This window comes from Anastrepha obliqua, chromosome 2 (assembly GCF_027943255.1).
Source record: "Anastrepha obliqua isolate idAnaObli1 chromosome 2, idAnaObli1_1.0, whole genome shotgun sequence".
NCBI lineage: Eukaryota > Metazoa > Arthropoda > Insecta > Diptera > Tephritidae > Anastrepha > Anastrepha obliqua.
Window position 1 is genome coordinate 36,891,626 of NC_072893.1, and position 288,358 is coordinate 37,179,983.

A 288,358-nucleotide genomic window follows, 5' to 3' on the forward strand; every position below is an offset into this window, starting at 1 on the left:
ATTTAATATTGTAGCATACTAAGAATGGTTTGAAAAAATTAATTGCGGCGCAAAAATATTTAAAACTCATACGAAAACGAACTTCTCTAAAAAGTGGTTGTTTCTTGCTGGCACTAGCAGGCTTTTGAGGGTTAAACAAGGCAACACAAATATAAGCTTTGTTACTCTCATATTCTTAAAATTTATTTATATCATTTACTCCAAACATGTTGCACTACATGCAAACCTTTTTGTTTGTATGAGCTCCTCTCGAACATGTTTGAAGTGACTCCAATCGGCGCATTCAAGTTCGAGTTCACTGTGGAGCCACTTTGTCTTGTTTTGTTAATACGCCGCGTATTCTCAATGCGAACGGTTCGTTTGTTAAGCTGCAACGTCCGTAGACGACGAAAACGGTACGAAGTATGAAATTAGTAAAAAAAATATGTAAATAAATAAAAAAAATAATCAATTGTTATTAAAAAAATTTTAAATGCGAATCAAATGACTTGTGAATTATTGGGAAAATTGTGAGTAAAAGCAGAAAAAAGCTGCGGTGTGAAGTGCCAACAAATGCGTAATTTTAATTTGTACGGAAATGAAAGTAATTCAAAATTTTTTAAATAGCAATAAGTGATGGGAGAAAAAATATGCTGTGATGTGAAGAAAAATTAAAAAGTTGAACTAAGAGAAAATGTGTTAAACAGTGAAAGAAACAGCGAAAGTCGCAATAATAAACAACTGCAACAAAAATGAAAAAGAATGCGTGCTTTTGGGGCCTTGGGAGTGTTTCAGTATTCGCGTGTGTTTTATTGACAATAATACAAAAATAGTTGTAATGTGGAAAATACAAATTTTATGAAAATAAATAAATAATATAAGTTTTAATAAAATTTTCCAAAGGAGTATCCAAGTACATCGTTTAGAAATACTAACAAAACTTACAATAAGAAAGTCAAGAAATGTTTCCTCATGTAACGAAATAACAAAAAACGTACTAATTAAAAACTAGTAATTGAAAAGTCTCGAATTGAAAGAAATACGTTAAAAGTTCCGTTATTTTTTTTTGGATTTTTAAACACCAATAAACAAACCTCTCGTTGTTGCTGGGTGGCTGCTCTTAAACTGTTATTACCTTTTCGGCTTCTAGCCATTTCAGTCAAAGCCAATTTTACCTAATTCGCCTGTAATTATTTGGTAACAAAAACCGAAGCAATGCTCACAGCAACACCACCAACAACAACGCAACATCGGTTCATTGCTGACACCAGCAACTGTGTTGTTCACAGTTCGTTGCCGACGTATATTGCCACCACTGAAGCGCACTTGAAGTACAACAACAACAACAAGAACAACGTTGATGTATTACAACTTTTGTTGCTATTTCTAATACATCCATATGCGCATACTAATTCGCGGGCATGCGAACCAAAAGTATCTCATGATAATCACTATACAATACTTTTCTGACAGTCGCTTGTTGACTGTCGCACTACACCGCCTTATTTGCAATCATTGAAAATTCTACACAAAATAGTGATGATATTGGCTTAATTGCAATTGTTTGTGTTGTTGTTCGTGTTGTTATTACCATTTGTGTTGCATGTATGCCGGCAGATACTAAACGTCAGAGCCACGCCACTGCGCCACCACACACTAGACAACACGTCACAGTCACGTCACACAAAACACATCAGCCACAGGCAAGCAACAAAGACCAAAAAACACAGCAGTGATGAATAAAAGTATAACATTGGCAACAGTTGTTAGCTGATTTTTGTTATTAGCGCAGCAAAAATTAAAACAAGAAAAAAGTTACAGCTAGCGAGTGTTGAGGTGCGCAACTGAACACATTCACATACATACTTAAATAGGCTTATATGTAGTTATATATGGGCGTATGTATGTATGCATAACGCATACTCTCAAAGCTAGGCTGTTGTGCTTACAGGTGGTTTTTTCTGTGATGAGTACACAGCAGGAACAATAAAAACAACATAGAAAGAGATAGCGGTGAAGAGTGCAAAGTGCACGAGTACAAATGTGTGGAATATTTATGTACAAACAAAATGCCACGCAGAAATGTAGACGAAAAAATGAATTAAATTAGCGGGAATAGAATAGGAATAGAATAAAATAAAATAAAATAAAATAAAATAAAATAAAATAAAATAAAATAAAATAAAATAAAATAAAATAAAATAAAATAAAATAAAATAAAATAAAATAAAATAAAATAAAATAAAACGAAATGAAATAAAATAATATTGCATACTATTACACAACACAATGTAAAATAATAAAAAATAAAGATATTGATTAAGTAGCGTGACATTAAATAAAATTAAAAATATGACAAACATAGCTTAACGTAACAAAACATAACATAACATAAAATAATTCAAAATATAAAATAAAATTTTATTAAAATAAATTAGAAAATAAAAATAAAAAAGATATATTTAATACAAAATAAAATTAAATTAAACCAATTATAAAATTAGTTAAAAATATTCAAAAATTATTATAAACTAAAACCGAAAATAAGATAGAACAAAACAAAATAACAAAAAATTCAATTCAGTTAAACTTAAAAAAATGTAAGCGAAAAATTAAGAAAATAAATAAAATTGTAGTTAAGATAACGTAACTCAACACATGAAAACGTAACATAATATAATGTAATATAATATAACATAACAGCATGTAACTTAACAAAAAACAATAAATTAAAAAAAGTGTAAATACAACAATTAAAATAACAATAAATATAAAAATTTAACTTAATACAATAAATTAAACCAAATTAAATTATTATAATTAAAAAAAATTATTACAAAGTAACAAACCAAATCATATTTGAAACAAAATAAAATAAAATTAATTTAAACTAAAAACTAAACTAACGCAAATTTAGTTAAGTTAAACCCTTTTCGTCCTATCGTTTTCCTTCACCTCTTTTTTCCCCCCTTATAATGGTATCACAAAGGATGAACCAAACTTCTTTCGTCCAAGTGGGCCCACTTTCTGGGCAACCATTACAACCTAACCTAACCTAGTTAAGTTAAATAGGTTAAAAAATATTGAAAGTACTATAGACCAAAACAAAAGATAAGATAAAACAAAGTGAACTAACATAAAAGTAAATTTAATTTTTTTAAATTAATTTTAATTAAACAAATTTACAAAATTGCAGTTAAAATAACGTAACTAAATATAACATATCAAAACCAAATAAATTTGAGTACAATAAAATGACACAACACAGCCCAACATACACAAAATACACTAAGATAAAACAAAATTGAGCTAACGAAAATAAGATGTAACTAAATCAAATTAAATTAAATGAATAAATAATAAAATAAAAAAATACAAAAAAACAAATAAAAAACATGCAAAGAAATCATCTTAAAAATAAAATAAATTAAAATTCAACTACATCAAATTAAAACCTAAACTAAATCAAACGAAATTAAATTAAATTAATAATTAAATAAATAGAGCAAGTAAATAAAAAACATCTATGAAATCATATTCAAAATAAAATAAATTCGAATTCAACTAAATCAAACTAATTATATCAAAATAAATGGAAAGAAATTTAATTAAATAAAATAAGCTAAAAACTATTTAAAGTTATCAAAAACCAAAACAAAAATAAATTATAAATAAATAAATAGTATATAAATATATTAATATACATAATATATTTAAATAAACAAGAAATTAAACTAAATAAAAAAAGCAACAAATTCAAACAATTTTAAATGAAATAAAATAATAATTAAAAAAATAGTAAAATTAAACTTAAAAAAAAATCTGAGAAATTCAATCATTAAATAAAATAATAATCAAAAAAAAAAATAGTAAAATTAAACTACTTTAAACTTAAATAAATTCTATTTTTTTATTGAGTCAGAACAATATTATAATAAGCCAAAACAAACAAAAAATTAATAAAAAATATAATTAAAAAAAAATCTGAGAAATTCAATCATGAAATAAAATAATATAATAATTAAAAAAAATAGTAAAATTAAATTACTTTAAGCTTAAATAAATTTTAATTTTTTTATTAAGTCAGAACAATATTATAATAAGCCAAAACAAAAAAAAAATTAATAAAAAACTTAATTAAAAAAAAATCTGAGAAATTCAATCATGAAATAAAATAATAATTAAAAAAAAAATAGTAAAATTAAATTACTTTAAGCTTAAATAAATTCTAATTTTTTTATTAAGTCAGAACAATGTTATAATAAGCCAAAAGAAAAAAAAAATTAATAAAAAACTTAATTTAAAAAAAATCTGAGAAATTCAATCATGAAATAAAATAATAATAAAAAAAGTTAAATTAAACTACTTTAAACTTAAATAAATTCTAATTTTTTTATTAAGTCAGAACAATATTATAATAAGCTTAAACAAAAAAAAAATTATAAAAAATTAAATTAAAAAAAAAATCTGAGAAATTCAATAATTATTGCATAATATTTAAAAAAATAATAAAATTTTACAGCACTAAATTTAATTAAATTCTGTCAAATTAAACTAAGGAAATTTGAATTACCTACAGGTGGTTAAGGATGTAAAAAATTATTTTATCTTAAATTGCAGAAAAAATTCCTTTATAATAAAATAGCAAATCAAAACATTCAAGTGCATGTGAATATAAAATTCAAAACAAAAAAAATTATCGCTACTGCAATAGGTATACATACTTACTTATGCTGCCTCTCTCTTGTTTCTAATTATCTAACACAGCAAATTTTACTACAAATTAGCATAACCGGTTTACAAGTGAACTAACTACGAATTACCACAAAGTAACAAAAGAAAATCGAATATTAGTTGTGGATTTCACACATTTCAAGTAGCGAAAAACTGCATGCGAAAAAACCCATATCTACACAAACCAACAGCAAACGTAGAGAAGGATTTTTAGTGGGACTAGCCGCAAAAATGTCACATTTCAGAGATAATTCTTGGGTGAGTACTCATATTACGCGGTCTATGTGTTTTATTTATTTCATGTTCTTCATATTCTTCGTTTTCTTCGTTTATTTGTGTTTTATAGTTTTGTTTTATACATATCTACACTTTTTGTGCAATCATGATTTCATTATATTATAAAACATATACTATATTTCCATGCTTCTATTTGTTTTTTGTTTTTTTGTTTTTTACAAACATATCATACATAAGTTTCTTCGAGTTCGTTTTGTTTTTACCCCATTTATATTTTAAATGTTTGCTATTAAAATTGCATCAAATGCAAATTCGATTGCAAATTAGGCTACATAAATATTATCCATCCAAATGGCAGCAAACCACTTTGGATTTGCTATTTTACACTCAAGCGGCAATTATGTTTGGTTTCGCCTATTTTAGTTGCTGATAAGCTTTTGTTTTTTTGTGTAGGTCTATAAAGCTGCTATTGTTTCCATACAGTATTTTTTTGGTTGTGCTTTGTTTTTGTTTCGTGAATGGTTTTTGTTTCATGAAATATATTTTATAGCTGTTTTTTTTATATTTTGCATTTTGCTTTTAGTTAGTCAATCACTCGCTTGCTTTGATTTTGTGTTCTTTATTGTTTCTCCCGTTGACGAGGCAAGGCCAATTTGAAGGCATTTAGTTATTGGTTTAGTTATTTCGGTAGCTCAATTTTATTCTACTTATAATTTGAATTTTTTAAATTTTATTAGCTTACGATGGTCATTTATGAAATATTTTTTTGTTACATTTGCTGCTGCTTTTAATTTAAACTGTTTTTTACTTTGGCTCATTTTCAAATATACATTTTGGTTAATATTTTCTTCTAACCAATAAAATAAACCTGACTAAACGATCGATAAACTATTTCTAAATTTAAGGTATCCTTTAAGTTAATTAATTTCCTCATCTGGCTGACAAAGATAAATTTGTTAGTTGTGGAGCTACAACAACACCCGAGTAGAAATTTACTTTTTGTTCCAAGGCTGATATGGTTTCTGTTAGCAAAACCTGCTAAGCTTTATTTACATCGCCCTAATGAAATTCGACAAATTAGGAGATACAATTTTAAAGATCACATTAACTAATCTTTAAAAATTTATCAGCTCAAGAGTTTTAAAAGGTTTGGAGAGAATAAAACTTGGTTTAGCGACATGAAAATGATAATGAGCTGTTCGATTTTTGTAGCGAAGATATCAATACCATTGAAAATTTTTTTTTTGTCAATGGTTTTACTAGTCGATGTTACTAAATATTATATATGTACTATGACCTTATAAATTCAATGGGGTCTTCGATATTGCGACATTAGCTTCAGTTTTCGTGATAAAGCTATGTGAAAATTTCCTTTGTTTCTGTAAATAAAGATATATTTCAAATATTAAATAACAAAAAAATACCTATTTTTTTAATCATATCAGAAATTTAGAGGATAGCATCAAGAAAAAATATTTGTTTTTCTTCTTGTGGAGCCATCGTAATGTTCGTATTTATCTCAATTCCGGTATGCTGTTACGCCCGGGTGTACTACTGCAACAAATGATGAATTGATTGTAATTCTATAAGTGAAAGAAAAATAAATAAAAAAGAAGCAGAGGTTTATATTGTGCATTTAAAAGGCATTCACATACATAAATGATCAGATGTATCGGTTCTTCAACCAAATCCGTTTAAATTAATTAACCTGCATCTCAACCTTACTGCAGTTATATCTTTCAATGTGTGTTTAGTGCAAAGTCACTTGCACAAATTTGCCGCTACTCACGTTTTCTTGCTGCCGCGAGCATAAGTCGAAAAAATAAAAAATAAAAAATTACTGACCGCCTCTGGGCAGCAATTAAAATTCATAAACAACCGACAATTGCTCTTGCTCTGCGCGATCTGAGCGGCGCTGCGAAAAACTACAATATTTCTTTTTTTGTTTAAAAATGCTGGATATGATGTTAAAACTATTTTTTAATTATACTTTTCTATTTTAATTTTTTTATTTTTACTTTTTTAAATACACATGTAATGGAACAATTATTATGGCACAAAAATCACCACGAAATACCAACAAGCAGCGAATTGTCGCAGCACGGCGCCTTGCTCCACAGAACTGACCAATAGCCAGTGGCGAAGAACGATCAGTGATCCAAAGCACTCAACAGCGAACGCTGCGCGACAGCCAATGTCTTTATTGTTCGTATGATATGCGGCCATTAGAGCAGGGCTATTGAACTAGCGGTAACTTTCAAACTGCACACATAAGTACCTGTTGTTGGGGTATAAATGTATGTACAGGCGCAGCCGCGGGGAATGTTAGCGCTACCTAAAATTATATTCATTACCAACGATAAGTTTCTAATAGAGCAACATTTGTTTTTTTTGGTATTTCAACTCACTTTTACTTAGCGCTTAATTACTATTTTTTCTCTTCATTTGCCTCATTTTTAAAGCGAACACTGAATAATAACAAAAATGCCAAAAGTGCTGGAAAAATTTGACTATGTAGAACACGGCCCACATACAGTGTTGTACAGAGCATAGACTCCTTTTATTTTTGTTGAGTTATAAATAGATGCAAATTCTTTCGAAAAATATTTAGAGTAATTTTTTGCCTCAAATGTAGTGATTAAAAATGTAATGATGAGAAAAAAATTCAAAAATTGCTTTTAGATCGCGCAAAACTGTGTGTCGAGGCCAGAGGGGACTATTTTGAATAAATAAACTCGCATTTATCAGAACAAAGCTTTTGTGGTTTCTATTTTGGCTTAGTCTTGTTTATTTTGGACTTCACCTTGTAGAGTAATTTCTTGCCTCAAGTGTAGTGATTAATAAATTATTGTTAAATGTAGAAAAAAATGCAAGATTTTTGGCTTGAAGTTCCTATACAAAACCTAATGAAAATTTCTTTTATAATAATATGTCTCGAGCTGTTATCGGTTCTCTCGCGTCGAAAAGTGTTTGGATCAATTAGAGACAATAATAATATTGAGTTGAAAAAGTTACGAATTATTTAAAAAATAATACCTGATATTATGCGAAGTATGTGCCATTGGAAATTACTACTTTACTGCATCTTTCAGGCAGCATACAGCATTCCTCTGACGAAAAATTCGAGTTCTTTTGACTTGATCCATTCATTAAGCCAGTTTGCGACGCTCTCGTAAGGAGTTAATCGCTCTCCAATAAGGGCTGACTGCATTGAACGGAAGAGATGGTAGTCCGAAGATGTTATGCTAGCAATATGGTGGGTGGGGTAAGGTTTACCAATTCAGTCCCTATAAATATTTCTGGGGCGATTTGGTAACGTGTCGCTTGGCGTTGTCATGCAGCAAAAGCAGTTTGTTTTGTCTATTGCCCCATTCCGGCCTCTTTTCTTTGAGAGCTCGATTAAAACGCATTAGCTGCTGTTGGTAACGATCGTCAGTGATGGTTTCAGATGGTTTAAGGAGTTGAGTTAATAGATTACACCCTTCTGATCCCATCAGATACACTATATAACCTTTGAAGCATGAACCATCGCTGTCGATGGACCGGGTTCAACTGGCAGGCTCCAACATTTTCGTCTCTTAGGTTATCATAATAGGTCAATTTTTCATCGCCAGTGTCGATGCGATTCAGAAAATCTTTTCTTTTCTGCCGTTCAAGAAGCACCTCACACGTCACTAAACGTCTAGCGATATTCCTCTTCTTCAATTGATGTGGCACCCAGTTAGCTGCTTTCTGGACTATTCCCATCGCGTGAAAACTTTAACCGACGGTTGATCTGTCAACATCCAACTCTTTAGACCTTTAGACATATCATCAAGGGTTCGACATTCGTCTTCATCCAATAGATGTTGTAGTTGAGTGTCTTCGAATTTTTTCGGTGGTACCCCTTCGCGATCTTTATTACTCACGTCGAAATGGCCACTTTGGAAGCGTCGAAACCACTCTTCCCAAGTTGTATTTGGCGGAGCGCGATAACCTAAATATTGATCAATATACGACACGTTTCAGCTGCACTTTTCTTTTAAAAGGTAATAATGAAGCATGACTTCCCGCAAATGCTGTCTTTTCGGGACGAACGGAGACATTTTTAACGTCAGATAAAAAAGGATCTTTACGCTTCAAACGAATGTCAACTACTGCGATCGAGACTTCACATATATGGTACACCTTCAAATCACCAGTATTTTACTAGAGCGAACACAAAAATAGTATCAGCAGTGGCATCTCACTTACGAGAGCGGAAACTTATACCCATACCTAATACATAAAAGGTGAGACAATTTTCAATTTTGTGCGATGTTGACTAATTTCAACAGTGTTTCGTTGATATGCGAGGCAAAGAGATAATTAAAGACTTTTTCAAATGTATAATTTTAATGAAAAACAAATCCAAGTAAATGTATTAAAACGAAAATAGTAGCTGATACATTAGGATAGCAAAAAAAAAATGTTTTTTTTTCTTGACGCCAGACCCTAAATTTGTTCTATGGCCTAGAAAACCAGACACCATAACAGGTGTTACTAGTTTAATTTAGTTTTATTTAATATTTACACGTGTCGCAAAAGCTTTAAAAATTACAATTAAATTCCATGGGGAAAATGCGCTTTTGCGTAAATTTTGTGCAAAATGTTTGAAGATTGAAACTATTTAATCTTCTCGTTTAACTTCTCTTCACAAGTGTCTAAAATAAAGGGTGGTTAAGTTTCAAGGGCCGGTATTGATTTTGAATAAAATACAACTTTTTTAGGAAATTATTGACATTTCTCTTTAATATTATAATATTGGTATGGTTCAATTACGCATGGAAGAAAATGTAGACCAAATGGCCGCGCGGCTTCGGCGGCACACCTCCATCCGATGGTTGAAATTTTCTATGACGCTGAGGCATAATTGAGGTTCTATGCCGTTAATGTGCCGAATTATCTCATCCTTTAGCTCTTGAATTGTAGCTGGCTTATCGACGTACACCTTTTCTTTCAAATAACTCCAAAGAAAGAAGTCCAACGGAGTCGTTGGCGTTTAGGTGTGGTTCACATTCAACATCGGCCCTTGAAATTTAACCACCCTTTATTATACCATATGCAATACTAAAAACAAAACAAAAAACACAAAAAAAAGTAACCCTTGCGGTGCTTATGCTATGCACAACACTGTTTAGATGTATGAAAATAATCATTTAAATTTTCAATGTAAATCCATTTAGAATGACTAGCAGATTATATATTTGATTTATTAACAGCCAAAAAACATATATTGCAAAAAAATATAGCCGAACAAAACCATTTTGAAAGTAAAAGATTCCATTCTGGCCCTGTAGGGGAGTTCCACGTAGCCGGCAGCGGTTACAGATTTTTAATTACTTACAAGCGATCTCTCTCCGTTCATTAATTTTTCATTAAACTTATTAAACTTTGCGTTTCACTGGCCTTTTCATACCATAAATTAACACATAAATATTGTTTTGAATATTGTATGGGTTAGTCTTGGTTTTGTTTTCGGAAGACGTTAAGTGTGTAACAGTAAAAAATATTAGCATGACCACTTGAGGAAAATAACACAAAAAACCAAAAAAAAATGCTATTCATCGACTGCCTGGCTGTCCAATTGTTTGGCTTTGAGAAACGACCGGAAAGCGTGCCATTTCTAAATGGGCTTAGAAGCCAAACATTGGAAAGCTATTAACAAAGCACGTTAGCCATAATCGTTTGGCTATTAACGCACGAAAAAGTGATGGGAAAAACAAAAGAAAGACAAGCAAGAAGCGTAGAAAATGCTAAGAAACTCAATTCTTCTTCACAATAAATACAACAATAAACTAATGAAGTAGTAATAAAGAAGTAGCTTGAATACTGAATACACACATGCATACATTACACAAAAAGTATGTCAATACGAGCATTTTCCTTTTGACGTATGTACGGGATTTAAGAAACTAACGCTCGCAGCGAAATTCACAGGTGATAAATAATTTGCGTATAAATAACTTGTAAAACTGACCAGAAAGTGCTGGCAAAAACGTCAAACTAATCCAAAGTAATGCTCGAATTACTCAAAAGCTCGATAGTCTCGAGCTCATATTTGCTTATTTTCGAGTAATGAGCATCGAACAGGTATGCGGGTACTCGTTGCTCATTTGCCCGGGCTGTTCGAAAATTTGCTAAGAAAATCGAGAGCTCTACTTTCTAGTGCATCTACAACCACCGATTTTATTTCATCTGGTATTTCTGTATTTCCTCATATCAATTAAACCCTTGCTAAACTAGGTGGGTAGGTGGAATGGCTCAAGTTCCATTCTGGTACTCCTCAAGTGGCACTAAAGCGCCGTTTAGATATTATAACACCTCCAACAGGCAGATATCTACAGCCTGCCAGAGCTGTTGACGTAATGGAGAAAATTGATGGGATTTAGGTTGGCGCACTGTCGCAGGCTGTCGAAAAATGATGTACCCAGTCGCCTCAATCATCTAGCAGCCAAATCCGGACATTTACAGAGAAAGTACTCAACCGTTTCCTTCTTTGAAAGGTCCCCAAAGCTTCTGCAATGGGGGTTAAATGATAAACCTAGTTTTCCAACGTGTGTGCCGATCGTTCAATGACCGGTAAACACACATACGAGTTTCACAAATTGAATGGTATAGGACTTTCCGAATCCTCCGTCTATTGCACTTGGGCCAAAGGGTTTCGAAATAGCACACGAAGAAATGGTGCGCTTTTATGAGAAATGATTAGTGCAATTCCATTTTAAAAACAGTCAATGAGATGTCGATGGCCGGCTAGGAGGTCTCTGAAACCAATTCAGTTCGCTTCCTGGCAAGCTCATTAGCAATTTCATTTCTTTCTATGTTTCTGTGTTTTGGAACCCAGATCAGAGAAATGTTACCTGCACACCAGGAAGAGTAAGAAACAGTTGAGCACTTCCTTTGCAATTGTCAAGCCTTAGCTAAAATCAGAGCAGGTTGTCTGGGTAAACACTTTTTCAATTCTCTTACAGAACTATCTGGCGCGGGGATTAGACTAATCTTGCGCCTCATAAGAGCCTCAAAATGGCTTCATGAAAATAAATAAACAAGGCTCCCGTGTCGCACAGTGGTATCACAACGGACCTGTAAGGTCTAAGTGAGTTGGTCATACGGACCGACTGCCACCACAACCTAGCCTAACCTACCTGCACACCCAAGAGACTTGATATCCCACTTACAGAAATTGACCGCAGTTGGATCCACATCATGGCGTCGTCAGAGCCTTGATCGCGACTTGGCTTTCGGAAAAAATGTTACATAATATCTACCTCGCTCCCACGTTACCTAAGCATTTGGCATGCGTGCGGGATCACAAAGACTTCTGCCTTAAAAACACTAACAGCATTCGGCAATTTTAAGGAAATAGATAATTTGGCTGGTTTAGAGAAAACCCCTGTCCCGACTTCCGATTCCATCTTAGAGCCATCAGCGAAGACAGATGTATCAGCGTTTCCACGACATTCTGTTCTACGTTACCTAAACAACCCGGATTTATATCCGGCCAAGGACTGTGACTCCAGCAGTATTCCTCGCATGTAAATATGGGGAATGTTTATGTTGATACAACAACAACAACAACAGGTGTATCAGCTTCGGTGCAGATTTTCCCTTCATTCCAATCCTGCTTACTTGGAAAGATTGCCCTGACACAAACTAAGAAAACTCAGAAAAGTTTCCTGATCGTGGCACACTTTTTGTAAATTTAACCAACATTTATCTCAAACTCACCTTAAGTAACCGATGGTTTCCTTCTTGGAAAGAATCTGCATGGTTATATTTTGAGCTTCTCATAAAACTGTTTTATCGGTTTGGGTCAATACCAAAAAGAAAAATCGCGAATTGCCTACCTGGCGAAAATTTCATTAGTTGTGCAAATCTTAGATAGACAAGTCTTTCTAAATTCAGTTCTGCTCTTATACTCCCACTCGCTTTTGTTGTCCTGCTATGTGGGTCGAATCGAAGGATCTTTTCGACCCACTTATTTTTGTTGTCGGTGATGTGACTTCGAAAAATGTTTTGGATATGCTGCTAGAGAAACTTTTGATGGATGCAACTCAAAGTTGAAGGAATGACCTGTGATGCAGTGTTTAAGGTCGCTAATTCATAGTCAGTATTGCTTGTGCCATAAAATGAGTCTCTAGAACTGGACGAAATTTAAATGTAGATATACACTTCTAGGATAATTTTGATAAAATTATAAGTGAAGAAAAAATTTTAGCCAAAACAAAAAAATCGGAGTCTGTAGGCTTAATATAAATAGCTGCTCTAGTTATTCCTTATAGGAAATGCTAGTTTTAGTCACAACGAGGATATCTTAAAAATTGTGAACACGGAATTTGATCTCAAATTCATTTTTTTAGCATCGCTTTACCTTTGCCTTCCTTAGCTTTCCTTTCTACCGCGACTTTTAGACCATTTATATTCAATTAAACCACCAAACTAATCTAGATTAGAAAGTGTACGAATTCTCTTTGTTCCATTGCATTTCCAATTTCAATTGAAGCTTTCCACAACAAAAAATCAAAGAATCTAACGCACACAAATTCATGATCGTGAATAATCGATCAATTTGCGAGACGACAAAGGAGCAATTCAAGTGTAGCGATCGATCGATTGAGAGGTACTCGTAGACCTTTGTTTTGATGTTTGTTGGTGTTTTTTGTTTTTGCATTTCACATTGAACTAAAACAGTGGCCGCCGTAGTCGAGTACGCTAGTGCGTAACTGTCATTCGGCAGGTTATGGGTTCGATGCTTACTGTGAAGATTTCGCTACTTTTTTTTAAAGCGAACGCGCCTCGGCAGGTTAGGGCAGACCTACGAGTATTTTTTGCAATGGAAAAATTTTTTATAAAAAATAATTGCCAATCGGAGGTGGATTAAAAATTTAGGTGGCCTCTTTGTAGGATACCACAAACCGGAGGAGAAGTTCGGCCAAACTTTTAATAAGAGTACGTCTCTCAATGCCAATTATATTTGCTTGTATGTAATATATGTATATCTGTATGTGTGCATATAAACTATAGAATGCCTGACTGGCTATTAAGCGACATTGGAAAAAAATTCAAATTTGAACAAAACTGCACAGCAAAATACGGCGGCACATAAACATAGCCAAATAGTAGCTGTGGTGAAATGAAATGAGTTGGAAAAGAAAGTCACATAAACCACGGAGTCACGTACAGGCGCGCGAGTACTACCAAAGTAAAAATATTATTAGCCAGCCAAACAACCAACTACTAGCTGTGAATGGCTGTGCGAACATTATTGCCACAAAGAGCGTCGATTTGTACGTGCATGTGTGTGTGTAGCATGCATGCGCTTTTATGTGCCAAGCGTTGAGGCCACTGAAGGCGGTGGGAACCAGCGCTAGGAGTTGTGGTAGTAAAAGCTTAGCTTCGTTCGCACAAATAAATGTTATTTAATGGAGTGTTTTCTACATTTTGCACTTCTTCTTCTATTATTTCACTTGGCTTTTCTTTAATTAGTTGAATTTCTTCCCTTTATAAATCCATTTTTTTTGTATTGTTTTTTGATTTTTGTATAAGGAAAAAAGAAAAAAATTTTATGCTTTCCTTAGTCACAGCTCACACTTGTGGATACGTGAGTGTGTGTTTGCATGAGAGAAGTGCCCATTTTTTTTCTTTTTTTCAGTTACAACGTGACACATAACTCGTGACAAATATACCAAACAAATAAGATTACAATCACTTTCTAGAAGATCGCCGCACAGGTGCTGACGTTCGGGCAAAAAGAACATTCACCGAGTTTACGAAAGTGCTTACATATGAATTTACATATAGACTCTGTTGAAAAAGTGCCTGGAAGTGGTTAATGAAAAACGAAATGTTTTTCTTGTCTATTCAAATTTATTGTATCGGCTTAAGGGGACAGATACCTGTAAACGGTCATATTTTCCCTGATTTTCATTAAAATTATTTAAAATGAAGAAGTCAATATATTTTTTTCAAAATTGGCATACAGTTTATTTATACATTAAAATAATATAAAATGTTTTTTGTTATTTTAATCATTTAAAATGGCGGATGTACACTCAATTCTTCCAGGAAGGTCGCAGCGGGGCTTCTCAATCGGCGGGCATTGTAGCATCGGCTTCAGTGAAGTGAATACAAAAAACAAAAAGTTTTCTGTTTATGAATGTCATAAATTCTATATGAATTAAACAAAAATGGGGAACAAAATTCGCGGAATAAAATGCTTCAAAAAAAAAAAAAAATTGATTTTGGGGCGAATTTTCCTATTATTTTTGCTTCGAAAAAATTATTTTTTTCGAAATATTGTAAATTCACATTGAAAGTAATAAAAAATATGTGTGCAAAATTTCAGGGAGATCGGTCAATAACTTTTCGAGTTGACTTGTATGCCAATTTGAAAAATATAGTTTTGAGAAAAACGCGTCTAAAGTCGGCAACGTAACTATACCTCTCCCAGCACTCGAACGCAAAGAATAGAGTCGTCACGGTTGACGATCTATAATATAAGAAATACTTAAATTTACGTTCTAAAATTTTTTTGACATATTCTCAAAGGATGATATTAACATTTTATGAAAAAAAAAAAAAAAATTTTTTTTCAAAATTTTACAGGTATCTGTTCCCTTAAAAGACACCTTGTGAATAATTAAATCATTGACATATTTTTCAAATACATTTCCGGAATCGAGTACAGTTCTCGAGGCGAATTTATTTTTATGTCCTCTAACAATCGAAAACGGGTCATTTAAGTTTCGGAAACCAAAAAAAAAAAAATTCAACCGGAAGAATAGCAGTTAAATACGGAGATTGTAGGATGATATTTGCTGAGTTCTTGGCCAGAAGTTTATTAACAATAATAGTCTGGTGCGTTATGACGATGTAAAAACCAAATCTTGTCTTTTTTTACTTTGGACCACAAATCTTGTCTTTTTCGACGCATTTGCTCTATCAAACGCCGCATACTATCTCTTTTCTTACCTTCTCGCTTGGTTTGGGTCTTCTTTTGTTTGAATTTTGACAACCCCTCCAAACGGTCTCTTTAAATGATCAATGCCCAGACTTTTTTAACAGCATGTAAGGTATACACTGTTAAAGAATGCAATAGAAAGTGTAACAGCCGCAGCTGCGGAGCCTTCCTCAAGTACTTTGGCAAAAGTTTGTAAAAGAAATGTTACAAACAAAAACTGAAAACAGAATAAGGCTACATGAATTGCATTTTAAGTATTTTTATGCATTCTAAATAGTAGAAAGTAGGGTCAGAAGTTTCACGAAGTACTCATATGTACTTCTTCAATGCTTCTGCTTTGTGTAAGTTTAAGTGTAAGTGTATGTGAGCAAACTGAAGATGACTTTTACAATATTTCCAAATATACTTTTAAACTTCTTCCATGAACGCCTGTGTGAATATGTAGAGAGTCAAGCCGAATAGCGCTGCGTTTCTTAGAGCAGTGAACACTCGAACCTAAACTCGCGATGGAGTAGGTTAGGCTGGGTTGAAGCGGTTGTGCACTATGAGACACACTCAGGACCAGCCGTAGCCGTATGGGTTGGTTCGAATCTCGGTGAAAGACCAAAATGATGAAAACGTTTTATTCCAAAACGGTCTCCCCTCGGCAGGCAATGGCAGACCTCCGAGTGTATTTCTGCCATGAAAAAGCTCCTCATGAAAAATATTTGCCGTTCGGAGTCGGCTTGAAACTGTAGGTCTCTCCATTTGTGGAACAACATCAACACGCACACCACAAATAGGAGGAGGAGCTCAGCCAAACATTCAAAAGGGTGTACGTGCTAATTATATATTTCTTTTTTTTTTTCAAAAATCTCAGAAGATCGCTGATTTTCACAGTACTGAGATCTTCTAATTCATTAAAAAAAATGTCTATCTAAAATGGTAAATCCACGTCTTGGTAGAACAGGTCAATGACACAGGAAGAGATCATCTTTACCTCCTCCTCATCTAGACAGCTTCTGCAGAAGTCATATGCTTCCACGTCCATCCTCTGGGCGTGCCTGGCTATTAGGAATCAGTGTGCGAAGACTGTGCTTATTTTGGCTTAGCAGAGATTCTGTGGGTTTAGCATTAAGGTGGTTTCATTACGTCATTCTTCATTTGCTGCGATTATGTCTTCCTTTCCCCTACAAGTTTGTAAGTGTATGCCTATGTCATTCTTTATGTAGTCCTCAGCCGACATAGGGCCAAGACTCGCCAGTTAATCGGTCCTACAGTTACCTTCGATGTCACAATGACCAGGAACGTCATGTTACCTAGTGTCATGTGCGTTAAGAGATGGTCGGCATTTCATGGCTACCTTGGAAGTTGTCGACTACTTTGTGAGGACTTTTATCGCCGTCTAGCTATCGGTGAAAATTTACATATCATTTCTCGGTACCAACGAGACGGCTTTTCTAATTGCAATCAGTTCAGCCTAAAATACACTACAGTAATTGCGAAGCTAAAAACTCAAGGAGATCCGCAAATGCTCGGAATATATGTATAAGAACTTCTCCGCCAACCCTGCACTCGAGCTTCGAGAAATCTGCGTATACATGGACGGAATCGCCCTGTCTTACATCGTCTCGATCCCACTTTTCTCTTGAGGGTACGAAGATCGTGAACGTTGTAATGGCAATTGTAGACGGGAGTGCATAGTCCACTAGACTGGGAAATTCCGAAGTGACAGTTAGAATTTTACTATGACCATAGCCCGCGTTTGACCATTTACTTAAGGCGTTCAACTTTATTGCCGCACTGCGAGCGATATACCCTATGATCAGAAAGTACCGGGAATTTTTAAATAAAACAAAACAGAGTTAAATTTCAGGCAAATTTATATTATCTCCTTCAAAGTATTACCCGTCTGAAGCAACACACATGTCCCAACGCTTAGTCCTCCATGCACCCCTGGTAGGCCGACGAAGGGATGGCCTTCAGCTCCTTCGTCGCATTCTCTTTGATCTCCTCTATCGACCGAAATCTCCTTCCACGAAGTGGTAATTTCAACTTGCGAAACAAAAATAAGATCAGGCGGATATCATCCATTCGTTTTTTGGAGAAAAGAGCAATAATGTCAGAGCTTATTTCTTCAACACAGCTCTGTGAATTTCTGTGGCTAATAAACATTTTAAAGGAAATAGTTTTATCACTGCACGACATTCTGTTATTTGCTTTGTAAAAAATATACTAACACGGCAATATCAATATCAATAGCAATATCAGATGGCTTGTAACCAAAAAATGAATTGGCAGATTGAAATAAAATGCTTTGTATGAATGAATTTTAATTCTCATATTGCTTAATAAGCGTAATTTTTTCAATACTTTTCAACTAACCTTTAGTTACTAAAGGGTTTTCCAATAACAGGTGTTATTTAAATATATAAAAGCCTATCGAGAGATGATTAACGATTTTTTATGTTCGGAATTGGATGGTATTGATCTGGACAACGTTTATTTTCAACAAGACGGCGCTATGTGCCACACCAGCAACGAAACACTTGATCTTTTACGGGAAAAGTTTCCGGATTTTGCTATCTCTCGAAGAGGTGATCACAACTGGCCACCGAGATTTTGTGATTTAACACCTTGTGACTTTTTTCTTTGCGGCCACGTGAAAGAGAAGGTCTAGGCCAACAGCTCAGGGTCGATTCAAGACCTCAAAGATGGAATTCGTGAAGTTATCGAGGACATAGGGCAGCCACTTTGCAATTCGGTTATGGAAAATTTCAGCAAATTTTAGCAAGTCCAATCTCCTGCATTGTCAATTATGGACTGGCACCGTCGGGGCATACCTTCCACTAGTTTTTCTGCATGTTTTACCGGAAAAGACCTCCAAATTTTCCGAATTTGTTCAGAAAGTTGATCTGGAGGTTGTCCAGGCGTGTTCGATGCTCGGAAGTGCCCAGTAGGAGGATTCATCATAAAAAATTACGTTGTTCCAATCGCGGTCCAAGTTTTCCTTCGCCCATTCCATATTTTCAACGTGTTTTGCACTCAACATTTGTTTTTCCACAGCACTGCGATATTTCAGTTTATTTGTAAGCAAGTGCCTGCGAATCGTACCGTAAGATATGTTAACACCTTTTGCTTTCAATTTCACAGCAACTCCACGTAAAGTCAAAGTTGGATCATTCGAGAACAATGCGAGAATCTTTTTTTCGTCTTTTTTTTGAGACTTTGCTTGTACAGCTGACAGCTGACTTTTTACAAAAAGCATGAAGGACTGAAGTGCCCTCTATGTCATAGAAAAAGAAACAGGACGCTCTGATTTTTTATCTACGTGTAACAGTGACCACGCTCGTAAAAAACAAAGAATGAATTCGCCTAGTATCATTTCGTGCTGACAGCCACATGTACACGACGAAAGAAAAAAAAAAATCAGCTGATTTATTCATACCATCTTTAATAAATTCTCCTTGCTATAATCGAAGCGCTAAAATTTTATTACTACTTCATACTTTCTGAGAAATTCTACTTGTTTTACTTGTTCATCAGCCAATCTAAAATAGTTCCAACCTAAGTATTCATATCAAAACAGTTTAATCTAAGTATAATTTGGCGGACTCCTGACCATGATTAATGACTTTGCCGGGTATCTGATCAAGCGGTTTTACCACAGCCTAAACAATTACTCATTGCATTATAAATGCAAAAATATCGAAGCTGTTACGAAAAAAAAATCGTAAATAAATTAAATATAAAATAGTCCTATTTTTTTCTACCTCTGATAAAGATTGTTTGGCAAAGTTTTTGTTATTGGGAGTTGAATGCGTGCAAGAACTGTTAGCTTGCGCTTCTTTCTTTATTTGCTGTGGTTACTCACGCCTGCCGTTATCGCATATAAGCAAAGTAATATTGAAAAAAGTAAAACACTTTAACGAAACGAGTGCATTTAGTGATAAGCGATCAGAAATAGGCTTGGTTGTGCTATAAAATCTATTTATTCCCAGAACTTCAGGTGAAACAAAAGCTGTGGGAAAATGACGACAAAACATGCGAAATTGATAAGGTTTTTCTTGTTATTGCAATGCGACCTATTTGACTTCTATGTGCAAGCCATTTGCTTAAAGTACCTTTGAATTAACCTGCATTGTATAAACTCGTAAATCTTGGAAAAATATTTTATGCCAATACAATTAATACATCATATAATACTTCCTGTTGTTTTGTCTATGGCCTAAGGCCCAAAACCTACGAAGTACGAATGATTAATAAAAAATTAATTGCCACTAACTTTGCTTATAAGTATAACGTGAGTTGCATATATCTATGTATGTTTTTATACATAAAATGGATCTGATTGCTTTTAGTACAAACTCGACGTAGCTAGCACGAATTAGGCTGATTGTATCTTATTGCGCTGGCCTCTGCGTGATTGGATTTGCCTGAGAAAATGTTTGGCATAAGTGCTAATTTGAAAATCGTTTGTAAAAGCTCTAAGTATAGTATGAAAGGCCGGTAAGATTGAAATTTACTTCTCATTAAAAGCAACTTTTAGCTCAGTATAATTAATACATTTTAAGGGTATGTCAAGGGCTTGTATCTTTCTAAAAATGCTATAAATAACAGTTGAGTATTTTTCAATAATTTGTTGCCTTCATTAAAAGCCCTTTGTTTTTTCACGTAACGATAGGAATATGTATATATAAAGGGCGATCCACTTAGAGTTATCGGATTTTAAATTAAAATAAAACAACGATAATTCAAATTGATAGGGCAATTTTCATTATTTTTGTGTAGAACTATTCATGACATTTATTTTTTGAATATGATCCCTTTTAAATGTGGGCCGCAACTGCGCCGTAATTCGGCCAGCCATAAACACCAATTTTGAACGACTCGCTGGAGAACTTCGGTTGGTCTTCAATGCCTCAATCGAGCTGGTTTATTCTCAAAGCATTTAGACTTTACAAATCCCCACAAATAAAAGTCTAAAGGTATTTTATCACACGATCTTGATGGCCAATCCACTGATCCGAGACGAGCGATAAATTGCTCACCGAAACGACAACCTAGTAAATGAATTGTTTCATGGGCCGTATGGCAAGTAGCGCCGTCTTGTTGGAACCAAACGTTGTGGAGATCTCCGGCTGTAATTTCCGGCATCAAAAAGTCGTTTATCATGGCGGGGTTCCGTTGCCCATTCTCTGTTACAGTGACGCTAGCGTCGTCTTTAAAGAAATATGGACCTCCAGCCCATAGACAGCACCAATACAATTGCACGATTTGTAAACGTTGTTGAGGCGCAAGTCTTTCCATGTTGAAAGGTGAATGAATAATGAAAAAAATTATGTATTTAGTTTGACAGTAGTCACACGCGATCTGTCAAATAAGTCCTATTGGAAAAAGTATTGAAGAAAGTAGGCTGTCCTATCAAAAAGTACCGGGCTGACCGGGAAGACCGTTTTCTTCGATTGCCAAGGCGTAGTGCACCATGAGTACCTTCCATCGGGCCAGACAGTCAATAAAGAATATTATTTATCCATTTTGAAGCGCTTGAGGAAAGCTGTACGTCGCAAACGGCCGGAAATGTGGGCAAACAATTCCTGGGTTTTGCATGATGATAACGCGCCATCGCACCAAGCCGAAATTGTGTTGGATTATTTCACCAAACACCAAGTAAATACCATCATGCAAACACCAAATTCACCTGATATAGACCCGTGTGACTTCTTTTTGTTTCCCAAGTTGAAGTTACCACTTCGTGGAAGGAGATTTCAGTCGATAGAGGAGAGCAAAGAGAATACGACGAAGGAGCTGAAGGCCATCCCTTCGCCGGTCTACCAGGGGTGCATGGATGGCTGGGTTAAACGTTGTCACAGACGGCTCATATTTAGACGGGTTTGTTTTGTTTTGTTTAAACATTCCCGGCACTTTCTGATCATAGGGTATATCTGAAATTCTCAAGGCTGTCTGCTTGTATAAACTAACTATTGTATAGTCGTTCCATCGATGTATCTTATTTTAACAACTGAAAACGAGTGCTTCAAAGCGGCCATGTGAGCTTTGGAAAGAGAAACGTGTCTGTCATTGCCATATCGGGTGAAAACGTTGGTTGTTCGGTGATATTTGTTGAGTTTTATCGCCATAAATTCCTTCGTATTGAATTCCTTATGAGATAAAGCGTATTCAGGGTCAAACATTCAGAGTTTATTTCAAAAATCTGGCATTTTTCAACGAATTTGTTCAATCAAACGCCCCATTGCGCTCAGATAGTATTTTTTTGTTTGAGTGAGCTTTTTAGTGGGATTTTTAAATCATCAGCACTTATCTTTCTAAAATATTAGCAAAATAAATAAATTGTTTGTTGTTGTAAATTTTTTTCTTTAATTTTTACTGCCATCAAAATGTTTAACTTTTCAATCAGAGTCCTTAGAAAACTCCTGGGTATGCAGTTTTATAGCCCATTCAGTTTTAGTGTAATAAAGTGAAGGTTTGAAGTTCTTCGAATATGGCGTTGATTTTTGAGAATCTGTTTTGTATCCGATGTTGACAATTTTCCTCTATATAAAATACTTCCGAACATTTGCTTTATATGGAAGAAAAAATAAAGTAACTTAATTATGTGGGCTCAAGTGTATGAACGTATATGGTACGTACGTATTTTTCTCTCTCCAATTGTTTTTAGCATAGGCTCTAAGTACATACATACCTACATACATGCAATAGAAAAATTTGCTACTAGCGTAAAGTAATAAGAAATTGCAACATTTGTGTGTGGTAAATGTGCAAATGTTCATTGAATATTTAGTTAAAGGTCAAGTAGAAACCTTTGGTTTAATATCGAGTTGTGTACAATTGCTCAAACGCAATCCATATATGTACTCATACGCATCTATAGTTTGTAGAAATGAATAACTACCCTGCAGGGAAAACTACTAATACGGAATTAGTGGCTTTTGGTCACTTTAAAACCATGGAAAGTTCACCTTCTTGCTTTATTTTTGCAGGAAGTGGGCATTCTCCGCCGTTTCTTCGCTCTTTCGATAGTTGGAAGTACTACAGTACCAAACTTCTGAGATGAGATCTAACGCGCTCATCTCTTTCCGATAGTTCCGGAGTTTCTGGGATTCTAGGAACAGACAACTTTCAGCTTTCGTTTTTTAAATCTTAGGCACAGGATAAATGGCTGCCCAGGCGAGCGGCCTGTTTTGAGAAAGAATCAGAATTCGTCCATTGTGATACCGTACAGAGGAAAAAAAGGAAGAAAAAGAACCAAACAGGTGGAAAAAAGAACGAACGAGCTTCGCATTGGAGAATGACCACCAACAGTGGCTAATTAAATTTGTAATAACCGCTTCAAGCTATGGATGAAATTTACCAGGTGTGTGATATTAAAACCTGCTATAGCAAATAAGTGCAGATGTAGCAAATAAGTGAGAGCCCAGATGTCGCAATCTTTGGCCGACGAGGGCAGGGCAGCTGAGAAGAAGGTGCTGAGATGATTCCACCTCGTCCTCCCGACAGCTTCTGCAGAACGGACTTGAGGCAATCCCAAGTCTCACGGCATGAACATCTAACGGACAATGTCCGATAAGGATACCCACCAAATTTGTGAGCTGCGGCTTTGTTAGCCTTAGAAGTTCCCTTGAGTGCCTCCGATCTACCCGTGGCCAGAAGGATCTCACGGCTTTGCACGTTTGCGCAGGGAACCACAATCCCCTCATTTCGCGATAAAACCGTCTACAAGACAGCTCTTAAGCTCAGCAGTTTCCCTCTATGCCACTGTGACCGGGAACGGAAGTATTCGGATGTAGTCGAGTGCGAAGCCAGGCATTCACCAACTAATTTCGAACGTACAAACAACGAGCCGAAGACCCTAATTGTCGCTTGGCTGTCGAAGCATGTCCTTTACAGTAATTACTGAAGTACGCAACCAATCCACTGCTTCCTTAATTGCGGCTACGTCCGCTTGGAAAGCACTATAGTGGTCCGGAAGCCTGAGTTTGAGCCTGATGGAGAGCTACTCGCTGAATACTTCCCCATCAATCCTTCCGTTCAGCTTCAAGCCATCCGTAAACATGCTTCAACAAATCAGTAGCGAAGTGCTCTTAGTGAAATCGTACTACACATTTGTTTCACTAGTTGAGGTTTTCCCTGCAGGGAAGGTACAGACCTATGAACTTATATACCTATGTGCATACGTAGCTGCTTGCCACCAAAGCGTGGTGAAAGAGTACTCATAATTAGTTACTGCCCATGTGAAGCTTGTCTAATTGAAATGACTGTAGAGAAAATTCGACTTTGTACTTGTTTTTGATTTTGTACATAACCTTTGCTTCTTTATGGGGCTGCTGCGGTATTGTAAAACTGAAGCCATTTTAAGGTTATACATTTTTCTTAAATCGAGATGCTTTAAGAGGACCAGAAAAATTTATTTAACTAGATTTCGAGGGAGAGGAGTATTTTATTTTTTTAATGCATCTTTTTCAAAAAAGTAAAACTTTCGTCAAAAAGTAAACTACAAATAGGTTTCACCTTTTGAAATGCGGCCTACTAACCACTCTCGGTCTCTTTGTTTTTCGGGAAGACGCCGGCGAAGAGGACATTCTCATGAGTACTGCTATACTGGCATATGACTTGTAGTCTCACAGGTATACCTACATATTAAACACTTGTCCACAATTTGCAACTCTCCCCCCGGAATTGCCAAAAAATATTACCTCACGGAGTAAGACCGCTCTCGGCCTGTCTGTTCGGTATGAATTTTGCAATCGATTTTAGTCCCACTTGCCGATGAGCAAGAAGCTTTAGTAGAATTGAGATTTCGCTGACTATACGCTACAAAAAACAAAACAATCCGCTGGTTGACTTAGGTGTCAGATATTTGAAAGAAAAAACCACCTTCATGGTCGGATTTGGTTCATTTCAGAATAATTACACTAGATGAAGCATTTGCTCTCACTGAAAGAGCACTCAATACCTTTCGACGCCCACGACATTGTTGACAGTTATATTTATTTTGGAAATAGCATTATAGTTACTTCGCTTAGTTGGGAACCAGATGTAAAAATAATATCAGACTCTAAATTCAACGTAGAACCTCTCTTGCCAATAAGGGCTACATTAGACTCAAATACCTACGAGTAGTTCTGCACTCTCTTGATGAACAAAAATCATACCTATTGTATGGCGTCGTAGCATGGACGATGGTAAAATCCGATCAGGCGGCCTTTCGAGTGTTCGAGAGAAAGATTTTACAAAAGGTTTGTGAATCGTTGCGCGTTGGTGAAGAAGAACATCGCTGAGGAGAGAACGATGAGTTGAGTGTAATGTCGGCTGGGCCATGACATACGAGTAAATGTAAAGGCTGCAGCCCTGAAAATATTCGATGCGGTAACTGCTAGTGGTTACAGAGGAGACGGAAAACTTGCTGTGCTTTGGAAGAGAACGCAAAAAGATTTGGCTTTAGTTGGCGTTATTTGTGTCAGATGATAGCACGAAAAGTAACTGCTGCAATTTCGTGGAACTTAGTCAGAATCGCTCAGGTGGCTACTGCGCTACTCAATAAGTATAAGAAAGGATATGAAAAGAAATATGTTCATCTACGAAAATTCCAACTGCTAGGTGAATTTGGTCGGATTTTATCATCCATAATAACTTACCTTCTGTGAATATTCATTTCTGAGCTCAACTATGATACATATCCTTGAAAGCAGGTGGAAATGATCCGATAATTAGAGCGAAACTACTCACGGGTCATAACTTGCTCCTCTTTAGAAATGGCATATTAACTATTCGCATGGTTTTTGATACTTTAAAACACGATTTATAGAATGTAGGGTGTCACCAAGTACAGACCGTTAGCCGGCTCTAAGCGATTTTGAACAAAACAGCTGATTTTCTGACGTAACCGGGGCTATAATAGCGGTTTGCTTACGAAAAAACTGAGATTGAGTTGGTGGTATACGAAAAAAACCAACGTAGTCTCCACTAATGTTATTTCGTTGCCGTCTGAACAACGACTGATTGTACAAGGGTGTGAATACGTGTGAAATGAGCGGGCAGAACTCTCACAATTTTGCTTCGGATGGCCAAACCTTGTAATCTATCATCCAGCTTAAAACCACCGAGATTTCAATATTAGTATACCTACTGTATTATACAGTCGCTCTCACGCTGCTTTTTTTTCGGTCGCCAAACTTTGTGGTCGTATTAAGAATATTTTGATATGAGTTGAGAAAGTCCTAAATGGGCGCTGTTCATGAGATTCTTCAGTATTGTCTCTCAAACACAATTCACTGGATTTCGCTTAGGCTTTTACCGCGCCAATTAAGAAAAGAAGTGGACTTTAGGGTAGACCTACCCGACTAGAAATTTTGGTAAGGCGGTGATTAGGCGCAAATAAAGCAGACCGCATTTCAAATTTGCGCCTCATAAGGCAGCCAAACTAGGCCCAAGACCCGAAAGGTATCGCCATACATCTGCCTCATTAGGCGCAGGTTCGAAAAACCGAACTTCGGTAATACTCCGGATGCCCTTCTACAAATCAATTAGCGAATCCAATTTATGCCTAAGTGAGACACTGCCACAGATTTTCGTGATCACAACCAAATTTGGTACTGTTCTGGCATGCCAATCTTTGCCTTGCCTAACGTGGGCCTGGTAAGGTAATAGTGAGGCGTGCCTCAGTAAGGCCTGCCTAATTCGGGCCTAACTGATTCTTCGACATGCCTCACTGTAATTCTAGTCGGGGAGATGCGCTCAGCAAATTGATCGAACTCTTTCTCTGTACTTGAACATTTTTTAACTAAACTCATTATTTTCAACGTAACAGCAACAGCACCAAAAATATGCTTTGGATGTGCTGTGAAAGCAATAATTTTTACAATACAATTTTGGCTTTGCCGTGCAGCATACGTTTCAACAGTACAGCGCAAATAAAGTCTTAGTTTATATGTGCTGCGATGAGCGCAGTTGAAGCACGCGCACGGGCCAGTTGAAGCCATAGCGCTGTTTAAAGGTTTTACTCGTATGAACGTACTGTAGCTTGAGCTGCGGAAGAATGACTGCACAGTACAGCAAAACTCCAAATAAAAGGAAACACTAACATTACTTGGAGCTAAAAACGATGAAATTTACTACTTCCTCGATCTAAACAACCTCTGTGGGAATCTCATTTATATATCTTCATTAAATCATTATGTGGCTCTTATGAAGCGCAGAATAGGTCCAATCCCCACGCTGGACAGTTCCGCAAGAGAAGTGAAAAAGTTTCTACCTAGAAAACCTGCTCTGATTTTAGCTAAGGCTGGACAATTGCACAGGAAGTGCTCAACTGTTTCTTGCTCTTCTCCATCTATACAACTTCTACAAAATTCATGGAAGAAAACTTCTGGTCTCAAGAGATGCCTGCTAATGACCGGTTAAACAAGCCACCACCTTCGAGATATCCTCTCTTCAAAGGCTAAGTAGTTCCTTTGTCTTTTTCCTATTCATTTGGGGCCACAGAAGCCTAGCTGTTACGTATGTGCCTTCATATCTCCAAGACTTTTTGGCCTCTGGGATATTGTTGTTCTTGATTATTAGTTTGCTCGCGGTCATAGGCATCCCAATGGTACTTCCTAATCAACTAAGCCGTTGAAGAGTAGTACCCTTCGCGTAGTAGCTCTTCGGCTTTACAATTTCCGTCAACATCTCTGTGCCTCGGAACCCAAATAAGGCTGACCTTGAATACGATACTAATATCATTTGGGGCTGCTCGGCATTCCGGTGCAACCTTTGATCCTAGAATAGCCGCATTCATTGATTTAATGGCCGCCTGGCTATCTGAGAAGATATACATCGTAATTTTGTAATTTCGTATGCAAAATAGAGGCCAAACCGCCGTTCTTTCCATAGCGCCATACTTTTAAGTCTAAGTGCCGAGGTGAGGGCGACGTGTTTCCCTACGAGATTTAGTGCAGGCGAATTGATTAGCACTTCCAGCGCTTTTTTTGGGGTAGTCAATTAAGCACCAGAGATGCATAAAAAAGCTGATATGTTAGTTAAGATTAATGCTTTTCTGCTAAGGCTTCCCTGTGGTGGAACACTCAGCTGTTGTGATGCCACTTCGGGAAGAAAGTACGCCCAATCGCTTGTTAAACTAAGTTGAGCTTGGCAAGAGTTTCAGAAGATCGCCGATTTCGATGCATCTAAGGTCGTTAAAGTTCCTCAAGATTAATTTCAAAAGTATGATGCAAGTGTTTTTCGAAAATACAATTAGTTTTTTTTTGTTTGCGCATATTTTTTATAGTCCGAATCTTTTGATTTTAAGTCAATAAAAAGGTGAATGCCATTATAAAGATGTAAATTTCGTTTAAAAACAACATTCAAGTTTAACCACTTCTTTACAAAGCTAAGCCAAAAATGCATTAAACCACAACTTTTATTTAAATATTAAACATGTAAATACGTGTGTAGGCACGTTGAAATTATCGCATAAAACTAGTTGGTACGCGCCGCTGTCTGAACTCTTCCTTTTTCGCTGGGCTTATGCGCTGCCAAACAAGTTTGCTCGACAGCTTTTTTCGCAGAACCAAATTATCTTTTTATTATTTAACAGCTAGCGCATGCAACTTTTTAAGCAGCGCTTTTCCAATTTTCCACCTCAGCCTCACCAAACAACGTCAATGTCAAACGAAAACATGGCCAAATGATTTGTGGCCAACGGCACGGCCAGACTCCTGCTGGCGGCTTATTTTTAACGAGTGTTGGTGCAGTTGGAAAATAAGGTAATGAAATAACAGAAAAAACCCATTTCTACAATAATACACGTATATTTAATAAGGCGGCTGAAATGTGTGGCAACACAAGACATGATCGATGAAAGTTGCGCATGCGCGCAGCGAAACGACTCCCCACTAGTTTGAATAGCCAAACATCGAATATCAAATGGAACTTGTTATCGAAATGTGGACACGAATTGACCATAAAACTCAGCAAATTTTCAGCGAATGTACCAATTTTCATACGGCAATTTCGTGCGCTGAGCGTCTAAGAGCCGCACCTCGCAGCCAAACAGTGAGACTGGCAGGAAGGAAGTGCGCACACACGTAACTCTGGTTATTAGCGCCAAAGTGTCAATTATGCTGTCAATTCTGCTGAGACGCAGAAACATGTGCGCGTGGTCGCCAAAATTTTGCTTCAACTTCAATTATAACTTTATTGAAAATTTTTTGCAAAATATTCGCAGCAACAAAATTGACGCGACGTGGCTCGCACGACGGCGTACATTGATGATTATCGCAGCCACGTCGCCGCACTTGGTAATGTTGCATGTCCAATGCGCTGTGCACATGTTTACATACGTATTGGCATGCAACATCTATGCTGGCAACACTGCAGCCGAATTCAAAGTCATGGTCGCACAACAACTGCGACTCACCAATCACTCGCGCGCATACGGAGGCAAGTCCCATTTGTTTGTAGCCGCGCGAAATACAGCTGAAGCGCAAACAAACAACAGCAGCAGCAGCAGCACAGTCACTTTGCCAAATTGTTGCATGCCACATTACGTATTATGCGCATGTTTGTGTGCGCTTGTACGCGCGCGTGTGCAACTTTGGCCTTTCCCGGCCAATTGGTTTTCCTCACATTTTTTCCGGCGCCTTATTGCTTGTTTGGCTGCCAAATCATTGCGCAAATTCGCAAACCGGCAGTTCAGGAAAGAGCCATTCAAGTTCATATGCAAATTGCCAATGGCAGCAGCGGAGGCAGCAACAGGAGTAGGCAGGCAGACAGCTGGCAGCTGGCGGTCTACAAGTTGCCTAATTTGCATGCCGCTTTGTGGCAATTTTCGTGCTTTTCAATAAATAAGAAAAAATGGCCTTTCAAATATTTACTGCTAATACTTGAATTTAACTAGTGTATGTATGTATGTGTGTGTGTGCATGCATTTAAACTAATCGCATAATATTGGCGGAATAGTCATGTTAAAATGTCAACAAGCAGCGTCGTGGCATGTTGCATACATATATCTTAGCTGCACGTGGCAGCGCTGGCGGCTTGGCGCACAAGTCTCTGCCATGGCGGTTATTGACCTGTAGTGTAGATTCAGGTGGACATTTTCATCTTATTCGATTAACGGAAATAATTTTGGTTTTCGTAAATTTCGCCGAATTTCGAGTGAAAGTGAAAAAGTCATCAGAAGGGCATGCGCGTTTGTCACTGGCTGAATTCGTTGAGTTTGATATTCCTGTACATATAAAATACTGGGAGAGTTACAGGGCGCTATGCCAAGAGTTGCCGGTGGGATATTGATGTATGTTATTGAAATTGAAATAGCAAAAGAACCCAGTAAGCAAGAGAGAAGCCCTGCAGGCAAGTAGAGTTTATTCAAATCGAAATACAGGCTCAACTCCTAGCAGCGGAAATCATCGGTTCGAATCTCGGTGAAAGATCAAAATTAACAAAAATTTGTTTCTAATAGCGGTCGCCCCTCGGCAGGCAATGGCAAACCTCCGAGTGTATTTCTGCCATGAAAAAGCTCTTCATAAAAAACATCTGCCGTTCGGAGTCGGCCATTTGTGGAACAACATCAAGACGCACACCACAAATAGGAGGAGGAGCTCGGCCGAACACCCAAAGCGGGTGTACGCCAATTATACGAGGGGTGCCTTGTATATGTCGGGATTTGGCAACCCTGGTGTTGCAATCTGGCAACTGACAGCTGTATCGCAAAGTTTGAAATTTTTTGGCTTTTACGTACTCAGAACGTTTTGAAATACAAGTGCTATTTGTGTTGTTTACAGTAACTTAAAAGATTCATCTCGGTCCAAAAATGGAATTAAATCGTGAACATTTTCGTGCGATTATTTTTTACATCTTTCGACGTGGATTAACTCAGCAACATTGCATGGATGAACTTAGTTCATTTTTTGGCGACGAAGCTCCATCAAGGAGCAGTGTTTATCGATGGTATTGTAAATTCAATCGTGGTCGTAGTTCACTCCAAGACGAATTTCGTGAAGGTCGTCCAAAACCAGTTGTTGTTCCGAAAACCATTGATGCTGTGCGCGAACTGATATTGTAAGATCGTCATGTGACCTATAGTGAGATTGAGACAATCTTAGGCATTAGTGGGACCAGCATACATTCAATATTGCATAAACATTTGACTGTCAAAAAAATTTGTTCGCGTTGAATCCCACACAATTTGTCAATCGCTCAAAAAAAGGCTCGTGTCGATTGGTCGAAGGAAATGCTCAAAAAATACGATCGCGGGGCTTCGAAACACGTCTATGACATCGTGACAGGTGATGAATCATAGATTTACGCGTATGAGCCCGAAAGTAAACAGCAGTCGACTGTATGGGTGTTTCAAGATGAGCCAAATCCAACAAAAGTTGTTCGTCGCCTGTTTTTTCGGAAAAACTGGACATGTCGCAACCGTACCACTAGAACAACGAAGAACAGTAAATTCTGAGTGGTACACAACCATTTGTTTGCCAGTTGTTTTCCAAGAAATTAGGAAAACCAATCGCCAAAGACGGATCACTCTTCACCAGGACAATGCGAGCTCTCACACATCGGCTCAAACAACTGCATTTTTGAGCACCCAAAACATCGAATTAATGGGTCATCCGCCATATAGTCCTGACTTGGCACCGAATGACTTCTTTTTATTCCCGTACGTAAAAAACAAACTGAGAGGCCAACGTTTTTCGACACCTGAAGAAGCGGTTGCGGCATTCAGAATGCATGTTTTGGAGGTACCTCATTCAGAGTGGCAAAAGTGCTTCGACAATTGGTTCAAACGCATGCAAAAGTGTATAGATCTTCATGGAGAATATTTTGAAAAACAATAAAGTGATTTTCGATGATTAAAATTTGTTTTTGTTCTCTAATCCCGACATATAAAAGGCACCCCTCGTATATATATACATATATGTATATATATAATACATATATATATATATATATATTAGGCCGGGTCGATTTGTGGGGAGGCAAAAAAAATCGCCCATTGCTCTGTGAAAATCATATTCTAGGGATCAAAATAAGAAACTTTGCCGAAGGAACCATACCTCTAAAACGAATTCTGATGTCCCCCAATTTGGGTCGAACTTTTTAGTTCTTTTCTATGATATTTTGAAATGATTATATGGGGAACCCCCCAGGGGAGTTCCAGGGGGTGTGCCACTGGCATGGGTGGATCGGCCGTCCAAAGTTAGTGGGGGTCGGTCATACATTTGGACTCGATTAGAGCACTCTAAATGGGTCAAAGTGGGATTTTTCAAAATTTGCTCCTAAAAAACTACTTCAGCCTTAGAAAAGTTACTTAGACTCAAGACTGATAAAATACAAAAATTCCTCGGATTGAAGTAGAGCTTCGAATGATTTTGACTTTAACTCCATTTTAGAGGAGCTAAAAGTAAGAAGTATAGAAGAGTAAAGTATGAAAATAGCCAAATTTGCGAAATATTTTTAGTGGCATCCAAACCAGTGGCCTCGGTAGTCTAGCGTAAGTGCACTAGCCTGCCATCCCAGAGGTTGTGGGTTCGAATCCTACGTAAAGCACGGTCCTCGAACTTTTCCAAACTTATCTACTTTCCTAGTTACTACAAAAAAAAAACAAAAATCATTCCTCAACCCCAAAAAACCGTATCCTTCCAATCCTTACTCCCGCACAATGCTCAGCGCATTATTTGCATTGTGGTTGCTAAAACAAGCAAAAACAAAGAAAAACACATAGTTACACAATGCATCAGTGAAGAAGAAGCGGGAGTAGAGCAGACACACCAAAATTTAGCGAAGTCCTCAACCAGAAAAATGTGAAACACATATGGCGCTCTAAACAGTTAGGAGGCGTTGTTCCTAAGCAACGACAGCTGGGCACTCCCACTACTTAGGACTGGTAGCGGCAGGCTAATCACCTACCCCGCCAGAAAGCAAAAATAGATTAACGAAATCGACGCTAGACTGAGTCTTGTCGAGGCCCTATGTTCCCGAGTGGAGTGAACAAGAAAACAAAAATCCAAACCAGGTCTGTTTTTTGGTAATTCGTTAGTTTGTATTTCGGTAAAACTTTCTACAGTGAAAGCACTTTTTATTAGCTTGCGGTAGTCTGGTAAATTGCCAAAGAACTGATTCAGTATTATTGAGGTGAAATGTTTAATTTCAAATGCTGTTTAAGAAATCTCGTTTATTATTGGCAATGGCTTAAGAAATGTGTAGAAGAGCATAAAGTTAACTTCAACATTTCTTTTAGATGAATTCAGTGAAGATGAAGATTTGGTAGAAGAAATCATTGATGAGCTTCGTAACGCCTTGCAGACTGTTACGAGTTGTCGATTGTGTTCCAAAATCAATTCAATGGCACGATGATATTTTAACATCAATGGCTAAAAATCGGTTCCGTTAAATGCTTTGTGTGAACCTCTCTCAATTTGATCACTTATTCCAACTGATAGATTGCCAAATTCCAATTTTCCAAATTTCGATGGCTGTTGGATGGCATTCGTTTCGTTCTTAGTCAAAAATTCACGGATAATGATGACACTGGTACAGAATCTACGCGTTGTACTCCCACAACTCCTTTCTTTTTTGGCGAATTCCTTTACATTAATATCTCATAACGCCCAAATAATAGTCCTTATTAACTGTCTGACCTCCGGCCAAAAATTCCTGGTGTAAATAAAAATTGCGGGCATCTTTTTTTGACTGAAAACAACGTGGTTTGTTTTGGTATTGATTTATTCGCAGCTCCCTACTCATTCGCTTGATATCTGGATTGCGTGTCGTACTTTTGGACCCACGTCTTGCCTCTAGTATCCAGTAATGATGCGCTTGATGAATGTTGGGTTGGATGCAGCCTTGGAAATCATGTCTTTGGCAAGATCAATGCGGCCCCTTTTTTATATGAAATTCAGGTCTTTTGAGATCAACTTAGCAAGGCGTAAGCCCAAATCATTCACTCTAATTTGCCGAATGGATCCATCAGCAATATTTAAGTTCTTAGCCAACTCATTGATAGTTAATGTGCGCTTGTTGATAGACTTTTCTTTCACTTTATTGATGTTTTCATCAGTTCTCGATGCCGACGGCCGTTCGTCACCCTCCATGAGACCACGATCTCTTTGGAAGCGTTCAGTCCACTCGTAAACGGCTGTTTTCTTTAAAGGATAATAACCAAAACAGTGCCCCAACATTTTTAAGGCCTTTGCACCATTGAATCCATTTTAGCTCAAAATTTAATACAAACCCGTTGTTGCAAATTCAAATCCATTTTTAAAACTGTCGCACTTTCGAAATGAGGATATCTTCTTTCTTTGAACTAAACTCGAAAAAATCCCTTAATTTAGTATTAGGTAGGTGAAATGGTTAAAATATCACTCAGGCACTCTCCAAGTAGCACTAAAGCGCCGTTTTGATATCATTATGGGACCTACAACAGGCAGATATCTACAGCTAGCCGGAGCTTTTGATGTAATTGAGAAAATTGATGGGATTTAAGTTAACGCACTGCCCCAGACTGTCGAAGAAAGATATACCAATGACCTTATTCGTCTAGCTGCTAAACTCGGACTTTTACGGAGAAAGTGTTAAACAGTCTGCTTCTCTGAAAGGTCCCCACAGCTTCTGCAACGGGGGTTAAATGGTAAACCCAGCTTTCCCGCGTATGTGACGATCGTTCAATGACCGGTAAACACAGCTACGAGTATGGAAATTGAACGGCGTGAGGCGTGAAGTCCCTAAGACTTTCTGAGTCCTTCAACTATTGTACTGAGACCAAATTGTTTTTGAAATAGCAAATGAAGAATTGGAGCTCCATCTTTTCTGTGCTTTCCTGAGAAATAACTTGTGCAATTCATCTTTAACAACAGTCAGGGAGATGCCGATGACCGGCTAGGAGGTCTCGGAGACCAATTCAGTCCCCTTCCTGGCAAGTTCATCAGCAATTTCACTTCTCTCTATGTTCCAGTGTCCTGGAAACCAGATCAGAGAAATGTTACCTATACATCCAAGATATTTGATATCCTCCTTACAGGAGTTGACTCGTTTGGATTTGCACAATGGCGTCGTCAGAGCTTTGGGCGCGGCCTCGGCTATCGGAGAAAATGTTAATATCTCCTTCGCTCTCACGTTCTTTAAGCATTTTGCATGCTTGCAAGTTCGCAAAGACTTCTGTTTGAAAAACATTAACAGTAATCGGCAATTTTAAGGAAATAAATAACTGATTTAAAGATAATTTAGTATTACTGACATCATTGGCCTTAACAACCGCGCTGTTAGTTCTGCCTTCTCCACACTGGATAAAGAGGAAAAGCGAATGGGTCTGGTGGTGAACGAGGACAAAACGAAGTACCTCCTGTCATCAAACAAACAGTCGGCGCACTCGCGTATCGGCACGCACGTCACTGGTGACAGTTATGATTTCGAGGTTGTAAAAGACTTCGTTTATTTAGGAACCAGCATTAACACCGATAACAATGTCAGCCTTGAAATCCAATTGAGAATCTCTCTTGCCAACAAGTGCTACTTTGGACTAAGTAGGCAATTGAGTAGTAAAGTCCTCTATCGACGAATAAAACTAACACTTTACAAGGTTCTCATCATGCCCGTCCTAACGTATGGCACAGCGATGAAGCGACGCTTGGAGTAGTTGAGAGAAATATTCTGCGCAAGGTTTTTGACCTTTGCACGTTGGCAACGGCGAATATCGCAGGCAATGGAACGATGAGCTGTATGAGATTTACGACGACATAGACATAGCGCAGCGAATAAAGATTCAGCGGCTACGCTGGCTGGGTCATGTCGTCCGAATGGATACAAACGCTCCGGCTTGGGAAGTATTTGATGCGGTACCAGCTGGTGGTAGCAGAGGAAGAGGAATGCCTCCTCTGAGTTAGAAAGATCAGGTGGAGAAGGACTTGGGTTCACTTCGTGTATTCAATTGTCGCCGGTTAGCACGAGCTTTGTTAAACTATCAAAAAAGAAGAACGTTTATCACCTGCATTTGGTTTTTGGACCATAGTGATTTTGGCTGTCGCACTGTGTAGTACAAAACGTTAATTGCAGATTCGTTGTATTTGTACCAGATCATAGACTCAATCAAAGGTTGGAGTAAAATGTGCCATAAGCACTTTAAACTGTTTGTAAATGGATATAAATTTACAGCTTAAAAATATAAATTCTTGAACGTCTAAATCAGTCAGCTGAGGCATATTTTTCGGCTTTTGCTCTTTTGACTTTTAATGAGTTCTGAAAGAAGTGTGTCAATATCTTCACGTACTTGAACTAGTTTCTACTTAAGAAACGACATTAAGTTTATCACACATTTACACATATACATATGCAAACATACACACATACATTTACTATATATACATTCACATAAATGCTACTATTTTAAAATTTTTAAGTAAGCAGCAAATTGCGGTAAATGTGTGGGCATTTAGAAGTTCAAAGTTCTTTGAAGTCGCACATCGTAATGTCGAGAGCAAGGCAATTAGTACCAGTTTCTCATAAAATCGTTGTAAATTTGCTAGCAGAACAGAGTAGATTGACCAGATTGCAGATATGCTAAGAAGCTAAAAAAAAGCTAAAGTAAATATCACATAAAAATAGAATTATAAGAAAAAATACATACGAACATATATATGTACTTGTGCACATAAAATACTTATCTAAAACTATTAATCTCCATACGATTTTGCCATATACCGCAAATCACACAGCAGCAGGCCGCCGCGGTGCAGCTAATGACATAATGACATACATCAACATATGTATATGTATACGGCCTTATATATGTGTGTATGTACATACTTTTTATGACAACATTCATAAGCCGTAGCATCATTTTTCGTGTATGAGCGACCGACTTTTGAAACAATAAAATTCATTCATTCACCGCAATAATGCACAATTAATACTTTTATTTCCATCATCTCAAAGGAGCATTTCTTTGCTTGCTTAATATTTGCTTCACTCACACAAATACTGAGTGCCATTACTCGTAGTGCGAATTGCTAACTTATGAATAGCTTCTAAAGATCAAAAATCCCACTAATTATAAGTTAACTTTTTCTTGGCGGTTCTAAAGGTATCGAAAGATTCAAATTAGTGCTAAGATTAAAAGCAAATTGTGCGCTTAGCTCGACTTTTCACTTTACCGTGAGTTGATGCTACTCAACCTGTTTGTTTGCAAAGTCAAGCAGTGCTGGTAATAAAAATAGCCAAATAAGTAAGTAAAGCAAAGAAATAAATAATATAAAATGATTTTTGTTAAAGCGTCATAAAAAGCTTAAAATTAAAATATAGTTTTCTAGGAGTGTGATATTTGATGGGCCTTGAAACGTTCAAAACCTAGCTTGGTATTTGTTTACAGTGTCCGACACTCGGATTCGGGTCTGGTGAATTTGAGAGCCATTGTGTGGATGTTATGAAGTTCGGAACGTTTGTTTTTTCGTTTTCCCCAAATTAATATAACGAAAAAATAAAATTCAATTTTCAGGGAAAAATTAAAAAAATACCAAAAATCAATGAGAGCGTTGAGCTACCTTAAAAATACACTTTTTGTTTTAAAATTTTATGGCTATAAAACTGTGTACCCAAATATTTTTTAGATTCAGATTAAAATGCTGGTATTTTAATGAAAATTTGTTGAATTGCTTCATTCACAACCTTTCGCTACCCGTCTCTATCTATGGGTACATTCTTGCACAACTGCACCTTCAGCTTTGCTTTTTCTGGGGTGTCCTCTTCTTCGGCCTCGACAGGGTGCAATTCAACTGCCTTGCGATTTGTTCTCTTCCAGGGCATTCTAAACACGTGTCCAAGCGATCGTATCCTCTGAAATTTTATAAATCTTATCACAGTTTTGTTTTTTGCTAAAAATTCCAGCTCATGATTAAATTTTATTCGATAAGTACCGTCCTGCAGTCCTATTGGTGCCTACTTTTTTCGTAAAATTTTTCTTTCGAAAACCATTAGCTGATTAATGTCTGTAGTTTTTAGCGACCATAGTTCGCAACCATAGGTAAGCAAAAGACGGATCAAGGTTTTGTATATCCTTAAATTTTTGGTCGCGTGATAATAATTTTTACTTAAGCAGTTTTAAATTAGAGTAATAAGACTTATTTGCTGCCAAAACTCTTTCACTAATTGTCAATGAAATATCCTTATTGTCTTATATTTTGATACCCAAATAGGTAAATTCTTGCACATTCTCGAATGTATAGCCTCCGATCAGCAGGTCATTATGCCACAAAAATAATTGAAATTAAAAAATAAATAATAAAAACTTGTCATGTCTGTTTCGAGCAAAAATTAATATAATATAATTCAATTCAATTAACTACACATCTTTCTCTTTATCCAATCTACATTGATTGGTAGTGATATGAAAATGGGCGACATCGGTCAATAACCACGCCCACCACATATTAAGGTTATTTTCAAAAATGAATAAACTCAAATTTGGTACAAATAGGGACTCCAGAAAAAAGAAATACGACGCAAGTAAAATTTTGAAGAATAGTCGGTGCTTTTCGTATTGTTTGCTTGCTTCCAAAAATTAACAGCCAGCCCAAATAAAATTGCGTAAAATGTGCGCAAGCATGCAAGTATAAAGTAGGCTCTGGTCAGAATAGAGCACTTTCGCACTTGTTTTACAAATCTTGTATTTTTATGGTACAGAATTCAGTATGAAAAATAATCAATCAAATATAGCTAAAAAAGAAACTCTTCAAATATTATTATAACCAACTTATTAGGTAGTTTGCGATATTTTAAAGAATAATTTATAAATAAATATAAAGTTCAAGTATTATTGCATGCCTTCTAAATATTATTTCGACCCAAAAAGTCTTACAAGAATAGACACTAAGCAAAGCTTTCTCACTCGCTTCTTTTTGGCTTAGTGGTTATGCCCATTATTCAAGTAGGTATATCTGTACATATGGCACGTATGCCAGTATATTTCTAATACATTCGCACATCAGTTACTGATTGTTAAAAAAAAAAACATAATTGTTTCTTTGATTGCTAAGTTTTTGGTCGTCTCAGAACCACTTAACGAGTGCAAACCCTAATTGCTGGCTTTTGTTCTTTTAAGGAGTGCAATGCGTAATTATGCTGACAACTTTGCATGTAGGTGTGAAGAGTGTCAAATATGTGGAAACACAATTACATGCATTGAAAAACATTTTTAGGTTCGCAATAAATCGTCTCTTTGACAACTAACAATTTGCGTAAAAAATAACACGCTTTGATGCTTGGCTGGCGGTGATTTTTATAGGCATTTCCAGTTGGCGTTTTTTAAGAATTCTTATCTTCTTAACAATTTGCAATTGACAGCTTGCTTATTTGCGTGATTATACATTTTTACACATCCATATATGGGTAAACTGTGGGTTTGCAATGCTTCAAATAGGAATTTAGAACTCACATAGTCGGATTCGTTTTTATGAAAACAGAGAAAATTATTATTTAAAAATAGTTTGTGGAATATATTGCAGAAAAAAAATTATAAATATTTCTTAGAAGTTTGGCCGAGTCTCTCCTTCAATTGGTTGCGTGCGACTTGATGTTGTGCCGCATATGGAGGGACCTACAGTTTTAAGCCGCTTCCGAACGATAGCTGGTGTTTCTATTAGAAGTTTTTTCTTGGCAGAAAACCCCCCCGCGGAGGGGCAAGCGCTATTAGAAAGAATATTTTTTATTATTATTGGTTCCCTGCTCACACTGGGTTTCAAACCCGCGACCTAGGTTAGATTAAGTAGTGCTGACTGATCTGTAAAACGATCTCACTTAGACGTCTAGGGTCCATTGTGTTGTCAGTGCTATGTATTTGGAGTCGAAGTTATTATTTCATGCGATTCTTAATGCACGTCTTGGTGAGTTTGAACAATTAATTCAGCCTTTTGTCAACGATATCCTTCAAGGATGAAAAAAGTATTGATCCTAAGCACATTTGTAGAGTCCTACAAAGAGCAGGGCAGTGGCAAAGTAAGTGTTTCAAAGTACCCCTGGCATTCGCTTCGTTGCATGTGTTACACGCATCGCTCTGGACTGGACTAATCCTATTTCGGCTGCGTGATGTGGAGTGGGACTGCGTTCCGTCAGTACTCTAACCAATATTTTTCAGTCTTTTCCAGAGAGTGATATACTAGAGTTTGTAGTTTTCGTATTCCAAGTTATTACATTAATTTTGCTAGTTTTGTTCGAGGTTGAGTGTTCCCATATCGACTGCACTTCCAGAGCTAGTTCCCCATTTAGTTCCGTTTTCAGAAAGGAGAGTGATTGGTATATTTCTGACGCCTCAGTCTCGGCAAACGAATACCTACTTTAGCGAGTAAATGGTGACCTGCCCATTTCCGCAGAGTTCATCCATTTTGCATATGCTCTGTTGAACACATTCCGAGTTAGTCCAGGCAGCTATAGTTGATTTAATAAACGCTTGGAATATAAAGAAGGGTTAATTCTAGAGCATACCGGCGATCTGCTAGCGACCTACCGAATGACAGCTGCGCACAAACTCATCCCTCGATCTTTATTGGTTTGATCTTGCCAATACAAATCAGATCTTCCATTTCATCTACATCATTGGCACATACAACATTTCGTACTTTAAGATCCGGAGCACATTGTCTGACGTAAAAGATAAATATTCATCTGGCAAGGGCTTTGAGAGAATTTGCGAAATTTTATTTCTTATCTGTACCTCATCTGTTCACTTTGCAACGAATAGTCGGAGGTGTATTACAATTTCAAGAGATGGATGATTGTACTCTTTATATTCTCCGTGTTTTTACCGCACTCTCCGCATTCTGCATGCGAAGGTTAGTGAAATTGAAATTTGAATAGGTTGAGCCAAAGAGCACCAAGAGATTTGGTGGCTCGTAAAACACTCAGGCTAAAAGCCCATTGTATTTAGAGCTCTGAAAAGAGGGTAGATAGTCAAGGAGGAAAGGAGAAAAGCATCAGAAAAAGAGATAGGAAAGAATAGAGGCAGAGACAAAGGTAGTTAGTTAGTCCTGTGAGAATTTTCTGGATTCTTTGGCAAATCTGTAAATATCCTACAGTTTTAGAGAACGAATATTACTCATTCTCATGACATGGGAACCGAAAACTCGTAGCCTTGCTCTAGCAAAGGTAGGCCACTCACAAAGAAAGTGTTCAGTGGTATCCGCCTCCTCAAAGCAAGACAGGCACATCGGGTCCTCAATGATCCCAATGGTGGCCATACGCTGACCCCATGGGTTGTGTCCTGTAATAATACCGAACGTCTTTCCTTCCAAGTTTTAGTAGAAATTTTGACAGATTTCTGTTCGGTTTTGCGCCAATCTGTTTCCCGCTCCATCTCCTCTCGATTATCCATTCAGCTACTTTCAGGATGGCAAACATTTCCGTTTGGAAAGCAGTTGCCATTTCCTCCATAGCATAGTGATACTTATTACTATCGTTTAAGTACCATCCGGCTCCAGAACTTATTTCATTCTTGAACCCATCGGTAAAAAAAATATCCGTCAAACCCCCCTGAATGCATTCTGGGTTGGATCTGACATCAAATTTCCTTCCAAATTAAACTATGGGTATCAGGTCATCTTTAGGTGCCAAAAACAGTGGATACTGCTCCGACAGCAACTTAAAGATTTCTCTGTGTCCCGAAGTTCCATCTTCGTGCCAGAAACCATATTTATGGAGTCTTCACATCGCTTTTATTCTTCTTGTTTTATCTTAAGATCCAAGGAGAGTAAATCAAGCATATAATTTAGAGCATCGCCGGAGGTTGTAATCATGGCACCGTAATGCATAAACATGCACTTATTTGCAGCCTGTATAGTTCCCGGAGTGTGGACTTAACCATGGCCCGTCGCCACCAGACCACAGAGGTGTAAGTGATGATTGGTCAGATAAGCGCTGTGTATATCCATAGGACCACAGCAGGTTTCAGACCCCAGGTTTTACCAAAGGCTCTGCGACACTCCTTAATGCGCCCTTAATTGACCTTCGGCGAAACGTGTGTCTCCCAAGTCAGCTTCTTATTCAAGATTACCCCTAGATATTTAACTTTATTGGAAATATCAAGTGTCACATCTTTCAGTGTTGGAAGACTAAGTCCATTCAATTTCCGTTTTCTCGTGAACAAGGCTATAGTGGTTTTCTTCGGATTGACGGAAAGACCTTGTCTCATGCACCAGTCATCGATTTGGTCAAGAATCCTCTGCACTTTCGTGCAAAGCCTCCTTAGGAGCTTATCCGATGTTAGCGCACAGACATCGTCCGCATATGCTTGAACATGAAAAGCGAGTTCATGCATCTCCTCTATTAGATATTCTACGACCAAGCACCACAACAGCGGAGAAAGAACAGTAGGTTAGTAGTCTCATCCATCTTGAAACTTAAAATCAAAGCGTTTTTAGGGGCAAGCGCTCTTTATACCTATGTTTAGGTATCGAAAGTGAGGTTTGAGAGAGAGCGAGAGCGAGAGAGAACGGAGTTCTGGAAGACTCTCTGAAGCTTGCTATAGCAGCTAAGCGATCTAGATGATTTTAATAGTTCTCTCTTGGAGCAAGATAATCATCCGAAATGATAAATTTTATTGCAGTGACAGATAAGTGACTTGATCGATCTACTCTTGCTGTAAATCTTTTTTGCTCCATTCTTACACGCCATGCACTAAGTATATCTGTTAAATTACCTCAATTAATTTAAATGAATTTTCGACTTAGACCAGTGCTATTAATTGAAATTTGCAAGCTTTCCATTCTCATACTTTCAATCGCCTATTTTGCGAAAATCGCATTGAATCCACCATATTTCGTTCACTTTCATTTCAACTGAAAAATTCGAAGAAAACAGAATTTGCCGGAAAACAATCGCTTGCTAATGAACAATTGGCCATCTATTTGTTGATTTTTCCGTCTTTGTATGACGATCATTACATCAACCTTGCCTCAAAATAGCATCGAAATACCAAGTTTATGAAAAAATGCGGCATTAAACTACTTCGTCTTCACTTGGTTTGCATCAACAACAACACCAGCCAGCCATCCAACCAACCAACTAAAAGTGAATACCAAACTTGGTGGAGACAACAAAATTGAAATGCAGCCAAATTATCAGCGTGGACACTTTGAAATGTCAACAGCAATAGCTACTTTAACAACAACAGCAAGCTGAATTAATGCCGCCAAGCAACAACGACATGTTCGCTGGAAAAAATATTAAACGACTTTCACTATTAATAAAAAAGAAGGAAAAAAATAGAAAGAGAAGGCAAGCGTAGCTGCTTTTTTTACGATTAGTTTGATGAACAACACAAAAGATGAAATCGTTTGATGTCTTTGTGGTTTTGTTGATAATTTTATTGCAATTAAAGGGAAATATTTTTACAAATATCGACACTTATTTCAAAACATTTGAAACAACAAATTCCCTTTGGAGACCATCAAATTTAAGTGCAACGATGTCGTACTGTGCAAGTCGCAGGGCGACTGCGTCGCAGATATTTGCATTTGTTCTCACTCAACTCGCGTGTCCGCTGACTTTGACCTGTGCATGCAGCAAGTCTAGAATCTGTGTTGTGAGATTAAACCTGTGGAGGCAAAATCTAGTCTCAAGAGTTAAAGTTAAGCTTTTTTGTCGATTGATCTGACAGACGAAGTGTGATCGCTTTTTTTTGCTTAAGGCTTTGAGAAGCTGATAATTTAATATGCCACCAATCAATCTGGATACTTTCTATTTCTACATAGTACCACCACCATCGATTGTGGTATACCATCTACTACTTTTAGTATGAAGAAGTATGAAACCAACCAACATCGTTTTTGGCTTTTTAACGCCTGTAAGATATATCAACCAGAAGTACTAGCCATGCAGGAAACCTTACAGTGCCCATTTCAATTACCTAAGGAAAAGGAAAAAAAGTATATACTTTCTCTGATAGTCAACCGGCCATGTAAGAGTCAAATGCATGCGTAGACGACATCAGACCCCTTCAGAGATGCCGTAGATGCCCTCCGATAATCGATTCTACTTTACCGGAACAACCCAGATGAAAATCCGGCCGAGGAATGTCAACAAAATATCGGGAATTTTTCATTTAAAAACCGCGCGTTACCAATATGACTAATTTTTTTTTGCTGGAATGTTCATAAAACTGTCCTCTGTCGCAGAGTTTTAGCCTGATCTGTGAATAAGCTGATTTTTGGCATTTAATTACATCAGTCCACCGGAGGTGTGCTCTGCGATTTTCACTATGGATAAAAATATCGAACAAAGAATTTGTCTTGAATTTTGTGTTTCAGTTGGGATTTCGTGTGCCGAATCGTTGAAAATGTTGCAGAAAGCCTATGGCGAGTGCGCTTTATCAAAAAACACGGAAAACACGGGTCTACGAGGGGCATACAACTTTTGCAGAGGGCCGAGAAGTCGTTGAATATTTGCCCCGATCTGGTCGCCCATCAACGTCTTCAATAGATGAAAACGCCAAACGTCGACAAAGTCAAGGAAATGGTGCTGGAAAAAGTTTGAGGGAGGTAGCTCGTGACCTTAGTGTGTCTCACGAATCAATTCACAACATTTTACACCATCAATTGGGCATGAAACGCGTGGCTGCTCGACTCGTTTCGAGAGAGTTGAATTTCTTTCAAAAAATTCATCGGAAGAAGGTGGCTGAAGACATGCTTGAACAAGTGAATTCGGACCCAACGTTTATCGAGCGCATCATAAGAGGTGATGAGACGTGGGTATATAAGCTTCACATGCAAACCAATGCACAGACGGCTGAATGGCGCTATTCACATGAGTCGAAACCCAAAAAACTACGTCAAAGTCGGTCAAAAGTGAAAGTCATGCTACTCGATTTCTTTGATTATCATGGAGGTGTGCACTCGGAACTCGTTCCAAATGGTTCTAGGGTAAATAGAGAATATTATTTGGAAGTTATGCGACGTTTGAGAGAAAATGTGCATAGGAAACGGCCCAAATTGTGGAAAGAAAACTCATGGATCTTGCCCCATGACGACGCACCGTCTCACAAGGCTCATATTGTGAACACTTTTTTGACCAAAAACTCGACAAATATCATCGAACAACCACCGTATTCACCGGATTTAGCCTCTTGTGACTTTTTCCTTTTTCCAAAACTTAAATTGCCACTTCGCGGACGCCGCTTTGAGTCGATAGAGGTCATTAAGTGGAATTCGCTAAAGCAGCTGAAGAAGATCTCTTCAAACGTGTTTAAAAGGTGCTTTGATGACTGGACTGAAATTGAACTTTGAAAAGGTCGAGCCACGGAGCCCCAGGAGATTTGGTGGCTTCCAAAACACTCAGGCTAAAAAGCCCATTGTATTTAGAGCTCTGGAAAGACGGTAGATAGTCAAGGAGGGAAGGAGAAAAGTATCAGAGAAAGAGATATGAATAAGAATAGAAACAGAGATAGTTATTCCTGTGAGAATTTTCCGGATTCTTTGGCAAATCTGTAGATATGCTCCAGTTTTAGAGAACGAATATTACTCATTCTAATGCCATCGGAACCCAAAACTCGTAGCCGTGCTCTAGCAAAGGCAGAACACTTACAGAGAAAGTGCTCAGTGCTATCCGCCTCCTCCAAGCACGACAGGCACACTGGGTCCTCAATGATTCCAATGGTGGTCATATGCTGACCCCATGGGTTCTGTTCTGTAATAATACCGACATTCAACCGAACGTCTTTCCTTCCAAGTTTTAGTAGAAAGTTTGACAGTTTTCTGTTAGGATTTGTCACAAAACACAAAATAAATTTTGATTATTAAACAATTATTTTGCGTTTTATTGAACAATTCCCGGTACTTTTTTTACAGAATGTATATGTAGCGCTTATACCCTCTTGTTGCTTAATGCTTCCCAGACGGTGGTGTGCTGCGAGTATTAGAAAAAACTGTTTCTATCATTTGATGTTCCATACTCGGTCTCTACGGAATAGCAGTCATTCACCAACCCATGCGGCTAAAAAAATAATAAAAAAAAGAAAAAATTTAAATAAAAAAAGAACTATCAACACTTTGCAGTATACCGCGCTGCTATTATTTTGAACACAAGTGTATTTATAAAAATTACTCATATATTTCACTTTTTATCTCGTTGCATCTAACTTTTTCTGACCTTGTCGGTTTAGCTTCTTTTTTGAGCTTCGGGCCGCACCGCCTGGCATAAGACAAATCACTAACAAACCTCCGCTTATGCTAATTATGCAGCGCTATTTTGTAATCGCAATTTAATATCCAAATAAAAACAAAAAAAAAAAAAAAAAAATTACTCAATCCAAACGTCACAGCGTTTTGGGGCAAAAATCCAGATTTCGTGGTCGAATTCAAATTTGATAAACGAGAGTTTGTTTTGATTCCCATGCGGATTGTAAATTATTTACATTTATCTCCCAATATATCCAGTTTTGTATTAATATTTCTTTTCTTTGTTTTTGGTTATGCTTAACCGGTTGCATTTGCCGTTGCTTGGTTATGTTGTAGTTGTTGATAAGCGACGCATAAATTATTTTAGTTGCAGACAGCTGCTTATTTGGCGTTAAATATTCATTTAATGGCGCGTCTGCGGAATGGCGCTCGCCAAGCTAATGAAGATGAAACAATGATAAAAAAATTAAAAACAAAAATACTACAGAAACACAGACAAATATATACATATGTACATATGTAAATATGGATATTAAAATTCGTTACCCCAAAAATTTGCCCGTTGTTGTGGCGGCATGTCAGCAACTTAATCTTTGAGGTCATGGAAGTGGCACACAAATTATAATTGATTATTATTAAACGGACATATGTATGTACAAGAGTGTGAAGGCATATGCACAACTGTATGTAGTAGTTTGATTACGAACATGTTTTTTTTAAGAAATTTTTAGACGCAATCAGCTAACTTGCCATTTTGGGCGTTTAGCAACAATCAAGATATTGTAGCTTAGTACTGATTAAGAAACGGAAAAGACAAAAAAATGCAGAAACTATTTTTTTTGTTTTCAAGTTTGAGGTTTTTTTTTGTTTATGCAGTATAAAAATTTCCGTTTGTTAAGCTATGACTTTTGATTCCCCTCCACTAATGATTTTCAGAGTAATCGAAGTCGATTTTGGTTTGCGAGGGATCGATAATATGTAGAATAAAAAATAGGTCGATTCCAAAATGAACCAAGCGAAGGGTGGTCGTTCAAGCGTTTGGAATTTATTTCGGCTATGAGTAAAAGGCACAATAATATTTTTCAAAGAATTTTCTCTTACTGGAAAGTGTAAGCCGTGACACAATTTCGTTAAAACGGCTCATCCGGCTGTAACCTCTTTACTCAACACAATTTTTCAGGGTAAATTATGTTCGCGAGTTTCAACTCGTCAATGTCAACTTCGATTTCATTTATCACCACTTGAATCATCTCTTAGTCATGGCAACGAAGGGGTTTATAAGAAGGACATAACCAATATAACGCTGGTTTTCATAAACTTCCGGACCCTCACACAGCCAGATTTCTATTAGAGCACAAACTTTTTTATTGGTGCTCTAACTCCTAGGGATAGTAGGAACTGTAAAGAATTTCTTTTACAGCTACTCAGTAAGAGGAGCTAAAGTCACTAGATTTGTTCACAGGGGACGCCGCAGGGAGGGGTCCTTTCGCCCATACTTTGGCTAGTTGTAATTGACGAAGTTCTGATAATGCTAAACAAGCGTGGGGTTAAGGTAGTAGCATACCTTGATGGTATCGGGACTGTTTCCCTCAGTCATGGCTGAGATTTTGGAAAGATCACAAAGCTGTACTCAGTCGCTGGGCTGCCACTTGTGGCCTCCGAGTCAACTCTGACAAAACGTAGCTGGTGCTATTCTCCAGAAAATATAAACCTCCACCCTTTCGACTTCCCAAATTAAATAACCACGTTCTCCCGCTTTCATCGGAAGTTAGATTTCTTGGAGTGATACTTAACTCCAAACTCCATTGGAAGCTACACATTGAAAATCGGGTAAAGAAAGACATTATAGCCTTCTACTCCTGCAAATCTATGTTCGGTAAAAAATGGGTACTCAAGCCACAGGTCGTGCTGTGGATGTACAACGCAGTGGTTTTCAGTGGTTTTGCCAATTTTAAATGGATGCCTGGTTTGGTGGGAAGCTCTTCGGAAGGGCTATAATATGACTAAACTGGGGAGGGTGCAGAGGACTGTAGGCACTGGCATGACTGGAGCATGTAAAACTTGCCCCAGTGCTGCCCTGAATGTTCTTTTCCACTTACTGCCCATCGACTTTTCCGTCATTTTCATCGCAGCTCAAAGTACAATCAGGTTAAAGGAGATTGGCCTCTGGAGACAATCTCTCAAGGGACATGGTAGCATTTTCGGGCAGTTAACACCCTATTTCTCCGAACTTCGAACAGATCTCTCTATCCGCAAACTAGAGTTTGAGGGTCGTGCTAGAGCAATCTTTCCAAATAGGCAGGATTGGATCGAGAGGAAAATCTACACCTAAGCTTGCACCTCTGTCTTCACTGACGGTTCCAAGATGGAATCGGGATTCGGAGCAGGGGTTTTCTCTAAATCAGCCAATTTATCTACTTCCTTTAAACTGCCAAACATTGCTAGTATTTTTCAAGCAGAAGTCTTCCCGATCTTGCAGGCATGCAAAATGCTTAAGGAACGCGGGAGCGAAGGAGATATTAACATTTGCTCCGATAGTCAAGCCGCGATTAAGGCTCTGACGACGCTATGGTGTAGAACGAAATTAGTAATACTTCTGTAAAGAAGAGATCAAATCTTTTGGGTGTGCAGGTAACATTTCTCTCATCTGGGTTCCAGGACATAGGAATATAGAGGGAATGCAATTGCTGATGAGCTTGCCAGGAAGGGTACTGAATTGGCCTCAGACACTTCCTACTCGGTCATCGGCAGCCCTCTGACAGTTGTTAATGGGGAACTGCACAACTTTATTTCTCAGGAAAGCGCAGAAAAGATGGAGCTCCATTTCTTCATGTGCTATTTCGAAAACCCTTTGGCCCCAATACGATATACGAAGTACTCAGAAAGTCCTTTGGACTCCTCGCCATTAAACTTTCAAACTCGTAGGTGTGTTTACCGGTCACAGAACTTACTCTACACTTAAAGGATCAACAATTGAAGGAAAATATCTTTAAAATATTCTGAGTCAAAAAATTAAGAAAGTTTCCGGGCGCAATATTGCTTTTAAGGCCAAGAGTGAGGACAGATGTAAAATATAACTAAGGACAATTGGGGTAAGAATTCGTTACTCCTCTGCAAATTTCTCAAATTTTTTTTTAAGAATCTTAGCATTTTGTGGAGGGAAAGTTAATGTATTTCGTCTATTCTCAGTACATCCGACTCAAAAATATGCCATTTAAGCTTGGCGAAAATTGTGCTATTGTTATGTCCCAAACAAAGTTTACGCAGTGTATAATCCAGGATGCCTCTGATATATCGTCCCCATAGAGAGTGCCCCATAATTAGTTCTATCAAGGCTTGTAGTTTACTGTACCGCTGTTTGAGAAGGGGTTTTACTACCATCCTGTCAGGTCTTTCTAGGAAACACTTGGTTTTTTTTACTGGTATACCCTATGATCAAAAAGTACCGGGAATGATTAAATTATACGGCCGGAAATGTGGGCAAACAGTTTTTGCATTTTGCGCGAAGATAACGCGCCATCGCACCAAGCCCAAATTGTGCTGGATTATTTGACCAAACACCAAGTAAATACCATCGTGCAAGCACCGTATTCACCTGATATGGCCCCGTGCGACTTCTTTTTGTTTCCCAAGTTGAAGTTACCACTTCGAGGAAGGAGATTTCTGTCGATAGAGGAGATCAAAGAGAATACGACGAAAGAGCTAAAGGCCATCCCTTCGTCGGCCTACCAGGGGTGCATGGAGAACTGGGTTAATCGTTGGCACAGACGGGTCATATTTTGAAGCAGATAAAATAAATTTGCCTGAAATTTAACTCTGCTTTGTTTTATTTAAACATTCCCGGTATTTTCTGATCATAGGGTAAGTTTTGCACCAACGATTCTCTTGAGATTTACTGCTCTGACCCTTGATGTATCCGACTGTTCTCGCTATACTTGGCACTAAAATTTACGCTTCAAAGAGCCGCAAAGCATAAGTTCAAGGCATATTACACTTTGCAAAGGAAATTAGCCCCCACGTGCATTCTTGAAGAATTTTGAAGAGGTGTGAGCGATTTTTTATGCCTTTAGAGTAGCTTAGCTGCCACTACAGGTCTTGATTTTAAGTCTACTCTACCTTTCGCTACCTTATTCATTCTGCTACTAGTCTACTAGTCTGTTACAGTATTGCGAAGCCTTCCGATTGAAAGACCGGTCTGCCAGCAAGGCTTATGAACTAAAAAGCGATTCTGCCTTCCAGGCACTTATGCACTGACTATTTATTTCCTCCATCATTATTACATAAATTAGTATTTATTTCCACTTTTGTGCGACCTTGAAGTCTTTACCATGCCGCGGATAAATGCAGGATTAATTGTGACAGTACAGGTTTTTGTGGCATGCGCGTGGAATGAAGGAAGGCTCAGTTTGAAGTCTGAGTGCAGTAAAGAACAGCAAAAAAGTGTAATAAAAACGATATCATTAAAACCAGATCATTAAAGTGGTTTAGAACAGCTGCAAAAGGGAAGAAGAGAATCATTGCTGCAGAACAGGAAAAAGGAGTAATTAAATTAATTGGATCCCATTTGAAAGGCTACAATAAAAACTTATTTCTAAAATAGATGCGTAGTTGTTGTTTAATTTTATAAATTAACTTTTTTATTGCATTTAAGTAAATAACTACAACTTTTTTTCAATTTCTTGGCTGACTGATGCTAAACTCGTACGTAATCCACACACACACACCTGCACATAAGTAAGTATGTATGCATGTAGACCCGCATATTTTTAAATGCATTTAGCTGCGCATTATTTTCATACACGCATGACTGCCAGCTTACTTGCTTCTTCTGCTTCTTTTTTATATAAAAAAATTAAATATTACTATATAAACAATAAAAATTTAATGCGAGGTACATAGATATGTATGTATGTATGCATGTAGAGCTGAAACTATAACAACAAATCGAACGACAACGGCAATGAAACGGGTTATGTGAAACATGAATATTCATACTCGCGTTGTGACGACTCAACTGATGCCGCAGCCAAGCCAATTCGCTGTGTTGTATGGACATTTGTATGCGGAAATCGCCATGGTTGCTGCTTCATGCTAATAATGCAATAGCGGTAAAGCGCCTGCTGCCACTACTGTTGCTGTTACTGTTGCAAGCAGTTGCCATAGCTTGCTAAAACAACAATGACAACAACAACAATAACAGCAACAAAGGCATTGCGAGTAACAAAACATAAAGCCAGACCCCATTGATGCGCCCGGCCATGACAAATTGCATTGTGGCACTACTACAAATACAAGTACATCACAGTACACATGTGCACATATGTCAGTATGTGTATTTATGTTTATGTATGTGTACGTATTTTTTTCTATGCACTATTTTGTGATGTGTACAAACCACGAACAGTGGGACGTGGCGGGTGGAATGCCGAAAAATATTAGCAAATTAATTAAAATGCAAAAACATAAAAATAAACTTAAAAATTCAATGCTTCGTACTTGAATTCGCAAAACCCAGTTGTTAACTACGATTTGCAATTTGCATTACTCTGTTGAATTTTCGAATGTAATTGGCGTTAGTTTTATAAATTATTATCAAGTACTTACCTGTAGTTGTGTGTCTAAGTGTAATTATCCACTTCAGTGCGACTACTAGGAGCTCATTTCAAATGCATGTCAAACAGTTCACTTATAAAACACTTGCCACGGCCATTGGTTTGCTGAAGCTCGCTACCTAAGCCGCAATATAAATTAAAAAAAAAAATTCCCCACAAAACTAAAAGTACCTCGTCTCTTTTATGAATCTTTTAGATATCTATGAAAGAAAGGCTTTGGAAGATTTGCTCTCCTATAAAAATTAAAATAGTCTGACTTGGGTGGCCTTCGTAGCTCTTTTACTTGTCTATTTTATTGATAAAGGTAATAAGAAGTCGCTTACCTCCTTGTCAGGTGTTAGCCTAACTGCTTACGGTGTGCATAAACTGCTTAATATTGTCACACAAATGTTGGGGCCTAAAGCTTTATGCCCGTTTCGAGTGGTAGTTGCTGTTTTATGAGCATCTCTGGTATGTGCATGAGGAGGTATGTAAAGAGATGATTTTTATCAAGCTGGATTTTTCCAAATACGGGACGTTCACTGGGTAGATCAGGCGCGTTAAAAAAATTTAAAATAATAATAACAAAAATAGCCTCCTTAAATCATTTATAAAAATTATGTAATGTATATGTATGTAATTTGTATTGCGTGAGGCAAAACCGGCAAGAGCCTATAACAAAAGTCAAAGAAAAAGAAGAAGAAAATGTAATATATGAGCGATCCCATGTCAAGTGAGCCGAATATTCTTAAAATTGGTTTATTTATAGGCCTGGACTGAAATAATTTTGAAAACAAATTTTTTATTTTTGGGATTTATTTAATGTTAAAAATTTTGGTATAAAGTAAAGTTTATTTTAAGTAAAATATCCTGGGTTGCTTTTGCTATTTTTCAATTTTTAGAATAAATAGGGAAGTATTTTAGTGATTTCCTGTAGGTATTTGCTAAGTAATTCGAAAAGTTATGGCGTCCCGTTATCAAACTTGCAGGGATGACTGAGCATAGTCTCAGCTATTAGCAAAAAAAAAATGTGGGGGCGTTTTTCAAAAATTACAAAGAACTTTTTTTTTTATTTTTTTCTAAAAAATTTCAAAAAAAAAATTGTATAAAATGTTAAATTATTCGAAGTTATTTCACTTCAAAAGACTGTGTGCCAAATTTTAAATATTGAATAAAAATTTTACAAATATTGAATAAAAATTTTACAAATATTGAATAAAAATTTTACAAATGCGGAATACAAATTTTCCAATTTTTTTTAACCATAATTAATACTAAAAGATAATTCAAATTTATAAAAATGTTAACAAATTTTCTACATTGAATAAAAATTTGAAGCGTTTTCAACCTTTTTTCTTTTATATTTTATCCTAAAAAATTAAAAAAAAAATTTTTTAAATGTTGAAAAGAACTGAAAATATTCACTTTAAAAACTCTATACCAAATATTCAATATTGAAACAAATTTTACAATATAACAAAAACGAAATCCCCGAAGATTTTTTTAACTATATTTTGTATCCTAAAAAATTAAAAAAAAAATGGATACACATATTATACATTATTTATACAAACAAAATTTGTTTCACAAAGGCAGAAAATATTTCAATTTGAAAAACTCTAAACCAAATTTCAACATTGGTAAAAATTTGACAAAATTTAAATAAATCCCAAAAGTTGTTTTTTAAATAATATTTTATTTAAAAAACTTTAGAAAAAAATAGGAAAATGATAAAAAGAACTGAAAATGTTCACTGTAAAAGCGGTATACCAAATTTTCAACGCTTTAATTCTTTAATAAAACGACAAAAAAAAATTCCCAAAAGATTTTCTAAATTATATAATATTTCATCCTAAAAATCTTCGAAAATTTATTTTAAAAGGAACTGAAAATATTCGCTTCAAAAACTTTATACCAAATTTTCAACACTGAAGAGAATCTGACAAAATGACGAAAAACAAATCCCAACAGATTTTGTTTTAACTAAATTTCATCCTAAAATCGAATAAAATGCACTTTAAAAATACCATAGCAAACTTTCAACATTAAAAAAATTTACAAAATGGCAAAAAACTTCCCAATTTTTTAATATTTCATCCTAAAAAATTAAAAATAAAAATGTTAAAAAGAACAAAAAATATTCACTCAAACTCTATACCAAATTATGAACATTGAAGAAAATTTGACAAAATAACAAAAGAAGTTCCCAAAATATTTTTTTGAATATATTTTATCCAAAAAAATTAAAAAAAATACTGTATTTATTCCTAAAAGGTAAAAAAAAGTTTCTAAAAATGTTCAAAAGAACTGAAAATAGTCACTTAAAAAACTCCATACCAAATTTTCAACATTGAAACAATTTTGACAAAATAACAAAAGAAATTCCCAAACTATTTTTTTTAATATATTTTATCTAAAAAAATAAAATAAAAATTATAAAAATAACTGAAATTAAAAAACTCTATACCAAGTTTTGAAAATTGAAAAAAAATTACTAAAATGGCAAGAAAACCCCAAAAGATATATTTTATCCTAAAAAATAAAACAAAAATTTAAAAATTCCTCAAAAATTTGTTGAACTATGTATATTTGATCCTAAGAAATTAAAAAATGTTAAAAAGAACCGAAAATTTCCCGTTGGGCAAAAAATTTAGCGAGATGTTTTTCAAAAATGGCATGAAAAATGCCGAAGTGATGTTTTTACTTTATTTTATCCTAAAAGATTAAAAACTTTATAGAAATTTTAAAAAGAACCGAAAACTATATCAAATTTTCAACATTGAATAAATTTGAAAATTCATAAATATTTGATAAAATTATTCGGCCTATTTTTTTTACTCAAGCCTACAAATAAAACAAATTTTAAAAGCATTGACAGCAAAATCCAAAATTCTCAGATCACTAGACATGGAATTGCTCATTTCGAAAAAATCCATCTAGACCTTAGTAAGCCATGCATCCATACCGAATGTAATAGTAAATTTAACTATAAAATTAATGGTCAACTAGTAAAATTTCTTTTTTTTTGAGTTATGAATCCAGCCAACTTGAGAAATTTTTATTTCACAAAGTTTTCGGTACGTTACGCATAGAACTGAGAGGAGCTGCGCCAAAACTATATAATTATATTAGAAGTACTAAGTACTTAGAAATACTAAGACCTTTTTCGCCATCCAAATTCCTTGAGTATATAATTTCTAATGCACTCTTATAAAAATTTTTCAGCAAAAAAAAATGATTTTTTGAAATTTCTAAAACACATCGAATTCCGAGCGTCCATCTTCAAACCCCCTTTACAAATACTTGCATGTGCATATATTATATATTTAAAATTTCGTAACAATGTCTTCTTTGTGACACTTCTTGTTTTTCAATCACTTATTACTGGCATTTTCGTAACACGTCTTTAACATATTCACCTTTACCTCATTTTTGATGTCACTACTAATTTTGTTTTTGTATTAATGTTTTCGTGGTCATATTTCTTCGAATTACTGGCTCACGCTTCCAAGCGTAGTTACACATGTACCCATGTGTATTAGCAACGCCTACTTTTCTGCCCACCTGTGCCTTTGTAGGTCTTTCGGTACAGGCTGCTCTTGCACATTGCACCGTACCGTATCATTTTCCTGGCTGCTCGTAAGCAGTACCTACCATGTAATTTGATACGTTTCGAGAGTTCGCTTCGTTGCTTCATAAATTAGCTGTGCGCTAAGGTGTCAGTTGTGTAGCTGGTTGATGGTAAATATTTTTTGGTTGCTTACATACATACATACATGCATATGTATGGTGTATGCTTGTAGCTTTCTGACTTAGTAGGTTGACATTACTTGTTTGGCGCTACGTGCTCTGCAGCGACGGTGGCAGCGACTTACTCCACTTTGAGTTGCGTGAAGAATTAAAACATGAAATAAAAAGGTATACAATTTCTCAAGTGTATGCGCTACTTTCCACTTTTATTCATTGTCAATATGTATGCCAACCAAGAATTGTGATACTTTTGCAATAGCCAGCAAACAATGCAAGTTCTAGAAAAGGCTCTACTGGTTTTCAATATTGCGCTATTCATTTTTAAATTCCCGCTTGTGGGCAGTGGGGAAAGGTGAAGTTCTTCAAAGAACTTTGACACACTTAGGAAAAAGATCGAAAGACAAAATATGTTTCTAAATCAAATTAGGTTTTTAAGGGGTAACACCACTGTAGAAATTTCAAAAAATTGATTTTTTTTTATAAGCTTAAACAATTCTTTGAACCTTTTAAAATACAGAACAAAAAGTTTTATACGTTACCGAAGTTTATTTCATAAATATTTTAAGCTTTTAACCAAGCGTTAGTGACTGCTACCTAACGACTTCTCCAAATTTCCAAACTTTAAACGCGTTTTTCTCAAAACACGTTTTCTGAAATTGGCACGCAGCATAACTCAAACAATTTTAAATATTTTTAATCAGGTTTTTCACTAGGTCTGTATAATAACCTTCTTAAGAGAAGAGCGTAGGGGATTTTCGATAGATTAATTTAAACGATTGTTATAATTATTTAAGTGCCGTTTTTTTAGTCCAAAATAGAGTTTTTTCCTTCAAATGCTTGCTAATTCCACAAAAATAAATATTTTTTAAATTCCCTACGTGTTTCTCTAGCTATTCTTATCTAGATTAAGAAAAAAAAAGTTTCTTTGTTCCAGATTAAAATTTGCACCCTCTGTGCTGCTTGCCGCTGAGCTCCTTCAAAAGAAACCACATTACAAAAATGTCTCCAATGCCGCCATTTTGTAAAATTTTTCGATCAAACTTTGTAGTTTTGTATTTTAGTATATAAGTAATAACTTCCCAAATCAGAGTGATTGTTTTCCCTTTCGTGTACAGTGGTGTTACCCCTTAAGGAGTGTGTGGGGGAAAGTGTTGGGAAATTTTCAGTTGAAAATTGTTTCATGATATAAAGGATGTACTTTTGAGTGAAATATAAAATAATTGGAATATTTAAGTATATAAATTATGGTATGAAATTCGACACTGCTCACACGAGTAGTTATGACCACCACGAGTACGCTTGCAGTGATCGACTTTTTGGACCGAATTTTTCGCCACTCATCCACACACATTGACTTGCATTTTTAAAACTTCCCTTCCATCATTGATTCTGAGTTCCACATACGATATTGGCATAAGTCAGCGGGCTTATTGTTGGAGAGGATAGGACAAATGGCTGCCCATGCGAGGGGCCCACTTGAACAAATAATCAAAATTCGTCCGTTGTGATACTATAAAGGAGCGGGGGGAAAGAAAAGAAAAATAACAAAACCGGTGAAAAAAGGAAGTAAGGGCTTTGAATTAGACGACCAACAGTGGCTAATTACGTTTGTATCATTCGCTTCCAGCTACGGATGAAATTCACCAGCTGTGCGATTTTTAAACCCGCAATATCCAAAGGTGTAGCAAAAAAGTGAGAGCCTAGATGTCTAAATCTGTGCCTGTCGAGAGCAGGGTAGCTGAGAAGAAGGTGCTGAGATGATTCCACCTCGTCCTCCAGACAGCTTCTGCAGAAAGTACTTGAAGTAATCCCAAGCCTCACCGCATGGGCACCTAACGGACAATATCCGATAAGGATACCTACCAAATTTGCGAGCTGCGGCTTTGTTAGCCTTACTGCCTCCGATCTACCCGTAGCCAGAAGGATCTCACAACTTTGCACGTTTGTGCAATAACACAGCGCTCGCTGAGTTGACGCTAGGCTCATCTTTCCAGGAGTAGACCACAAGTTTCAAGGCAACCACTAATCTCTCATTTTGCGATGAAATCATCTCCAAGGTCTCCTGTCTAGCTAGCTCATCAGCTCTGCAGTTCCCTCTATGCCACTGTGACCTGGAACCCAAAAGAGTCAAACATTTGCCTACTAATTTCGAACGCACAAAAAACGAGCACAAGATCCTAATTGCCGCTTGACTGTTGGAGTCGATATTTACGTCCTTTACAGTAATTACAGACGTAAGTAACCAATCCACTGCTTCCTTAATTGCGGCTACCTCCGCTTAGAAGACACTACAGCGGTCCGGAAGTCTAAATTTGAGCTTGATACGGAGCTTCTCGTTCAATACTCTTATGATCAAATTCAAAATTTTCATAAAATTTCATCAGAACCGAATGAGTGAAGTTTCGCCGCTTCAAAAGATCAAAGAGTATTTTTTTCTGGATTTAATTTGATCGTGTAAGAGCTTGAGCTTATACTCAACCCACTTTGGGGTGACAGGTTCAAAATTCCTGTGAACTTCATTAAATATATTTATTTGACACGTTTTAAATGGTTTCAGCTATGGTTTCGGAATTATATCGGAATATAAAATAAAAAACACTGTTAGTTGACACTGTAACTAGTTACACATAAACTAATGAGCAGTACAATTTTAGTATCATAAAGAGAATTTTGTGAAGAGATTTTCACAGTTCCTTCCTTAAGCTAACAGCCATCATGCCAGATCATGTGGTTTGATTCGATGGAGTCGTCGGTTTAGGCCTAAGGTGTTGAGGTGTTTGTTAGCTTCCTCATTCACGTGCCATTGAAGCCTGAGGGAGTGGGCTTCTGCTTGTTTTTTAATTTCTTCACCGACTATAGGAATCTTGAGGTCACGAATATTATTGCGAACGAACCAAGGTGTGTTGAGAATAACTCGAAGAATTTTATTCTGAAGCCGTTGAAGTACGAGGTGTGTCAAAAAATGTCGCTAATTTTGAATTTTCGCAGGTTACGCACGAATTTCGATTTTTTTGTGGCGATATGTTGGTACTCATGGTTCTCACCCATGCCGACAAATTTCGTAATTTTGAATGTTCAATTAACTGTTGACAGCTGCTTGGCTTGCACGTGTTACTGCTCGTGCGCGGATGCATTCCGAATGTTGACTGTGTCATACGGAGAAGCTACTTTGGACCAAAGCAACGTTTATCGGTGGTACAAAATGTTCTCAGAAGGCCGAGAAGATGTGAACGACGAAAAGGGTGCCGGCGTGCCGGACGCCCGAGCACTTCAACAACAGACGAAAAAATAGATGAAGTGAAGAAAATGGTATTGGCCAATCGTCGAATCACCTTAAGAGAAGTTGCTGAGGACCTAGACATATCGATTGGCTCGTGCCATTCGATTTTTTTCAATGATTTGGCATGAGACGGGTCGCCGCAAAATTTGTACCAGAACTGCTCAATTTCGACCAAAAGCAGCATCACATGAACATTGCTAATGAGATGTTGGACTCTGTCCGCGACGGCCCAAATTTGCTCTAGAGGATCATAACTGGTGACGAATCGTAGGCTTAAGGTTATGATGTGGAAACCAAAGCTCAATCATCTCAATTGAAGCTGCCGCACGAACCAAGACCGAAAAAAGCGCGCCAAAATCGGTCGAATGCTTACCGTTTTCTTCGATTGCAGGGGCGTTGTGCATCATAAGTTTTTCCCACAGGGTAATACGGTCAATAAGGAGTATTACCTGCAAGTTATGCGGAATTTGCGCGAAGTAGTCCGTCAGAAATGCCGGATTTGTGGAAGAAAAAAATTTGGTTCTTGCGTCACAATAACGCCCCTGCTCACACATCAAACCAACATCGAAAACAACACACTAATGATGCCACAGCCACCGTATTCTCCAGATCTAGCCCCTGTGACTTTTTCTTGTTCCCGGAACTGAAGAGGCCATTTCTCCACCAGAAAGCTTCATGATGAATCAAAAACTAAGATTTTGTCAGATCAAATACAAAATTTGACTAAAAGATTCAAAATTCGTTCCAGATTTTCGGACAATCTACTAATAACTGAACTTTCTTAATGTTCAATTAGGCCCTGGTACTTAAATGCGTATAGATTAACCCTAGCTTGTAAGATGTATAGCGGAGGTTTTTCATAGTAGTTTTTTCCTTCGAAAAAAAGAAAAAATCATTTAAAAAACCAAACCTGTGATAAATATACAAATATAATGATGTAGAATTAAGATTTAAATCATATTCTGTAAATTGTGCGATAACATAAGTATTGTAACGTTTTTCTACTTAATAAACTCTTATCTTATCTTATCTACATTTGTTCAACGAAATGCTTCTCGCGGTATCTCAGGAATGCTTTTTTCGACTTTTTTATTCTTTGCAACACTTAGAAGCCAAACAGACTTACGCTAAAAAAATCGACCAGTACTGGTTTACGCAATTTAGAGCGTCTCGAAAAAATGAATAAATTTTATTTGATTATATCAATGGCACTAATTAAGTCACCCTCGTAGTGGCTTAAGAGCTAACGAGATACTGCAATTTTTGTTTTACGACCTGTTTTTTTCCTTAAAAATTAGTCATGGCTTTTGCATCAACCCTTGCTGTAGAAAGCCAGCCATCTTATATGAACATACATACATGCGAATACATACATACAAACATACATATATGTAAGTAAACAGGCACTTTTAAAAACTTGTAAGCAAATTATTTGAATCAATTTCTTATGAATCTTGAAGCATTTGCTTTTGGTTTTTTATTAATCAAAACGCATTTGTCATCACCACCCAGTGCCATTTTTTGTGTGCCATGCGAGTCGCCAACTTCTGCTATAGCGAAGATTTTTATGTCTGTAGAAAACTAATTTTTTCTAACTATTTATGTATGTAGATCTTATTATTTGTGTTGGTAAAAGAAATATGAGGCACAGGCAACAACAACAACAAAACAAAATAAATGTACACAAAAATAACTGCACGTAAGCACAGAAGTGATTGCACAAAGTGCTCATCGATCTAAAAGTGCTTAATAGAAGTGGGAGGAGGCACAAACGGAAGATGACAAAAATATATGCTTATAGTACATATACATACATACATACATACATATATAAATATTGGTCATAACAGCGGCAGCAAGCAGAGCACTTGAGTGTGTGACAGTAACCAGAAGACTTGAGCAGAAGCTCCGATGTGTGTCAAATGAGCGCTAAAATGGGGTCAAATATAAAAATACTACACTACCAAAGGCGGTAGTCAACAAATAACAGCAACAAAAAAAGAAGAACAAAAACGTTTCAGTGACCACCAACAACGAGTAGCAAACAAACAACACAGCTCTCTTCACAGTTGCTCTTCTCTAACACTTTTTGCTGCTTCTATGCTGCTCATCACTGGACGTCTGCTTATTGCTCCATTGCTGGTTGTTAGTTGCTGGTGCCGAAGAGTATCATGCGCCATGTGTTTGCAGTGATGTCTTATACATGCATACATTTAGAACTATTCACCGGTAATCGATACTGTTGGCTTAGTATTGCATCAAGTGGAAGTTGAACGTTAGATGCGGTAGCATGCGGAAAACACCTTGCGGCGCACAAAGAACGTGACCGTTCAATTTACAACTGTAGCCTGAATTCATGTACTAGGGATGTAAATTTTTTTCTAATTTCACAATTCCGGAATTTTCGGGATATTGTTATTTCAATACCGGGATATCGGGAATATTCTCGGAATTTATATTTATTCATTATTTTGCAACAACTCAACTCGAAAAATAATAAATAAATGAGTTTAAAAAATATTTTTTATTTAAAGTGAAAAATATTTCACAAAAAAAATAAAAAATAACACTATTTATGCGAAATAAACAGAAATTATGACTACTGGACTTAACAACCGCGTTGGTAGTTCTGTATTTTCCAAAATGGATAAAGAAGCAAAGCGAATGCGTCTGGTGATGAAGGAGGACAAAACGAAGTACCTCCTGTCATCAAACAAACAGTCGGCGCACTCGCGTATCGGCACTCACGTCACTGTAGACAGTTATAATTTCGAGGTTGTGAAAGACTTCGTTTATCTAGATGTGCTGGTTGCATTAACATCGAAAACAATGTCAGCCTGGAAGTCCAACGTAGAATTTCTCTTGCCAGCTAATGCTACTTTCGACTTAAGGGTCCCGGTAGTGTAGAGCTAGAAAATTTAGGGTGTTTTCAGGAACTTTTTTGACAATAAAAAAATGAACTTCTTTTACATAGAAAAATGAAAACAATTTTTTTTTAATTTTAATAATTTAAAAATGGCGCTGAAGTTGACCCTCCCGAAAAATTGGACCTGGACGGTGTTGCCCATTTTTGCTCTTCTATTTATTGGAAACGCAAAAACCAAAAAGATTATTAATTGGTATGACTGTAGCTATGTCCAGTACTACAATAAAACAAAAAAAAAAAAAAATGACAAAATGGTGCAGTTTTGAATTTGACACTCTAAAAATCGGGTTTTTTTTGTTTTTTAATAAAAAAACGAAATAATTGAAACAATAATATTAGTCTAGCTCGGGCGATAGACCTTGATGTTGTGAACAACATATTAAAATTTAAGTCGATTCGGTTGAACATTTTTGTTTGTCAACACCAGGCCGAAAAAAGTAGTTTCTAGATAAAGTTTGAGGTACAGGAGCGCGTGTACCGCTCTCTGCCTTGTTAATGGACTGTAAAAGCTATAATATTGGGAATATCAGCATGAAAATTTCACAGTATATTCTTAAGGTACCATACTTTCGAAATATTGAAAAAACAAAAAATCGATTTTTTGAAATTTCTAGACCACCGGGTCCCTTTAATAGGCAATTGAGTAGTAAAGCCCTCTCTTGACGAACAAAACTAACACCATATAAGGCTCTCATAATGCCCGTTCTAACGTATGGCGCAGAAGCTTGGACGATGAGACGCCGCTTGGAGTGTTTGAGAGAAAGATTCTGCGGAAGAGTTTTGAACCTTTGCACGTTGCAGACGGCTTGTATCCCAGGCCATGGAACAATGAGATGTATCCGCTTTTCGACGGCATAGGCATAACGCAGCGAGTAAATATCCAGCGGTGCCATTGGCGTTGTTCCGAATGGATACATACGCTCCGCCTCTGAAGGTATTTGATGCACTACCAGCCGGGGGTAGCAGAGGAAAAGGAAGGCCTCAGGTAGAAGAAAGTTCAGGTGGAGAAAGACTTTGCTTCACTTGGTGTGTCCAATTCGCGTTAGTTAGTACGAGAAAGAAACGACTGGCGCGCTTTGTTGAGGAGGAGGCTTTAATGCTTACTGATTTATGTTAAAATACAAAATCAATTAAGTCAATGTAACTTTTTACAATAGAGGCATACACATATTTTATATTAAAAAGAAAACAAGCCTAAAAACATACAAACATATCCATATTTGCTAAAAAGTTAAATTCAATGCTGTTTTGTTGCTATAAAGGAACATTTGTCTGTCTCCATTTCATACGCTTAGTAAAAATTAAAAATCCCTAAAATTCAGTACTATTGCCAAACAATCTCCAATTTATGGTTTATGGTAATCCCGAAAACCCGAAATTTCGGGAATATCATCCCTAGCATACACATACATATGCACGATTACCTACCTATTGAAAATTGATACTCTTCAGCGAATTGGCGACGCTAATATCTTTGACCGCATGCACGTCTATGGCATTGGCGATGCTTAGAGTTGCATACGCCTCGTTCACTATCCGCTAAGGCGGTTCTTGCAAAGTCATCCACTCTCTCTTCCGCGTCTTAAGCATTTCCTTTTATAACTTCATACTTATGCACCTTTCATCAGTTTTGTATTTGTCCCATACGCCGTGTGTCGTACTTTGGTTTCGTCTTGATTGAAATACAAAAAAAAATGTTTCTAATTTTTATTTTCTTACAAACCTAACCCATTATTTTCCACTGTGTTTTTGGTTTCGTTGCTTTTCTCCACATTCTTCGAACAGCCCTTTCGAAATGCTTGGAAAATACGCAAAGACATTTTCTTGGTCAACAAATACCACTTAGAAATAATTTTGGTAAGTGCACATAATAACTGTTCTTCTAATTAAGTATCCACTTACTCGTATTAACTTACTTATGCGACTTAAACTCACTTAATGGTAATAACTCTAGTCTACATTTTAAATCGCTCGTGAAACTTGTTCCGCCAGCAAGGAAAATTAAATGTTTGAAAGCTGTAAAGCAACTTTTTGTGCGTTGCAAACAATACGAATTCTCACAGATTCTAAAAAAACAACACAAAAAAAACATAGTTTAACATTTTCCGTCTTATTTTATAGTTTATGCGCGTACCTACACCTCTTTTAGCACCCTGACTGGCAGCTTAATTTGCTAATTTCATAGTCTAGCGTTTAAAGTGTTTCATAAAATTTTTATACGCCGCATCGCCACTAAATCACTGTTGGTTTGACGTTTAAATTTAGGTTTCCAATGAAATTTAATACTGTTGTAGGTAGATTTTTATGTAGGTAAATAGTTGTTGGACAAACGGTTTATTGTAACACAACTTTGGCGGTGTTGGTGGTTGGTGGCAAGAAAATTAATACGGAAAAGTTTAACCCTTTTGTGACTACTGATGAAAGTAGGTCTTTTAAGCAAACGAATATATGTATATATATATATATATATATATAATATATATATATATATAGATTCCTCGTGGTACCTAGGTGGAACAAAGGGCCGCAATAAATAGCTTATAATTTGATTTGTTTAAATACAGAAATTTAATTTGTCTCCAGGAATGGCCTGCGCTTCTGCTTCATCCTGTCCTCTCCAAGTGTCCAAGGGGATTTTCGTCTAACGCAGCTCTTGTATAATCCTCCTGGGGTTTACGCAACGTATGACCGATCCAATTCCATTTGCGATGTCGTATCTCGAGATGAATAGGTGCTTGTTTATTTGTAGTCCAAAGATCAGCGTTGCTTATGACGTTGGGATAAATAGACGAGGGGTACGGTACGGTATACTAGACAGGGCTAGTTTACCGGGGTGGTATCCCTTGGTATAGAACTGGCTGCCATGGGAATGGAAGACTTTTACCGTCTTCTTAAGCTCCCGACCCGCCAATTCCGTCATCGGAATGTCACTCATTGCATACAAAGAGCTCCAATTTTCCCGACAGTCCCGCGTAACCTTGGCATAATTACGTTCTGGATATGGTAACAGGTTAAACCCCTACCTATCCAGAATCGACCCCGACATAATAAATATATGTCCGACATGGGAAGGCACCCCGCACGACACAAACCACATTTTCACATGCCCAATCAAATTCACTCATCTAATACCCCTCTCCCTCTGGACGCAACCTGTCGAAACAGCCTACCGTTAGATGAGCTAGACGAAGACGACCGGTGATTACGCTACGCTAACAGGAAAAAGAGACTGCTACAACAACAACAACAACGTTGGGCTAGAATATCCGCATAATCTTTCGAAACCAATTATTGAAGAAGGATTGCATCGTTTGCAAGACGCATGCAGACAGGTTCCACATAGTATTACTAACTTGGCTTTGATGTCGAAATCCTTAACTTACTACGTCTGGATATATGCGCCGATTTTTAAACTTTATCCAGCATGTCAAAGGCAGCTCGCCCTTTTCCTATGCGATTGTGTGTGACTGTTGTTGGTCCACCATTTTGCCGGAAATGTGGATAGCTTGCGTTTCGATGGTGTTGTTGCAGATTAGCTTTGCCTTGAGAATATTAATTTTCAGGCCTGCCTGCGTTGCAAAATCACTAACCGAATGTATTTTCCCTGATATATGCGAGTGTTTGTGGGCCATCAAGCAAATATCGTCCGCATAGTTTAGGTCTTCAAGAAGACTGTCCAGGCCAAAGAATATCCCTATATTTTCCACACAAGCTCGTTGTATTAGTTGGTCCAGGACTAACTAAGTTGAATAGCAGCCGCGATAGTACACAGCCCTGTCTTAGGCCGATTTGGACCTCACTGCTGCCACTCAGAGCATTTTCGTGCTTCACACGGCAGCTAGCACTCCAGATTGCGTCATGTCCAAAAGTGTCAAACGTCTTTTCAAAACCGATGAAGCAAAGGTAGAGAAGATTGCGCCACTCAACCGATTGCTCCACCATAACTCTTAGAGTTTTAACATGAAACACATGAGCGACGTTTGACCGCGCCAGGTTGTTCGTTGCGTAGCCTCGGCATCAAATAATTGGAAAGCCTTTTATAAATTATATAGGCTATGATTTTATTAACCACACTTAAGAGGGCTATACCTGCCCAGTTTTTGCACTCTGATGAATTGCCCTTTTTCAAGAGAAGAGTAATAACTCTTTCTTTTAATTGCGATGGTATCTTTCCTGAGCTCTTTTAGTAACAACAGAAATGCAGTCGAAAAATGCAAAGAAATATCAAATGGAAAAAATATGCCTTGCAATATATCTTTTTGAGAATTTTGTACAAAGTTTGAAAGTTAGATTTATAAGGTTTTTTTTATACTATGAACTATATTTTTATAAAAAATTGGCTACGAAAATATAGCAAATATCATAAAAAAATCTCATTTTTGAGAATTTTGTTACAAATAAAATATAAATATTAAGCGGAAATCCCTTAGTTGGAAGAAAATGCAAAAAAAAATGTCAAAAATCAACGCGATTTTTTGACCAACTTTAAGCTTACATTTTTCTATAGTAAAATGTATTGCACTCAAAACTGCGTACCCTGAAGTTTTCTATATCTATTTTCTGATTCAGAAGTTGACAATTTTGATGTATTTTGAAAATTCGTTAAATTTTTGCTAATTTTGTAAAAAGTTTGGAAGTTTGCTTTATAAAGTGTTTTTTATATAATGAACTATAGTTTTATAAGAAATTAATGAAAAAAGGCAAAGTGGCTCAATTATGTGAGCACAAGTGCATGCCCGCAACTGTATATCATAAATAAAACGGAATAAGGTCATTCACCTACCGCATTAATGTAACATTTTCTCGACCGGCTTGCAAAATTGAATTTTACTGGACACCTCTGGTGTTTGCGATGTTAAATAACGCCGATTTTCGAAAAATCGCACAAATGTCATGTTCACATGCACATAAATTTATACCAATTAAGCGCGCCACAGTTGAAAAGTCCCATACACCAATTAGAGTATGTAAAGAACTGCAGTCGCTAAAAGTGGTGGTTGTGGAAAAAGTATCAAAAATTCATATTCGTACAAAATACCGACAAATTGGAGTGGCAGCGAATTTGAATGCGACGCGACAGCGCCCACTTACTGCCCCACACATACACAATTGTGTATAATTCATTGGACCATACGAGCTGAAGCAGCGGCAGCGACCGGTGCTGTACTCAGCGCTCGTTCATTGATGCACGCAATGCGCATGCGGAGCTGCTTTGTTTGGCTGACTGACTGCCTTTACGAGCAAGCGGCTGTCGGGCAGTGGATAGTGAGGGTATAAAAATGACTTAAGCAAACATTTTGTAATAGACGCGTGCAGCAGCAACAGCAGCACTGCAGAGGCTTCGGCTAATCATGCATGGAATTGCGAGAGGGCGAGTTGCTGTGTTGTGCCTTTAGTGATGGGTGCGGGTGGCTGCCGCTACGCCCACACAAGTCACCTTTCTTCAATTGCAAGGTAGCAGCTGCAGCTGCTGAAATAGCATTCGAGCGCGACAATTATGCAATCATACTTTGCATTTAATACGGGCGATCACTTTTTCAGAGCCGTGCTGGCTAGCTGGGCGTTTGGTGAATATGTAAAATCTGGCCTAAAGCTATGCATCGCGCCGCCGCCGCCGTTCATTGTTGCATCTCAGCGCTCTTTCGGCTCTAATTACCAGGAAATTTATCAATTGGCTATTGCTGCATTGCTGCTGCTTTGGCAACATTTTCTTGCTACAAGCGGTCAGCTCTGAAATTTCGTAAACTTTTTTCCCCCCTCTGCCTGTATTTCGAAAGCCGCAATTTATTGGCAGTTTCACTGCTGCCCGTCTCTCGCATATCGAAATTATTTCTGGCCTATCAGTCTGTTACAGCCAGTTGCAGTAGTTTTTTGTGTTGCTTGCCACCGCCAATTTGGAAGATGTTTTCCATGCCTAGCTGTGTGCGGCAAATGCGAAATATTTTGTATGCAATTCGCTTAAAACTCTCAATTTCATTTTGCTCGTAAAATTGTCGGAAAGATGAATATGAAATATTCACATGAGTGTAGTTGTTGTTGTGCGATCGGCGTACTTCAATGTATTTGAGATTTTTATTTTCAAGGCGATTTAATAGTCAATTAAGGCATTTATTTCGCTGTGCAGTGCTTTCCATTTCACAAATGCTAATTTACTTTGAATTCATGCATATGCATGTGTGTTTGTGTGTTGTATGTGTATGCACACGCAAAAACTAAGCAATAACTTTATCGATTTTAAATTAAGCTCCAGGCTACTCTCCAGATGCCTGTCAGGTAATTCCATTTTATATTCGCAACTATAAATCTAAAGCTTCTATGGTTTAATTAAAATTTGCCTTTATTCCAATTTTGTTAATCCATTCAGATTCACCAGATTGCACATTAAAATTAGGAGATCTCGCCACTGTAGTGACTTAGCCAATTTCCGAAAAGCAGTTCCCACTACTAATAATTTGCTCAGCAATGCGGTTTTGCGATATCTTCGCTTCTTCTCTCATTGAGCCAAAATCGCTTCTTTCACTGTTTTACTGCTACTTCGTTTAAGGGGACAGATACCTGTAAACGGCCATATTTTCCCTGATTTTCATTAAAATTATTTAAAATGAAGAAGTCAATATATTTTTTTCAAAATTGGCATACAGTTTATTTATACATTAAAATAATATAAAATGTTTTTTGTTATTTTAATCATTTAAAATGGCGGATGTACACTCAATTCTTCCAGGAAGGTCGCAGCGGGGCTTCTCAATCGGCGGGCATTGTAGCATCGGCTTCAGTGAAGTGAATACAAAAAACAAAAAGTTTTCTGTTTATGAATGTCATAAATTCTATATGAATTAAACAAAAATGGGGAACAAAATTCGCGGAATAAAATGCTTCAAAAAAAAAAAAAAATTGATTTTGGGGCGAATTTTCCTATTATTTTTGCTTCGAAAAAATTATTTTTTTTTTGAAAACTTTTCGAAAACTTGTAAATTCACATAAAAAGTTATATCATAAAAAAGATGTGCGCAAAATTTCAGGGAGATCGGTCAATAACTTTTCAAGTTATCGTGTACGTCAATTCGAAAAAAATAGTTTTGAGCAAAACGCGTCTAAAGTCGGCTGCGTAACTATACCTCCCCAAGCGCTCGAACGCAAAGAATAGAGTCGTCACGGTTGACGATCTATAATATAAGAAATACTTAAATTTACCTTCTTAAAATTTTTTGACATATTCTTAAAGGATCATATTAACATTTTATGAAAAAAAAATTTTTTTTTCGAAATTTTACAGGTATCTGCCTCTCAAGTTGTAAGATACTCCAATGATTATAAAAATAATTTTTGATTTTTGTATTTTCTGAATTTTCTGGAAGCAGAATATTTTTAAAATGTATTGGCAAAATTCCAAGAAAATCGGTGAAAATTGGGTTTTCTTAAGTCTCCAAAAACTTCTGGCAAAGAAATGGTTGTGTACCAATCAGAATTAACTGTTAGATTTGAATTTAGATTTTATTTAAATTTTGCAGTACATCATTCAAACCCAGTTCCTTTATTAAATTTAAGATAGAGCTGGGTTGAACTGAGAGTTCGTGCCTTTCTGCTGGCAGCAAATAGCTGAGGTGTCTCAACACCTTCTACATTCAAGGAGAAGGTGCATTGGAGCCACCGCGGATATGCCGCAGAAACGACAACAGTCAGTGGACCATATCCCAATCGATGTGGAGATGACTACGCAGTCTGCAATGGCCTGTAAGAATGCCCGTGAGTATTCTCAGTTAATCCTTATGGAGGGTTATGAATTCCCTAAACCTCTTTTGATTGTACCCCCAGTAAGCATTTTACCTGGCGTAGCCTCATAGTTTGGTGCCAGCTAATCTGCCTTAGCCTTTGCTCTTCACTCATAAGCTTCTCCTTGATGGTGTGCTGTCCCGCAGCAAATAAGAGCTCGACACCTGTCAGATTCAGTTTATCGATAGACTCAAGGACCAGTCAGGACTTGTACAGTTGCGGTATGACTTGATTTTCCGAAAAAACGCCAACCCTTTGTTTTGAGGTGCTTCTTCCGCAAACAGCTTTAGTTGGATTAAGTTCGTCTTGGATCACCTACCCTCCCGATTGTTGTTTTGCTTCCGGCTCATCTGCATGGATCCAAGATCCGCCACCTGTTGCGATGTCATAGACGTACCTTGTACCACCGTGGATGAATTTTTTGAACATTTCTTTACACCAATCGATACGAGTTTTTTTTGGGCGATTATCAAATGCGTTCTAAAAGAGTTGAGAGCTCAAAACCGCCTGCACTGTTTCAAAGAGTGCCAAATCAAAGTTATTGGGTTAGAGGAGGGAGGGTTGTATATTGAAGGTGATAACAGGTAAATGTGTATGAAATTAAAATAAAATACTTCACAGCATTCATCTCTTAATTCTGTAACCAGTTCTGGTATTTATTTACATACGCCTTGATAGCCGTAGACTGTACGCTAAGCCCTTCTATGCAAGCTTTCTTTGATAAAATAAGTGGAAAATTGCATAAATAAGTATGCAGGTGGCATTGTCGACTTATTTTCTACCTGTAATGTTCTAATTGTAGCATAAACAACACTTTACAGCAATTATTATTATATTATTTTCGCACATTATTTATTGACTCGTACGCATAAAATTACAATTTTGTTGCAGAAGTAAAGCTTTTGATCGATTGCACCTGTGAAACCAGTATTACAAATTATAAAATTATCAAAGCTCATCAGACACGGAGTTAAAAAATGTTGTTTATCGCATGTTCAATTGTGCTTCTCTATTAATGTTGCATACGAGGGTGTGTCGGTATGAAAATTGTTTTCTTATAATTACACTTTTTGAACTTAATACGGATCTATAAGTGGATCTAGTCATAAGTACTCGTGCAAGGCGACAGGTGAGAGAGAATTGCTAATTGCTAAGTGACGTCATATTAAATTCATTTTTTTAATTAAATTTATTCGCAGCTTAGTTGGTTATTTGTGAAACAACATCAATTAGGAGGTGGAGCTCGGCCAAACACCCAAAAAGGGTGGGTTTAAAGCCAAGTACATCATCCGTGAGCGAGGTGTGGTTGTTCCGGCCTAAACATTACCTATAACTTTCTGGGGATGTTGCTGAAGTGACCTTGCAATTGGATGGTTATGATATTTTATATCTCAATCCCGAGAGGTTCCTACACCGTTGCAAGAAAATTACTAATAAAACAAAAAAAAAAAAATATAATACTTTATAATGAAATCAATTTAAATCCAAATCACAGTGGAACAAAAAGAGACATTTAATCGCATGCATATAATGAAAAACTATAAAATAATTTCTACTCTTTTCACCGTGGAAGTTTGAGTCTCTATAGGAAAAATTGGCATGGGAAAGCAACAACATTCAACCCCCAAGCGAGTATGGGCATACGTCACAAAACTGGTGTAACCCATTTTTTCAATGCTGCCAACTCTCTTTCAAGAGAGTTTCATTATACCGCGTTCATACAGAGAGACTTCTGTTGTTTCGACTTTGCTAATTCTCTTTAGATGTTCGCGTCATGTTCATCGTTGCGCACAGTCAACAACAACATTAAGGAGGTCAAGAATACAAAGAGTGTTGACAGAGTATGAGCATGAACGCGGTTTTACCAAACTAATGCGATTTTCGATACCTCTTTCCCAGCGCTACCAACAAAAGTTTATTTCTACCAGTTGCTTCATCTATTCGCCACTTGCCAACGCTTGGCGAAACGAAAGGGGCTAAAGGAACTTAAGGGGACCTGGTGGTCTAGAAATTTCAAAAAATCGATTTCTTGTTTTTTTGATATTTCGAAAGTATAGTGTCTAAAGAATATACTGTGAAATTTTCATGCTGATATTCCTAATATTATAGCTTCTACAGCCCATTAAGTAGGTAGAGAGCGGTCCGCGCGCTCCTTGTCCTCAAACTTTAAATTCATTTATCTCGAAACAACTTTTTTCGGCCTGGTGTTGTCAAAAAAAAAAAAAACTATTTAACCGCATAGTCTAAAAATTTAATATATAGTTCACAACATCAATGGCTATCGCCCGTACTAGAATCATATTATTATTTCAATTATCTCATACTTTTTTTTTATTAAAAAAAAGAGGTTGTCTGTAAAGTCGGTTTACTGACGATAGTTTAACGAGGCAACGTCATAAGAAAATACTGATGTAAGGGTTGCAATTTTCAAAACAAAATTTTAATTTTATTTGTTTGATAGATATTTTGTATGGATATAGAGAAGGAGGTAAATAGAATTGCAATGGAATAGGTCAAGTTACATTTACACAAACGTGAAAAATGACGAAACCTTTATCAAATTTATGAAAGATATGTTCAATTTCGATTGTGCTTCAAACGTTAATAAGTCAACAACACTAAGAGGCACCATCATCGATTTGCCCTTTTCAAGACACTTTACACTCGAAACACTCCTTTTCATTTCCTACTTTTTCTATCATCGTCCTATTCTCAACAGAGAAATGGTTCATTACCATGCACACAGGAGGAAGGCATATGCAAATACAAATATGTGAATTTATATACAAATGCGCATAAACATACATATACATACATATATATGCTCACTCAAGTAGGACAGAGCCAGATGTCGAACGTTGCCGAACGCGGGGGCCGATTGTGCTCTTTGTCGTTTGTTCCGCGCTCTCGCTTGCAGTTCAAGCACATTAGCTTACATTTGCTTGCGTACGGAATAGATTCGTATATTTGATATGTCCGTATGATTTGTATGCATCTTTACATATAGATTTGTTCTCTTTGAAAATTGCGCGAAATTGTATATGTATATGCATGTTTATATACATATATTAGTATACAACATATCTTATAAGGTATGTGGTAAATATTACCATACATTTTTTCCTTCATATATAATAAAAAAAATAATAATAATAACATTAAAACAACAGGTATTATTAACAAACTTGGTTTTATTTGAAATTCTTCAAGTAAATCAAAATAATAATAATCAATAAGAAGGCATATGCCAATACAAATACGTGAATTTATATATGTACATATGCGCATATACATACATACATATATACGCTCACTTAAGTAGGAGAGAGCAAGATGTCGAACGTTGCCGTTCGTTTGATTTGTTTGCTTTGTCGTTCGTTCCGCGCTTTCGCTTGCAGTTCATTCAAGGTAACGACAATGAGCAAGGTAACGACAAATGAGCAAGGTAACGATACATTTTTGCAGCCGGCTAAATCGAATTATAAGAAGTTATCACGTCAAAAACGGGAAAGAACCAATGTTTGTTATCCTACTACAGTCCTAATGATTCATAATTTTTTTAGTTTTTGTGTTTTAGATAAATTGAACAGCAAAAATGGACAACACCGTCCAGGTCCAGTTTTTGAAGTGGGTCAACTTCAGCGCCATTTTTTAAATTATTAAAATAAAAAAAAAACAAATTTTTCAGTTTTCTATGCAAAAGAAGTTAAATAAAAATCCAAAAAAATTTAAATATCGTATTTATTTTTTTTTATTATAAAAAAATTTCTGAAAATGCTCTTTCGAGCTCTAGACCACCGGGACTCCTTAAGAGACGTCGGAAAATACCGATGCACAACAGCTGAAGAAGTAAAAATAAAATGTGTATATTCATTTATGTCTCTACCCTCAATTCAAAATGCTTTGTGTGAAATTAAAAATTCCGAAAATGCCGTGATTATTGGCAGATAGAATAGAGTAGATGAAATTTGAGGTTTGCACTTCGACTTCATGGTCTTTTGTGCCCCCTAATCATTATAGTACCTCATCCTTTTGTGCCCCCTTATCATTGTAGTACCTCATTCAAGCCCTGTTTCCTTATTAAACTTAAGATAGAGCCGGGTTGGACTCAATCTCAACCTTCTCGACACTATAGAGCTGCATTCAGGAAGATACATTGGTGTCTCCTGGAATTGGTCACAGAAACGACCAGAGTTAGTGAACCATATCCCAAACCTATACAGATAACTGCGCATTATACAATGGCCTGTGAGTATGCTCGTGAGATTTCTCAGTTTATCCTTTGGGAGGACTATGAGTTTCCTAAACCACTTTTGATTGAATATTATATTTAGATTTTGAGTAAAGTATTGCTATTTTTTCTGTGAGCGCCAAACTTACGTTTCTCCGTCAGACTCTAGAGGACAGATCTTCGATTCATCTGTTCACAAAATGTTTTTCCAAGAACTCATTTGTTTCGATATGCGCCCTTCGGCATACTAATTGTTTTGGAAAATACTCGTATATTGATGGCCTATGTTGATGACTTTTCACTCTGGATAGCAGTGGAGCTTTTATTAAATAGGTCTGCCATAGAGGCTATGTATATCAACCCATCTTCTCTACGATTGGGCCGTTGTCTCAGTTTCTGCGTCACCATATTTGTGAATATCTGTAAGTGCATTATAAACCATCTTTTTAGAATGCCATAAATGCTTCGATATTTCCAGAATTTTACTGATGACATGATTTTAAGTTCTGAGTAAGCTGTTGCTCCGTTTCATAGAATTTGAATCAGCTAAATTGAGAAAGTGGAAAAAAATTCTATTATCTGTGCCAAGTTCTCCATCTGTTCTCTATCCCACCAGCTCTAAATTTTACTACTTAATATGTAAGGGAGTTTCATGAGGAAGGGAGCAATACAACAAATACCGATTATAGTGGTACTTGTTCGCTATTTGGTAAAGACCTTTCCGAGGAGAATGTTACTAATAATTTCGTTTGCTAAGAAAAAAAAAAGCTACAGAGGGGTTGCGGTCTTGGCATAGAGTGCTAAATTCGTGACCACCACTGTATGCATGTGTGTATGTAAGTTACACATACATATGCATAATTTCTTTTTATTATCATTTGCACTCCATAAAATACAGTTTTTACTACTTGTCAGCAGACTTGTCTACTAACGCCACTAATGGGTAGAAACCATTTCGAATTGAATCGCTAACAATTAAAAGCCAAAGCAATGAGAAAATCAAATAAAATGGAATAAAATGCGTACTTGGTAAGGTTTTACTTTGATAAATAGGCAATTGAAATGCAAAAGGTGCAAACAAATTTCCATAAAAGCGGCAAATATACAAATTTGCAGCAAATGGGTAAACATCGGCGACGCTTAGCGCAGCAGATACCAGCTGCAATCAATATTGCAAAAATCATACATGTCTATGTTGGGGATGTACATTTTATCGATTTTTAGAATCCCGAGAATTTCGGAATCCCGGTAGTACAATTTCGAAATCTCGGGATTATTTTCGGGACTTTTATAGGGTTTTCCAATAAAAGGTGTTATTTTGATATTCAAAGAAAAATGCTATTTTTTAATATGAATGATCGGATGTTTATTTCATTATAAAGAGGAAGGTATGCCGTTAAAAGTGGAAAATAACATTAGGCAAATGATCACAACGACCACGCTTACAGAGCAGTATGCTTTTCGTGAAATTGGCTGCCCTATGTCCTCGCTAGCCTCACGAATTCCATCTTTGAGGCCTTGAATCGATCTTGGGCTGTTGGCGTAAGCCTTCTCTTTCACGTGGCCCGAAAGAAAAAAATTACAAAAGATCTCGGTAGCCAATTATGATCACCTCTTCTAGAGATAACACGGACCGGAAACTTTTCCCGTAAAAGATCAATGGTTTCGTTGCTTGTGTGGCACGTAGCGCAGTCTTGTTGAAAATAAACGTTGTCCAAATCAATACCATCCAATTCCGGCCATAAAAATCGTTAATCATCTCTCGATAGCGCAATCCATTCACCTGTGACACCTGTTATTGGAAAACCCTATATATTTAATAGGTCTATGAATATTATTATTTTACTACAACTTAACTTTAAAAAATTACATAATTATTTTTTTTCATTTTATCAAGTCTATTATAAAAAATCTCACAGACTAGATTCGCAAAATGTTTTGGCTCAAGATTAATATAATATAAGTTTGGTTAAGTATATCTGCCTGATCTAAATAGACCATCTCACATAGACCACAAGAATCCGTAGTGTTACCAGTCTTGTTGGAGTCGAGTTAAACATAGTTCGTGACAAATGTCTTTGCGAGTTTTAACAAACAGTTTAGACTTTTGTCAGCTATATCCTTCAGCGATGGAAAGTATACCGATCCCAGACAGTTGTAACGAGTTCTGTTTAGAGCAGGACAGTGGTAAAGGAGGTGTTCTAACGTACCCCTTTCTTCTTTGCATAAGTTACACGCGCCATTCTGGACCAATCACATTTTAGCTGCGTGATATGGAGTAAGACAATGTGATATGAAGTGAGACAAAGTACTGACTTCAACCAATATTTTACATTCCTTTCTTGGGAGTGATAAAATAAAGTATTATTTTGGCAATCCTGTGGGAGGTTCAGGCTACCCATATAGGCTTTCCATAGTTAGTTCCTCATCTAGTTCCGTCTTCAAAAGCGAGTACATGTTCGATGTACTCAACCTAGGCAAGCGGGTGCCTGCCTTAGGAAGCTCGTCAACACTCTCATTTGCCTCTCTTCCCTTATGCCTTGGTACCCAGTAAACTGTGACTTGCCTATTCTCGCACAGCTCATCCATTTTGGATCTGCAGTGTTGCACGTACTCCGAGCTAGTCATTACAGCCAATATTGCTTTAATAGTAGCTTGCCTGTCGATGAAGATGTTTGTGCGAGTGTCGAGGGGACTAAATTCTCAGCTTGAAACATGCTACAGTGATTAGAAAACCTGAAAAACTTTTCGAGATCAAACTGTGGGCAGAAGACAGCCGCTTCTACTCCTTCCGTATGGCAATCGGATTCTAAACCCTTCTACCAGCCATTATGTTCTATTACACAACCACGCCTCAATCCAAAGTTTACTCAAAATAAACGAATACAATTTTGTTGGTCTCTTTCAATTCTATTGGAATATGTTGGATATGTCGTATTCTAGATTCTTCTTTTTGATTTGGCGAATTTAACAAAGTGCGTCAGTCGTTTCTTTCTCGTGCTGACCGGCGCCAGTTGGACACACCAAGTGAAGTCATGTCCATCTCCACTTGATCTTTCCAACACAGAGGAGACCTTCCTCTTTCTTTGCTACCACCAGCTGGTAGCGCATCGAATACTTTCAAAGCCGCAGCAGCTGTATCCATTCGGACAACATGACCCAACCAACGAATTTGCTGAATCTTTGTTCGCTGCGCTATTTCTGTGTCGTTGTAAAGCTCATACAGCTCACCGTTCCATCGCCTGCGATATTCGCCGTTGCCAACGTGCAAAGGTCAAAAGACTTCCGCAGAATCTTTCTCTCAAACACTCTAAGGGTCTGAGATGGGTTGAAATGTTTTGGACGCAGTAAAAAACGTGGAAGACGCCAGGACGATGTTGATACAAATTTACTCTTTATAAATTGTAAGAGCAGAGACTCAATGAACCGAGTCGTATGGAGTGCGATTGTGATGGAAGCACGGTACACCCGTAGCTGTAATTACTATGATGATGATGATATTATTTTTAACAATTTTCATGCAGGTCTTTTAAGCTAAATTTTGTTATTATTTGAATTTTGTTATTTTTCGGAAAAAATACATATTTTTAAAAACGACTTTTATTTAGTAAAATCAAAATTTTTGGACGTATTTGCAAGTCGGTCCCGATCACGCGTGTCTTGGTATTTTTCTGCAATATTTTGGTGGAAGTCTCCTCCTCCTTTTGTGGTGTGCGACTTGATGTGACTCCACAAATGGAGGGACCTACAGTTTCAAGCCGACTCCGAACGGCAAATGGTTTTTATGACGAGCTTTTTCATGGCAAAAATACACTCTGAGGTTTGCCATTGCCTGCTGAGCGTCGACCGCTAATAGCAAAAACTTTATCAATCATTTTGCTGTTTCATGCACAGGTACTCGAATCTACGCAACCCCCGAATGGTAGTCATACACCAACCCATTCGGCTACTGTGACCGAGTAGTATATGCACCTATACATACATATATACAAATATACTGCAAAAACTGTAGCGAAAATATAAATAAAACCTATTTGCACAAAGTAATTAGTAGCGATAATAGAAACAACAACAACATTGCACAAGCCCAATATGTTGCAGAGAAAGTTGCTAACAACCGCACACCCCATTGATTGCGATATTTTTCCCGTATTGCTCCTTCCCTCCCTGGTCGAATGCCAAAAGCGGCAATGAAAAAATCAAATAAAAGTTGGTTGCAAAAATCATATAAAAATATGGTCAGCAAAAGGTGTTCAAGTGCCATGTCGACTTAAACACCTTAAAGCTATGATATGGATATTTAGCGTCGCACTTGTTAGGCTGTGGTTGGCGCTTGCCACCGCCTCTCTGGCCTCTTTGGCCTTCACTTCGACTGCGCTTGTATCTTTGTGCCTGACTGTCGCAGCCACTGTTGCCGCCGTATCAAGTCTTTTTAAGTTCCGATGTAATGCAAACCATTAATGCGCCTGTTGAGCAACACTTTTTGTTTGTAGTTTCTGTTTTTCTTTGTTTCTTTTGATATTTTTTTCTTTATTTTTTCTCATTTTTTTCTTTCCTTATTAGTTTTTATTAGAGCAGTTGAGAGTTGTGAGCTGTTAAGGCAGGTCGTTGGAGTTGTGTACGAAAGTGTTGTTGCTGTTGCCCCTTAACTGTTGCGGCAACGTTTACGCATCACTGCAGCGCCTTTTATTTAACTAACTAAAGCAGTTACGCGTCTTTCATTAGGTGCACTTCATGTAATAATAATTTTTTCGATTTTTTTTGGCCCAAAATTTTAAGCCTTTCGCCAGTTCACTGCTACTTTCGGACTCTTCTGCAATGCGGAGCTTTATTTTACTACTCAACCGTGCTAAAATTCATAATTGCACTTGTAAGCCGCTTAGTGGCTACCCGTTGAAATTGCTGTGCATACACATACATACATACGTAAGTATGTTACCGCATCATGTTTTTATGTTGAATAGTGTATTTTTTTAGTTTTGATAAAATAAATTTATTAATAAAGTGTTTTGGTCACGTCTTTTCAGTAAAATTACTTCCAAGCTTCCTTGCTTTGGAAATAAGCCATCGACAATATATTTATTTATTATATAAGAATAATTATGAACTTCACAAGGGCGTCTCTCTCCGCCGGCAGGTGTTCTCTCACCATTTCTCTGGATCATTGTTATCAATGATTTGCTGGAGGAGCTGGTGAGGAGGGGCTGTAGGGTGATTGCCTACGCGGATGATGTGGCATTAATTGTTAGAGGAAAGTTTGTAGATACCCTGTACGATTTGATGCAGGGATATCTGAACGTAGTTGTTCGATGGGCAGCGGACTGCGGCTTGTCTGTGAATTCTCCTAAGATGGAGCTCCTCCTTTTCACGAGGAAATATAAAATACCCGGAGTTCAACTCCCCTCGATAGGAGACGCTCCGTTGGTGCTTTCTGACAAGGTGAAGTACCTAGGTCTAATCCGTGACAGTAAACTAATGTGGAGGCCCAACATTGAGGAGAGAGTAAGGTAGGCAACAATCGCCTTGTATGGATGCAAGGACGCAATTGGCAAAAGATTGTCTGGTGGAACTGTCTGGAGTGGATGGCGTCAGTTAAAAAGCTCTGCATTCATTGGAACCTGTGGGGCGCTTCGAACCACTCCTACTCTACCGCTTAATATAATGTTAAATGTGGTACCTATAGACATCGCTGGCAGAATTGCTGCTGCACGTATCGCAATCAGACTGAGGGGTTTGGGCTATAGGCTCAATCTCGCACTCAAGCATCCTCAGAAACTTTGAGTTCATCCCCCCGTCGACGGATCAGTGTGTGTACCCTCGCTTAGTCCACCCATATTCCATCAAGGGAGGAATAGACCGGGGGCTACACCTTGGGACAGGGCCTGGTTAACCTGTTCCCGGATGACTCGAAGTTGGACGGTAGGGTTGAAGAACTAATATTCTGCAAAGAACTTCCCATCAAACTCAAATTCAGCGGCAATTAGGGCCCTTGGCTCTATTATGGTGCACTCGCTGGATAGGTGATGTCGTCCGAACAGATACACGCGCTCCGGCTCTGAAAGTATTCAATGGGGTACCAGCTGGTGGTAGCAGAGTAAGGCCTCCTCTGCGTTGGAAAGATCAGGTGGAGAAGGACTTGGCCTCACTTGATGTTTCTAACTGGCGCCGGTTAGAACAAGAAAGAAACGACAGGAAAAATAGACAAGTTGGACAAAAGTCCGACGGTAAACAATCTAAAAATTTTGCGTGTAACCTTCTCCTTCTTAGCGCACACAACCGCAATTGCTTCTAAGGTCCAAAATCGCAACAAGTTCCTCAAATCGCTTGCCGGCACCACTTGGGGCAAAGGCAAAGAACTGTTGCTATCGACATTTAAGGCAATTGGTCGGCCGGTTCTAAGCTGTGCTGCGCCTGTCTGTTCGCCTGGAACTAGTGACATGCAGGGGATAAAGCTACAGACTTGCCAAAATACTGTCATTCAGACAGCGACCGGTTGCCTCCTGATGTCCTCTATTCAACACCTTCACAAAGAGGCACAAATGCTCCCTGGAATGGAGGACAACTGCTCAGCAAGCAGTTCCTGCCAAGGTACTGCCGTAGGTTTCCCCCTTGCAGACAACTGCTTGAGCCAGATCCGCCTCCTAGGCACGTCAAGAGACACCTCTTAAACTGTGCCAACGAGATGCAGGACAAAACTGACAGAAATCTACTGGACTAGACAGTTTAGACAGTCAATAAACGACATTCACCGGGAGACCGTCACCACCTTCTTAAGCTCCCGTTCTGTGAATGCCGTAATCGGAGTTCAACAACGACCTATTGCAGATGAAGAGCTCCAGCTTCCCCGAGAGTCCTGCGTAACCTTGGCATAATTACGTTCTGGATATTGTAGCTGGTTAAACTCTTACTTATCCAGAATAGACCCCGACATACCAAACATATGTCCGGCATGTGAAGGTACCCCGCACGAGACTAATCACCTTTTCACATGCCCTTTAAAACCCATGATGGCCTGGCATAGAGCGTTATGGTCGCAAGAGCCTTTCGGTCGTCCGTCGTCCGAGCTGCTTTCTGTTCTGCGCTCGCAGTGCTGATATAACAAAATTTTTCAATCAGGTGCCCATCATCCAATGTCACCAATTAACTTTTCATTTGGATTGACCGAATGTATTGTTTTCGGCGAGCTATCCGATCAAAGCGGTTTCTAAACAAATTTAAACACCCTGAAGCACCTGAGATGTTATGGTTTCTTTCTGACGAAGAAATTGTGACCGAGAGCAAAATACCAACTGCAGGAAGGGCAGATGACTATGTGGCTATGTCCCAATTCTATAGAGGTTTCTGCTGTCATGCACACAAGGTTTCCAGCCACTGCTATGGTTTTAGGTGTTGTGAGCAACAAAGGACTTGTCATGCCACCACACTTTGGAGGGAATTTTGTTGGATGTATCTATATCCTGGAGGCAGTAGTGAAACCCAGGATTGACAGCCCATACATATTTCAGCCAGACTCTGCTACTTCACACAAAATTGTAGTGCTCAAAAGTTCCATGACAATATAACACCGAACTATGACCACCTAATTCCCCATACTTTAATCCCATGGGCTACTACGTATGGGGCTTAGCTGGGTGTGAAACCAAGAAACATCGTCGTAGCCTCATTTCACAAAAAAAAAATCAAACTTTCTGCTAAGCTCGCCTCCTTATATACACACAATAAATACATATAAATTTGTGTGAGTAATTTTGTTTGAACTACAATTATTATCATACTATATACCAACATTTTTAAACAAATGCATAAATATATTAAAATCAAACTAATATATGCTATTCATAAATATTTATAACTACATACCTACACACTCGTTTCGATAATTGTAAATAAAACTTAAATGGGTACAAATGGCCCTCAATCAGAGCAAACGGATTTCCGTTTGGTTGACCAAATCACATTTTATGCTACAATTAAGTCTTTTGATCATATTTTCCCTCTCTATTGCGGTCTACCTTGGTGCTTTTTGTTTTTGTTTTTTTTTTTTTGTTTTACACAACTTACTCGCTCACATAAAAAAAGTGCCTATGTAAGTATTTTTTTCAATTAAGCGGCTTATTGACCCAAAATGACCTAATATCTGTTTTATTAATAATAATTTAATTAAAGGTTTAAGTGAGCAACTAAAAGACATAATTAGTTTAGTTGATTTTTGCGCGATCAATTCTTTTGGGTGAGCTCGCTTGTGCTTTGCTTATGAGTTGGCACTACGAGGTCTTTTGCCGGCTGTACCTAACATTGAAAAAGCAGAAAATAATATTTATGGCAGCAATAAACATTTCTTAAAATCAGCAGCTATTGGCTGAAAATATAGAAGTGTAAGGGCTCAATATATTGGCTACCATGGCACAATTTGCATTATACACCTTCTTGTAAACTATCTGAAAGATTTCAGTTGGCCAATTCCTACTTTTTCGATATGCCTCCTTAGCACATCTTCGATTTCTATATATTTTTAATATAATGAAATTATAGAGATTTCTGTTTCTCTGCTTTTGAAAATACGTCTCAAGTGTAGCCCTATACTCCAGCAGTTAACACATGCGTATATCGAAACTGTTGGTCGCCATCGTCAAATCTTCTAACCCAAGCCCTGGATTCTGTCTGGTTCCTCCCCCAAAAAGAACTAAAGCAGCTAAAGGGCAAATTAAAGTTAGGAATAGTTTATCATCTTCTCCGCCTTTAGCCATTCAATGGTTTGAGGAAGAAATATTCGACAGTAACTACAGAACACATAAAAGAATGTTGATGTACAGCAAGAAAGGTAGACGAGAGTTCCAGAGAGACATTTGGCCAGATGACAAATAATATGACTGCCTTTATGCAGGTGATGTGAAGAAATAATGCATAGAGCACAGAGAAACCATATAAATTGGTTAAACGGATGAGGAATAGCAGTAAGCTTTTCCTTGTTTCAGTTGGCTGTCCTTGAAAGATTTTGGCGGCCATTTTTAAGTTTAGCAGCGAAACATTTACATTATTACAAAGAAGCTGTTTTAACTACATATAGTACGAGGGTCGTTGCAAAATGGTACGTGCAAAAATAAAAGCTACTTAATTCTTTTAGGTCAACCTTTTTTATCTTTCGACTTAGCTTCCTTTTAGGCGTATACACTTCGTCCAACGCTGTTATACAATAGTTTGTTGACTCCTTCCGAATAAGAGGATATATCCGAGTCTATAAAATAGTCATTAATTTCTGCAATCACCTCCTCGTTTTAATCAAATCGTTTGCCTGCTAACCATTTCTGCAAATTGGGGAACAAAAAGTAGTCCGACGGATCTGAGGGAACTAACTCTGGATAATAGGGAGGCTGTGAAGCGAGTTGGAACCCAAAACTATTGAGGCGTGAGCTGGCGCGTTGTCGTGATGGAAAAGGAGTATCACTCGACTTCCTCGACTCAAACGAATGCCAAACATAAAGAAATATACCGATCTGGCTGAAACTTGGTGTATGTATTTCCAAGGGATGCTACTAACTAAAGATAAACTCAATACGTGCCAGTAGTGCCATATTTCTAACTTTTCAAACGACCCTCGTAATTAACCTAGTTCAAATGTTTGCTAAAGGCATAGCTTGTTTGGTAGGAATCAAAATACCAAAGTATGACAATGCGGAATTAAAATTACATTATAACAAATATCAGATATTCTGGTATATCAATATCAAAGGTATACAGTGCCGATCAAACAAAAAAGTATTACCTTCATGGATTTACTACATTTTTAAGACCTTTTTTAAGACGACAAACAGGCAAACTACTTTACGATTACCATCTAAAGCCTAAGTCTTCATATGGTCTCTTGGTGACATATGGCTCTGGTCTATGCGAGATCGCTCTTGACTAGTCCAGTTAACATAACCTAACCCAGTATTTGGATTAAAAAGTGGGTGGCGGAAAGGGAACTCGTGCTTATGTAAGGAGATTAACGAACTATGAATATGGCTGAAAAGACTAATTAAGTTCGGAAGTGCTGAATAATGAAGCGGACTTGCTTCCTAGGCCTCATATATCACTGACCGCCATATTCATGTCGATATACTACTTATATTAGAAAAAGGAAAGTTCCAATAAGCAAATAAGGGAATGATGCTGTTTTGAATGTTGCAACAAGACAACTGTAAAACACATAGCAGTAATATGGTTTAGCGGATCGTAGCTTGATTATCACAGAGTAGCTAGATCTCAGTCTAATTGGTAACCTCTCAGGCCTCATTTTGTGGTCAAGGATAGTGTAACTTTTCCTTTTTTATTCAGGAAGCAGCGGACAAATAGACAAAGAAGATCATACTGTTAAATCCCACCGGGTTTATCGCAATCAATATCAATGAAAGGCAGCTTTAACCTTCACCGATTTAAAGATGGTATGGAATTAAATCAGAACAATTTCGGTTTCAAAATTGGAACTTTAACAGGACACCGACTCACCTGGGAATATGTTCAAATGGAACTTGCAGGTGCTATAGGAAGGAATATGAAGCCGCCCGATATTTGCTGGCCTCGTGCTCAACATTGATGCAAAATGGGCTCAAACACTTGGGTAAGCATATTTTACCAGAGGAGCAAGTAAAACTCAATAAAAAAGGGTAAATGCTAAAATTAAATGGAAATGTGAGGCTCAGAGAAATATCTAAAGTCCATTAAATGAGCACTAGAGATATTTCAGCATGTAGTGCCAATTCCCCTAATAATATTTATCACATATATAGAGTCCTTTTTAAGAGCTTGAAAAAATTGCTCTTTTTTTATTACTTGATAAATTAGGATGACATTCTTAGCTTGAGAACTTAAAACAATAATTATTATTTTTTATAATTTCTTATTATAACCTGGTATATAATAATAAGGCATTTATATACGAGTTACATGGTCCATTCGATCAGTCCAATTTTTGACTACTTTTTCCAATAAATCTGACTGATTGGCGTCAATAGTCGCTTAAATATTGCAATAAATCGATTGTTAATCACACTGTAATGCACCATTTCGTTGCGAACAAATTTATTTTTGTTTTCAAAGTAAATTCCCACAATTCGAAAGCGTTGTTTTGGCGTTAAACGATTCGTGATGACTGGCCAAACCTTACTGAGCAGAAATGTCAATGCAGTTCACCACTTTCAGTTGTCAAACCAAAAAAAGACGCGATATTTGAATGACCTTTCATATTTTTTTCTTTTAAAAGTTACCAAACGAAAGATACAGCTCGTAACTCTTGTCTGAAGCAAAAAACAAAAAATAAATCAAATAGAGTTTTAAATGTGGTAATTTTTTTTTTCTCAGTTAACTAAAAAAATTTGGAGAAATTCAAAATTTCAACAATTTTGGGATTTAAAAAAAAAAATATATTTTATGAAAAACAAAAATTTATTTAGATTTGTTATAAAAGTATATTAGTATATTAGATCTAATAAAATAAAGTATATTAGTAATATTAGTTCTAATAGGTCCGAAGGGAACAAGCTATGATCCATTTCAAAAGCTTCATTCGTTTTGTTTTTTTAGTTACGTCTACTAATTCAGAGAAAAAATGCAATGAAATATCGACAGAATGAGCTTCAAAGTCTTCGGCAAGAATCACAACTATCGGAACCTACCCTGATTTTGGCTTTGTATCTACACAAATATTGACTTAACTTGAGACTCTGTAATTTTTGTGAATATACGCAAATATATCAATCATCGATTAAATCCAAAAATTAACGATTTTTTTTAAGCGCTGATGCACAAAATTTGTAATTTGTATTGTCAATACTGGTAAAACAACTCTCAGTACTATTATTTTCAGCGCGGCTGTATGTTCTAATTTAAATGTAGATATGCCATAAAAGACATGAGTCATAACATTTGTACAAATAATCGATTATCAACTTGTAAATATAAATGTCTTAATTAGTACAATTTAAAAAGTCAAATATTTGTGGCTTTAATTTCCGTTATAAACAACTGTACAGGGATACGTACTTAATAGATTGATGTAAATCAAACAAAGGCACTCAGCTGTAGTGAGTTCTTGAAATATTGTCACCCAACTCAATTTTGCAATTTTGTGAACCGACACTCCTACTCACCTGCTGTTCTGCTTGTTATCTCTGCCGTTGATTAATTCATAGATTAAGTAATTTTTATTGTAGGTACTAGTAGGCCTTCGTAACGTAGTCAGTGGCTTCACTACGAATATGAAAGGGAAATTTACGAATGAATAATATTTTCCATCAATCAAAGTATTAAGGAGTCGATTGAGAGATTTCTCCTCTAACTGATGCTGTGTGTTTGTTGTTGTAATAACCTTATGTGTGACAAACGCAATTCTCTCTTGGACCACTCTAACTTGAGTTCCTGTTTCAGATATTTACATACATACATATACATATGCATTAAGAGAGAGTCGCCGCTAGTTCTTTCTCTGACTGCGAGTTCGGGCGAAGTAGGTGCCATAGATTCTGCCGCCGAGCTTAATATTAACGTATGATACAAACGCCTTCATATTATTTCTTGTTATTTTTGGCGCTCTAGTTCGGATAATTTGCATTGCCCGTCAAAATTACGTCTTGGTGCTCTGTGGATTTGTTAGTTTAAACTAATAGAGAGGGAGTGAAATTCTTAGGCAAGTAACGATGAGTTATGCTGAAAACAGTGACCGACGTATGCAGTCCCTTACCGCAGCCCCTAACGAGCACAAAAACTCATCCCGTAGAGAACAACTGCGTTCTTTTAATTACATATGGTCTATCGATAAGTTCGTGCGGTTTTACAACAGATGGCGTAACTTGATTATTATTCCATCGATCCACATTTCCAAACATTCATTGGAGAGCTACTGTCGTAAGGCACAAACGTCAGTATAAGTTTTTTATTTGAAGCGTAAACAACAATATTTTTACCACACTTGAAAATGTCGAATTTCGTGCCAAATAATGTGTTTTTGCGGGGAATTCTTCTTCATTATTTTAATATGAAGAAAAAAGCAGCCGAAAGTCATCGTATCTTGGTGGAAGTTTATGGTGAGCATGCTCTAGCTGAGCGAACGTGCCAGAAGTGGTTTGCACGCTTTAAAAGTGGTGATTTTGGCTTGGAAGACGAAGAACGCGAGGGTGCGCCGCCAAAGTTCATGGATACCGAATTGGAGGAATTGCTCGATCAAGATCCGGCTCAAACGCAAGAAGAGGTTGCAAAAACTTTGGGAGTTGATCAATCAACCATTTCCAAACGTTTAAAAGCCATGGGAATGATCCGAAAGGTAGGCCATTGGGTGCCGTATGAATTGAAGCCAAGAGACGTTGAACGCCGTTTTATGGCATGCGAACAACTGCTTCAACGGCACAAAAGAAAGGGTTTTTTGCATCGAATTGTGACTGGCGATGAAAAGTGGGTCCATTACGACAATCCAAAACGTCGGGCAACGTATGGATACCCTGGCCATGCTTCAACATCGACGTCGGCGCAGAATATTCATGGCCTGAAGGTTATGCTGTGTATCTGGTGGGACAAGCTGGGTGTTGTGTATTATGAGCTACTGAAACCGAATGAAACGATTACGGGGGATGTCTACCGACGACAATTGATGCGTTTGAGCCGAGCACTGCGAGAAAAACGGCCGCAATACGCCGATAGACACGACAAAGTTATTTTGCAACATGACAATGCTCGGCCACATGTTGCACAAGTGGTCAAAACATACTTAGAAACGCTCAAATGGGATGTCCTACCCCACCCGCCGTATAGTCCAGACCTTGCGCCATCCGATTACTATCTCTTCCGATCGATGCAACATGGCCTGGCTGACCAGCACTTCCGTAATTACGATGAAGTCAAAAAATGGATCGATTCGTGGATTGCGGCAAAACCGACCGAATTTTTCACAAAGGGAATCCGTGAATTGCCAGAAAGATGGGAAAAAGTAGTAGTAAGCGATGGACAATACTTTGAATATTAAATTTGTAACCATTTTACGTCAATAAAGTTTCAAATTTCGAAAAAAAACCGCACGAACTTAAACATAGTCCTATTAATATTTACACAACACATCGGTTTGTGTGTGTATGTGTTTGGTTGTATCTACACTATGTTGCCATTGATATATTTGCTTTCACACATCCGCGTTATCAGTTACAATTTTTCATTGTTTAATAAACCAAAGCCAAAACCCAACAAATGCAAATATTTTATTTATCTATAATTAACATTACCCAACAGTGTTTTTAAGTTATTTTAATAAAAATTATAATTTTTCTAAGTTTATTTTGTAAATGATTTCGACATGTACTGCTTGGCAACACTGTGTGGTGAGAGAGCAATCAGCTGACAGGGTTCTATGGGAATTTTCAAAAATCGTGAAATAAAATCTACGATACTACGATACGGAAGGAAGGAATTTTTCATTTACATGGGGTTCTGCGTTTACGTCGGTCACTGTTTTCAGCATTAGATTTTTCTAAAAAATTATGAACATTTAAAACAGGGAAGAAAACGTAGTCAAAACTGGTCAAACTGTTGATGTACCGTCGATTGAGGCGAGCTATAACAAGATCGAATACAATAATTCCTTTGATCCACCTTTCAACCATCTGAAGTACATAATCATTTCTTGAAAAAGTTGTGAGTAGAAAAATGGCGTAGACTATTATTTTGGATTTTATTAAAGGAAGAAGCTTTTAAATACTTACAAGTTATCTTAAAACACCTTTTATTCCATACTTTCCCCTTTACTCTACTCTGAATTTGCAACTTTACTTAAATAAAGTCATTTCTCACAGACTTGAGATATCAAATTAATATTAAGCCTCTTGTTGAAGTTTGCTAGGTCATGCCAATTTTCTGCCTATTCATTCAGTGGCTGTGGTAACAGGTGGATAGATAAACAAATGCACCAAAATTGAAAAAAAACATTCCTACATCACTCAAAAGGCGAAAAAATACCGAGAGTTAATAGTAAATGAAATACACGAACAGGCACTACAGTTTTATTTATAACTATTTATAGTTAAGTATTTTTATTGATTCTTAAAGTCACTTGCACAGTCACATACTTATGGGCACATGCCCTCTACACATATGTATCTAAATGCTTGCACCTATTCCGTTTGGGTGTCTACCTAAATAGACACTGTACTTGAGTTTAATCAATTCCAATTGAAACACTTCAATTGTTAATGCTCATGGCTTCTGGTATGCCACATATATCTTTCTTTCTTTTAATATCTGTTCACCCATAGTTATGTACATTTGTTTATAATCATTTGTTATTTTTCGTATTGCCTTGTTAGTACTATTATTATCGATTGGACTTCTGCTGCTCTAATTTTTCATTGAAGTGGTTTTTATTTGATTTGTACTTGATGTGTGGTTTTTATTGTTGTTAATTTATTATTGTCATTACTAACTGCGGTATTTATAAGTATGTGTATGACGCATAGATATACATATGTATGTATGTACATACATACTTTTCAGCCTTAATGGCTCTAGCAAAATTCAACAAAATCGGTCTGTTTTTGTTTCGATAGAGTTGAAGCTTAGGAAGCTAAGTAAAATATTTCCCCTTCGTTTGTTTTGGTGCCTCAAATAGTTTTGATCGTACTTCACTTATGCATTTAGAGCATGATGAAAAGAGTTCAAAGGTGTGGCCAACAGCATACCGTTAATTAACTCTCGCGATTTTGAAGGAATAAACTGAGTAGGTGACATAACTGGGGTTATGACAGCAGCTTCTATACGAAAAAACTGAGAAAAACTCTTAGTACTTCGTTGCTGTCTGAAGAGCCATTGACTGATTGGATGAATTGTTTTTTTTTTTTTTTGTAGTAGAGATGGAGAAAGACAGGAGTGAAATACGAAGTGTGGGGCTTGCCTTTCGGCTCAACGCACTAAAAACCCAACCCTACTCCGTTTCCCTTTGTTCGTGGAGCTACTGTTAGGTATTGTTTCGCGGGGAGGGGAATGGCCTATTGCCTTCGTATGAAAATCTGTGTACGCAATGGGGCCACATTCGCTAACAATGGAACGGAATCGGAATGCGACTTTCGCAGCAATAATTTGATCATTTTTGAAAGGACAAAGTAGATTTTATGCATCGATTCATTAATATGGATGAGTCATGGGTCTATCATCATGATCCTAAATCAAAACAAGATCCTAAAGAGTGGTGTGAACCTATCTCTTCGGCGCGAAACGAGTTCGTGTACAGAAATCGGCCAAGAAGGTGTTAGCATTGGTTTTTTGGTATGCGAAACTGGTAAAGCAATCATTTCTGAATATTATTGTAACCTTTTAGACCAGCTGGAGGAAAAAAAATTGTGAAAAAAGGTCCAGTTTCAAAAGAAAAAAAATATTTTTCATCACGGCAATAGCATTTTGACAATGGCTAAAGTCTATGAATTAAATTTCGAATTGTTGGAGCATCCACCGTATTCACCAGATTTGGCCCCTAGCGACTTTCACCTGTTTCCAGACCTAAAAAAATTCAGGCATGGAAGCGTTTTTCATCGAATTATGAGGTCATAACAGCTGTGGAATTGTATTTTGCAGTTCTTCCAAATTCTCACTTCAGGGATGGAATTCTTCGAAATTGGAATCTCGTTGGAACAAATGTGTTCATGTTGAGGAAGACTATACTGAATAATAAAATATATTTCGAACCACAAAAATTGTGTTTTTCTTATCGAACAGCAAAACTTATTGAACTATCTAGTAGTTCCTCTTGTATAAGATATTAACAAATTTTACTAAATTCATAAAAAGAGATTCTTTTATGCTATAATTATAAAGGGTAGTTAAACTTCAAGGCCCGAAGTTGAATGTAAACCACACCTAAACGTCAAGTTTTTTCCTGCATTTTATTTGACATTTTTCAATTTCAGAGTAACTCAATTTGAACTCTGGAAAGATACGTAATCGAGCAACGCGTTAAAGTTATTCAGGCTCATTATGATAATGGGCGTTCAAATCAAAATGCATGTCAAAGAAAATCATCTTCAGTGATGAGGCACATTTTCACCTCAGTGGATTCGTCAATAAGCAGAATTGTCTTCATTGGGCTGTATTTTTTCCAAAATGAGGCCGGTCAGGCAGTTACTGTGAATAGTTGAGCCATATCAGTATTATCATAATGAAGAGAAATTACAATAATTTCCAAAAATTTGTATTTTATTCAAAATCAACACCGGTCTTTGAAACTTAACCAAAAAAATATGGTTACCTTACCAACCTTAATACATAGAATACACTTGACCTTTACTTCAGTGGTTATTTATTAACGAAATTTTATAAGCTAAATTTTACAGCCACCATTAGCTACTTTTAATTCTCGCCAGCAACTCCAAAGCTGTTGCCTCATAATTGCCTAATTTCCGGTTCATTTGCAATACCTGCGTTCAACTAGCTGGGGTTGAACGAACTCTTTTCGCTTGACTTACTACAGCGTAAAACAAACAAATGAAAATCATTAATGAAGATTCACATGCAAATTTTTGTTGTTGTTGTTTTTTCCGTAACTAGCATGAGAAATATAGTAGGAAAATTTTCATATTTTTCGTATCTGTAAATATGTTATTTTTCATATTTTCTTTCCTCAAAAAACTCACATACTGAATGTGGAAAAAATTGGTGAATATTTTCTGTCCGTACTTTGAGAAAAATGCTAAAACACTGTATGAAATGTTATTCAGAGCATAACACAAACGCAAGCCAGCAGAAAAATGTTACCGACTATAATGTATGTAAATGAAAATGTATTTCATATCTTACATCTCTATGATTGTACGAATGTACGAACGTAAAATGCATTCCGATTGTCAGAGCGTATGAGTTACCGAAATTCATTTGATGTTAAGAAAGTGAGCCTCAAATTAATTGTAGAAAAAAAATTAATGCACTGCGAGACAATAAAAAGGCAAACTATGAAAAACAAGAAATTGTTTGTTATTTTTGCATTTAACATTTCCCGCCAACATTACCAACATTAACGACAGTTAAATGCCCTTTAATGCTTTAATGCCCCACAACAGCCATAAATATTTGCCACCTGCAGCAGGCGACGTGCCAAGCGCGTGTGCTCGCTAAAGGCATGAAAAAATAACAAGAGAAAACAAGGAAAAAACAGCAAAAGATAACAAAAAAAAATTATAAAAAGGAAGTGTCATTCCATTAAGCAAAAACAAAGCACTGCCACAAATGAAGCTACATGCATTTTCATACAGACTTACATACACGCATTTGCACATACTAGGCATATGTAGATATGTATTTATACGAACCTATCTTCAGTTGGCATTGTAGTTAGTCACTCACACGCCTAATAAAGCATGTCGGAAATTTATTCATTGAACTCTTCAAGCGATTTGAAGACTTGGCAAACCAACTTGCCACATTTACTTATGTGCTGTTGTTGTTGAGGCAAAAAGTGGAAAACAAAAATGGCATTGCTGGTTTTTTCTCAAGCAACAATACTCGTATTAATAAAAAAATAATAATAATGCATATAAATAAAAAATGGATACCGCGTGTTAAACATTTTGCAGCCAATCACTATGGCGGCTGGAAGTCAAAGACAAGGCAGTTGGAAAGTTGAAAAGGGAAAAATTCGAATTGTATGTATGCAAACGGAAATGCAGTGACCTCAAACAGTTATAATAATTATTTTGTACAGTGGCGGACATAAAAAAGGACAGCTTTTTCTGCATTATATTTTTTTTTGTCTTTTAATTTTTTTTATCTCATAGTGTGTGAAAAAGTTTTTTAAAAATTGGAGCTGGAAATTAATATTCTATCATACAATGAAATCAACGACTATATGAAAAAGCGAGTCGAAGATAGGTGGTTTAATCTGACCACATGCAAAACAGCAAAAGTTATGTGTAGAACTAACGACAAAAAGCTGACTCAATTCGTACTAACGCTCTCGCGAAAGGGCTGCAGAACTATCATAGGTATGCTAACAGGTTATAATCTATTGGCTGCACATGCGTACAAGCGGACAAATACAGAAAATGCAGAGAGGATGTTGAGGAAGCTTTAGAACACCATCTGTGCGTCTGCCCGGCTTTATAAAAAACGCGTTTAAAATGCCTGGGAGCCCCATTGTTTGAGGGTCTGGAGAACGTCTCAAAAGCGGATCTCCCAGCTCTGCTTAGATCCGCCAAAAGCGCTGACACCGTACACGATGTCTACTTTCAGTATTCATAGAGGTCGCTATCCATCTGGTATCACTAGGGACCAAAAGGTCTATGCGTGGCTTATTGCCAACCAGGCTAACCTAACCTATAGTCTGTCGAGCCGAATTTTTGAATTTCGAAAAATTTTCCAATTTACTGCATTTAAAAAAAAGTATGCGTTTTACGTCATAAATGTGATAGTTTAATTATGTTTATAAATTTTTTTAATAAAAATATCAAAAATCAAATCTATAGAAAAAAAACACTTTCGAATATTTAGAAAAAACCGCATCAAAAAATATTAGCAACTGTATGAGTTATCATGCAGACCGTGCCGGAAAAAGTAGTTTCGAGAAAAACGAGTTTAAGCTCCGAAAGTAACGGCCAGCTGCCTCGAACAAAGGACAGCTACCTGCGCGCATCAAATTCTCGTCGGGAAGTCACATTTTCTACCATAATTTTGTATCTATGGGGAACCTTTACAATCGACTTCCACAGAAATATGCTTTAAACTAAATATAAAGAATAATAATTTGAAAAGAAAATCGATTTTTTGCAAATTCGGACGTATGTAGCCTCTTAAGTCGAAAAATTTATATATTTTTACTACAGGGTGGGCCAAATAAGACCTACTAATGACTAAAGACTACTGCCTAGCAGTATGCGCAGTTACTCTATCTTAGGATACTGCTCCGCCATTGGCCGCAAAAAGTTTTCAATCAATGTTCTGTAAGAAGCTCTTCAAATCGATTCCGGCGTTTCATCCTCATTTTCGAAGAAATATGGACCGATAACTCTAGTCTAACACCGCACCAAACAGTACACCTAGATGGGTGCAACAGATGTTGGTGTGTTGCCCTTGGATTTTCAGAGCCCCACAATCTACAGTTTTGTTTGTTAACATAACCATTTAAATGGAAATGCGCTTCATTCGACATCAAAACATTATTTAAAAAATCAATTTGTGTGGCTAATTGTGTAAGAATAGAAAAACTCGATAATTTTAACGCGTTGTGTTGTACTGTAGGGTCTCATAATAAATGTCCAACAATTCAATTAAAACCTACAAAAAGAGAAAAATAAATATGTCAAAAAATAAAAAAGTTATTTGTGCTTAACATTAGTAGGTCCTATATGGGCCACCCTGTAGAACCGTTCTCTGGTCGCTGGCACCTAAAAGTGTCTTCCACTAACTTTTTTTACGATAAATATTTCTATGCAATATATGAATGTATTGGTCAATAAAAGAAGAAATACATAAATATTACAAAAAAAAAATTTAAAAGAAAAATGGTAAATAATAAATATTATGTCTAAATTTTCTAAACTATCAACAGCGCAGCTTTCTACTTACTTTCATCCTTTATTACTTTCTTACTTTTGTGTTTTTTTATGTTTTTTCATTCGTTCGTTTTCCTAACACAATTTTTGTTTTTTTTGCTTAACCAAAACTTTTTCAATATTTCAATACTTTTGTATATATATATATATAAATCTATTTCTATATATCTTTTGAAAGCTCACACATTCTCGTTCGAAATCTGTATTGAAGAGTTTACGTTGTCGTTCGTCACGACGCTCCAAATCGAAATCCAAATCGTCGGTTGAATTGTCAACAGCAAATCAAAATGGCGGTGAGACAAATAATGTCAGTAATGGCGATGAAAAGGTAAGCGACCGATGCGTTACAAATCTACTTACATATGGATGTCGATTTCACTGCCACCCCGTACCTGCCACCTGCATAACGCATTACCACCAACGGTCACTCAGGCCATCACTAAACTAAATAAAAATAAAAAAAAAACATTCCTTCAACGAAGTTCATCTCATAACTGTGTAAAACGCATGCATACCTAATTTCCTCTTTGTGTTTATACATCTGTATGTATGTACTTACTATATATTACCACACCCTCGGAAATAAATATCTAATAATCGTGAAAAATATTATGTAACAATAGTAATCACCCACTCCGAAATATTGGCTCTGCACAATACGCAAAAAATAATGTTGCCATTCTAATCAAATCATATGTGGCTGCATATACATGAAATAATTTCTCAGCAGTTGTTTCTATATTAATAAATATTTTACTATATTCACTGACTCTTTGATACTCAAAATATTCAATAAATATGTAACTCCATTTCATCAACGCGTTCAAATAATATCCACATCACACCCCTACTCACTCATAACCACCGGATGATTAGTTACACCTGGAGAAAACTTGGTACGAATCGGCTTATAACTGGGGAAAATGTGAGACAAAATTCGATGTGTCAATTAGAATTTCATTATTTACACAAATCAATTCATTTCATAAAAAAAATGTAGTTAGTTTAAAATAAATAATTTAAGGGGTTAGGAGTAGTCAGAATTTTCAAAAAACTGGATTTTTTATTTTTGCATTTTCTTAAAGTATAATGTCTTAAAAATATTGTCTAAAAATTTGAAGTGAATCAGGCAAACACTTTTCGAGTTATTCAATAATTAACAAAGGGCCCTCGGGCGCTCCGGAGCGTTCCCAAAACTTAAAACACCCTTAAGTCTTTATTAAGTTGCTAGGTAGCCTGCAACAATGTGGATTCGATTTTTTTGGATTTTGTTGCATGCTTAAAATTTTAGCTTATTTACGAGTGTTGCCTTTTATACAATACTAGCCAAACACCCAAAAAGGGTGTACGCGCCAATTATATAATATATATATATGTACCTTCTACTCAAATATGAACGACACGTTATCAATAAAACGGTCCGCGGATGACATATGGCAAAAATAAATTTTTTGTTTTTTGGTAAGACTGTTATAAGCTTACATGGCAAATTTCAGCGTGATATGTCACATAGTTTGTTTTCTGTGCTACTGTAAACAAGTCAAGCTCGAGTGTGTTCTTCGAATTTAACGATGGAAATTCAAGTTGAACAAAGAATTTGTTTGAAATTTTGTTATTCCACCAAATTTCGGCTTCAGACGCCTTAAAAATGTTGCAGACAACCTATGGGGACTCTACTCTATCGCGTGCACATGTTTTCCAGTGGTACAAATCGTTCAAAGAGGGCCGTACATCAAACCAAAAAACCACGCCAAAGTCGCTCAAAAATTAAGGTTATGCTGACTATTTTTTTCGATTACGAAGGTGTGGTGCAATCGGAGTTCCTTCCGCAAGGCGGACCGTTTTATTGATAACGTCTCGTTCATATTTGAGCAGAAGATATATAGCTGTACCCGGCGCGCGTTGCTACGCCAACCACTAAAATAAATTTAATGTAATTCTGGTAGCTTAACTTTTCCACTGGCGCAGCACATTCCAAGGTTTCATTTTTAAATTTGAGTGCATTACAATACATGCAAATTTTATTCATTTTTCCAATGACGACATTTGGATGAAGACTGTATTCATTATTACTGTCATAATGGAATGCACTAAGATTCAAATCAGCGTGCAGTGTTCGTCTGGATCGAACAGTGCCTAATCGAACATTTTGCAGCCTTCTTTCCCGTAGTTCAGTTCAGTTGTCTCAGAAGAACGGGTCTGATTAGTATGTATTCGATCAGTTTCTAACCTTGCTTCTCGTTGTTCAGACGATTCAGACGAATGGGTCTCAGTGGCGTATACTCGAAGATTTCCCAGCCTTGATGCACGTTGCTCGTCTGCTCTTCTCTTTCGTGCTTGAGGTGTAGATCGGCCAATTGCTCGTCGCTTTGGAGACATAATTATACAGGAACGCCGGATGCTGTTGAATTTATAAGATGTCGCCAAGTCGCCGATGGTATACGATGCCAAAAAAAAAAAAAAAACTGCAAAGCAAATGCGTTCGGAATATCAATCAGCAGTCAAGTCCTTCACATTCATACGCATTCGATGATCTTCGTAAATTCACTGTAGAAAATGAATATAATCAGCTCACAGAAACTATAAATATTTAATCCCATTGAAGTATTTATCTAAATTAATTCAGCTGAACGGGACAGAAGTTGCTACTCTGCAGCGCCACCTGGCATCAATCAGCGTGTTCTACAAACCTTATCCGTGGAAAAATACATATACAAACCAGTTTTTACAATAATCGGTCCAGTAGTTTTTGAGTTCATCGATGACATGCAGACAAACATTAATTTTTATATATAAGATTAAACTTCCTGCCGGTAGATTTGCAGGCAAAATATATCGCGCGTAGTGCGGCAGTAAGACTGAACACTCTAAGTAAGTAAGCTACGCTCACGGCAGATTCAAGGCTGGCACTTCGGAGATTCCCGGATTGGTGGACTACGCACTCCCGCCTACACTTGCCATAACAACGTTCACGTCCCTCCTACCGCCAAAGGATGAGTAGGAACGGGATGATGTAAGACAGGGCGAGTCTATCCATGCATACGCAGATGGCTCAAAGCTCGAAAGCAGGGTGGGCGAAGGTATATATTCCGAGTATCTGGGGATCTCCTTTAGTTTTCGGCTCACCGACTACTATGGTGTCTTTCAGGCTGAACTGATGGCAATAATGAAATCCGCGACACTGGTGCAGTTTGATGCGATATCTGGAAATGACATTTAGATTTTCACTGACAGCCAGACGGCCATAAAATCCCTCACAAAACAGTCGACAATCTCCAAGGTAGCCATGAAATGCCGCACATCTTTAAAGAGATGGCTGAGTCATTTCACCTAAAGGTAACATGGGTGCCTGGCCATCGCGGCATAGAGGGTAACTGTAGAGCCGATGAACTAGCGAGACTCGGCACCAAGTTGACCGATGAGTACATAGACAATGACATAGGCATACCCTTTCAAACACGCAAGCTACTTATCCTTGAAGAAATCGTCAGGAAAGCACACGAAAGATGGCGTAATGATGACACCTGCAAAATCGGCCGTCAACTGTGGCCGACTCTCAATGCTAAACGTACAGAATCTTTGCCAAAATAGGCACAGCCTTAGCACACTGATTTCAGTCATAACGGGGCACGGCCTAATAAGTAGATACGTCTAAAGGATGGATGTGCAAACACATGACTTCTGTAGAAGTTGTTTAGATGAGGACGAGGACGAGGAAGAGACAATTTCGCACCTACTGTGCCACTGTCCTGCTCCATCCAGACGTAGATTAACCATTTTAGGTAGAAATTTTTTTTAATGAATTGGAAGATCTCAGTACTTTCGAAATCAGGGATCTTCTAAAAAAATTTAAAAGTGCACACAGGTTTATGAGAGATAAGGACAAGTAACCAATGCGGCATCACAATGGGCTTCATAGTATGAGTGTGTCCCACAAGACGACCGTTTCAAATTAACCTAACTTAGCCTTATTTTGTTTGTGATGGGAACCAGGATATGTGCCAGTTGCTTCATTTATACTGGCCAGGATATCCTTCCCCGCACTATTCTCAGCAGTTATTACACTGCCTAGGTAGGTAAAATCTTCTACTTGTTTAATTCCTTTGCCATGAAGCATAAAATTGTTGTAAATTTTCGTGTTCATTTGTATTGATTTCGTTTTGTCGATATTGACTTCAAGGCCAAAAATTTACCCGACCCGACACACAGAGCGTTGAGTTTTACTTGCTCGTCAGAGTGCTTTATTGATTATAAGCTAATGTCATTCGCATAAGCGAGGTCTTCTACAGGGTCTGGCACTCGAAGTGTAAGCAATTAAAAAGTCCATACATTTATTTTAGAAAATTACTTTTATTCGATTCAAAATAAAAAATGTGTTAAAATAATACAAAATTAAGAATCAATTTACTTTTTCTCAATATGACCACCTTTTGGCTTGACTGTCGCCTCGAGACGGTCCAGAAACAAATCGCAAGCTTCCCGAATGTGACTTGCAGGTATTTTGGCCCACTCGCGGACAATGGCTTTTTTCAGCGCCTCGAGACTGGTGAATCATTTAGTTCGGACCTTGCTCTCCAAAATGGTCCAAAAAGATTAATCCATCGGATTCACGTCTGGTCAATTTGAGAGCCATTGTGTGGACGTCATGAAGTTCGGAACTTTCGAGTTTTGTGAGATGGCCCACGGCTTCAAAGCAACCTCCAGAAAGCCCTATCGTTTTGAGAGCTTACGGGTTGCTCAATTTGAAACATTTTCTCGTCAGAAAACACAATGTTCGGAAATTGATCGCTTTCGGTCAAGTGAAGCAACTCCTTCGCTCTCTTAAGTCTGACTTGTTGCTGCTTTGGTGTGAGATCATGCGCCTTTGGGTCTTGTAACGCTTGACTTTGAGTTAATTTTTCAGTATGCGGCGGATGTTACGGTCAGATATTTTCAGCTTTTTCGCCATTTGATTGTCACTTCGCTCAAGTCGCTTCTTTTTTGAACCATTTCCCGTGACGTTGCAGTCTTTTGATGACCAACTCCATGACGTTTCGCGATGCTACCAGTATCATTGTAACGAGTAATGGTGCGATAAACAAACACTTTTTTTAATTTAAGGTACTCGAGCTCACAAAAAATCGCTGGTTGTGATTATCCAGCCAAATATAATGCAATCATACTATTACGTTTGAAATCCATTACTGATTTTCTTTTTTCGCGTTTGTTCTCGGCAAAATGCTTCCGCGCGCTTGCAAACAATACTCTGGAGTGTCATTTAGCCAACTATCAGACAGCTGATGCCCGTGCATCAGTAGCGCGAGCGGTCGAAGTTGGTTACACTTTAAGTGCCGGACCCTCTAGATCAGGGGTAGCCAAACGGTGGACTATTAGTCCAGTCGATCGTGGCAAGTCAAAAAAATATAAATACAATATACATACGTGGAACAGACTGCGCAACACTGCTGCACGCATTAAAGGTGGTAAACTATCGACACTATCGATGGTTGAGCACTATCGAGTCGACCTACTATTGATAGTTCTGCACTACTGATAGTGTTCGATAGTGCCACCGACAGTTTTATTTACACATCACTGAAATAAATTGCACGTTTATTCATTTGTAGCGTCGCTTGGCTTGTGAAAGTAATTTTGTTGAGTGCAGTGAGAATTGTTTTACTTAAAATTAAACAAAAAAAAAGCATCATCTTGTATCATTTTTCAATCGCCGTTCCGTCACGTTATTTATCCTCTCTTCTACGCAGTACAGCTCTCTTTTGTTTTCGGCTCGTTATCGCCATTTTCAAGCCTTTAGTTGACGAGGCCTGGTTGACGACAGACTAGCGCGAACCGATATAATTCACGATTAGACTGCATCGCCCCTCATAGGTACCTACGCTATGGATAAGTGGTTGAAAAGAAACGCTGAAGGAATATCAAATGAAGAAAGAAATGTTCATGAAGGTTCATCAAATGAAGTAAGATCATATTTTTGATATTTTTACTATTGCAAACGAACCTCTTATAAATCCTACCTATCGACGCCGTTCAAGATAAGGAATTCAGGGAATTTATCTAGAAAATCTAGAAATTAAGGCAGTGGTATCAGACTTCGAAATTCGCTTTAGTGATTTCAAAAAAATTGAGAAGTTGGTCGAATTCATCAGTTATCCGTTTAATAATTCCATTGATCATAGTGATATCTATGAAATAGCTACAAAATTTGCAGATACATTTCAAGTGGACCACATGATACTTCAAAACGAAATTATAACTCTGCGCTGCGACATATTTCTAAAAGCAAGATTATCCTCAGGTCTAGATTTCTGGGCAATGGTTTCCAACGAAAAATATCCAAATTTGAAGAAATGTGTTGAACAACTGCATTCGTGTTTTGGTTCAACATATTTATGTGAGTCAACATTTTCGTACTTAAAACAAACAAAAAAAAAACATCGTTCTGGCTTGACAGACGCTCATACATTGGACTCTTTAAGGTTGACAATTTCCAACTACAAACCTGATTTTGCTAATCTAGTAGAAGATGCTCAGACCCAATGCTCACACGAATGCTCAACTAAATAAGTAGTTTTTTAGAGTAATTTTTATGTTTTTCTTCTTAATAAAATAAAAAGACTACATAATTGTGTACTGAACTATGCTGCTTTATTAAGGTTTTCAAGAAGTATGTAATTGGTAGATCCCACAGGGTGTCGTCAGTGAACAGTAGATCTTGGGTCTAATCAAGTTGGCCATCCCTGCTCTAGATGTTCGGTGAAGTTCCTGTATTTATTTACAAATTTCAGTGTTACGAGTATTTTGGTAGCTCCAACGTAAACGCACTCGAACAACTCTTTCTCCTTGGACCGACGCCACCGAAACTGCTATGCACTCTGTTGCATAGTGTAATTAGCTGAAAGACTAGGCTACATACTTTTGAACCAAAAAGCGATTTACAGTTGCATACCCATTTGATCTAAATTTGAGAGTAATCGCTAAAAAGTTTCACGGGACAACTAAGTAAGCAGATCAAGTCACACACACACACATATATACATACATTCGTTGTCTGGTTTATGTGTATGTATGTATGCAAATTTATAAGTGTACGGCAATAAATAATTGTATGGCAAATTTCACACATTGGCTATGAAAAATTAAGAGCTTTTATTGCAGAAAACGAGTGTGTATGTATGTATGTATGTATGTACATGGGATGTATAATTGCTTATATGACTACCAAAAAAACCGCTCTGGTAACCTATAAAAAAATTAGTTGCGCATACAGTTAGTACACGAAATTTCGTAAGAAGGCAGTAGAAAATCAAACATTAAACTCATTTTTTTCTAACTAACCGCAAATATCTAAGTTTATATGTATGCATTTACATATATATCTATATACATGCGCGCATACCTACATAGATAAACCTTTATGTAACATCTTTGTGCAGTCTTGAACTTAGTTTAGTAAATTTTACTTTTTTATTTTAATTTTTTAAAATTCATTAAAATTGAATTGAAAAGACACCGCAAAGCTAATAAAATCTGCTAAAGGGCTTGCCGTTAAGCCATTCAACGTGACTTAAACAAGGTGGCAATCGCATATGTGCATATCAATGTACATATGTATAGGTGTAGTAGCATCATTACAGGTTTTTGTGTTGTAACAAAAATGCTTACATACATTTCAATAAGCCACGTGCTGTAACAGCTGCTGGTGCCAGACAGTTGACAGCCATATTATTAAAGCTCTTCTAAGCTAATAAGCCAAACTAATTGCCAAATCTCTTGTTTTCGCGCGAATAAAATATATTTGGTGTCTTATTCAATCTTAAAGCATATACAGGGTACGACACTCGAAGTGTAACCAATTAAAAAGTCCATAAATTTAGTTTGGAATATTACTTTTAATCTACTTAGCATACCCGTGACCTTTGCTGCTTTGGTAGCCGCAAGCCGTATCTGGGCCCAGAAAGTAAGCCTGCAGTCAAGTTGAATACCTAAGTATTTCACTACTTTTTGAGTCACTAAAGACATGTCGCCTATTTGCATGCTGACCTTGAGTGTCATAAGGATGACTCCGGTTTTATGTTTGGCGAGTTCCAGGCCGTGATCCTCAAGCCATATTTGCGTCCTTATCATGACTTGGTTCAGCTTCCTTCTAGCGTCCTCAGTGTCCCGAGCTGTTATGACCGCAACTATATCGTACGCGTATCCCACTAGATATGTGGCTTCTGGCATTTCTATGCTCAATATCTCGTCGTATCTCAGATTCCAGAGATGGGGGCCGAGAATAGATCCTTGAGCTGCGCCAGACGTTATCGCTTTTGTTTTCTGAGCATCTGGTGAGTCGTACAACAGTTCACGCTCACTCAGGAATCACTCACTGGAGAATCCTTAGCAGGTATGCAGGTATTCAAAACCTTTCTGCCTTTATAATATCTATCCATCGTAGGCTGTTAAAGGCGTTTCGTACTTCAAGCGTTGCCAGAACGGTCATGCGGTTCGGGTAGTGGCGTTCGCGTTGGAGGACATTTGGCTCCCACAAGACGACGCAAGTTGCCATACTGTCATATGTGCAGATTTATAGGAAAAGTAGTCAAAAATGGGTTAGAATGTGGGACCACGGCGGATTTATGCCGGATATTATATTAAAAAAATAAATGCCATGCAATTTTTTGTCAGATTAAAATATCAAAAAAAAAAAAATTTGTTCCACCAATATTTCTTTTTGTATTATTATTATTTTCAGTTCTCAAGCTCTTCATAAAACAGCCCATATAACAGAAAAACATTTATGTATGTTCGCGATCGTAGTATTTGATAGCAGCCTCCGTCATTTTACTAATACAGCAGGCATTACTAACCGGCACGATAGATTTTCTCACTTCAAAGTGCCCTTTGACTCCTTTCGTTTTCTCAGTAATCCCCCAAACTAAAATTTTTCTGCCCACTAAGGTGGCCGTATACTGTATATTCTAAAAAGCGTTGCGAGTGTTAAAATGCGCGCGAACAACAATTATTTCGTATTTGTCATGCATATTTCTCAGAGCATCTCTAATGAGTAATCACGCCCTGCAACTACCTCTGTATGTGTGTATGTATACATAAATGTCGTTTCACTGGTTTTTAATTTTCGCTAATTGCAAGAGTCGTAAAGGCATCTATTAAAATTAAAATATATGCATGTACACTAGGGCGGCTCGATTTAAAAATCGTTCATTGCTCTGTGAAAATCGTATTCTAGGGATCAAAATAAGAAGCTTTGCCGAAGGAACCATACCTCTAAAACGAATTCTGATGTCCCCCAATTTGGGTCGAACGAAAAATCCCACTTTGACTCATTTAGAGTGCTCCAATCGAGTCCAAATGTATGACCGACCCCCACTAACCTTGGACGGCCGATCCACCCATGCCAGTGGCACACCCCCTGGAACTCCCCTGAGGGAATCATTTCAAAATATCACCATTTCTGGCCTTTGCATGAGAAAAGAAACTAAAAAGTTCGACCCAAATTGGAGGACATCAGAATTCGTTTTAGAGGTATGGTTCCTTCGGCAAAGTTTCTTATTTTGATCCCTAGAATACGATTTTCACAAAGCAATGGGCGATTTTTTTGCCTCCCCACAAATCGACCCGGCCTAATGTACACACATACAAATATGTATACACATATGTACATACATACATACATACATATATGCACTTTCAAGTCATGTACTAACAACTTACTTAGCGCTGCATTTATAAACCTAGTAATTATTTACGAATGTATGTACGCACTTGAAAATGTATTGCAGCCTTAAGACTACATTAAAACAAAATTCTAAGCAAATAAGCTAACCGCCAATAAATCGCCTCAAACACTCATACATAGTTCCCAGAATTTCATACAAAGCTGTGACGAGTGTGGGTAACTATGTAATCTCGAAATGGTAGTGCACCCCCACCTATACATACGTAGTTATGTATGTATGTATGGATATGCATGCGTATGCGTACGTGTATCCCACCCACTACTCACTTTTAACTGCATAACAAAGACTTTCTCTGCTCGTAATCGAAGCTCCCTGTGAAAAGTTCTCACTTTATGGCGTTAACTGTTTAAAAATATTATAGCAAAGTGGAGACAGACAACTGGATGCACAACTGAAAGCACATGCAAGCGCTTAGTGAAGTTTCAAACCAACGTAGTTTGTGTAAAAGCTTTTGAAGCTTTTTTATAGCTTGTGCGTCTGGTGTCTCCCACAAATTGTAACTAACAAATATGCAACTCTATTTCGAAGGGTAGCCATATACACTAAAAAATAATTCAATTATTTAACGTAGTAAAATATTATTAATAATAATAATAAAATAACAAAATAATGATACAAATTATTTACTCACAATCAAATTTGCATTGTTTTTTTTCTAATATGTAAACATATTAATTTATTTTTATTTTTCTCCTTGCAGGTAAGTTCAACTTCATGACACAGCTACATATAAGTATATAAAGTATACAGTCTTGGAAACCACTTCGAGATACCTGTAAGTTTATCAACTATTTTTATTTTTTTTTTGATTTTAAATTACTTAAATTTTTTTTATTATTTATGTGCTAGTAGTGATAATTTTAATTTTCGTCTAGAAAACGACCGAACTACATATTTCAGATCGATTGCGTATAACTAAATGGCAATATTGTGGTTTTTTGGTTAAGGCTATTTTTCTTTGTTGCCAAAGAGTAGATTCTCGAATCGCAGTTAAGCAATGAATAAACTTTTCATTTTATTATAGGCATTGTTTTTTTTAATTATTATTATGTGTATAGTAAGCAGTGCAAGGGTATCTTTGGGAAAACGTGGGGTTATTCTCGTAACAAGATCATATGGATCTGCACGGCTATGATAAGACCTATTATCACCTATGCATCAGTAGTCTGGATAAGTAGACTCTCTCTCGTGGGAGTCAGGATCATCTTATCGAGACTACAACGCACTGTGGCCATCTGTTGCACCGGAGCTTTTCCGACTATTTCAGACTTTGGTTAGTCGACCACTTGATGTTTTCATCCAAGAAGAGGCCTTGAAGACCATCTGTAGGCTGAAACACAATGGGCATCGGTACGGCCCCTGTCCGACATTGGACAGCAGAGTAGGCAAGGACTTCGATCCAACGATCCTCGCCATGTCCCTTGACTCCATGTTATCCGGAGTCGTACTTGAGAAGAGATACAGTGTGGTGCTGCCAGAAGCTCAATTGTGGTCAAACTCTGAAAATGAGCCCGGCAAACACTATCCTCGCTTTTTCACGGATGGCACCAGGATCGATCACGTTTCCGGCTCTGGTGTCTACATGGAATCCAGCGGGCCAAAACTAAACTTTGGTCTTGGAATGCACGCATCTGTGGTTCAAGCGGAGGTGTATGCTGTTCAAGAAGCTATGAACTTTGTTGATGGAGAGGCGCTCATGGCCTTAGACAGCCCTCCAACCACTTCAAGGGTAGTTGAGTATTGCAAATCCAGGTGGAACTATGTGGGTAGTCATAATATCCTGATGCTAACATGGGTCCCGGGACATGTGGGTATCGCGGGTAACGAGATCTCGGACTCTTTAGCTAGGATATGCTCTGAGCCAACTTCCTTAGGTCCGAGTCCGTTCTGCCACTCCCTTCTGCAGCCATCAAAGCCACGGTTGGCAAACGGGTTACTTTAACCCACAATCGAGCTTGGCTGGCTGAGAGAGGCTGCAGATGGACTAAACTGATGTTACCTGTCATGTCCGACCAACTGTTGCAGTTCCTCCTGTCATTAAGCAGAAGGGACTGTAGGCAGCTGATTGGACTGATGACGGGCCTCTTTCTATGGCAAGCCACATGGAAAGGTAGGCATCTCAGACAGCGCACTCTGCCTAGCATGAGGATGAGACGGCGGACCACTTTCTGTGCTTCGCTCGAATCAGGCTTGAGGTCTTTGGCACTGATGTGTTAAGAAGCGACGAACCTTCTGAGGTATCGGAGCTTTTGGCATGCTCGTGACGTTGTTTCAGCGATGAAACAGAATAAATTCATATACCCCAATTTTTCCCACCCAACTGACTATTGGGTACGAAGGGTGCCACTTATAATTTCCGGCCAATCTCACCAACTACTGCAAAACCTTCTTGACGTTCATTTGAGTGACTCTATTACGAGTTTTTTGGTTTGTTAAAATTAATCCAAAATGACTCCATTTTGTTACGCTTGAAGAAACAATGATCTTGAGAGCAGTCTTATGCAGAGGCTTTCAAACGACTTTGAAATGAAATAATTGATCGCATGCCGGCCCAATTCCAGGATTGCCATGATCTTATCAACATTTTCGACAATTGGCCTACCAGAGCATGTCTCATCTTCGTCGTGCATATTACGAGAACGCAGCTGTTGGAATCTATGCTTTGCTGCTGCTTTCTATACTGTATTGAGTTCATTAACAGCACACATTTCTTTTGGGTGCCTGCTCCGACTTTTTACCTTTGTCGAAGGTAGGTAGGTGAAATGATTGAAGTACCACTCTGGCACTCCTCAAGGAACACTAAAGCGCCGTTTTGAGACTATTATGAGACCTCCAACAGGCAACTATTGACAGCCAGCCAGAGCTGTTGTAATGAAGAAGATTGATGGGATTTAGGTTGGCAGACTGCCCCAGACTGTCGAAAAAAGGAGCACCCAGTGATCTTAATCGTCTAGCTGCCAAACCCGGACATTTACAGAAAAAGTGTTCATCAGTCTTCTTCTCTGAAAGCTCTCCACAGCTTCTGCAATGTGGGCTCACCAATAAGCGGGAAACACAGCTATAAGTTTTCTAATTGAATGGCGTGGAGTCCTCAAGTCTTTGTAAGTCCTGCGACTATTGTACTGAGACCGAATTGCTTTCGAAATAGCAAATCCAGAAATGAAGCTTCATCTTTTCTGTGCTTTCCTGAGGAATAAGTTGTAAAATTCCTCTTTAACAACAGTCAGGGAGATGGCGATGGCCGGCTAGGAGGTCTCGGAGACCAATTCAGTCCACTTACATTTCCCTTTATGTTACTATATACTGGAGCTCAGATCAGAGAAATGTTTCTTGCACACCCAAGATATTTGATCTCCTCCTTACAGTAGTTGACTAGTTTGGATCCCACCATGGCGTTGTTAGAGTTTTGATCGCGGCTTGACTATCGGAGAAAATGTTAATATCTCCCTTGCTTCCACGTTGTTTAAGCATTTTGCATGCCTACAGCATCGGAAAGACTTCTGCCTGAAAAATACTAGCTGTATTCGACAATTTTAAGGAAATAGATAAATTGGCTGATTGGAAACCCCTGCTCCGACTCTCGATTCCATCTTGGAGCCGTCAGTGAAGACAGAGGTGCAAGCTTCGGTCCAAATTTCCCCCCTCATTCCAGTCCTGTCTACTTGGAAAGATTGCCTAGGCACGACTCTCAAACCCTAGATTGCGGATAGAGAGGTCAGTCTAAAGTTCAGAGAAATACGGCTTAAAAATGCTACCAAAGGCCAACCTCTTTTAACCTGATTGCACTTTGAGCAGCGATGGAAATAACGTAAAAGTCGATGGGAAGTAAGTGCAAAACGACATTCAGCGTTCACCTTTGTAGTAGCTCTACAGAAAGTTGTGTCGAATTTTGAATTTTTTACCTGTAGGTTGGTTAAGTTGAAGCGGTTGTCCTATGGGACACACTCAGGCTCATTGCCCATTGTGATGCCGCGTGGGGAGCTTTCCCTATTTCTCCTAAAACCAGCAAGTAGTTTTCAAAAATGAGTAGTAAAGTCCTCTTACGTCGAACAAAACTAGCACTCATCAAAACAAGGCTCTCATCATGCCCGTCCTAACGTATGGCGCAGAAGCGTGGACGATGACAACATCCGATGAAATGACGCTTGGAGTGTTTGAGAGAGAGATTCTGCGTAAGATTTTTGGACCTTTGCACGTTGGCAACGGCGAATATCGCAGGCGATGGAACGATGAGCTGTATGAGCTTTACGACTACGCGGCGAATAAAGATCCAGCGGCTACGTTGGCTGGGTTATGTCGTCCGAATGGATACAAACGCTCCGGCTTTGAAAGTATTCGATGCGGTACCAGCTGGTGGTAGCAGAGGAAGAGGAAGGCCTCCTCTGCGTTGGAAAGATCAGGTGGGAAGGACTTAGCTTCACTTGGTGTGTCCAATTGGCGACGATTAGTGCGAGAAAGAAATGACTAGCGCGCTTTGTAAACTCGGCCAAAATCGCGTAAGCGGTTATCGCGCCAATTAAGAAGAAGAGAAGAATTTTCAAAAATTTTAGAATATCTCTTATTTCTGCACAACTGAGATCTTCCAATTCATTAAAAAAATTTCTACCTAGAATAGCAAATTTTTTACCTATACTGCCAAGGAACTTTTTCGAAGCGTATTGCTTTTAAACGCCTCATAGTAAGAGCTCATGCGAAGTATGCATCGTTTTTATAACTCACCTTCAGAACTTCCCATTTCACCTAATTGGGTAGTTTTATTGATTCGCAAATTAGTGCTAGGTAATAAAAAAATCTTCTTTTCCCTCTCAAATTACTTAACTTCGCAAATTTTTTACCTCCCTCGTATATGTAAATCTGTATCTAAGTACTTAAGTATAACTACAACAATGCACAGCGTTTGGGTGCATACATTTGTCTACGTTTTGGGACAGACAGTATTTGGGGGCACAGACAAACCGCGCAGACAAGACACTCAATTGCAGTCAGAAGACATGAATGAAAAACTTTGGGAATGCTACATTAATGCAAGTACATACATATTACACATATACATACATACCTATATACATACATACATACAAATGTACATTTATATTCAGATCCATTGTGCGCCCAACTTTATGGGCTAAAAGACATTGAGACGCTAAAGGCACGACCTGCATTTCCACCCAGAGCCGAAAACAACCGACAAAGCACAGGAAAAACCGAAAAGTCATCAAATAAAATGGTAAACCAGTTTATGTGCACAATATTGGAACAACATTTACAGTTAGCATGAATGGAAAGCTGCTTCGCCGTGTGTGTGTGTGTGTGTGTGTATGCCACCAAAAAGCTAAATCGCTTGCAAAAAGTCATTACACCATCGACAATTATGAACGTGCCACAGTGACCTGCAATGGCGATTGATGGCAATAACAGCAACAACAACAACAATAATTGCTACTTACCCTACTTACAAGTGCGAATATGAGGCATGAATGTGCCAAGTGGCGCGAACAAAATCGGTTGGTGAAACGAATAGCAAATCGGTGTGACGGGTTAATTGAGTCATTAACAGCAAATTACCAGTAAATATTGCACATACACACACACACATATGCACGTACATGTACATATCGCAATGAGCAGCATATCACAGGAAATTCCTGTTCCAGTAGACTTTTACGATTTCTTTCTCCACTTGGCGCCACAGCGAGGCGCTGATCAGCTGTTACTTAGCGGCTGGTCAGAGAGGCCCATAGCTCACTCAAGTCGCAGAGTTTATGGGCGATTGTCGAACTCACATGGACATTTTTGTATGTGGCATGCAACAAGTGACTACATTAGGCGCAGTTTGTGTTACAAGAATTTTTATTGTAATTTATTTTTGACATGGCGGCCGCTATCGCAGTGAATGTAATCGCAGCGACATAATTCTAATTGCACAATCAACCGACGTACAGACTACTTGCGCACCAGCATCCGTGGCAAGTGACAAGTCGCGGTAAATCGCATGAATCTCAATATATGTATACATACACGTACATACATTTACACATATATAAGCACACACGCAACCAACGTCAGGGTCAATCACTCAGCGACTCGACTTCAGCTGCTCCAACATAAAAATTCGCGCAAGATTTTCGAATACCGTTGCACGCATTGCTAACAAATCTCACACACCTGCAACAAAGCCGAGAGTTGCTTCTTGCGATTGCCACATGAAATTGCCACATGCAATCGCAGTTATGTTTGTTAGATAAGCGGCAACAAAAACAAATAGAAGACAAGTCAAAATCGCAAACACCACCAACAGCAAAAGATGCAGCCAAAAACGTGTGTGTACCACATGTGTGTGTGTGTGTGTGTGTGTGTATTTGTACTTCACAAAAGCCACATCCGAATTGCGCGGCAACAGTTAGAAACGGAACAATTGCTGTTTTAACGGTGCGCTGTTGTTGTTGTTGTTGCTTTGACATCCGTAGTGTGCAATATGCGAGCGCATGTTGCAAGCGCAATACTAATGGCAACAGCGGCATGCAACACGCTAGCAACAGGTGTAATTGACGGTCTTGGGCATACGCGTTCATGTTTTTGTTTTGTGTTGAGATGCTGTGGCGTAGATAGCAGACATTAGGGATGTAAATTTTCGGAATTTTACTGATCGCGGGATTTTCGGTATCTTATATTGCCATCACGCCGTCCCGAAACTGTGAAGAAATTAAACGAAATATAGAGTTGGTTGTAGTTAAAACATAGTAGTGAATTACTTTTTGAGATTAAAGAACCGTTCATTTTGATTAAAGCGTAATTTAAAAAAAAAATTAAAATTAAAATATGCATTCACATATTCTAGAAGGTTTGCACTTTAGCAGCCACCCCAACAAGTGCATACACATGCATACATATATAATGGGTGTTTTTTAGGAGCTATAGGAAAGTTTTTCAAAAAAACACACGTAAAATTCAGAAAAATGCATGAAATTTTTATTTAAATCGATAGTACAGTCCTTATAATATATTTAATGTTTGAAGATTATTTCATGCAAATGTTGACCGCGACTGCGCTTCAAATGGTCCATCCGCTTAGTCCAATTTTGACATACTCTTTCCAATGTTTCGGCCGGTATCTCACATATAAATGCTTTAATGTTGTCTTCCAATGCGTTAATTGAAGGAGGCTTGTCTGAATAGACATGAGCTTTAACATAGCCCCACAAAAAATAATCTAAAGGTGTTATATCGCATGATCTGGGTGGCCAATTGACAGGTCCCGAACGTGAAATAAAATGTTCAACGAACTCGCCTCTCAACAAGTCCATTGTTACGGGTGCTGTGTAGCATGTGGCACCGTCTTGCTGAAACCACGTGTCATGCAAGTCAAGCTCTTGCATTTTGGGCAAAAAAAAAGTTGGATATCATTTCATTATTTCACGGTAGCGCTCACCATTCACAGTTACGTTACGATTCGCAACATCTTTGAAGAAGTACGGTCCAATGATACCTCCAACCCATAAACCGCACCAAACTGTGACCTTTTCTGGATACATTGGTAGCTCTTGCAATTCTTCTGGCTGATCTTCACTCCAAAATCGACAATTCTGCTTATTTAGGTACCCATTGATCCAGAAATGAACTTCGTCGCTGAACACAATTTTTCGATAAAAAAGTGGATCTTAAACTTTCTTAACAGAACACGCATTTTTATAATAAAATTCAATGATTTGCAAGCGTTGTTCGTTTGTAAGACGATTCATGGTTAAATTATAGACCAAACTGAAGATGTTCGACAGTGAAACAAAACACGAAACGTGCGTCAGCTGTTTAAACCAACTGTTTAAAAAGATAATAGCTAAAAAATCATCCGTTACATAGTTTTCAGTGTAGCAAATTGTTTGCACTTATTGCGAATGGTTGGCCAAAACCGTTGGTGCTGCCTGTCATTAACATTGAGATTGAGGAGCTTTGGTGTGGTGGCATCTGATGCAACCACGTCAACGGATTTCCATTAATTGCTCACACAGCGAGTGCAATTGTTGGTGCTGCTGTTGTTGTTGATTGTTTGCTACAAATACACAGTCACACTTGAATATTTGAAGTCATTGTGCTCTACTTGTGCGAGTTAGTAAAGTTTGGGTGGGTTGTTTGACATTTTCTAATTGTGGTGGCTTAGATTTTAATTTGAAATAAAATCATACAATGATTTTGCTACTATCGATTTAATGCGAAGACCATTTGGCCAATCAGTCTAGCTCAAAGAGAATTTGGTAAATATTTATTACTCCATATTAACGTGCAACAAATTCGAGACGACTTCCCACCAAGACAATATACATAAAATGACATTGAGTTCGAGGATCTCTAAACCTTCAATTGCTCGTATAATGAAATAAAACTAAATACTATTGGTGAATGCTAGCTTGGCGACAAAAATAACACCCAGATCTTTAATTTCGTAATTACAATTTCAGCTATGGTATGCGAGTATAATAAAGTGCTAGTTTGAAGTTGCTAGAAAACCTCGTTGATTTCTGATAATTTTTCTTTGATAATACTACAATATGGTTCTGTCCAGACAGAGGAGGATAGGCGGATTTCAAAGTATTCAAAATTAAAAAAAAAATGACCTACCTTACCCATAATCTAATAGAAAAATATTACGAGACCACTGAGATTTAATTTTTTTCCACAGTGATTTCATTGTCCTACCTGATATGATCGCAGCTGACTTATCTCTCTTTTCAAAATCCAAATTAACACTTCAAATTATTTCGATAGAAGGCGAGAAATGCAGTCGATGCCAAGACATGTGTTTGAAGATGTTTTGAGGACTGGCTTTTTCGTTGGCATTTCGGAAGTGGCCTTGAATGAATAATTAATTTAAATGAATAATGCATGTTTTGCGTTTCATTGACCAATTCCCAGTATTTTTTTGACAACAGTGTGATACTAGGTTCGTCTCTTCCGATATATTCGTTTGTTGCAAATCCGCCTATCCCATTCTTTCATTGGAGTTAATCCCGCGGCTGAGATCCAGAACTCAACAAAGCTCGTGAAAATAAGGTGCTGCTGGAATTTCATGACTTTTAGTATACATTTTCATTTTCTGATATCGATATGGCAAACAAATTTGAAGAAAGAGCTGATATTTTGTAGGTGAACATCTTTGCCCCCACTAAAACCTGAGCTTGTGTCAGTGTTTTCGGATTTAATGAAGTGAATAAGTAAAAATCGCAAAGAAAAAATATATGTACTATCCGTTTTACCTAGGTACTTTTTATGAGTTTTGTTGAGATTTACGAATTTCCGGCCGCCGTAGCCGAATGGTTTGGTGCGCGACTACAAGGTTCGAATCTCCGTGCATGAAACACCCGTAATATGGCAATAAAAATAAGGTCTCAAATTGAAGTTTGCATCGAACTTTATTTTTAAGTCGCTTGCTCATAAAATATAATTTGAATACGTAAAGTATTCACGAATGTCGACCAGGTGGGAAACACCAGACGAATCCGTAAGAGAATTTAGCCAAATATTATTGCTTTTTTGGAATTCTTCCGGGATTCGCACTTCACTACCTCAAAAATCCACATGAACCAAATATATAAAATAAATGAAAATACCACCTTGATCAAAAAGTTCCCGGAATGTATTCAAAAAATTCAAAATTTGATACAAATGTATTCCTCAAGTGATATTAAAGACTTCAAAGTCCTTCCCCTCAACTGCAACACACTTATGTCAGCGTTTGAACCAGCCCTCGAAGCGTTTCCGGAACTCTATTTTCGGTATATTCATCATCCGAGCCGTCTTCGATTTGTCCAATACTTCCTTTCGGCTATTAAAACGCGTTCCCGTAGTAATTTTTTGACTCGATCAAACAGAAAAAATCGCAAGGAGCCATATGAGGGAATTCGATGGCTGTTGGATGGTATTCGTTTCGTTCTTGGCCGAAAATTCACGAATAATGGTGGCGCTATGCGACGAAGCATTTCTTTGCGTTTCTTTCTTTTTTGGCGAATTGCTTCACGTAAACGCCTCGTAACACCTAAATAATACTCTTCATTAACTGTCTGACTTTCTAGCAAAAATTCGTCGTTTACAATACCGTTGCAATCCAAAAAAACCCTGAGCAATGCTTTCTTTTTTGACAGAAAACGACGTAGTTTTTGATTCATTCGAAGCTCTCCACTCATTCGCCTGATGTCTGAATTGTGTTTTGTGCTCATAAACCCACATCTCGTCACCAGTAACAATGCTTTAGATGAATGTTGGGTCATATTCAGCCTAGGAAATCATGTCTTTGACGATATCAACGTGGCCATTTTTTTGCCAACTTTCCGCTCTATTCAGAAACGTTGTTTGCACTCGGCTAAACAGTAAACGGCTATTTTCTTTAAAGTATCAATACCGAGACAATTTTCCAATATTGCTCAGAATTGCGCTCCATTGAATCAATTTTTAGCTAAAAATTTAATACAAACTCATATTGGCAAATTTAAATCCAATTTTAAAACTATAAGAAATCGAAAACTCGTGCAGAGGTAGATTTACTCAAGACTACGTAACTTTTACAAATGTCAAGCAATTGTTGTGGTCTAGAAATTAAAAAAAATCGATTTTTTGTTTTTTCGATATTTCGAAAGTATAGTATCTTAAATTTTGAAATTTTCATGCGGAAATTCCCAATATTACTATATATGTAGCTTCTACAGCCCATTAACTAGGTGGAGAGCGGTCCGCGCCTTCTGTACCTCAAACTTTAAACTCATTTATCTCGAAACGACTTGGTTTTTGTATTTCAGATAAATAGAAGAGCCAAAATGGACAACACCGTCCAGGTCCAAATTTTCGTGAGGCTCAACATCAGCGTTATTTTTAAAATTATTAAAATAAAAAAAAAAAAATTTTTTCATTTTTGTATGAAAAGAAGTTAAATAAAAAGTCTAAAAAATGTAAATTTTTTTTTCATATTTTGTATTGTAAAAAAAAATTCCTCAAAATACTCTAAATTTTCGAGCTCTAGACCACCGGGTCCCCTTAATAAAAAAAATATAACTTAAATCAGTCGACTTAGAGCGTCAGCTGGCGGTTGTTCCGGGAGCTTTTTCATCAAGGTATCTCAATGGTATCTTCAAGTCGATAATGAATGGTGTAATAAATTTTTTATATTTTAGAATTTTATATATGTACATACTTTTTATTTTTCTTTTGCTATTTCTTATGTAGCGAATCGCTGTAGAGAAGTTCATATTAATGATTTCCCATACGAGTTAAAATAAATGATATACTTATATACATATCTGCATATAGGCAAATGTAAGTCCGTTTGTGTTGCCCATCTCGTTTATTACTTCACTTCAAATTGCGCTCAGCAATTGGCCCAAAGAGTGCCACTGTTTTGCTTGTAGCCTTTTTCTACTTATTTATGTTGGCATTTACTACCACTTTTTTTAAGCTGAAGATTCAAATTTTGATTGTTAACAGATTTTTCTCCTTTACTGCAGATGCTGGCCAGCTGCGTTGGCCACACTTCTCCGACCCTCTCTCACTTTCGTGCCAAATCTTTTGAGGCGCTTTTCCGTATATGAAGAAAATTTATTAGAAAGTCACATTTGGATTTGGCAAATTGTAATTCACTCTGGCGAATTGGTCACACATTGGCCTGGTAAACTCTTTTAATTACCAAATACCTTACAATTAGTTTGGTGCAAATTTTGATGCAAAGGAAATAAGTGCAGTTGCAGTGAATCTTTTCTGCCCAGGGGTTATTTCTTCGATATCTTTTTTAACATTTCGTTTTTTTTATTATAGCCAATTGCAATCAAATTTCCAATGAGCAGCAACAACATTAGCCATTATTCCAATACGGCCAGTTGAGTCTTAACTAATTGCCAATATTTGGATGTATCGATAACAAATTCCGAATGCAATTTGAAGCTAAATCTTGTGGTTTCGTATAGCTAACGGTGCACTAGTAGAAAGCGTAGGTAATTTCAAGTAAAATTTTTAACTGCAAATAAGAATTATGTTGCTAGTATATATGTATACTATAGAATGCAAGAGTGCATGATTCTTCATACAGAAAAAAAAAATTAAAACAAAAAAATGAAAAATTGCCACTATTTTTCCATCAGAATTATAAAGTGTATTATATTGTAAGATTTCCGCCAAAGCATTTCCGAAAAATATCAGAATTTGCGCGATTAGACAATACCTCCAAAATCGAGTTAAAAAAGAAATTAAAGGGAAAATACAAACAGAATCTTTATTGGAATCAATTACCTTTTTATTATAATCTCATGGTAAATACAAAGTGCTGCACTCGAAGTGTAACCAATAAAAAAGGCCATACATTTATTTTGGAAAATTACTTTTATTCAATTCAAAGTGAAAAATGTGTAAAAATAATACAAAATTAAGAATCAATTTATTTTTGCTCGATATGGCCACCTTTAGACTTGAGACGGTCCAGAAACGAATCGCAAGCTGCCCGCACGAGACTTGCAGGCATTTTGGCCACTCGCGGACAATAACTTTTTTCAGCACCTCGAGACTGGTGAATCTTTTAGTTCGGACCATGCTCCCCAAAATCGTCCAAAGAGAATAATCCATCGGATTCGCGTCTGGTGAATTTGAGAGCCATTGTGTGGACGTTATGAAGCTCGGAACGTTATGTTTTAGCCATTCTTGGCTCACTGGAGCTTTGTGAGACGGTGCCGCCGAGTCCTGTTGAAATGTCCATGGTCTGCCACCGATATGTTTGCGGGCCACGGCCTCAAATCAACGTCCAGAATACTTTCCCGATAATATTTCGCATTTACCTTAACGCCAGGCTCGATGAAAACCATTGGAGAGCGAGCATCTGCGGTTACAGCGGCCGAAACCGTTACCTGTGACGAGTGCTGCCTCCTGGGGGCCAATTGATGACTCAAATCCTCGTATGAACGGTCGGTCAAGTAAACCCTATCAGTTTGAGAGTTCACGAATTGCTAAATTTGAAAAATTTTCTCGTCGGAAAACACAATGTTCGTAAATTGACTGCTTTTGACCAACCGAAGCAACTCCTTCGCCCTCAAGTCTGACTTGTTGCTGCTTTTCTGTGAGATCATGCGCCTTTCGGATCTTGTAAGACTTGATTTTGAGACCATTTCAGTATGTGGCGGATACTACGGTCAGATGTGTTCAGTTCTTTCGCCATTTGATTGGCACTTCGTCGGGGATTTCGCTAAAGTCGCTTCTTCACTTTTGAATCATTTCACGTGACCTTGCAGTCTTTTGATGACCAACTCCTTGACGTTTCGCGATGCTACTAGTATCATTGTAATGAGTAGTCGTGCGATAAACAAAAACTTTATTTACTTTAAGGTGCTTGAACTCATGAACAACTGCTGGTTGTGATTTTCCGGCCAAATATAATGCAATCACACTAATACGTTTGAAGTCCATTGCTGATTTTCTTTCTTCGCATTTACTCTCGGCAAAATGCTTCCGCGCGCTTGCTGGACTGTCATTTAGCCAACAACCGTGCCTGTGGTCATCATCAGCTGCGCGAGCGGTCTGAAGTCGGTTACACTTCGAATGCCGGACACTGTATTTTTTGAATATGATATGTCGGTCGCGGGTACGAGTGACATCGTCGATTCGATCAGTCCAAATTTTGAATACTTTCTCCCATACATCTCATTTGGCTTCAGTTCTTGTACAAGCTTCTACTTATACATACATATATGCCCCAGGACACCGCGGTATTCAAGGAAATGAAATTGCCGATAAATTGGCCAACTCCGGATCAGCTTTTATCGCACAGGGACCAAAGTTAATAGTCGAAATCAGTTCTCCACGAATCATGAATTGGCTCAGCGTTTATGTATTATTGATTTACATAAAAAGCGATGGTCCAGTCTAGAACGCTGCAGAGCTGTTAAGTGTTTTGTCACAAGCCCGAACAGAAAACTGTAGAACTTTCTTCTAAAACTTGGTAGAAAAGACATTCGGTGATGGTCGGTATTATTGCAGGATACAATCCACGCGGTCAGCACATGACCACCATTAGAATCATTGAGGATCTGATTAGCCTGTCTTGCTTAGAGGAGCAGGATAGCACTGAGTTTTTTCTCTGTGAGTGTCTTGCCTTTGCCAGAGCAAGGCTACTAATTTTGGGATCCGATATCATGAGAATGAGTAAAATTTGTTTTTTCAAACTGGATATTTTCAGATTTGCGAAAGAATCGGGAAGGAACTCACAGGGTTACCTAACTCTGTTTCTATTCTATCCTATCTCGTTCTCTATGTCGCTTCTCTTTTTTCCTGCTTGACTATTGAAATTTTGATTTACTTGATATTTGCTCTAGAATGGATTATACATAGGGTATACATAAGGCGGTTTAAAACTGTAGTCCCCTCCATTTGTGGAACAACATCAAGACGCACGCCACAAATAGGAGGAGGAGTTCGGCCAAACACCCAACAGAAGTGTACGCGCAAATTATTTATTTATTTATTTACAATTACGATAAATTGAAGAAATTTAAAATAATATTTAAGCCTTGAATTTTTACTCAATTAGAATAAAATACCCGCAAATTAAATATTGTTTAACACCCTTCGTTTGTTGAAAACTCAAATTGAACTTTACTGCAATTTACTCTATGCAAAATATTTCATTATTTACTCCTCTGAATGCCCTTAAAAAATATTTCATTGCATGAATAAACATCTTAGTTAAATTCCCACATTTTTGCAAACTGTTTAACTCGATCGTGAACTCTCGATTAGCTGACGGCATACAAGTGAAACAAAAAAAAAAAACACAAATACGAAACAGCTGTGCATACGAAACAAATACAAGTACATATACCGTTTTACAAATCAGACCATTTTACGACTGCTAGACGCGAGTTCATCATGAGATTCGTGAAATCTTACCGACTAGCGACGTTGTCAACGAAACGTTTAACAAGTCAATGAAACGGCATGCGAAGAGACAAAAACAAAAAGAAAAACAAAAACCACTTAATGGAATACAACAATGCGTGAAGAGGAGATTTTTTGGAGTTTAGCACTAAAAAATGTGTTCAAAGTCAAAAAAACGCGTAAAACACTTGATTTTGTTTTAATAAAAATTAAATTCTTTTCTCGTAATCAGTCATTTGACTATTAATTATGTAATTTACTGCATTTAGGTTCCAAACAATGTTAGTAGTTCATAACTCATACACATACACGTACATACATATGCACATATAAACAAGTGTATCAGCAACTTCCAATGACCAACTGCATCACTTTATTTGGTCGCAGTTGCTTTTTGTTTGGCGCTCTCATAACATTTTATAATCTGCTACTACACTCAAACATACTACATTTATATCTCTGCTGGTTAGTAGGTAAGCGCCCAAGAAATCGCTCTAAGAAAACATATCCAGAAAAGGCGATGGGAAACCAACACACAATTTGATTGCATTTATCGAATGTAAGACTCGAGGGGACGAGATTAGGTTACCAAAGGCGGACAGTTACTAGTTGCATTGATACGCATAAACATATAAATTTATGTACTCTACTCTACTCTTTTGTTTACTTTATTTTACCTTTTAATAGTACGGTTACGTACACTCATGCATACATACATACATACACATGCTCTTGTATGGGCAACCCATCAAAAGCCGGTTAATACTTTCGATAAAAGGGTTAGATAATTTTATGAGTACGCTGCCGTGTATACATACATACATACATACACATGCACTCATAGCGCTGTAATCAAATGGAAAGGTGATTTTATTTATAAATTTTACAGTCTCTATTTATTCCTTTAAATCTATTTTGTTTCCTTCAAAGTAATTCCGTTCTGACCAAATACAGTTGAGCCAACGTTTTCCAAATTCTCCAAACTGTTGTCAATTTCGATTACCGAAAAGAGCTGCAGTTAAAGCAGCGGTGTCTCTAGATTGTTGCTGTTGTTATTCTTTTAATTGGAAATTCTCTGCCGCGGTGGTATTCCCTGGATAGAAGTTTGAGAGAATAGAGAAAGGTGTGCATATCGCGGTACCGCTACTCGCTGCTCTCAGTGAAATTAGCAGATCCAACTGTTGAGCTGCCGAAATTGGAGAGTTTTCTTTAAATTTTTTTGTTTACAAACATATTTTTCTATATACTCTCTTCCTTGTTTGAACAGGGTTATCCTAGATAATGTGCATTTAAGTAATTTCTGATTAATTTGGTTATACAGCAAAATTTTCAAAACTTTACGGTTTTCTAGATATTAGATTTTAAATATCATTTAAAAAAATTTTTTTTTTCATGTACGTCCACTTTTACATATTATATTATATTAACCCATTTTTAAATATTTCTTCAAGTGTCGAATATTTTTCTGTTTTTTTTTTTTAAAGGGTATCCCGATTAATGAAAATCGTGCAAAGAAATTTAATCAAACTCTGATAGTCAAAAATGGTTGCTTAATAAAGTTTAGTGTTCACGATTTTTCACTAACTATTGGCTACTTCACATCATACATTTTTTTTTTGTGTGGAAGATAGGTAGGTAGGTTAGATGGCAAGAGTTCCAAGGATGCACTATAAGTAGCACTAGAATTAAAAAACTTCAAGGAAGAAAAACCATCTACAGCCATTCAGCGCTGGAGAACTGCCTCAGGCACACAAAGGAACCTCAAGAGCCTAGCCGTTAAACTCGGACATTTGCAAGAAAGTGTTCAACTGTCTCTTTCTCTGCAGGATTCCCACAGCTTCTGAAATAGGGGTTATGCGGAAGTCCAAACTCGTTCCCAGTGACCGGTGCACACCGCTATAAGTTCGGAAATTGAACGGCGAGGTATCACCAGCACTTTAAGCGTTTATATGAAAATCATTTTAAAAACTAGTGTGCCTTTTTTTCTTTACTAAAATTTGCCACTTTGACATTCTCTTATCTATATTTAAGTCACGCGAAATGCCGTAATATATTCAGTTTCTTAAGTCAAGTTAGGTTTTAACAAATCGCTTTACATCGTACTTACGATAGGCCTCAAGGTACGTAGTGACTGGTGGGTTACCTCAAGATTCTATCCTGGGTCGTATGCTATGGAACGCGGTGTATGATGACATCCTAAGATTGGATTTTCCTGTAAACGCAGCGCTAGTAGGATATACAACATTGCCGTTGTTGTAACAGGGCGGTACCTCATTGATCTGATTGAACTCACTTGCAACGATGCGATAGCAAGAATCCAGCGCTGACTTAATGATGCGAAAATCCAGCGCAGAAAATGGAAGCAGTCCTACTGAAAAGACGGCGAAGTAGAGACAGTTTAATTATCAACGTCGGGGGCTTAGACATTCAGTTAAACCCCGCGATAAAGTATCTCAAGATCGACTACTGCTAAATATAGAGGGAGCACAAGGCGCCAGACGAATACTTCTCACCAGAGTTACAGACTCCATCTTGTTTTATGCCGCACCAAAATGGTCCCGAGCTCGAGACATACACCCGTGTGATGCCAGATAGGTCTACAGGACAAGCGCGTTGCGAGTAGCTTGTGCCTATTGGACAATATCCGAAGATTCAATATGTGTTATTGCCGAAAAAAATCCGCTGAATATACGTGCACGCGAATTACAACACCTCTTTGACAGTCGAAGCGCAAGACCTTCAAGTGAGCAACGAAACTCAATGCTTAATGAATGGCAACGAAGATAGGACTCATTCTCCACCGCTCCCTGGATACACGAGCTCATCCCGACTGTCGAGACATGTTTTGTACAAAGACATGTTTTGTACAGATTTGTTCTGGCAGCTTCAACCGATTGTCCCATCTGCCCTGAAAGAAAGAAATCTAATCGCTATACAGCTTTTCATATAAGAGGCTTTCAGCTTTCCACAAGAGTTGTGCTACGACAAATTAGGACGTTTTTGCGAATAAATTTACGCAAATGACGAAATACAAAGAATATAATATTTTTTGTTAACTATTTGCTTGGGCTAACGGAAATCAATAATTGAAAGAAACTATAAAAATTACCTTGAAGTTGGAGCGATTTTTAGGCGATTTTTTGGACTTTACTTTCTTAAGCACCATATCTGCTTGATTGATCGGTTACTTAGGCTTGGATATACATATATATGTATATGTATATCCAGAAATCATCTCTTAGCTAACCTTAGCGATACGCCTTCGCGGCTCGCATGGCGGATATTTAAGTATCTCTTAATACACTATGATTCACTTCACTACACTACTTCTTCTGAAGCATATAAAGAATTTTCTCTGGGTGTTAGACGTCATTTTTGACAACAAATTCGTGGAAAAAGGGAATTTTCACAACCATAACGCCCCATCTCACAAGGCTATGGGAACAAGTTTTTGGCTAAGATCTCAGCAAATATCATCGGGATGGCTCTGGTTCATTCTTTTTCTTTTCAAAAGCACAAATTACTACTTCGAGGCTAACGTTAAGTCATTGTACGTTGATTCTGGAAAATGCGCGCGAAAAATATTTTGCTAATTGGACTATTCGATAGTATTAGTGTACGATTTCGGAAGAAGCTCACTTTGAAAATGATACAATAATATTGGAATAATAAATATTTGGTGTCTTATTTACCAAATCCCTGTACTTTAAGTTTTGAAAGAAGAAACCAGGCGGTGGAAGCTGGGGAAATATTCAAAACACTTTCGAAACTATTGCACACCCATTTCCGTAATTATGTTTTGGAACTAATCTGTTATGGGGTTCGAAAATAATTAGTTTTTTAATAATTTCCCTGTCCTTTCCTTGTGAAGTCGTTATTTACTAATATAAATTTGTACACTCCGGAAACTCTTGAGTGAAGTGGCATTGCGTTTACGAGTAATCATTTTCATACCATCTCATCCAAACTGGCGCTTCTTTAGTCATGCAATTTGATTTCTTTCAGTGTTCCACGCACACTGTCTCATTTCTCACGTGCTTCTCTAGCATTGTTTGCTATCGGCCACCAGCTGCTGTGAGCTTCTATGCCGTTTCCCCCGCCATTTTTTACCTTAGCGCATTTGTTATCATTCCTTGCACCACATAAGCGATGTTGTGATTACTGTTGGTATTGTTTTGATGCTCTCACCAGCTGGCTGATAGCTGGTTGGCTGTATTCAATCAAAGCAAGAAATGAACGTCGGAGAGTACCGACACAAGAGACGCCAACACAGTAGACGTTCGGTTAAATGAACAATCAATAATATAAACATCTAAAGGAGTGAACAAGAAAATTACCGATTTTCTAAAGACAGCGAACTATCTCTATAAAGTGAACATTATTGTTCTGTTTTTTTGAGATATTTATGTATTACATGTCATCTGAAGCAGCAGAAAAAATATAATTCCTCTGCAAAAAGATGGGCATTGAAGGACGTTCAAACCTCTATGGCTAAATTTCGATTTCAAAAAGAACGTGAAATAGAGGGAAAGAGCATAAAACTTCATTTGAAATAGTTTTCGTTTTCGTTTTTTACATTAAACTTATTTGAAATATCCACCAAAATATGTTGTCATGGTCATCAATATTTTGTTTTCTCGAATATATTTGGAAATCGAACATTAAATTGTTTTCTGAGATTCAAAAAAAACTATAGCTGTAATTTTCAAGCCGGTTGTGGCATCTTGACCTTCTTAAGCAATGCTGCACTTTTTATGCCGCTACACAGACTCCTGCTTTGACTTCAATCATTTTTGAAACTAGTTTTTTCGGCTGCCGTAGCCGACTGGGTTGGTGCGTGACTACCATTCGGAACTCACAGAGCAACGTAGGTTCGAATCTCGGTGAAACATCAAAATTAAGAAAAACATTTTTCTAATAGCGGTCGGCCTCCTGGCAATGGCAAACCTCTGAGTGTATTTCTGCCATGAAAAAGCACCTCATAAAAACTTTCTTCCGTTCGGAGTCGGCTTGAAACTGTAGGCACCTTCACTTGTGGAACAACATCAAGACGCACGCCACAAATAGGAGGAGGAGCTCGGTCAAACACCCAAAAAGGGTGTACGAGCCAATTATTTATATATAATATATATACGCATATATTCTTACAAGTGTGCACCTTCCAGAACAAATTCCCTATCTCAATTGAATAGGCTATAACAGTTATAAATATTTCTTTTTTTCTGGGTAAGTGTCTCTGTAAATCGGCGATATTTTCCGAAAATAATAAATACATAAATAAAATAAATATTTGAGTTTACTTATCTTGCTCAAAGAAAAATCTTATCGCGGTATGAAACTCAATATTCTCCATAGCTGAAGTTCTCGGTCTGCCTTCATATGCCAGTAATCAATGCCACCATCTGGAGCATACATACATATATCCATTATAGATGGTACCAAAGTTTCATGACATTTGGTGTAATGGAAGCTGAGGCATTGCGTATAACTTTCGAACTCTCATTCGAGAAATGTATTTTGAAGAAAGATAAGCTAATATTAGTTTTTATTTAAAATTTGATAAAACGGCGTCAGATATGAGTAAAAAAGTTTAAGCTGATGACTGTTTATTCAGTAATTTTAGTGGTTTAAATACACTTCATAGGCGGCCACCGTAGCCGAATGAGTTGGTGCGTGACTATCATTCGGAATTCAGAGAGAACATGGGTTCGAACCTCGATGAAACACCAACACTCATTCACTTCCTTCTTCGTCTGCTTCAGTTCCTCGTGACTTCTTTCTGTTTGGAAAATAGTGTTTGATCATGAAAGGAAAGCGTTATGCAGACATTGAATATGTGGATACATATAAAGCTCATCGTTAAATTTTAATAATTGAATTTTCGACCAAAAATGGTATTCTATTATTCACACCCCATCCTTGCCTGCTTTAGTTCCGTGTGATTTCTTTCTGTTTGGAAAATTAAATATCACCAATAAAGGAAATTGAACACGTTGAAAACATTAATAGATTAACTTTATCTTTGTTATGTTAGCCTTTGATGTGCAATTTAATTTTATTTAAACAATTCACTCAGTCGTTTAAATAACATTTTAAAGAAATTGATTTATATTAACCAAAAAAATATATATTTTTGAATGTGAAATTTAGCAATTTCTTTCACGGGAAAAAGGAACGCTCTATTATGGGGACAGATTCTAGTAAAATTTCGAAAAAAAAATTTTTTTCATAAAATGTTAATATAATCCTTTAAGAATATATCAAAAAATGTTTAGAATGTAAAGTTAAGTAATTCTTCAACCGTGACGACTCTATTCTTTACGTTCGAGCGCTGGGACAGGAATTTTGATGTATTCAAACTTTAGACGCGTTTTTCTCAAAACTATTTTTTTCGAATTGGTGTGAAATTTCGCATACATCTTTTTTATGATATAACTTTCTATGAGAATTTACAAGTTTTCGAACATTTTTCGAAAATACATTTTTTCGAAGCAGAAATAGTAGGAAAATTCGCCCCAAAATTCATTTTTTTTAAGCATTTTATTCCGCGAATGTTTTTTTGTTTCATTTGATTTTAATTCATATAGAAATTATGACATTAATAAACAAAAAAAAAATTTGGTTTAATGTATTCAGGTCACTGACGCCGATGCTACAATGCCCGCTGATTGAGAAGCCCCGCTGCGACCTTCCGAGAAGAATTGAGTGTACAGCCGCCATTTTAAACGATAAAAATAAAAAAAGTCTTATATTATTTTAATGTATAAATAAATGGCATGCCAATTTTGAAAAAAAATATATTGACTTCTTCATTTTAAATAATTTTAATGAAAATCAGCGAAAATATGGTCGTTTACAGGTATCTGTCCCCTTAATACAGTAGTTGGTGCACGAGTGAAAAGTATATGAAATTTCGCTAAAGTGCGCAAGGCCAATTTGAATAAGTTCAGTTAAACGAGCGGCTATTGTATCTAGTGCACATGTCAACGCAGATATACTTCCCACATGGGGAGTACCTGCACAAACATACACATACAAATATACACATGCATTGGTATCTGCACCACATGACACCAAAATATGAGTAGTGTTTGATAGTTGTGTTTGCTCTTGTCTCTGCTGTTGACTAGCGGCGCTCTGCATCTTCCACATGTGCACGTACTCAAGCATTTTTCCTACATTTCTTTTTTCCTCTTTGCCAGCTGCATTTCAGACATTTTGTTTTGTTGTAAATTTTCATTGCATTTTCTGTTTTACTACTGCTTTTCTGCGATGTTTTTCACAACGACGTGGGGATGCAAAAGACCAGGTAGACGGAGTAGAGAGTCAAAGCCAGCACTCTATGTATTATATTTACATATTTAGTAGAAGCCAACTGAGAATCGACAGAGCTGTGAGTAGCCGGCGATTTTGTTGGTGTGCGCGCAGGCAGATTCGACTTGACTTTTCAGTTGTTCAGATCGTTGGCGCGGAAGAAAATTGAACGAGATAACAGTTTGTGTGGATAGAGAAGTGTAGTGTGTTGATTTGTTTTTGGTTTGTCGAGCTGCGTGTGGGATGATTTAGGAAAATTTAGAACATCAAAAATTTGAAAGAGTTTTTAAAATTAGAAAAAATGTCGCAACGAAATGGGAAGTAAAACAAAAAATAAACAACCAAGTATTAATGCGAAAAACAAATAAAAGTGGGTGATGAAAGATTGAAGAGTGCGACATCCTGGAATGTTTGGCGTGAGGGATGGATAAAGGAATAGAAGCTGAAATAAATATAATTGGAAAAAGATCGAGAAAAAAAGTGATGTGAAGAAGGAGGAACAAACGAAAAAGTGTTAGGGCAAAAGGTGGAACAATTTTTAAATATAAAAAAAATGCATTCGTTTCTTAAAGGAATAACGAAATAAATTTAATTTGAGAAAAACCAAAGTTAATGTGAAAGTGGTTAAAAAATAAAGGGAATTATACATCCAGCTTGTTTTGATATGCAGTTTTATATGCGTTTATGTATGTATGTATGCACATATAAGCATTTCTGATTACGCATTTTTGTGCCAAATATAATTGAAGCAAAACATTTTAAAAATTAGATAACCTAAAGCTATTTAAAATTTTCACTAGCTAAAAATAGTTTAATATACAAAAAGGTTTTGTGTAAAAAACAATTCAGATTTTTCATTATCACAAAAGTTACGAAAGATTGTGTAAAAAGTATACACTTAACAGCAAACGGCAAATAAAAAATAGTAGCAGTGAAAATTGTGCGCCACCGCAAAGCGTCGAAGTGATAAGTAAAATTTAATATCTGCTCATTAACATTGCGCAGTTAAACTCAATTTAGCAAAATAATAATAATAATAAAACAAAAACAAAAAAAATTAAAAAAAAAATCAGGCAATTAATATTGTGGAAAAAACGCTTTAAAATATCTGTCGACCGGTTCGCGCTGTTGGCAATTGCAATTAGCTTGCTCGCTCGTTGAGGTGTTTGCATGAACTACAAGAGCAACAACAACACCAGTAAGGGCTAAAATTAAACGTTTGCGAACAACTTGAAAATTGAAATGAAGCAAAATGTAAAAGAAATTAAGTTATGTGCATGCAAGAGAAATGAATAAAAAAAAAATAAAATAAAATAAAAAAAAAGAATATTAGAAAGTATAATTTAAAATGAAAACAAAAAAAAAATTTAATGCATAAAAATTATAATATTAGCTAAAAAGGTGTAATGCAACACTAGCAGTTAATTCAAAAGTAATTCAAAAATATTATTTTCATGAAAACGCGCAAATACGCGTCTATAAATGTTACGAAATTATTTTGGCACCCCATTTGGCAACGGAGCATAGCATTTTGTGAAAATAACGACAAATTTACAACTCACAAACACAACGAGTAAATACAAATATTTTTCTTATTTTCAAAAAATATTGTTACGTTACTATTTCTATTTCTAAATGATGTGCAGAAGGTTTTATATGTGTGTGTAAATTTTCAATTAGGCAGCGAATGGATTTAATTTTTCTGAAATTCCCGTTTATTTGATGCGATATTGAAAACTCGGGTGCGAAAATTTGCTTGGCCAAATAAGTTTCAATGTTCCTAATGGAGTAAACTTCACTCTTACAACCCATTTTGTGTTGAAATTCTGAGATCTACTTACCTTAATTTCGACCCTCTTACAAGAGGACTTGAGGAGCTTAAACGGCTTCCTAGAGTCTTGATCTTCATTCCGCGATGCCAAGGCCTCTGTTTAAGTCACTTACTGAGTCTTATTATTTGTCAAATAAACTCTGTATTTAATTTTAATTCTTAAGGGGGCAGACACCTGTAAACGGCCATATTTTCCCTGATTTTCATTAAAATTATCAATATATTTTTTTCAAAATTGGTGTACAGTTTATTTATGCATTAAAATAATATACCTTTTTTTATTTTAATCATTTGAAATGGCGGCTGTACACTCAATTCTTCCAGGAAGGTCGCAGCGGAGCTTCTCAATCGGTGGGCTTTGTAGCATCGGCATCAAACCAAAAATTTTATTGTTTATTAATCTCATAATTTCTAAACTCAGTTTCATTTCAAATTTCAGTTTCAAGGGCCGGTATTGATTTTGAATAAAAAACAATTTTTTTATGAAATTATTCTTATTTCTCTTTATTATGATAATATTGGTACAGCTCAATTACGTATGGAACAAAATATCGGCCAAATGGCCGCCGCGGCCTCGGCCGCACACCTCCATCCGATGGTCCAAATTTTCAATGACGCTGAGGCATAATTGAGGTTCTATGCCGTTAGTGTGCCGAATTATCTCATCCTTTAGCTCTTGAATTGTTGCTGGCTTATCGACGTACACCTTTTCTTTCCAATAACCCCAAACAAAGAAATTCAACGGTATCAAATCACATGATCTTGGCAGCCAATTGACATCGCCGCGACGTGAGATTATTCGGCCATCAAATTTTTCGCGCAAAAGAGCCATTTTTCCTTAGGTGTGTAACAAGTGGCACCGTCCTGTTGAAACCACATATCGTCCACGTCCATATCTTCCAATTCGGCCATAAAAAGCTCGTTATCATCTCACGATAGCGAACACTATTCACAGTAACTGCCTGACCGGCCTCACTTTGGAAAAAATACGGCCCAATGATGCCGCCGGCCCATAAACCGCACCAAACAGTCACTCTTTGTGGGTGCATTGGTTTTTTGGCAATCACTCTTGGATTATCATTCGCCCAAGTGCGGTAATTCTGCTTATTGACGAATCCACTGAGGTGAAAATGTGCCTCATCACTGAAGATGAAGTGCGCGATATGCATATTTGAACGCCCGTTTTTATAATAAGCCTTGTTAACTTTTAAGCGATGCTCGATTATGTGTCTTTCCATGGTTCAAATTGAATTAGTCTGAGATTCAAAAATGTCACATGAAATGCAGAAAAAAACTTGGCGTTTAGGTGTGGTTCACATTAAACATCGGCTCTTGAAATTTTACCACCCTTTACATGGAAAAACGTCACTTCATAACTTAAAGAATTTCTGCAACATCTTGATTCTGTTGTACTTTTACCGAGAGTACGCAGGGTATAAAAACTATTATTAACATTATACGAGGTACACACACTCACACACACATGCAAGTGTCTACAAATGAGCGCAATACGGTAGGTAATTATCTAAAATAAATACTTTTCATTTTTTTCACTTTATTTTCAATATTTTTTTATTACTGTATAAAATGGCTCGGGCAGAATTCGCACTGGTTTCCTCCACTACATGCATATGTGTGTACAGGGTGTTTATTTAGACACCTGACTAATCAGCCGTTCAAGTAAATAAACGGTAAATAACTGAACAGTGTTCATAAATCGTGCGAATTCGAGCCCAGAATCAACGTGCAGGTCAAAATATTTTCAAAGCTATGTGAGAATAATACGCACGAGACTCTCAGCACCACCACCCATCAAATTGAGTGCTTGAAGTGATTAGCTTGCCGAAGACAACATTAGTCCACGGCCAAAGTGATTGTTAAAGGTGAGCGCCAGAGCCAAATGATTTACAAAGTTTTGGTTACCTGCGTCAATATTGCTTGTCTAGGGGTTAAATGGTCCAGTGCAACAAAATCTCATGTCACACAGCGATTGCAACATCTTAAGAAATGGCGTTACCGTAAATTGACGGCCTGGTCTGTGCTCATAAATTAGCTACATTTGACGTCTTCGCAGACGAAACTCTGCTTATGCCAAATGATGCGACTGAACTCATTCAAGCAACTTCCGCTATTTGCGGTGAAATTATTTTACTCTCAAACATTGAGCGCAAGTCCTGCAATTTTATTTTTGCCTAATAAAGTTTACGCAAAAACAATTCAAGTATGCAAGCTTACACACCATTGCAAGGATGATCAATTTACCAGGTTTGGCCATTAGATATGGAGAAAAAGAAAATTATGCGCGCAACTTCGGCTACCACCAAGGCGAATCTATTCAAGGTGGTAGTATTCGAACAACAACAACATTTAGAATAAGAAAAATTGGAACTTTCAAAGGAAAGATATTAGAGAAATGGAATGAATGACAAATAAATGAAATTAGTTTGTTGCACATTAACAACACACTGACATTTCAAACAAAGTAAAGGTGAATGGAAGAAATGGAAATAAATTACAATACTTTCATCACACCACCTTATATAGATACCAAGGATGATAGATACCAGGTTTGATCGGTAGGTATGGTGAAAAAAAAATTTTTTTGAGGTGAACTTTGGATTCTACGTCATTCGTTTTGTGTTTCACTAAGCTAAAGCTAAATTTGTGAAACACAAAACAAATGGCGTCGGCTTATCTGTCAAATTTGCTCAGAGCCGAATAACGATTTGCCATGTTGTTGTTGTTGTTAAAGTGGTTGATTATTTCCACTAAAATAATCCTAATTAGTGACCAGCACCGATTTACTACCACTGTCCTTGTGTGATGATGTTTTGTATTTTTTTTTTGTTCTAAGTCAGATCCATTTGGTGAGGTCCAAGTATATCAGCAAATTCTTTATCTCGATGTCTGAGATCTCTTGAATTTGCTGCAGGAAAGGCTTACCAAAGGAGCGGAGTCGTGCCCTAGCTAGCCCTAGACAATCACGTAAGTAGTGAAAACGACTTTCCTTCGCCTCTTCCGCTTGACAGCTTCTACAGATGGGTTTAAAGGATAAGTTGAGTATAGCTGCATGATCCCCTATTTTCCAATGGCCTGTAAGGGTTGCAGTGATGCGTGAACTGTTTGGCCGAGGACATCCTAACAGGTGATTTGTCCTTTGGAAGTCGGCTGAAGCATGATAGTGTGAAGCAATGGATGCTTTTAATGTGTTGAGTGGGGTGGAGACTGCCCGTGCCTCTGCTATTTCTAGTGTCGAACCTTTTCTCGCTAGCTCATCCGCTATCTCATTACCCCGTGTGTTCCTATGGTCGGGAACCCATATCAGAGTAATTTTAAGCCGATGACTAAGCAATTCTAGTTCCTCTCTACACTGTAAGACTAGCTTGGGTGAAATGGAGTTGGAGTCTAAGGCCTTTATAGCTGCTTGACCGTCTGAGAGATGGCTACTTTTGCACCAATTTCTTTGTAGAGTTTTAGTGATTTGCATGCTTCTCTGATCGCTAGAAGTTCTGCCTGGAACACGCTGGCATAGTCAGGAAGTCTAATTGACTGAGGTAGGTTGAGTGGCTACGAATGGAAGCCAGCTACCACACCACAATTCATCTTAGAACCGTCAGTATATATTTGAATGTCGTATCTTTCAATCACCTTCCCTTTGTTCCATTCGGCTCTCGGTGGAAAACGTACCATGAAGCCTTTCTTGAAGTTTAGGTCTGGGACTATGTAGTCTGATCTGTTTTTGAACAGCCGGGGTCCCTATAGGAGGACCTTGCTGTGACCGTACGACCTTGTTGTCTCTGAGACTCACCGCGCTGCAAGTAGCTATTGTTTTAATGTGTAGATCTAATGGTAGCAGATGAGTTAGTACATTGAACGCTTCAGTAGGACTGGTGCTAAGCGCTCCTGTAGTTAAGATGCACGCTGTTCTTGGTATCTTGTTCAGCTTAGTTTTGTAGTATTTCTTTTCTGTTGCAGGCCACCAAACTAGTGCCGCATATGTTAGTATTGGCCTTACAATGGCTGTATAGGACCAATTGGATAGTTTTGGTTGGATACCCCATTTTTTAAACAACATTCTCTTACACGTGCAAAGTACTCTACGTTGAACCTCCAGCTGAGTTTGAGATCTAAGATAACACCTAGGTATTTTGCCTGTTGGGGTAACGTAAGACCAACGCCGTTTAGTTTTGGGGTATTAAAGTTTCGTATCTTGGTTTTCACTTAAACTACAGTCTGTGCGCCCAATTACTGAGTAATATCAGAGCTTCTACCATAATCTCACTGATTATGGTTGGAAACATTCCTGAAACCAAGACCACACTGCCAGGTTGTAAACCGCTAAAAATCTTTTCACCATGTATAGATACGCTTTGGCTACCTCGTCACCGAGTTCTTGGCAGCCAAATTCTGCTCGCTCATTTCACATGTATTCACAAACACACGTCCAATCAGTCGTTGTTTAGTAGGATACGAAGCAACGTGAGCGCAGCCTGTGCTGATTTTTTCGTATATCACCAACACAATCTCAGTTTTTCGTAAGCAAGACGCTGTCATGAACTCGGTTACGTCAGCCAATCAGCTCATTCTCTCAAATTCACTGAGAGCCTATAATCGTTAACAGGTCGCACCTGCTACATTTTTTTCATCATGCCTACACCACTTATTACACATCCCCTCCCACTCTCTCTATGACCTCCTCATCCTATAAGAGGCCTAAATTATAATAAAAAAAGGTCGAAATTGCTATAATCTCGAAATGATTCTCTTATTCAAAAATAAATCCAAATGCTAAAAATGTTTTCAATCACATAAATCTAAAGTAAAGATCCTTTATGGATTTTTCGCTTTTAAAATATTTGAAAAAAAAAAAATCTATACATCTGGAGCAAAACCACCCTTTGCAACGCATTGCCACATTTTTCAATATAAAGGCGTTATTTAATGCCACCCATGCAAACTGATGTGCACTAATATAACAAAATTAAATTGGTTTTGCGTGATAATTAGCGATTGCATTGTTGTGAAGGGTCTTTCAAAAGTGACGCTTACATCTCAATAGTGAGAAATACTTAGACCGTACATTTTTTATGCGCCATCTTTGACATTTGCCAACTAAGCTGATGTACAATTTTCCACGATAGAACAACGCTTTGAAACTTATTACGAAAATGGTCGACCTTTAAGAAGATTTTCTGTGGAAATAATCGTCCGAAAGACGCGATAACTCAAAGGTTATTGCAAGACTTCAAGAAACTGGTCGCGTCGAGGATAGAAAAAGGGTTAACAGACCAAACACTGGACGTTTTATTGCTGTTGTGACGCAAAGTGTTGCTGGACAACCTTTAACATGAATATCTCGACGCTCTCATTAATTAGGCATTCATGAATCGACTGCCTGGCGGATTTTACCTGCTCATGGTGGATATTTAAACGACGTAATTTTTCAAATATAATTATTGAGAACCGCATTTTGAATAAAAAATAGTGAAATCTGAAAAAATCTAATTTTTTTATTTGAAGACATCAACTAGCCTCGCCTTTTGAAAGACCCTTTATAACAAATTCACAACTATACGAGTAGTTATGGTATGTACATGAAGGTATAATAATTGTTTGGCTATTAAAAAGTGAATTCCACTCGAATGTTATGAATCTGTTAGTAGAGAATAAAATTAATACAAATCCATATATTGAAGATTTCTATGCCTGTGTGGCTTTGATAAAAGGGCGCATATCAGGCAAGGGCTTACTGTGCTATGGTGCAAGCAAAAAAACAAAAACTGGTTCAGTGGGGTCCAGTGACACGCCTCAAAACAGATTCATTTCAGTTTCATATTTTTTTAAGTAACTTCGTTCGAGATCGCACGGTTCATAAATATTGAATTAAAGTTATGAAGCAAGTAAACTATCGAACTGATAAGCCTTCTTTCATGCGAATATTCGCGCATTCGTGTTTTTGCAGTAAGAATTGTAATGCAATTTTACTGTGTGCATACATTTTCTTCTTTTCGATTTTCGCCGAATTTAACAAAGTGCGCCAGTCGTTTTTTCTCGTGCTAACCGGTGCCAGTTGGACATCCAAGTGAAGCCAAGTTCTTCTCCAAATGATCTTTCCAACGCAAAGGAGGCCTTCCTCTTCCTCTGCTACCAACAGCTGGTACCGCTTCGAATACTTTCAGAGCGGGAGCGTCTCTATCAATTCGGACGACATGGCCGTCGTAAAGCTCATACAGCTCATGGTTCCATCGCCTGCGATATTCTCCGTTGTACTTATGTCTATACCAGGTATGTTCAAAAAGTACCGCGAATTTTGTATTCTTTCAAAAATTATTTATTTATTCATTAATATCTATTTTGTCCACTTCAAAGTAATCCTCATTCGAAGCACTTCAAAAAATCATTTTTTTTGTTCAACTCCTCCTTCGATGCCGTTTTTATCTCGTCAATCGTAGCGTAGCATTGTCCTTTCATAGGCCTCTTCAGTTTCGGGAACAAGAAAAAGTCACAGGGGCCAGATCTGGGGAAAACGCTAGCTGTGGCATCATTAGTGTGATGTTTTTGGCCAAAAAGTCGCGTACAAGCAACGATGTGTGAGCAGGGGCAGGGGCGTTATCGTGAAGAGCCAATTTTTGTTCTTCCACAAATCCGGACGTTTCTGAATTGCAGGTAATATTCCTTATTGACCGTTTTACCCTGTGGAAAGAACTCATGATGCACGACGCTCCTGCAATCGAAGAAAAACGTAAGCAAAACTTTTACATTCGACCGAACTTGCCGCGCTTTTTTCGTTCTTGGTTCGTGCGGCAGCTCCATTGAGCTGATTGAGTCTTGGTTTCCACGTCATAACCGCAAACCCACGATTCGTCACCAGTTATGACCCTCTGGAGCAAATTTGGGTCGTCGTGGACAGAGTCCAACATCTCATTAGCAATGTTCATGCGATGCTGCTTTTGGACGAAATTGAGCAGTTTTGGTACGAATTTTGCGGCGACCCGTCTCATGCCCAAATCATTGAAAAAAGTCGAATGGCACGAGTCAATCGACCTTCTGAGAACAACCGGTAAACGTTGCTTTGTTCCAAAGTAGCTTCTCCGTATGACACAGTCAACATTTGGAAGGCATCCGCGCACTTAATTTCGTTTTTAACACAAAATTTGATACAGATTCTTTGATCCATCTTTTTGAATAGGTAAAAATCGAAGACGAGCCGAAACACGTGCAAGCAAAGCAGCTGTCAACAATTAACTGAAAATTCAAAATGGCCGAACTCGTCGGCATGAGTACCAACATATCGCCACAAAAAAATCGAAATTCGAATATACGTAACCTGCGAAAATTCAAAATTCGCGATACTTTTTAAACACACCTCGTATATACCACTAAGAAAAGGATAAGTTTTCGGCGGTACATGTAATATTCTTTTACAAATCGAGCACTTGTGGGACTGACATATTTTTTCTTTGGCTGTGTTAAGTATTTGTAGGTAAGAGTTCCATATCGAAAAACGAGTTACGTATTCGAGGTTATTTTTTGTACTTTGAAAAATAGAAGAGGACGAAATTCTGAGAATGGCTTAAAAATCAATGCCAACATGACAAAATTCATGTCGATCAGTCGTAGGAATGTCTACAGTCATCTCACCCAGACCAGTAATAGCATGCCGATTGAACGGGTTAATAAATCTAAGTAACTCGGCCGCTTTTTAATGAAAAATGCTATGATTCCATATAAATGAAATGCCGCATAGATATTTTGCCTTGCTATTTGGGAACCCATTTTCATAAATTCATAATTTTCAATAACTACTGGAAGTGGGTGGAATATTTTGCCCACTAGTTCGTGGTTGATAAACATATGTTTGTATGTATATGAATGTATGAATGCATGTACATATGTATGTATAATATCATCTATTATTGTATTTCAAGCGATCAGTAGGTTTCTCTAAATTGCTGCTACAACAACTACAGCGATCTCATAACTTCCGTTTACGTAAGAATTCTAATGAAATAGCCTTTGAACTGTTTCAGTTAATGTAAACGAAGTTCAAATCTAAATTACAGTTTGTATGCCAGGCGTTTATGAAAATATACATAGCTAATGCACATTAAGGTGCATCATCAGGTAAAAAATGTTGATTTTCCGAGGAAATCAAATAATTTTTTTTTTATATTTTTTATGACTTTCATTAAAATATTTTAGTAGTTCACAGGGTTATTCGTACGTGTACAGAGCATCGTCTAAAAAAATTCCCGAAAAATCTTATTATCATACATCGAATTTTTAATATGATTAATGTAATCTTTTAGACCACCTGAGGGAAAAAATTCGTGAAATAGACGCAGTTTGCAAAAGAAAAAATTGTGTCACAAGAGCATTTTGACAATGTCTAAAATCCATGAATTAAAGTTCGAACTTTTAGAGCACGCACCGTATTCACCAGCACTCCTGGTCCCTAGCCCTCGCATATGTTTCCAGACCTAAAATAATTTTTGCATGGAAATCATTTTTCATTAAATAATGATGTCATAACAGCTATGGAATCGTATATTCCAGTCTTTCCAGATACACATTTCAGAGATGGAAGTCATAAATTTGAATCTCGTTGGAACAAATGCAAGAGTGATAGAAACAAGATTGCGCCCATCAGAGAGTGCGGGACGTCGCTTTAGCTGAGTTGTGCAGTATTGCCAACCATTTGCTCTTCGCAATAAATTTAGTGCTTTTTTATACCGAAAATGCGATAATTTTGAAGTTTCGTGTTGGTTTCTTTTTTTTTTAATTTAAAGCTACCGAAACTGTAAGTTAAAAAAAACTGTATTATTAAACAAACGAATGTTAAAAAAGCTCACTCTGAGAAAATTTTAGAGTTAATGAAAAGTTTTTGGTTCTTATCAAATTTGATATTTTGAAATTGAAAATTTAATTTATTGCTTCTTTTAAGGTTATGTTAGAATATTACATTTTCTTTTCTCAACGCTTCTTAACATAGAACACTTTTTTACAAATTTTAAAAAGCGTTTGAATTTACTGAATGCGAAGTAAAACCATAGAGGTGTAATCGCTTCTTTCGTTCCTCAATCTTTAGTGGGGCAAAGGGCATCCAGAGGTGTATTCATAGTAAAAATAACCAACAAAATACCAGAAAATACTGAAAAAACCATAACGACATCTTTGCAAAAAGAGTATCTCATCTTGTTACATAACCTGAAATATAGCAAAAAAGTCGTTCCCTTAACAAAAGAGTTTCTCTTAACAAAAAAGTCATATATTAAATTGTACATCACCATAACACATTTACGTATTTAAAACAAAAACGCACATTTCAAAGACAATTTGACACGCATACAAAGTTCTTTAAGTAATTCAATACAAATTTGGTATTTTATTTTCTTTAAATGGGCATTTTAGTGCGTTTTTATATCAAAAGCTAGGCAGCATTGCAGTAGTGAGAGAGAGATTTGACTGCTGAAAGGAGAAGAACACCAACAATAACCGCAAACGCGGGCAATGCGCCCAGAAGTTAAAAAAAATAAAGCTAAAAAAACTGAGTGAAATTTTTGAACTAATTTTTAAAAAATTTATATTTTACAAAATTATAAACATTACATTTTAATTAGAAAGACATGAAGAAAGAACTAAAATTCCGAGACTAAATAGGTAATCTGGACTAAAAATAGACTAAATGGTAATCTGGCCATACTGGTCACCAATTGTACTAATACAACGTAGCTCATTGTCAAATTCGCTGAGAACAAAGTAACGGTACCTCGATAGGCGCCATCTCATTATTCTTTCCATCATGGAGCAAATGTATTGATGTTTAGGGAGACTATACTGAGTAACAGAGTGAATTTCAAACCAGAAAAATTGTGTTTTTCTTATCGAACCAAAAAAATTTATTGAGCAACCTAGTATATATAAAATTTTTTAAAAACTTCACTGCAGATCTCTTCGCATTATATTTTCCACCATCCGAGACTATTTACTGGAAAAAAAGTGTTTGCTACATATGTAAATGTGCTGAACTTTAATATTTTGGCAGAACTCATAAAATATAGTCCACATTTTATGATTCACTTTGGAAAAATAATACCGTTTTATCTGGTGGCAAGTGTGAGACACTATAATGTACAAACACGTGGGTGTGAGATTAATACATTCGCGCATTTTTATTATCGCAATTCACCGTATTTGCTTGCTGACGGTGGTGTATAGGGGTAAAAAGCGTATTTCATTTGTACTGATTCCTGAGTTCGCTTCTTCTAAGTAGAAATGAAAGAGCGGAGCCGGAAGGAGCTCGGTCGAGTACCCATTAAAGAGCGTCTCCTTCGTTCTGCTGGTTAGGCAAGTTTCTAGTAAGCCACCTGTTGAAAGATGTGAACAAAATGCAGATTACCGTATTTCAAGAGAGATGTGGAAGAAATCGCATGATGGAAAGAATAATGAGGTGGCGCCCAAGAATGATAGAAAGAAGATTGCGCCCATCAGAGCGTACGTGACGTCACGTTTGCTGAGTTGTGCAGTATTGCCAACCATTTGCTCTTCGCAATAAATTTAGTGCTTTTTTATACCGAAAATGCGAAAATTTTGAAGTTTCGTATTTGTTTCTTTTTTTTAATTTAAAGCTACCGAAACTTCAGGTTAAAAAACAAACTATATTATTAAACAAAAAAGGTTAAAAAAGGCCACTCTGAGAAGATTTTAGTGCTAATGCAAATTAGTTGGTTTTTATAAAATTTGATATTTTGAAAGTGTGAATTTAATTTTTCATCAATCCTTAATGAGACATAGGACATTAAGAGTTATACTATACTATACTATACAGAAAATACTAAAGAAACCATACTGACATTTTTACAAAAATAGTACCTTATCTAGTTACATAACTTCAAATATAGCAAAAAAGTCGTTCCCTTAACAAAAGAGTCTCGCTTAAAAAAACAACTCATAAATTAAATTATACATAAGCATAACACATTTATTTAAGAAAACGCACATTTTAAAGACAAAGTTCTTTAAGTGATTTAATAAACATTTGTTGGGTTATTTTCTTTGAATGAGCATTTTAGTGCGTTTTTATATCCAAAGCTAGACAACACTGCAGTAGCTAGAGAGAGATTTGACTGCCGAAAGCAGAAGAACACCAACAACACCTGCAATCGCGGGCAATGCCACCAGATGTTAAAAAAAAGTGAAGCTAAATAAAACTGAGTGAATTATTTAAATAATTATTAAAAAATGTATATTTTACAAAATTATAAACATGACATTTTAATTAGAACAACTAGAAAAATGTCATGAAGAAAGACTAAAACTCCGAGACACAAAATAATAAAAATAACAAAAAAATATGATAAATCAAGTTACGAAAATGGTAATCTGGCCATACTGGAGCTAAAATCACGTAACTAGTTGTCAAATTCGTTGAGCGCAAAGTAACGGGACCACGAAAGGCGCCACCTCATTATTCTTTCCATTCCATGAAATGCAAAGCAAAGAAGCTGAAAAATATCTTTAAACCCGTGAAAATACTTAAATAAAAAACAATTTGTTTAATAATCTAAAATTGCTATAATAATAATTTGCTTCTAAATTAAATATGAATATATGTACCATATGTGCATGAGTATGTGTGTACGTAGGTGTGCTTGTAGAAATTGGCGCATTTCAGCAGTTATGCAAAATAAAAGCACGTTTTTTCTATTAATCAAGAATAAAACGTCAACAACAACAGTTATTAAAGAATTATTTCCACAAATTTTCAGACAAAAGTTCATAAAAATTATATTCAAGAAAATTTTGCAATTACCTTCTAGCTGCTGTTTCTTTCAAGTGTGCATACATACATACGAGTACATGCATATGTATGTATGTACAAGTGTACGGGCATGTCTGCCGAAAATAAAATTCAATGTTTTATTTAATGCTTATTTTTCTCATCTCTCAACTTTTATATTTTTAAAAATTGAGAGCTTGCCAAAAAAAGCCAGAAATGGAATGACCGTTTCGTAAATATGTACATATGTATGTATATATGTTTGTACGTATGTATGTTGCTTGTTGGCAGTCATTAGTCTGTAGATATTTAAGCTATGCGCTACTGAAAAGTCAACCCGAACATTCCGCTAAGTCCGCGGCCAAATGTTTTTCTATTTAGGTTTTACTTTCAAGGAAGCAAAATATAAACTCTAACGTAGATAAAAAAGTAAATAAATAAATAAATAAATTAGCTGCTTGCTGGCTGTGTTGTTATTGCTGTCCTTTCTTTTACGTCTAAGGTGTTAAATTTAGACTATGCAGTTGTTTATAAATAAAAATTCTGATAGTTTCGTAAGCTTTGCGCTGCTCCCGAAAGCAGCGATAAAATTCGTTATTACAAAACTCCGGTATTTGTTGTTTTTAGTTTTTGTTTTTGTTTTTTGTTTGATAGACGATCGATAAGTTCACATTTATAGGGGCGAGTGAGCGAAAGAGTTCGTACGAGTGAGTGTGAGTGTGATTGAGGGCTTTGCTTTGAAATTGTTGCGCTACCTAAAATAATTAAAAGCTTTTTGTTTCTTTTTTAGTGATTAACTGTTAAAAATTTTTATGGATTGTCATTTCTATGGCGACATGCATATTTATAAAGGGAATCACAAAAATTCTGTTTATCAATTAGGGGGCGGCCATAAGACAGTATGCGTGTATGAATGTTTGTGTGTAGGTATACACAATAACACAAGCATCGATATGCTGCACTGTTATTCGAACTGGAAACATTTATGTATAGCTTATGCGCATAATCTCACCGGTCAATCTCAGCAAACAAGTGAGCTCTTTATACTCGCATTAGAAATTCTTCAAGTTACATATGAATAGAATGAATATCTTCAATATTGAAGTCTGTGTAGGCCTAACTGTCTAAATGCGTATAGGTATGTATGTATATGTACGAGAGCACATACATGTAAACATTTGTATGCATGTACCTATGTGTCAATATTTTTTAAATTATATGCACCATAAAATGATTTAAAAGAAAAAACAAAAGTTTGTTTGAAAGCAAAAAATATAATAAAAAAACAGTAACATAACGCAACGTAGGCACAACTAAGAACACCAAGTGACCCAAGTGAGAAATCTGTAATAGCCGGGGAAAGGGAATATCACAAGAGACGCGTGGTAATCTTCTCGTTCGATTTGTTACCCTGCAACAGGAAATACATGTTTAGAAGACAATTTTTCTGTATTCTTTAATATGCCTACCAACTATGATTTGGTTGCCGTACAATAACCGCAAAGGTGCAACAGGTACGTTTATAGAATGAGATTTGTTCACCTTTTTTCTTTTTTTTGTTTTTTTTCGTTTTTGTTGTTTACCTTTTTACACGCCTTCATAGGCGCATGCATTTCCTGTCCACACTATTCACACAATTTATCGCTGAGCATCACTCCATTTATCTGCTAGTCACCAGCAGCAGCCGCAATCGCCACCAACAAGGAATGCAAAGTCATTGATTTGAGATGATGACAAGCGTTGGATGGCAGCGCAGAACGCGCAATGTCCATTGATAAAGAGAAACTCTTTGATTTGCTGTCCAAGTGCGCGCCATAATGCAGATATAAATTAAATTTAGTTTGAAAAAAGTGAGTGGACGGCTGTAATGAGACTGATGACGGCTGAATGTGATGAATAAAAAGGTGGACTGATAAAGCTGAGGTGCATAATTTTCCAACTCCTGGTAGTATATATTTTGAAGAAAGGGGAAGGCACAAAATGCTTTCAGCTATTAAAATCACAGCTTGGAAAATTCGATTCTAAATATTAGGAATGAAAATAATTTATATAAAAACGGAAAGAAGTGGGCATTTTCATGTTGGGTACATTGAGATATCTACAAGGTGGCACAAAATTAATCATCCAATTTTGTTTTCGAATAAATTTTTTACTAAATAGAAAATATGATTTTGAGTGATGACCCATTTGAATATTAGGTCTCTACAAATATCTACAAGGTGGCGCAAATTTAATCAACCAACTTTGTTTTTGAATAACTTTTTTAATATATTAACTGGAAAATATGATTTTGAGTAATGGCCCATTTCCATATTAGGACCTTAAAAATATCTACAAGGTGGCGCAAAATTGGTCATCCAATTTTGTTTTTGAATAAAATTTTTACTAACTAGAAAACATGATTTTGAGGGATCAAAATTTTTATTTTGAATGACCCATTTCCATATTAGGACCTTAAAAATATCTACAAGGTGGCGCAAAATTGATCATCCAATTTTGTTTTTGAATAAAATTCTTACTAACTAGAAAACATGATTTTGAGGGATCAAAATTTTTATTTTGAATTTTACGCCCTCTATCGCATACTTCCGTTGTCTAGTTCACAAGTATCAAATATGATTCACGTACGTCTCCATTTGCAAAAATTATAAATAGGTGATTAATTTTGCGCCACCGTGTACGGTGTACTTAAAAATGCAAGTTTCTTAAAAATATCCAAAAAAAATTTTTTTTATTAAAATTATTTTGTTTACCCAAAGCCAACAGATTTTGAAGTAACAAAAATTTGCACAGTTAAAAAGCCTTTTTACTTCACATGAATTCTATGTCGAAAAAACCTCAGTTTTTATCAATCGCCTTTCCACGATGTTCTCTGAATGAGCTGAATATAATAAATATTTTGAAAAAAAAAAACGAAACCCTTGTTTGTGAAAACAGCCCTGACTAAATATCTAATGCATAACCTAGAAAATGTGTTCAAATTAAAAACATTTCCGCCTGTTACGGCAGAACTACCGCATTACCACACAAGAAACGATACTATCACTCATCAGATGGATTTAAAACAAATTTGTTTGTATTTGCATTTGTATTTAATCTTAAAAATGAATTTACACTTACTTTTGCACGTTTGTTTTGACTTAGCTGCATGTACCGGAATGTGGGCATATTTAATTTTAATTTGACGTGAACGAGCAAGTGAGCGTGGCGCGTTTTAATTTAAGCTGTGCTAATAGGTTCTGCTTCATACAGACGTGATAAATGATTAAATTTATATTTTTCTTCTTTGCATCGCACAGTGTAATGCCGCTAGAGACGCTACAGCTAAAAATAAAATATAAAAAAAAAAACCCATTTGTATGTCGGCAACTCAAAAACACTGCCATTCACTCTTCGCAGGCAAGTACAACTCTCTATATTTCAGCTTTAATTCCACTATCATATCAGATGAATGCACAGAAAGTATTACGCAATGGTTACCATATTTGTCGCCAGCTTATGTGAGTTTGCTGCACTGTGCGTCGTGCGTTCGCTACAAACCAAACAACGCTTATCGCAAATTGTCGCATTGAATGTTGTTTGCTCTGTTCCATATGAAATGTTTGTTTTTTGATTCGGTTAAGATTAGCAATAAAATAAAACGAAATTTTGCACATCAGCTCACGTGGTTCCATTAGCTGTGAAACGATTTTTGCTGTTCTCAGCAGAGATTTGGATGTTTTATTCCAAATTTTTATTGCATCCCGTAAAGTGCTGAATCACTTTTTGGTTTAAACTACATCTAGCAACAGCGGCTAAAATATTTTATAGAAAAAAGATTTAGAAATAGAAAAAGATTTGATTGAAGTTACGCAAAAATCAAGAATTCAAAAAACCAAGGCGCATTTATTGAAGGTGGTGGCACTAGACCAACAACAATGTTTTGTACGTTTGATGTCACGGCAAGGTATTGGCGAAGTAGAAAACAAAAAATTAACTCGTCTTGTTTTCTTCTGTGCTGACAGCTACATGGATACAGCGAAAGAATAAAAAACAAATCAGCTAATTTACCAACACCACCTTTAATAGATTCGCTTTGCAAAAAATTGTTTGTATGAGACACCGAAAAGTGGAGCGAAAAAATTGCTTTGCCCTCAACTTTTGACGGCTTTTCTATTTTTCTTTAGTTAATTCTTTATAGAAAAACCTTTCTAACATAATTTCAAATAGCTGATAGCTTAAAATAAATTATGGAACACCAAGTTTGCTTACAAAAATATTTTTCAATAAATACTTACATTTTATTATTTTTTAAATTTGCTTTCAAATCCCTACAATTCGAATCTCTCAACTTAAGTTTCGGCACTTTTGCTAAAAAATATCCAACTTAAATGCTTCTTCAAGTGGTGCTGCAAGAAATCTAGTTTGTGAAGGGCTGAAATTTATAAACTGAAATGCAATTTCAAATATTTTCTTCAAATTTGTCTCACTTTTGAACTGTTGACAAAAATTAAGTGTCGTAAAAAGAGAAAGCCGTGGTTTCTCTGTTTGGTAATTTCTTGTTGTGGCTCATTTTTCATTTTACATTTTAATACTTAATATTTCAATTATTTCGTCTCAGTCCTTTGATATTTCGTGTGTGCATAGAAACAAATAAAGGGTTTTCCAATGACAGGTGTTATTGGTGAATAAATTGCGCTATCGAGAGATGTTTAACGATTTTTTATGGCCGGAATTGGATGATATTTATCTGGCCAATGTTTATTTTCAGCAAGACGGGGATACGTGCCACACAAGCAACGAAACCATTGATCTTTTACGGAAAAAGTTCCCGGACCGTGTTATCTCTTGAACAGGTGATCACAATTGACCACCGAGATCTTGTGATTTAATACTTTGTGACTTTTTTCTTTGCGGCCACGTGAAAGAGAAGGTCTACGCCAACAGCCCAGAGCCGATTCAAGACCTCGAAGATGGAATTCGTGAGGCTATCGAGGACATAGGGCAGCCACTTTGCAATTCGGTTATGGAAAATTTCATGGAAAGGATATTGTCCTGTAAGCGTGATCGTGGTGGTCATTTGCCTGATGTTTTTTCTACTATTGACGGCATACCTTTCTCTTTATAATGAAATAAACATCCGATCATTAAAAAATACACAATTTTCTTTGAATATCTAAATAACACCTTTTATTGGAAAACCCTATATTAGGGGAGCTCAAAAAAATTATTTTTTTTATGCTCCTTTCTAAATTTGTTTTGTTGAAAAAAGTCACCTATTTTTAATTTTTTTTTATTTAAGGGGTTCTATACACTTGTAAGGCTGAAAATCGCGTTTTTTGAGAATTTTTTACAAAGAACGATTTTAATAAACAAATACAATTTTTAATTAATCAAATAATGTCTACTTTAAAGTTAATTAAAGCATGTAAAGTTAGTGAAAATATTGAAGTCCACGGCTCCTGCAGAAGATCTCCCAAGCGTCCTCCATAAAAAAGCGTTCGGCGGTGAACAAAATCTCTGGTTTGTATTATCTGAAATCGAAAAACCAATTAAATTCTTTTTGTGGATAGATAAAGCTAGGTGTTAATCGAAGGAATAGTCAAAATTTTAATTTTTGATAAAGTGGCGGATATAGGAAAAAAAATCGAAATTTCTACAAAAATTTTGGCGAAAAATTTAAAAAATCACCAGAATTCTTATTCCTTCAATTAATACCTGAAGAATATAGTATATCTGAGAAGGTTATGTTAAAATTTCAAGACGATCTTTGTAGCCGTTTGTGAGAAATCGTGTCCACCGGCTTCGAAAACACGGTTTTGAGAAAAACGTGTTTAATCTTTACCCGTGCGATCATAATTTGAAAATTACCATTGAACTAAGAGAAAAATGTATAATTTGGCATGAAATGCTTACATAGCGATATTATTTAATTTGACGCCGGCTGTTCTTTCTTTTGCTTTCAATTTGAAAAGTCACTGAGAGGCAAAAGCAATGCCAATGTAGCAGCCAAAAGGACTGCTTATTCGAGTTGCAGAACTCACAAAGTATTTTTAAAATGCCGTTTTATTGTTTGTCATATAATATTAATTTCTTTTTTTTCGAATTGACTTAAATTTGCATAGGTGCTTGTGGCTGTTTTAATTTCTTAAACATTGAATTTTTCTACAAATTTTGGTTCTTTAATGATTCGATTATTTTATTTTGGCAAATAATTTTGGCTGCACTTGGCAAAGTTTCCTATTATTTTGGGCAACTAATGTCAATAGCAGTATCAAAGCTCTTATACATACATACATACATACATACACAAGCGCAAGTACATTAAACAGTTTTATTCTCGATTATTTGTCACCGCATTCGTCAATTCTAAAATTAAGTACGTAGGCATGCGTTCATGGACGTATTAACCTGTAGAGAAACTCATTTGTTCCAAATCAAGTGGCCTTTTAGTGAATTTAGAACCGAAACCAGTTTGCAAATCGCTCATTCGACCTCCGGCACAGAAATTTCGAGCATGAAACTTGCAGACGAGGAGCACCTAAGAATATTTGAGCACAAAATATTGCGTAAAATATTTGACCCAATACGCGGAGAAGATGGCGAGTACAGAATCAGGCACAATAAGGAGCTGCTAAGGTTACAATCTGCTGGATTACAATCCTTTACGCTAAAGACCTCGAGTAAGACCAAAAACAACTTGGCTGCATACCGACACCGAGGAGCTGAAAAAATTACGCATCAAAAACTTTAAATCTCTAGCGCTGGATCGTTTTGAATGGAGGAAGATTGCTGAGGCAGCTAAAGCCCATCCCGGGCTGTAACGCTAATAGATGATGATGGTGAAACCGAAAATAACACTGATTAACCAACTGTTTTTGATTTTTGGATCCGTAATAGTAGAGTTTTTTAATGCCGTAATAATAGGGGCCGCCGTAGCCGAATGGGTTGGTGCGTGTCTATCATTCGGAATTTAGAGAGAACGTGGGTTCGAATCTCGGTGAAAACACCAAAATGAAGAAAGAGGTCGGCCTTTGGCAGGCCATGGTAAACCTCCGAGTGTATTTCTGCCATGAAAAAAAAAAAAAAAATCTCTGAGTCGACTTAAAACTGTAGGTCCCCCCGTTTGTGAAACAACATTAAGACGCACGCCACAAATAGGAGGAGGAGCTCGGCCCAGCATTCGGTGGAGATTCGGTTCGAAATCTCGGACATGAAACACCGAATGAGAAAAAAAGTTTTTCTAATAGCGGTCGCCCGTCAGCAGGCAATGGCAAACCTCCCTTGCCATGAAAAAACCGGTCATAAAAAACCTGCCGTTTCGAGACGACACAAGACTGAAGGTCCCTCCATTTTTGGAAAAAAGGAAGACTCATACCAGAAAAAATAACGGATCAAAATCAATTTTTATGTTTACAAGAGCTTGATTTGTTTCTAAGATGTCGTATGCTGAATTGACAGAGTTTTGAAGAAACCAGAATAAACCTGTTTTTCGTCGAATTTAGCTCACCACGTGACTGCAGTTAAGCATTATTTCGCGGGGGGAACGGCGATTAGTAACCGCTGCTACCCCTAAGCCTTCCTAGCGTCCTTAGACTCTTCTTTTGTGTCGGCTATTACGTCGCTGGCCAATCTCCAGTTTTCACTAGTTTCCAGTTTTCTTCGAACGAGTGTTTCGGTGGTGTAGTTTTCCCCAAATATACTCCTGGCTCAAAATTTGTGTTGTACTGTCTTTTTTATTATATTATTAGTTTCACATTTTTTAGTGAAAAAATCCCAAAAATCTGATAATTATATTTATATTTATATGCATAGCAAAATATTAGTTTCTGCAATTCCTTAACGAATTAGCTTCAAATTCAAATTGATTAAATTACTTCACTTTTTGGAATTTATTTATTCCCATTCCTTCACACGTGATATATTATTTCCACACATTTTTTCACATACAGCTCATACAGTTTTCGTATATCTACAGGGTTGGCCATATTAAACTGACCCATTGAGTAACCCTATAACTTTTTACTGTAATTTGAAATCTAAGGTTTACGTCAACAAGCCAAAGACACTAGGCGCACTTAAGGCCAATATCCGACGGGAAATAGCCGCCATATCGGCCGAGACGCTGGCCAAAACTATGGAAAACGCCGAAAAACGGGCACATTACGCTATACGAGCTAAGGGCGACCACTGGCGCGATATCATATTCAAAAAGTGATGTAAACGAATCTCCTTGAACTAAATTAAATGTTTTTCATAATGAAACACAAAAAAATGTTTCTTTTTCCATATTTTTTTAATAATCACATGGGTCAGTTTAATATGGCCAACCCTGTACATATCCAAATACGTGCTAAGGGCGACCACTTGCGCGATATCATATTCAAAAAGTGATGTAAACGAATCTCCTTGAACTAAATTAAATGTTTTTCACAATGAAACACAAAAAAATGTTTCTTTTTCCATATTTTTTTAATAATCACATGGGTCAGTTTAATATGGCCAACCCTGTAAGTCAGCACTTAGATACTTTCGACTTGAAGTGTGATGTGATCTCGTGTAATGGTTCTCACATGATGGAAAGCTCAGAGTATGTTCTCGTACCACTTTAATTTTTTCTTCAACTGTTTTTCTAGGTGAATCAGCCATTTGGCCACGACTATCCGTTCCAGGTGTTTTAGCATTTAAAGCACGGCTTAATCTTCCGTTAGATGGTTTGAAAGTATCCAAACAAAAAAAAAAAAGTTTTGTAAACAGAAACTGAAAACTATGAAACGTACATTTAGATGAAACTTAAAACTAAATTTTCTCATATATCCTTCGCAATTTCTGTATCGTCTTTGTTTTATTGACTGTTTTCGAATCAAACCATACAGAAACAAATTCTGTTTTTCGAAACTTGTTAATTTCCAAAAAGAATCAAAATTAGCTTTCTTGCCTTCATATCCGATTCCATTTATGATTCCATATTTTTTGGAACAAAGGCAAACTTTATTTTCAAAAAGTTTACCACTCACATGCTTAGACTCTTTGGATTCATATTCCTCTCCACTATTTCTCTTTATTTTTCTTAGATTTTGTGCATAATTACGTTGATTTCGTGTCCTCTTTCTTGATTTCATGTTGCTTTCTTCCATTTGTAAGGGTTCCGAATTCACTTAAAGTACGAACTGATTCATCTGAAGACGATATTAATCTTATTCGTTTCCATTTCTTGGGAGCATTACTACATACTTGTTCGCCTACATACTTGTTCGCCGTATAATGTCTGCAATTAAGGGGTTATATATCTTGTCTTGGACTAAAAAATCTAAAAATTTTTTATGGAATATTCTAAAAGTACATCATCTTAAAAATATAAATTCAAAAAATCATAAAGATCGGAGCACTAAAACGAAAGTTACAGACCGTGGAAGCACGCAACCTTATCCATAAATGAAGTGCACGCAAAACTTTAAACGCGATTATCTCGAAGTCGTGTGTTTTGAAAATTACTGTCGCGAGGATCATTATTTATCAAAACCTATTTTACCGTTTGCATAAACTTTTGTTTTAGTTATTCGAGGTTACATCCTCGTGAATCTGAATGGTTCACTCTTTATAAATATTTGCATAATTCGCTGGAATTAATTGTTTTTTTAATTTTTCAACCTCTCAAGCATCGTTTTTTTGGCGCAAAGCGGTTTTCATATCGAGAAAAATTTTTTTTGGGTAAATAAACCGTTCAGATTCACTAAAAAACATTTTTCTACATTAATCATTTAATTTTTTTGATTTCAGTTGAGCTGCTCATGCGTTCCCGTGATCACCGCAAGCCTCTTCTAAAAAGCGGCGTTTCGGGGGAGGGGGGATATCAACAATAAATAATAACATTTTTTTAAATAAAAACACCAAAATGTATTCCTCGAGAGTCACCCTTCAGTATGATATATGCCTCATTTGAATAAAATTTCTAAAACATATTTTAATGAAATTATGACAATCGTCCATTTTAGCGGGCTCACAAGGTATATAACCCCTTAACTATAAATATAATAGTACGTTTTTGCATTAAAAGGATTACTTGATCATACCTGAACCGTTATTTGAAGACATGATAAAATTACTAATTATTTTGTCAAACTTTGTGAACAGACTGACTTATACCACTATCAAAAAAAAAGAAGAAGCAAAGTAACCGTATTTTGTTTACCAACCAAAAAATAAACACATTTTATCGAGTTAATTTTCATGGCATACTCTAATCTTTTCAGATTATGTTATTTTATTAGGATTTGATATGAAATAGCTGAAAGCTGAATAGCTAAAAATCTAGTTTTTTTTTTTAATTTGAGACTTATAACACTTTGAAAATCAAGTGCTCATTTGTAATCTTTTATTTGTTGCCTGAAAAATAAAATGTAGCTATTAAAGTTTGCTTTGCTTAGAAAACTAATAAAAAAAGAAAAATTTATAAAAAAGATGCAAACTCAACGTATTTTTACAAAATGCAATTTAAAGCAAATAAGAAAAATGTAAATGCTGCAATTTAGCTTCCCCTTAAAATCTACTTAGCGGTGGAAATCTAGTCCAAGATTAGTTCACTTCAAAACAATAGTTCAGCTTATCCCTACGGTGTACGTATAGCGTATGTACTACTGTGTCCAAAAAATAAGGTGACATTTGATTTTAAACTGCGCGCTTTGAAGGATTAGGAGAATTCTTTTTTTTTTTAGGTTGGTATTACTGTGAGTGACATCTATGTCAAATTTCATGTGAAATATTCATTTACTGTTTGAGATACGCGTCGTTTTGTGAGCTGCTAAAAGTGAGTTTCTCGTTTTTTGCAATGTCGAAATTTGTTGAGCAAAGAATTTGCATTAAATTTTGTTTGCGGAATCAATTTTCGGATACATCAGGATGGTGCAGAAAGCCTTTGGTGATGAGGCTATGTCTAAAAAAAATGTTTACAAGTGGTATAGTGAGTTCCAAGCCGGTCGTGAACGTGTCGAAGACGAAGAGCGTCCTGGGCGACCATCAACCTCAACTGACGAAGCTCACGTCCAACAAATCAAAGATTTGGTGTTGAAAAACCGTCGATTAACGATTAGAGACCTTGCTGATGATGTTGGCATATCGAAAGGCTCAGTCAATACCATTTTGAAGGATGTTTTGGGCCTCAAGCGCGTCAAATCTCGACTGGTACCGAAAACATTGAATTTTTTGGACTCGTAATTCGTGATCATTTCATCAAAAACTCAACCCATATCGTTCCGCAACCACCGTATTCACCTGATCTGGCACCGTGCGACTTCTGACTGTTCAGCAGGTTCAAAAGACCGCTCCGGGGACACCGTTTTGACACGATAGAGGAGATTCAAGCCGCAACGAAGACGGAACTGAAGGCCATCCCGGAAAGTGACTACAACCAGGGTTTCGAAAATTGGAAAAAACGTTGGCATAAGTGCATTGTGTCGGGAGGGGATTACTTTGAAGGGGATGAAATTGATTTGGAAGTATAAATAAAGAATTTTCAAAATAAATACAATGTCACCTTATTTTTTGGACACAGTAGTATGTAGGTACGTATGCAGCGTTTAAATTCTGCAATTAGTTTTATGAGTGACAAGGTTTTAAAGAAAAGTTCAAGTAAGATTATTTTGCACTTTGTCATTTAAAAATAAATTTTCGGGGCCACATGAAAACGAAAAGCCAGGCATGCATACATATGTATATACATTTGAATGTGGCATACGCAAAAAAAAAACTGGTGAAGTGAGTTTTTTGGCTATGGTTTTGCGTTCATCTAATGAAAACCATTAAAATACACTGAAACTTCAGAGTAGAAATTTTTGAAAATTTTTGAAGCTTTCCTACAACAGGCGTACAATACAGCCATTCATGCTCATGCTAATTTCTTCTTATAAAAATTTCAATTGATATAATTAAAAAAACTTATTGTATAATCAAGTTGAGTCACATTTCTCTTACCATGTAAAAAATTAGATTATCTACCATTCATGCACATTTGCGACTGAATAGAAGTAGAATAAAAGTGAAGCAAATTTTTGTTTTTCTGTATACAAAAATAACATTTGAAGCACAACATTTGCTGTTCGAATTTGCGTCTATAATCGCATAGGCAAACGCATTAACAAACAAGTGCACGAATAGAACTACTCGATAGTCGGTGAATAGGTGAACGATTGCAGGCTGCCAGCAAAGGAGGTCAGCAAAACATCAAAAAGAACTCTAAAAAAATGTGTATGCGCAACCCCCTCAGTGTTGGTTTTCGGTTTTATCTATGAGTTATTTGCAGCTACCTCACAAGTGCAAAGCAAATATCAGAGTCGTGGAAATGTGCACTTAGAAAGGAAGGGAGGTTTTGCATACATGTTAAGCCACCCAAGTAGTTTGGCCATGCTCGTAAATTGTTCTGAAAACTGGTTTATATGTAGGCTTGAGTATATTAAGAAGTAAACTAAACAAATTTTGGAAAAGTTTTAGTAATTTTGAAGAAAAATGTAATAATTAAAAAAAAAAAAATTATAACTTTGCAAAAAAAAAATGTTATAATTTTGAAAAAAGTTTCGTCATTTTGAAAAGCACTTAATCATTTTGAAAAAAATTTCATAATTTTGAAAAAAAAAAAAAATTAATATAATAATATTGAAAAGAAATTTCATAATTTTGAAAAGCATTTAATCATTTGGAAAAAAAAAATTCTTAGCTTTGAGATTTATTCAATGCTGAAATTTTGCTCAATGATCAAATATCTTCGATTCCTTCGGAATAAATACCTTACGGATAATGTATTACAAATATTTTTACTGGGAATTTTTTCCAGTAATTAGTAAAAAAATATTTTTACTGCAATTACTTTCAGTAATCAGTAAAAGTTTACTGGTAATGCAAATTAAATTTAATTTTTAGTATAATTTTCCTGATTATTGCTATTTGTAATGCATTAAATTTATAATGCGGTGTGCCCATCTGTGTCAATAACTACACCCATCTGCCATACAATGGAAGTTTTCAAAACATATCTCCGATGATGTCAACTGTAGGCTAAACAAAGCAAGGGCGGTATACGGGCGAATGCATACAGTATAGGGGAGTTCGCAAATCTCCAGGTGCACTAAACTACGAATATTCGGCGCATGCCTAAAATCAGTATTGTTGTACGTAAGCGAAACACGGCTGGTCTCTAACACCATCACACAGAGGCTATAATCCTTCATCAACAAATACCTCCGCACCATTTGCAGAATATTCTGGTCAAACACCATCAGTAACGACGCACTGTGGAGATTAACGAATGAGGAACCCATTCTTAACCAAATCAAATGCAGAAAGTGGCGATGAATAGGTCACACACTGACAGAACCACCAGATAGCATCACGAGGATGGCACTTGACTCGAACCCGTAATGGAGCAGAGGTCGCGATCGGCCAAAAAAACACTTGGAGAAGGTCGATGCTGCACGAACTAGCAGATGCCGACATCTCATGGGACGGTGCAAAAATGGAAGATGGGAGAGTCTTGTCCAGGCCCTATGCTCCCGAGAGGAGTGAGCAAGGAACAAAAAATCTCCGATACAAGTGAAGCGCAATTACTCCGTTTAGGTACACAATACCGAAACGGTTGCGGCATTTAAACGCAATATTCTTACGGCTGTTGCTGAAATAAGTCCCGAAAGCATTGAAAATGTGCTGGAAAATGGTGCTGACAGGATGAGCTACCGCAGGGTTTGCTGAGGAAGTCTTCTAATTGATTCTTCAAATAATGTGAAAGTTGTTTGCTCTTTCTAATAAAGCAAAAAAATATTTAAAAGAATATTGAACGGTAATAATTAAAAAAAATTCAAAATCTACGCATGCATTTGAATATTTTAAGTTCGATAAAAATCACGCCAACCCCCCTTACACCATAAATACCCTCTTAAGTCATGCATATACACCTCTAGTTAAGCTTGTATCTGTATAATTGCTCACTCATAGCACGTGTGTATACACATACAAACATGCATACATCTGCGCATATGGATTTGTTTTAGTTGGGCCATTTCAATGAATTTATGTGGTCGTTGGGCATATTTACGAGCACGAGTTTGTCGGCTGCTGAAAACACAGGTGCTGTTGTTTTTGTTTTTCTCCTACTTGTTTTTGTGGTTCTACTTTATTTTTAATATTATAGCTTGGTTGTTGCACCTGAAAATTGACATGCGGTGACACTCGGCAACATAACAACAAAAAAGTTTAAAACCGGCGAACAAAGTTAATAAAACGAAAAATAGTACAACAACTCAACCGCAGAAAAATCTCAGCAGCAGCGCTACTACAGCTCCAATAAACGCAATTACACAGAGAAAAACTATTTATAAATATACTTACATACATACATACATTTGTATGCCATTTATGCGCTAGTGTGCATTTGTACTACACTTTGCCAACGGCTGATTTACGGTGCGAGCATAAAATTCAATTAACAATAGCAACAATAAGCGAATGTATGGAAACAAATTTGTTGATGAGCGACATAAATAACTGGCGCTGTCGACAGCCGCTCGCAGGCAGCCGAAGAGACGACCGTCCCCACGCTACACGAATACTCGCATTGTAAAGTTTTTGCATTGTGTGGGTCTAATCTAACCATTCCACGCCCCCCGGTTGAATGAATGATGCTGGTTTGTTTTTTTTTGTAGCATTTTTCATGCTTTAGTTTAATTTTTTGCTTAAACCATTTCGGTTTTATTTCACTTTTCTCTTGCTTTTAGTATAGTTTCATTTCTGTTAATTTTTATTAATAGCTGATTTTTATGCAGATTCTCTGCTAATGGCAATGGAAAAGATTTAATTGAATCTCCCATGCATTCATGCCACAAGTACGAGCAAAGCACATCTGTGGTGCGCAAATGCATTTGTATTTGCTTGTATATAGAAGCAGACACTTGATGAGATGCTCGCATATCTATTTATCTACTATAGTTAATAGTTGCAACGCTTAATTGTTTTGCGGCATGTAGCATATAGGTGCACACATATCTATGGACTTGTGTGCATTTGCGTATAGCTATAATGTTTGATTGTATTTATAGGTACCCGTGGCACACTTTCGCTTTCGATTAGTCGCGAGTATGGTGGTATGTGTAAGCAGGCAACACTTTTCACCAATTCAACCTTCAGCACTGCTTTGATTAAATTCATGCTCTTGTATCCCCATTCGCTAAATAGCCATCATTACTGCACTAAATAACATTTTTTGTGTCTTTAAGAAATTTAAAAGTGAAGTGTTGGGGGTGGAATGGAAAGGTGAGGAAGCATTCCGCAGGTATACTGTCACGAAAGCATTTACAAAATTGTATCGCAAGCATAAAAGTGAAAATTAGAAAACAAAAAAAAAATTGTGAAAATTTAGGTTGAAGTAATTAAAACACGTCTCGCAGAAGATTGGAAAGACTATAAAGATGTTCTGAGAATCTATAAGAAGGAAATCTGAAATGCCCAAAGGCAATCTTGGAAATCTTTCTGCGAAGAGGTTGAGGGGGCAACTGAAACCTCCAGACTTTGTAAGATATTAGCGGGAAGACCTTGGGAACTGCTACAGAAAAGTGATGGCACTTTCACTACAACCAGTAAAGAGTCAGTTAGAACTTTTACTTAACACTCGTTTTCCAGGGAGCTCAAATATTACTGGGCATGACATGGAAGGTACAGTACACTGTTGTGAATAGATGCTATAACTGAGGACCGACTCTTATGAGCGATTGAAAGTTTTGAAACCTCTTAAATCCCCGGGTCAAGATGGTATTTATCCAGTGGAACTTCAGAAGTCCCTGGATATCTAACACACTGGGTACTAGCAATCTTCAGAGGTTGCTTTCTTTACGGTCATATACCTCTTAAGTGGAGACAAGTCAAAATGGTTTTCATTCCAAAAGCTAGTAGAAACTCACATACCCACCCAAAAGACTTAAGACCGATACCTCTTTCTTCTTTCCTACTGAAAACTTTGGTACACCGCAAGGTGGAGTCCTCCCACTGTTTTAAGCCTAGAAAGCTAAACCCCGCCTCTGAGGCGCAAAGATTGTCATTTTTACGTATTTCATTATGATTGAATGCAAGTGGCAGCACGAGCTTTCAAACCATTATAGCGGTCTCTTGTGTGAGTTTGTGGGCGAACGTTCATTGCGCAAAGTTTTTTTGTTACGGAGATATATTAATTCGTGTTGCCTGAGAGGCGAGGTTTAGTATTAAAGGTATTTTTCTGACTACATATTATTTGTAAATATTTCCTTTTTTTGCGACAGTAGCTATAATGTTAATGGCTTTTTCGTTTAGAGATGTGTACTTCTGACTCCCAAATAGAAAAATGGCTGGAGGAGCTGTCGATAAATGGAAGCGAAATAGAGGACAATTTAGAAAAGGATTTCGATTCAGACGATAGTCTAATTGATCCAAACTTTCAGATTGAATCTGAAGATGAAGTTGAAAATATAATTGTAGGCAATCAAGAATTGACTCCTGTTGCAGTTTCACCTATAGACGTACCACAAAGTAATGACCAACCTAATGACTCTTTAATAATCAAGCCTTCCGAAGCTATTGTAAGAGGTAAGAACAATTTCATTTGGTCGACTGAACCGTCTTCTACAAAACGAAGCTCAAGTAGAACTCCAGCGAGGAATATTGTTCATATTTTACCGGGTTCAAAGAGAGAATTTAGGGACGTTACAAAGCCTTTAGATTGTTTTGAACAATTTTTCACACCAAATATAATTGAAGAAATTCTTCTTTATACCAACGATGACATTAAAGTTAAATCCAATAATTACAAAAAACAAACCACAACCACATCATTAACTAGAACAGAAGAACTTCGCGCTCTCCTTGGAATTTTGGTTTTAAGTGGTGCGCTAAAGAACAACCATTTGTCAACTAAAGAGCTTTTTGATCCTTTGCTCTGCGGATCTAAAAATGTTGCTACAATGAGTATGGAACGCTTCAGATTTCTTATAAATTGCCTTCATTTTGATGATCGGAACACACGAGAAAATAGAAGAAAGACCGATAAATTTGCTCCCATTAGAAACATATGGGAGATTTTTATTCAGCAATGTAGAGAAAACTTTAAACCGGGGTCATATGTGACAATAGACGAACAGCTACTAGCATTTAGAGGTCGATGTCCATTCCGAATGTACATACCAAACAAACCAGCTAAATACGGAATAAAAATTGTGCTAGTCTGCGATGTCAGAACTAAATATATGTTTGATGCTTCACCATATTTGGGAAAAAATTTTAATACAGTAGCTGGCGAACCGTTAGGTTCTTATTATTGTAAGCTTCTTACTAGAACTATACATGGAACAAATAGAAACATAACTGTAGACAATTGGTTCACTTCCATACCATTAGCAGAACAGCTATTAGCGGATCCTTATAAGTTAACTTTAATTGGAACAATCAAAACTAACAAAAAAGAAATTCCAGATGAGTTGAAGCATAATACATCCCGTCGTATTGGAACATCCATGTTCGGTTTCCATGATAAGTTAAGTCTTGTTAGCTATAAAGCAAAGCCTTTTTAATATCAATTATGCACGACGAACCCACACTTAACTCACTATCAAAAAAACCTGTAATTATTGAATCCTAATATATAATGCAACAAAAGGTGCTGTTGACACTTTTGATCAGATGTGTTGTCATGCCAGCTGCAGCCGCAAAACCAGGCGTTGGCCATTGTGTATGTTTTACGGTATGATAAATATGGCAGTATTGAATAGTTATATTCTCTATGTTTCAAACTGTGACCAGAAACAAATAAAGCCAATGAGCAGAAGGGATTTCATGAAGGATCTTAGTAAGGACTTGTGCTGTGACTGGCTCTCAATGAGACTTCAAGAAAGACCATCTATGCAAAAACGAGCTCTTGAAGCAATAACCGACTCCATTCATAGCTCCGAAGAGCAGCAAGAAAACTCTGAACCACAAATAAAGAAAGGGAAAAGATCAATGTGCAATTACTGTCCATCAAGCAAGAAACGTATGAGTGTTTATTATTGTGCAAAATGCAATAGAACATACTGCCTGGAGCATAGATCCCCAAATTGCTATACATGCGATATCAGAAAAAAGGTCTGAATTAATTTTTATGTACAAAACAAAATGTTAATAATATATTTGAAATTCTTTATTTTTATGAAACTTAGTACAATTAGCTATAAGAAAAATATGAATTTTATGTTTTTGTTTTAAAGAAAAAAAAATTATAAAATTTTTTCTAAACGATATCCTTGGAAAAAAAAAATTTAAGTGTTAATTTAGTAAGTACATAATTGGCTTATAAAAACAATTTGATGAAATATTTTTTTTATATTATAGTTAAATAGTCCAACTCTCAAAAAATAAAATGTTTTTCAATACAAAAACTTAACAAAAATTAGAGAAGAATTTTGTTTTTTCAAAAAGTAGCCTGATAGGCGAGCTTTAGTTCTAAGCGTTTAAAAAAAATGTTTAGTTTTCTAGGGTTAATGGAACACAATTGCAAATAAACTTCTGTTAATACTGGAATCGGTGGGCTGTAAGATGATAGCTTACGCCGATGATATTGTTATTGCTGTTTCTGGTAATTTTTTATCTACATTAAGAGACCCAATACAAAATGCTCTAGATATACTTTCTAGGTGGGCAGAAAAGTGTGGTGGGCAGAAAAGTGTAGGAGTCAACCCAGGCAAAACACAACTCATATCCTTCACTAGGAAACACAGAATCACTCAGCTAAGTCCAATTATACTCAAAGGGGAAGCTCTTGTGATTTCGGAAGAAACCAAGTACTTGGGACTAAACATAGATAGGAAATTGACTTGGAAGTCAAACATCTTAGAAAGAGTTAGGAAAGCGAATCTTGCTTTTATGCCTGCAAGAGAGTTTTAGGTAAGACCTGGGAAATTAAACCTAAGGTTGCTCATTGGGTTTATACTGCTGCCGTCAGACTCATTCTTCTATATGGAAATGTTGCTTGGTGGTGTTCTATGCAGACAAAAACCGATTCTAATTTATTGAATAAGGTGCAGAGATCAGCGGAATTATACAATATGTGGTGTCACGAAAACCACGCCATCCATGGCTTTGGATATCGTATTACTGAATATTCAAATTGAGATTGAAAATATACGTGGTGCGCTAGATCTCATCTTTGCTTTAGTATCGTATTAAAAGATGCTTTCATGCCACTTACTTAGCATCGCGTTTTATTTTTGAAAGCTTGTTTAGTATCGCTAGCCATGTCCTGTATGATCAAATAAAAGGCCTCGATATTATTATTGATGCATCATTTACATTCAGTAATCACATACTCTCTGTCATTTCTAAATATTATGCGATGCTTGGCTTCATTCGGCGTAATAGCACAGGATTCTCTGACTCATACACATTAAAATTGCTTTTTTCTTTTGTACGTTCTCACCTTGAACACCCCTATTATTTATCAACAATTATAAATCAACAGTGTAGAGAAAGTTCAAAAGGTTTTTTTAAGTATGCTTTACCGTCTTTACAATTTACTGCACCTCATCGTTTACTTCTCTGAAATCTCAAACCTCTAGAAATTAGAATATCTGCTGTCTCCTTAATTTTTGCACATAATATTACAAAGCGAGATGTTGACTGTGCTGCCCTTCTGGAATAAATAAGAAAAAGAAAATAACTACGAAATTACCACCCTTTTTATGCAAGTAATAACAAAACAGTTAATGCCCATAACGCGCCAATTGTTCGCGCTCTCAATGAGTTCAACCAGATCTCATCTCTTATCGAGCTTGATTTTTCTTTATCTAATGATGCTTTCATTAACCTTCTAAATGTTTTGTATATAATCTTACGAGCTGCTTTAAATCGTGGACTGGCCTTACGGCAAGATGCGTTTTCATAATTCCCCACACATTTTCAATGCGGTTGGCGTCTGGGGACTGGGAAGGCAAGTCGATTACTGTTTCTTATTTCCAGGCCTTACAGAGTCGACTTTAGTGTGTTGGTTCATTATCCTCTTGCAAGATCCAACCATTGTTTCTTTCTGGATACATCTCTTTCACCGACCTCAGAAATAAGTTTTGACCATTTTTTCGACGTTCAAGCTCGCTTAAGTGGATCGCAAGCCCAAAAAGATGCTTGTTCCGAGAAAACAACCTTACTCCAATCGCGTTCCATGTTTTCAATGAGTTTTTTTTTTTGAGAGCAGTGGTTTTGTTGATGTAGGGCGGTAGGATATGTTCGCCTCCTTCAGTCGTCGTTCGATCGTGCTGATACTTACCTATTTCCTTTCCCTCATGTATTTCGTGTTTAGCAAGAACTTATCGTGCTTGGCGTAGTCGCAAAGAAGGGTCCACTTAAAAAGTTGGGCTATTACTTTATCTAGCTTTTTTGTCGTCACTCGTTTCAAGCCGCGCTCGGAGAAGTTATCAACATTTTTGTGCACTTTATACCGCTGATTTAACATCACAACAAACTTTTTTGATTTTTTAATAAAGGGTGTTTTTTTAGAGGTTAGGTTTTCAAGTTGGCACTACTTTTTTCGTAGATGGTCTTTTTGACAGCTGTCACTTGATTTATGCTTTGTTTTGCCATTTCATAATGAATAGACTTACACCTGAACAACGTTTGCAAATCGTGCAAATTTATTACGAAAATAATGGTTCGGTTCGCGCGACGCGTGAAGAAAATTTTGTTCAGCGATGAAGCTCACTTTTGGTTGAATGGGTATGTCAATAAGCAAAATTGTCGCATTTGGAGTGAACATAATCCACAAGCCATTGCTGAGACGCCGTTACATCCTCAAAAAGTCACTGTTTGGTGTGCTCTATGGGCAGAGGGAATCATTGGTCCATATTTCTTTAAAAATGAAGCCGGCCATAATGTTACAGTCAATGGAGAGCGCTAAAGAGCCATGATTAATGACTTTTTCGTGCCTGAATTGGACGATGTTGATGTGGACGACCTTTGGTTCCAACAAGACGGCGCTACATGCCATACAGCCAACGCAACAATCGATTTATTGAAGGAAACTTTTGGTGGGCGCATTATCTCGCGCCGTGGACCTGTGGCGTGGCCTCCAAGATCGTGCGATATAACACCGCTGGACTATTTCTTGTGGGGCTATGTGAAGTCGCTTGTCTACGCAGATAAGCCCGAGACGATTGACGTCTTGGAAGAGAATATTCGGCGCGTTATTGCTGACATACGGCCCCAATTGGTGCAAAAAGTGGTCGAAAATTGGGCCTCTCGGCTGGAATTTATTCGAGCCAGCCGCGGCGGCCACTTGCCCGAAATCATTTTTAAAACATAATGGCAAACCCTTATCTTCATAATAAAGCTAAATTCTTGGCCATAACATTAAATTATATACGTTTTGTTTCATCTTGAAAACCTAACCTCTAAAAAAACACCCTTTACTTTTGCAACCGCGGCGTAAGACAATTTCGGCCCTTTCGAATGCGTGCATAAGAATATTGCCTCGAAACGCTTCGCGTACTTCTCGCTCATTTTGACTTGGTTGCGTTTACAGAAAAGTTTCGAACCACACTACCCTGAGTTAGCGCTGACGTCGTAGCTCTTGAATGAGACTATTACGCAGCAAAAAGCAGAACGAAATATATCTTGATTTTACAAGAAAAATACCGGTTCTTATCTTCTGACACAGACTGTAGATCTGAAAATATATTTCGTTTGGCAGTCCAAGAAGATTTCTTAAGCCAATCTGACGTACGGAGACGCAAACAAACTAAAAGTTTCCCTACGTGTCCCCCTCGGAAGAGAAGATCGGTCTAATACCTTTCCGGGATGCTTGAGTTATTCTATTTGTTGTTAGCTTATATTAGATGTTTGCCAATAAAGGGTGATCCATTTAGAGGTATCGGATTTCAAATTGAAATAAACAACAAAGATTCAAATTGATTAGGCAATCTTTATTATTTTTGTGCCCTTGAGACTTTGAACCCTTCATGACATTTATTTATTAAAGATAATTCCTTTCAAATGTTAACCCCAACTGCGCCGCAATTCGGTCATCCGTAAACACCCATTTTGAATGACTGGCTTGAGGACTTCCGTCGGTATCTCGTGAATAATTTTAGAAATATTGGCTTCCAATGCCTCAATCGAAGCTGGTTTATCCACAAAACATTTAGACTTTATCCCCACAAATAAAAGTCTTGCCAATCCACTCGTCTGAGTCGAGAGATAAATTGCTCACCGAAACGATGGTGCAGTAAACCCATTGTTTGACGGGCTGTATAGCAAGAAACGCCATCTTGTTGGAACCGAATGTGTTTGTGTTGGGGAGATCACGGGCTTCAATTTCCGACATCGAAAAGTCGTTCATCTTGGCGCCATAGCGTTCGCTTTTCACTGTTACATCGGTACCAGCCTCTTCTTTGAAGAAATATGTGCCAATGATTCCTCCAGCCCATTGGTCACACAAAACTGTTATTTTCAATGGATGTAATGGCTGTTCTTGCATGGCGTTGGGTTGCTCTTCCGCTATTGCAATTTTGCTTGTTGACGTAGCCATTAAACCAAAAATGGGCCTCATCGCTGAACACCTTAAGTTGACCTGAGCGCGCGATGAACACTTTTCAGAGGGCGACGATTTTCGTAATACAATTTTACGATTTGTAAACATTGTTGAAGCGTACATATTTCCATGATGAAATATCAATGAATACTGAAAAAAGCAATGTATTTAGTTTGACAGTAGTTACGCGTGATCTGTGAAAAACCCCTATTGGTAAAAGTACCGCCAATCTCACCACGCTTTACTTGAGGTATAGTGTGACGATAGCCTCCACGTGCGACATGGAAAGCGAGAAGACCTATCTGCGCAAGAGAAGGCTTCGCGCTAAGTTTTAAATTAGAATTTTTAGAAATACTTTTAGTATGCAGCTTTATAGATTATTATATTTTAATAAAATGAAGTCCAAGTTTAAAGTTGCTGAAAATTCTCCTTGATTTTAAAAAATTTTTTCCCTTTTCATTTTTTGCATTTTTTTCTAAATTTGTATGACGAATTCGAGACATTTTTTTATGGAAATGAAAAATATGGAATTGTGATGAAAAGCGTTACGTTCTGAAATTACGTTCGAGAATCTGTTGTAAGTTATTTATTTATTTATCAATCGATTGCTTCAATAAATTTTCGCGTGGTAAATTAACGCAACTGCATGTACCCCATAAAATCTAAATATTTAAAAGTGTGACTGAGTGGGATTTCTTCAGCCTAGATAAAATCATTATTTGCCACCCATTAGTGGCTGTCATATGTTCTGGCAGCAAAACTTGTCGCCATATTTCGCACAGATGCAAGTTGTTGACCCAACAAGTGGCCAACGTACAATGCATGCCAATGTATTCCACTGAAAATGTGTGCATTCATGCGTCTATGTTCTTACTCTATATGTATGCATGTAAATATGTAAATATGTTTCTAACAAAAACGCCTTAATTACATTGACTTCCTGGCTGCGCGACTTGTCCGGGCCGCTGCAAATGTTTCGACTCATTCTCGCAGTTTTCTGCCACTTTTACTTATGTAGTCACTCGTATGCTTTTGTGTTGTTTTTATATTTATAAACATATTTTGTTTTTGTTACAGTTTTCTTTTATTTCTATTACTTTGCAATTTTACATCTGCGCGTGCTCTCCGACATTAATACAGACATGCATACATACATACTTACATATTATATAATATGTTATACACTTTAAAAGGAATTGAAGCAGCCACATGTGTCCATCAGTAGGTGGAAGGTTCCTTCAAACACAGTGTCAGCACACTGAAAAATATATTTCTGAAACATGAATTAAACGAAAAAAGTAATAATAACCACTGTGCAGCACCCAAGAGAGACAAGAATGCGGTAAAGCACTTATGAAAGAGGAAGAATATTGGACCACCCGCAAAATTTGTTCTTAAACGTCACATTTTTTTCTAATTGTGTATTGAAGTGAAACTTTTTAGGCGTCGTTGGACGAGCGAGAATGTAGCGTAAAACTTCAAGGTCATGCAACATTTTGGTCATTTTCGTTCCGCGAGAGAGAAAAAAGATATAACGTAGAGGAAAAGGAGAGAGAGAGCTTTACCTTATGTATATCTTAGATACACTTTAGGCTATTTTTCATGAATTTTTTTCGTGGTTGCTAATTTCTAGTGAGAAATAATACTGCCTACTTTTTGGCGCTTGTTTGTTTGAGGAAACTTGTAGGAAATATATTTTTGGTGCCTACTTTTTGGCGTTATATTTCTTTGGTGCCTACTGATAGGGCGTTTTCTGGTCCCAATTTTTTTTTGACTTTTTTTTTGTGCTTACTTTCGGGCGCTTATTTCCGTTTCCTGGCTAATGCTTGTGCGTTCTATAAAGTGATATCCATTTTGGCGTCGGATTTATTGGTATTGCGTTGTGCCTTTGCAGCGGTCCTGGAACCGCTGCGTTTGTTCGGGGTTTGTGTCCGACGTTTTTCTACACCGGTCGATCCTTCTCCGTTTTTTGTAAATTTTGTTTATTTGTATTCTCTGCAAATGTTGTGAATTTATTTAGATATATATTCTTTCTCTTTCTCTCTCTCTCTCTCATTCTCTCACGGGTCTCTCCCTCCTTCACTTCTGTTATGTGTACTACGCTACACGCACTTTTTTGTTTTTTTTACGGAACCATATATAAAAACTATATTAGTTGTAAAGTATAGAAAACAGTTGAAAAGCTGAAATATTATTATCCGTCGAGAAAGATGAGTAAATCGACTCCATGAAAATATTTTGTTTTTTTTTGTCAAAAAGTACTTACTTTTACTCTGTTATCGACAATGGATCACAGGCACTTTAATTCCGCTTTTTCACGCTTTTGCACTAAAGTGAGGTTACTTCAAAATGTCATGAAATCATAGACAATTTTTTTGCGTTTTATTGTTCCTAAATATATATTTAATGGATTAAAAAAGTTTTAATTATTATTATTTTTTTTTTAATTGGCGCTAACAACCGTTTCGAGTGTTTGGCTCAGCTTCTCCTCCTATTTGTTGTGAGCGTCTTAATGTTGTTCTACAAATGGAGGGACCTACAGTTTTAAGCCGACTCCGAACGGCAGATATTTTTATGAGTAGCTTTTTCATGGCAGATATACACTCGGAGGTTTGCCACTGCCTGCAGAGGGGGTCCGCTATTAGAAAAACTTCTTACGCAATTTTGGCCGAGTTTAACAAAGTGCACCAGTCTCGAGCTAACCGATGTCAGTAGGAAATACCAAGTAAAGCCAAGTCCTTCTCCACCTGACCTTTCCAGCGCAGCGGAGGTCTTCCTCTTCCTCTGTTACCACTAGCTGGTACCGCATCGATTACTTTCAGAGCCCGAGCGTTTGACTCTATTCGGACGGCATGAGCCAGCCAACTTAGCCGCTGGATCTAGATTTTATTACCAAAACAAAACCAAGAAAAGTAATCAAAAATATCGCTCGCTATGCAATTTTCGCCCGAAGTTCACGATAGGCTCTCATTACACTCCATCGCTCGCTATCTCATTCATAATGCATGCATCATTACCAGTCTCCTGGTGGCCTAACTATTTTTATCCACAGGGTAGCAATCAAAGTCACCTGCAACAAAACCCACTTGACATTCTAAGAATGCCTCTCAAATGAGCTCCACTGCAATATTCCACACTTGAAGTGTGTGTGTGGTAAGCACACGCACATGCATACGCATGTATGTACATGTAATGGCTTTGTTTGGCTGCATACTAAAATGCTGTGTTTCTTTCAAAGATTTTTATTTTTATTTTTTTTTGTTTGCTTCCTGAACTCCTTCAATTCTTCTTGAGGCCCGACAGGCCGCTTAACTTCTTCATTGTAGCTGTCTGCTTGTGTAACCAATTGCCGTGCCACCCTATTCTTCACTAGCTGTGGGTTCACTATGTATGTAGGCATATACAAAGGACAACCGCCGTGAAGTATGCAATTAGCATGCAAACACTGCGCACAACCCGCTCCATGGCATGGCGTACTTGCAGGTAATTGAAGTGGGAGTTTGCTTTTGTCTATACAAAATATACAATTATTTTTATACTAGAAATGGTTAATTTTATTGCAACGCATAGTCATAATTTTGCGACGTTATCAGGCGCATATCTTGAATTCAGGAAGAATATCTATGTATGTGCATATGCACATGTATGTGTGTACGAATGCAAGCATAAGAGTACTTAAAAGTTTGCCGCCTTCAAGTGACTGCAGATGCTGCATGTTATGCGGTCACCTACCTTGGAGTTCTCGCCATATCCTCAGTCAAACGCTTAAATGCATGTACAAAAGTTGCTACATATGTATTAATAGGTGTATGCAAGTATGTAGATATATAAACTGCCACGGATTGTTGCATATCTTGCATTGCTTCTTTGAATTTTCAGACGCTCAGCCAAGTTTTATGTTTATATGCCAGCTTCTGCTCGTACACACCGTCGTTGTATAGATAGGTTTCTTACTTATTGCTCAATCGGCCTTCGATTGCATTTCTGCCCTTTACTTGAACTTTTGTCCTTATGAGCATAGTTTAGCAGTTAAGTACATAGTTAGCTTTTCTGCGAGCCAGCGGGTAATTTAAGCGCGATTGCTTCATTTTGATTGGATTCTCTGCTTCATTCTTTAGTCGGCATTTTATTGCTCATATTTTGTGTATATAAGTATGAATGTATAAGTATTGATATTGTGAATACTTATTTTCATATCAATTTAAGCTTCTTTGCTACAATGCAATCGCTAAAAGTAGAGGTAACACATTTATTGTTTATGTTTTTTCTAAAATTCTTAAGTGAAGTAAATTCACGCAGTGCAGAAAGGGAAATGAAATAAAATACCGTTTTTCTTTTTTCAATTTCTATAACCTATAAAGTTAACTTTACTGATCGAACCGATAAACTGTGCTCAACTTTAAACTGCCCTTTAACTCTTTTCGTTTTCTGAATCGCCTGAAAATGATAAATTTACTAGCTCTGAAACAACGACATGGAGTAAAAAATCCACTATCCTGTTCAACTACAGGGTGGCTGATGAAAGCCGCTACCAAAAAAAAAAATTGAATAACTTTTTTTCTTTTTAAGTTATCTGTTCCATTTTTATTTTAATTTGCAGATTGATCTTTAAAATTTATTAAAATGGATAACTGGGACACGCAAACAAGAATTTGGATAGTCCGCCGCTATCACGCACTGCAGTCCGTAGTTTTGGTACAGAGAGAGTATAGGCGGATGTTTGGCGGCGATCCCCCGAGCAGATGGACCATAATGAGACTGGTGCATAATTTTGCTAAGCAAGGAACAGTCGCAAGAAGGCCTTATCATCGAAACCCACCAGTTTGGACGGAGGAAACGATCGCTGCTGTAGCTGCAGCTATACAAAGCAATCCAAGGGTTTCAACAAGAAGCTTATCTGCTCAACTTGGTGTCAGCCGACAATAATGCACAAAGATTTAGACTTATTTCCCTACAAAATTCAAATGGTTAACAAACTGAATGCAGCAGACTTGCCGATTCGCTTGGAATTTTGCCAGAAGATCCTGCAAATGGTGGAAGAAGACCAAAACATGTTAAACTGCCTTTTCATGTCTGATGAGGCCCATTTCGATTTAAACGGCAATGTGAACAAACAAAATTGTCGAATATGGAGTACTTCTAACCCACAGATACTCCACGAGACGGAATTGCGTGGTGTGCGGTTTCTTCACGCTGTATTGTCGGGCCTTATTATTTTGAAGAAAATGGTCACACCGTTACGGTTACTGGAGACCGTTATTTGAAAATGCTGAAAGAATTTTTCTATCCAGAACTACGCCGAAAGAGAATTCCTTTCAACTCTGTGTGGTTTCAACAAGATGGGGCAACGTCTCACATAGCCCAGACTGTTATGACAGAGTTGCGACGAAAATTTCCCAATAAATTGATTTCAAGAAACTCCGAATTTCGTTGGCCCCCCAGGTCGGCTGACCTTACTGCACCTGACTTTTTCTTGTGGGGTTTATGTAAACAAGAAGTTTATAAAACAAAGCAAACAAATTTAGATGAACTAAAACAATCCATTCGGGCAACAATTGCGGCTATTCCTGTCGCAACTCTCAAAGCAGCAATGAACAACTTTTTACTAAGATGCCGCACTTGTGTCAACGAGCATGGGGGGCATTTAAATTCAATTATTTTTAAAACTAGTTAAGCTACATTTAATAAAATTTAATGACCTTCAACTTGAAAAAAAAATAAATTCCATACACTAAAAAAAAAAGTTATTTGAATTTCTTAATGTAGCAAAATTCATAAGCCACCCTGTATTATCATGGCTGGTAATTTCTATGAACATAATCAGCTGTTGTTTATTTAAATCGCCTTGATTAATTTCACATCTCTATACTCCACTTTTAATCCAATTAAAGGGGTTTTTTTTAAGAATTTGAGAACTTAAAGTGATAATAGAAAAATGAAATATTGTTGGAATAACTTTTTTACTTATTTTACAAAAATGTGGTAGATCACTTCATGGCAATTATTTTTTGAATATGACATCCGGCATATATCCGCGCGGATATGAGTTAGATGGTTCATTCGATCAGTCCAATTTTTGAAAGGTTTTTTGAATAAATCTAAATGAGCCGAATCCGCAAAAATGCGACATTTGGTTTCAATTCTTGGACGAGCTGTATTTTATAGGCACGCAAGCCAATAGAGTCTTACGTAAAATATTCCACGTAGTCATAGGACAAAGGCCAATAAGTTGAGAACGACGACGAATCAACACTTCAGCGTCTTCTTCAACACTTCGCTCTACATTCTGTTAAAAAAGTGCAGCAAATTGTTCAATAAAACGCAAAATAATTGTTTAATCATCAAAATATATTTTGTCGCCCTCAACACAGGCTGCATTCGAAGCAATACACATATGCCAACGATTAGTCCTGTCATCAAAGCACCGTTTGAAGAGATCTTCTTCAGCTCCTTCAGCGAATTCTCCTTAATGACCTCTATCGACTCAAAGCGGCGTCCGTGGAGTGGCAATTTAAGTTTTGGGAAAAGGAAAAAGTCACAGGGGGCTAAATCCGGTGAATACGCTGGTTGTTCGATGATATTTGTCGAGTTTTTGGTCAAAAAAGTGTTCACAATATGAGCCTTGTGAGACGGTGCGTTATCATAGTGTAAGATCCATGAGTTTTCTTTGCACAAATTGGGCCGTTTCCTATGCATATTCTCTCTCAAATGTCGCATAACTTCCAAATAATATTTTTTATATACCGTAGAATCATTTGGAGCGAATTCCGAGTGCACCACACCCTGATAATCAAAGAAAACGAGCAGAATAACTTTCACTTTGGCCGACTTTGACGTAGTTTTTTGGATTTCGGCGCATGTGGGTAGCGCCATTCAGCCGCCTGTTGACTGGTTGACTAGTTTGCATGTCAAACTCATATATCCACATCTCATCACCTATTAATTCTTTTGCTCAAACATGTCTTCCATCATCTTTTTTTTTTAAATAAATTCAACTCTGTTGGAACGAGCCGAGCAACCACGCGTCTCATTACCAATTGGTGGTGTAAAATGTTGAGAAAATTTGATACATTTTTCAGTTTTTCTTTGATAAATATAGAAATGCAAGCCAGGCCACTGAAATTGTGAATGATATTTATGATGCCGATGATTCGATGCCGATTACGTTCAATTTTGGTTTGTCGATTTCTTGCAGGCATTTTTTATGTTAAAGAAAAAATCGATAATGTCGGAAATATCGATAAAATCACAGAAATAATCGAAATTGACCGGCTCGTTAGTAGCCGTAGCAGCCAACAACTAAAGATCGACCAAAAAATAATTTTAAGCCATTTGCGCAAAAATAATGGATTTCTTTCTCTCCAAACTGATATTATATTTTGTTCCATACAAAACGAAATAATGGGCCCTTTTTACTTAAAACAAAATTAACAAAAAATAATCAATTACAATTCATAAATAGCTGGGGATGGGTTCGCAATGTGATCACCGCTGGATATATTGGCAGCCAGCTTTCATGCTCGAATTTAGGGACAAACATTTCTTTGCTATTTTTTCAATGTTTTCTAGAACACCTGAAGATATTAGTTCATTAAACGATAGTTACCGAAAGAGGTTTCAAACGTCACTTCTAGTACACCTGAAGATGTTTTTTTTTTCCTTGTTCACTCCTCTCGGCAGCATAGGGTCTCGACAAGACTTGTCTTGCGTTGGTTTCATTAATCTATTTTTGCTTTCTGCCAGGGTAGGTGATTAGCCTGCCGTTACCAGTCCGAAATAGTGTGACTGTCCACCTGTCGTTGCTTAGGAACAACGCCTTCTTGCTGCTTGGAGCGCCATCTGTGCTTCACATTTTTCTGCCAGAAGGATCGCACAGATGGTTGAGAACTTCGCTTAATTTCGTGTGTCTGTGGTATTACCGCGGTCGCCCGCTTTCTCTTGTTGGCGCAATGAGTAACTTTGAGGAACTTGACTGATGCAATGTGTAACTGTGTGTTTTTCTTTGGTTTTTGCTTGTTTTAGTAGCCACAATGCAAATAATGCGTTAAATATTGTGCGGGAGTAAGGATGGAAAAGATAGTTTTTGGGGGAATAATTTTTTTTTTTTGTTTTTAGAGAGAGGAAAAGTAGGTAAATGTGGAAAAGTGCGAGGACCGTGCTTTACGTGGGATTCGAACCCACAATCTCTGGGATGGCAGACTAGTGCCCTTACGTCGAACACCTAAAGATATTAATCCATTAAAACATAGCTACCAAAAGAGGTTTCAAACGTCATTTGAACCAATTGGGCTGGCCGGAAAAGTTAACTTTAAATTATATTTGAATTATTTATGTATTAGTTTCCGAGATATCCAGGAATAGTTGTGAGATGAATTATTGGCATATTTGCTATATACAGAGAGTTTTTCAATGGGTACATAGCGTACTTTTGCGTTTTTTGAGCTCAATAGACGAAGTTTTAGCGCTCCAAAAGTGGCATCACTTCTTGAGTTATTTTCATCTTGTAAAATTAGATTTTTATGTAAAACTCCAACATACTGGCCAACAGACATTAATAAGACTCCAGATTTGATTGATTTTTTCGTAGTCAAACAACTACCATACAACATCATAACTCTGGAGGATGGTTTAGAACTTAATTCAGATCATTCACCTATATTCATGATTCTTAATGGTGAACCAAAAATCAATGAAAGTAACCTGCTCCTTTCAAATAAATATACAGATTGGCAATACTTCAAGACTAAACTAGACACATATGTAAACACGACAAATGAAATCGATAATGTTGACGAAATTGAGAAGGAAACAATAAAGCTGTCAGCACAGATACAAAAAGCTGCTTGGTTAAGTACACCTGTAAGAGTCCAAAAAATTAATCGCCAAAGATATCCTTCGAATATAATTGAACTCATAAAGGAAAAAAGAAAAATCAGAAAAAAGTGGCAGTCGGTTAGGTCTCCATCACTTAAAACACAATTAAACAACCTCACCAAAACAGTGAAATATGCTATTCAAGAAAATAAAAACAGAACTTTAAATATAAAGCTACAAAACCTATCTGCAGATAAAACCTCTGATTACTCTCTCTGGCGGACTACGGCACATATGAAAAGACCAATTCAACATAATCCCCCAATTAAACAGCCAAATAGCAACCTACCTTGGGCAAAAACCGATTCGGAAAAAGCTGAGTTATTTGCACAACACCTCCAAAAAATTTTTAAGCCATTTGAAACGATAAATTACACTTTGTTTCCCCATACTGTGCAAGAATCTGTTGAAATTACAAGTTTTACCACTGATGAGGTAGCAAATGAAATCTCCAAACTAAAACAAAAGAAAAGTCCAGGATTTGACTTAATCACAGCCGAAGTGCTAAAGAACTTATCTTACAAAGCGCTAATCAAACTCACTTTAATAATGAATGTATGCATTGAATTTAAATACATACCAATGCACTGGAAAATTTCTGAAATTAAAATGATCCCAAAGCCAGGGAAAAATCCCAACGAAGTCACATCTTACCGCCCAATAGCATTACTCCCAGCCATCGGAAAGCTATTTGAAAAACTATTTTCCAAACGATTAAAGGATATAATTTCTAATAAACAATTAATACCATCTCACCAATTTGGATTTCGAGAAAAACATTCAACGATAGATCAGATACATCGTATAGTACACATCATAGAAGAGGCCATAGAAAACAATCAAGTGTGTTCAGCAATATTCCTTGATATCGCACAGGCGTTTGATAAAGTGTGGCACGAAGGTCTAATCCGTAAGCTCAGAGCGATGCTCCCATATCAATATACTTTGCTATTGGAATCATATCTCACAGACAGATATTTTAGAGTGAAACAAAGACAAGCATACTCAAACATTAAAAAAATTGAAGCTGGTGTACCACAAGGCAGCATTCTTGGGCCAGTACTGTATTTGCTCTATACTGCAGATCTACCTGTTTCAAATACAAGTAAGATAGCCACTTTTGCTGATGACACGTGTATCTTAGCCTATGGAAATAACGCAAATGAATCAACTAGAAAGTTACAGGCATCGATAGACGAAGTTGTCGCATGGACTGAAAACTGGAGAATCAAACTAAATGAAAGCAAGTCTGGTCACGTAGACTTTACAAACAAGAAAATAGCCTATAACCCAGTGAAAATATCATCTGCTACTGTTCCATATAGTAATACAGCAAAATACTTGGGTATGACTTTGGATGCAAAGCTCAAATGGAAAGAACATGTCAAAATTAAAGCAACTGAAATCAACTTAAAAATTAAAAAAATGAAATGGTTAATTGGCAGAAAGTCTACATTGTCAATACAGAATAAATTATTAATATACAACCTAGTAGTTAAGCCGGTATGGACATACGGCATTCAATTATGGGGATGTACCACTAAATCAAACATTGAAGCTGTACAACGACTGCAGAATAAGATTCTCAGAGACATGGTCAACGCACCTTGGTATGTGCGAAATCACGACCTACACAAGGATCTGTCGGTGAAAAAAGTCGCTGATATAATCCAAATTCTTGCAAGTAACCATGAAACCAGGCTGAAAGAGCACATAAACCCGGAGGCCGCAGAGCTTACCAAAACAGTCTGCACAAGAAGACTTCGAAGAACTAAGCCACGAGATTTAGTCGCCAACGCTGTATAATTGTTTGTAAAATATTTATAATTGTTTTTAAATTTCAATGTTAAGGATAGAATAATGTTACTTGTTAGCTTATGCTAGGCGTAATACCATGAAATGTATACAAATTTTATAACGTTTCAATAAAAAAAAAAAAAAAAAAAAAAAATAAATGTAAAGCTAGATTAAGAGATCCTCCCTTAATATGAGTAGCTTTCAGCAGTTTCATTTGGCACAATTAAAATGTAGTTGTTTAACAATTCGTCTTCTTTCTAATATGGAATTAATCGAAACGTGTTCTCGACCTAAATTAAACAAAAAAGTAATCGCAAAGTTGATAGGCCGTGCACCCGCATTTATCTTAAACAAAAAAAGCTCAATTTGTAAGGTTTCTGCAAATTAAATTACGGGATTAATGATAGTGATTTAGCGTTTTTCGTCAATGAACCGGCGATAAGCCCAACCAATGGGTTGATTGATGGGTTGGTAGGAAAATCATTGGCTTTGTTGGTTTGTTGAGCGATTGTGTCAATAAAGCAAAACAAGTTAAATACATGTGCGTATACATACACTCATACATACATATAAACACATATGTATAGAGCGCTTAACCCTACAGTAGTCGCGCCCCTGAAACTGACGTAATTGGTCGCGCGGTCTACATATGTAATCCATTTTAAAATTAAAAATACAAAAGATAAATATTTAATTCTTCCATTGCTTTTGTTTTAAGTATTCTTGTTATTGTTTAATTTATTAATATTAGTCAAAAATAACATAAATAAACTTTCTGTTCTTACATAAAATAAATAAAAACCAAAACTTCATTTTTTAACAAAAAATTAAGATACTTCACAAAAGTATAAAATATATATAAAATAACCAGAAGATAATTGAGATGTTTTAATTGTTTTCGAAACATGACGAACATACAGTCTTGGAATGATCAGGACAAATGCATTTATTGCAAGCGTTACACACTTTACGGGTGCTTTTATTACGGGCCCTTCCCCAATCGTAGCAACGACCGACGTAGTTATTGTGCGTTGGACCTTGATGACTTACAACTTGTGGAAGATCCAAGAAGTCTTTTATTTTAAATGTCAGTGTTCTAGGTAGCGTGGTAAGTGTTAATGTTTGGTGAGCCAGTGGTTTCATCCAAGACAAGGCTAAGTCTATGAGAAAATCACGCCTTTTGACATATTCATAGTTACTGTTTGCAGTGTAAATGCATAATGCGTTGAGAGCATTGAGGTTTACAAGATTATAGAACTTAGTCAGCGGCCACCTTCTCGAATTCCTAGATACGTCATAAAGAGAACACATTTTGTCAACCAGATCAGCGCCATTTTAAGTGCGATTATAGTATGTTATTATTTCCGGCTTTCGTTGATCTCCGGTGTCAGTATCCGGATCAATCGCTGTATCCTTGTGCATTGTAGACATGGCTATTATCACTTCGTTGGCTTTTAATACATAAGAAACCAGAGTATATGGAGAGTGGAGCATATTGGATTGCCTCTAGCTATTCTAAATTCCCGGGGAACTTCTCTTTTATCTTTTCGAACGGTAGCAACCATTGTAATTCCATTATCAAATCATTGCTTTGCTATTTTCAGAGAGGAAAACCAATTGTCCATAGTAATATGATATGTCTATTCAAAATTGGTTGCACCATTCTCATCACAATATCAAATCTCTCGTCGCTTAACCGAAATGGACCTTCGGGTTGTTGGCCGGCGTAAATTTCTAAGTTATAGGTGTATGGGTAATGAACATCTGCAAGTGCAAAAACGTTCAGTCCATACTTAGCAGGTTTATTTGGAATATACTGCTGAAAAGAACAACTCCCTCTGAAGGACAAGAGTTGTTCGTCCAAAGTCATTTCAGCAGAGTAGCATACATATGTAAATATTATAAGAAAAGTTCCACAAAATTGAAAAATGAAAAATTATGCCAAAAGTCCACTTTTATTTACAAAGTATAACTAGCTATTAGCATAAAGCCTAATTTAAAATACTTACGTAATCGGTCGCGCGGCATACATGCGTAGACCATAAATTTCACGAACCTCTAGCGACACAACTGCACGCGACAATTAACAGCGGAACACTGAGAGTGACTCTCAATTTGTTAGTTACAAGTAGCAAAAATCTCCGATGAAATCGATGCACGATTTTCCAGAAATTTAAAATTTAACAATGGTGGATTACATATGTAGACCGCGCGACTACTGCAGGGTTAACAATTTTCAATTGCACGCAAAACATCCAATTTTTCCAACACCTTGTTGCGGCCATCAACTGCCTTTGCAGAAGTGAGTGAAGTCGGCTGAAAAAAGGGTGAAAATTTTTCAGGTTAAATACCGACAAACAAATAGTGCAGAAATGCAAAAACTAAGCAAAAGCCGCACAAGAGAAAACCTAACAATGAAATAAACTGTCACAAAAGCTAACCAACTGAGTGGACGTGAAGCATATTGAACAAAAAAAAACAAAATAAAGCAAAAAAAAAATACATAGTGAAAAGTAATAAAAGCGAGCAGCAACATTAGTAATTTCATTTTATTTCTTTTTCTAATTGACCGCAAAACTAATAGAATAAAGAAGGCAGAAAAAAAAATGCTTACCAATGAAGAAATCAAGTGAACTTACTACGAGTAGCACAGGATCTATTAAAAGCAAACGACTGCAGAAACAAAATAAAATAAAAAAAATATTACAACACAAAACAAACACACACCTAATTGTTGTTGTTTGGCTTACTGTGCACCTAAAGAATTGACCCAATGCATTACCACAGCCAGCGTAAAAGGTTAAAAGGCCAGCAAAACGGTGCAACCACGGCAACAACAACAACAGCAGCAGCAACTACTCCATCAACCACTACTTTAACAACTGTTGCTGCCACCACCAACGATGCAACTAATCTAAATTTCTCACTGCTGACAGTTGGCTTCTTGTTGACTATTGAAGTCTTTACCTGCTGTTTGCTCTTCTTCAATTATCTGCACAAGCTACAAACAACAACAACAACAACAATAGCAAAGTGAAGCTTTATTGTAAAGTGATGACAACTACAAAGTGAATTGGTGGCGGCGGCCGCTTGTGTGATGGCGGAATGTGCCGCGGGTCGAAGGTGATTGAGACCAGTCGCCATTGAGAACTTAAACTTTATACGAGTATATGTGTGTGCGTGTGATAAAAATGTGATGCAGCTTTTGAAGAGAAGGTGAAAGAGCTAAACTTATTTGCACATTTTTCAATATGGTTTCTTGCTAAGTGAATTTGGCTTAGTTTTTCGATGCGTGAAATGTTAAGAAAATGCTTTAAGAAAAAGAAAAAAATCATTTAGTCAAGCAGGAGCTACTAGATAGCGTTTGAGCGTTCTTACGAATGAGGTATGTTTGTGCTGAATTCGAAAATCAAAGACATTTTGCATGAAGCATGCGACTGGCGCTATGAATTTAATACTGTTTGCGGTCAAATGCAAGACATTTTTGTTTGCATGAATGCAAGTTAAGTTAATTTTGCAAACATATGCAGCAACATTTCATACTTCTAAAACAAATTTTGTATTAAATAATAACAGTAATAAAAAAATAATAATCATAATGATATGTATGTATATAAAGACACTCGGCGCGTACACTCTTCCTGTGTGTTTGTCCGAGCTTCTCCTCCTATTTGTGCGTCTTTATGTTGTTCCACAAATGGAGGGACCTACAGTTTCAAGCCGATTCCGAACGGCAGATATTTTTTATGAGGAGCTTCTTCATGGCACAAATACACTCGGAGGTTGACCCTTCCCTGCCGAGGGGTGACCGCTATTAGAAACAACTTGTTCTTTATTTTGGTGTTTCACCGAGACTCGAAGCTACGTTTTCTCTGAATTCCAAATGGTAGTCACGCCCCCACCCATACGGCTACGACAGCCGCTTTACAATATTTTGAGATAGTCCGGTAGCCAAGGGTCATATTGACTTCATCATTTCATGCCGACTGATTTTAATACTGAAGGCAGACGCCATCCAATGGATGACGAAACCAACCGTCAGCTGGTCCAGTAGCAGTGGGTACGTGCGTGGGATGTTGCGAAACGTGTCGAAAAAAAATTTTTAGCAACTCATTTAATACCGGCTGAAATTTTGTTTTGTGTATTGTTGACATTTAGTAGAATAAAAAAAAATAGTCAGCTGCGCCGTAGAGGGGGGAAAATACGTCACGTTTCCACACGTTTCGTACCCTCCCACAATCACACCCACCGCGGGTGCGCCAGCTGACGTTCACTTTCGTTATTCATGAAAGCTAAGTCACAAGTATAGTCAAGAATTTAACGGTATAAAAACATAGTCCAAGATCGACCCCTGGCTCCCGGACTAAGATTGTTGAGATTTACAAATGTTTGAGACGGTTATTTAGACAAGGTTGGTTTTTGCTGTGTTTAGGCTCATAAGCGCGAATCAACTTAGCTGTATTAGTGGAAGGTCTACGGTTTGGAGCCTTGCAATTTTTTCTGCAAACTGTATTGATAGCTTTAGGTCTGGATATCAAGTAAAAGCCAACTACACTGACTTTTTCATCGCTTTTGATAGAGTCTCTCATAAAGTTTTGGATTCCATTCCATCTTCCTAACTTGGATAGCATCATATTTATCTGATAGAAGCTACTCAGTTGCACTGGAAAACAAAACTTCCTAGGTAAATTTTTCCAGGTATCGTTTGGTGTGCCTCAAGGTAGTATTATCCACCCACTTCTCTTTATAACCTTTATTTGTTAAATAAGTTCATGTTTTCACTTTTCGAAATTTCTCTATTCATATTCACTATTCATATGGATTATATAATTCCGAATGCTTACGCTATGTTAGCCTTTGTCCGGCGTAATTGTACAAAAAGTTGCGTATGGCATTTGTTAGGGCCCCTTTAACTAGTCATAAGTCATATACAAACTCATAGATACTTATACTTATGAAGATAAAAGATCTCAATTTGAAGATTCGACCACTGGTATCTACAGAGTAGGTAATTACATACCTTCTTGAATTCAAAAAATTTGCCAATGACATTTGTATACACACTGAGCATACAAGATCGAGAATCGCCGCTGATCTTCGCGACGGAAGCGCATGTGTTAGAGTCAGCGCTTTCCATAAGTGATCGCAAGATTAGCGGCAAGACCGACTTAACGTCTTACGAGTTAAATCCAGGATAAGAAAAATAACACAACGCGAATAGCAGTTGGATCAGCAGTGAAGCTTTACGCAGCTGCGATATCTAGATAACCAAACCTCATATCACCGAACTGCTTTTTGGAAGGAACCGAATATTCCAAAAGCCTCAAAAAGCAAAGCAATTTAAAGCTGAAGTCTAGAGAGTGTGCAGTGCGTAAGAAAAAGTTCAACTACCTGAGCTTGAGCTGCTAAAAAACCCAAAGAATATTTTTTTTAGAAAATTACTGACGACTAAAAAAATTTCCACAAGAACATTAGAGAATACAAATCCAGATTCTAGCAACATTTCCTAAGATTATGGGTATTAATTCACACAATTACAACAATAGTAACAATATTAAAATGAATTATGTTTTCTATTTTAAGGGGACAGATACCTGTAAACGGCCATATTTTCCCTGATTTTCATAAAAATTATTTAAAATGGAGAAGCCAATATATTTTTTTCAAAATTGGCGTACAGTTTATTTATGCATTAAAATAATATACAGTTTTTTTTTTTAATCATTTAAAATTTCGGATGTACACTCAATTCTTCCAGAAAGGTCGCAGCGGGGCTTCTCAATCGGCGGGCAGTGTAGCATCGGCGTCAGTGACCTGAATACAAAAAACCAAAAAATTTTTTTGTTTATTAATGTCATAATTTCTATATGAATTAAATTAATAAATGGAAAAAAAATTCGCGGAATAAAATGCTTCAAAAAACAAAAATTGATTTTGGGGCGAATTTTCCTACTATTTTTGCTTCGAAAAAATTATTTTTTCGAAAAAATTTTGAAAACTTGAAACACATAGAAAGTAATATCATAAAAAAGATGTGTGTTTCAGGGAGATCGATCAATAACTTTTCGACTTATCGTGGACGCCAATTCGAAAATATAGTTTTGAGAAAAACGCGTATAAAGTTTAAATACATGAAAATTCCTCTCCCAGCGCTCGAACGCAAAGAATAGAGTCGTCACGGTTGATTATCTATAATATAAGAAATACTTAAATTTACGTTCTAAAATTTTTTTGACATATTAACATTTTATGAAAATAACAAAAAAAACATTTTTTTTCGAAATTTTAGAGGTATCTGTTGTCCCCTGAATACTTTTGAGAAATATCACACGCTTCACAGTTACTAATGATTTGTTCTTTGTTCTAAATTGGATTTAAAACATATACATTTTTTTTTGTAATTTTAATTGCCTAAAGTTACCTAAATATAATCTAGGAGCAAATATCATGAATCATATGAAATAAATAAATTCTGGTATAAAATCTATTGCCCACAAAATTAAATGCGCTCCAAACGCAGAATTTCCATCAAATAAAGTCTACGCAAATGGTTAATACAATTCGCACTTTTCTTAAAAATTTTTAATACAGAATTCTGCTCTGCAGGATTTTAAACATCATAATTTCGAGTACAGAATTTTGTATCATACAAATTTTGTACTCAACCCACTTTTTTCGCGCCCAACTGTACATTTGGTTGTTACTTCTTGTAGGGGTAATTATTAGATAAGAAATCATGAGTACTGAGTGTAAGAAGAAGGCAATTTTTTACTGCGTTCTGCGAAAGACCTTTACTTCAATGAGATTCTGCTAGTTACATCAATAACAAATGAATTAGAACGTAACATTTGAATTATCAGTTTTTATCAGTTTCTAAATTCAACTTTTAATTAATTACTTAAGTACTTACTTGTGAGCACATAAGCACGCATGATTCAATTCAAATTTCAATTTTCTGCACATCGTTGACTTTAGTAGCAAAACAAAACAAAAAAATAACAATAAATAGTAGAAATGTAACAAAAACAACATTATATCTATGTATTTTTTACGAACCTCAATTTCAAAGGTTAATGAGCGCAGCCCTCGAAGTAACACAAGCGTCGCAGCCAAAGTGGACATTTTAATCTGCGTATTAATGCGCATTAGTGGCAGCGGTTAGTAGTTGGAAGTAAGGAAAATGAATCGTTTACGCACGCAAAAATTCAAACTAAACACAGAGGCTAGTAATAACAACAACAACAATGAAAATAGCAACAGCACCGTACCTACCAGTGGCCTACTCAACAAGTTGACAAAGCGTTACTCCACGCTCAGTCATCGCATTACGCGTCGCCATAATGCTGGCCGCAAAGGCAGTTCGCCACAGAAAGTCGCCTCAGGCAGTTACGATATGAACGGTGCGCATTCCGATGATCATCGTTTGGAAATTGGTGCACCAGTTTTGATATCGACCACAACATTGGACGCCGATCGTTTCGATGTGAGTGAGGAGCGCCTGCGCCAGATTGGCGGTGGTGTGGCTGCCCCCAGTACTATGGTGCGCACCATCAATATACACTCCTCCTCACCGTATATGCCGTCATCAGGCAGTGAGACGGAAGTATATGCAGATGCGCTAAGTACGCCGCCTGTAACCGACGAGCCAGCTGAGCCGGCTGGTGAAGAGGAGGAAGAAGAATATGAACTGGCTTTGAGTACACCAAAGCGACCGCCAGATGAGGTGGTACCGGCTAGTTTGGTCTCGCGTCCGTATCTGCAAGTGCCAATATTTCCCGTACCAGAAAGTAAGCGTCATCAAGATGAGTCATCCACTTCGACAGAATCACCTACGAACAGTGAGACTCAGCGTGGTATTGATGTGTTGGTGTTATCACCACCCAAGCCGAGAATACCGTCGCCACCACCTAAACTGCGTCGACGTCAGCACTCAAAATCAGCGCAGAATTTGCATCGTGCTGAACTGCAGATTTTTCTGGAGAAGACACCTTCGATGACTTGTGATTTGAATTTGACTGCTCCTGATCTCGAAAACTGTCGCGATTTACCGCGTTTACCAGAACTTTTTGGTGTCAGCAAGTGCAGTCTTGCACCCTCCGACTACGAGGATAATAACGATGCTGATAAGGAAAACTCATCGCCTTCGGTAGAGCTATCGCCACTACAATGCCAAAGTGATCCGAACACGCCAATGTGTGCTGAGCAAAAGGTGTCGGGCTATCTGTCACAGCAGCATCATTTCAAAAGTGTGGACTCTCTGAACATGCGGCGCACGAATGGAAAGCGACGCGGCGTTATTTTCTCCAGCAACACTTCGATCAATGAAAATGGTTCGAAGAATAGTCTGACCAGTCATGCCAGCACTATTGAAGAGTTCGATTTGAAGTCCGTTAGCTGTCAAAGTCTGAATACGCAAACTTTATTTGTGTCCATTGCTGAACTTAACGAGATTACGCGTCAGATCAACGAATCGGAGGAATTCAACCAGGAAATCGACTTAGAATACTGCCAACATCGCGACAATCTGAAGCCCAGCGAGCGTCGAATTACGCTTCTGAAGAATAAGAATTCGCGGCTGATCAGTTTTAACAACAATAAAGAGAAGCTGAGGAAAGGCTGGCATGGCGTGAAAAACTGGTTAGGCGAAGAGAGTACGAAGTTGAAGGAAGTGGTGCAGAAGCAGGCGACCTTACAACGCGTCGCCACTTCGAAGATGAGCCTCAACAATTCCGAGTGTCGGCAGTCACCTTCGGTGCATAGCAGCGCGTTATTGCGCAGTGGTGGCGGCACTAGTCGAGTGAGTGTACCTGTGTTGCGTGACAGCGACACGAGCGCCTGCAGTAACAGCTTGATACAGTCACCTAGCGGCGCGGCTGGAACAATAATATCTAGTCCAACGTCTGCTTTTGGTGTGAGTACAGATCATTTGGTGGATGGAAGTTGTGTTGGTGGTGGTGGAGGTGAAACGGAGCAAGAAAATGATCTAGAGTCTTCAGTTACCCAACGGCCGGCTGATGAGACATCAACGGCTACGAAATGTGCCAAACTATTAGAGGTAAGTGGAGAACTGGGGACAGCGATTAGCGAAGTGTCTTGTGTTGTGCAGCTGCTACATTTTAGGAAATAGTAAAGAAGCTATCAATCTAAGGCGGCGGTCATATCGCTAGTCGACTACATTCATTTAAAATTATGGCATTTTTAAGTATATTTAAATTTATATTCGTGTTGTGGTTTCCAAGCAAGTTTATGCATTGTCTTACAAGCAGAAATATTAAAAATATTTGTTGTTTACACTTTCAGGGCCAAAATGGTTTCGAAGAACTGCGACGTTACGTGAAGCAAGGTGGCGACTTCGGAAAAGAGCTTATAATGATATTACAAGAAAGGTAGCTTATTTTATTTGCTATTCCTAGATTCTTTAAAATCTTTATTTTAATTGACTGCCCTTTCACAGAGTTGAGTGTGAAACTTTATACTCAAAATCTCTCTCGAAAATGGCCAACAAATTGAACAAAGCTTGCCGTGAATTGCCCGGCAGCATCGCCGATGCTTGGCGTGGTGTGGCTACCGAAATGGAGAATCGCAGCGACATCCATCGCCAATTATCAGCATCACTCACAGATGAAATTGTAAAACCACTCAAAAATATTATCGAAGCACATCACAAAACCAGAAAGTCGGTGAGTATCAGTTATAGAAAATTGCTCCCAAATACTTCATTAATAACTTTTCCGTCTCTTTACCCAAATAGGTTGAGAGCAATGTCGACAAGGCGGCTCGCACGCTAGCCGAATGGCGTGTCAGCGAGGCCAAGGCCAAGAAGTCTTCACACACAGCAGCACGCGAGAATGAAAAGCTGCAAGATGCTCTGTTGGATGTACGAATACAGAAATCTCCGTCCATTGCATTGCTACATCAGGGTCCCAATAAACTTGCTGCCGAAAAAGAGATCAGATCAGCCGAAAAGGATTGTGCCAAATTGGATAGCAAACGCAAGAAAGCCGAGGAGGCCGTAAAGCGTGCCGATGTCGAATACTATACGCTCTGTATACGCGCCGAACGCGCTCGTGTCGATTGGGAAATGGCCGTGTTGCGTGGCTCCTCGCTGCTGCAGAATATCGAGAATCAGCGTTTGGTTAATATGAAAAACTTTATAGCGAACTATTCAGGTCTAACATCCAATATGAATCCGATTTTGGACGGTTTAATGCAACGGCTGCAGCCGCAAGTAGATGCTTGTAATGTGTCGAAAGATATGCAAGTGGTAAAGAATATACGCCGCAATTCCGAGGGCCCCAGCGAACAATTATTGCCTGATTTCTATTGTGAACACACCACTTTGGCCATGAATCGGGAGAGACGCAAGCATGCGCTCATCAAGTTGCTGCAACTGGTCAAGGCCGACTTGGAGCGTGAAAGGCGCTCAAGAAACGGATTGAAGGGACTTTCGAAATCGCTGAACAATCAGGACAATCAGAATATCACCGACAAGTTGTATCATGTGAGTGACATCAAAATATCGCATTTTTACTGACTCGTTCTTTTGTTGCGGATATTGTAAAGAGGTAAAGTGGCTTAATCTGGGCAAAAGTGTTCTGGTTGGTCTTGAGAAATTTATTTGTTTTTCCGACTTACACATTGCTTAATATTCGGAAGTCCTGTTTTCGATCTCCTCTCCCGTCTTGAAAGATCAATTGATGAGAAAGGTCTGCGAATGAGAGATAATGGAAGTACTCGGAGTACTTTTGTGCAATAAAAAACCGACATAGAGGTGTTTTTTTTACAAGGAGGAAGCATCGAAAGCCTAACCCCGTCAGTGTGGGGCTTTAACCCGAACTAAACCTCCTAACATCAAAGTACCGATCGCCCCGGTACAACCGTTAAGTATTCGCCGGGAGGCGGTGTGAGCACTAAGCTCAACGTCCGTTATTGTCCTGATGAGGACATAGAGGTGAAATCCGGAGTCCGAAAATTAAAAAAAAAGAATGTGAATTTACGCTTACCAAAGTTTTCCAGGGATGTAGATTAGATTAGATTACATTTTTTGGAGGTTGGACAAGTCCAAGTACTCAATAAGGAAGACCATTGTACTACACCCGGATAGGTTACAGTGGAAGGAATAGAGAGACAGGATAGACACAGTATGGGTGGTAAGATGGAAAAATTGGTTTGAGGTCATTCTTCTGCGAATCTTTTGGATTCATTAATCATCTTAAGAGGAAGAGTATAAACCTCATCCATACTCATTTCATCTCACCCCATCAGCCGAAACTTGATTCTAGAAAACGCTGGTCAGCCATAGAGAAAATGCTTTACAGTGTCCTCGTTTTCCAGGCAGGTCAATGATTCCTATGGTAGCTATATGTTGACCACAAGTACTCTCAGGTCCTTCTTAAAAAGGTTTAAGAGAAAGGGTGATAATTTTCCAAGGATCTAACGCCATTAAGGGTGAAATGAAGTATTATGGTAACATTGCCCAGTACTTCATACATTGCCTAACCTATAAAGTAACTTCAGCTTCCAGTAAATTATCATCTTCCACGGGTCCCAAACTAAGAATATTTTGATGCTAGTTTGTTATGGCCTCAATACGATATAAACAGCACGCTTAAGGTGATAGGAATCCCCCGCCTTTCAATTTCCAAACTCATTGCGGTGTTCACTGGTCACTGGGTAATGGGTACTTATGCGGAGAAGCTTGGAATTCCGTACAACCTCTACTGCAGAAGCTGTGGGGAGCCTGCAGAGAAACAGATTGTTGAACACTTTCTCTGCAAATGTCCGGCTCTGGCGGCTAGGCGCTTGAGATTCCTTAGCGTGCCCTTTGGGGCAGCCTAGTTCCCTTTTCTCTCCTCCACTACATCAACAGCACTGGATGGCTGTAGACGGTTTTCTCTTCCTTAAATTTTTTCGCAGGTAGTGGTCCACATTATGGTATCAAAACGGCACGTAAGTGCTACTTGTAGAGTATCTGGGGCACTCTTGCCATCTAACCTACCTACCTACATTATTATGCTTCAAATGGTAAGCCAAAAAATTTTTTACTGTCATTTTAAGGTTTGTGAGAGCCCTTTTATCTCGCAATCAAATCGAACTTATTCCAGAGATGCACAAATTCTAGAGGTCTTTGTCGTGTATTTTTTGTCTACGTTTATCGTATTTTTTTTAGAGATTTATTTTCCTAATTCGCATCAGTGCTCGCAGTGGCAGTCAATTTGATAAGTGACAAGTGGCTGGCGCTCAGAATGTTTTGCGCCCTTCCTCGACTTGAGTAGATAAAATCAAGAAGCTGTTAAAAAATCTCAAAGAAGATGCCGTTACATCCATAAAACTCATTGCTTTGTGTGCACTATTGGGTCATGAAGTCATTAGCTCATATCTTTCCGACTTGTCCACAGCTGCTAGCTGCTACATTGGCGCTTGCACCGTTTTTGGTCGTTTGACTGAAATCCTCCTCCTATTTGTGGTGTGCGTTTTGATGTTGTTCCACAAATGGAGGAACCTACAGTTTGTCCGAATGGTAGATGGCTTTTTTATGTGGATCATTTTCATGCCAGAAGCTTGGCATTGCCTGCCGAGAAGCGATCGCCGTTGCCGCCTAGGTTTCAAACCCGGGCACTAGCTTATAGTCACGCATCAACCCATTCTGCTAGCTCGGTTATAGTCTCATACATACCTCGAAGCTGAGATAAGAATCTGGCTCGTCTGCGAAGCTTAGTGGATTCAAAGTAATTCGCGTAGTTTTCGGGTCTTTAAATTTCCGTGCATGTCCAAAATTTTGCAAATATGCCACCCATCCATTGGTTAATATTCCAACATTTTTCTAGATAAGTGATTGTATTTTAAGATTATACTGTTGTGTTCTTTATGAAGTCGAACAAAATTTGTTCTTTATGGGAATTTTCCTAGAGGAGGCTATATTTTCCCTGCAATCCCCGCAGTACACAAAACGCTGTCTTTTTGATCTTCTATTTTTGTTGACAAACCTACTGGCCCAGGTTGTTTTCCCATCAGCACTTATAAGGTCGGGTTGTTCCGTTATTGTAGAACCGACTGTCGTGAAGTAAAGGGCGGCTGTGCCTTGCCGCGACTTTATTGGCTCGCTATATCTTGACATCCTAGGCCGGAAAAAAACTTAACTGAGTTGATAACGAACTCTCGGGTTATGCGCATATTTAAGGCTCTGTAAGCATGTCTTGCTCGTTTCGGACTTAATGTACATGGATTTCAAACTCATTTTGGAATCAAGGAACAGACGATATAACATTTTGGTTATATAAACTAGACCGCATAACTTAGCATTTAGTGGCAGTCAATCAGCACCGATTCTTTAGACGAATTTTTCTTCTGGAATATTTGGATTTCTTGCTGCTAATAAAAAATGAAACAAGTAATTAGCCCGTACACTTCTGCTGCTAGGTGTTAGGCTGAGCTTTTCCTCCTATTTACGGCGTGCGTCTTGATGTTGCTCCACAAATGGAGGAACCTACGTTTTAAGTCGACTCCGAACTGGAAATGGTTTTTTATGAGGAGCTTTTTTATGGCAGAAATACTGCCGGAGGTTCGCCATTGCCTGCCGAGGAGGCGACCGCTATTAGAAAACACTGTTTCTATCGTTTTGGTGTTTCATGCACCATTCGGCTACGTCTTCCTCTTTGCTGCTAATAGCGAGAAAGAAAAGCATACAAACTTATATTTACGAGTAGATATAATTTAATTTTCCATTTTGCAGATTCGATCGATGCTGACCTATTTAGAGGGCGCACGCTTCAAACTACACTCTGCGCTCTTGGAATTGGACCACAAGCCCAGATCATCACATCCCTTAGCGCAGCACATACAGGTAAGCGCGGCAAGCTAACAAGTTGGTTTGTCTTTCTAAGCTTGAGGCCGAGTGCATTTAATAACTCTCAAACGTCATACTGATTTTCATTCTCTTCCAGGTTACACGCGATCGCACCGGCCTCCAACAGAGCGTACTTAAGGTACCACTCTGGCTGAAGAATAACGATCGTATGAGTCAAGACGACAGCACATCTGTGCAAGAGAACGAATACGAATGTGTGCCTCAATCGAACAACTCATCGAACGCGAGCTGCACGGATCTCAGCAAGGATCTACTCGTACGCAAGTTCAATCGCAGCAAGAGCAACATTGAAACGCTCAGCAATAAGACACAGCTCTGCATTGCCAGCATTGATAAGACAAAGACAATACCAGCGAATATCGATGATCCGTATTGTGATCGTGGGCAGGCCGATGGTGGTTCGAATCAACAAGATTCAGATTTTGATGAATTCAGCTCGCAAGATGATGATGATGAGCAAATGACCACAACCAATAGTACGGGACGCAAAGAGCATAAAGCGATTATAGAGAAAAGCACAATGTTGGCAAATGGCACCGCAACGGCTATGTCTACGGGAATGACAGCGACGACGACGACGCCGCCGATGGTATACCAGAACTCGGCAGAGGTACACAATGGTAATAGCAATGGCACGCCGGTGATTCTGAGTAGATGTAAGGCTCTATACAGCTACACACCAAAATTATATGACGAGCTCGAATTGACGCCGGGCGATATCATCGAAGTGCATGCCAAGCAAGAGGATGGCTGGTGGCTTGGCGCCTTGGGCAATCATGTGGGCATCTTCCCAGCGACCTATGTCGAAGAGTTCGCATGAAGTTCGGTTATTAATTGTTATTAGGTTTATCTACAAATGTAAAGTAAAGGAGGCGCAAACAAACTGGTCTATAGTATGAAACAGACAAATGTGCATAGTAAACGAGGGAAGGCGGCTGAAAACGCAAAGTGGAGTTAAATGCGTTTACCCTACTTCTGTGTGAAATCGAATGCCGCCGCATTCCTCTCTTTTTTCTTTAGCTATAACTGGTCTTCCCTACGACTGCCAAAATGGGTTACATGTGGTGTAACCCCTGAGTCAAGAACAATAAGAAGTGTCCTGTCACACCCAAATTAATGCTAGGCAAAGATTACCCATACCTTATTGATGCCTTGAAAAATTTACAAAAAAAAATGAAATGGAAATAAATAAAAAATAAAAATAATATAAAAGTAGTAGTAGACGCCGAGTGCGGCGTGCGAGCTAACGAAATCGATTCGTCAATAATTTATAAAATACGTATATGGAATCTTATTGATTTTCTTTCTTTGAAATGTTTATTTTAAAAAGTAGTTAGTTTGCTAAGTTTTAAGTTGTTAAATTGAATTACTTACTGTGTATGTGTATGTATTTATATTTAATGAAGCGAATAATTAACTAAGTCCCACGTCAATAATAAATGTACATATGTATGTATGTCTGTATGTAGTCATACGTATTCATGCATACCTACTGCAAAAAAATAGGCGCGGCATAACGGAGTGCAAAGAAAAAGTGCTTGCAATCAATTTTTTGGAATTGAAATATTGTTCTGATACAGTACAGTTAACAAATATTAACACTTACAAATGTATTTACTTTTAGATTTGGAAATAAAATGTATTCTTTGAAATAATTGAAATCTGCAGAAAACTTAAATACGAAAAGGTGTATGTGTGTACAGTGGCGGCCAACATAATGGCAGCGCGACTTATTGCGAAGCCTTGATTCTTTATATAAGTATTGGGTTGGGAAAAAAGTTCGTAGAGTTTTTACTGAACTAACTAAGCAAACTAAATTGTAGTGTTGGAGTTGGCATATACAGGGTTGGCCATATTAAACTGACCCATGTGATTATTAAAAAAATATAGAAAAAGAAACATTTTTTTGTGTTTCATTGTGAAAAACATTTAATTTAGTTCAAGGAGATTCGTTTACATCACTTTTTGAATATGATATCGCGCAAGTGGTCGCCCTTAGCTCGTATAGCGTAATGTGCCCGTTTTTCGGCGTTTTCCATAGTTTTGGCCAGCGTCTCGGCCGATATGGCGGCTATTTCCCGTCGGATATTGGCCTTAAGTGCGCCTAGTGTCTTTGGCTTGTTGACGTAAACCTTAGATTTCAAATTACAGTAAAAAGTTATAGGGTTACTCAATGGGTCAGTTTAATATGGCCAACCCTGTATTCTCATAGACTTAAAATTGAAAGATCTGTGCGTCTCCCTAATGCTTGCAGTGTCTTTCAGGCGGAAATACTGGCAATTGGGGAAGCTTGTGGGCTACTAATCGCAAATCCCTCTTTTAAGGGCAATATCGCTATTCTTTCGGATAGCTAAGCTGATATACAGACACTGGGTTCAGTTACAACAACCTCTAAAGCAGTGGAACAAAGCAGGACTAGCCTTACCAGCTTGAGCGAGAATCACAAAGTTACCTTAATCTGGGTCCCGGGACATCGGAGGCAATGAAAAAGCGGATGAACTGGCAAGAAGGGGATCTGCCATGAATAACGCTCTTGCAGAATCGGTATTCACACCACTCAGTGCAATCAAGAATGCAATTTCCCTAAAATACCTCCGAATCGCAGATTGTAGATGGAGAGGCCAGACCAAATGCAAAATTAGCAGAACGTTATGGCCCACCTACAACCTTAAGCAATCGTCAACATTGATAGACATGAAGACCAACGGCAGCCATAACTGGCTTTTGGTCTGTGGGAGAACAAGCAGCCAAAATGCAGCATCCCTTACAACATACACTGTCACAGTTGTAAACAACCGGAGAAAAAGGAAACAATCTTCCATTTCCTCTGCGAATGCCCTGCTTTATGGAAGGACAGAATGTTAACCCTGGATAAACCGCTGTTCTGGAATAGCTGTCTGGCTTAGATGTCAACAACCTGTTAAGGTTCCTGAACCGCACAGACTGGATATAGTCATGCTGAAAATAACTGGTAAACAAGGTGGTAACGAGAATGTGGCAACAAAATGGTGTGGAAGCACTAGTTGGATTCTGGAAGAATCACCACTTAAACGAACCAACTAAACAAATTATTTTGCTGTTTTTTGTTTGTTCCATTCAGTTGCGAGTTGCAGGGTGTTAAGGGATCTCGGTGGTCTAGAATTTTCAAAAAACCCGATTTTGTTTTTTTTTTCTGAAATTTCGAAATATAGGCTTTTAAGAATATACTGTCAAATTTTTGGAAGTGTATGTCCAGTATTTTCGATTCTACAGCCGTTTTAGCAGGTAGAATCAGATTCGCCACGCGGCTGCATCAATGGTCGCATTTAAATGGTCAAAACTTTAAACTCAATTATCTCAAAACTACTTTTTTCGGCCTGGTGTTGTCAAAAAAAAAAATTATTCCATCGAATCGTTTGAAATTTTAATATTTTTTAATATTTTTTCGTATTTTTTTGCCTTTTAATATTTCTTTGGTTTTTTTGTCTTATAAAAATGAAAAAAAAACCGGATTTTTAGAGTGTCAAATTCAAAACCGCGCTATTTTGTCAAATTTTGTTTTTATTCTAGTAGCGGGTCATACTGATTAACAGTTTTTTTGGTTTTTGTGCTTCAGATAAATAGAAGAGCCAAAATAGGCAACACCGTCCAGGTCCATTTATTCGGGAGGATCAACTTCAGCGCGAGCTCTAGACCACCGGGGTCTTCTTCTTTAACAATGGGAGAGAGAATCGGTACATTTTAAAGATTTTCTTTGATAAAGGCAAAAATGCAAGCCAGGCCGCTGACACTGTGAATGGTGTCGATACTGTAACAGCTACAGTGGTCACACAACTTATTCGTACACTCACAGTTTATAAACAGATACACCTGATACTTGGCACGATGCATACAAACGAACAAAATTCGTTAAAAATAACATATTTATACAATATTTAAGGGACAAAAATTTCCAAGTTCATTTCTGGAATTAGAGAACTTAAGGGGTAACACCACTGTACACGCGTAAAATAAACACGATTTTTAAAGAATTTTTTTGTATAAAAGGAAAGGGGAAACAATCACTCTGATTTGGGAAGTTATTACTTATATACTAAAATACAAAACTACAAAGTTTGATCGAAAAATTTTACAAAATGGCGGCATTGGAGACATTTTTGTAATGTGGTTTCTCTTGAAGGAGCTCCGGGCACGCAGCACAGAGGGTGCAAATTTTAATCTGGAACAAAGAAACATTTTTTTTCTTAATCTAGATAAGAATAGCTAGAGAAACACGTAGGGGATTTAAAAAATATTTATTTTTGTGGAATTAGCAAGCATTTGAAGGAAAAAACTCTATTTTGGACTAAAAAAACGGCACTTAAATAATTATAACTATCGAAAATCCCCTACGCTCTTCTCTTAAGAAGGTTATTATACAGACCTAGTGAAAAACCTGATTAAAAATATTTAAAATTGTTTGAGTTATGCTGCGTGCCAATTTCAGAAAACGTGTTTTGAGAAAAACGCGTTTAAAGTTTGGAAATTTGGAGAAGTCGTTAGGTAGCAGTCACTAACGCTTGGTTAAAAGCTTAAAATATTTGTGAAATAAACTTCGGTAACGTATACAACTTTTTGTTCTGTACTTTAAAAGGTTCAAAGCATTTTTTAAGCTTATAAAAAAAAATTAATTTTTTGAAATTTCTACAGTGGTGTTACCCCTTAAGGTAATAACGAAATAAGGCACAATTTTATGCAAAAATATTATTCGTACATAGCCATATAAAGAATGTTTCATTAAAAAAATTGTAGAAAAAACTAGTATTCAGTACTTTGTTGGTCCGCCTTTAGCTTTAAAAACTGCTTCCAAATGTCGTTGCATACTTTTTACCAATACTTTGATTTCATTAGCTGCAATTTTCTCCCACTCAACACTTAAAGCTGTCTTTAATGACGCCTCTGATGTTATTTTGTGCTTTCTGATTCTCCTCTATAAGAGTTCCCAGACATGCTCAACTGGGTTCAGATCCGGTGATTGAGGTGAATATTTAAGCAGCTTACAGTGGTAAATAAGCTATTCTTGCACAAGATAAGGTAAGTGTTTTGCGCCATTGTCTTGTTGAAACAAGCACCCTTTAGCATTCAGTACAAGTGTAACGGTACTATCATGCAAATTATTCTTCAAAATGTTTAAATACAGATGTTTGTCCATTTTGTTATCAATAAAAACCTTTTTTCCTACTCCAGACGCAGATATGTACCCCCAAACCATTGCATTTCCTCAATTACGGACTATTTGTTGGCTTACTTTTTTATGCAAAGACTCTAGAATATTTCGGCATAGTATCGTGGAGGTTATTTTTGGATTTTACGCAGCTAATGCTGGTATGTTGCGCTCCGCATGTGAAGTCAATATTTTTCGCCTTCTGGCTTGGTGGCTAACATAATTAGCAGTAACACTTTGCACCGTAGAATGTGATTTGCCTATTGTTTTGCCGATTTCGCGCAGAGACTTGTTTTCCAAGTACAATTTAATAATAATTTCTAATGGTAAATCCGCACTTCGTCCCACTTTTTCACTTTCAATCGAGATATTACGCGCACCTGAAACTGAATCGGTGATAAAAACTAAGAAAAACCAATATTATTTCGTTTTCTGCAATATTAGTAAAAACACAAACGATTTTTCCTGTTACTTTTGCAGCAACAATATCAGGAACTGAAAGTGTACGAATAAATGTTTTGCAGCATTTTGCTACATCTGCCTCCTTTCCTTGGAACGCCTCAGTGTGAGTTGAAATAACGAAAGTTTTGTTTGCGGTAATTCATCAGGAATGTAATATTCTTACAGCTCCCCAAAAAAAATATATTGTCACAGCAAATATTTTGCGCAAAGCTAAAGTTTTTCACGCACTAAGAGGGGGTGTACGAATAACTTGTGTGACCACTGTAATTACGTGCAATTTTTATTTCGTCGATTCCGTGCGGGGATTTTTGATTTTAAGAAAATTTGGAAAATGTCAAAAATATCGAAATAATCGAAATTGACCGGCAAATTAGTAGTCGCAGCATAGCTCAGGAGCTAAAGATCAACCATAAAATAGTTTTAAACCATTTGTGCGAAAATATATTAGACTAAATACGAGGGGTGCCTTGTATATGTCGGGATTTGGCAACCCTGGTGTTGTAATCTGGCAACTGACAGCTGTATCGTAAATTTTGACATTTTTTGGCTTTTACGTACTCAGAACGTTTTGAAATACCAGAGCTATTTGTGTTGTTTACAGTAACTTAAAAGATTCATCTCGGTCCAAAAATGGAATTAAATCGTGAACATTTTCGTGCGATTTTTTTTTACAACTTTCGACGTGGATTAACTCAGCAACATTGCATGGATGAACTTAATTCATTTTTTGGCGATGAAGCTCCATCAAGGACCAGTGTTTATCGATGTTATGGTGAATTCAATCGTGGTCGTAGTTCACTCCAAGACGAATTTCGTGAAGGTCGTCCAAAATCAGTTGTTGTTCCGAAAACCATTGATGCTGTGCGCGAACTGATATTGCAAGATCGTCATGTGACCTATCGTGAGATTGAGACAATCTTAGGCATTAGTGGGACCAGCATACATTCAATATTGCATAAACATTTGACTGTCAAAAAAATTTGTTCGCGTTGGATCCCACACAGTTTGTCAATCGCTCAAAAAAAGGCTCGTGTCGATTGGTCGAAGGAAATGCTCAAAAAATACGATCGCGGGGCTTCGAAACACGTATATGACATCGTGACAGGTGATGAATCATGGATTTACGCGTATGTGCCCGAAAGTAAACAGCAATCGACTGTATGGGTGTTTCAAGATGAGCCAAATCCAAAAAAAGTTGTTCGCGCACGAAGCACTTCCAAGCAAATGGTGTCCTGTTTTTTCGGAAAAACTGGACATGTCGCAACCCTACCACTAGAACAACGCAGAACAGTAAATTCCGAGTGGTACACAACCATTTATTTGCCAGTTGTCTTTCAAGAAATTAGGAAAACCAATCGCCAAAAACGGATCACTCTTCACCAGGACAATGCGCGCTCTCACACATCGGCTCAAACAACTGCATTTTCGAGAACCAAAAACATCGAATTAATGGGTCATCCGCCGTATACCTGACTTGGCACCGAATGACTTCTTTTTATTTCCGTACGTAAAAAACAAACTGAGAGGCCAACGTTTTTCGACACCTGAAGAAGCGGTTGCGGCATTCAGAATGCATGTTTTGGAGGTACCTCATTCAGAGTGGCAAAAGTGCTTCGACAATTGGTTCAAACGCATGCAAAAGTGTATAGATCTTCATGGAGAATATCTTGAAAAACAATATAGTGATTTTCGATGATTACAATTTGTTTTTGTTCTCTAATCCCGACATATAAAAGGCACCCCTCGTATAGGGTTTTTCAGTAAGAGCGCTTCAACTTTTGAACTTTTTTGAATAAAACACAAACGGTTTGACTCTTTTAACAAATTTTTTTTTTATTATCGAGTTTGAACATATATATTTAAGTATGAAATTCGATTTCTTTTGCATTACCACCGCGTGCACGTTTTACGAATTCCAATCGTTGAACCCAATTTTCGACCACTCTTTTGCATAAATCGGCCGAAATTCCAGCAATTTCGCGTTCAATATTGGCTCTGAGCTCACAAATCGTTGCCGGCTTGTTACTGTAGACCATTGAATTCACATAACCCCAAAACGGGACGGCTTGTTAAATGGACCGTAAAATGGCCGTAATGCTCTTAAAGTAGCAGCAACAGAACGATTATTTTCATAAAAAATTTGCACGATTTGCAATCGTTGCTCAAGTGTGTAGCGTTCCATGATGAAATGTATACTAATGAAGTTTAAAAATGATAAGCGAAAAATAAAAAATATTGCGTCGTTCGCCCTCCCTATCGGAAAAAAGTTGAAGCGCACCTATTGAAAAACCCTATATTAAATCTGTGTCTTTCCGGCAACGTAGAAACGACTGTTTATTTACTCGCACAAGAAGAGTTATGGCAAGTATGTATGTAGATTAAAATATGCGACTTAAACGCCTAATGAAAATGATTGGATTAGAAAGTAAAATTAGTTCCGGCAATCCACAGATATCAAAGTTCTAACTCTTTGAAATTTTTCACTAGCACACAAATTTGCCTTATAACTTCCTGATCTTTGAGCGCAGTAAAGTAACTAAGACGTGCTGGACTACATAAAACGTTACTCAGCAACGATATTTTGAAAAATACTACGATTACTCCGACTGTATAATTATTCGTGAGTAATAAGCCCACAAGCGACTGGGTCTAGCAAATACAAAAAAAAAAAATAAAATAAAAATATGAGTACAGCTGCCAGCATTTTCCGGAAATAAATGTTGCGCGTCATTATTCACGGCAACATGTATCTGAACAAAATTGCTGCGATATTCGCCTACTCTGCACGATGTACAGAATGTACAGAGTGCAGATTTTGAAAGAAGCATCCGATTTGCTGAGAATGTGTTAGTAAAAAAGGAGAAAAAATGAGCTCCACCACTGCCGATGTCACTCCGTAGCCGTCTGTCAACGACTGATTGTATGATGGAGAGAAAAATGAGGTGAGGCCATTTGCCTTCTTATAAAAAAAAAAATTGTACCATTCACCACAGTGTGTTTCCTCCTTGGTAGTAATGCACAAACACTCTCGGCTACCAAAGAGACCGTAAGCGGACCCGGCACGAAAACTTCACTTATTTTCACGATGTTATTACTGAATCTATTGAGCATAAAAAAACATTTTTATTTATTTTAAAAACAATATTTATTATTATAAAAATGCCGCTGAAGATGACCCTCTAGAATTATCGGACCCGGACGGCGTAGGTGATTGCGAGACTTCTACTCATTTGAAACACAAGGTTCAAGAAGATTCTTAATCAGAAAGAGTACACTTATAGTCGGAACTAGAACAAACCGAAAGAATTAAAAATTGACAAAATGGCGCGATTTTGAAAAAAAGTTCGAAAAATCGGGTATTTTTTCACTAGTTTTTAGTGTAAAAAATAGGAAATTATTATCATTTTAGTTCCGACGATAGCCATTGATATTGTGAACAATATATATTATAATATTAAAATTTGAAGTGATTCGGTTGAATATTTTTTTGTTTTTTTTTTCATCCCCGCCGTATCGAAAAAAGTCGTTTCGAGATTAATGAGTTCAAAGTTTGAGGTACAGAGGCGCGCGGACAGCTCTCTAACTAGTCAATGGGCTGTAGAAGCTATAATATTGAGAATTTCCGCATGAAAAATTCACAGTATATTCTTAAAACACTATACTTTCGATATACCGAAAAAAGAGAAATCGATTTTTCGAAATTTCTAGTCCAACGGGTCCCCTTAAGTAAGCAAATTGATTATTATCATTTGCCGCGTAGTGCAAAAGTAAGAAAATTAAGCTAAACTAATCATCCAATTTTGTTTTTGAATAACTTTTTTACTGAAAAAAAAAAAATGATTTTGAGTGATGGAAATCTTTGTTTTGACCTTCACGCACTCCATTGCTTGTCTGTCAAATATGATTAACGCACGACACTATTTGCAAAAATTATAAATCGTCCGATAGGATAATTGATTTTGCGCCACCTTCTTCGCAGTATGAAATCCATCAAGATTTATGTGGTATATGAAAATTAACTTTTATTTGGATATATGCACTTTTATAAATATACATATGTATGTGTGTGTATGTGTGAGAGAGAGAGAGTGCATGGAATAATTGCAGTCCGATTCCATTTATTTTATGTTGCTTTAAGTGCATAACATTTTTAATAAATATTTTCTTTTATGGTATAAGATAAAACACAATGGTAAACCATGTATGCCTTTAAAATTACAACAACAACATAATAATTAAACTATTTCCATTCATTTCGCAAACTAACAATAATCGTTGTGTGTCTGTATGCGAGCATGAAATCCATATACGCGCCATGGCTAAACCTCATTGGAACTCTCCAAGCTGCGCAATTTCTGATACATATTTATATAGTGCGCCTGCAATTGTTTTTGGTAGTTCAGCACCTTTTCGCGCTCCTCACACCACTGCCGCTTCTCCAGCTCGAAATTGACACGCACATCGTCCAACTGTTTGCGCAACTTGCCGATCTCTTCGGCATAGCTGGCCGACTCTTCGATCAACGTGTCCAATGTGGACTCCTCCAGCTTGTGTGGATTGGAATGGGAGTATTTGAGCGGCTTGTGGTGATTGTGATTGACGGCGATGTCGGGCAGGTTTTGTGCACCGTAGACAAAGTTCTGTATATCGGCCGACATTTTGGCCAAACGCTTCTCTGCGCACAGCTGTTTAGTTTGCTCGCGTTCGTTTTCACTTTCGTCGGTGTCATCCAGTGGCGGTGCGATCTTAAGACAATTCATTATCAACTCGAGATTGGTGTCGTCGATGACTTTCTCCTTCGACGCGGCTGCGCTCATGTCGGATTTGTGCGCTTGCCGACGCGTGCGATTGCAAATGTCGGTAAGATTATCCAGCTGCTGTTTGAGTCGTATGAAGCGACCGGAGGGTTCCTCTCCGTACTCCTGAAAGATAGCCAAGTCGGAGAGCTCTTTGCGCAACTTGGCCAATTCATTAGTGAGCGCGAGTATTACTTGATCCTTGAGTATAATAATTTTATTCAGTTGTTTCAGCTCAGTTTCGGATTGTTTATCGGTGCGTGCCTGCTGTTGCTCGACTTGTTTCTGTTGCTTCGTCATTTTCTGGTTCTCTTGTAGACTTTCGTAAATCTGCGTTTCAGCATTGGTGTTTTCGTGACGCAAATGAACAATGGCGTGCTCCTTCAGAGTGATTTCAACCTGTGGAAAGGAGAAAGATTCATTGGTATATTTTATGAATGAATGAAAGCCGGATGCATACAAGAGTTGGGTAACTTACATTAGCCTCCTTGAGCTGTGATTTGAGCAGTGCGAGCTCGCCATTGCGCTCGCAAACTTTCCATTCGCTCTCCTCCAACTGCGCTCTTATGCCGGCGATGGTGTTCTCCGATTCACGCAGCTGCTCTTCTATGTATGCGACGCTGTCCTTTAAATTGCGCTCTGAGTTCTTCAGACTGCTATTGGTACTCCTGTAAAACAACAAAAAAAAAAATTTTTTTTAAATAAAATAGTCATTAAATCAAATTAAATAGTCATTTTCATATTCTCTTGCACAATAAAACCATCCAAATAAAAATTGTGAGTTTTTGATTTGAGCCTTTTTAAGTCCGCTAGGTAGCGCTGGGGTCGATATTTTTAGAAAATTCGAATTTATTCTCGCAATTGGATCATTTGGTATTTCATTAGTTCATTGGTTTGCCTTAGTTCATTTTTTTATTTACTAATTTTTCCCACTAAACCTTCACAACACAGACCATATAATAAGATGTACAACAATGGACGAAAAAAAGCAACTTGGGCACTGAAAGAGCTACACGGTAGACACTTACACATAATGCGGGACCAAAATATTGAACAGAAGAACAGCTACAGCTGGCTGCACCTGAGCTCTTTATCCAGAAACTGCAGGATTTGCGATCGCCATTCAGGATCATGTTATCCTCACCAAAAATACATTTTGAAAGATCCCAACTTCTCAGATGATAAATGCTGCAGATGCCAAATACACGCAGAAACGATAGACCACATAGTCACAGGATGTCCTGTACTTGCGAGGAGCCATTTTCTAAATACACACCATGCAATATAATACAAGGTGAAGTCCAAAATAAAAAAGGCTGGCGTCATAAAAATGTTTTTGAAGGCGCCATCTTTTTAATGAGTTAGTGCGCTGGAAGCTACATCCCTAGCCTACTTCCAGTGAAAGCTTGGTGACATACGGTTCAGTGGAAGCGAAGTTATTGCGTCTAAAGTGTCAGTATGTTTGAGTCACACTGAAAAATGAGTTTCGAACAAAGAGCTAATATCAAATTTTGTTTTAGAATCGGTAAAACGTTTACCGACACATTTGAATTGATGGAAAAATGGTGATGATTGTCTATCTCGTGCCAGAGTTCATGAGTGGTTTCCACGTTTCAGAGATGGTTGTAAAGACATAAACGACAATGAACATACGGGCCACCCAAAATCAGTAATCACCGAAAACTCCATCGAAGTTGTTCGTAAATTTATAAAAAATGAACCGGAATCATCATTGAAATTCATGGAATCGTAGTTGAATATTTCCAAAATATCGATTTATCACATTTTAACTGATCGTTTGGGCTTACGAAAGGTCTGTGCACGTTTCATTCCGCACAAGTTAACTAAGGACCAAACATTTCTCAGAATTCAACATTCGAAAGACCTCATTAAAGAGACGAGAAAAAACGAGAACTTCCTTTACACTATTGAAACTGGTGATAAAACGTGGTGTTTCCAACATGTACCTGAAATTAAGCGTCAAAGTGCCGAATAGAAGGCCCCATACGAGCCACCACCCAAAAATTCGCGTCTGGAGAAGTCAAAAATCAAGTCGATGTTCATTTGTTTTTACGATTCCAAGGGAACTGTCCACAAGATGTTAATGCCGATGGGCCAAACCGTCAATGCAATTTTCTATCTTGGCGATTTGAAGCGTTTGTTACATCGCAATAGTCGAATTCGCTCTGAATACCGCGAAGGAGTAAGCTGGCGCTTATTGATGAACCAACTCATCGATCTACTCTTGTGACTGATTTTTTGACCAAAAATTGCATTTCAACCATCAATCACTCATCGTATTCGCCTGATATGGCTCTCTGTGACTTCTACCTATTCGGAAAATTACATTTGGCCATGAAAGCAAAACGTTTTGCGTCCGTAGATGCCATTCAAAAGGCTTGTACCGACATTCTGAAGGATATTCCGGTCAATGACCTGAAACCGTCTTTCGAAAAGCTTTTAGATCGCGCAAAACAGTGTATCTCTATACATCTCTCTCTCTCTCTTAGCTTCACAGTCTGTGGTGGACCATAGATTCATCAACAATCCTCCTCCAATTCAGTCTTTCTCTTGCCTCATTTCTCCAATTACGAACGTTCATCGCTTTTAAGTCTGCTTCTACGAGGCTGTTGTTGATGTGTCGAGACGGGGTTTGTTTTTTTTAAGAAAGAAAAGCACACGTGCGTGGATTTACAACGAATGACTTAAACTTTATTTCCAGGTTTTGACAAGTACATGAAAGGTTGCCAGATTTGATAACTACATCAATAGTTTTAATACAAATATTTACATTTTGATATACATTCTCAACAGTTTTAAACTGGCATTAGGGTGTCAACCTAAAGGCCAGCCTCCTTTCGGCATTTTCGCCTTATATCTTTCATTCCTATCACTTCCAACAAGGTTTCATCTATATCATGTATAGAATGTTACTTGATCTTCGTGATAGGTTAGCAGCATCGCCACGGGAAGGCGATATAAGGGGATTGGAAATAAGAGGTGAGAGGTTTCATCACATTCACATGAAGTTGCACATTACTTCGGTTTGTGATGTGTATAGAGACCAGAGGGGGCTATTTTGAATAAATAAACTCGAAGTTATCAGAGCAAAAATTCCTGTGGTTTCTATTTGAGCTCAGTCGAGTTTATTTTGGACTTCACTTTGTATTACGCATTTTTATGAATTCTTGTTATATTTTGATCATAAGCGGGCATCTCTCTTAAGCGGACAAATTTGTGAGACCTTTGTGTGTGTTCGCTTCAGAGAGAGTACACTGTATATTCCGAATAGGTGATTAATTTTGCACCACCTTGTATTTAGCTTTGCTTTGCTTTATTTTAGCAAAAAGGGAGATTTTTTTAAATAAATTGCTGCTGGTTTACTATAAAGAAACGCGTAAAGGTCAAGTTCCATCTGGTACCACTACGGACTAATAGGTAGGCAGCTTTCAGCTAGCGAGGCCAACCTAAGCTAACTTAACCGAACCTGGTGCTGTCACATAGTGTACATAATAGATCAATCTGTCATCGCCTGAGACGATGCGATATAGAAAACGTTTTCTTTTCTGTTGTTCAAGAAGCATGTCACACGCCACCAAACGTCTCTCGATATTCCTCTCCTTCAATCGATGTGGCACCCAGTTACCTGCTTTCTGCACCATTTCTATTGCGTGCAAACGTTTACCGACGGTTGATCTGTCAACATTCAACTCATTAGACATACCATCAAAGGTTCGACATGAGTCTTCATCTAATAATTGTTGTGGTTGAGTATCTTCGTATTTTTTCGATGCCCCTTTGCAATGTTTATCACTCACGTCGAAATTGCCACTTTGGAAGCATCGAAACCGCTCTAGACAAATTGTATTCGATGGAGCGCGATTACCGTAAATATTGATAGATATACGACACGTTTCAGCTGCACTTTTCTTTAAAAGGTAATAATGAAACATAACTTCCCGCAAATGCTGTCTTTTTGGGACGAACGTAGACATTTTTGACGTCAGATGAAAAATAATCTTTATGCTTCAAACGAATGTCAACTAATGCGGTTGAGACCTCACATATACAGGGTTTGATTGAATAGTAATGAGCCTTATTTTTTTAACCAGTTTTATTAAACCTTTTGGCTTGTACAACTAATATTCTTCAAAATAGGACCCTTGTGCGTCAATACACCGCTGGTAGCGGTCCTTCCACTGCAGGAAACATTTTTTAAACTCATCCGCCGGAATCGTGTTCACGTAGACTAGCACGGCGGTCAATGTTCAAAAATTCACTAACCCGGTTCACATCTTCGTTTGTTTGCGTCGTCGAAGGCCTTCCAGATCGCTGTTCGTCTTCGACGTCCTCACGACCTTCCTTGAACGACTTGTGCCACCGTTTTACCTGGGCACTGGACAGAGATTGGTCCCCGTAAGCCTCCTTGAGTAGCCCAATGGTTTCGGTACTCGTTTTGTTTAGCTTTACGCAAAATTTGATCGAGTAACGTTGCTCCAACGATCGCTGCATTCGCCATTGTTCCATTGTTCGTGATCGCCACTGCAAAATCCTAAGACACTTTTAAAACATCTTTCACGCGCGGAGCGATGTTGACTGCACCGCTGTTGCCAGCGAACTGGGACCGGTTTCTAGTGGAAAGGGAAGGTCCAACGATCATTTTCCCCCACCAGCTGATTCGGTTGATCGCTTGGCAGACTCTCCGCGCGGGAAGGCTCATTACTTTTCAATCAAGCCCTTTATACTTTCAAATCACCAGTATATTACTAGGGTGAAAACAAAAATAGTTTCAGCAGCGACATCTCTTTTACGAGGGAGGATACTTATTCCCGCACCCACTATTTTGTGTAGTAAAAAAAAAATATAAGAGAGCTTACTTACTATCTTATTTGAAAATAAATGAAAGAAAAAATTGCATTAGTCACCTGAGTATTTCGTTTTCATTTTTGAAGTCGGCCACCTGCTCTCTCAACTTGTTCGATTGCTCTGTGTGCCGCAGCTTGTGTTGTTTGAATTGGAATTGTTGCATAGCCAACATTTGTTCCATTTTCTTCATCTTCAGCAGATATTCGCGTTGTTGAGCCTCATAGAATGTCTTTAAACGCTTTGTCTCCTGCTCCCAGAAGTTCTCCTTGTCCTACAAAAAATCATTAAAAACAAAAAAAGGAAAGCATAAAAAGACGTGAATTAGCTACTACTCAGCATTTGTGTGGTCGTGCAAAAATGCCTTAAACCTTTTGTACTCTGAATATTACTTTCTCATTGTGCTCCATTGTTTGACGCAAATAGGACAGTTCCGAGTCGCGATCCTTTAGTGCGGCTTCCAAGTCTGATATGCCTGAGTCGGATGGTGAAGGTGTCATGTCGCACTGTTCGCTCAGCAGGTACTTGCCACCGGCACAACCATTGCTACCGCTAGAATTACCACCACCACCAGCTGTGCTGCCCACGCCAATACAACCATAGCCATTTGCGCCACCGAATCCATTGCTGTTTAAGCCATTGGTGTTGTTGTTGATGTGGTTGTTGTTGCTGCCAGTTGATTTACTATGAATGCCAATAAAATGAGTTAAATGCATATAAAAGTTTCTATTTCAGTTATAATTTTTTATTTTTTCTATTTTTTTATTTATTTTCTTAATGTTCACTTATAAGTACATTTCCTTGGCTTACATTGTGCTACTTTGACTATTCACATCCGAGGAGTCCGGTGTGTGTCGAATCGATTCCATGCTATCGTTGATTTTCAACGATCTGGAACCACGACGACGCGCCATAAGACTGTTGCAATAATTATTGCTTGAATAAGCGCCAACAGCAATGCCTCCAGTCGCAACGCCACCACCGACACTACCAACACTGCCGCAAGTTCCACCAACGCCAGCGCCCCCATGCCGCAAATCAGACGTGCCTGGACAAAAACGACGACGAAGAAGAAGCAATTAAAAAACGCTGCAATATATGTATGTGTGCTTGTATGCATGTACTTATAAGCATATAAGCATGTAAGTCTATAAGTGCGCAATCATTAATTAAATAAACAGTAACGCAATTTACATTTCGAAACGAGCAGCTCATTTGCCGAATACGCCAGTCTATAAAAGTGCCTTATGAAACCGAAACTATCTGCAACTAATTAAAAATATGCAGGTACTTCCTCATACACCCCGCTTTTTCCAATGCACTTTGCGCGTTGCAAATTTTGCAACTACGGACATACACACAGTCATTTGCAGTCGAGTCACGCTGGAATATTATTAACAATTGACTGATTTCTAACACAGTGCGTCAAAACTCAAACTTGCCACGATCAATCGAAAGCGCTCGTACTCGTAATGGGTTGCACAAATCTACTAGGCGAAAAAAGAACAAACTGGTTTGAAGTACTGAAATTTACCAACAAACAATTCAAACAATTCTGACTGACTCGCGCATCTCTCTGCGCATGAAGTCATAGAATGTTGAACTTTGTGTGGAGCGCAATTTGGAAAACAGAAACAAAATGCCGTTATGAGATTCCCTCTAAGTTTAGATTGAGAGATTCCTTCTGAGTTTAGAGTGAAAGATTCCTTCTGAGTTTAGGTTGAGAGATTCCCTCTGAGTTTGAAAAAAAAACCTTGCAAGGTGGATTTCAGTAACGCATCAACCTTTACTGGCTCCCGAGCGCCACTCCATATCCACCATATTTCCGATGCTTACATTGCACGGCTGGACTCAGCTCACGATTCAGTAGTGTTATAGGGTAATAACATTTACATAAGTGCATTGTACATATCCTTAAGTAAAAACATCCTCAGCTGGTCATCAAAAAATGCTCACAGTTGAGATTACCTGATTCAAAAACGCTCTTTTATCTAACATGGTTGCGTAAAGTCATAGAAAATCGTATCAAAAAGTCTGAAAAACGTCATTCACTTGTTATTCCGTGCAATGCAAAAGGAGTAAGGTTGAAGCTCGAACTCCCTCAAGGAAAAATTCTTTGAAGCTGATAATAACTGAAACGGATATTATATATGCTGTTGAAGAAATTTCGGGCCACAAAATTACAAAATTCAATTTTTTTTTATTATTAGTTAATTCTAAAGCGCAGACAAGCGGCCGTCATAGCCGAATGGACGGGTGTGTGACTACCATTCGGTAGTGTCCAGGCAAGCCACTGTTTTTTCTAATAGCGGCCGCCCCTCTACCTACAACGTCAAACTTGCGAGTGTATTTTTGCCACAAAAAAGCTACTCATAAAAGCCAAACAAAAAACAAAGCCATAAGCCCCTCATTTGTGGAAAAACAGTTAGGCGTGCATCACATTATAGGTTGAGGAGCTCGGCCAAAAAGCGAAAATAAATGGTATAAGCACCAAATATATCTATAAATAAAAAGCTTCTCATTATTTATGGAAAGCTGGCTGGCTTCGCAATAGCGCATCTTATAACCAAGTTCACCAAGATCTTTATGACGGTTTCTGGCTCTCACACGAATGGTTTGCTGTATATTCGCCTTAAGGAGTTAGGGGTAGCCAGAATTTTCAAAAAATTTGATCTTAAAAATATTGTGTGAAAATTTAAAGTGAATCTGACAAATACTTTTCGAGTTATTCAGCAATCGATAGCAAAACTTTAAATGCTTTTTTCTCACAACTATGTTTTTTGAACTGGTGATCACTGTAACTTAAAAACCGCCTGGTATTTTCAATAAAATTTATACTGCTTTTGAAAAACATAAAAAGCTGGTACCTGATCGAAGGACTTTTTTCAAAAATTTCGATTTTTTTTAACAATTTAACAATTGTCGGCTATTTTCTCTGACTACCCCTATCCCCTTAAGGAAATGACGTCAAATCGCAGCTCTGAGGTACAATAGACATTGATTGCTAAAACGGCTGACAGCACGATTACCAAACTTGGTACACAAAAGATTGATTGAGGCATGAACAGTGTGACATGGCGCGCCATCCTGTTGAAGCAAAAGCTCGTCCAAGTACATGTCTTCAACTTCCGACAGCAAAAAATCGTGTATCATGTCTCTGTAGCGCCTACCGTCCCACCGAAGTGGCATTTCCAACAGCATTTGCAAGGAAAAATGAGTCAGTGATGCCGCAGCTCCAAAAACCGCACTAAACTGTTACTCTCTGAGGTTGCATCGGCTTCTCGACCAACACTTTCGAGCTTTCCGAACCCAAGTTGCGCAGTTTTGCTTGTTCCGTCGAGTTGAAAATGCGCTTTGATTTTAACTTTTTTTCAATAAATGCACTATTCGGGCTATACGTCATTGACTTTCGAATTAAGTTTGCAATATTTCCAAACATTTTTCAAGCGTAAAGCGGTTCACTTCGTTCCGAGGAGATATGAACTGTCACAGTCAAAATAGTTTATGATAATAAAAAACTTGATGGACCAGTGTAATATCAGGCCAGTCCATAAGTACGTGCGTATTTTACCCATAATTTCACTTTTGTACGATTTCTGCATACAAAAAATTATTCGCGGAATATAACGGAACTATTTGTATTTTCTTTGATATATTGTGCATTCAAGAAGTGGTTTTAATCGCGGATAGAAGCACGTGTTGTTAATAAATAAAATGGAATCTTGGAACGCGTATAAGAGGCATATTTTGTATTTTTTTTATAAAAGTGGTAAAAATGCAACAACTGCTGCTGCAGAAATAAACACTGTTCACGGAGAGGATACCGTGAGTGTAAGGACTGCGCAAAAGTGGTTTTCAAAATTCCGAAGTGGTAACTGCGACGTGGAGGATGCCCCGCGCGCTGGTTGTCCTAAAGTCTTTAACTCCAACGCCTTGCTCGAACTCGTGGAAGTGGAGCCAAATTTGACATTCAGTTCACGTGCACCTGGTTCAGTTGGGAAAGGTTTCAAAGGTGGGAAAATGGGTTCCGCACATACTTTCCGTCGCCAATCTTCAGCAGAGCGTGAATGTGTTTTCTCAGCTGCTGCAACGGCTTGAATATGAAAGTTTTTTGAACCGTTACTGGTGATGAAAAATGGATGCTTTACAATAATCCTGTTTGCAAAGGCCAATGGCTAGATAAAGATGAAACACCAGAATCAACCCCTAGAGATGGCCTTCACCCCAAGAAGATTCTCCTTCTCCGTCTATTTGGTGGGATATGGCCCGTATTTTTTATTATGAACTCCTGGAACCAAACCAGACGATAACTGCTGATTATTATTACCATCAGCTATCAAACCTGAATGAGGCACTTAACAAAAATCGGCCGGCTTTAGTGAATAGATGCAAAGTTTTGTTTCACCACGACAACGCAAGACCTCATACCACAAGGCAAACATTCGGCAAGCTCAACGAGCTCGGATGGGAGCTAATGCCGTATCCACCATACTCTCCGGATATTGCACCTTGTGATTATCACCTTTTCCGTGGACTTCAATCCCATATGATCAGCATCTTAAATCTCTTTTAATAATTGCTAGAAGTAAAATTAATCCACAACTACAAACAATGGTCGGTGGAAAATTACAACTACATAAATCTCATTAGAATTTGTTTTTTGTATTACTGGGACAAATTTCAATTAATTATTTTTTAGTTATTAATATGCTTAGGTACTTCACATTTCTTTCGTAAAGTACTACCGTGCAAGTAAATAAAATCGAGTAATTATCATTTTGTTTTCGTTCTCCTCCACTAAAATTATAACAGCAATAGTAACAACAGTAAAACATTAGCTGTCGTGGGCCATATTGATGACACTAGTTTTAAGCTGTTTCGGGCCGGATGGATGCCACTACCGGGCCGGATTTGGCCCGCGGGCCGCAGTTTGGAGACCCCTGCTATAGAGAATAAATTTGAGTTAACATGTCCCTGAGTGTCCCTGCCTAGGTTAGATAACAGACCGCTCAAAACGCGAGGAAAAATAAAAAAAGGAGAAAGTAGTGCAAATTGCCAAAGACTTTCTGAATATTATTTTAATTCCCAAAGTCAGAAAATAGATAGCCCAAATTATAAACGCTTGGTGGACCAACCTGTACAATACAAAATAACGAAAGATAAAAGTCAAAATAAAAGTTGTTGTCCAACTTGTCTGCGCGCCTTCCAACTGACGATACAACCGCCTCAACTCCGCCTATAAAAAATCAAACTGTTTTAATTCTCATTCAAGCGCTGAACCAAATAAAAAATCGGACAGGCAAATATGTAACCGACTTCCTTCAAATTGGTGTTCAACACATTGGACATGCTGGGAAAACCATTGGAGCGTGTGCATCTTGCAATACAACAGGTTTACCAATAGTTCCAAAAAGTAGTTATTGCAGTTCTACCTTATTTGGATTATTCATTTATGCACCCTAATTACACTTTTCCACTCCTATTTACCTGACGGCACAAATGTGATACGCCTACAATATTGACAGGCCTAGGCCGAGCTTTTGCGCGCATCTCTTGATTTATGTATGTTAATTTTTACATCTAATTGAAGTTTTATGTCGCCTTAGAATGAGGGAGGTTTGTCATGAGCAACTTTTTTATGTCAGACAAATTTTCGGAGGTTGTTTATTATATGGTGGGAGGCGTCCGATAGGAAGACACTTTTTTGATGTGGCACGCAGAAGCATACGCGGGCGCGACCTACTGCAGTTACCCAAACAACTTGTGCGTACTAGTGTATATAGTATTGGGAATCACAACCCCGAATACCGGAAATAGCGGGCTAATTTGAATATAATTTGTTTTGAATGTAAATTTTTTCACTCAACTTCGGCCAACTCTGTACACTTGAGAAATCAATGAAAAGTTTACAAATAATCAAGAGTTTTATCAAGTTAAAATCTTATTGGTTTTCTGTGCATAATTTGATAAAACTAGAACGCTTGTATGCCCAGTACTTTTCATCACTTTGTGGTGATCATTGCAATGTACGCAGAATCGAGCTGTTTAGTGGAAAAACTGCTGAATGGAGCCCGCAAAAATGTAAGAAATTAGTTCTCCATTACTTTTAATTACATTATTTAAGAAATATCTTCACATAAAATCAAGACTTGCTATGCAAGACTTTTCATTCCAAAATTTCGAAAACATATAGGATAAAATAAAAAAAATTCAGATAAAATGGATTTGCATAAATAATGAAATTTAAATCTTGTGTGTAAATTAATTGTAATGGCTATTGCTGAAAGATTATACTCAAAACTTATTAAGACTACTTCAAGAGTCTAGGAAAAATTCTTTCCTGTTTTTATGCTATTTTAAGGAATGCATAATTCTGAAATGATTGAAGCAGCTTTAAGAGTTAAATCTGAATCGTTCAAAAATGTGTTTACGAGTATTTGTCAAAAGAATTTGACATTTTGACAATTTATTAAGCAAAGAGCTTTTAATTTTAATACAGAATATCAAATATTTGACAAATAGTCAATCTTGAAAAATAATCAAGTAACGGTTTTATTATTATTATTGTATATTGACACTCCCTCACGAAATGTATTTAAGGAGGAAAAAATTAAACTTTGTTTGATAAAAATGGAAGCAAAAATGTGTTTTCTTACTTAAGCGGCTTAAAAAATAAATTTCAATTAATATTTTAATGTACGAGTAAATTGTATATTTTATGGAAGCCAGTGTGCTAATTAAATTAGGGTTATATTGTATATATCTCCTATAAATAATAATAATAATATTTTATGGACAATGTAAACATATTTCGAATACAAATGGAAATTGCCAATTGATATTTAAGGAGGAAAACCGGTTTAGATCGATCAAAAAATCGATTTTTTTTATTGCATAAATCGTTAGTATAACTACTCAAGAATAGTATGTGGTAAAAATTTTAAAGCCAAAATCGCATTATTCCCGATTCTACTCGTATGAGCACTTAAGGGGTTACGCCACTCTAGCTACTGTAAAAAAGCAGTTTTTAAGGATTTTTTTTACATTGAAAGAAAGGTGCTAGGAAAAAACTTTTTAAGTATATTATTAAGCATGTATTTAAGTGTAATTACAAATATTTTTATTGAAAAATATTACAAAATGGCGCCTTTGGAGTGAATCTCTGAACGCACCCTGCGAAAAAGGCACTTCACGGCACGCAGTACAACTGACGTAAATGTCCACCTAAACCAAATTAAAAAAATTCTTCTCAATCGACGTGAGTATAGCTGTAGAAATACGTACGGAATTTTAGAAATATTGAAATTTGTGTATTTTGCAGATGTTTGAAGTCAAAAGTAATATAGAATTTTTCATCTAAAATGGAACCGTTAATTGTTTATAAAAATTTTTCTAATTAATTAATAAAAAAATCCGTACGTATTTCAGTGCGGAATAATGTTCTAAAGATCCTTGTACAATTACAAGTGAAAATATTAAAAATTGTTTGTGTTATGCTGCGTGCAGTTTTGAAAAATCACGTTTTGAGATAAACACGGTTTAAATTTGAATAGTCGTGTCAGAGACGTCAGAGGCGCTCGCGCAAAAGTGCGAAATATTAGAGATAAACATTTTTTTCACGCATATGACTTTTTGTTTTATATTCTAAATAGTTTAAAGCATCTTTTAAGCAAAAAAAAAAAATGTCGATATTTTGAAAATCCTAGAGTGGCCTAACCCCTTAAGTGACTGCCCGTCGGTTCCGCACCGTAGCGCGCGTTAGTTAGAACGACGTTTTTCTCGAAACTACTTTTTTTCAACTTCGTTCTAAAATTTTTCGGGATTTTTTCTTTATTCAATTCTAATCTATATGAACCTAATTCTGGGACTATATTATTATTTAAAATATAGTTTTTTAAGCAAAAAAGATGAAAAAATATGGTATAAAAACTACTTTGTGTTCAAACGCCTCAAAAGCATGCAATTTGTTAAAAAAGAATTGCTGTTGATTTCAGAGAAAAATTGCAACTTCAGGAATTCCCACCAGCAACACACTCGGATGGCGATCGCCCATGGACAGCACCCTCTAACGCCACTATCTCCCGCGGAAATAGCTTCAAAAAAGTTTAAAAGTGTACCTATGTAAATATATAAGTAAAATATCCTCTAAACTTAAACAATTTCTGATTATTCCTTCTTTGTTCAAAAAATTCTCGAAAAACACCAAAATTTTAGCCTCCTAAACCGGTTTCCCCCCCTAAACAAAAAATTGTTTAGCTTAATCCGAAAAATATATTATGTGAATTATTAATTTAAAATTTTTAAATAAAATAATAAAAAATCAAGCGCGAAGTTGGGAAATCTCGCCAATAAGACGCTTTTATACATATTACCGAATCATTATGACCCTAACGAATTCTTTCATAGAATACTTCAGTTGACCAAAAACAAAATCAACAAAATAAGCTTTTTAACTTTATCGTTGATATTCACGTGTTCTGAATACTTCATCCACCCATTTGTAGGTATGCTCATGATCCGTCAAACCCAGTTCTTTTATTAAAAAACCCTGCAATGTATTCCATCGCGTCCTCGTGGAGACTATTCAGCACTTCCCCTATTTAACCTCATTGCAAAATGCGAACTCCTTCAAAACCTGATCATCACTAGCCTGCACGTTGCCACGAGCTACAAAGCTTTGGGTGCTACGAGCTGTGATTGATAACATTTTGCTAATGAACTCTTGTTGGTAATTTGTGTATTTTTAAAGCAACCAATTTAGTAGATACATCGGCAACCTATATTTGAAAGGCTTGGATTGTCAAAATGTCCATTTCTTGCGCGCATTGTCCTAGAAAAATTTTCTATACTATCCTGAATTAAGCGATATGTCAGGATGTATTCCATATCGTACTGGCTCTGGGCATAAGGAGAAAGGTTTTGCTCATAATCACACACTTTTGAAAGCAAAAGGTTTTTCCTGCAAATTTGACGTTTACTCAAAATTTATTTAATTAGCTACCTAGTGTATTCCTAAGGGAGCCGATTTGTCAAACCTTTTATTATTGAATCATTCAAGAGGGTGAGTTTATCAAGTGCACAGGGGAAGGGGTGTAAAACTCAATATGACTTCTTTTACTTTGAAATATTTTTAGGTTATTTTGAGTTACAACATTCAGATGTAAATTAATACGAAATAGATTGGCGATTATTTTTATAGTATGGCACGTCCTTAGTAAAAGTAGTCCAAAAATCATATTCATCACAAAAAATTATTGTAATGCTCAGTGGTTAGAATAACGTAAATGCTATATTACGATATATTTCGGGATCCCAAAATTGTCAAATTAGAATCCCGATATTTCGGGACTTCTAAGGTTATTCGGGATTGAATACATTAGAGCATGTACACAAAAATCTAAGCCATCACCAATCAATAGTTTCCCATCATTAATTACTTACTGCCAAAACGCATATTATTTGAACCCTGGGCCGCAGCGAGTGATGGCGTTGAGCCGTAACGATCGCCCACAACAGCCGCCGACGCAGATGCTGACGCTGTCGCTGCTACAGCCAATTCGCTAGCCACATAACGATTATTCTGTATGCTGTAGTCCGGCTCGAAAGGGATTGGCTTGAAGGCGATGGGGCGTAAAAGATTCTCATACGACGTCATCATAGACATGGTTGGTGTTACTGCTGTTGTTGTCGTTGGTGTAGCTGTTGCGATCGCTGCTGTTACCTTTGGCTGTGTTGTAAAAATAAAAAAAATGAATGACTAAGCAAAAGTTGTAAAAGTACAAATGGATAAATGAAGTTGAGAAAAATAATTGAAAGCGATTGAACGACCGATCGACCCAGCAACCGACTGACAACGACAGTTGTGCGGTGCAACTGGGCACGGCCGTGAACGAGCCGGCTGCTGTGACTTTTGTGCAGATTGGTGCCTTTGTTGCAGTTGTTTTTGTTGTTATTTTAATGACACTGACACACCTAAGATTTATATGTATGCGCACAGCACAGCTCGTCCGTGAAGCGAAATTTGAGATAATATGTAGGTATGTATGCATGTTTGGTGTACCATTGGTATGAAATCTAGTTACAAACCTGTTCGCCGGTTTCTACACTGCCACCACCACCACCAGCGGCACTGCCATTCATTGTTGTGGCTGTTTGGCCGCCTGTTGCAGCTGAGATATGTGGCAAGTGTGGCATACCGGCGGAACTGCGCATTTGTTGTTGTTGTAATTGTTGTAACTGTAACTGTGTTTGTAGGTGCTGTTTCTGCTGCTGTTGTTGCTGTTGTTGTTGAAGTGGGTGCGCTTGCTGACCCATTGAGGGCTGTGAGTGTTGCCTTTGCGCCTGCAGGTGTTGCTGCAGCTGCTGTTGTTGTTGTACCAGCTGTTGCTGTTGCTGCAATTGTTGTTGCAGCCGCAACTTCTGCTTCACATCTAATGCATTGCCACCCACACCAGCGCCTCCGCCGCCCACACTCTCCGAAATACTCAGACGTTCACTCATTTCCGAATAACTGTTGCGATTTCCGCTTCCGTTGCCGCCCATTAGCGTCGGCGTTGGCTTGCGCACTAGCTGTGTATGTTGCTGATATCCAATATGTAATTGTTGTTGCTGCTGCTGCTGTTGCTGGTGTGGCTGTTGCTGTGTCTGCTGGCGCAGTTGTAGACTCGGCATCGAGGTGGACATGAGGGCAGGAGTGGTGGAGGCAATGGCTGGTGTTGTGACAGGCGGTAGAGAGTGCATTAATTGATTATCGCTGCCACTACCTGTCGCATCGGCTGTGCTGCTATCAATTGTGCCACTGGCACTCACTTTCCCTGCCGCAGTCTTTGTTGCTGTTGTTGTTCCGCCACCTCCGCCAAAGGTGCGCTTTTTGGTTATTTCAAATATTTGGCGTATATTCTGAAACTTGGTTCGCCCTGCCCCAGGTATTGCATCCTGATCCAAACTGCTGTAACTGCCGAATTTCTGTCCACGCATGCGCTTTTGTTCATTGCGCGACTTCAGCGTGCCGGTATTATGATTCATTATCGCCGACGGCTGCTGCTGCTGTGCTCCCTCGACCGCTGGCAAACCGAGTGTGTTTTTTGCAGTAAAGGAGTTGCCATTCTCTAGCGATGCGGAGCGGATGTGTCCACGCTTTGCCAGTGTTGGCGATGACTGAGTAATGTGTGTGGGGCGAGCGGCAAATGAGACGCTATTCTTTTGATTGCTGCTGCTGCTTTTGCTACCAATGCGGCCACTAATGCCCAGTGTTATTGTTGCTGGTTTCGTCGTCATTGTACGGCTTTGATGTGGAGCGGTCAAAAGCTGGTCACTGAACTTTTGCTGGGGATAAATGGCGCGTATGAAACGTCGAACTCGCTTAAAATGAAAGCTTTCGAATTAATGTTCAATTACTCCGTAAATTATTGTGGCTTTGTAATCTGCAAAACAAGAAAAACAAATGAAGCTTAATTAAGTGCTGCAAAAGATATGAGTAAAACTAATAGCTGATTTTGTAAAATAATAAAGACGATTATGTACAAGTTTCTTCTAAAATCTTTCATGTTTTCACACTTATAGCTCAACTGTTAGCAGTTGACTGACTCGATGGGTATCGTCCGCTCCGTGGAACGAAATGAATGCGCTGAACATTTGGTAGAAACTATTTAATTTTTTTTAAGTAAGTGCAGCATTCCACAAACTTACGTGAAAAGGTTTGTGAAGGCATATTCTCGGTAAAAAAAAACGCCAAGAACCAAAAATAATTTTTCAGATGTGACCAATTCTGGGAGCATCGTCTGAATATTTCGCTCAACATTTTAAATGCATCACAAAATGGATTTCCCAGCCTTACTATATAAAAATACTATTTTTTTAATAAAAAATTATAAAAAATATCTAGAATTGTGCGGGACCGCCACCTAGCGTAAGTTAGGTTATGAGGTTACGGTGTTTGTCACTCTACATATATAAGTAGTAGAAGTGGTCCACTGGCCACCTAGCGTAAGTAGCAGGTAAAAATAAACATCTAATATGTATTCCTCGGCCCCAAAGAGCGTAAGATATGATAATTTTCCAGAATTTCAGTTTTCCTGTTTACAAGGAATTTTAAAAATCACCAAATATAAAATAAAATGGCCTCGGCAGACTAGCGTAAGTGCACTAGCCTGCCATCCCAGAAGTTCTGGGTTCGAATCCCATGTGAAGCGCGGCCCTCGCCATTTTCCTAATTTACCTACTTTCCTGTTTCTAAAAAAAACAAGAAAAAAAAACAAAAATATCTTATTCCTCAACCTCAAAAACTTATCCTTTCCATCCTTACTCCCGCACAAAGTTCAGCGCATTATTTGCATTGCGGCTGCTAAAACAAGAAAGAAATCAAATAGATTAACGTAGAAGAATCCAGACAACCCCAACTCGAAGTGCAGCTGGCGGAGTTCACAAATCTCAAGGCGCACTAAACTACGAATATTCGGCTCATGCGTAAAGTCAGTATCGTTGTACGATAGCGAAACATAGCTGATCACTAACACCATCACACAGAGGCTACAATATTTTGGCCAAACACCATCAGTAACGACGCACTGTGGAGATTAACGAACGAGGAACCCATCCTTAGGCAAATCAAACGCAGAAAGTGGCGGTGGATAGGTCACACATTGAGGGCACTGGACTGGAACCCGCAAGGGGGCAGATGTCGCGGTCGATCAAAAAACACTTGGAGAAGGTCGATGCTGCGCGAACTAGCATATGCCGACATCTTATGGGACGATGCAAAAACAACAGCACAGAACCGTGTACGATGGAAGAGTCTTGTCGAAGCTCCCGATAGGAGTGAACAAGGATAAAATAAATAGAAATAAACAATTAAATAAAAATGCAGATCAATTGCCAAAAAGCCTTTGGGATTTGGGTTGGCAGAGGTAAACTTTCATTAATTTTTGGTTTCATCGAATACGTTGAACTTGGGATTCCTGCGGGGAAGAGCCAAACTAGTATGGAAACAATCAAGTTCGACCTCCATGACGTTTCGCGAACAACCAGTATCATTGCAACCAGCAATGGTGCGATAAACAAAAACTTAATTTATTTTAAGGTGCTCGAGCTCACGAACAATCGCTGGTTGTGATTTTCCAGCCATATATCATATAATGAAATGACACTTTTATGTTTGAAATCCATTACGGATTTTCTTTTTTCGCGTTTACTTTCAGCAAAATGCTTCCGCGCGCTTGTAAACAATACTGTGGACTGTCATTTAGCCAACTAACAGACAGCTTATGGCCGTGCGTCAGCTGCTCAAGCGGTCTGAAGTTGGTAACACTTCGAGTGCCGGACTCTGTATACTGCAGCTGTTTAGTTTAAAAATGTCAAATATGATTGGCGTACGACGTCATTTGCAGTAATTATAAAACTTCCGACAGGGTGATTAATTTTGCGTTACCTTCTTTGTATTTACAAATATTTAGATAATAATTCAAAAATTTTCTAATTTCAGCAGTTGATTTAGTAGGCTTCAATTGAGCTCTGCAGGTGATAAGGGCACGGTAGCGAAATATATAAGTAGGTACAGGCTCCACTTTCGCGTTTAAAAGTCAATAATGTTTACAAGTAGATGAAAAACTAATACGGGAAATTCGCATTTAAGTGCAAGTTGCACGCTGAAATAACAAAATATAAAAACTCTCAAAATAGCTTTCTAATGACTCTTTCGCCGGCAATATTTTGCAGAAAAAAATAGATTAAATTATAATAAAACCAAGAAAGTTTTGTGGTGCGGCATAGTTTAAAAAATAAAGTGCCTTTAGTGAGTCTTGCAGCAGATATATTTCACCACTATTGCCAAAAATGACGTAAGAACCAACACGATTTGGGCACACACCTATTTTTTGTTTTGTTACTGGCAAACCACAACATAATGACTACAATAAACAATCAACAACTGCAAAAATTACAGCACAAGAAACAATAAAAAATGGACAAATGTGCGCAAATAACAATCATAAAAGCAGCAGGTCACTAAGTCAATCAGGCAGTCAGTCAGCCAGTCTGTCAGCTGTTACTGATGCATGTTTTGTTTCCCTCAGGCGGCCGCTACAGCCGGGTGTGATTATGCTGGGCATACGACCAGACTGATAGTTGAAGGTTCATTGAGTTCGAACCGTACTTTTGGAACATGAAGTACAAATATTGTGCACAGATGGACTTCAAAAGCATTAAGAAGTCGTCTTCGCAATAAAATTTACTGATAAGTGGTAGAGATTTCCATTATAGTAATAAAGGAATAATAGTAAATAAAACTAAAATAATGATTTTTCGTTGATTTCCGCTTTGAATTTTGACAATTTTTTCTGCTGTGGTGTTGAATGTTTTCTGCTATATAAAAACCCGTGCAATATGCGTTAAATAGAGAAAATTCACAAGACCGCGTCCGAAAAAACTCTCAAAAATAGTGTTAATTTTGATCTACTTAAAACTTGCACTTTTCAATCTATACTATAAAAGTGAATGTCTGTACGTTGTCCATGCATCACTACGAAACGACAACACCAAATGACGTACACATTTTTATACATTCATATTTTCACCCAATGAAGGTTATAGGCTTGTTTTTATGATGGAACTCCCTTCCCACAGCCCTCAGGCCGCGCCATCACTCTCATTCGTCACTAATAATTGAATATTTGCTTAAATTTAATCTAAAAAATCTTAGTTTTTCCTATTTTCCACTATTTATAGCACAATCTAGACTTCATAATCCGCATAAGCTGTTCAACTATGACCCAAATGCATAGTTCAAAAACGGTTTGAGATAGAAAATTAATAATAATAATTTTGCTTGATATTTTTCTGATTGGTTGTTTTGATTTTATTCAACGAGGCATAGCAACGAATGGCCGGTATTGTAATATTATGGTTATTAATATAATAAAAATTTATTTTCTATGAAATTATTGTTTGTAATTCTTTTATATACATATCCTAAATCCCTCAAAACTTTCGAAGACGCATATCTCGAACAATGCCATAATTGATTGGAGCAGATAGTGAATACGATAAGTTTAGTAATATTAGAAATAAATTCATGATGCACTTTTCTACATTATCGTATACTCGTACTGTTTTCTTCGATTTCCAAGGCCTAGTGCACCATGAGTACCTCCATCTGGCCAGACAGTCAATAAATAATATTATTTATCCATTTTGAAGCGTTTGAGAGATGCTGAACGTCGCAAACGGCTAGAAATGTGAGCAAACAATTCTTGAATTTTGCATAATGATAATGCGCTATCGCATCGAGCCCAAATTGTGCTGGATTATTTGACCAAACATCAAGTAAATACCATTGTGCAAGCACCGTATTCACCTGATGTGGCCCTTGCGGCTTCTGTTTGTTTCGCAAGTTGAAGTTACCACTTCGTGGAAGGAAATTTCAGCCGATAGAGGAGATCAAAGAGAATGCGACGAAGGAGCTGAAGGCCATCCCTTTGTCGGCCTACCAGGGGTGCATGAAGGACTGGGTTAAACGTTGGTGCATGGGTGTTGCTTCAGCCGGATCATATTTTGAAGGAGGCAAAATAAATTTTTTCTGAAATTTAACTCTGTTTTGTTTTATTTAAACATTCTCGGTATTTTCTGATCATAGGGTAAACAATTTTAACCCTCCAGTTAATATTTTCCAGATTTTTAAAAATCCGGGTTCAAATGACCCACACGTGAAAGAAATATAGGCTTATAATGATCTACAAAATTGTGCGCCATTCAATTTTATTATAGGTTTTTAAAGGCAATATTAATGGTAAATGAAGTTTTACACGATTTTGTTTTTCCAAATAATTTGGATCCACTAGAGATCAAATTAGCAAAATTGCAACACACAAAAACTTATGATGACTCGTGGCAAAACGTTGTTTTTTTCTTGTTCACTCGTCTCGGGAGCATGGGCCCTCGACAAGACTCTTCCATCGTACACGGTTCTGTGTTGTTGTTTTTGCACCAAGTGTTTTTTGGTCGACCGCGACATCTGCTCCCTTGCGGGTTCCAGTCCAGTGCCATTCTCGTGATGCTATCTGGTGTGTATGTATTCTATACATTTTCTTCTGTCATAATTGCTAAGCCGCATTTTTGTCTGTTTTTCATCCCATTTGGTGGCACAATGTGATTATTTATTTCAGTCTACACAGAGATGCCTTAGAGACTAATACAATTACTTAAATTTTACAAAAAAGATTAAGTTTAAATTTTCTTAATATTAATACTAAAATCTATAATATTGCTGTAATTATTACGCAATCGGGCACATCGCATATTAGACTCATTCAGCGAATAATAGGCTTTGTTAGTTGAATGAACAAACAAGCGGGTATTTCTAAGACTATGAGGCGAGATACGAGCTTTGAAGGGATTGGTCAACTCATTGGAGTTAATGTTGCCATTGCGCAATTAATAATATTATAAACAAAAATTAATGAGTCAATCTTATTCAAAGGAAATTTTGCAGGGCAAATTTATTAAAGATGGTATCGGCAAATCAGCTGACTTGTGTGGCTGTCAGCTAAGAATGAAACAAGGCCAATTCATTATTTGCTTTCTAGTTTCTCAATACTTTGCTTTGACAATCAAACGTGCAGAACAGTATTGTTGGTGAAGTGCCACCACCTTTAATGAATGCGCCTTGGAATTTTGTAAACATGTTTTGGGCTTTTTCGATTTTTTTAGAAAGCATTTCATGTAGTATGGATTCTATATTAACGAGCAATATGGAATAGTGAAAGGAGAAGTTTGGCCTAAACCTGTAGAGGTTTAAAATTTAACAACATTTTCTCATATTGACCACCTTTCGCTATCCAATCGTCAGCTTACTAGATGTGAAAGCAATAAAGTAACAACTAAATTGTATGTATGTATGTAAGTATATACATAAGTTTATATGTGTGTATGTGCATGTCTTGTGTTGAACAACTCTAGTCAACTAGCGCACATTTCTTCATTTAATCCCATGGATTATTTAACTGCGTTGTATGAGGGAATAATGTTTCGATTGGTATAAAAATAACAACATTTGTTTTAACTGGCGTGTATGCTATATAATATACGAAAAAATTTTGTTTGATTAAGTGATTTTAAATTATGCTCCATTTGAATCCCAGCAGGCATTTTTGATTTTGATTATTTTGATTTTGATTATGTGTTTTTATGCTTTATACTCTGTGTTTTTTTTTAATAAAATATCTTTGAAGAAAGTAAAATAAATTGCCAGTAAGAGAATCAGTGCCTTAAAGAGGTGTTTGAATTCTGAATAGATACATAAATAGGGCATGCGGCGGAAAAGTAGATCCTTCGCTCTTGTTCTGTGAAAACTTGGACGCATTTATGTAGATGAATGGAAACAAAGTTATGGAGTCTGAAGTAATATCAGGGGTAATCTCAATGGCTTGTGAAATCCTTGCAAGTTGTCAGAATTGCAAAACGTGTCATAATACAACAACAAAGCATATGTGAGAAAATATTTCCAATACCTGCAAAAATTACCAATTCCATACTACCCTATCGATAGATGAGGTCATCGCTGGTTTCCGATAGTTGATGTGTTGACTATCGATAATATCGAAAATAAGTTATTAATTAAAATGCCTATATTAAAATTTTGTATTCACGATCAAAAAGTTTTTCTTCTATTAGCGGCCGTCCTTCGGCAGGCAATGCCAAATCTTCGAGTGTATTTCTGCCCTAAAAAAGCTCTTCATAAAAAATATTCGCCTTTCAAAGTCGGGTTAAAACTGTAGGTCCCTCCATTTGTGGAAAAATATCAAGACGCACACCATAAATTGTAGGAGGAGAACCACCTAACAGAAGTGTACGCGCCAACTATTTATTTATTTTTATTATTTACAATCTTTTAAAGCTCATTTAAATTTATACATAATTAAACCCGCCTTGCTGAAAAAACGGCTCAACTGAAGGCGGGGATATACAAAAAAATATCCTTAAGAAAATCGGCAGCGGCTGTAATTGACTTCTTGTCACATTGAATAAAAAATTTAAAGAAATAAGAAATAAGATATTTTCTAACTATGACATATCCACATTAGAATTTTAATGTAGTTCATCTTCTTCTTCTTCTTGGTTGGCGCAATAACCGCTTAAGCGATTTTGACCGAGTTTAACAAAACGCGTCAGTCATTTCCTTCCCATGCTAACCGACGCCAGTTGGACACACCCAGTGAAGTCAAGTCCTTCTCCACTTGATCTTGCCGATGCAGAGGAGGCCTTCCTCTTCCTCTGCTACCACCAGCTGGTACCACATCGAATATTTTTAGAGTCGGAGTGTTTTTATCGAATCCGACGCATGACCCAGCCAACGTAGCCACTGGATCTGTATTCGCTGCACTATGCCTATGTCGTCGTAAAGCTTATACAGCCCATTGCTCCATAGTCTACGTTACTCGCCGTCACCAACGGGCAAAGGTCTAAAAATCTTGCGCAGAATCTTTCCATCAAACACTCCAAGGAGCGCCTCATCGGACGGCACTTCTGTGCCATATGTTAGGACGCGCATGTTGAGAACCTTATAGGGTGTTAGTTTTGTTTGTCGAAAGAGGACTTTATTACTCAATTACCTACTTAGTCTAAAATACCACTTGTTGGCAAGAAAGATTCTTCGTTGCATTTCAAGGCTGACATATCGGCTCAAAATCGTAGCTGCTAACAGTGACGTGGGTGCCCATACACGAATGCGCCCACTGTTTGTTTAATGACAGGAGGTATTTGGTCTTGTCCTCGTTCACTTACAGGTTTATTCGCTTTGCTCCTTATCCAGCTTAGAAAAGTTAGAACTAACAGCACGGTTGTTAGGGCCGATGATGATAATATCGCCAGAAATTGCACGTTCGTAAAATAAATGGGAGCTAAGCGATTAAGTTGTGCGGCTCGCACGATCTTTCCGACAGAGATTCACCCTACCTGAAAACTCATTTGCTGTCAAATGGCTCGGAGAGGTCCCTCCCAATTCTAACGGCGCTGCGTGCTATAAATTCTGCAACTATGCGTGAAAATCCCTTTATGGTTTAAACCTGGCCGTAAGGACATAAAGGATGACAGTGCCACAAGTCGCCAAAGGAGAGCAGAGGTCGCCAAGTTTATACCATTAATTACAAGCGGCATAAATGATGCCACCGCTGCGAAATTGGTCTAAAACTGTTCCGCGGGTGAAGAAAGTTCAGTTTGATGTAATAAAAATTAGAACTAGACGAATTAGAACGAACTGGTCGCACCAGATGAAAACATGTTGAGGAAACTCAGGAAGAGGCGGAGAGCTTGTCCACTCGCGGGATGCTAAGTGTAAAAACATGAAGATCGCAGTCGTACTCGGTTTATACTACCACTAACACGAAGAGATTGTAAAACTATGATAGTCGTGCTGACGGGACATAGCTCAGTAGCAGTGTAAGCTTATAAGATAGGAATCTCGGAATTTAATCTGGGTTAGGAATGCAAGAAATGTAAGGAGCAGGGCTCAAGGGAAACTTTAGAGCATCTCCTTTGCGGATGTCCAGTGTTTTTCAACACAAGCTTAAAATATCTGGAGGCACCACAGTTTGATGGATTGAAATATAGCTCAGCAATAAGTTGGAAATGTCTCCTCCACATGGAGTATTTCAAAGCACAAATACATAACTAATGAATTCCATCTGGTATCGCTACGGACCGAATCGGTCTATGCGTGACTGACTGCAAGGCAACCAATCCAATCTAACCTTAATTACAACAAATTTAATTTATAGATGTTTATCATATTACAAATAGGTTTAACTACCAAATAAATTGTAATACCAAAAGGTGCTGCAAAATTAATCACCCTATAGTGAGGGTTTTGCAAATAGCGTCGCACGTCAATCATATTTGATGCTTGTGAATTAGACAGCTGCAGTATATTAACAGCCTAGCAATGGAATGTGCAAAGATCAAAATAAATATTTCCATCACTCAGAAATTTTTTTTATTTAGTAAAAGAGCTATTCTAAAACGCAATTGGATGATTAATTTTGCGCCATCGTGTCCATGTATGCGCTATATAAAATATTTATTTTTCTTTTCTGTCAATAATGAGTTTTTTCACATTGCCCCATAAACTCATGTCGTGGTTTATAGGTATTAAATATGCTATGATAAATATTGTATTTATATGTATTATTATGACTGTTTTAAATAATTTTCAAGGTCGAAATTTATTGGTATTATTATTTATGCTATTATATTACATTAATATTGCCCCATTTATGATTCATATAAATGCTGTAAAAGTGCACAAAATAAGCGGCAAGTTGTTAAATGCCTTCGAAACTGAATTCGCTGGTGGCGAATGCGTCACGAATTGCAAATTCGGAAATGAGGCATAAACATAAAATTGGTAGAATATATATAATTCTCTTTCAACGGCAGGCTTGAAAAGTATTCTGGGTTAAATAAAATTGTGAACATTTATTTATTTATTATTTAATTTTAATAATTTTTTCTAAAAACATAGTTCATTCTATTACAAAACCCATATAAGTCCAAGTTTCAAACTTTGTGCAAATTAAAAAAATCCAACAGTTTTCATCAAAATTTCACAGTTTGCAATCAGAACTGGTTGAAAAATGTGGAGTATGCAGTTTGGTATTATTTCCTTAGTGCCTACTGTTTGGGGCATTTCTTGGTCCCAAATTTTTTGGCGTTTTGTTTGGTGCCTACTTTTTGGCACTTCTTTCCGTTGAGTGGCTAGTGCTTGTGCGTACTATAAAGTGCTATCCATTCCGGCGTCGGATTTATTGGTATTATATATATATATATAATTGACGCGTACACCCTTTTTGGGTGTTTGTCCGAGCTCCTCCTCCTATTTGTGGTGTGCGTCTTGATGTTGTTCTACAAATGGAGGGACCTACAGTTTCAAGCCGATTCCGAACGGCTGATATTTTTTATGAGGAGCTTTTTCATGGCAGAAATACACTCGAAGGTTTGCGATTGCCTGCCGATGGGCGACCGCTATTAGAAAAAACTTTTTTTTTTATAATTTTTTAATCTTTCACCGAGATTCGAACCAACGTTCTCTCTCTGAATTCCGAATGGTAGTCAGGCACCAACCCATTCGGCCACGGCGACCGCCTTGGTATTGCCTTCCCGTAATTTGAGCCGTAGCTGCGGTCCTGGAATCTCTGCGTTGGTGCGGGTGATAAACGCTCGGAGTAGTGCGCGTTGTTGCCACGGTTTGTGTCCGGCGTTTACCTACACCGGTCGATTCTTCTCCGTTTTTTGTAAATTTTGTCTATTTGTATTCTCTGCAAATGTTGTGAATTTATTTAGATATATATTATATTATTTCTCTCTCTCTCTCTCTCTCTCATTCTTTCTCGGGTCTCTTCCTCTTTCTTTGTCTGCCTTGAAAGTTTCACTCCTGTTATGTGTACTACGCTACATGCCCTTTTTTGGTAACGATGTTGCGTATTGTCTTCCAATATAAAATTATACCATGGACGACGACGCATTATATGGAAAAAATGCATAACACCCTTAAAATATTTTGAGTTATGTTTTTTAACACCACAGTGCCCCGGCACCCACCTATTTTCAAGCGCTCTCCACTTTGCAAGAAACTTTAGCCTTAACTTTCGTTCCTGAATAATTTTCGAAGAGCTGCAAATGGTTTTTACGACCTTTAGAGCTGTTACTACAGACCCACCTTTTAATTTCTTACCAATTATCCAGTTTGCCACCTTAATTATTGGAAAAACTTCCGATAGAAAGACCGTTGCCATTTTTTCTAAAGCAATAAAGCATCTGAAGTTACTGTGAAAATGTCATTTTGCTTCAGTATCACTTTCAGTACAACTCTCGGAGCCGTCGGTGTAGAAAGTTCTTAGCGAGTATTCCAAGATTGTCTGAATATCTTCACTGCCACCTTATGGAAAAGATATTGTTCTTTCTAAAAAGGTATTACAGGTGTCACTTTATAATTAGGTGCTAAAAATAGATGGTGCTGCTCTGGCAAAATCTTTTGAACAACTCTTTGTGTCCGAAACTCTGATCGGATTGTTATACAATACTACTTCAATTGAAAAAAATTGATTGTTTTTGTTTAAAATGTTGATTTTCAAAATAACTCTTGATATTTTTGATGCGCTCAAAAGCATTAAGCCATTTTTGGTGATTTGTTTCAAAAGCGCAGCAAGTTTTAACGCTTCACCGCACGATGTTATGGACTCACTTACTTCATCAATAGATTCTTCTTCTGAATGACTTATACCCATAATTCGCTTTGTTTTTTAAAATGTATTTCTGTATTGCGGTTTTTAGAGCAGATATTTTGATAAATTTTGAGAAACCCATAAAAATTCTTCGCCAAAACGAATTCTTCCTGAAATTTAACACAGATGGCCAGTGGAAGACCTTCTTTGGGATGAAAATATAAAATGATCTCAACGATTTCCGAAAATTCAGCTTATGATATATATTATTTTATCTAAATTTTATTTTATTTATGCAATTTTTTTACGATTTTGATCGTTCTGAGGCTGAGAAAGTAGTTTAAAAGTAAGCTCTTACAAAAAATTCCAAAATTTTCTATTATACTCCGATCAAGGGGTTGGCTTACTGCCGCTGTGTTTGGAGGCAAAAAAATGTTTATGTTAGTTAAGCTTAATTCGCTTCGATAACGAAGAATCTATAATATGTGCACCACATTGAAGTTGTCCGGTTATAAGGACTGTCTGTAATAAGGAGTTTTACTGTATTGCTATGCGCATTCATATTTCAGCAATGAAAATTCTTACCTTACAAGCAATAGATATTTGAAGAGATCCATTAGCAGAAAAAGATAAACACGCAGTGTAAAATTTTCATGAAAAATGCGGCCCTTTACTGCCTACATTGTATGCGCCTCGTAATTATTAAATAATACTTAAACAATAAAAGCCACTTTTTATATTACTTCACTTTACTGCACTGGCATGGGAATATGCATTATATTCGTATAATTTAATAATAATTATAGACAATTTGAGTCCACAAAGGTCAAATGTAGAGAATTTACTATGAATTAAGTTTAATATTATGAGTGACGAATTCTTGTTTGCTACGCTTCAAAACTAATTTAAGAAATTTATTGATTTATTGTATTCAAATTTACTACGCCCATTCACTGTTTTTTTCTGTATGTATGCACACACCTGCGTGGGAATAACTGCAGCCAAACTAAACTCAAGTTAATTAGGTTGATTCACAATATGAACGCAAGTGCGTCTAAGGCGAAATCAAGCACAATATTTAGTGACTTTTGAGTGGGTAGGTAGGTGAAATGGTTAAAGTACCAGTCTGGGACTCCCCAAGTAGCACTGAAGCGCTGTTTTGATACGATTATGAGACCTCCAACAGGCAGATATCTACAGTCAGCCTGAACTGTTGATGTAATGGAGAACACTGATGGGATTTAGGTTGGCGCACTGCCCGAGGCTGTCGAAGAAAGGAACACCCAGTGGCCTTAATCATCTAACTGACAAACCCGGACGCGTACAGAGAAACAGTCTACTTCTCTGAAAAGTTCCCACAGTTTCTCAATGGAGACTAAATGACCGTTAAGCAAAGCTACGAATTTGGAAATTGAATGGTGTGGAGTCCCCACGACTTCCTGAGTTCTGCGTCTATTGTAGTGGGAGCAAAGGGTTTTCGAAATAGAAGAAATGGAGCTCCATCTCTTGTGCGCTTTCCTGAGAAGTAAGTTGTGCAAATTTTCCTTTAAAGTAGTCAATAGTATTATTTAAGTCAGAACTTCGTCAATAGCAACTAGCCAAAGCAAAGACGAAAGTGACTTTCACCCCTTCTTTAATTTTCTTACAGCCTTGCAGGGCGGTGATAAGGACAAGAAGAAGAGAGGTGGAAAAGTGGAACGAAACCTAGCCCAAAAACACTTAATATATTTACTGATGTTGGGCGGAGTTGGTACAGGGATCTATTGCGCAGAGCTAGGCATCAGGCAAGCGTTCAGGCTAGAAAGGCATCGAGCAAATCCAAATAAATATATACGTGGACAATCAAGCAGTGATAAAGGCAATAATGAAATTCCATTTAAAAACGTTCTAGAAAGCAGGGAAGCCATAGAGAGACTGGGTGAAGACAGACGGCTGCACATCTATTAGATACTCGGATATAAGGGCATTGCAGGAAACTCAGTTGTAGACGAGATTACCAAGAGCGCAGTTTACATGCCATTTGAAAAAGAAAACGACATGCTAAAACCCTTAAAGACGATCTACAATGGCATCTTAGCGGACTTGAAATCATGGATAGGCAGAAGGTGAAACAGTCTAGCCAATTGCAAACCGCGAAAATCATGTTTAGGCAGAATGCAGATAAATACATCAGATTCGTACCAGATCTGCCTTGGAAAATATATCTCCTGGTTAGAGTTTTAGAGTTTACGCAGATTCGCAAAATACGCAGACTTATTGCAAGATGTCTACTATAGAGAAGCGTAAAGGTCTAGCACCATTTGGCACCACTAAGCACCAATAGGTTTATGTGATGGCTCTCAGTCAGCCAGGTCAAAATAACCTAACCTGTCCCGCTGAATGTAGCCAACACAACCCATATGCTTTTAGCCCGTTTCAAATTTTTAAACTCAATATCCTTTATTTTTTGGAAATAGGACAGGAGGACATGAGATATTTTGTAGATTCTGAAACCAAAGATAACTTTTTCGCCAAATTTGCAATTGTATTTTTAAAAGTTCTTTTCTATTTTTATAAAGAGTTTGACAAAAATTCTAATTCCCATGTGACCTAAAAAAGCACACATAAATTTGCACATATGAATTCGGTGAGATGGCTCGTTAAATTTTCTGCAGATGCTTTGAAATTGTTTCTTATGTTTTTCATTTTTTATATTTCTTCGGTGAAAGGCGGGCGTAGCTGAAGCCTTGAAAATAACTATCATTAGTGGATATGTTTTCAAAAATAAGTGAAAAATAAAAATCAACAAAAACAAAGCGTATAGAAATCAGCAAAATTGTAAACAAAAGCAAGGAGTTAGAAAGGTTTACTTATGGTGCGGGGTGAGCAAGCAAAAATTAATCATATTCCATTTCCAAGTACCAGAGAAATGAGTGAATCAAGTGCTGTAATAGACGAACTATGAATTTTATTACTCCGGCAATGGATGACAAAGCAGAAGATGAGCTCCTTTACCGTCGGTGCCGTCGAAAGCAAAGTATAAAAATTAATTTCACATTTGCGTAAGACAGCTGAAGAGCTGCGCAATCGCTTTCCTGGTGAGTGAATGTACCAGTAATGAAATTCTAATTGAGACCAAGTGAAAATGAATGAGGAAATTTTCAGAACGTATTTCGTATACTTTAGACAGATTTGAAGTGCCGCACGAGTTGTTGGAGTGCAAGCGTAAAAAAATTTCAAAATCACAAGCAACAAAAAATATGTGCATATGTATGTATGTGTGTACTTATATCTACCATATGTGTGTATTTAAAACAAAGAACAGTCTTTGTTCTTTGATTCGGGTTTTGTTACTGGCAAAAATTGGGTTAATATGTCGTTGACACGCGCTTATGATCTAACGCCGCTATAGGAGTAGTAGAAGCGACAAAACACAAACTGGCAGAGCAGCAGCAGTGGCCACTTAAATAATGCGCTTCAGTCTAATGCTCATAAGCACACGCAGTCCGCCGTATAAAAGACGTATTTCATAGTTTATGTGGCCTGTATTTCAAAAGTGCTATGGAATATTTTGTGCAACCACAAAGCGGGCTTTGATATAGTGCCTTTGCAAAATCATTTAGAGTTTCATTAAATTTATGAAGTAGTGCCTTAGTTGGCAATGGTTTATTCAATGAGAAGAAATTAGATTGGATGAGACAGTTGCAATTTATTCAAATTAAGATTAAATTATTTTTTTATTTTTTATATTTTTTTAACAAAGCTTTCTAACAAAAACAAAATTATCATACAAACTTGAAAACTCAGCCTAGCTACATACACTTTCGGCTGGCCTGTGAGGACTTGGCGGATTAGATACGCCCGACAAGATCTGAGGCTTAAGAGAGGAAGTCCATGTAAAATTTTGAAAAAATCGATTTTTTTTCGATATTTCGAAAGTATAGTATTTTAAGAATATACATACTCTGAAACTTTCATGCGGAAATTCCTTCTATAGTCCATTAACTATGTAGAGGGCGGGCCGCGCGCTCCTGTACTTCAAACTTTAAACTCATTTCTCTCGAAACTGTATTTTTAAAAACTGCTCGTGTTGTAACTCAAAAAGTTATCGACCGATTTGTTGGAAGTTTGGTGAGGCCTTTCTATACATTACTATCAGAAGGATAAACCTAAAATTTCAGATAATTCACGTTGGTAAACTACTTTTTGTGGGTTAAAAATGTCAATAAAATAGCCCACAATTCTGACTTTTTTTAATTTTATAGGTATATCCCTTCCGTTAATATGTTATAAAAAAAAAACAATTTCGTTGTTTTATTTCAGATCGATAGATTAAGTGTAATAAATAGAGCAGTTTGGGACCTCGCGCCATAGGCAGCCGACAAGAAATGATCCTGAGCCACCATTTTCAAAAAAAAATTAAAAAATTTTTTTTGGACTTTCGAAAGGTTAAATAAAGTTGTGTTAAAGCTTCAAAATAATATAATTATTTTATCACCTTTAAAAATATGTTTAAAAAATGACCGATTTTGAGGCCTCCACATGGACTTCCGCTCTTAAGGAATTTGTACAATTCAAAGATTTTACAATGGGAGGAATTCATTAGCAACTGTAAAGGATCAATTTAGTCAAAATTTCGCTGGCTATGAACTTCCAGGACTGACGCCCGTTTGCAATCTCATTTTACCTGGTGAACAGCCGCGACAATCCCGGTGAGCTCTTAAACCAAATATGCCGGAGTCGCTTCACCAGGACTCCCCTTCCTCTTAGTCTCTCTCTGACTTAAAGTTCCATGAGGGTTGGGTGCCACATCTCTTTAAAAGTTGCTCACGTTGCCCGGGTAGCGCGATTTTAAACTGAGACTTACGCTATAGACCCAGCAAGAAAAACAATTAGACTGATAGACTTATCTCCAGCAAACCTTACCCTACTCTCACTTTTCTTAATAGTCAAGCTGCGATCAAGGCACTGGCCCAGCGTTCATCAATTCAAGATGTGTAAAAGAACGCAGGAGGACGTTCTCGCTAATCCAACAACACAGCAAACCACTTTTTTGGATCACCGACCACTCTGGAGTGAGGGAAATGAAAGAGCGGATGAGGGTGCAAGGAAGAAAGCGTGACCTTTAGCGGATGGTAGAGGACATAAGCATTCCTCTAAACGAACTGTACACTTGAGCGTAATCGTGGAAAGCAACAGACGCTGGTCTCTGACCGCTAGGTGCAGCGGGTTGGCCAAAACTGATTCTTAAATGGACAAAATGTCTGCTTTAATTCAACAGATCAATTACCAGCGCACTTACAGGTGTTATAAGAGGTAACTGCACTATTGGCAACCTAACCAGTAGAATAGGTGTACCTCACAACGACTTCTGCAAGAGCATATGAAGAAGAAATTGAGTAGATACAACACCTCCACTGTGGGTGTCCTGCACTCCAAAGAAGTCGAGCCAAATATCTTGGCGATTATTTCTTTGAAGACCTGGTAAATTCTCAAAATATCTCACTGAAGAGACTAGTTACCTTCTTAAAAAAATCTAAGTGATTTAAGCAACTTAGTTAGGGGATGGATATCGAATGCAGGTATCACAATGGGCCTTAGGGTCACAGAGTATCTTGTCTTACACAAGCAACCTGACCAACCTAACCTAAGGCATAAAAAGAGCAACTCATGCAGATCTCTCATGCCCAGCAAAACAGAAAAGCGTTGTGCTCTAGCAAAGTCGATCAGAGGTTTCGTTGTGCAAGCTAAATTCTCTTTACAATAAGTGATGAATGTCTTATATTTTAGGTTACTCTTAGGTGCTTGCAGCACTTATTTCTATTTTTCTCACACAACTATTGCTTGAAAAGGTTTTCGAAAATATATTTGTGCAGTGGCTAACAAAAGAGTTTCAAAAGTAAGTGTAATTTTCGAACTCCTTTCACCTGTTCAAGTAATTATCTAAAAGAGTTTACCCATTCCTGGAAGTTGATTTCATTTCGTATGTAACCTGATAATCTTTTAAACACCTACCTAATTTTTATTGATCCACCAGCGATCACCTACCTACCACATGACCAAGGTATCCGCACGATTTTGTGCTTTCATCCTCATTTTTTTTATCCGCACAGCAGCAGAACAATTTAACCCGTTGCCTGTTGACAACGACGGTATTCCGTATTTTGTTGCTCTTGCCGCTATCGATGTTGTGGACAAATCAATATCATAAATTCTATTTGTACAAAGAAATGTGTGTTAATTTATGCAACTACCGGGCGGTCGACATTTTCCCCATGCATAAATTATCAAATACGTGCAGAGATAGACATGCAGAGGAACAAGGTAGGCGAGCCAATACAACTTAGCTGGAGGAACAGGTTCGACGCGATCATCCATCGGACGAATGTGGAGTACCGTAGTGGCATAGATCTTCCTATATAATCGTACGTACTTACATATATTCTCATATGACAGTAAACATGTTAATGGTGTGATGCATCAATGAAGTCTAGTCCGTTGCGTGCTGCTCCAAGACAAAGCACAATACTGCATACACTGTAAGCCGCAACAAGGAGAAAAGAACAAAGACACTAGAAGTATCAGAAGAAACAAGCCTCAGGTGGAAAAAATGTGGACAAACATAGACAATAACGGGCAGTGCGTGCCATTGAAGCAGCCGCCATTGAAGTGTTGTCGTGGTGCTAAAGTGTGCCACTAGAAAATGAGTAAATGTGGCTATTTAGAAGACAAACTGGCTTCAGATTTGTAGTGGATTGAATTGGATTGGCAAGACGACTTGTCGTTGCATGGTTGCATGCGGTTAGCGACTAGGTTGCACTAGTGCCACAATTTCCAGCATGAATGCGAGTGCTGGTGCATAAAGTATGTAGTTATATGAATGTAAAGTGGTGTTGGGAGACATTTTCTGCTGTCGCATGTCTGCGTGCGCACAAACCAGTCGCCAACGCGTGTGTGTGAAAAGCGAGCGAGGCAGATAGAAAGAGGGGGAATAATGCGTTAAACAAGAAGTAGCCGACATGGCGATAAATATTTCAAAGGCGTTCACATATTCACGGATACAAACTTATACGAGGTGTGGCTATTAAGTCACGAGGCTTACGCTGCTATAGAGCACTTCCATTTCAAGTAAGTAATCCCAGAATTATCTTACATTTTTCTGAAAATTTTATTTGTAGGCTTGACTTTAACCAGAAGTAAACTGAAAAAATTTTAAATAATTTTTTATATGTACATAATTTCGAGATTTATTTACTGCTACAAACTTTGAAGTGGAGTTTTTTAATGTCACATATTATCGATTCTTTCTAACTTTTTTTTTTAAATGTACTTAAAAAATTAATTATTATTTCGACAAGATTCTCAATGTTTCGGGAAATAGGTTTGAGTATAATAAGAACTCAACTGGAAAGTTTTTAAAAACATTTATAATCTTTATATATAAAAATGAAAGTTTGTCTGTATGTCCTTGATGAACTCAAAAAATACTATATCGATTATTATAAAAATTGGTGCCACTCGCCACCAGGTGACGCTGCAGAGTAGCAACTTCTGCCTCGTTCAACCGATTTTTTCGAAATAAACAAAATCATTAAAATGGTTTAGAATGAATTGAATACTTGTGTACTGATTTTTGTTTAAAGTTATTTTTCTTAAATTTATTTCAGTTGTTGGCGTAGCAACGCGCGCCGGGTACAGCTAGTTTTATTCCATACAAAATTCTTAAATTGTTGGTATGGAGTTTTTAAAGTAAAATTTCTTCGATTATTTTAACTTTTTAATTTTGTTTGGTTTTAGCATCAAATATAATTTAAAAACATTTTTCTTTTTTTTTTTAGCTTGGACATTGTTTTTGAAAATATAGTTGAAAATAAAAATTAGTACAATAAAATAAGACAAATACTAAAAACTATTGAGAAAGTTAAGCTCAGACTCTATAATAATAGTAATAACAATAAGAAGTAAAATGGAAAGATTTTGAGATATATTCAAAAATTTTGTATTCAAATATCTTACTTTCTTTCTAAAATTTTATAATTTTTTTTTAATTTTTTAGGTTAAAATTTACTTAAAAAAATTTTTTTTTTGTAATAAAATTTTTTGTCAAAAATATTTGGGAAAACAATTTTTGGACTAAATTTTAACTAAAAATAAAAAACAAATTGAAATAATTTATTTGGTAAAGTATAAAAATAAAAATACAAAAAAAAATTATAAAAATGTAAAAAAATGCGCTTACACACTTTTTGGGTGGCGTCTGGTTGTTGTTCTACAAATTTAAGGTAATATAATTTGCTTCGAGGAGGCTATATTTCCTCTGCGATCCCCGCAGTATACAAAAAGCTGACTTTTTGATCTTTTATTTTTGTTCCCAAACCTACTGGCCCAGGTTGTATTCCCCATCAGCACTTATAAAGTCGGGTTGTTTCGGTATTGTAGAACCGACTGTCGTAATGTAAAAGGCGGCTGTGCCTTGACGCGACTTTATTGGCAATGGCTCGCTATATCTTGGCATCCTTGGGCGAAAAAAACTTAACTGAGTTGCTAATGAACTCTCGGGTCATGCGCATGTTTAAAGCTCTGTAAGCATGTCTTGCTCGTTGCGAAGTTAATCTACATGGATTTCAAACTCATTTTGGAAACAAGGAATATACGATAGAACATTTTAGTTGTATAAACCAGACCGCAGAACTTAACAATTAGGGACAATCAATCCGCACCGATTCTTTAGAGGAATTTTTCTTCTGGAATATTTGGATTTCTTGTTGCTAATAAAAAATAAAATAAGTAATTAACCCGTACACTTCTGCTGCTAGGTGTTAGGCCGAGCTCTTCCTCCTATTTACGGCGTGCGTCTTGATGTTGTTCCACAAATGAAGCGACCTACAATTTTAAGCCGACTCAGAACGGCAGATATTTTTTGTAAGGAGATTTTTCATGGTAAGAGCACACTCGGAGGTCCGCCATTGCCATCCGAGGGGCGAGCGCTAGTAGAAATCAACTTTTTCTATCACTTTACTGTTTCATGCACGGAGATTCGAACCTAAGTAATCCGCATGGTAGTCAACAGACTCTTTACGACATTAAAAACAACCATACCAAAAATTTCCACTTTGAATAGATCTCAAAACTATGCAATTTTTTCAATTTTTGTTTTTTTACTTACTACACTCAAGCCTACAAATAAACTAATTTTTAAAAACTAAAGTTATATCCAAAATACCTTGATCACTAGATATGGAATCACTCTATAGAATAAGTCCGCATGCGCCAAATTCAAGCGACTACCAGCTGCCTAGAGTGAAGCCTTCTCTTCTGTACGCAGTTCTTCCCGCTTCTGTAAACTAATCAGTTAGACAGCCATAGCCTTCATAAGCATAATATTTGTTTTTGTGTTTTGCCGAAAATTCTTCCAGCCCAAGCCAAAAATTGTGAAGTGTAAAAATTCAAAAAAAAAAAAGTGTTTACTTTACATCCAATAGAAGGAAGAAAACGAGAGACATGGCTTGATGACGTCGAAGCAGACTTGAAAGTGATGAACGTTCGTAATTGAAAAAATATAGCAAGAGAGAGATTGTTGATGAAACTATGGTCCACCAAAGACTGTGAAGCTAAGAAGAAGAAGAAATAAAAATAAAGTTGGGACTTGTGTCAGCTATTTCACATTGGTTTAAGGTTTCTAGCCAAGCACAGCACAGCGTTGAAGCTGTGAAAGAGAAAAAGGCAGAAAATGACTGCGAGCCCTATCTCGAGCAATGGAATGTGCGCATTGAGCTTTGGAGGGAGGTGGTAAAAGTAAGTAGATATGCATGCAATAAAAACAAAACATTCCACAACATCAGTCCTGTAATTTGACAGCTACACCTCGTATATGAGCACATGCGTTTCTCGCACTTATTGATCGCTAATGTGCAGTGACGATTGCAACATAAGCAAATCGATAGAGATGCGATGTTTCCAGATACTTAATGAACAAATATTCAGATATAAGAGAAGTACGAGTTTTTATGGTGTGAAAAAGTTACACTCGTACGCTTCTACATGCACACATACACATACATACGAGTACAAGTCTTTACAAGTATCCACTTATAAACGCAACGGTGACTGACATTTACAAGATCACTAAGCCCAACGTATGATCTGTCGTTGAGCAACTGTTTTGTCGCCGCACCGTTGCTTGTCGTGCTACGTAGTTCCTCTTCTGTTGCTGTTTGTTAGAAAGCAGTGGCTTCCCAATTTTCATTGCATTTTATTCTTTTTGTTTTGTAGATTTCTTTTCATTGCTTCAATCTTTTTATTTTCGCTTTTACTGTTCTTTATCATTATTTTTTTTTTCAATTTTTTATGTTAACATTCATCCAGATTCCTCTGTTGAACCAGTCTTTGCGTGAGAATGCCATTCTGACTTTTGTTATAATATATTAATGCTTTTTATTGCTTTTAATTTTCTGTTTATTATCAATCTGAAGTGCGAGTATTTGACCATTGATCTGGTGTTGAAAATGCATTAGTTTCAATATTTTCGGTAACGTCGTTATGGTGGGAAAAATTTAATAAAGTACTGAATTATTCTTGATTTTCTTTTTGTCTAGGTATTGCTCTTATACTAGGTTGATAGTGGCGGTTACATAACATAATGACCAAGTGCCAGCTAAGTTTCAATTAAGGGCAATTTGGGTCACTAAATACGAATATGTTGTCTATTTTTTAAAGAAGCTCTTTCGATTTTTTTTCCAAAAAGGTGTTTTTGAGTGTTTTTGCACTTAATGCTATATATCGCGTGAACAAATCATACGATTGGAGTACTTTGCCTATTCTGCTAAAGCAGAAAGTTGACATGAAAGTTTTCTAGTTTTTCCCTATTCATATACATACAAGTTGACTACTCATTTGAGGAGGAAAAATTTAATAGTAATAACAATTTTTTTCACTAGGCCCCAATGTCTCGTAATCTTGAATTTAAAAAGGAAATCAGCCATTGGCCCACTCTTTATATACATTCAAAGTATATAACGTTTGAATAGCACAAATAAACTTCCGAGCTTCGAAGAAATTCAGAAAAGTTATTAAAGTTTGCTTCTTAAGTCTTTTGCTTAGTTTGAAAACATCGCGCCTTGACCTCCTTAGAAATTATTATAATTATTCTGCTTACGGTTTGTAATTGCAAGAAATCTGCTTTGCAATTCAATTTTGCAGATGCTTATCTTGCGCTGACCTTATGCAGCTCTTCGTGGGAATTCGAACTCATAAAAAAAAAATTCAGTTCGAGTCAAATCGTCTGTCCTCTCATTGTCGAGTAGATGCCTGTTACCGGGAACCCAGACGAGTGAGAGGAGTACATAAGAGTAGCTTTACTCTTGACTTGCAAGTATGAGTTTCAGAATTTTTTTTTGTTGGTGAAGCCAATGACAACAGTGCTGTTTGACTCTCATAAAAAGTTATGTTCCTTGTAATCCTTGGAAATTGTTTCTCAATAGTCTATAGACTCTAATAAGGATTCCCAGAATTTCAGCTGCGAAAATGCCAACAAAGTTAAGTAGTCGGAGCGAGAGAGATATATTTAGTGCTTCAGAAAACATGTAACACTGCCGCTAGGCAATCACTGACTAACCACCCCAGTGGTAAATGTCAATGCAAGTCCCTTCTCTTCTCTATCTTCTCATAGAAGGCAAGTGCAATAGTGCGCCTTACTTTGTTTTATGGTGTCGAAGTTTGTCAATTTGAATTTTTGGTCTTGACGTCTACGTTGAATACCATGAAGTGCTCTGCTAGCGGGTGTAATATGTGAATAGTTTGAAAGCTAGTACTTCTCCATAGCAGTATTTTGCACTGACTTTTTAATCAACCAAAACTAAAGATTTTGTTTTAAATATATTTGATTCTAAAATATTATAGGAAAATTATAAAAAATCTTTAATGCACTGCCTTTTCAATTAACAAAAACTAAGCGTAAGAATAAAAATTATAAGAAAATTAAAATTGTTTTAAAATAACTGAAAATTCCATACTAAAATTTTCAATTGTCACCAAATTATAAAACTTTTTCAAAACTTTTCCCGTTTACTTCTTAATTTACTCAAGCCTACAAATAAACCGATTTTCATAAAGATTTTCAAATTTCATATTGAAATTATGACTACAAAAGTTTACCGAACAGATATGCAGAAAGTTCCTTATGTTAATTTCTCAATGACTAAGTGCAAAAAGTTTTTCTTGCAAATAATAAGAACTAACCTTATAAGGTTTCTTAATCGCACAAGCTGGATATACCTATGAAATGAGATTTTCAGCTATTAGTCCATAGATGTCACCAGGAGTATTTTTAAACCTTACCAAATTTCTCGTTTTTTTCGTCTGTCATCAGTCGACAATATTCAGTTCATAGTTTGTTATGTTTCATTCAACAATGGATTTTTGTCGCTCTTAAAAATGTCGAATTTCGTGCCTTCAAACTACAATTTGCGGACATCGTTGATTTTCTGTTATCAATTGAAGAAAAACGCTTCCCAACCTCATCAAATGCTTATAGAAGCTTTTGGTGGACATGCTCTAAGTAGAGCACAGTGCTTCAGGTGGTTTGAAAAATTCCGAAGTGGTGATTTTAGCGTGGAGAACGAGAACCGTGGCCGGTCACCGAAAAAGTTTGAGGACGCCGAATTGCAAGCATTGTTGGATGAAGATGATGGTCAAATGGAAGAAATGATGGCAGAGCAATTGGGAGTGACCAAAAAACCATTTTCAAACATTTGAAAGACATGGGCATGATTTTAAAGGTCGGAAGATGGGTGCCGCATGAGCTGACAATATGGCAATGCACCGCCACATCGAACAAGAGCGACCCGGGAATTGGTGGAGACGTACGATTGGGAACCGCTGGTGCATGCGGCTTGCTCACCAAACTTGGCGCCTTCCGATTATCATTTGTTTGCATCGATGGGCCACGCACTTTCGGAACATCGCTTCAATTCTCACGAAGAAGCCAAAAACTGGCTCAATGAGTGGTTTGCGGCCAAAGACGGCCAATTTTTTTGGCGCGGCATCCACAAATTGACTGAGAAATGGGAAAAATGTGTCGCTAACGATGGCTATTATTTTGAAGATTAAATATGTAACCATTTTTTGTTAATAAATGTTTGAAATTGAACAAAAGCCTAATTTCATAGGTTTACAGGTAGTTGTGTAGGAATAACCGTATAACTATTGGATTGGGTTGGGAATAAGTTCATAGCGTTTTTGTATTTTCTTTTACTTTACCACGATTTGTTTGCTGTTTGGCAAAGGGTAAACATTCATTCGCTAGAACTCTTTTTGCTCTAAAAAACTATGTTAATTGAATTTTTGAGTTATTTAATTTCTTATTATAATATTATAGTTTTGAGGCTAGAATGGAATACCTAGTAGGAAAAAATTAACATTTTCGACACGTGCTCTTCTTTGCTTTTCAGCGAGGTCACAAAGCTACCGAAGCAGCCCGGAATATTTGCGACATTTATGGAGAAAGTGTCATAAACAAGTCTACAATAAGGAAATGGATTGCAAAGTTCAAAAAGGGTGACTTTGACGTCGATGACACGTGCCGCAGCGGAAGGCCTTCTGAGTTCGATGAAGGGCGTCTCAAATCACTTTTGAAGGAAAACGGTCGCCAAACCGTGAATTGGCGCACGAAATGAACTGCGATAATAAAACAATTCTCAGTCACCTTCCATTGGAGTTTACCGAAAAATTGGCAGACTGGGTGCCTCTCGAGCCCAACGAAAAAAACAAGAAAAGCCGCGTTCAAATTGCTTCTCAGCATCTCGCGGCTATAAACAGCGCTTTTTGTATCGCATCTACAGTGGAGATGAGAAAAGGTGCCCAGACATCAATATGAAGCAAAGAAAGGAGTGGTTGGCTCCAGAAGATACGTCAAAGCCGGATCTTCATCCAAAGAAGATCATGATATGTGTTTGGTGGAACTGGGAGGGCATGGTGCACTGGGAGGTGCAGAAAAGAATGCCACAGACAAGAAGAAGCTCTAAATTGGCCAGCTGCACCGCGTGAATAAGGATATTGGACTGAAAAGACCTGATCGATATGGTCAAAGCATACTTCTTCACGACAACGCCAGGTCCCATGTTACACAAGTCCCCAAAGCCGGACTCCAAGAGCGCGAATGAAAGCTCCTTCAGCATCCGCCGTATTCTCCGGACGTTGCACCGACAGATTACCATCTTTTCCGCTCCCTGTTAAACCATATGAAGGGCGTTAGCTTACGATAACAAAGAGTCCTTAAAAACTGACTCAACAACTTCTTTGACATTAAACCAGGCGATTTTTAGCGGAATGGCATCAACAAATTGAACGAGAGGTGGAAATAGGTTGTAAATAGTCTAATAATAATAATAAAAGTCTTTGGAAAAAACGCTACGAACTTATTCCTCAATCTAATAGTTGGTACAAATTTAAAAAATGATTAGCATAAGAATTCTGAAATCTCTCGTAAAGCGTGGTTAAGTTTCAAGGCCAGGTGTTGATTTTGAATAAAATACAATTTTTTTTAGGAAATTAATGCCATTTCTCTTTATTATGATAATATCTGTATGTCTCAATTACGTATGGAACAAAATATCGGCCAAATGGTCGGATCGATGGTCCAAATTTTCGATGACGCTGAGGCATAATTGAGGTTCTATGCCGTTAATGTGCTGAATTATCTAATCTTTTAGCTCTTGAACTGTTGCCGACTTATCGACGTACACCTTTTCTTTCAAATAACCCCAAAGAAAGATGTTTAACGGTGTCGTTGACGTATAGGTGTGGTTCACATTCAACATCGGCCCTTGAAATTTAACCACCCGTTATAATCCTTTAAGAATAGACCGGCCGCCGTAGCCAAATGGGTTGGTGCGTGTCTGACATTCGCGAGTGTGTTGGCTTTCAAGTTACAAATTGGAATTACAATAAAATTATTTAAATTGTTAAATATTTTTTAATTAGCGTATATAGGCTTATAATAATTTAAGTAGGTAAGTAAATAATTTCCGCACACACCAAATGAAATTTTGGGTTCCTCGATTATTTGTAGAGCTAAGGCTCAGCGTACGCCACGAAGTTTGTGCATATTGTGTAAAAAAATGTTGCATTTGTAATACGTCTGGGGCTAATATCTTCGAGTGGTTAGAAGGCAACGCTCCCAGTAGGAAGATATTTTCCTCGAAAACAGGCAGGTGCTATTATCTTTGGCGAACTAGACAACGGTAGAAAATACGACTATTGCAGGGAGGAATGCAAGAGAGTAGCTTTTACCATCTCTATATTTTATATGAAGGCATTAAGAGAAAATCGTAGACATCCCTATGCTATGAGAGTGCCGGATGGCACTATGTACCGTACAAATAGATAGTTTGCTGTGCCCTCTCTATGGGCAAATATTCAACCTAACCTAATACGTGTCGCCGCTATCTTTGTGTACATGACATTTTCTGTTTGGCTAACAGAGTTTAGTTAATTCCATTGCGAAAGTGAGTTTTCGCGGCTTGATGCAACAACAATTTCAAGGGAATCTATTCATTTACGTACGTTGCTAAACTGTAGTTAAACGTAAACTGCATGTAAGGCTCAGCGGAAATAGGTGGGATATGTTTTGCTATCCTGTGCAGTAGCTACTTAAAGAAAAACAAACCAATAAAAAAAAACATTTCTCAATTTTGCTTCACACAAAAATATTACTCTTATAAAGCGGATTGGTTTCTTTTACAATGCACTCAAAAACGTTATCGCTGTTTTAATCGTTATATTGCGCGCATGCGCAACACTCATCGCCAGCCAAGCGGATTTTTTGGAGGACGAACTGTGTTTTACGATTAACTGCTGGTTGATTTTTATAGGCTTCCGTGCAATTGCCTAATTGCCTCTACTAAGTACGCGAACTGGTTGGCCGGATTGTTGCTTGCAACATTTTATGACTTTGTCAACAACTCCAACGTAGAATTTACTGCTGAAAGCGAACACAAGCTAATTTAAATGTACACCTCAGCACCTGCATTTATTGTGCATATGTATGTGTGTGTGTGTGTGTGTGTGTGTGTGTACATACTCTCTTATATTTTAGTGTACATTTGGCAATTGCGTTATGTTCATCCGCTGTGCAATTTGTTTTTTTTTTTTTTTGTTGGTTTATGCTACTTTCAAGGCGGCAGTGAGGAACGCGCCGGCGCCGCAACATTTAACGCGCCACTTGAACGGCTGGCATCTGAAGTGTGTGCGCTTGTGTGTGGGTATGCTTGAGTGGCACTGCATTTGATTGCAGCTGAAGTGGGCAGGTGGGCGTAAATGGTTTCGTTTAATTTGACTTTCTTATTTTTGCGCCTCTTGTAGTTTTTCGCGCAAATTGATTGCCACACAAATGTGTCATTTATCGGTTTGAACCTATTTCCAAATGCCTTTTTTTACGGATGCTTAATTTTATACCGAGTAGTGTAAACATCCGTATGTGTGCTTATTTCTGTGTTTGGAAACTTAGCGGATGCAATGGCTTACTTATAGTTTTTGGAGTATGTATTTAGACATATTAGGGTGACATTAATTGTGTGGGAAAAAGTATATTAATTTTCGGCAGTTCACCCAGTAGAAACGCAAGGTAATAAAAAAATACTAAATATGAAGTTTGAAGCCAATCGAAGCAGGCTCAGCAATTTCCACTTGAGTATCAGGTCTGAAAGTATCAGTATTTTTTCCAAACTAAGATCATATGAGGTAAATTACAAAAAAATATTTATAAGATTCATAATTCCAGTATAATATTTGAACATAACCGATAAGTTAAAGAGTTTTTCCCCCTAAAATCTTTTTTTCACAAAATTAATATTAAAAAAAAAAAAAATTTATTTTATGTATATTTTTCTTAAAAACCTAAAAAAATTTAATTATTGGGTTGACAACTAAGTAATTGCGAATTTCACTCACTGGCTTCGGTTGAATTTTTAGGTTTGCAGACGTAGTAAAAATGTAAAACACATTTTTTTATTTGATAGTTTTGCCAACTGTCAATCAGTAAAAAAAGTTTTTCGTTTGATCGGTGGAGTAGTTTTCGTTTGGCGTTCGTTGAAAAATGGAAAATTAAAAGGAACATTTTCGTCATATTTTGCTTTTTTTATTTCCGCAAAGGGAAAACCGCATCGCAAGCTCATAAAAAGTTATGTGTGTACTGTGGGCAAAAAGTAAGGTGAATTTATTTGTCAAACTTCGCGGGATTAAAATTTCGCTCTTGGATTTATGCTTACGACCCTGAAACAACCGACCAATCAAGCGAATATCGTGCTAAAGGCGAGGCCAGACCGAAAAGAGCACGTCAAAGTCGTTCAAAAATAAAGGTCATGATGACAGTTTTATTCGATTTTTGTGGTGTGGTGCACTATGAATTCATTCCACCTGGCCAAACTGTTAATAAGGAATATTATTTGAGCATTATGCGTCGTTTACGTGAAGCAATTCGTCTAAAAATACCAGAATTATGGGCCAACAACTCTTGGTTTTTGCATCACGATAATGCACCGTCTCACACTGCACTCGTTCTTCCTGACCATTTCGCCAAAAATTCCACGCATACCGTTTTCGCTTGATTTGGCTCCGTGTGACTTCTGGCTATTTCCAAAACTCAAGAGACCACTCCGGGGAACGCGTTACGAGTCGATTGAGGAGATAAAAGCTGAATCGAAGAAGGTGCTGATGGCTATACCGGAAATGGACTATTTGGCATGTTTCGGGGATTGGAAAAATTGTTGGCATAAGTGTATTTCATCGAGAGGGGATTATTTTGAAGGGGATGAAATTGATTTATAAGAATAAATAAAGATTTTTCATTTTACAACCAAATTCACCTTACTTTTTGCCCACTTATATTATTTATATGGTGACGAAGCCTTAAAAGAACGGCAGTGTCGAAATTGGTTTGCTCAATTTCGTTCTGGTGATTTTTCTCTCAAAGATGAAAAACGCTTTGGTCGTCCAGTTGAAGTTGATGACGCCCTAATCAAAGCAATAATGTATTAGGTTGTCACAGTGCAACACGCCAGATTGCAGGAAAACTTCATATATCAGATACATGCATTATAAATCACTTAAAACAACTCGATGCATGGGTTCCTCACGAACTGAAAGAAACGCATTTAACGCAACGCATTAATAGCTGCGATTTGCTAAAGAAACGTAATGAAAATGATCCATTTTTAAAACGACTAATAACTGGCGATGAAAAATGGGTTATTGAAAACAATATAAAGTGGAAAGATCGTGGAGCAAGCCAGGTGAGCCAACTCCAACAACATCAAAAGCTGATATTCATCAAAAGAAGGTTATGTTATCAGTTTGGTGGGATTACAAAGGAATTCCCTAATTCGAACTCTTACCACCCACCGAACGATCAATTCTGATGCATATATTGAGCAACTAACGAAATTAAACAATGCAGTTGAAGAAAAGCGGCCCGATTTGACACATCGAAAAGGTATTGTGTTCCATCATGACAATGCAAGGCCACACACATTTTTGGCTACTCGGCAAAAATTATTGGAGCTTCGTTGGGATGTTTTGCCACATCCACCATATAGTCCTGACCTTGGATCATCTGATTACTTTTTGTTTCGATCTTTACAAAACTACTTGGATGGTAAAAATTTCACTAATGATGATGATGTCAAATCGTACCTGATTCAGTTTTTTGCTAATAAATTAATTAATAATAATAAATAATAATTAATAATATTTTATGAACGTGGGGTTATGATGTTGCTTGAAAGATGGCAAAAGGTCATTGATCAAAATGGGCCATACATTACAGAATAAAGTTATTTAGGTCCATGAAAAAATTGTTATTGGTCTTCTAAAAAAATCCGCAATTTCTTAGTTGCCAACCTAGTATTTTCAATTCATAAAAAAAATCCCAAACATGTTTAACAAAATACACAAATATTTTTTCCTTAAATCTTTTTTACAAAAAATATATTTTTCTTAAAAACTAAAAACAAAAATTAATTAGAAATAAACTTTAAAAAACTGAATACCGAAATTTTTGACTCTTTTCCAAATTTCTTTTCAGCGTACTTCTTATTCCACTCAAGTCTACAAAGTAATCAATTTTCTGAAAAATTGAACTTTACATGCTAATGGTGCATCATTTTTCTTCATTTGTATTTATCTACATATTGGACGAGGAATTTATTATGGCTCATATTTATTTACACCTACATGATTAGTAGGAGTACTGATTCTACTTTTAGTTATAGCAACTGCATTCATAGGTTACGTTTTACCATGAGGACAAATGTCATTCTGAGGAGCTACAGTTATTACAAATCTATTATCTGCAATTCCTTATTTAGGAATTGATTTAGTTCAATGAGTTTGAGGAGGATTCGCAGTAGATAATGCCACTCTTACACGATTTTTTACATTTCATTTTATTTTACCATTTATTGCATTAGCAATAACACTAATTCATCTATTATTTTTACATCAAACATGATCAAATAACCCAATTGGACTAAACTCAAATATTGATAAAATTCCATTTCATCCATATTTTTCATACAAAGACAGTGTGGGATTTATTATTATAATTATAGCACTTCTATTATTAACTTTAGTTAACCCTTATTTATTAGGAGATCCAGATAACTTCATTCCTGCTAATCCTTTAGTACGAGTAACACCAGTTCATATTCAACCCTATTTGCATATTACGTTCTATTCCTAACAAACTAGGAGGAGTTATTGCACTAGTCCTATCAAAACAAAATACTTTGGTCACTTGACATGGATTCGCTAATACATTTTTGAGTCCTTTAATTGACTGAAATTATTTTATAGCTTCATTGGCAAGTAAGCCATAAGCCGGCTGCTAAACTTTTTCTCCTTGAATGAATTGCTTGCTAATTGAGAACTAAATTTTAATTTCTATTAATTTCGTAAGCAACTTGAAATGTACTTGAGCAATACTTCAAGCTAACATACAAGTATTATATACATTTATTCATATATTTGTACCCTTACTTATACACTCACTTATATTTACTTAGAAGAAGAAGGAGAAGACATATACTCGTATAAAGTGAGGTGAATGAAGCACTTTTGGTGAGCAGCCAAAGCACAAACCCCAGACTGTACTTTTATTATGTGCGCAAATGTTGGTGTAGTAAGTGTGTAAGTGGTAATTTAAGTAGAAAATGTTTTTGTTAAATTGTGTAATGTATTTTTTAAGTGTTTAAATTAGTTTTATTGCTATTCACTAATTCATGGTAATAAAAATAAGGAAGTAATTTCGTGAAAAAATACCCCAAAACTATTTACTTAGGGCTTGAAAAATCTATTTCACATTGTTTGCGGAAAAAGGCTTGATTTAGTATTTTCGGAAGCATTCGTTTTTTTTTTTATTTTTTGTTTCGAGTTTTCTCTTGGAGTTTCTAAGTTTTTGAAATGAAGGTAATAAAGTAGTAGTGCGAGTAAAATATATAGCACCGCCAAAAAACATTTCCAAAGCAGCATTGAAAATAGGATGGAAAACTATTTTCTAGTTTTAAAGTAACATAAATTTTATTTGTTGGAAACAGGCACCGATATCAGTTAGAAGGCTCACTATCTTCATAATGATTACTGTAGAATCTAAAGGGAATCTAATACAGGAGATCTGGCCGAGCACTTACTAGTCCTCTGAATGTACTCTGAGCGTAATTTAACTTAGAGGGTCTGAGCATAATTTAATATAGGGCCTTTCAAGAATGACGTCTAGATGTTAGTGGAGAATGATTCGTATTCCTTTTTTAAGTCATCTTTGGCATTTGTCCAGTTAACAGATCTAAAATTTTACATGATAAAAAATATTCTTGAAAATTATTGAAACTAATGTTGTCAAAATTATCGATCTTTAAGAACAAATCAATCGATCTTTAAGAGCAAAATTCGTGTTTTTTTTGTGAAAATAATCGTCCGAATGAATCAACAATTCAAAGGTTGATGAAAAAAATTCAAGAAACCGGTTCTGTCGAGAAAAGGAAAAGGACAGACAGACCAGGCTGGGGCTTTTTGAACAGTTAAGACTATATGAATGAGTCAACACCGTTTCCAGATCTGAAAGACAATATTCGGATCGAAATTGCTGAACTCAATGCGATAGTGTGTTAGCGAGTCCGTGAAAATTCTCGTGTGGTAGACTGTAGAAGCAAATAAGCCTTTAAATCATGGAATTATTCACTTATAATTGTTAAGAGTCGTATTTTGAATAAAAATAGTAAAATAATCTAGTTTTCTACGTATTTCATTTTAAAACCACAACTAGTCCAGACCATTCAATGGTTCAGGTAAAAACCCATTAAATGGTTCAGGTAACTCGAAAGTATTGCGATGAATGAATACGAATTAGTACGAATGAAGTTAAGGTGACCACTGCAAGATAATTTAGCGTCGAATATAACTCTAATATCTTTGAGCTCCGTTACATTTTGTAATTCTGTAATAGTTATAAATAGCTTGAAGAAGAAGAAAAATAATAGTGTAGGATGTGTTAAAAACATTCTGACCCCTCGAAAATGTTAAATCAAAACATTTTTGAAGTGAAACTTCTTAGGCGTCGATGGACGAGCGAGAATGGAGAGTAAAATTTCAAGGTCATGCGACGTTTTGGGCATTTTCGTTCCGCGAGAGAGAAAAAATATATAACGTAGAGGAAAAGGCTATTTTTCATGAGTTTTTCTTTGTGGTTGCTAATTTCTAGTTAGAAATAACACTGCCTACTTCATGACGCTTGTTTTTTTTGGTGCAAACTTGTAGGAAATATATTTTTGGTGCCTACTTTTTGGCTACTTCCTTGGTTAGGGCGTTTTTTGGTCCCAATTTCATTGGCGTTTTTTTTCTGGTGCGTACTTTTTGGCGCTTATTTCCGTTTACTGGATAGTGCTTGTGCGTACTATAAAGTGCTACCCATTCCGGCGTCGGATTTATTGGTATTACCTTGCGGTAATTTGTGCCGTTGCTGCGGTCCTGGAATCGCTGCGTTTGTGCGGGTGATAAACGCTCGGAGAAGTGCGCGTTGTTGCCACGGTTTGTGCCAGGCGTTTATCTACACCGGTCTAGGGAGGGATACTTGAAGAAGCAATAAAGTGGTTTGACAAAACACCATCGATATGTAGAACCCAAAATCTATCTGTAAGATATAACCTAAGTCGTCGCAGAAAGGTGGAGTGGAAGCTAAAATATATTAGGATACATTTTTTATTAGAATTTTATGCGGCGCTATGTCAATTGCCTTAGAAAAGTCTGCATAGATGTACCCGTTTTGGGGTCCTTTCGATAACGATGAGATGCAGACTTCCAAATATTATACCAAAATACATGACATTAAAACGATACTAATTCTTAAGAAGAAGAAGCATAGAACCCAAGACCAATGATAACACATCAGATCTCTGACCAATTGCGGCATGTTTTCCATTATTTTTTAATGTTCGTTATTTTGGTTTAAAGTATGGCCCATTGTTTAACAAAAACCATATAAACCCAACTTTCACATTTTATACAAAAAAAGAAAAATTCAATAAAACTGTAATTTCTATTGCGTGATTTTTAATTCGAATTTCCACAAATATTTCTGGTATGTTGTTTTATAGCTTATTAAATTTTAGTTGAATAAAGTTCAAATATCAAGTGGCTGAAAAATGTTGTTGGTTTTTATATAGGTATTTTCTACACATAACGAATGCGCCACAATTTAACATGCGACTCAAAGGCTTAAAAAAGCATTAACTACCTGCGGCACACTATGCTTGCTTGGTCTGATAAAATTGTCATGGCTCTATCTCTTGAACTTTTTATCAACTCACTTAATACTTTAGGAGAATATTCTAAATAAATTGTACTATTTAATAAGATAGTGAAACAAAAGTCGATTTTTCGAAATTTTCCAACTCATGGGACCTCTTAATATCACTCATTACTTAATACCTTTCCTTATAAACTGCTTTATATCAATAATGATATATATATTACTAGGTTTGATCTTCAGCTATGGTGAAACACGAAATTGTGAGAGTAACTTCGGCTGCCACGTCTTCGGGAATTCGGCAGCAGAATTTTGCCCGCTCATTTCATATGTTTTCACACAATCAGTCGTTCAGATAGCAACAAAGTAATATGAGTGAAGATTGTGTTGATTTGTTTTCATATATCACTAGCACCAACCAGTTAACGGTCTGATATTGGCCACACCTTCTGCATTTTTCTCACCCTGTCTTTATACGGCTCTTGTTCGTTCTTATTTGGAGTATGCAGTTATTAGTGGATACCTTATGACCATCTTACGATTAGCAGAATTGAACATGTTCAAAAAATCTTTTTTAAAAATGCTTTACTATCTTTGAAAATTCTGTGCCATCTTAATTATTCTGGAGAAGAGAAGGGCAGTCCTCTCACTTTCAATATAATTAAAGGCATAATTGATTGTCCAGTGTTAATGGAGCGGATAAGTTTTAATGTTTCGCAGAGGAGTCGCAATGTTTACCTTTCCTTTGTGGAACATCTTAAGATTATATTTGGTAGAAATGTACCTATTGCTCGTGAACTTGTTCAATTATTTTAATTCTGATCTTAACTTAGTTTTGTCTGGATCAAATGTCGTAAAAATTCTTTATTTAATTGTTATTATTTTAACTGCCCAGGGAGGCCTGCTTACGGCATTTTTTTCTAGTGTGAAAGGTACTTTGTACTGGCAATAAATATAAATAAATATTTCGCTATTTCTTTTTCGATAAAATACTATCTAATTACAATATTTTTGCTTATTTTACGATTGCACTTTTCACTTCTGATTCGAAAGTTACGGAATAAAACTTGCTCACTTACTTCTGGTATTGTAGTTGGCAGACATATGTAAATTATTGTTGCACAATGTATGACACGCAATGTTGCAATCGATCAATTTTGCCACTGTGCGGGTGTTTAACTGTTCATATCCCTCCCAGCACCAATCCATCCGAACAGTTTTCACAGTTTACACGTTGTGAGCTTACGCAAACAGCATGCAATTATACGAGTATTACAATAACAAGTGCGCATTGTAGTGTCTCTTTATCTCCTTGTCTCTTTAACATATGTCTCGGCTGCTCAAACATGCGCTTTTGTGACCAACAAATGTACCAATAAATGTTGAGGGGTAAAACGGTGAGGCCAGACATGCCGACGCGCATTCAGACTCGATTAGGTGAGTTGTAGTGAGGCACACCCAAGCGCAGGCGGAAATAACTCGAGCAATAGTAAGCGACAAATCACTTGTTAGGGGTTGTCTGATTTTTTAGAGGTATAATACATACAGTGAGTTACATAAATATATGGAGAGCGCATGTAATTTTTATAAATCAAAACTAATTTTTTTTTCTTCGAAGGTGTTATTGTTGTTAAAACGTTATTTATTAAACAATCTTTTATAATGAAAGCGAATTGCATAACAATGTAATAAAACTGAAACAATGGATTTCGTTCATAGCCGCACTGAATGCCAGGCAAAGTCGCATATTTACTATGCGTTCAGTTGGAAATTCACTGAGAGCCGAGTAGCGATGGGTAGCACCTTAGATTTTCCGGAGTTGGCTCAATAACTACACTTCACTTAAAAATTAAAAATTGTATTTGTTTAGTAAAATCGTTCTTTGTAAAAAATTCTCAAACAAACGTAATTTTTCAGTCTCACAAGCGTATATAACCCCTTAAGGACTCAGCTCATTTGCCTCTTTGAATACAACACTCATTTGAACCATAGAATTTGTTTGTTAATGATGAGTTGTTTTGAACTTGTATGTATAATTGAAATAAAAATACACTTAGAGATAAATATAGAGGGAGTCAGTTACATAAATAGGAACGTACAAGATTAGCTCGGTGGGGAAAATTCAGAAGCTGTGGCCAACCTAAAGCTGCAATTAGTGATGCCGTAGCCGTAACACCATACCCGTAATTATAACTATAGCCGCAACATTATAGCATGTATCGATTAGTCATGCTATAATCATAAACATTTGATATTGAAGTATAATTAATAGCTACACGGATAATTTTGCGCAAAGTTAAGTAATTTTTCATTGTTAAATTTCTATTGCACTGCTAAATTCTAATATTAAATTTTTATTGCAATTATTAAACCAAATGTCACAGCTGCTTACGGTTACGTTTATGACTATGGCGTTATGATGCCCCACCTACATATAATGGTTTCCCGTGATGCCCATATGTTTGATTATATCAGCTGATTGCTATGGTTACGGTTATGGCTAAGGGATAGCACTACTAATTGCAGCATTAGACCATTAACCGGCTCTCAGCGATTTTGAAGGATTTAGATGATTTGCTTATGGCTATGGCAGCAGTTTAGCGCAGCTACCACGTTCAATTCGGACGAGTGTATGAATATGTGGGAAATTAGCGGGCAGAATTATACCGCCGAGTCCCCGATGACGTGCCAGCCGAAGTTACTCTCTCAATTTCGCTGCGGATGCCCACACTTTTTAATTTATCACTCTTGCAAGATTAGTATTAATATATAGTAGAAATGAGACGTACAGAGAAATGGTAACAATTTAATCGCAACCACATGAATTATTGTATATAGAATTTGAGTGTTCGTGTATTACCACTTTGTAGTTACTTCTACCCATCACAGCCTTGAGAGATTCAGGAATTGAATTCAAGAGCCTCAGAGGATTAATGAGGAACAGCCTTGATGAAGACAAGTAGGAATATTTCGAGAAAATCAGACTTTGATACCTATCCGATATCATCAATTTTGAATTCTCGTAAAGGTATTTTGGAAGATTGAATTTTATTAGCCCATACATAAATACTCGTGTACGGTTTCTAGCCACCAGGTAATCAAAATTGCTCCACCCTGGATTTTTTTTCCTTGTGGTCATATCTTTTGAGTTCATAGGCGTAGCGCGTAGCATTATTAAGCCCAACACCAATTTTGTGAGATGAAGAAGAGTCAAACTTGCAATATAACACATAGGCTGGAAAGTCCCAGACCTAACACATAGATGACGCTAGATTTATTGCATTCATATTTTTTTTTAGTTAGTTCCAACCTTAAAAGGACAGCTGTTGAAATTTCATGATATTCTATTAATTAGCTTGTAAGTTGTTCCGCTAAGAGTGACGCTACTTTGTTATTTTCAAAGCAATAGATCAAAAAGAACTTCGTCTTTTAATTTTACACTGCTTCTGGATGGGGAGAAATACCGTTCAAGCGACGCAATGGGTTTAAATGTGTTATGTGAACTCCGCTTTCCGCTCCATCAAAAACAACAAAAAAACGATGGTTTGCTGACTTCAAACGAGGGCATAGAGACACAACGCAGTGGACGTCCAAATGAGGCGGTAACAAGAGAAAACATCAAAAAAATCTACAAAATTGTTTTGAGTGATCGAAAAATGAAGTTGCGTGAGTTAGTTGACATCGTAGAGATATCAAAAGAACGTTTTGGCTTTACATTGCATGAGCATTTGACTATGAGAAACCTCTGTTCCAAGTGAGTGCCACCTTTGCTCACTTTCAAGAAAACGCATCGTGTCACAAGTCCATTAAAACCATGGCAAAGCGACATGAATTGAAATCACACATCCACCGTATTCGTCCAATTTGGCTTCTAGTGACTACTGGTGGTTCGCAGACCTATAAAATGCTCGCCAGTAAAAAATTTTCTCGAATGAGGAGGTTACCGCTGAAACTGAAGCTTATTTTAAGGCAAAAGATAAATCGTACAAAAGTGGTATTGAAATGTTAGAGCGGCGCTGGAATGATTGCGTTGTTCTTTATGGAAATTTCGTTGATGAATAAAGCTAATTTTAAACAAAAAAAATTAGAGTTTTCTTTGTAAGTCTCGGGGCTTTTCAGCCCATGTATTGTATCAAATAATCTTAATAAGCAATGCCGAAAATAGATATCTAAAACACTCTCTCGATAGCTCAGAGAAACATTTGCTTTGTTTTGTGTATTTTTGTTTTTGCTTCCTTTGGCGGATTCAAAAAGTTTACCGTTACGTAGTACTGGTAACTATGTAAGTTATGAAATAATTGGCTCTGAAGGGCTCTCTAAATTCATTAAGAAGTGATGGTTTCATTTAAAAAAGTGCAGATAACGTAAATAGTTTAGTATGTCAAAACATTTTCTGGGTTTCATAACACTTGCGATGTCCAGGTCACATTTTATGTATGCCTGCATGTAAGCACTGTAGTTATATATGTAACCATATATGTACATTTAACATTTATTGGTTAATTTTCAAAAACACTTAAATTTTCTTTACTCCCATACTTGTCCATCTAAAAGTAGTTACTGGGTAATGATGACTAGTGCAAAGTATTTTCTCGACTTTGTGTTTATAATTTTGTCTTGTCTTCAAAGGTGTAAACATGTTTTACAACTACCAGAAATTTAAGCCATTCAAAGCGACATTTAATGCGACGAAGCGATGATGTGACGTTGTGACATAAACGAGTACTGCTACATAATTGAGGGGGCTAATTAAGCGTAATGAGTGAAATTTAATTTCAATTACGTGACTTTACGATTGGTGAGAAAGAAAAAATAATAACATTAAAATTGAAATAATATGAAACTCATAGTAGACAAGTATGTACATATGTATGCATGTAATAATTTACAATAATTTTGTATAAATACATATACACCTGTGTGCGCAATAATAGCAGCGGAAGGTTTTGATTATTATTGTTTTTTTTTGTCTGTTAATTTTAATAATTCTCTTAACCGTACAAATCTAAGTTTCAAGCTTTGTGCAAATTAATAAATAAATAAAGCAAATTTTCATGAAAATTTAAATTTTTCTAAGAAAAAAACTTTCTTTAGAAAACTTTCCTGTACAAAGTTGAATTGAATTTTGGTATAGTAAGGTATAAGCAGGCGCCGTAGCCGAGTGAGTTGCTACGTGACTACCATTCGGAATTCACAGAGAGAACGTAGGTTCGAATCTCAGGAAACACCAAAATTAAGAAAAACATTTTTCTAATAGCGGTCGCCCCTAGGCAGGCAATGACAAACCTCCGAGTGTATTTCTGCCATGAAAAAGCTCCTCATAAAAATATTTGCCGTTCGGAGTCGGCTTGAAACTGTAGGTCGCTCCATTTGTGGAACAACATAAAGACGCACACCCCAAATGGGAGGAGGAGCTCCCAAGAGCTCGGTCGTGCTCATTTTCTCCTTATAAAAGCTTTTGGAGCATTCATTATATCGCACCCTAAATACAAAAGGGTCACAACTCAAAATTTTCCACACTCGAGCTTGACCTGTTTACAGTAGCACAGAAAACAAACTATGTGACATATCACGCTGAAATTTGCCATGCAAGCTTATAACAGCCCTACCAAAAAACAAAAAATTTATTTTTGCCATATGTCATCCGCGGACCGTTTTATTGATAACGTCTTGTTCATATTTGAGCAGAAGTACATTTTGAGTTGTGACCCTTTTGTATTTAGGGTGCGATATGTGACCTGGAATATCTGTTGTGCCCGCTTCATAGATTCAGCGTATTTTTCTCAGCTCAAACTCCTCAGTAAATTTTAACGTAATGACGACATTGTTCCCATCGTACCAATTCACTTTTATCCCTGTTTCGCTCATTAAGTTAGCGTTAACTTAATACTCATAACTAACAGGCTGAGGTGTTAATTTTAGCCTAATTTTTCGACAGGCAATAGTCACCGCGAGCAAATTCTAACCTTCTAACACGGGTAACCCCGTACATCACGTTATGTCTGAAAACCAGTCTCAGGCAAATGATTCTAAACAAATTTTTAGACATGGAAGAAACTGCAACCAAAAAAAAAAAAACATAAAAAATAACACGAATTTTAAATCACTTTAAAGTGGCACAATATCAGTAGAGACAATTCAACAAGCCTCACCATCGATGAGAGAATCTAAGCTGGTAACAGATCATACGCGTCAGTACCAAAATTATTAAACAAACAAAGCAAATTGGTTCTGTATAAAACCCTCATTAGACCAGTCTTATGCTATGGAACTGAATCATGGGCGCTAATTGAATCAGATAAAGCAAACCTGCAAATCTTTGGACGTAAAATACTCAGAAATTTTTTTGAAGCAGTCACATATCACGGCGAGTGGCACATAAGGTGGAATGATGAGCTAACCAGCTGATAAGTGGCGAAAATGTCATACGTATCATCAAAGTGCACCGGTTATGATGGCTGGGCCATATAACAAGAATGGACGGTACGAGAACGCAGAGAAAAATTGTAGAAACCAAAGCGTCTGGCACTAGAGCTCGAGGAAGACCGAAAACAAGATGGGCCAACGAATTAGAGGAGGACATCAATAAACTTGAGTTTAGGGGTTATATACCTTATGAACCCGAAAAAATGGACGATTGCCATAATTTTTTTTAAATATGTTTTAGAACTTTTATTCAAATGAGGCATATATCATACCGAAGGGTAACTCTCGAAGAATACATTTTGGTGTTTTTATTTAAAAAAATGTTATTATTAATTGTTGATATCGCCCCTCCCCCGAAACGCCGTTTTTAGAAGAAGCTTGCGGTGATTACGGTAGCGCATGAGCAGCTCAACTGAAATCAAAAAAATTAAATGATTATTGTAGAAAAATGTTTTTTAGTGAATCTGAACGGTTTATTTACCAAAAAAAAAATTTTCTCGATATGAAAACCGCATTGCACAAAAAAAACGATTTTTGAGGGGTTGAAAAATTAATTCCAACGAACTATGCAAATTTATATTTATAAAAAGTGAACCATTCAGATTCACGAGGTTGTAACCGTGAATAATTAAAAAAAAAGTTTATGTAAATCGCTCAAATAGTTTTTGATAAATAATGATCCTCGCGACAGTAATTTTCAAAAAACACGACTTCGAGATAATCGCGTCTAAAGTTTTGCGTGCACTTCATTTATGGATAAGGTCGCGCACTTCCACGGTCTGTAAATTTCGTTCTAGTGCTCCGATCTTTATGATTTTTTGAATTTATATTTTTAAGGTGATGTGCTTTTAGAATATGCCATAAAAAAATTTTCGATTTTTTAGTCCAACACAAGGTATATAATCCCTTAAGGAATTGGAAAAAAGTCGCAAGCGATCGAGATGTATAGAGATCCTACGTGGAGCAGGCTAATGCTCACAAAAAGCTGTAGTGCCAAAAGATGATGATGAATATTATACCAATATTTAGTGCGCTACAAAACTGCATACTCATAATTTTTCTAAATATTCAGACCAAAAATTTAAAATTCTCATGAAAATTTGTTGAATTTTTTTTAAGTTTTGAACAAAGTTTTAAACGTTGATTTAAATGCTTAATGTTGTAGTATGAACTATAATTTTATAAAAGATAAGAAAATGTTTCCCAAAAATAGTAAAAAAATTTGCAATATGTCGTGCTGCTTTATTCTAAACACTGGTGTACATTTATATATGTTTGTGTATTCAAAATAGAAATAGAAATTACTTAAAAGATATTTTTTATGTGAAAATAAGTTAACATTGTATGTTTGTTTCAAAGCCATTATAAATTGTATTTGTTTTCATGAGGTTCATGGTAACCAAAAAGCCTTAATTCATTTTGAAAAAAAAAAATAATAATAATAACTGTGCAATGATTATCTCTAGAAAAGTGGCAAATTTCGCTGCAACAAGGTGCTTTAATTTTTGTGTGGTGTTGTAATGAAAATAAACACACAAAGAGTCAGCAGACTTTTATTGCCTTTCAAGGTGAAGCAGTTGGGCGTCGAATTACGTAGCTGAGCTGAGGTAATTTTCGAAAGAGGTGACATACCGAGTACTAATCTCTACTAGTTCATCAGTAGAAAATGGGGACTAAGCCCAAAGCTTGTCTACTGAGTGTACGATCGCCAAAGTATCGGTACAATCCCTGCAACCCACTTCGCCCTGTTAACCTAATAACTAATTCCGAGCCAATTTCTCAACCTTTTGGTTTTGCAGCGCCAGCACAGCGATGTCATACGAAATGTTAATTGTTAGTCTCTGCATCAGCATTGCACTAGTAAGCGAAATACTTATAGTAAGCCAATGCCATCCGTCTGTTAGGAGGTTTTATTGTCTTTCAAAATATTCTCAGTCACGTTTCCAAGTCTCTACCACAAAGTGATCGTACAAAACCATGTATTGATGGGTACAAAATGGGCAACGGCGAGGAGGTTCTGTAAGATACTTGATTTTTCTCTCTTTGCGCCTAGTAACTACCACGCATAACTGACATAACTAACAAAGTCGCACTAAAAAGAATATGGCAACTGTACCCGATGGACTTAGTTACAAAGAATTCAGCATCAAAGCCGACGCTTAAGCTACGGGTAATAGGAGAATTGGCAAAAGAGCCATTATTCAGTAGTATACGAAAGATGAACGACAGATGAGACTGCGTTGCTTCTGAGTCTCATGCCAAGAAAAATCCGCGTTTTCTTTCATACGGGTAGCTGTTGTATTTTTACACGCTTAACTATGTCCATGTCTCTATATAGTTCATATAACTCGCTTTTCTCCACTGTACGATGTACTCCTCCCTAACGCGGAGAGGGTCAAACATCTTACGTAAAATTTTTCTCTCGAAGGCTCCCAAAACTTTTTCATTCGCTGTTGACGATATGGACGATACTTCTGCGCCATATATTAGGACGGGAATGATGAGCATTTTGTAGAGTGCCAGTTTAGTCCTTCGAGAGAAAGCTCTACTTCTTAGTTGAATACTGGGCCCAAGCCCCAATCATCTAATGGCAGGAGTTATTCTCCGTTTGATCTCCAGGCTGACGTCAGTTCTGTTTTTAATACTGGTCCCAAGGTAGACAAAGCCCTTCACAACTTCGAATTGTTGGTTGTCAACACTGACATATTGTCCAAGACGCGAAGACTCCCTGTGTGTTGATAGCAGACACTTTGTTTCCCTAATTCACCGCAAGACCCACTCTCTCTAAACAGCTTGAAATTGGCAGCACAATTGCGAAAAGCTCATAACAGCAAGTATACGTGTTGGAGCTCGACATGTATAAGCCCATGGAAACAGCAGAGTTTATTAATACGGTGAACGATTGGTTCGATGTTTGTAGTACTAAGTTTTCTAATTTTTAAACTGCTGCTGTAAAAAGCCCTATGGGATGGACTTGGACTAACAGAGCGGAATTATAAGCGAATTGGACGCTTTAAATGACCTAGCTTGCGCTTATGGACGAAATTCAATGTTACCTTTTCAAAGAGGCATACAAGTACGCAACAAGTAGCTCAGGGACTTACATTTCTAAGTGCAGGAGAATTATTCTTTTCAGTACACTCTCACATATTGTTGTAGTCGAGTGGCTCCACCTCAATAATGTGTCTTTAAAAACTCAACGAAGAATGAAGGTGAGGTAGTTTTCGCCGACACATTAAATTAAGACGTTGACTTTAATAGCCTACGCGAAGATGCACTCGAACACATTGCCTGATACATAATACGAAAATTCAAGTTAACAGATTGTTCGGGCAATGAGCCTAGACTCTTTTTGGCGTTGACACATTATCTACTTAGACTTGCCATAAATTCTGCGACTAATTTTCCAATGCATACGGCGAGAACAAATCCGTAGAAAAAAGTTCCGTTATTTCTGATTTTGTTGTCTACTTATAAATTATACTCAGTTTTGTGGCAAATTTTACTTGTTAGCAATGGAGTGGGGAATTAAAGAAAATCGTATTGAAGTGATTGCATTTCATAAAAGCGGAAAAAATGCAAGTGAGATTTACGAATTGAGGAAAAAAATTAATATTCCGAGAACGTTTGTTTACGGGCACAATCAATGGTTTTTCCGAAACGCCTGAAGTGGCGACGTGGTTGCTCTTGCGTGGTTCGAGCCAGCGTAGCCATAAAAGCCGTTCGAGAAAGAATTCGCAGAAATCCACTTAGAAAGCAGAAAATCATGTCTAGAGAAATAAATGTATCGACCATATCCATTTCCAGACTAATTAGAGATGAACTCTACATGAGAACTTTCCGTCGCTCCATTGGTCTTTACTGGACTCGACAGATGCAAACAGCTTCTTCGATGGCACGCAGTCAACGGTCATGAAATAATTTTTTTCACAGATGAGAACATTTTCACTGTTGAAGAAGTATGTATTTAATAAGCGAAATGACAAAATATATGCTAAAATGTCTGAAGACCCAAAAAATGTTGTTCCAAGTGTTCAGCGTGGCCACCATTCAGCCTCCGTAATGGTTTGGTGGGGAGTGTCTTGGAGAGGCGTTACATCTCTTCGTTTCTGCAAAAAAGGGGTTAAGACCGGGGCAAAAGTGTACTAGGAGGATGTTTTAGAAGGCATGGTGAAGCAGCGGAGCAGTACTCTCTTCAATGCATAGCGTTGGATCTTCCAGAAAGATCTTCCTTCAGCCCATGAGGCAAAACCAGCCAGCAGTGTCTAAAAATAGTATTCCTTGGTTCATAGCCCGAAGTACAGAGGGTAGGCATCTCTGACAGTGTACTATGGCCAGCTTGTGAAGAGGAGGATGAGATGGCGGACCACGCTGCGCCGCCTTCGCTCGAATTAGGTTTGAGATCTTTGGCACTGATGTGTTAAGAAGAGAGCACCTTGGCTCCTTGGTACCACAAGATCTACTCAGATTTCTTCAGAGATCGGGTAAATTTAATGAAAAGTAAAAGGGAATCCGAGTGTACTACAATGGACTTAATTGTGTTTGAGTGCTGGACTTACTAGTTGTCCCGACAAAAAAAAAAACAAAAAAAAAAAAAAAAAAAAAAAATCTGAACCCCTCGACTACAGTTTGTGGTCGGAACATGGCCCGTCGAAGACCTCATTTGAAGAGTCTCAAACAAACTTTGGTTCGAGCAGCGAAGTCAGTATCCATGAAACCCATACGAGCTACAATAGCTGAATGGCCATTCATCGTTTGAAGGCTTGTGTGAAAGCAAATTGTGACCATTTCGAATGAAAATTTAATTTTTTTAATATTTGCGTGAATAAATAAAACTAAGTTTATTAAGAAAATTTAATTTCATTTATTTATAACGGACTTAATTTGTAACAGAACTTATGGCTGGACTAAGTAGTAGTTATATGGTTAATATATATGTGGATTTTTAATTTCATTTGCGAGCGAGAAAGTCGCCGGTTTTACGGTGCTCACACTCACCAACTTATCGTATTTCCTTTCCGTTGTCCGTAGGGTACACAAAATTGAGCAAAACTTATTCCGTAGAAAACAATTGCGTTATTTTAGTTACATATTTACACAAAACATCGGTTTAAGTGTGTTTGTGTTTGGTTGCATCGACACAATGTTGCCACTGTTATTTTTGCATACACCCCTTTACACACACCCGCGTCATCATTTACAATTTTTCATTGCTCATTCATTTAATAAGCCGAAGTCAAAAACCATCAAATGCAAATAGTTCATTTATCTGTAATTAACATTGCTCAACACTGTTTTTAAGTTATTTTAATAAAAACTAAAATTTTTCTAAGTTTATTTTATAAATGATTTCGAAATGTAGTGTTTGGCAACACTGTGTGGTGAGGGAGCAATCAGCTGGCACGTGTCTACGGAAACAATCCAAAATCCCACGCCAACGATCTACTATACTATGGAACGGAACAATGGTGAGAATTCATGAACGTGGCGCTCTCATTAGTTTCATTGTGTCAGCTGATACGGGCGTTCGTTTACGTTGGTGAGTGTGAGCAGCATTAGAGTAAACCTACGGTAAATAATATGCTGTCATTTATGTAAGTTTCAGTTAAATTTATGAGCGATGTAAAAATTTTCGTTTGGATAAAAAAAATAATATTAAGTTGCTCTAATAAAAAAGTAAATAAATAAAGTTTCATTTATATAACTTCTCAAGGGAATTCACATTTGGCCGTTAGTAACTGTAAATTTGCAATTTAGTAAAAGACAAAGAAGCCGCCGGACACGCAAATGAAAGGTCAAAAAAGTTATTAAGTCGCCAGAAAAGCATAAAATGTGAAGCTTGCCACACAGTCCAACGCTCAACTTGAACTTAAAATTGCGCATGTCAACTAAATGGCGAAGATGAGGCAAACAAAAGGAATTATCACACGCAGCAGCCAATAAAAAGTGGCAAAAAAGGTGAAGGTAGACAATCTCAATCAAGATATTCCGCAAATAGAGGAGTAGTAAAACTTGAGCCAGTTGCTGCGTGCAAGAATTTCGTACATATGTACATGCAAATATAAATATTTATAAATGTACAACGTTGTATAACACAGAAGAACAGTAAATAATTTTATGTAATTACAAAGTCACACGTTGCGCTGAAATGTTGAGGGAAAAAGAGCTGACACAACAGAAGCTCCACACAGCACGGGACAACAGTAGATATGAACAACAGCAGTAGCAACAGCTGTCGCTACAACATAATTAACATGAAAGGTAAGAAGTTGCATTATATAATAATTATAAGAAAATAATAAAAGAAAAGAGCAAAAAAAAAACGAAAAACGGCAACTAAACTGCCAGCAACTTTGATGGATGGAAAAAGCCATCATTGAACTCCAAATAACAAAAACAGAAAAACAAAAACAAGAAAACATAAAAAACAGCGACTGTATTTAATTAAGATCACAATCGCATGTTGCAGCCACAAATCCACACGTGCACACGCTCTGGCGCTTGGGCAGCCTCTTGTGTGATTAAATGCAAATTCGCAAGCGCACTCCTTCGTGTACATATGTATGTATGTATGTGCTTGTATGTAAGAGTCGGTATGCAAGGCTGTAAATGAGTCTGTTTGCATGGCTTAAATGCTTCCGCCTCCATTGACATTTGTCAGTGCCGTGCCACTAAATGTTGCAATCAGTTTAAATGGTAAGTAACTGTTGTAGATGCAAAGACAAAAGACAAGCAATGATACAAATTCGCGTGTTGCTCTCATAGGCATGTGCGTGTGTATGTACACAAGAGCCATGCAAAAGAAATGGTAATGGAAATGGTTACCACTAGAAAACACTGTTATCTCACTGTTCTACAAAAAAATAAAATAAAATTCAACGCGATTTTCAAGCCGCTTAAAGCTTCCACTTATTTTGCTAAAATTTCATAAGCCATGTCAATATTTACTAAAAAGTTCTCTAAATATTCAAAATAAAAAGGACAACCTTAAATGAAATTTTTGGAGATTTTCAAAATTTAGTATAAAGTTGGAAAGTCTGATTTACGAACTGGTCTAGGAGGTAACTCCAGGAATGTACCCTGCACTGATACATGGATTGCTGAAAGACACGTTAAGGAATAGGCGCTGGAATATATGGCTCCAGAACCAAGCATTCTGTGCCGATTGGTAGTTTTTCGATCGGTAGCAACTTTCAAGCGGAGATGTATGCCATCTGTCTGTGTGCAGAGATAAACTATTTATTTTTTATTTATTAAATTTACGGATTGAGCGAATTGCCATTCTGAACGATAGTCAGGCGGTACTCGTTTAGTAAGGTTTAATAAGGTAACTGGGTCCTGATGAGGTACTGTGATGAGTGGTGGGCACAAAAGACCATGAGGCCGAAGTGCAAATAGCAAATATGTCTATGTATATACTTATGAGCATTTGAGTTAGCCCACCTGCACCGAATAAGGTGAATAAAAAATAAGCTCTTGAAATCTCGTCAACGTTCAGTAGCAGACTTAGTGGTTATATTGACGAAAATTATGGGCATTTTAAATCCTCACTTTATATGCACTCGTCTACACTTTTCTTGATCTCACTGAGGGCTTAAGAGCTCCTTTTTTATACTTAACGTTTTACATAAGCCCAAGTCTTTAAAAATTTCATTAACCTAATAAAAGAAATATCAACAAAACTCACCCAAATATCTTTGAGAACTGCGACTGTGTAGGACCATTCAAAGTACTTAAATCTGCAAGTAAAATTTAGAAAGAAAAAAAAATTAGTGAGGTATTTTTAATAAGAAATAAAAGTTTATGCATACTTCATATACTTTTAAAAGAAATAAATAACATAAAAAATTAATTAAATTAACAAATAAACGGAAGTGCCTTACTTTCTTTGACATTGTTTTGGCGACATAATTTGACACGAAATGTAGACTAGAAGTTAAAAAATAAAAATAAATAAATAAATAAGTAATAGAATAGAGTAGAATAGAATAGAATAGAATAGAATAGAATAGAATAGAATAGAATAGAATAGAATAGAATAGAATAGAATAGAATAGAATAGAATAGAATAGAATAGAATAGAATAGAATAGAATAGAATAGAATAGAATAGAATAGAATAGAATAGAATAGAATAGAATAGAATAGAATAGAATAGAATAGAATAGAATAGAATAGAATAGAATAGAATAGAATAGAATAGAATAGAATAGAATAGAATAGAATAGAATAGAATAGAATAGAATAGAATAGAATAGAATAGAATAGAATAGAATAGAATAGAATAGAATAGAATAGAATAGAATAGAATAGAATAGAATAGAATAGAATAGAATAGAATAGAATAGAATAGAATAGAATAGAATAGAATAGAATAGAATAGAATAGAATAGAATAGAATAGAATAGAATAGAATAGAATAGAATAGAATAGAATAGAATAGAATAGAATAGAATAGAATAGAATAGAATAGAATAGAATAGAATAGAATAGAATAGAATAGAATAGAATAGAATAGAATAGAATAGAATAGAATAGAATAGAATAGAATAGAATAGAATAGAATAGAATAGAATAGAATAGAATAGAATAGAATAGAATAGAATAGAATAGAATAGAATAGAATAGAATAGAATAGAATAGAATAGAATAGAATAGAATAGAATAGAATAGAATAGAATAGAATAGAATAGAATAGAATAGAATAGAATAGAATAGAATAGAATAGAATAGAATAGAATAGAATAGAATAGAATAGAATAGAATAGAATAGAATAGAATAGAATAGAATAGAATAGAATAGAATAGAATAGAATAGAATAGAATAGAATAGAATAGAATAGAATAGAATAGAATAGAATAGAATAAAATGGAATACAATAAAAACTCAGAAGGCAAAAATCAACATTGTCGACATCTGCCAAAGCCCAGGTAATTTGCGGCGTTTATGGAGAAGGTGTCATATGCGAATCTTCATCATGGAAATGGTTTGCAAAGTTCAAAACTTGCCCAGCTACACCGCATGAATGGGGCTATTCGACTGAAAATACCTGATCGACGTGGTCAAATCATACTCCTTCACGAAAATCGCCAGGCTCCATATTACACAAGTCGTCAAAGCCACACACCAAGAGCTCGAATGGGAGGTCAGCATCCGCCGTATTCTCTGAACCTTGCACCGACTAATTCCCATCTTTTCCCCTACCTGTTAAACCATTTGAAGGGCGTTACCTTCGATAACAATGAGGCCTTTAAAAACTAGCTCAACAACTTCTTTAACAGTAGACCAGGCTATTTTTGGCGGAACGGCATCAACAAATTGGTCTAGAGGTAGGAAAAGGGTGTAAACAGCAACGGTGATTATAAAATGGATTAACTTATTGCTATTATTATTGTGCTTTGTTAAAGTAAATTTCTTCAGTAACGCTACGAACTTATTCCTCAATCCAATATTTTCTTGCTGTTCGCACTTCAACTGCCAACACTTTCTTGCGGCAGCTTTTGAATTGGAAGTTTGCTAAAGCCGCTTAAGCTTATAATAAATAAAAGAAGATGTACAGTTTTTCTGAGTTTCAGCACATTATATTTCGGGCTTAGTCCCCAAAATTTGGGATTACATTACAAATATTTCGAAACCCCGTAACCAACAATTAACATCAATATTGCCACCCATAACATATGATTTATATAGTATAAAAACACAAAAAAGTAAATTTTATGAATGTGAAACAAAAGTGAGCTAAAAATTGCGATAAGCACCAGCGACAAGGTCAATAAACGAAAAAAGTGATTTATGCTTAATGAGTATTTTATAATTAAGGCGAATAGTGGCCAAACCATTAAAAACTAAAAAAAGAACTAAAAAAAAGAGATATAAAAAAAAGAAAATAGCAAGAAAAAGAAAATAACTGATTAACCCACTAAAAAACATATCAAACATCAGAAATAAAAAAAAATTAAACCAATAACCAAGCAATTAAAATTTATTAAATATACAATAAAAATTAATAATCAGCATTTAAAAAGAACGGAATTGCTTTGCAATAAATTTAGATAAGCTTAAAAGCGACCTCAGCATTTATGTTAAATTGCTTTATTAAACATTTGTATTTTGAATTCAATTTCGTTTGCTATTTTTTTGTCTATGTTGTTTGGTAACAAGTTTTTTAACTACATATTTTTCAATATTTTTATTGTTGTTTTTAATTTGATTTTTTTTTAATTTGGTTTTTATTTATTTCAATCAGTTTCCATTAAAATTAAACAGCAAACGATTAAAAGTCAGCATGAATGAATGGCAGTGAAGACAACGGAATGGCTTTGCGGTGGAGGTGGGAGGCAAGAGTAGTTGAAAACTGGTTTAACGATTGCCAATAAGGTGTGCGTGGATAGAAGTGCATAGATATTTTGGCAAAATGTTTGTGTGCCGCTAAAATCGGTAACCCACCAAACAAAAAGAATTTCTGAGGCTTACGCAAAACATAAATTTCACTGTATAGCGGTTCTGGCTGAACCTCGACTTCTCATTGGTTTCTAGCAATAGATTTATAAAAAAATTCAAGAATTGGGTGCTAACTAAAAATTCAAAATTATTAATAGACTAAAGTGCATGAAATGGTTTATGAACTGCGTTCAAGGAAACAAAATCAAAAGATCAACCGCAGAAATGACACATGCTTTTTTCCTATCCTACAGTGGGGTCTGTTGACATGCACACGAAGTTTCCAGCTACGGTTGTGAGCGGTAACAGCCTGCACGTCTTTCAGCAAGACTCTGTTCCGTCACCCAAAGCGATGGCTTCACAAAATTGCATAGCTGCACATTTCCATAACTACGTAACACCGGACTTATGGCCGCTCAACTTCCCAGACCATAATCCCTTGGATTATTGCGGATGAAGCGTAGTTGAGCATGAAGCCAATAAATGTCCTTATTGATGACGGCAATGTGACGCGCGGCTATATTCCAAGCTCTTATGAGGCAAGTAAGGCTGCGTTTGTTTGTTTGTTTTGAAAGGCTTAAAACTTTATTCAAATCAATAAATTTACAATTAATATGTGGAAAATTTGTCTCTTAGAATTGTTTTATGCGCGCCCATGCGCTTTCATCAACGTCTGAAATAGAAAGGAAATAAAATTTGCTTCTGTTTGACAGCTGTTGATTGGCGAATGAGAGAAATGGAGAGGGGAAAAGTGCGAAATGGGCTGCCAAAGCGACCTTTCGCAACAGTCCTCATAAGATCATTTCTTCTCTGAAGGCTGCAATTAATTAGCAAACATTTGATTCGGGCAAACAATCGTTTCCGGAACCTCCTCGGGTTATGTCAATTCATGGAAATTTTATTGAATGATTTTATCGATATTTTTTTTGATGGTCTATAATCTTTTTAGAAGACATTTTAAGTTTTAAGTTTAAGTTAGATCTGCTAAACAAGAAATAAAAAAAAATTGAAAAATAAATAAAAATGAACATTTTTTACATTTATGAGTTTTACTTCGTGAGTTTTATTTAAAAAAATAATAAATAATATAATTTACCCAATCAATCAAGAATCAATCCTACGAAATCCGGAACGCAACGTCAATAGATGGAAATATTCAAAAATGGTTTGAAATGGCTGTTCATGGCGTGTATCGAAAACTTGCTGAGCCAACATGTCGACCAAAAATTGACGCACCTATGGCTTACCAACAGGTCGATATTCATCGAAACGCAGGGTACCCTTTTCGCCATATAAGATGGTGTGATACCTATAAGAAATTACATTCAATATGTAATGCGAGATCCAAATGCCGCTGCGGACAGATGTCGAAGATGCAATAGTCGGAGTGAGACATTAGGCCACGTGCTAGCTGGATGCTCCACACTGGCAAACTCTACGCATCTGAAGCGACACAATAACATCGCGAAAATAATTAATCTAAAATTGACGCAGGTGTACAACTTCAATCAAAGTAAAATGCCGTACTTTTGATACATCCCAGAACTTGTTCAACATACTCAAATTACCTTTTGTATTATGGCCGAATAATTTTGACGAATGCAACGAGAGACCACAATAGGCCCGACATTTTCTTGATCGATAAATCTCAAACGACTGGTTATATATGTATTTGATATTGCTGTTCCTCTGAACAAAAACATGCAGAAAAAATATCAAAATATTCTGACTTAGTGATTGATGTCAAACGCCAATGGAAGTTAAGGAAGGTGTGCATCCTGCCAATTGTCATCTCAGTGCATGGATTAGTGCATAAAACACTTCAGCTCCCGGAACCTCTGATTTTTGATATGCAGAAAGCAGCTCTACTTAATTCTAGCCATATAATTCGAAACTTTTTGCAGTGAATGCTTTATTCTTTATCAGTTATTTAATATTTTTAAGTGTAATATTAGTTATAACTTACGTTACCTGTTATATATTATTGTCTTGCAGCTAAGCTGCCGCCATTTAATGTTAATTACTCCTCATTGGGATGCAATAAATAAAACTACCAAGCAATGAGTTAAAGTACTAGGTGTCATATTTAACAAAAGATACATGTGGCACTGTGGCACAGCACTGATAACACAACTTAATGTCATAAAGTGCCTGGTCACTCCAAAGTTTAACTGTGATACCCAAACTTTACTCACATTGGTTAAAACGTTACTCATTCCGAAAATAAATTATGGCATTTTTTTGTACGGATTTGCCTCAAGCTCACAGTTGAAAAAAATCTAAACAATACTCAATTCAGCTATAAGAACTGCCCTGGGGGCACTACGCTCCACTCCAATCGCTAACATACTCTTTGAAGCCAATATAAGGTCGGTAGAAAATAACAGAGACTTGACCACGGTAAGGTTATTTAAAACAATTTTTGCACCAAAACACAACCCTCTCCATAACATCGCCCAAAACTACAAGAAAAGAAAATACATACCTAAACAAGAGCTAGCCATAGGTAATATATTAAACCTCAGTGCAGATTCAATCTACCTACAAAACATCCACAACTCGGCTTCCTGGATACTACACCCTAAAGCATTTACTTATCTTACCTTAATACTACCCTAAGTAACTTAAACAAAAACAATACGAACACGAAACTAATCCAGTATCAAACAAAGTTTTGCGAAATTAAAGAGAAATACCACAAATATTCCTGCATCTACACGGATGGATCTAAGATAGACAACAATACTAATATATAAACAGCATAACCTCACAAAACAAAGTTATACAAATGTCGAACCTACCAAGCTATAGTTCAACATACTCTGCAGAAATTATAGTCATATGTGAAGCTATAAACACAATAAGGGGCAAAACCAAAAACTTCGTAATATGTTCTGATTCCCTCTCGACCATCAACTCAATAGCAAACATATGTGTACAACTACGATCACTATCCAACCACCATTAGAAACATTATGATAGCGAAATACCCTAAAATCAAACTAATTTGGGTGCCGGGACACGCCAACATAACCGGAAATGAATTCGTTGACTAAACCGCCAAACAAGCACATCAAACACCAACACTAATGACAGATAACTTCAACTTAACCGACATTAAAAAACATATAAAAAAACATTTCGATAATAAACAGCACCATACATGGAACTCAACTAATGGCTGGTACCAACAGGTAAACCATACAAAAATCCACATAACGGACTTTATAAAAATACTAAAAATAGGGTGACCCGACTAGACGTCATAAAGTTCGGGCGTCTTCGGCTAGGGCATATCAAGACTACACATGGACATTTCAGATGTAAGATGTACCATACTCCATATCCTCCTCCATTGCCCTCTATACACCGCCCACAGAAGACAAATCTTCAGCAACTCAAATCCAATGACGCATCTATTTTCCCCAACCTCCGATTCAATATCTTTAATAACCTAATTTCTTAAAATATCCAACCTATACCATAGAATTTAAGACACAATACAAAAGTACTCCATATACACAGTTTAAGGGTAAGGCCTCGACGCTATCGCTTTATGTTACAATTAGCTTATAAGATTTACTCTTTAAGTCAATTTTTAAAATAAATAAAAAATAAAAATTTTTTTTCTGAGAGAAATGAGTTTTATTATCAACCAATAAATAATTTTTTTTTTTTTTTCCTGAGAGAAATGAGTTTTATTATCAACCGAAAAATATTTTTTTTTTTCCTGTGCGAAATGAGTTTTATTATCGATAAAAAAATAAAATCCAAGAAAGACCTATTATTTCAGAATGAAAAAAAAACTCAAAGTTGTTTATTTCTGGGAGAAAATTTAACGCTCAAGAAATGAGTTTTTTAGATAAAGAAATATAAGTAAAAAAATTATTGTTATTTCAGAGCGAAAAAATAGCACTCGAAAATTTGTTTCATTTTTTATAAAAAAAAGTTATATATGATTGTATTTTCGGAGCGACTAATAAAAAATTTAAATTATAGGAATTGCCCAAAAAATTTTAAATTCTAAAAACTTCATAAGAAGTGTCAACAAATACACACATTTTTATAAATATTTGAAGCTGCTCTACAATATTTGCAAGCTTTTAATTTTTTTCCCACTGTAAATTTAAAAATAATTATTTTCGATGCCTGGTTTAGTGGGTTGCTGCGAATATAAGTATGCAAGTATTTACATCCACAAATGTGCATACATACACACCTATGGTATATACCATACTAAAATACACTTGGCAGCAGTTCTGAGCACAAAAACTTGTTGCTGATGCTGCAATTTTGACTGGATTGAAGCCATCAATAATCAACTATCGAGCTGTCAACATACATATATACAATTAATTTAATTTGCTGATTACCAAATATCGAGTCTATAATTTACCAATCAAAATCAATGCATTGAAGGCGGCGGCAACAAAACAACAAAAGTGCATGCTGATTAATTAAAACACAAAACATAATAACTATAAATTAAAATAAACGAAAGCAAAACAAAGAGTGAAATGAAAAAAATAAAACAAATCCTCAGAGTGGACAAACAATAGATAAAATGAATAAAAAGGCGTACCTCAGTTTATCCATCATAAGCAAGCTTCGTGTTAAAAAGACTTGTGATCAGGGTTTGCATTGATTACTTTGCACACAAAAATCCGCATACAAAATGCGTCTAAATAATAAAACAAAAATAAACAGTGCCCAAATAGCAGCTACGGTAGTAGTAGCAGAACAGCAGAAGCAAAAAAAGTAGCGGTAGTTGGAGTACACAGGAATAATTTAGCAAGCAGCGCTGCGGCCGATTCCAAATTTTCTGCTACTACTTCAACTACAGAGAGTACTGAAAAATTTGTTTGACTAGTACTCTGAGCTACTAGCAGTAGCGAAACGTAGCTTGGAGCGAAGTAAAACAATTAATCGCACGTTTTGCGCTACCTGCTCCACTACTCATCTATTCAAGTTCACAGTAGTAGCGAGAGGAAAAATGAAAACTAGGAAGTAGCTGAGCAATTTTAATATTTGCTTGTGATACTCGCACAGTGATAAATACGCCCGTCGAAAAACACCTCACAATTGTTCTTATTACAAATTTTACTTTTGTATTTTATTCAATAGGTTACCGATTATTTTATTAATAGATTAACGAGACCCTATGCTCACGAGTGGAGTCAACGAGAAAAAAAAAATTATTCAACTAATCTCTAATAAAAATTTAGTTCATTCTGTCCACCAAATTCTATTCTCTAGTACGAAATTCAGAAAATTTCTTTAAAATTTCATGAAAATATAAAACTTTTTATTCAGAATTTTCATAAAAATTTTGAGTACGCAGTTTCTTGGCCAATTAACTTTTTAAAGGGATGGTTTGAAGTGCTTTGAAAATCGCGTTGATTTCTAAAAATTTTTTTCATTGCTGGTATTTTCTTACACATAAAAAACATTTTTTATATAGAGGAAAAGGTTAATACCATAGCAAAAAAAAAAAGTCAAAATAAATGCGAAGTTTGAGACAGCCGAAAATTTCACTTCGTTACACTAAAATTGCAACTCAAAAGTTTTCTAAAGATGCTGAGTAAAAAATTGAAAATTTGGATGAAAATTTAATGAACTTTTTTGAATTTCGTACAAATTTAGAAACTCTGAATTGAAAATTTATTAAAATTAAATGACGACGGCCAAGCGGCAATGAAAGCCCTGGGCTTTATGATGGTGTACTCGAAACTGTCTGGGGAATGCCTGACTTCACTTTTGCTCGCATCTGAATTCTTTGAGAAAAGGATCTTCTGGGTACCTGGTCATAGCGACATTGCCGGTTACCGCGAGGCGGATGAGCTCACTAGACAGAGGCCTGCGACGAAGTTTCCTGCGAAATGAGAGGATTGGGATCCCGTTGACTACCTGCGGTCCGCTCCTGGAAAAATGGGCTTAATGTGAAGCCAGTGAGCACTGGGTTAGTGCTCAGACGTGCAAAGTTGCGACGTCCTTCTGGTCACGAGTAGAACGGGTACGCTAGAGGGAACTTCTGGGGCTAACAAAGCCGCAGCTCTCAAATGTACTAGATGCTCTTACCGGGCATTATCCGTTAGGTGCTGATGCGGGAAGACTTGGGATTGTCTCATGTATTTTTTTACAGTAGCTGTTTGGAGGATGAGATGGAATCAACTCAACACCTTCTCCTCAGCTGCCCTACTCTCGTCGAGCTAAGATTCAGATATCTCGGCTTATTTCACAATTGACCAATTTGATTCTTTGTCGAAGTACGCCCTGGTTTGGGCATCCATTTATCCTAACCAAACCTAAATGTCAAAATTTATAACCCCAAGAAGTTTTTCTGACGGTTGTATGTTGATGTATGTAGTTTAATCTAATATACAACAAATTAAGGACAAAACAAAGAAAAAAAGAAAAAATTATAATAATAAAAGCAGTTCCTCGAATGACAGTATCATAAAGTATACGCACCGCAAAGTTTGTATAAATTCGCCAAAAACAAGTGAAAAATTAGCAAGTTAATACTTGCTAGCTGTCAACCGCCCACTGCAATAGAGAATAACAACAACAGTTAATCTCGGTCACTATACAACCACATTTCTGCAGCTGCTTGTTAAATTTGCAAATCTGTATTCGTTTAGTTTTATTTTTAATTTTTTATTTATTTTTTCAGTTTTTGCTTTGGCGGCACTTTTATTATGGCATTATTTTTTATTTGTTTTAGTATTGTAGTTTAAAGCGCGTCTTCGCTGCAAATCTTTCACAATTCTACACACTCGAGCACACACCTGCCTTCGGCTATCGCACGTCATTCTGACTAGACGCAAATCAAGTTTGAGTGACTTGCTTGCTTGCGATGCACATAAAAGCGTGGGAAAATCGTTTTTATAGAAGCACATACATACATGCAACCATACATATGCATATATGTATAATCAATTAAGGAATATGCAAAATAAGCTTGAATAGCTAAGTTAAAATGATCGCATGGACAACTAAATAAAGAAGCAGGAGTTTCCATTGAGTGTAATGAATATTAATGGTATTGTGATGGGAGTGGTTGGTCAGACACACACACACACATGCATGCATATATATTTTAAGATCAAAATGTATTTATTTATATTATCGAAAGTTGTTATGTTGACTGAAGAAATCTTAGCCCGAAATGATTTTGCAAAAAATTGGCTTTATTTTTCGTTGACTGCAACTGAGAAATGACTGTCCGATATGAAAATATTTAGGTAAAGCTAGTGCAAGTCATATCGATGTGAATTGCGATATTTTGTAATAAAAGAGTTGCTAACAAAGTTTCTCTTCTACACTCAGCTTCACGTCTGAGTATACGAGGGTCGGCACTGCTGGCGCGTATCGAGGTTATTTTTTTTTATGGTAGTAGCATCTCTTGGAAGAACACACACCAAATTTTAGCCTGCGCAGTATATTTCATTGTGTTTGGCTTTTGTTTGAATCGAGAAAGTTGAGGGCTTTTCCTTTTCCATTACGACAACGTACCAGCTCACGCCCCAGCGGTTGTGGTCGCAAAATTAACGAAAGTAAGGTTCCAAGTCGTTTCACATCCTTTTTATGCTCCAAGCTTGGCCACCTCTTGGACTGCTACCTGAAGAAATGGTTGGCGGTAAAAAGATGTTATCCAAACGAGAAGGTGATTGTAGAAACGAATGGTTATTTTTCAGACTTGGACAAGTTTTATTATTCGAAAGGGATCAACAAACATTGGGCGAAGTGTATAAGCCTACTGAAGACGCTGTCGAAAAAGTTTATTCCAAACAATGAAGCAGTTTTCTGTTTTTTTTTTTGCACGTACTTTCCAAACGGCCCTCCTATATATACAAGGGGGCGCAAAATTAATCATCCAATTTGGTTTTTGATTAAATTTTATTAAATAAAAATAAATGAGGATGCGTTGCCTGGCTTGTCTGTTTGCATGCTGCAGTTGTCTAAATCGTCCGATGGGATGATTAATTTTGTGCCATCTTGCAAATAGCGAAAATCAGGCCAAAATAATTATCAAGCGAAGCGCTGGCTCAGGTACTCCTATGCAAATCGATCGAAGCGTCGGCTGTATACATTAGTAAGCAGATCGACGGTTTTTTCCGCTGGTTTACTGTACGTTTTTGAATACCATATTACACGAAAAGTTATGGGAGTCGCACCCAGTCTCAGGTTTTAAATGGAAAAATAAAAAAAATTGAGGGGGGTGTTTTTTTTAAAATGGCAAGAAAATATTTCCAACAAATTATTAATAATAAAATTGAAATTAAAAAAAAACGTCTTATTTTTAAAAACGTATTTTATCCTAAAAAGTTAAAAACAGTTATACAAATGTCAAAAAGTACCGAAGATATTTCACGTTAAATGAAGTTATGGGAATCGCACTCAGTCTTAACTTCTAATGACAAAAAAAAATCTGCTGGGGAGAGTTTTTCAAAACCGACAAAAAAAATTTTTTTGAACAAATTAAAAAAAAACTTGTTTAATTTTTGTTTAAAATTTTTGTTTCAAAAACAATTTTTTTTTTAAAGTGTATTTTCCACTAAAACACTACAAAAATTTATAAACATGTCAAAAGGTTCCCAAGATATTTCACTTGAAAAACTCTATACAAAAATTTTGAACTTAAATATTACACGAAAATTTATGGAAATCGCACTCAATCTTAGCTTTTAATGACAAATAAAAAAACACAAATCTGCTGGGGAGGGTTTTTCAAAAACCACAAAATTTTTTTTTTTTCAAAAAATAAAAAAAAAGAAATTTAAATTTTTGTTTCAAAAAATTTTTTTTTTTTTCAAAGTGTTTTTTCTACTAAAACACTACAAAAAGTTATAAAAATGTCAAAAGGTTCCCAAGATATTTCACGTAAAAAACTCTATACAAAAATTTTCAACTTAAATATTACACGAAAAGTTATGGCAATCGCACTCAACCTTAGGTTTGAATGACAAAAACAAACAAAAATCTGTTGGGGAGGGTTTTTCAAAAACGACAAAAATTTTTTTTCAAAAAATTTCAAATTGTAAAAAAAATTTTAATAAAAAATTTATAAAAAAATTAAAATTTTTTTTTTTTAAATGTATTTCATCCTAAAAAATTAAAAAAAGTTAAAAAAATGTCAAAAATTAGAGAAGTTATTTCGCGTTAGATAACTCTATAGAAAATTTTTCAACTTAAATATTGTCTGAAAATTTATGGGAATCGTACCCAGTGTCAGCCGGTGTTTTTCAAAAATGATAAAAAAAAATGTATACAAATTTTTAATAAAAAATTTAAAATTTTTTCCGAAAATTGTTTTTTTTTTAAAGTGTATGTTATGCTAAAAACTAAAAAAAATTATAAAAATGTCAAAAAGTGCCGAAATTATTTCCCGTTGCAAAACTCTATACAAAAATTTTCAGAATTGAATAAATTTGAAAATTATGCATTTTTTTCAAGATTGTTTTATTTAGTTTATTTTTGATTACACTCAAGCCTGCAAATAAGCAAATTTTCTGAAAAATTTACCACAATGACGAAAATACTTGGATTTGTCATCGCTTATATTTTTCTGTATTTTAGCATAGAACTAGTCTGACCTTAACTCCCAAATGTCGAACAGACGAGTGCAAATCTTCACTTATAAAAATCTAGACAAATTAGTTATAATACCATGAGTTATGTAATTAATTTCGAAGAATAAGCATTATTTTAAAATCCGCTTAGAAATCCCAAAGAAGAAACAAAAAAAAAAAAATATTTGGAAGCCAATGGGCACGAATAATGGAGGAAATAGCAAACAAATAGCAACAAAAAAAGTATTCAGTTTAAAAGCAGCAATCTTACTGACAGCAACAAATGTGGCGGAAAAAATACAAAGAAAAAAAATCCCACAAATACATACGCAAATAACAAGAATTAGTGCGCATTAGATGAGTTGTGCGAAAAATACTTAAGTTTTTAAGTTTCCTATTATTTTTTCACATTTCTATATGCGAATGTATTTAGACCGCTTTGTCAACGTTGCCGAATGCAATAACAAATAAAAATACAATAAACAACAGGGTCGTAAATTTATTTAGTTGCTTGTAAGTATACAAATTTATTTTCCTGGCAATTTACTTTTGCAACACAATGTGCGTCATTCCTCTTCAGTCAAAAAGGTGCGTTTTCACAATTGCAACATCTGTGGCTGCACATGAGCTCCACATACACGATATGTGTACGCTTCTCAGAACACATGTTCGACTCTCTAAATGCTTGCAACAGCAATGAGCAAATAAAAAATGCACACAAATGGCAATTACCGCTAACAACATTGCGACTGCGCAGCTAGAGAATAACAATCGTCCAGCCGCACTAGCCGGCAGTTAAATATTGAAAAATTCACGTACATAACTACATCTCTTATACTATTTACAACAAAATTAAATGACCCAACAAATTCATTTCTTTTTTTTTTGTTTTGTTTTGCGAAAAAATATCGTTTTCTATTTCATTTTGAAGTGGTAAAACCGATTGACGCACCTCGAATGCATGAACGTACGAGGTGTGGCTACTAAATAAAATGTTTATACCTAACTGCTTATTGTCACCTGAAATATGAGTACTAGGTGCGCAAATAGGTTACCGGGTTTCTTTTTTATTAAAAAGAGCGAAAGATACTTCCAAAGGAATAAACAAACGTTTTTTTTTTTCAAAGTATCGTTTCTCCCTATCGACAGAAACGCTTCGAAGCACCTTCCGAGGCAAACCATTTTCCTAATTCTTGCAATTTGGTCAGCCAGACCGCTTTTGAATCGCTTAACCCTTTTGAATCATTTGACAGAATAAACCGCGAACAAAAACTCTCTTATCACCAGGAACCTAATAATCCGTAATAAATTATTTTTTTGTTAAAGTTTGAGAAAAATAAATAATTTGGTAATCCTGTAAAATTCTTTTTCATTAGAACAAACCGTAAACATCCTGCATACTGAAGGTATTTTAAGTGCATCTCTCCTAGTTTTCGATGGCCCAATGCACAGTAGACCTTATAAAGTAATCAAGGTGCTTCAGCTGTATTTTTTCCCCCAAAAAGTAATAGTTAAGCTGAACTTACAGAAAATGCCGTTTATTTGACACAAAACTGGGAATGATGGGAGTTTAAAGAAAATCGGTTTTGAGAAATACACTCCCTATAAAGGAAACACACTCCAAACAACTATACGCCAAATCCGGACCCTTAAACCGTCACCTAATATATTCACTAAGATGGTTCAACCACTAACTTTTTTTCTTGATACCTAAGCGCCGACTACGACCCCTGCTCTCTCTTGCAAGTTCTTGTCCTGTGCCATTATCGGGATGCTGCCTGGTGGTTTTCTAAGCATATGCCCTATCCATCGCCACTTTCTGCTTTTGATTTGCCATTGGATGGGTTCCCCATTCGTTGACTTTCACAGCGCGTCGTTGCTAATTGAGTTCGGTTAGAATATGCTATGAATATGATGCGGAAGCATTTGTTGACGAAAGATTGTAGCCCCTGTGTGATGGTGTTAGAGATCCGTCATGTTTCACTTCACAAATGAGCTGAATATTACCAGTCTAGAGCGCTTGGAGATTTGCGAACTCGCCCATACTGTACGCATTTGCCCGAATGCCGCCCTTCCTTTGTTTAGCCTGCAGTTAACAACTTCATCCGCCGTCTGCTGTGATAAAGCAGCCGAGGTAGCAGAAACTTTCGACAAATTGCACTGGGAAAGTTATTACAATGAAGACATTTTGTTTTTACTTTGAACATTTCTTTTTTTTAATTTTGGAGAGTTCCAGGGTAACCATAAGAAGTACTATAGTTAATTTTTTTATAGAACACACAATTTTTTTGAGTGAAATTAGGATTACAGCTTCTCTGCAATGCAGAGTTCATCTTAGCAAGCGATTGTTCAAAACCTGAGATGATTTAGTTGGCTAAAAGAAGACAAAGAACCGGCATATTGTCCTGGTCGAAGGGCCATGACATGCTCTTCCGAATGAGTACTGCTTCATGTTAAACACTTGGAGTAGCCGCTGGAGTTTGAGGCAAACTTAACCGGGCCTACCAACCGAATGAGATTTTATTCTATTCCCATATCAATTGGTCTGGGAATGTTTTAAAATTCTCGAAACTCTAGCTTCAAGAAACTTCGTTACTCTGATGCGGGTTCCGGGTTATGAGGGGCACGAGTGAAATGAAATTCTGAGCACTTTAGCAAAAAAGGGTTCAAAAACTCCCTTCGTTGGTCCTGAACCTTTTTGCGGAGTAAATAGCAGCTTCAAAATTGCCTCTCTACGTGAGCAGGAACGACGAGGTCTACTCAAGTACTGTAGAGCACAAATCGGCATGACACACAGAAACATTGATCTATAACGTAGAGGCAATCCCGAACCTCAGCAGAAAGGACGTAAAACTTTACACTGAACTACTAACAGGAAATTGTAAACTTAGAAAAAATTGGTGTGGTAGAAAATGATTCTTGTACACTCTGTTGTTGAGAGACACCCAATAGAGTTACTTAGGAAAAGGATCATAATATAAATATAAATAAAAACTATAGTAAAATAGCACAAGCAGAAAAATAATAATATTTTGTTCATCTGTATTATAACTGGCTCAACTACATGCAAGCCGTACTAAAGTCGAATCTCTTCAAAAATAAATGTAAAGCCCCACTAATCATTTTCATGACACCCATCTATACACAATACGTGTGTGCACGCATGCACATACATAGTCATTTCATTTTATTACTTTAATGTTGCAATCTGTGGCTTGCAGCAAATTTCCCACGGCGTTCAAGCAGTAAAACTAAAAATATCCACAAAACATGAATCCCAAAAATTAGCAACAATCAAAAGTAAACGAGCGGAGTTTATTTTTAAACTCACTTCGCCTAAGCAGCTGTCAAAGTGTTTAAGTACTTAAAGTTTGCACGTAAGTAATTTCGTTGGTCGATTTGTAAACTTGCGTACATGACTTCGAATTACTGATGATGACGTTTAACATGGAAAAGCATAAACTTGCTTCAAGCCGTGCAACATATAAAATTATACACATTTAATGCATACACACAAACACACCTCCTAGGGTGGGTTTATTTATATGAATATTTAAAAATTTTAAGAATTATTATTATTTGATTAAAATATAAAATTCATTTTAGTAAAATTTTTTGCCAGTAGGGGGCATTCATAAAATATATTTTTTCTCTAATAAGATTAGTCTAATCTAAGAAAAATAACTGCTATCTGGTTATTCATGCACAATTTTTGGAAAAGGTTAAATCATATCAGCTTGGGGAATCGAGGTTTATAGTATGTACAAGCGAAATGTTGGTCTCTTAAATTATTGTCTATAGAAGTCTAATAAAAGGTTTCACAACTATTTTAGAGCCATTGGCGTTTTATTCTATAAATAGATACAAAATGTAAACTCGCGTCCGCATAGGAATTAAAAACCAACCACAGCAAACTCAACACTTAAGTTAGGGATATATATTTATTCCGCGCCTAGAAGTTATGGTCTGGACTACGTGGCGAATGCGGTATAAACCACCTTCGTCTTCTTCTTCTTGACTGGCGCGATAACCGATTGCGTGATTTTCTGTCTCGTGCTAACCAGCGACAGCTTGACAAGTGAAGTTAAGTCCTTCATCATTTGATCTTTCCAACGCAGCGGAGGCTTTCCTCTTCCTCTGCTACCACCAAATGGCATCGCGTTGAATACTTTCAGAGCTGGAGCGTTTGTTTCCATTCAGGCGACATGACGAGTCCAACGAAGTCGCTGGATCTTTATTTGCTATGCTAAAGCTATGTCTTCGTAAAGCTCATACAGCTCAGTGCTCCATCCCCTACGCTACTCGCCGTCACCAACGTGCAAAGGTCCAAAAAACTTCCGCAGAATTTTTCTTTCGAACGCTCCAAAGAACGTCCAATAGGATGTTATCAGCATCTAAGCTTCTGCGCCATACAATAGGACGGGCATGGTGAGATCATTATAAAGAGCGAGTTTTGTTCGTCGAAAGAAGACTTTACTACTCAATTGCCTACTTAGTTCAAAGTACACTTGTTGGCAATAGATATTCAAAAAACTTTGTATTCATCTATTCCAGCCATTTCTGGTCGAGTTAGCCTGCTTCAATTTGGCTAGAATTGCTTCCAGTAGAGATCCAAGGAGAGTGTTTGGTCCGATGGGAGCATCCCAAAGCGGATGATTCCCTTCCAATCCTACCAAGCACACAGAAAAACCTTCTTAGTCGTTAATACGAGTTTGCCAACCGTTTGAGCCAGATCACTGCCATTTGACTCTGATCTCTTGCAGCTATTGTTCTTGTATGTGATCCAATTTTCTGTATCAGTTGCCTCTGCTTTGGAAATGGGTCGATTTTTAGCGTTTGAGCGAAGAATCGCAAGTGTCAACTCGGTCCAAAGAGGTGCGATTGCGTAAATTCGTCTGGCACTGCATAAAGCTGCCTCTTAAGACCAGCCTTAAGCTAATGGTTTCAAAAGATTTTCGACTAATCTTTACCTATCTATACATAAGAAAATTATTAGGTCAATTGATTTTTTTTATTTTTTGTATTTATTATTTTATTAATTAAGTCCTCAAGTCAATAGATGCCGCCAGCAGTGTATGCTATTCGATTCTAGCATAACTTAAACACCATAAACCAAGCTTAGACCTATGGTAAACAAACTGCTTCGACACATTAGTGATTTTGGTTTGGTATCAGATACTTTTGGTTTTGTGAAAATGTCTGACTTTGTGCCGAATAATCGGCATTTGCGGGAAGTGTTGATTTTCCTCTTTCATTCGAAAAAAAACGGCGGCTGAACAGCTTGAGAGCTACAAAAAACTTATGGAGATGCTGTTTTAAGTGAAACAACGTGCCGAGATTGGTTCCGTTGCTTCAAAGACGGTGATTTTAAAGTTGACGACCGTCCGCGTGAACGAAGGCCGAAAACTTTCGAAGACGCTGAATTGGAGGCATTGCTCAATGAGGATCGTGTCAAACGAGGAGTTTGCTTCAGTATTAGGCGTTACCCGCCAATCCATTTTCAAGCGATTGTATGCTTTGGGAATGATTCTGAAACAGGGGCCTTGGGTTCCTTATGAGTTAAAACCAAGGGATGTTGAACGTCGTTTTTTCGCCTTTGAACAACTGCCAATGCTCAAGCGGCAAAAAAGGAAGGGTTTTCTTCATCGCATCGTGACGGGTGATGAAAAATGGATTCATTGCAGCAATCCAAAGAAAAGAAAGTCATGGTGAGTGCCCGGTCATGCTTCTACGTCGTCGCCTCTCCCGAATAGTCACACTGCAAAGGTTACGCTATATATTTGGTGGGGCTAAATTGGTGTTATTTATTATAACTGTTAAAATCTAGCGAAACCATCAGTGGGGATCGGTATCGACCTCAATTGATGCGATTGAGCCGAGCACTGTGCGACAAGCGGCCGCAATACGCGGAGAGGCTGGAAAAAGTGATTATGCAGCATGACAACCCTCGGCCTCACGGTGCCAAACTCGTTAAAACCTACCTGGAAACACTGAAATGGGAAATCCCACCCCACACGCCATATTCTCCAGATATTGCGCCTTCCGATTATCATCTGTTCCGGTCGATGGGATATGGTCTAGCTGACCAGCAGTTCCATTCATATGAAGACATCAAAAAATGGCTTGATCCGTGGATAGCCTCAAAAGATGAAAAGTTTTACCGCAACGGTATACGAGATCTACCAGAAAGATGGGAAAAAGTACCATAGTAGCCAGCGATGGGCAATACTTTCAATGATTCACTTTTAACAATTTTTTCAGAATAAAGTTGTATTTTCATCAAAAACAAAGGGAGAACTTAGATGCGCACCGAATACAATTTTATGCTTGGGTTAAACAAGACTCAGATGTTCAGCAAAAGTTTTCCTGATCGTAATTTATAGTTAAATTATGAAAAAGTCCAGAATTTTCTTACCAATAAAAAAAATTTTAAGTGGTTCAAAAAACTCGATGATTTTTAACAACTGTTTTTATCCAGATGGTATTTTGCAGTTTCTCCTTATATCGAATGCTTCATCTTTTTTTGTTGTACGACTGAAAACACCAAACGCATCGGCGGGCAAAAAGTCCAAAATTAGCGCGATTTTTGAGCCACGTTGAAATTTGGATTTATGCGCTGTATTTTTATTAAAAAATGCTTAGTATTAATTACGAAATAAATATGTTGCCGAAACTTGTCAATAATTCCAAGTACTTTAGTTATTCAACGCGGTCTACTATTTTTCCATGCAAATGCTATGCAATTCCTGAAGGATCTACTTGCTTTTGAGCATGCGATTATCAATTTAATAGTCTCAATTGAACTATCTATTTAAAAATGCCTGTTTACATTGAAATGCATTTTTTAACATACAAATTTTGGCAGAGATAAAGCGAGCTCCACCGATAATTGCAGACTCCTTCCAGCACAGTTTCAGAAAAGCCCAGCCTAATGTGGGCCATACTTGCATATGCGAATATATTTTAAAAATATTTGTGTGTGTGTACGTTTTTCATGCTAGCAGCGGACGAGTACAGTCAAATTACTTGTACGTACATAATTGCTTCAGCAAATGTAAACACTTAAGCTCATGCATATGCAAGAGGTTTTTGTCGCGTAGCCGCCGTTGACCTTTAAAGTTTCACAGATCAAAAAAGGCTCGCAATTGAGTTTATCAGAGTTATTTTTATTTTTATTTTTATTCTTATTTTATTATTATTATTACTATTTTTTCTTTTGCGACAAAACACAACAAACATACGTGCATGCATATTACTTATATGTATGTGAGTATGTGTGGTCAGAAGAAATAAAAGCTGTAGAATTGTAATGCATCTATGCAGTGGCTGTTGTTGTTATTGTTGCTGGTGACTGACACTTCATTGCCACTTGTTGCCCATAGTGTTATTATTTTATTTTTTACTGCTATTGTTGCAAGTGTTGTTGTACGGTTCAGTTGAGTGCAATTTTTTTATTCTTTCATTGCCTTTGGTAAATTGCTTTTTCTCCCTTTTATTATAAATACATACATACATATGTATATAAAGGGTGTGCCGCTGACTGTGTTTTTAAGTCACATGTGATTTGGGTTTCGCACTCAATAAAAGCCGCAGAAACGCAAGGCCATATCTTTATGGTGCGAAATAAATCGCCTTATGCTTAGATGTTTTGGAATATTGAAATTTTACAACCCAGGAATGATATCACAGAAGCTGTCAATATTTAATAATAGTTTCAGGATCGAGCAGAGAAATAAAGCAAGTTGGAGCAGCACTACTTGTGAGAGGTGTTTCCGCTCAGCGGATCAACGATGCTGCAAAGTATAGGTGTGGAAAACTTCATTCACAGGACAAGGGTATCTGTATTTATCGGCAACTTTCCGAGAATATTTCAAGCGGAGGTATCGCCGCAGACCATTGCAGACTGCGCAGTCAATGCATCTTCTCCTTGATCACTGGGTCTGGATGAGGTACTGTCGTGAGTAGTGGGCGCAAAAGGCCATGAAATCGAAGTGCAAATCTTCAATATATCTAAATCTAAATTCCCTCAGCTTGTGTGCAGAAATTAACCTACGTAGGATGATGAATTCACCCAACTCAACCACATTCCGCAGTTATGAATTTTAGACCATAAAGCAATGAACGGACGTGAAGCAGCTTATAAATTGAGAGAGAAAAATGGTGGACGACGAGGAAGAGGAAGACCTATTCTATATTGGGGAGACCAAGTGAAGCATAACCTGGCAGGACTCGGTGTCATCAACTGGCCCCAGCAAGCAGTGAACCGAGCTAGATGCCGCAAAGTTTTAGATTCGGCCAAAACCGACATGCGGTTTTAGAGCTATCTAACAACAACAACAACTCATTATGACGGTCATCATCATCCATTTATCGGTTCTTCGATTTCATTGGTTTGTTGTATTCCATAAGACCCATCAGGACCAAAATGTACAGGACCAAATTCTTAAAGGCTCAAAATTTTACGCCCAAAACGTTCTTTATATTACTATGTAGGTAGGTAGATGAAATGGTTGAAGTAACAGAATGACACTCCCCAAGTAATACTAAAGTGCCGTTTTAGCAGGCAGATATCTACAGCCAGCCAGAGCTGTTGAAGATCAATGTAATTTAGGTTGGCGCACTTTCGGGATAGCCTTGGAGCACCCAGTAACCTTAAGTGTCAAGACTGGAAATTTACAGAGGAAGTGCTCAACCGTCTCCTTCTTCGAAAGGTACCCACAGCTTCGGCAACGGAGATTTAATGGAAAACCTAGTCTTTCCGCGTGTGTGCCGACTGTCCAATGACCGGTAAACACAGCTACGAGTTTGGAAATTGATTGGCGTGGAGTCGCCAGGATGTTCTGAGTCCTATGTCTATTGTACTGCGTCCATAGGGTTTTCGAAATAGCACATGAAATAATGGAGCTCCATCTTGTCTGCGGTTTTCTGAGAAATAAATTGTGCAATTTCAGGGAATGCCGATGACCGGGTAGGAGGTCTCCGAGACCCATTCAGTCTACTCCCTGGCAAGCTCATCAACAATTTCATTGCCTTATACGTTCCTATGACTTGAACCCAGATTAGTGAAATGTTACCTGAATACCCAAGAGATTTAATGTCCTCCTTACAGGAATTGACTAGGTCGGATCTGCACCATGGCATCGTCGATCCTTAATGACGGCTTGACTATCGGGAAAAAAGTTAATATCTCCCTCGCCCACACGTCCTATAAACATTTTGCATGCCTGCAGGATCGCAAAGACTTACGCTTGCATTAGCAGTAAGAACCCATTTTTCACATCCACATGTTTCTATTGGGGTTATAAGGGTCCTATGGATCTGTAGTTTACACGTCCATGACAAGAGTTTGTTTCTAAGCAGTTTGAGGTTTGCGTAGTAGTTTCTATTTGCAGCCTGCAGTCTGTCGTTTATGTAGATAAGCGGATCTGCCCTACTACTTAAAAATCATTAAAAAAAAGTGAACCATATTTTTAGATCATTTTGTGAAAGTGAAACCTGCCATCGATCCAACCTTTATTTATGCATATTTATGGTATTACGTGCATAAAGCAATGGGCATTCCATATGCTATCAACTTTTCTGAATTCTTATTTTCTTATTCTTTTTCTCTGATTCCATGCGCACTTATTTTTATTATTATTATTCAAAGAATTTCTGTTATTTTAAATATTTTCCACACGGTCGACTCCACTTCTTTTCCACTGAACTTGATTTGACTCCGGTCAGCTGTTTGTTATTGCCACAACTTAACGCTCGCGCAAGACTTCACTTTTCAGCTGCTTTGCTTCACCACTGCTGTCGCATTGACTTGCCGGCACACTGAATGGCCGGCCATCTGACCAAATTAAGTTTTGACCGGTAGCTGGTGCGTTTTGTTGTCGTGCAAAGTGGTTTAACTTGTTTTTCATTCCTTGCCTCATTTTTCTAAATATTTCAGTAAGACCCATAAAGTTCTTAAGTTTTGTATAAATGGCTTAGTTTTTTTTATATTTTTTATAATTGTTTGCTTTATTTGTTTTTACCTGGATACCCACTTGCTCGTTTTGTTGGCTTTGAAAAGTTTGCAGTCTTTGTTCACGTGTTATTGAATGGAATTTAATTTTACACGCCTGCAAATTTTACATGAAAGAATTAATTAAAGTGATTAATTAATTTTATAGAAGAAAAGCAGAAGGAATTTTATAGAAAAAAGCAAGTGCTAAGAGGATATAATTGACCTTAATTGTGAAAATGCAAAAAAATAAGGCATCCATTTGAGTTTGCAGGGATTAACCCAACTCAGCCAACACGAAAGCCTATCCTATGAGTAAATCCTCAACACGATAATGTACTTAGTTATTCCAACTTTGGGAGAGAAGAACCAGTTGCTATTGGGCATTGAGCCTCATTGATATGGAAACAGGCTTGTTAGAGCTCATTGGTCCCTTGCTTTTGGTGAGAAAAACCTCTTTATGGTTTTCAAGCACAGAGCGTGTCCAAAAATAATTTCATAAACGCGTTGATTGAAAGTGAAATAATACATTAAATAGGGTAACTCGTTCGAAAACATTTTAGCACTTTAGACCAAGAATGATAGATTACCAGGTTTGGCCCTTCGCAGCAAAATTGTGGGAGTAACTTTGGTTATCACGTAATCGGGGATTCAGCAGCAAATTTCTGCTCGCTCATTTCACAAGAATTCACACATTAGTCCGATCAGCCGCTGTTCAGACGGCAACGAACCAGGACTGTGTTATTTTCTTTCATATATGGCCAACACAATCTCAGTAGCTTTTTTGTGAACATAACCCCGTTGTCATAACCCCGGTTACGTGTCAGCAAACCAGTTGATTGCTTCAAAATCGCCGGTTAACGGTCTGATCTTGACCACACCTTAGAACTCTGTACATCGTGCCTCTAGACGACTTAGATGTGTTGGAACCATTGCATACTGCAGTTGCCAACCGGCTTAAATGGGCATGTTCAGCTTCGGGGGAGGGAGGTCAGTTGCTGTTGTAAAGCACGAACAAATATTCGGATTCACGCGGTGAGCGCGTTACTTTTATTTTTAATTCGAATTCAATGATATTGTGTGGGTGAGGCCTACTGCTGCCTTTTAAGTCATGCTTAATGTTTTCAGGCTCACGCCATGTATATAAATTATTTCTTATGCTTATTGAGATGCCCATCGTAGCCAAATGGGTTGGAGTGACTGCCATTCGGCAGTGTGTGGACTCGAATCTCCGAGCCGGAAATACTAAATTGTAGAAAAAGTTGTTTCAGCGGTTACCCTTCGACAGGCAATGGCACACCTCCGAGTGTATTTCTGCCATGAAAAAGCGCCTCATAAAAAACCGTTCGGAGTCGGCCTAAAACTGTAGGTGCCTACATTTATGGAACCACATCAACACGCGCACCTCATTTATCATAACTTATCAAAAGAACAGCTGTCTCTAGCAGCGAAAACTAATCTTTAGATCCTTGGACTGGACTTTGAGAAAGCAACTTTTGAATTTCTATTGTTTGCAAGCGCTTAGATCATCCATGAGTTCTGTACCTGGTCGAAGCAAATAACATCGGCGTCGAGGTGGAAAAAGATCGGAGTCATTTTGTGTAACTAAGCTGATCATCTCGTAGAGATCCAGTAGGTAGTACAGATGGGAACCTAGTACTAGTAACTAGAGTAAGTACGGGAGTTGAATCTTTTTTGTTATACCTTTACAGGAAAGGAAATTATTTGGCTTGAGACAATGCAGCTCGTTGGCCATTGCAAGTAGGCTGATTTTTGCCTTCTCTTATATTTAGATATATAAAAATACTTTCATTCTCGTATTTTTGTTCTGTTAAGGGAAGGCTGGTTTAACTATAATACAACAAGTTAAAATATTGATTTTTGTCCTTCTAATCCTTCTCAGACTAAAAATAAAAGAGTAGCCTCATTATTTACTACTTTAATTTAAATTGCTTAGGGCTCCTATAGCTCGCTGTCGCCAATTTAATTGTGGCTTTGCTTGTGCAATCAAGATTGGAATAGCTTCTCAGAACTTTTATAACAGTGCATGCCAAACCTCCTTATCGCTTTACCATTATTCAGTGGCCTCCACTAAAAGTCTTTAGCATTAAGTCAAAATATCTTAAGATATTTATGACCTTTTGGCTCCAATCAGCAATCAGAATAAAAAAATGTTTTTCGAAGACTTTTAAGCATAAACTGAATGTCAAAAAAACAAATATCGCGAATTACATTGTAACCTAATTGAATGGCAATTTGTATACAAAACAGCTTGAAAGAGCATAAATTTTACACAAAACTTTATATGCGCCCGGAATGTGTTCATTATTGTTGTTAAATTGTGTTGTAGTGAGACAACTGTGGCTACCACATTGAGATAGTTTTAATGGCCCAAAAATAACCTCAAATCCGCAAAACAAATAGATATATAAAGCGCATTTCTTAGCACGGGGACTTATTGACAAGCCAATAGTTTTTTTATGAACATATACTTCATTCTACCACAAATACCATACAAGCCCAAGTTTCAAACTTGGTGCGAAAAAAAATTTAATTTTCATACAATTTTCACACTTCTAAATCAGAGTTTGTAGAAAAAAATTCAGTATGCAACGTTATAGCCCACTGAATTTTTGTATAATACGGTGGAGTTTTCAAATGGCGGAAACATCGTCTTTATTTTTAACAAGTTTTTTGTGCATTTTCGCCATTTTTTGTATGAAAGAAAACACCTAACCCCATTAGCAAAAAAAATTGTAAAAAATCAACGCAATTTTTAAGCCCTTCAAACTTCTATTTTAGCCATTCCAAAATTCAACAGATTTTAAATTTGCATACTTAAAAATTTTCTGAAAATTCCCTTTAAAAAGTTTAAATTTTGAAGAACATTTCTTGACTGTTTTTCTAATTTGAACAAAGTTCAAAACTTGGAATTATATGGGTTTTATAGTAGAATGAACATAGGCAAAGAAAGTGCGCCTTTTCTTCCTTAATTCCACTTCTGAAAGGTAAATGGTTCTCATGAGTAGCTTTTTCATGGCAGAAATGAGGTTTGAGGTTTGCCAAGAATCACAAAAAATTCTTCTACATTTCGATGTTTCATATTTTGAAACCCACTAAATGGTATCACCGCACATACCCACTCCGCTACGAAGCACAGTGCATAAAAATTATAAAAAAAAGAGTTTATCAGAAAAAGGACAGCATAATAACTTCAAAAACGAGATCGGTTTTTTCGTATCGATTACGGGGTTTTCAAAAAAAAAAAATTTCAAAAAGTTTTTCTATTTTTTGCTGAGAAGGTAAGAAAGGCATAATTAGCCTGCAGTAAAACACCAAACTAGTTAGAGAACATACTTTATAACATACTGGTTTAAAACTGACTGAAATCAAACTAGGCCGAAAAGACCATATTTGTACCAATTACAAAACGATTTATTTATACCCACGTATACACTTTTATTGAAGCTCCAGATTTTTGCTCCATACTGGCATAACTCAATACTCCATAGTTGAAAAACATACTAGTTCACAACTGACTCAAATCGAACTCAAGTCCGAAAAAGACCATATGATTGAAACGATTGATTATGAAACGATTTATTTATGCCTATTTATTCAAAACTTTTACTCCGTACTAGCATACTAGTTCGCAACAGACTCACATCGAACTAGTCCGAAAAATCCCACATTTGTACCGATTATAAAACGATTTATTTATGCTTATTTATTCAAAATTTTAACTCCACACTGACATACTTGTTCGCAACTGATTCAAATCGAACTAGTCCGATTATAAAACGATTTATTTAGACCTACATTTTTATTGTAGTTCATGATTTTATCTCCATACTGGCATAACTCCATACACCGTAGTTTAAAAACATACTAGTTCACAACTGACTGATATCGCTCTAGTCCGAAAAAGCCCATATTTGCATTGATTAAAAAACGATTTACTTATACCTACGCTTTTATTGGAGTTCAGGATTTTAGATCCATACTGGCATACTAGTTCACAACTGACTGAAATCGAACTAGTCCAAAAAATACCATATTTGTACCGAATATAAACGATTTATAATCATGCCTATCTTTTTATTGAACTTCTCAGGCATTGTAAGGCTTCTCTCTCTTTCTCTCTATGCTAAAATTTGTATCTGCTCAAATGCAGACCAAGCTTTTCCCCGCGGTAAATATTTTGTTACTAAACTGAAGGAACCACCTAAATATGAGAACGAAATAAAGCCCAATCCAAATCTCTTATAATATATTACAGTAATTTTAACGTAATAACTTACTATGTACATTTTTATTGTAAATTAAATCATTATTTCATTTTGCACAGAACAAGAATTTGCGCGTTACTAAAATACCAGCAATAAATGCGGAATAATTTTCGCACTGTTGAAATACCGTTATAAACATACAGTCTACTAAACGATAATGAGATATTTTTCTGTTATTGCTTTAGTAGATATCATCGCAATCATCTTGGTCTTATAGTTTCTTCGTGCGGAGTATAAGGCGTAAGATATACTTTATCACAAACTGCGATAAAAACTTTTCTTAATTGCAGTTTTAACTTTCAAGTAATGCCAAAAAGTTCAAGTTCCAAATCACTAGATTTGTACATTTTTGTTCACTGTGCGACGCGCGCATTTGCCGCATTCGGTATTTATATATTTTTCTGCAATTTTTTTTCCACTCTTTGCATGTTCATTTTTGTGCAATAACAATCCTACACTAAAGTGACTGTCGGCAAGCCAGATTGAGTGAAACGTAAAACTTTTGCATTTTTCTTGGCGCGTTACAGCAAATCAATAAGATAATCACCAGCAAAATTGA

At 37.0% G+C, this 288,358-nt stretch overlaps 2 protein-coding genes across 8 annotated transcripts in view; one reads left to right on the plus strand and one right to left on the minus strand.

The window, feature by feature from the left end:
- Window positions 1-383: 383 nt before the first annotated feature.
- On the plus strand, window positions 384-188,460 carry LOC129236891 (SH3 and F-BAR domain-containing protein DDB_G0274695). 6 transcript variants are annotated; one of them, XM_054871178.1, is made up of 8 exons: window positions 384-509; window positions 4,747-4,971; window positions 94,344-94,493; window positions 182,233-182,318; window positions 182,387-182,612; window positions 182,684-183,433; window positions 186,665-186,775; window positions 186,876-188,460. In XM_054871178.1, the coding sequence occupies exons 2-8, from the start codon at window positions 4,945-4,947 to the stop codon at window positions 187,617-187,619; spliced, it is 2,094 nt and encodes a 697-aa protein (XP_054727153.1). In that variant the 5' UTR covers window positions 384-509; window positions 4,747-4,944; the 3' UTR covers window positions 187,620-188,460. The 6 variants fall into 6 exon arrangements, with proteins under 6 accessions (XP_054727153.1, XP_054727155.1, XP_054727154.1 ...); XM_054871180.1 differs by having other exon boundaries at window positions 4,767-4,971; XM_054871179.1 differs by lacking the exon at window positions 384-509 and adding an exon at window positions 555-569 and having other exon boundaries at window positions 4,767-4,971.
- An 8,028-nt stretch (window positions 188,461-196,488) lies between these two features.
- Window positions 196,489-288,358, minus strand: part of LOC129238810 (myb-like protein P) — a 166,132-nt gene continuing 74,262 nt past the window's right edge. Inside the window, exons 3-10 of one of the 2 annotated variants that reach the window (XM_054874002.1) lie at window positions 261,195-261,246; window positions 212,189-213,525; window positions 211,544-211,829; window positions 202,913-203,150; window positions 202,495-202,786; window positions 202,165-202,376; window positions 197,718-197,907; window positions 196,489-197,638 (exon numbers count right to left, since the gene is read on the minus strand). In XM_054874002.1, the coding sequence (XP_054729977.1) occupies window positions 196,763-197,638; window positions 197,718-197,907; window positions 202,165-202,376; window positions 202,495-202,786; window positions 202,913-203,150; window positions 211,544-211,829; window positions 212,189-213,379 (3,285 nt within the window). In that variant the 5' untranslated portion in view covers window positions 213,380-213,525; window positions 261,195-261,246 and the 3' untranslated portion in view covers window positions 196,489-196,762. Of the gene's footprint in view, window positions 197,639-197,717; window positions 197,908-202,164; window positions 202,377-202,473; window positions 202,787-202,912; window positions 203,151-211,543; window positions 211,830-212,188; window positions 213,526-261,194; window positions 261,247-288,358 lie in introns of both variants that reach the window. The other variant, XM_054874001.1, reaches the window with a different exon arrangement.

Coding starts and splice junctions, on each gene's coding strand:
- LOC129236891 (XM_054871175.1), top strand. CDS start 180,113: ATGAATCGTTTACGCACGCAAAAATTCAAACTAAACACAGAGGCTAGT. Junction 181,988..182,232: donor AATGTGCCAAACTATTAGAG/GTAAGTGGAGAA, acceptor TTACACTTTCAG/GGCCAAAATGGTTTCGAAGA. Junction 182,613..182,683: donor ATCACAAAACCAGAAAGTCG/GTGAGTATCAGT, acceptor TTACCCAAATAG/GTTGAGAGCAATGTCGACAA.